The 288,358-nt window shown below is 29.3% G+C and overlaps 10 protein-coding genes, 1 long non-coding RNA gene and 1 pseudogene across 22 annotated transcripts in view; 7 read left to right on the top strand and 5 right to left on the bottom strand.

The window, feature by feature from the left end:
- LOC132939304 (thyroid transcription factor 1-like) overlaps positions 1–10,938 on the bottom strand; it is a 21,864-nt gene extending 10,926 nt beyond the window's left edge. Inside the window, exons 1-3 of the mRNA XM_061006394.1 lie at positions 10,098–10,938; positions 1,120–1,250; positions 206–301 (exon numbers count right to left, since the gene is read on the bottom strand). Coding sequence (XP_060862377.1) covers positions 206–301; positions 1,120–1,250; positions 10,098–10,500 — 630 coding nt within the window. The 5' untranslated portion in view covers positions 10,501–10,938. The remainder of the gene's footprint in view (positions 1–205; positions 302–1,119; positions 1,251–10,097) is intronic.
- A 25,840-nt stretch (positions 10,939–36,778) lies between these two features.
- Positions 36,779–40,307, bottom strand: LOC132938522 (uncharacterized). The gene is made up of 2 exons (XR_009663920.1): positions 39,823–40,307; positions 36,779–37,209 (listed from the first exon to the last, which is right to left on the bottom strand). It is a non-coding gene; the product is annotated as an uncharacterized LOC132938522 (long non-coding RNA).
- Positions 40,308–40,375: 68 nt separating this feature from the next.
- Positions 40,376–46,264, top strand: LOC132938521 (transcriptional repressor protein YY1-like). Of its 2 annotated transcripts, none has more exons than XM_061005404.1 (7): positions 40,376–40,854; positions 42,746–42,915; positions 43,019–43,145; positions 43,223–43,457; positions 43,524–43,693; positions 43,761–43,911; positions 45,811–46,264. In XM_061005404.1, the coding sequence occupies exons 1-6, from the start codon at positions 40,511–40,513 to the stop codon at positions 43,891–43,893; spliced, it is 1,179 nt and encodes a 392-aa protein (XP_060861387.1). In that variant the 5' UTR covers positions 40,376–40,510; the 3' UTR covers positions 43,894–43,911; positions 45,811–46,264. The 2 variants fall into 2 exon arrangements, with proteins under 2 accessions (XP_060861387.1, XP_060861386.1); XM_061005403.1 differs by having other exon boundaries at positions 40,379–40,854; positions 43,007–43,145.
- Positions 46,265–52,259: 5,995 nt separating this feature from the next.
- Positions 52,260–100,328, top strand: LOC132938602 (BTB/POZ domain-containing protein 2-like). 3 transcript variants are annotated; one of them, XM_061005527.1, is made up of 5 exons: positions 52,260–52,609; positions 84,443–84,565; positions 90,024–90,227; positions 95,624–96,092; positions 97,291–100,328. In XM_061005527.1, exons 2-5 carry the CDS (start codon positions 84,534–84,536, stop codon positions 97,849–97,851), a joined length of 1,266 nt encoding a protein of 421 aa, XP_060861510.1. In that variant the 5' UTR covers positions 52,260–52,609; positions 84,443–84,533; the 3' UTR covers positions 97,852–100,328. The 3 variants fall into 3 exon arrangements, with proteins under 3 accessions (XP_060861510.1, XP_060861509.1, XP_060861508.1); XM_061005526.1 differs by having other exon boundaries at positions 52,261–52,648; XM_061005525.1 differs by lacking the exon at positions 52,260–52,609 and adding an exon at positions 74,404–74,931.
- A 4,534-nt stretch (positions 100,329–104,862) lies between these two features.
- Positions 104,863–121,650, bottom strand: LOC132938291 (transmembrane protein 184B). Of its 2 annotated transcripts, none has more exons than XM_061005044.1 (9): positions 121,233–121,650; positions 115,479–115,638; positions 109,014–109,179; positions 108,815–108,905; positions 108,288–108,455; positions 108,056–108,225; positions 107,737–107,990; positions 107,546–107,630; positions 104,863–105,860 (listed from the first exon to the last, which is right to left on the bottom strand). In XM_061005044.1, the coding sequence occupies exons 2-9, from the start codon at positions 115,635–115,637 to the stop codon at positions 105,730–105,732; spliced, it is 1,224 nt and encodes a 407-aa protein (XP_060861027.1). In that variant the 5' UTR covers position 115,638; positions 121,233–121,650; the 3' UTR covers positions 104,863–105,729. The 2 variants fall into 2 exon arrangements, with proteins under 2 accessions (XP_060861027.1, XP_060861029.1); XM_061005046.1 differs by lacking the exon at positions 104,863–105,860 and adding an exon at positions 105,958–106,948.
- A 261-nt stretch (positions 121,651–121,911) lies between these two features.
- On the top strand, positions 121,912–130,194 carry LOC132938292 (syntaxin-8). Of its 7 annotated transcripts, none has more exons than XM_061005049.1 (16): positions 121,912–122,283; positions 122,458–122,652; positions 122,731–122,817; positions 122,942–123,117; positions 123,195–123,287; positions 123,346–123,447; positions 123,515–124,398; positions 124,484–124,766; positions 124,852–124,974; positions 125,051–125,232; positions 126,220–126,358; positions 128,500–128,638; positions 128,728–128,920; positions 128,986–129,228; positions 129,309–129,824; positions 129,889–130,194. In XM_061005049.1, the coding sequence occupies exons 1-7, from the start codon at positions 122,252–122,254 to the stop codon at positions 123,571–123,573; spliced, it is 744 nt and encodes a 247-aa protein (XP_060861032.1). In that variant the 5' UTR covers positions 121,912–122,251; the 3' UTR covers positions 123,574–124,398; positions 124,484–124,766; positions 124,852–124,974; positions 125,051–125,232; positions 126,220–126,358; positions 128,500–128,638; positions 128,728–128,920; positions 128,986–129,228; positions 129,309–129,824; positions 129,889–130,194. The 7 variants fall into 7 exon arrangements, with proteins under 7 accessions (XP_060861032.1, XP_060861035.1, XP_060861034.1 ...); XM_061005052.1 differs by having other exon boundaries at positions 128,500–128,920; positions 129,309–129,410; positions 129,651–129,824; XM_061005051.1 differs by having other exon boundaries at positions 128,500–128,920; positions 129,309–129,410; positions 129,513–129,824.
- LOC132938105 (ribonucleoside-diphosphate reductase subunit M2-like) lies at positions 128,793–129,924 on the top strand (annotated as a pseudogene).
- Positions 130,195–149,646: 19,452 nt separating the features above from the next.
- LOC132938382 (netrin-A-like) lies at positions 149,647–224,767 on the bottom strand. Its single transcript, XM_061005175.1, has 7 exons — positions 223,002–224,767; positions 181,196–181,384; positions 157,366–157,515; positions 157,198–157,302; positions 154,141–154,209; positions 150,881–151,055; positions 149,647–150,788 (listed from the first exon to the last, which is right to left on the bottom strand). The coding sequence occupies exons 1-7, from the start codon at positions 224,275–224,277 to the stop codon at positions 150,644–150,646; spliced, it is 2,109 nt and encodes a 702-aa protein (XP_060861158.1). The 5' UTR covers positions 224,278–224,767; the 3' UTR covers positions 149,647–150,643.
- Positions 224,768–236,184: 11,417 nt separating this feature from the next.
- LOC132939035 (bladder cancer-associated protein) lies at positions 236,185–236,854 on the top strand. The gene has a single exon (XM_061006031.1). The coding sequence runs from the start codon at positions 236,348–236,350 to the stop codon at positions 236,588–236,590; it is 243 nt and encodes an 80-aa protein (XP_060862014.1). The 5' UTR covers positions 236,185–236,347; the 3' UTR covers positions 236,591–236,854.
- Positions 236,855–238,760: 1,906 nt separating this feature from the next.
- Positions 238,761–242,211, top strand: LOC132938982 (uncharacterized). The gene is made up of 2 exons (XM_061005966.1): positions 238,761–239,304; positions 240,825–242,211. Exons 1-2 carry the CDS (start codon positions 238,985–238,987, stop codon positions 241,759–241,761), a joined length of 1,257 nt encoding a protein of 418 aa, XP_060861949.1. The 5' UTR covers positions 238,761–238,984; the 3' UTR covers positions 241,762–242,211.
- On the bottom strand, positions 239,317–242,658 carry LOC132938983 (uncharacterized). Its single transcript, XM_061005967.1, has 3 exons — positions 242,246–242,658; positions 240,381–240,540; positions 239,317–240,187 (listed from the first exon to the last, which is right to left on the bottom strand). The coding sequence occupies exons 1-3, from the start codon at positions 242,442–242,444 to the stop codon at positions 239,554–239,556; spliced, it is 993 nt and encodes a 330-aa protein (XP_060861950.1). The 5' UTR covers positions 242,445–242,658; the 3' UTR covers positions 239,317–239,553.
- A 7,962-nt stretch (positions 242,659–250,620) lies between these two features.
- Positions 250,621–278,580, top strand: LOC132937841 (bridge-like lipid transfer protein family member 1). Of its 2 annotated transcripts, XM_061004406.1 has the most exons (75): positions 250,621–250,914; positions 252,608–252,886; positions 252,997–253,140; positions 253,275–253,418; positions 253,500–253,600; positions 253,680–253,826; positions 253,906–254,029; positions 254,090–254,178; positions 255,305–255,403; positions 255,477–255,584; positions 256,122–256,259; positions 256,333–256,483; positions 256,564–256,719; positions 256,822–257,083; positions 257,153–257,342; positions 257,406–257,528; positions 257,599–257,799; positions 257,854–258,051; positions 258,155–258,274; positions 258,504–258,752; positions 259,032–259,204; positions 259,292–259,426; positions 259,494–259,685; positions 259,771–259,924; positions 261,191–261,336; positions 261,400–261,673; positions 261,766–262,010; positions 262,070–262,196; positions 262,265–262,366; positions 262,426–262,720; positions 262,788–262,976; positions 263,047–263,167; positions 263,235–263,511; positions 263,737–263,880; positions 264,301–264,508; positions 264,909–265,150; positions 265,221–265,371; positions 265,457–265,556; positions 265,632–265,760; positions 265,824–266,004; positions 266,112–266,270; positions 266,352–266,483; positions 267,062–267,191; positions 267,905–268,335; positions 268,405–268,621; positions 269,020–269,175; positions 269,241–269,455; positions 269,751–269,892; positions 269,955–270,458; positions 270,540–270,955; positions 271,030–271,242; positions 271,295–271,441; positions 271,502–271,619; positions 271,687–271,808; positions 271,873–272,001; positions 272,150–272,399; positions 272,525–272,850; positions 272,920–273,214; positions 273,284–273,683; positions 273,745–273,897; positions 273,977–274,201; positions 274,310–274,465; positions 274,527–274,960; positions 275,028–275,259; positions 275,325–275,446; positions 275,513–275,701; positions 275,778–275,961; positions 276,019–276,261; positions 276,349–276,506; positions 276,585–277,031; positions 277,103–277,369; positions 277,447–277,647; positions 277,722–278,038; positions 278,107–278,249; positions 278,331–278,580. In XM_061004406.1, the coding sequence occupies exons 2-75, from the start codon at positions 252,643–252,645 to the stop codon at positions 278,539–278,541; spliced, it is 14,757 nt and encodes a 4,918-aa protein (XP_060860389.1). In that variant the 5' UTR covers positions 250,621–250,914; positions 252,608–252,642; the 3' UTR covers positions 278,542–278,580. The 2 variants fall into 2 exon arrangements, with proteins under 2 accessions (XP_060860389.1, XP_060860388.1); XM_061004405.1 differs by having other exon boundaries at positions 275,516–275,701; positions 275,778–276,261.
- Positions 278,581–288,358: the final 9,778 nt, after the last annotated feature.

Genomic DNA, 288,358 nt, shown 5'->3' with positions numbered 1-288,358 from the left:
TTTCCCATAGATAATTTTTAAATATAATGTTTAGACTAAAGTTATGATTAATAATTATTTTTTAATCATTAGACTAATTTAATCATTTGTTTATTTTGATGATTTATTTTTAATTAATCACTTATTCTTATATGTAGGTACTTAAATAATGAATCTGAATAATTGTTTTTGTCATTTAGACTATATAAATATACTGATTATTTACCTGTGTGGGAGTTAAATGAATTAGACTAGCCAAATGTTCTCGTTCCGGCGCTGATAAATATTTTTGTTGTTTGAACCTCCGTTCTAATTCATAAACCTGTAAAAGTAATACAATAACTATAATACAGGTTATATTTTCGTCTCTTTCGAGGTAAATCATATAGGGATAAGACATCGATTTTGGAAAGGAAATAAATACAGACACAAGCCAAAGCCCGAAGGGGAAGAATATTTGGACAATGTATAAATGGATGGGATGGATGTGTTCGTGTCAAAACGATGCTTTCGTGGATTTGACGTGACGCCTGATTGTGTTTACATTTATACAAGAAATGTGGATTTCGAGACAGTTTAAGTGCGCTGTAAACATCTATGAACTTGAATAGTAAATATAGTTTTGGGTTTCAGAATAGGTTCACGTGCGTAAATAAAGATCATATATATAATATAATATGCGTGCACTGATATAAGAACGCAAACTAAAAAAATAAAAATAAAATACACTTTATACAGGATAAAATGTTAGATAAATGTTTTATTTTGTAAGATACGACTTCACATTCAAATTAAAATAGAGCGTGAATTAAAAAATAATATTGTCAGGTTGTCATTTGTACTTATAGGCTATTAAGTTATAAACCTATATTATACAGCTGTAAACTCATTGACACATAATTATTAATCCAACATTCATTATATGTCTCTTACATAATATGTATATAAAAGTAAAAATAAACTTAAATATTATATTGTTTCTGAGTCAAAAGTCTTATAATTCCGCTACATTCTGAGTAAAATTTGAATCCGTAAAAATAAAAAAAAACATAAAGAATTGAAACGTATTCAAAATTACACGATTATACCTATACAGAATAATATCATATTATATATATATATATATATAGTTTTACGTACTTGAGCCTGAGTGAACAGCACTCTCCGCTTTCGTCTCTGGGTAAGTGGAAACTGTAGAGGTGGTTTGATATCGCATTCCATGTTTGTCATACCATTCATCGGGGTGTTTGACGAGCCCATCAATCTGGATACTGCAATAACACACGATCGTTATTAAATTTGAATTTTTGGCATGGTAAAATAAAGGTCAACGACTTTCCAGCCTAAAAACACCGCTCATTGGGAATTCATTACGTCTATATACCTCTATACTATAAATACGTAAGGGTCTGGCGAATAATCCCTGAATAACCCCTTTAAACCACCTTGTAAGATGCTCGTTTATTGACTCATGAATATTTCATAATATAATATACTATAATATATATATTATTATATATGTATATTTGAACAAGTTTATACCTTTTGATCTACGTGAAACTTTACTCACTTTTTGTATATTTTCTACATAGATTACTGACATTTATCATATTGATGTAAAGTAAATTTGTTAATTATCTGCGTACATTTATTGATCGTATCGATACGTATAATCTTCTCATTAGAAATATACCACTTATGTGATAATTTTAATATATACCTTTACGTCTATCATTATCACAATGCATGTATGAATTTCAGGTTATTTAGAGCTTTATTCAATAGATTAAGTACTTACATTATATTTAAGATAATTATTAAAGATTCAAAAATAATAATTTGAAGAAATAGAATAATATTTTTCTATTATCATTACTTTAATTGTTGGAATTTATAATACATAAATATAAGCATTTTGACATTTAGTCTTATGAGTTATGACATAATATTAATCCTTCCCTATATCTATGCCACTACATACCTATATACCTACGATTTGTTATGAGTTATGATATAAAAACTAATTCGTATCTATTGATATGGAACGATGTTTATAATGCACATAATCATCTAGAACCTTAGATAATAATTGTATAAAACGATTCATGAATAAGCCACTAAGCCAGTCTATATAAACTGCTCGCACTGACCTACGTTGTATAATGTGTTTCGCGTAGGTGTAGGTTTATCAATATTATCAGGGAGCGGAGCACAATATTGTATATTAGTTACTCATAAATAATATTTAATAAAACTACATAATATACCTAGTAAGATATATATTATAATTATATTATTATTATTATTATTTTATTCACAAATTCGGTATAATAATAATTATGTACAATACATTTACTCTGCAACTGCACGTCTGCATTACGGCGAAGCGTATACGAAATAGTGTTGATCAAGTACTGTAGGTTCCAATTATTATTTTGATGACAGGACGTACGTTCGTATATAATATAGCCGGCAATATATATTAATGTACCCTCCCAGCCACCACACGCACTGACATACACACACACACACACACACACACAAGCACATTGTTCATGCCAGTCACAAAGCAAACACTATATATATTATAGCCGCGCCTTGTCAACTACAAATGGAGCGTGCGATATGGGTTCCGAGCTTTTTGTGTGCGCATTATCCAGAGACGATTTTTGACAGGTTTTTGCCTTACGGTGGAGGGAGGGGGTTAAGGAATCGATAAACACCCTGTACATATAATAATAATATATTCGAAGACACGTGTCGGTACGGGAACAGAGATGCGTGAGTGCGCTGCAGTGTGTATATAATATAATGTACCTATGTAATTGCGTGTTGTATCTATTATAATATGTGATCTTGCATACATAAATGTTTGCCAGTGTTGTATTCGTTTATTTCATATCAATTTACAACAAATACAACAGCCAGTAAGTATAATATAATATTCAATATATTAATCGTGTACACGGGAAACGAGTTATGCCTACCTATGAAATAAACAATGAATATAATATTATGTATAATCGATATAAACTTAGAAATACATTTCGGCGAGTATATCTATATATTGTATTATTGTTATAATAGATAATATAAAGATGGCTATATCTGAGGCTACGGCCGTATCCAAAGTTATTGTTATGGATTAATGGTCATAATATTATAAGCTAACGTGGTGCCAAGGTGAATGTTTAACAAATACCATAATATGAGATATTTTTTCACTTTCGTAATAATCGTATAAGGCGGTACCTATAAGCGCTACTAATGCCCGACCATCTTTTTTTTGCGGGCCACATGAGTAAAATTGCTTTTTCGTTGGAGCAAATATTAAATAATGATATTTGTATAAATGCCTCACAGATTATTTATTAATAATAGTAAAATCGTATAATTTCAAAATATTTACAATATATTTACGAGATAATACCTATGGGTTTTTAATTTCGATTTTAATAATCAATTCTAAAAGCCACAAAGATATTTAAATAATATACCTATATTTTCAATATTGCTAGTTATTATTATTATTAATTAATATACATTTATTATACCTTTATTTTATATTATCTATTGATTATTATTATTTTAATTTATTGTAATATAACATGACATTCATTTTACATTTTACTTCCATCACTTATTATATGTTTTGGTTTCAAATTGAACAATTGGATGTAATATTCTAATTTTGAGAACTAAGAAGACAATAAAAATTTATAAAATGAATATTGTATTAATCTTTCCTATTTGAGTATTTTAGAAACAGAATCTTAATGTCTTCAAAGTATTATCATTTATCACGTATTCACGTAGGCTACTAATTATATACAATTACTATTAATAGGTACGAGTTTAACACAATGTTCAAGTCTCATGCAATATTATTCAATATAATTATCGTTTTAGTAGGTACCTAAGTATTGGTTACTTATTATAAAATTATTTTTAAGTTTTATAGTGCATTTAAGTCAGCAGACAATAATACATCTGTATATATACTCGAGTATACTTAAGAAAGTGTTTAAATTTGTTGTTATTCCAAGAAACTTGTAAGATTATCGTTTTAATATTCTCAATGCTTAAAATATGTTTTAATGTTTACTATTGGGATTCATACTTAGGAAACTTTGAAGAACAGTTTAAAAGTTGAAAAGTTAATACTTACTTCCTTTAGCTATCAATTTTATTCTTTAGACTGCTAGCTAGACCATTTAAAAATTATCAAATTGAAAAATACATATACTTAACAAAATTATTCAATCGTTTCACAGCCAATTTTCTCAAAAATTGCAAAAGGGATAGTATGACCATAAAAATGAACATAGTTATACCTGCGCTACCGTATATTCAAGTACACCTCGATTTTACATTAATAATCAAATATGTAGTACCTATTTATTTGGTTAAACATTTTACAACAGAAGAGATAACCAACTAACAATAGATAAAATGAAAAATGACGATTTTGTGAAAATGGACCGGCTACCATTTGCAACGAGTTGATTCATTTATATAGGATCCTATACTGTACCTAGTCTATAAGTCATAAAGTTAATTATATGAAATCTAATAAATTATAATATTCGTTTAATGATGTCAAGACATCCCTTGCATTTGTTTATAACAAAAAAAAATATTTAATTTACATAAATATACATTTAAAATCTAATTAGTTCAATATTTTTTTTTTTAATAAAAGTAACTATTGTGCGCTTCTATTAAAAAATTACAGTATTTGTTAGAACACATAGATATGAAATGCGTTACCGTTACGTTGTTATGTAATATAAATATTACCTATATTCACAAGATTTCTCACGTTCTTTTCTGACTGATTTCAGTATTAAGGCAAACATTAAAACCTAAAGAAAAATGTACAACTATCCCACGAGTTCCGTTCAACGATTTAAACATATAAAAAAACAATATGGTCGGGTTTGACAGACCTTGACGAGCACAATTTATTTTAATGGCCGCCCCTTCGTACATTGCCCACATCAATAATTCCGCATTTCCTTTTCCATCGGTTCGGCAACATGGCAACATATAATAATAATATTATGTACGGTATGATGGTATCTATATACGTATAGCATATATGTTATATCATATGATGTATGCATATATCACAAAAGACACTCGTTAAAAACCGTGGTTTAGTATTGAAAACTTATTTAGTTTTTACAATGCGCGTGAAACCACATTATACGACATAATATAAGACGCGCGATCGAATAAAGGATATCCGGACGGGTATTGCATTTTTCGTCCGCGATTGACTCATCCGGCACCTTTCGAGTGGGCGTTTCACGTGCGTATATTGCCACCGATTTTTGAATGAACAAAAATTATTATCTGGTCGACAAATCGGGAAATGCGGCTATTATATTATTATTATTATTATTATTATATTGTGTACACGAAATAACGCGTTGAAAGGTTCTTTTTAAAACGCATTATAGTAGATATATACCTGCTGCAGTGATCTTAACATTCTACTACATCACTGTAGCATCGTGGGTGTCCCCCGTCCAGAGGAGTGAGAGCAAAAAAAAAAAAAAAAAACCCCGGTAGAAAAGATAATATTTTGATAGCTTGATTGCTATCGAACGAGGGAGAGGGTTCGTTTATATACGATTGAAATAAACCAATAACAAGCGCATTGTCGGGCGCGCGCGTCCGGGAAGCGTATATTTTTACCTGTTTGTCAAAACCAAAACTACGTCAATGTTTTCCTAAGTTTCCGAAGCCACGGAGTATAAAAAAATTTAATGAGTCTTCCCCCCCTCCCCTCCCCCCTTTATGCAGTCGTCATCACTCGTTTCCGAATGGAATTCGTTTCGGTCGCCGTATTTGTATTTGCCAAACATCGGTAGCCGGTCGGTATTATACAGGTCCAGCAGGCCTTGGAAATATTTCTTAGGCAAACACTGCACAAGCTATATACAGGGTGACAAATATTATTTTAATGCTGAACGGAATGAACGAGACGCACAATAGTCCGTGTATAACGTGTTTAGGCATGGTTCATTCATAATACATATATATATATATATATGACGGACATCGTTGGAAAACACACATAAAAAAATGTGCTTGGTAACGTCCAACAGACGTGGCTGGCTTACCTACCTCTATATATATTATTATGACTATACCGATCGATTTTATTGTTACTCGTATGATATGGAGGTCATAGTATTATTTTAGACGTTCGATTTATAGCCTTGTTAGAATATTCTCTCATGTCTAAACGCACAAAACACACAGTTAAAACACGATTTTATTGTTTAGATAGACATTTTTTATTTTTACAAAGAGATTTCATTATGGTTTGAGATAACAATACAACAAGATTTAAAATATTTATTTTTTGTACACTTAAGTGTTTATTGAATAACGTTAATGCGTTAAAAATAATGTACTTTTGGTTGATTTTAAAAACGTTAATTAAATATTAGAACGAATTACATAATAAACATTTAAAATCATTTTTAAACCTAGTAATATATTTTATAAAAAATTTTGATTGATAAAATCTGTAAATATTAGCTATAGTAAATGTCTAGTGTCTACATTATATTAATGTTAAATAGTATATTCTACAGGAGCCCACTCAATGCACAGTCTGTGGAGTTACTCTAACAATAAAACATATAACAGAGTGCTATCAATACACCGACTAACTCAGAAAATTCAATATTCCACCCAACATGAGCGAAGCATTAGGACCAGGCATCGAAAACATATAAAATATATTAGCTTTCCTAAGGAAGACCGACCTATATAATACAATTTAAACCTTTTGTTAATGATAATTATAGTATTAATGTTAGTAGAAATTACATATTATTAACAACATATTATTAATTGTAGAATTTTAGGCCCAGAACTTATCATGTATTTAACAAAAACCTTTGCTGTTGATGTTTTTTTAAGTTCAATAAAAAAAAAAAAAGTATATTCTACAACGGAATAAAGGAGTACCTACTTAATAGAACTAATAGCTATACTAATAATATACGTATATATATATTTCAGTATTAAGTATAAGTATAATTTATAATATTTTAGTACAATTATTTTTGGTCATAAAATAATACTACGACTTAGGGTTATTTACTATAGCAGATAGCAATGCTATATAAATATATTTTTATAGAAATGTAGTTGAAAGTAATTTATCTGAAGTATGATATAATGATTTTCATTTTTAGTTGGTAATAACATTTTAATTTTAATTTCAAATAGTTAAAAATATATGTTTAGTTGATTTCATATAGATTTACACAAAAACAAGATACCTACCTACTTAATTAATTATGTACATAATATATTAATATAGTTGAAAGTAATTTATCTGAAGTATGATATAATGATTTCATTTTTAGTTGGTAATAACATTTTAATTTTAATTTCAAATAGTTAAAAATATATGTTTAGTTGATTTCATATAGATTTACACAAAAACAAGATACCTACCTACTTAATTAATTATGTACATAATATACTAATATTATGAATTTATTACCCTTGTAACATTATTATACTACATTTAAACCATGCTATGCACGATATAACAGTTTTTAACAAAAGTTAATGAATAAGAATTAATTAACTTTAATAGTGTTATCTATAGTTTCTTAAGTTTTAAGTAAATCTTAGCCCTCGGGTAGATCTCAATGTCCTACATGCATATTTTTCCAATTTTTATAAAACCCTATCGTTAACAATTTCGTAAAAATTGGGTATTATTAAAAAAATATATATTATGTATCGATGGATATTAAATATTAATAAAATAAACATTAAACACATACAACAGATATTATATTAGGCAGATGATTTACCCTATCCTATTTTAATCATCAGCTCATAGGTTAACGAGTTTATAGAATGTAAATACAAGGGCCGCCCATAAAAAGCTTTAGGCAGTCGATCAAGACGACTGAGGCGTATGTGGCCATGTGGGGATGTTCTTATAGTAGGTTCATAATAAAAAGAGGGATAATGACATTATAACGACTGTTGTAATAACCGGTTAGATAGTGTACATCCCGCGGCAAATGTTTTGCGGAAAAGGGGGATCTCATATAAACGGATCCCGGTCTAATCCAATATGACACCCTGAATGCACACCCCCAGGGTATTTTACGGTCGCTTGGGCATGTTTGTGTGAAAAAAACATAAACATCCTTCGATTAACGATAATAAATCTTTATATAGGTCTAATTTGGTATAAAAATATGTAGATGCATTTTTAGTTTTATTTATATTATATTTTTCAAATTTATTTAAGTGTCTATATAGATGAATAATAGTATACATCAAAGTTAAATATAAAACAAAATTAAGGGAGAAAACATCTTTTTTTTTAATTTTTCAACGCGACTAATATTACCATTAATGTATTTTTATTTTTTTTATTAATAAAATATACTTATCATATAGGTACATACCTATTATTTTAAACTTGAAATAATTTTTCATTGAAATTACATATTATGTACCTATAGGTACAATATAATAAATACCTACATAATGATTAACCAGTATAATAGTTAACTAATTAGTAATAATTATAATTTATAGGTCTTATACAACAGTATACCTTATATTGACCATGTTGTAGGTGAAACGTGATTCTTCAATACTTAGGTATAAGCAAATATGTAATATAAAATTATTGTAAATAAAATTACAAATTCGCTACGATGTCATGTTTAAGAACAAAATCTAATTTTTACTATCCATGAATATCGCAGTAAATGGGCACAATTTTTGATTTTTGAACATTTTATTTGCATGTCTGTGCACATATTCAATATTAATACATTTAAATATTCAATATGGTGCAAAGGAATAACATGTTATAATTTAAAACCAATATTTTCAACCAAAACTCATATAATTGCTTAGCCCTAAAGTAATAAGTTATTTAATATATCTAACTATTTAAATAAATAAAATACTTAACGTAATAAAATAAATAATATATTATTTGCATATTTTGTCTATTTTTGGATATTGTTTAGGATATTTAAGGAAATATTTATGCATTTCTAAGTGCTATAGAATCTTAACCCTATAGTAATAACAAATTAGCTATACATAATAAACTTAATTTTAAATCCACGAATGTATTGTTATCTTTTATCTATTTATTCAATATTGTATAATTCAATGAATTGACTAAAATTATTATAAAAATTATGTAGCAAGACCTATACATCCTAAAAAAATGTAAATCTATTGAACTTTAAACCCCACAACAATCATTAGCTTATAGGGGTTTAGTAACTTTTTATGAAAATATTATGTTCAATACATATATATCATATATGTTTGGTTACAATAAAATTATTATTATTATAAACAAGAAATAGGTAGTTGGTAAATTTATCATTTTATTATTATTTCATAAAACTATAGATATGTAATTGAACTTTAAAAATTTAGTTGTTAGGTCTTAGAATTTAATTACCATTAAACAATAAAACAATACACCTTAATCACAAAACAAAAAAATTATATAATTACTTAATATTTAAAATAGCTTTATGTAAAACCATTAATAATTATATGTATAATTTTAGTACCTATTAAACTCTTAAACAATTTTAAATGCTGATAATGTTATGTTTTGAAGAATTTTAACACATTTATATGCAGGGATTATGTATAGATATACTATCTTATTATAAACAATTAACATTATATTATCATCGATTTTTGTTTTCAATTAATATCGATAACATTAAAAGTATTTAATTCGTCACTAATACATCATAGGTACGTATATTATAGTTGTCTACAGTCTGTTAGTTTGTCTATATATAGTATATTAGTATCTATAGTGTTAACAACTTATCAATATATTATATAGGTGCGCAAAAATCTGCTGGTATGTAATTGAGAAGTACATTTTAAATTTGACTGTGAAATATTTATTTAATTTTCATGGACTTTTAGAAATAATATTTAATGTCACTGTAATGTAAAAGAAAATATTCAAACTTATAATAGCAGCCTCTGCAGCATCGGTCAATCGTCTTTTATTGCTAATATAATTTATAAATACGTGTTTATATTATTATTGTATAATTTTAACCTACTTGCAAACCGTGGGTCGTTGGCTGGTGCCCCGTACCACGTGGCCGAATTCCCGTACGACGTGACCATGTCCGGCTGACAATATTGAGGTGGCGGCGGCGGCGGCGCCGGGAATTGCGGGTGCACGTGCCAGCTGGCCGCGGCCGGGACCGCTCCAGGGACGTTATTATTGTTGTTGTTGTTGTTGTTACCTCCACCGCCGGACATGGCTCCTGGGCTTCCGGAGGCACTGCCACCGGTGCTACCGGCCGTGCTGGACCTGTGGTACGGAGAAGGCGAGCCGCACAGCTCGAGCTTACGGTACTCCTCGATTGGGCTGAGTATGTCGGTAACGGAGAACGGTGTCGTGTGCGCGGCGTGATGGTTGTGATGGTGGTGGTGGTGCGGTTTGGGGCTCAGCGACATCGCTAGGTCAGCGCTGTTGAGCTCCGGCAGCAGGTCGCCCGAGCTCTCGGAGAACACGGCTGATGCCGCCGACGAAGCGGCCGTCACCGAGAGAGCCACTTTCGCGGTTTGTCCGAAAAATTTATACCCGGAAAAACGGTGCGGCCGCGATCGCGCCGAATTTTACTCGCCGTTTTTTATTTTTCGACGCCGGCGGAATGCGGAATCGGCTACTGCACTATCACGTCATTGCGGTGAACGGGATTTTTCCGAATTTTTTTTAACGTGATCCGCGTGTGTGGTGGCGCGGCCGAGAAAAAAAGTAAAAACAATAATAATAATAGCACAAAATAAATAAACTCTGAGGCTCTCGTGTGTGGAGCACCACCCGAAACTAGTGTCACTCGAAACTGGACTACTCGACGTCGACGAGAGGACTCGAGGGCCGCACTCGAGTGGTGGAGCCCCTCGGCCCCGCGCAACCCAACCGGCCGTGGGACGGAACCGTGTGGAGGCGTGGCCGACGGCGACCAATAGCTGCGGTACCTGTGCCGACACAATGCGAAAGGTTACGATGAAAAAAATGAAAGAGAGAAAAAAGAAAGAAAAAGAAAAAAGTTTTACACTGCAGCGCGCGTATACGTATACGAAGGGTAAAAATCGTAGATAACAATCGGTAGCGATTCGGAAGGGGTGGGTGGGGGTCGCAGATAAAAACTGTTACCGGGTGCAATAAAAATAGCGATATTTCCGGTTGTGTGTAAACCTTTATATGTATGTATGTATATATATATATATATATATATAGTATATACCTATATAGGTGCATGGTATACATATGCGGCATAACAGTCATATGTATAAAATAAATACTCGGAGGGCACAGGATTGGTTTTGATATGGCACTCCGGGCCGATGGGAAAAGTAGGGTTTTATAGCAGTGGTTAGGGTGGGGGGGGGGGGCTCTCGTGCGCGCTAGAAGCATCATCGTCTCAAAGTAGCGTAATCAATTACACGCAAAACGAGTACTGGCGAGAGGTACTTATCGCCACGAAAGACAACACCATTTGACTTAGCCAAGTGCATCGCATCGCCTCCACCATATACCACGCTTGCTGCACTCTCTCCAGCTATATACATAAATATATAGATGAGTATGATTGTATGAAGAATCCGAAATCGGTTAACCGAAAGCCGCGTCGATATGATGTGTACTTATATAGGTGTACGACGCGTATTATTATGTTATGCGATATATCCCTATATTATATATCACGCCATATATAAGTGTGCCGCAAGGCGCAAGGTATATGGCCGTATGGGATGGAAGTTTCGATTTCCATCCAAATTGCGTTATTTTGCAACAGGATGGTTTGTATAAAAAATATTTCTGAACGGTGCTTGATAAACATCAAAGCGAATTTCAAGTTTCAACAACAATAATTAAAATTACATATTCAAACGCCACTGCACTAATAATGCCTATATATGACACAAATTACTGATTTTAACTCATCTCATGCGAGTCATCATATAACATAATATTATATAATTTATTATAGCCATATAGATATAGGTACACATTATACAATTTACCTATATTACAATATTATGTTATATCTACACCTCTAATATTATATTATGTTGTAAATACAATAGTTATTTCATATAGGTTTACCAATTGATTTTCTATATTATAGTTACGAATCTAATTGTAGTGTAGATACAGTATTATAGTATAATATATATTATATATACATATTATAATCCTATATTATAATATGAAATGTTTTATTACTATATTATATTTATTTACCTACCTATATTAAATCATAATACGTTTTATTTTATCTTATTTTACTTAAAACTTAGAACTATATATCTAGAAGTAATTTTAAATAGAGTATATACATTAAGTAACTATGTATATTTATAATATGTACTAAATAGTTAATAATAAAACCTATTATCCTTATTTTTATAATTTTCTACAGCAAAAGTATAAAATATTTTCTGGAATAAACTTTCAAAATGTAGGATTGGGGTTATTCAAAATCATCTTTAACTTTCGAAATTACTTATAACCTTTTTTTAATGGAGTCTTAAAGTACTTTTAAATGATTTATAACATAATATTTAGACTAAAGCGCTAATCCTTCGGAAAAATTAGATCAACTTTGCTGAACAGAACTATATTTCTGAAAAATACTCACTTTTAAAAGGAGCAGGATTAATTAAAACCAAATACCAACTTTAAAATAGGTACAGAATATTTAGAGTTCTATTAAGACCCGCCGACCAAATTGTACTACGCTGTACGTGATATTTCTCTCGTTGTAAACAAACTATCAACTATGCGTTAAGCAGCAAAACAATAATTATTCAAATTTTTGAAACATCAGTGGATATATTAACATCTTTCTACTATGGTCATTAATTTAGTAATACTAAATATTAATAATAATTTTTAATTGAATATTATTACGAGTTATTATTTTGTCATATTAAGTCTTTAGAATTGAATTAATAATATATTAAAATATTAAAAAATATAATAATATGTATATTTAATATAGATAGGTGTTAGAATTGGTAGATAATAGTGATATGTAAGTGCAATTGACCTGCAATTAATTAAAATATTTTTTTTTTATTATTGATCTTTGACAGAGCCCTACTTAGGAATTTTGGTACCAGGGACTCATTTTTTAGTATGGCCTCTTAACTTAAAATAAAAATTCAGTTTTTTTTTTGATATTTCATTTGTTTATGTTTAATTTATATTTTAAGATTATAAATAAATTATAATTAGACGGTGATAAGTCTATAAGTTATTTTATTATTTAATGCTGATTGATAGGTACAAAGAAATCGTATATGACTGTATTACAGTTATGGGTATATGTGGGCCCAAATTATGTTAGAGCTCGGGGCTGCAACCTCCTAGCCACCCTTAAGTAGGGTTCTGATCTTAGATATATATAGTTCTATAATCAAATCATTTATTTGACGCAGTGTCTGTACTATGCCTGTGTGACAGATATACACGACGTATGATGACTGTATGAATATTATACCCAAACATCATTTAATATTCCTAAATTATTATCATTAGAAGTAGAAGCTGACATACCGGGAAAATAGTATTTTATGCAAATTTTAGTACTTGTAATTTGCGCCATCAATAATAGGTACATAATAAAGTGCATAATAAGTAATCTGTTATAAAAACCCCATGTAATTTATTATGCCACGCTGTCACATCTAAATATTAATTTTGTTAATTGGCGCTACACTTTTAATTTCAATTATTTGAATTTACCTACGGATAAATGTACGGAACTTAGTTATAGCACTTAAAACGTGAATAAAAAACATGGATTATAATTAAAAACATGAACAATTGGACTATGATTTCAGAATTATAATATTTCTGATTTTTACATATTTTATTATTAACTCATATTATATATTACTAATTTATGTACACAAAGTACCCACGTACCTATATACTTAAATTATAATATATTAGCTTACACATTGTTCTATTTTACTTTAAATAGGTACATTTTAATATTTTTCTTGAAATGCACCTATCTATGAAAATTAATTATTGATTGGCGAATAAAATACAAAAATGTATGAACAAGTTAAAAAAAAATATTATTAATTATTTAATAGTGGTTCAGTAATTTATTACAATTTCTATGAGGTTAAAAATGGTGCAAAATACAATTTTTATAGGTAAAAAATTGCGCAGATTACATAATGCTTTTTATCTAGTTTTTAGTATGGAAAAGATAAAAAAACACAAACCGAATTATTTACTTTTGTTATTATATTTAGATATTTTATTCAATTCAGTGTGGACATATATTTTGTTTGTAGTGTTTTGTTTTTTCAAAATTGTTGAGTTCATATTGGGTTATTGTATGTATTTCTTTGATAATTACCTATGTGTGGATTCGGCAGTATGTGACACAAATTAAAAACTTAAAAAGTGGCTCAAATTACCTTTTTTTGGTTATTTTTGCGCAAATTGCAAACGTCCTACTTACTCTTTTTGCTCAGAATCGCTTATTGTATACCTATGTAATGGCCAATATTTTATCAATGAATTAAAATTGAACACAGTAGGTACGCTCAAAACTACTATATTTACAGCGACTTCCCCCGTTTTTTTTAAATATATTTAAAGTTGGTATTTTTGTAAACAAATTAAACTACATTAAGTAGGTACTTAATTTTAAATATTATTCTGATTTCATAGTTCATAATAACATTTATCATATTATTAGATTAATATAGTACGATAAATATATTTAAATGATTAAAATATAGGTACACATCATCATATGGTTATCTGTGTTAAAAAAATAATTAACCAAAACTAAAAATGGTTTAAAAATTATAATCTTGTGTGTTCGACACATTCTTTTGACTACTATATTCATTAAATATCTCATAGGTACCCACATTTTTCATCAACAAGGTTTCCAGTTCCACTATATACAAAACATAATTGTTTGTAGTAATATTCAAGAAAATGTCAATATTTTAATTATAACAGAATTATATTGTATACAATAATATACTTGGTTGGTATTAGTACCTACTACCTATATTTAATTTTAAATTCATCTAATTAATATTTATTGATTTTGATGTTTTCTCATTAAACAAAATATTAAATTAACAACTATTGTCTATTACTTCAGCTATTAATATAAAACTAGAACTTTTTGAAGTGCAACTTTACATTTAAACCAAAATTAAGTTCAACTATACATTTAAATGAAATCGAAAGCCTTAAAACCTTAAGTCAGTTTTTTTTTTAATCTTCAAGATTTTTATGACAAAATATGATTTATTCCCCAGTAGGTATATGAATTCTATTCAGAATCATTTCTTAATGTCGATGTATTATAATTTATAGGTGGGGGGGAGAGAATTTGTGAGCCCATTGTTTTGAATGTCGAGCATGTACATTTTTTAGAAAAACTCCGTTACATCACGGATGGGGGGCATAAGGAACGTTGTTTTTAAGAGTACTCCAAAATACCCCCCTCGAATAATACATTTTCTCCTCCGGACGTGTAATTATTATTGTTAGAACTACAAAACGATAATAATAAAAAAAATACCTGGTGCAATATCACTAATCGACGAACGGAATGCATTGTGGTGACATAGAAATGGACTTTCGAGTGGCACTGTTATGTTATTCTTTTGCAAGGGGGCGCGCGTTTTCAATAAACCCATTCAACCATAGTTGGAGTTAAAACTGCCAAATCTACATGGAAATAAAAAAAAAACCGAATTTCAACTAATTTATTTATATTATGTTATTTATACTATGTACATTTAACGTTCAAATGTGTACAGGGTGGTTCGTCGAGTAAATCATGTATTTATATCAGTGGGGAGTTATGAAGTTTTGATGTTATTATCAAGGTCCACGGTACGAGTCATAAAACGTTTTCAACTGGCTTCAATCTATTATGAATTAATATTTGTTTTCAATAAACAATGCCCACTTATCGGTTTTTCTTACTGAAAATCAGTTTCAACATGTCATTAATCATAAAATAAACTGGTAATACGGAAATGCGTATTTCTATAATAATTAATATGTACAGGGACTCTGCAGTTTCTATGAAAAAACTGGGGGTGCGTAAGACCCCTATTTTTTCAGTTGGTCTTATGACATAGATTACACGAATACCAAACTTATGCACGCACAATAAATAAAGAATAAATATATTACTTGAAATAAACAAGATCGCCGTGTAACTCATAATATAGGTACCTACTTATTATATTATTTAACGGAAATACCACTTCATGTATTATAACTACGTACAGTTGACAATTTAAAATATAATATAATATTTTTAACGTCCAATCCCGTTAACGGCTACCTACAATAATAACTACGATATCCGTCGAACTAGTTTCGCGCAGTCGTCGGTATAGTCTCCTGACTCTATAGAGTGTCCACGACCCATAAACGCAGATTAGGTACGCTGCATTCTATATATATATATTTGTGACGTGTCCGACCTTTTGTTTCCGGATCGTGGGGCAAGGAAGATTAAAGTCTTTTGAACCGTTTTATTGGCCACTTCACCTGCCGTTGCTCTGCATCACTATAACATTATATTGGAATTGTTTCGAGTTCACGGCGGATTATACACCAAATCTCCCCCGCGCATTGTTCCCGGTTTACAGCAGTCAAAAATAATCACGGGACACGCGACTGTACGGCGGTGGCGGAGCACGCCCCGACTCGCGCATCGCATTTCAATCGGTATCCAGTTACAGCAGCCGACTGAAATTAATATGTATCTACCTGTCTGCCCGTGTGCGGGTATATACTATATTATATTATATGAGGAGGGCTGATTTATAAATGCACTGTATATATATATATATATACATAGTTACATTTTACCTATATATTACACGTGTGTATATAAAACAAATGTCGCTAAACTAGTAGTAGTAGTAGTGTATCCATTATTATACGGCCATCGTACGAGTGTAACTGTACGTATTATTATATACCTACTTTTACGATTTTCCATCCCGGTGAACACTGACGTCTAATCAGATTTAGACGTTCGATTTGAGCATATAAAGCCAGAAAGCATTATATTTTTACCACCTATTGAATTTAACGTAATATATATTATTGTACATGTATAATGTATAACACAAACAGACATCAACATATATTTAGGTAAGTAAACAGAAATTACGATTTATAGACAGATTCTGCAAATGCATTATTATTATTATTATTATTATTTAATATATTATATAATACATCTATGGTATAAATCAATAAATCACTATAGGTATACTCCCATTACTTTTCTAACATTTTTTTTTAATTTGCCTATTTGTTTGATTTACACCAGTGATGACTGATAAGTGATAACTAGACACTCAAAATCAGCTCTCGACAGCTTTTCAACATTAAAAAAAAGTACACCAGCCAAATCGACAATCGTTGCCCGTTGGTACCATAATATTCCAAAACTTGCTCCTGAGTAGACTTAGAACTAGAAATACTCAATTAGTTTTATAGGTACTAAAGGTTGCACGGGCTGTAAATTTGCAGTCCGGTCCGGTCCGGTAATTTTTTTTAATAGCCAAGTCCGACTCGGGAACCATTTGTTGTAACTTGTAAGTAAGCCTGACCCGGTTTATTTTTTAAGTTTTCTGACCCGACCCAATTAAAAATTTTTAAATATTTTCAGTTTTATACCGTTTTTCAGTATTTTTATTTTAAATTTAAGTACACATTTCAGATTACACATCCATACAACTATGAAACATAATTTTAAATATATTTACTTTAATAAAGACTTTGTTTATTCATTTTTTTTTCAATCAATGTTTAATTTAAATTTTTCATACTTCATCTTACTTTTAATCAAAAAAAGGTCCAGCTCGGCCCGGGTTTGAATTTTATAGAATCCGGCACGTCATGCAGACCTTGGTAGGTACCTACATATATTCTCGACCAAGTCAACGGTGTATACAAATATAATTAACGCTGGAAGTGGGGAGGAGGGTTGGGTAAAAAGGTTGGCTTCAAACAACTGAACCATACATATATTATTAAACACATTAATTTATTGTTATATTCTGTACTATACTAATTGTTAATCAAATATCTTATTGACATATAACACATTTTTTTGGTGAACAGTGGAGGAGAAATTTCCCCTATTACCATCTCTTGAATCCGCTTTTGGATCAAGTGTATTCCTACAAAGTGAGGTTCACTTACACCAAAGCCCACCCACCAACAGCTAGTAAAACAAAACTATGATATTTTTTTTTAATATTTAATTATATTTCCGTTTGTTTTATTACGGTTGATGTAAAAATAATATTAGTAAGAACAAAAGTATGATGGTATTCCTATACAGACACGATCTGTCAAATTACGACTGATTTTAATTAATAATCATATTATATTTGTGTTATATAATTATTATTCATATTCAATACACGTTTTCCATATATGCGTCATGAAAATCACTTGTGTTTTGATGATTCGAAGTAATTCATAGAAATATTGCTGTATACACAAATGTTAACAAGATGAAAATGTGTCAATGTATTATAACGAGCAATGGCAGCTTTGGCGATTATTCAATAGGGTACTTTGTGAAGAAGAGGCTCTCATCAACTGACACCTTAGCTCTGAGGTTTTTGTAAAAGGAAATAAATTTATTTGAGCGTGCCGTTTCCACCCGGAAACATCAACAAAGCGGCAGCTTTTTGAGCACCTCTCCAACTTTGAGTGTCCTCTTTCTTTGCTCGAAGAACCCGTCTTGGCTACTTGAAACTTGATCAGTCCGCACCTCGTCCTTTTTATTGGTTAAACCAAATTACATACCAGATATCGTGTAATTTCAATAATAATGCTACCTATTGAAACCGTATAATTTTTACCACCATTATATAAGTAATAAGTGTAATAAATAAAACTACTCATTATTATTATAAATTATAATTACACGAAACTTCAAAATGAAATCAACTTATACAGCAAAGCTTAATGTAGGTATATGTGCAATATTATGGGTAGGAAGGTAACGGGTAAGAACCCGGTAAGCCTATTAAAAAAAAAAAATAGGGTAGACATTATTTACACGATGATAAAATATTGAAGTTTACTAATAAAATATTAATTTGAAATCCAAGACCTTGAAAGGATAATGATTAGGTTGTAAATTAATTTAAATTAGAAACCACAATACTGATGCTTAATAATTTTACGCTAAATGTAATTATATTTATATGGTTACTTCGTTCATGAAATATGGAAAATGTACAATAGTATAACATTGTAGGTACCCACAATCTACATATAAATATATAATAAGTTGAAGATTTTATAACTTATTAGTTATTTGATATTTCTAATCCAATAATGGTATAGGTGCTATAAGTATGAGTATAACAACTAAATATTAAGTCTAAATAGGTACTATTTACACAATTGAACAATTAGATGATAAAATGTATTTGTTTATTAAAAAAAATCCACATTTAAATTGTTACTTAGGTAGTCCTGAAAATTCTCCAAAGCGTTTTATGCATAAAAAAAATCATTTGCGATTACATCTTATCCTATATATTTTATATATTACCGGCAATGTGAATTGAAGAGGTAAATCATAATTAATAAATAGCAAATGGCTTTTAGTTTACAAGCAATATTAAACATTTTTTTAATCCTTGATATTTAGGAAGAATAAAAATAGCCTATGTATTGTATTGTACTAAACAAACGTAAATTGTGTAATTATTTTTAATTTGATAAGTTATGTATACGATACATAACTTAGGTATATTATATTATTTTTGTGAATCGCTTTAATAGTTATGCGACATAATTTGCATATATTGACCCCTTGTAGTATAATTGTTTGGTATTCGTGTAGTATTATAGATTTAACCTACCCATGCCATCAGTTTTAATTTAGAAAATTTGTTAATTTGATAAATTATAATTTAATTTTGTATTTGGCTAAGCCAACTACGTATAGACTTTAGATAGTAGCTATGGTGCTCCACGAACTACTGCTTCGAAAAATCATTGATTATAAACGATAAACGTTTGACATATTGTGTATAATCGGTGACGATTGGTGAGACTTTGTTGTATTTTAAAAAATTATTTTATTTTTACGATAATTTATGAGGACGTTTATTACGATCTTCGGAAATTTCATGGTATTGCCTCAGTTGTCATTGGATAAAATGTGTCTACACATATTATTATAAATTAATAACAATAATACCTATGCAACTGTACGACTGTCGTCCACGCGTAGTTGTTCCCACTAAAAAAATATTGAGAGTAAATACCTAAATAGGAGCTAAGCTACATTTACACTAATAATTATTATTATAATTATAAAAATTGAAAGGGCGTGGAAGCTGAACTAGATTTATGAGAATAGCAATGTTGTAATCATAGGTAATTACTATAGTATTATCATTATAGGCATGATGGATTTGATAGTTTGAGATTAAAAAAAACAAACTAATACATCCTGTGAAAAATAATAATGTAGTTCTTTATTATTTCCATAACGATGAGTTACATGAAGTGACAATATGCTACCTTGTCATGTTTCGATAAGACACGAAGGGCAAGAATTCAAGAATTGAATAGTAAATATAAGAATATTAAACGTACCTAACGACATGCAAATATTTTGACAACTGTGCTAGCCTTGCTAAAAAAAACCAAAAATGTATAAGAAAAACGAGTTTTTTTGGAGTTTAATTTTAATCGACTTTGAATTTCTGGTGTAAAATTTGAATATATTATCATGATATATCAAGTCTATATTATCTAACTAATTTTGTTATCCGTCTAGGATCAAAGGACAAAGATAATCTCAAGAGGCCAATACAATTTAAAAAATGGTCAGATAAGAAGCTTTTAGCTGCCAAATTACATTGCACAGTACGGGAATTCTTGTACCTGATGTTCACAAAAGTCGAAGGGATGCACGAAATATAATATATTTTAGTAATTATTTTAAAAGTAAGAAACATCCAAATAATAATACCTATATAGCTACCTATTTTAATTTTAAGCTACAAAATATGATAGCTATTATCAATTTGGTACTCAGGATGGCATTTTAAAACAACTATATATGAATATACGATATATGTCAATTCAAGGTCTGCCAAAAAAAATGTATTTACCGTCGACGAAGTCACAAGTAAGTTGCATTAAGGACGCAATAGCGAATCAACAACCAACAGGTTCAAGACAAGGGGTTTAAATGCATTTGTCAAAAAAAATCCTTACTAAAAAGTACATTTGCTTTAAAAACTAATTTAAAATGTAATTCTTACTTCCGTGTTTCAATAAATAATAGATAATTATAAATCCAATTTTGAATAAATAATATATTTCGAATATAGCCTAAGACTATGTCAGCATTCTATGAAATAACTAGTCGTTTTACACAATGCCTAGTCGATATAAGAATACAATAGTCATAAATTGTATTTAATTATTTATATAATTGTTATTACCTATGTATATTTCGTAAGATCACACGACAGAAATTATGGTAATTTGAAAAAATAATTTTTCCCATTCGTATATTTAACATCGGGTGTAAAATTCCGATTCTATAGACGTGGTGCATGGCGTATGTCCCTCGTCTATTAATATATTATTATAAATATACCGTCTATAAATGTTCCTCTTTCATTATATTGACGGGAGCTGCCTGCATTAAAAATTGAGGTAGTTATAATCCCTAGTGATTACTGCGTTGTCGACTTATAACGATTTAGGTGGGCCTTAACGACGCACGCGACTTTTGAAATAATAATAAACAAAAGGGGTAGTTCTGGGATGTGCGGGCGAACGGCCGACCGGTTGTACGGAGGAGCGGGTGTAGCGCGGCGGTGGTGGCTTCGGCGGCGGCAGTGGGGCTAGCAGCAATTATTGCATGTCAGCGAGGCCGTACACCAATCAAATACTAATAAAGAGCACACGCGCCAGGGTTTTTGCAAAACAAATAAAAATAACCGGGAGCAAACAGTAGGATTTTTAAAAATGCTTTTTAAATTAAATCTGACTGCGGCACCCCGCGTGTGACTCGCGAGTTTTCGTTCGTGATAATAATTGAGGCTTTGCCGTCAGCCTGCGAACGAATATACAAATTTTAGGTGCTTATAATGCAGCCGTAGATGTTTTTAGTTCAAAAACAGTTTTTTTTTTTGTATTTTTCAGTACGATCATGTTATGTTAGCTTTTAGAAGAAACATTATGATCTCATCATCGCTGTTACTCATCTACTTCTTTTTGACTAAATTGCAGCCTATAAAAACTTAGCGTCCATATACAGGACAAATAAAAGGAAATTTGGAGAAGATCGAAAATGCATAATAATAATGATAGTAATAATAAAAAACTTATACAAAAACGACCCTCGTGTGTTCTCATAATAATATACACAGCGATTATTGTCAATCCGGAGATCAGTTCCGGTTCAGTTCACATGCACGAAACACGCTTACCAATAAAACGCAAATTTCAAGAGATAAACATCGATTATTCCGAACGTGGGTTACTATAATGGCAAACAGCAAACTCACCTGGCCCGTGGACTAAACAAACTTGACGGATACATCCCCCGCGTACACACAATATTATATTATTATATGTATAATAATAAGAGAATCACTATATAACTATATACATAGCTAAATGTCGGTCTAATATAACTATACATACCCGTACTAAACGAAACATAAATTGTAAACAAATTCGATTGTACTCAAATGGATAATATACGGTAAATGAACATTTAAGTGGTAGATACTATACTATGTACATAAGCGAAAGCATTTAAAACATTTTTTTTTCGAGATGAAACACAATATTATCTTTTTTGTACTATTCTTATAGTTAAAAAAAATATATTAAGTACACCTAATATCGTTGAAATATTTTTTTTTTTAAACTAGAATTAATATGTTTAATATCTACTTTTAAAAATCTATACCGTGGTACCATACTATATTAATATGAACTGTACAATTTGTATATAATAATATATAGATACCTAATACCTATGTATTATTATGAATTCAGAATCTATTTACTTCCTATTTATAAAAAGAACTAACGACGTCTTTATGAGCATGATTGTAAATCTAGCTGTGCATTTAATGCATTAAAACAAAACCATAATATTATGCACTTATGGATTACAAGGGAAATATGCATAAAAAAAATAAACAAAATAAATTTGAAAATTGAATGTGTTTTGTAAATTACAATACAAAAACTATTTTTCTACTAATTTACGAAAAATAAACTTTTTATACTAAAATACCATATAGTTCAATATATTATCTATACAAATATATATTATTACGAAACTCTAAATCCATGTTTTTTTCTTAAGATAAATCCAATATCCATATTTTTCAAATACAGTTACATAATATACATTTAAAATATATATATATATTTATTATTTATGCACTATACATGTAAAATAGAATTCAGTATTTAAAATTTAAAATTAGGTTATGTCTTGAATCTAATTTGTATAACTCATTGATATCGAATTTAGAATAAAATTGATCGATGTAGATACAACATTATTAAATCTTGCACAGCCCTATACTAATGGGTATTATTATAGCCAATATACTATACATAATACATAACAATATATAATATATTTTTTAATGAAGCGAAATCAAAATAATGCATAATATACTGATATATGTATATTATATAGAAGTTTTCAGTATAAAATTATATTATGTTGTACACTGGGATAAAATACTCGTACGTCGTACCAATTCCCGGACTAAAATAACGTAACCCTCGGTGATGTTTTTTTTATTTATATAACACAAAACCAAGAATGGACAAAGGCCCAAAAGAATCAGCTTGAAGGAAACGATGCAATATGGTTTCCAAAGGAATGATTTTGAATTAAACTCTTCTACAATTACGACGGTTCCTTATAATTTGTTCAAACCACATTTCCACAGCAGGAATCTCTGACCTTACTCGTTTGCTCTTTTATAAATACTTATTTATGATTTTTAACAGAGGGACCTATTTTATTTTTATTATCTTTTATCCTGGTTGAAATTATTATTGTTATACATGTATATGACGTACAGTAAAGGTTTTTTATGATATTATGTTACTATTATGACATTAAAAAAAAATAATTAACCAATACTATAATTATTCAAAATAAGATAATATATACTATTTATAAATAAAAAACAATTTATTATTCACTTGTTGACGATAAAAAATAAGCACATTTGTATAGGCAATCTAGTGGACTATACCTAAAGTAATCGACATTCTTTTCCACATTTTAAATTTAAATATTAACCTAAATTATAATATTATTAAAATACCTATATCCAAAATCTATATTAAAATCAATACGTATTTAATTTGTATACACACTATATTTATTCATTTTTACATCCTAACATCCTACAGCGTAGGTATAGTATAGGTACTTACATGTTAATATTATACATACATTATTAATGCAAACATATTCAAAATATACTTTATATAAACGTTTATGCCTAACTAATTTTAATCGTTTTAGTGTAATATATTCAGAATATTACATATTATTTGATATTATTCTTAAAATATCAATGAATAATCCTTAGTGTCAAAGTAGGTTATAATGGATTAAATTCGATACTCTGACAGGCAAAAGAGAATATTATTATAAATCGTAAATATAGGGGAGCTACCCGTTATAATATGTACAGTTCGGATGTTTACAGAACTCTTGACTAGGTACATTGCATTTAGAGCAGGCAATGGACGTGATCGTTATGAAGTCTGGCTTAATGTATTCCAGAATCGATTATGTATATAGTTTGCTTACAGACATAAATATTAAATAGAGTAAAATGGATTCATATGTAAAATATAAAAATAAAACGGCATGGAGAGTACTACAGGATGGAGATCTTGGCAGTGGACAGTAGGTATATTATCATTCAAAATAAAATACTTTTTGCAGTTAACAAACAAAACAATGATGCAAATTATTGAAAAATCAAAAAATTGCCTCAAGTATAATTTATTTTGTTTTGAATGTTTCAACTGTAGCCAAAAACGAAATCAAAATCTAGATTCATCAGATATAAACCTAACACTACAATAAAATATAAATTATCATAGATTATAAACGACCAAAAATCTATCATTAATCATCTTACACAATTACCTTCGCTACGCGCCACACTGTAACAGTATAGGTACTCAAATATGACAATTATTGGAAGCTATAATAAAAGTAAAAACAAATATAATTACGAATGAAAAATAAAAAATATGTATTATTTATTTTGATTGTGTATAATTTTAATTTTGAAAAGGATATATTTTCATTCTTTTGGTAATCGGTATTTTTCACAAGAATACAAGATGTAAGTAAAAACACTAAAAACAGCAAACATTCATAGAAATATATTGTATAGCTTTTTGAGGATGCATTATTATAGCTTTTAAATGTATCTACAATAAAAATTACACAATTTTCTTCCACAACTGCTAAAGAATGTAGATAATCAATCTGTATTCTATGTTAAAATTTTACAATTTTAGAACAAAAATAAATTTCTATTATTTTTGATAAAAAATTACGTCAGTTTAGGTAAATCATAGCGTTGTGACTTTATGAGTATTCAAACTGCTCAATATTCATATTGTAATGTCATATTATAATCATTTGCATATGAATTCATTATTTACTCAATGTTCTAGAATAATATTATAATATATTGTCAATAATTTATCCGACTCTGGTTAAAATAATTCGTCAGTGTCTTTTATCGATTATTGTTTAATTTATGAGGTACGGGTTTGAGTTGAACAACATTTAAGCACAATGCCTATAATAGCTTAAATATATATATATATATTATTAATATATAAGATAAGTCATCATTATTATTATTATTATTATTTCTCGTCCATTAGGTACCCGTACACCGCCGTGTGAGTGCAGTATATAATATGGCTATATGTGTATGTATGAGGGGTGAAACTAATTATCAATACGAGCCATGAAATATTCCATCGATTACCGGGATAGGGTTAGCTGTAATTTACTTCCCGTACCTACTGCTGTATAATATTATACAATGTGTGTGTGTGTGTGTGTTTGTGTACATATAATAAATAATATAAGTAAATATAAATAATTATAGACATACTATAAATGTACGTGTATATTATAATATATATTATATAGTGGGTATATAGTAGGTACATATATGCTTTATGTATATACAATACTGGCGAAGGTCAACCCTTTCCCCGCACAGCTATGAGTACAGCATAAATGTGTATATATTATAATGTATTGTGAATATATCGGATCACTGTAGCTGCAATAACAGCAGCCGCACGGGGTACGTCGTATATGTATACTTTCGACGGGTATATATACACATTTTGAAAATTTTAAAGGTTTTCGCAAACCGTATACTGGGGGGGGGGAGGGGATTAATCGAGAATACATAATATTATATATATATAGGGGACACATGGTACGGCGGTGGGTAGTGGTTGCCGGGTAAATATTTACACGGGACACGCCGGCGGCGGACCAGAGCCCCGACAAATCCAAGAGGTCGTCAAACACAAAACTCGCGCGCATCTTGGACCCGTCCCGCTACCGGCTCTTCGAGTACCAATACATATACATTAAATTCGTACACAAGCAGAGGGCAATATTTATTTTCATACTCCACCACCGCCGAGTCGGTCCCATCGTATACACGATCTTCAGAGGACAGCGCTTCTATACACAATACAGGGTGTTTTCACCAATTTGGTTTTTAATTTATATTTTTGAAATACGATGATTTTGTAAAATTTATGATTTCATTACGAAGGATCTTCAAATTTGAATAATTCAAATGCGTATAATATTTTCAGTAACCTGCACTCAAAATACAACAAATACAATTATTGTTTTCGCGTTTCTTATAGTTAATAGTTATTAAATATTATCAAATATACCGAACAAATATTACGCTGATAAAAAAATAACCCACCAAAATCCAGCTAATTCCTATTGTTGACTTTAATGCCTGCAAATGCTAATGGCTTTAGCACTGAATACTAACTTCTCAAACATCACGGTGTGAGTGTGTGACACCCCGTATGATAGATGATTAATATGACTATGTACGTTGTAAATAATACGTAGGTACCTACTACCTAGGTAGTACTAATAACATTTTTTTATGTGTCTTAATCGAAATTCAAAATTCGAAACAGCAGTTTTTGAGTTATTTAACTTTGTGTTTACTAAGGATAATAGGATTCGAAGCATGGAGGCTTGATAATTTGAAAAAAATTTACAGTAATTACTAATTAATAGGTATTTAACATTAATCTATTAATATTTTATAATTTGTAAAAATTATCCGAGTACAATAATATAAGTATAAACGTATACTGGATTAAATAATATCATATATATTTAAAATTCTTATACAGCTATTTTAAGGGCTATAGTATCCTTAGTATATACATTTTAATAACGCAGAAACTACTCCTACGAACTATTAAGGGTTTCAACTTTCAAGTTAGAAAGTTTGACAAACTTTACGGTGAGACCAAAGACACCCTGTATTAATGTACTTGCCCATAATGAATGTACCGGTATATATAAGGTCCCAACGATATACATAAGGGACTCGGTTAACTAAACAGTTGGGTGAATATTATTTTTTCCTCGTTCGTGGTTCGCCACCTCTGCGCATACCCGCCTCATCAGTCGTTACTCCCTGCGATCGCACCCACGAACGTCGCCATCAAAATATAATATGGTTTCGTAGAAATGTTCTTGTCATTTCTTTTCGCGGTAATATAATTATAATATTACATACGCGCACTCTGAAGGGGTGAGGTAGGCACCATAGTGCCATACCCAAACAAAAACGTGACTTCATCGGATTACCTCGTGGCTTTTTGTATAATTCGATTTAGCACAATTTAATTGTGCGCTCGGTCTCAACGGCACTACCGTTGATCTCGTATGATGAAAACACGATGCAACGGCGGTGTCGATGCACTCCTAAAATATATATATATTTATAAATAAGAGGTGACAAGGGGATAAAATAAGAACTATACGGTATCATTTTTATCGTATAAATACGTTAGCGCCCAAACGTTCTAAAACAATATTTAAGGGATAGGTACCTACCATTATTAATTATGAGAAAATAAAATTAGGTACCTACCCATTTACCCCATGATACTTCGTTACAACTATTTATGTATCATAGAACATATAACCAGCGTAGTACATATCATGTACCTATTCATGAACATAATATATCTATAACTTAATTACGATTATTAATACAAAAATACATATCTACTTTTCTGATTTCTGAGTCAATGAATGTCTCAGGTGAGATACTTCAAAACCTCTAGAAAAATAGAACCCTATGTCACATCAAAAATGTATTGGATTTATTTATTTATATATTATTATAGGTATTGTGTATTTATTATATATTAATTATTTGTTAAAATTTTTATTTTAATTTTCTCAAAAATAATTTGATCTTATAGAGGAGCTAAGAAGCCATTGTTGGTGGAGATGCAGACCACCACCCACAAAATGCACATAATATGCCTACGCCGAATGCACCATGTATAGTTTTCTTAATTTGTTAACTACAACACATGTAGTTCTATAGTTAATTATTTCATCCTATAAGGCATAGATCGGTGATTATAATTTTATTCTTAAGATTAAGAGTTAGGACACATTAGATTAATGTATTAAAGTATTAATAGTATTAAATACTAACATTATTAAATTCGATCGTCAAAATAACATTTTACACGTTCCTTATTTTACCTATATAGTATTATATGTAGTTATAGTATCCACTATTCGCTATCCAATAACCCATTACACGAGAACTTATGTTTGAAATATGTGTGTGTGTGTGTGTGTGCATCATGTGCGTAGTGTGTGTGTACGTATACGTAGGTATATATATATAATATATATAGGGTATAACAGGAAGACCTGACAAATAAAAATGTGGGTAAGTGGATTTTGCTCTGCTGTATATAAGATTACAAATGGGTCACTGTATAATGGATGGTATTAAATTTGAATTCAATGATATAATATCATTGTATACAAAAAAATGTATTTACGGTCATTTTTTTTAGAGTTACACCAAAAATCAAAATCGATTTAGTCGATAACATATTTTACATAGAAATTCCCGTTTTTTCTTAACTATTCTTTTCTTTTTCCATATACGCTTTCAAAAACTATTAGGTATTTTTACTTATTATTTTTATTTATCAATTAATTTTACCTTTATTTGAAATATATTAACTAAATACCTATAGTATAGGGCATAGGCTATAATAGCCTATATATTATACTCTTCAATATCTCTCATCATTAAAATATACTATACTACCGTTTGGTACTTTTATTAAAGTACTTTTATAACAATAATAATAATAATAATAACCTATATCCGTTTATTACACAATACTATGTTCTTTTTCGGTAAATACAAAATCATACAATCGGGTCTCACGGCCTTTTTGTAATACTTTCCATTCAAAGGTACCCGCAGTATAATACACCGTCGTATTAGCACACCCTCAATATTTCCATTATAATGCACAGTCTAAATACCCGAATTTAATTCTACCTGTCTGACCATTTGATGTATATATTTTTTTTATTTTTTTTGTATGTCGTTTTCGTCGCATCGGTTCGGATCTCGACGTTTTTATCGATCAGCTAGCGCATTCATAAACCGTTTAATTACTTATAGTCGTACCTATATATAGGTACAATGTATAATAATATGTTAGGAGACATCTAAGGTCCAATTTGCTATTGTCGGTAAAATAAAATCACCGACAAAGGCGATTTATATATTGCGTAGCTGTGACCCGTGTAATACGCGCGTTTAAATGATGCCGAAAGAATTTCCGGTGTACCAAAAATGCAGCATAGTTCCTGCGCGCGACTCCTTTGTAAGCGAACCGACTGTCGAAGATCCGTAGCGTTATCGTTTCGCGGTATGGATGATGAGCGTCACGTATCTATATAATAATATAATAAGCGTGTAAATACCATTATCGATGGAGCCGGTCGATTGAACAGTGTTTTTGCACTTGTGGGATCTAATACGAACCGACGCAATGGGTACAAACACGCACCCGCACAATGAACATTTTTAAAGAATATAATACAAATTATTATACAACGATGATAATGACGGAGGTAAAAAAAAACTCCGCCGATGCACTTGTACGGCTAAAAAAAAAAGACCTCCGAACAGTGAACTCAATGAACCGATCCGTCTATTATCCCTTTAATCCGAACAAACTCTCCGGATCCCCCTTGTTGTTATTCGGTAGCCTGTGCACAATAGGGACAAACTAGTTGTCTGTATTACACGGAGCTCTATACATACACCTATATATAATATATGTATAGGTACCTATATATTTGTCGAATATAGCTAACGAGCACGCACTGCAGATCCTGGGTAATTACCGTATACCACGATCATCCACGGACAACAGCAAAGTTTTCGTGTTTTTCTTTTCTTGGCCAAACTTTTAATTGCGTGCGTTATAGAATATAGGTACCTATTATGCATCATTTTTAAGTCAAATGTATATACATTGTGTAGGCGCATATTGTGATGAATATAATAGCCTTCAAAAAAATTGAGAATCGAAAGAAATTCTTACTTATAAGTTATAACTTACTTAGTTATAGAAACCTAGTCATAAATATTGTTCATTGCTTAGTTAAAGATTTTCATTTTAACTATATATACCTTTACATCATAATACATAGATACCTATTTGAAGCCACATATGTGTGCGTATGTACAAAAAATATATAAATATACTAAATGTGTTTATTTTGTATTATATTAAAGTAAATTTATAAGCCCATATTTGACATTCTCTAATAGATACCATGTTTTTGTATGGATTTATCATCTGGATAGGCAGTTACAACTAGGTACCCAGGGTAGTTAAATCAAATCTAAGATAGTGAACGGTTGAGTAAATAAGCTGTCTCCGTATTTTATATATTATTTTCAATTTATTTTCAAAATCAATAATATTTATGATAACATTAAGTTAGTGTCGTTTTAAAATGTTTGTCCATTTTTTAAAATAAAAACACAAAACACAATTTATCAACAAGCTTGTAGTTAATATAAAATGTATTGGTGTAGATTTACATCTATATGAAAGTAAATCCAAGCATTTACCTGTTATTACCTATGACCAATAATTGTTGTTATTTTAACATAATTTGGAGTTTAATAAGACCAAAATAGATGAATAATTTGAGAATCACGCTTAACTAGTGATATTGTCTCAACACCAAACCAACCTTAGTCGGAATCTAACGTTCAAATGTGTATGAGATTTACACAAATTGGTGTTGAATCTACAACAGTTTTCTATATTATGCTTTTTATTCTGTAAATATCTCTGCTGAAAATACTTATATGAATTACGTGTGCAGATATTGAGTCGGGTCATTATTAATATAAATCGTTTGTCTTATTGTTGCTGGAATAAATTATTTAAAAATTTGTACGTATTGATAAACCATATTATTTGAACTGCTTATCGCCGAAAACCCAAAATGAACTAAGACAACAAGCTATTTAGGAAAAGAAATTTGAAAAGTTGAAAAATATTGTTTGTTCACAGCTGTTGAGCTTGTCAGAAGGTACCAAATCTAAACTAAATACGATGGCTGACGCTTTAGATAAATAGGAAATTTATCAGAGTATTTTGAAATGCGTTTGTAGAAACCGACAAAACTATTAATACTACAATAATTGGTGAGTAAGTACCTGTTTTATTCGAGGGAAGTAAGTCCTGGTTAAACTGGCTGGGGCTCAACAAGTTATTGAATTAAATATAAATATAATGATGTACATCCAAATGTTAATATGTTATCATTAAAAATGGGGAGACAAAACAAAATAAATAACGAGTCAACTATAGGTAACCAGGTAGGTACAGAGGATTTAAGAAATCGGATGATAACAATAAATTCATCACATATTGTAAGTATAAAGGGGAATCTTCAAGAGGAGAGCAAAGGGGCAGCACTACCCCATATCTTGTATTCGTGTAGGTAGCTTTTTAAAAATTGTCTTTTATAGTTAATTTTCCTGTAGCTAACTAGTTTCCGATTACATTAATATTAATACAATTATATATCAATGGTTAATGCATATTATATTATATAGATACATAGGTATTAATATTATACTAATAATAAGTCAAATAATTACATTTTATTAAATTTATATATTTTGTTATCTTACAATATCATGTTAAGGACATCATACACTACGACGGTAGTAAGAAATAAGAATGTAAGATGGAGATAACACTTACGGATAGACGTTTTCTTAAACATACTTATGTAAATAAATATATTTTAGTAAGTAAGGAATTTAAGACTATATATATTAACTATATAATTATAGTAACTATGTATATATAGACTATGTATATTAAATTACTAACTTAAAAATTTGTTTATATAATTATATCTTTAATTGTTGTCCCCTCTTCCCTTACATAAGGGTCTAGGGACACCAATGTGAATAAGTAGATAGGTACATTGTAAAAATATCAAAATGAGAACATAGATAAATAATTAAAAGGAATTAATCGACAGGAACCTATATAGTACTAGATCCAAAAGCATGACCTGTGTCCGAAAATGGTAAGGTACACATTTGCACACACATTTTTTTACAATGGTAACATAACATTTTACAATGATAACTGATAAGATATTTTACCTGTATCACATATTAGTTAAAATAAATAAAACTATATAAGTCGAGGTTTTCGAACATACAAATTGGAAGGTGAAAAAGAAGATCCCGGAAGACTTAAGACTATTCTTCATAAGTCATAACTAGGGTTCGGATTTGAAGGCAATATAATCAATAAAAAAAGCATTTAAAATGTAAAAAAAGGCAAAAAAAGGCATTTAATTTATATAAAAAGGCAATTCATAAATATACTACAAAATAAAAAAGTGAACATTTTTTAAACACTTTTAATTGCTCACATTTTGAAAAAAATACAAATTAAAAATTAAAACTGCATGCAAAATAAACTAGTTGGTATTAAAAAAAAAATTGACTACCATGTACTTTGATAGGCTGTCTTCAGTAAATACCAAATACTCGATAAGACGATATCGATAAATATTTCGAATAATAAAACCCATTTGTAGCGATATACGCAAGCTGTGTATAAAATTATAAAATCAACTGAAAAATTAAACACAAAATAGGCATTTATAAGTACAAAAGGTAAAAAAAGGCAAAAAGGCATTTATAAGTAAAAAGGCAAAAAAAGGCAAAAAAAAAAAAGGTTCCATCGTCTAAGAAATTAAATGAAACACATTTTTGTATAAAAATTATTTTTCTATTATGATTAATAAAAGAAAGGCATTTGCCTTCAAATCCGAACCCTAGTCATAATCATAGCATCTATTCCTATAATCTTATTTCGACAAGTGAATGTGAGCGAAAGTTTAGTGCGATGAATGACATTATAACTTACTATAATACCCCTAGGCTCCGAGACATTCACTACATATTAGAAATTACTCAACAATCGACATTAGAAAAATATCTACTGACCCACGGTCGCTGCGCTTTTATTTATTTATCTTGTTGGTCCACCGGCCACCACTTACAAAGTTCAATCCTGTAAAATGTGTAAGCTCGTGGTTAGAACTTAAGTAACTTAGGGAATTTAAGGTATACCGTAGGTATACTTATCTAGTCATTCGACCAATGACACTTCAAATCAATAACACGAAAAAAATGACAAACATAAGAAATTATGTATGTATTATTACTATAGGTAAGTACCTAAATACTGAACCGTACCTTACACGCAGGCCAATTTAGTTTAGTAAATTTAATAGTTGAGTGTACGATGTCTGAAATCTATATATTTTTTTGTTAAAATAAAAATGTATATTTATTGAAATGATTAAATTAACATGTATTGTCGTTATAGACTTATAGTTAGGTAATTATAAAAAATTAAGAAGGGTGATGTAGTTTAATGTAGGTATAGAGATGGCAATAAGGTGGCGTGAGAATTGGTTTATGACTTATGAGCAAAAACAAGTCAATTTACATTATTTTTAAAACAAAAAGAGACCAATTATTATTTTACTTTTAAAAGCGATCAGGACAATGTTCAATTTTGACTTTTGAGCACTTCCTCACTGAGAAAAAATAATGTAGAGGCCCAAAATGTAGGTAGCTATAACGACTATAACCTAAACCTATAATAGTAAAATATATACACCTATTATAGTAGGTATAAAATAATATATTGAAATGTGATTGCGCGATGCCAATACGGAAACCTAGACTATTGTCTACTACCCTGATTAATAACATACCATTCTTGATATAGGATTTATAATTTCGAGAATATACTCACTGATGTTTATCACACACAGACAGGTCAGCAAAATTCCGTCATATAAATTTGCCTATATTTTACTCCTTATAACACAGCTGACCCTAACTTTCCAATTTCTAAAAAACACTAAGAACCCAATTTCAAAACTGTATTGTTGCATTATTAGAAATGTATAGGTCATACATTTCCAGGCTTTATTAATAATACTTAATTAATAATAGGAAAAGTTTAATAATAATATGCAGTAAGTATCAATAAATAAAATTATGTTATTGAAGTTTTTTTTTCTCATTATTAATAGGACTAGTGTTATTTAAAACGGCAATATAATTTCAAAGAAAAATTATAAATCATGACTCCCCAGAAACCCTAAATTCCCTATAATACCTTTTAGATTCTAAGCGGAGCAAAATAATTTATTGTATTTACAATGATGTGTTTGCTTATTTGACTGTCTGTCATCTACATTTGAGGTAAGTACTAAAAATGCACCAATTTTCGAGATCATAATTTTTTCTGATAGAAAAATGAATCTAGTAGGTACTATATTTGGTCGTAATTCCAAAACGAATAATCGTATTCTTAAAATGTTCACCAAATATTGATATTAGCATTTTCCATACATGGTTAGGTAAACTATCTATAGACATGAATACATGATACATTACCGATTTGTATTCATTTTCATTTTAATTATTAAATATGATTACTTATACAAGTATGATAGGCTGAACGTCACTGCTCAGAATCGTTTTTTGTATACAATAATATATCATGAATTCAAATATAACATATCCATTCCATGACATCCTACTGTACAACAGAGCGGTATCCACTTGTCCACCTTTTTTAAAACTTGAGTTTATTCTGTGTTTAAGGTTAACTTATGGGGTTTTTGATATAATATAAAAATGTATAAATAAATACTAGTTAAATAGACGATAACAGGGGTGTATATAAGGAGGGGTGTAGAAGTCAGATCCCCCATAGGCTTTTTTTTACATTTTATAACATAGTGTCCTTAGCGTTAGATGGAAATGTAAAAAAAATAAATTGTGCACTATAACAGTTTAATTCAGGGGCGTCATTTCAATTTTTTGAAAGGTATGCTAAAAACTATGTAGTAGACCAAAATATTATTATATTGTACCTAATTGTTATTACAAAAAAATTTGAGTTTTTATATTTTCCATGTAATTATCTAATATAATATTATGAACATAGTATACCTAATATAACACTAAGTTTGTACTTAAATTATTTAAACTCAAATTTAAATATCTATAGACATGCTAGTGTCTTAGTACCTTATTATAATATATTACCTATTTTTTCATTTAATGTGGAGGTACCTAGGTTTAAATTTTTTTTCTGATCTACCCATACAAAATGTATGTATACGCAACTGAACGATAATTAGATTGTAAAATAGGAATACAAATTTAATAATTATCTGTAATAAGCCGGAAAATGTAATTAATGTCTTTTAAAACATTTTGTTTATTTATATATAGTTAGATATTACAATTAATACTAAACAGACAGTTGTAGTAGGTATCCCTGATATGCATTTTTTCTTAAGTAATATATTAATATTTTATAGATAGTCATAGTGAGATATAAAGAAAATATGATGTAAATTATTTAAATTTTCTTTAAGTATATAAATATTTCTACTTGTCAGTTTGCACATCTATTGTTTATAATAAACAATACCTACTAAACACACTTCAGATTGGGCATTTTAAATAAAGTTAGTATTTATAAATTAAAATTGAGTAGAGAATATTCCAGGCACATAAAGACTTGGATTGTGTTTAATGTCTATTATGCATTATATACATATTAAAACTTAAGATGAACAGGGGAAAGATTTTAAAATGGGTCGTGCTATGAATATAACAAAAATTATCTGATAAATATTATGTATATTTTTATATATTTAAGTAAATTAACTTAACTTTTGTTTGAATACAGATAATAATTTAATTTTCAACTGAGCTTTAAAGTACTATTATTATGATAAGCCCAAGTTAACCTAACTTAAGTTTATTATGATAATAATACCTTAAAGATTAATAGAATATTAAATTGTTTAGCTATTGAATGCAGTTTTACTAAACCTAATCTCTAGAATAACTAAAACTCTACAATACAATTTTATACATTATGTTTTTGAAATTAATATTATTCGAGTTATAATTATGATTATAAATACAACAATTATTTTGTAATAAAACGAATAAACATTTCTACATGATTAATATTTTAGCATATCCTATAACAAGCTTGATTCCAATAATTAATGGTATTGGTAACAGCTATCACAGGTAAACAAGAACTTGATAGCTTAATCGAGTGTCGATTCTATACTATGCGTTAATAATAGTATTGTATACAAATGTAGGTTCATATAATATTCTATAACGTAAAAAAAGAACTTCATCCATTGGTGTATTCTCCTTCAGTAATAACTTTCTTAATTTTTTTTTCCGTTTTGATTGCCATTGTATTTTTAAATAATTGTTTTACTTTTGATTATATAGAGCTTCTAATGTATTATTTAAAAGTCGCTGTATTCTGATCTTCAATCCATCAACATCAAATATGAATTGTTATGGGAACAGGTGAGTCTAAAAATAAAAACAAAAAAAATAATTATATATCATAAGACTATAAATATAGCGAAGTAAAGTCTGTCTTTAGAGTAATTATAAAATCAATAAAATTTTTTTTTTTGAAATCAACTTTAGTCACATTACCACATTACCTTCAACTTTATTTTATATTTTGTTATATTAAGATGATAAGTAAATATTATGCCAGGTACAGTGAATAAAAATGATCAAACAATAGCATAAATAATAAAATAATCAGACTGGTAGACTGAAAAAATAATCAGGTAACATTTAAAAACCGAAAACTCAAGAATCGCTCTTTGTGCTCATTAATAATTATGATCAAAATCTATCTGTTCCAATTTATAATGTCATTATAATAACAATGTTCAGAAAACTGGCCTTGTTTAGCCACGTACACTTAAGATCACAATACTCGCCACTAATGATACCAGTGAAATTGTAATTGCCACGCTCTCAACTAACTCCGTGGATGATCTTGACTACCTATCTCACAAAAATCATACGCAGAAGCTATCTCTGACACTATTTTACATTTAACTTCAAATCTAAATTCATCTATCAGTCCTATAATTATTTTTCTTTTGTTAATTCTAAATGCACTTACATTTAGTCCAACACTCCATCATTTAATCGTTTTCATTACAACAACCTATCATAGCCTTATTAATATAATTTAAATATTCAAATTGTGTTTCATTATCAGTTTAATTAATCTACCAATTATTATAGATAAAACTTTTTCATATTCTACTAATATAGTGATATGTTATCTTTCAACCTTCGGATGTTATAACCTGTTATTTAAATACTATAAGAGTTGAGTTATAATAGTTTATGATAGAATAAAAAAAAATAAAAAATGTATTAACTGTTTATTATCGTTCAAATTAAGAACTAATACAAAAATGCATACATATAATATGACCGCAACCCCCTGAGCCAGTCACTGCATAAACCTATTTAATAATGATAGGCACAGTATATTAGTTAGGTATGGAGTGCGACGATCAGCAATTATTGATCACCCAGATTCAGCTATTATGGTCCCACAGTCCCGAAGACATACATTAAAGAAAAATTTTGTCCGCGACCTCAACAAACACATTGGTAGTCAGGACAACTCTAGTCCATCCGGTAAACCATATACTTATGATAGGTATATCAATAGAACCGATATTTTTTTATCAGCATTATCTGAAAAAACCTTTGGATTCTAGAAGTGAGTGCGTTAAAGGTCAACTGAAATTAAATCACATACAGACTGATATTAAAAAATACATTATACTAAAACTTTTGCATTGTTAAACAGAACTTAAGGAATTATACAACTTAATAGCAAAACAATATTAAGTCGGGTAGCGTTAAACAAGAACTTACTGTATGTCACAGCACATAATAACATCCTAGCAGCATTGAAGCTATGTCTCCCTATCCGTAGAAAACATTAGACACATAATTAATATAACTTCTATCCACAAACACTTAAATTGTCAGATTGCCTCGCATACTCTCATCTTCAAACTAATTTGTTATGTCCCTCATAGTATACTAGCTTGTTACTTCATACATTTACTGTACCATTCAACATTTCAACATGACTAATTATCTGCACAATATTTCAATGGTCTCTTCACAGCCTTACTTGATACATGTCACATGCATTACTACCACTGAGTAATTTCCACTAATTTTCATCCATAAACTATAGTTAATCTATGTATATATATAACACAAAAAAATGCTTCAATGTCCTTTATGCAATCATAACCGTTCATAAGATTACGATGAAATTTGGTACAGAGAAAGATTAGACCTTGGGGAAGAAAATAGGCTACATTTTGTCGTGAAAAAAGGTAAACAATAGGTCCAACAATTTGACCTCGGGGAGGTTCTCAAACAGGGATTTTGAGATTTACAATGGAAATTGTTGTTTATAAATGGTTGCTATTGGTTTTGATAATAATAATTATTAATATTAATGTGATTAGTCTGTGTATTTTAGTACAGAATGTATAGAGTTCAAACGTTTCGGTAGATTAATTTTTGCATTTTTTAATACTATAGAGTTAAAGTATAGTATTATAAACATACATACACACCACGCAGGGTCCGCAATCTACCACAGGTAGATTGCCTACTCGATAATATACTGTTTTCATATATAATAAAATTCTTTCACAAACTCCGATTGGGATGGCTATTAATTAAAATATAATATATTTTACACTAAAAAAGACATACCTAGCTTACATAGCGTATTACACCCAAAAGGAGTTGAACAAAAACCTAGTCATAGCAAAGCATTGCCGGGTCAGCTAGTTATATTTAATTATGAAATTTTACCTCATCTGTAAATTTAAAAAAAAAAATTTAGAAACAAGGTTATTTTTGCTAACTCCGTAATATAGAAGATTTTTTTGATGTTACTTACCAAAAACCACAATACTTATACTTTCAAATTGTTGGATTACATTTTCACAAATTACCTACTGAATCAAAATAACTATTTCAAGTCATAACCTCGTAAACCTATGGGTGCTCTAGAAGTTACTTAATATAATATTATAGAACAAGCTACACAGCAAGATATGTGCTCATACTTACAACTTACAAGTTACAAAATGTCCGGTATTTTCGTTGTACACATTTATTTGTCGAATTGCAGTCACCGTGCCACCGTCGGCTACAGCTACCACCTCCATGCCCAGTCAAATGACTTCAATCAGTCAATCGTCCATGAGTTCATGACAAAATGTATGTTACCATAATATTATATTTTGTCATGACTGCTGGTGTGGCTGTGGCGGTGGACGTCAGCGCCAGAGGGCAGACGCCACTACGCCAACGCCAGACACCAATAGTTAGTACAACAGTACACCAGAGTACCAGACACCAATACCAATTACGAATATTCAATATTGTGTCTGTGTATTTGAGTACCAAATACCAAACATCCACATATCACTACTTCAGTGATGCGGACCGCGACAGCGCGCGCAAGCAATTTTGATAACGCCACCGACAGTCGAGGGAACGAGGTCACGCGACCACTTGTTTGGTTGGCGGTACTGCTGCAAATACGGTTTTTTAGACCCCGCTGCGCACTGGCATCTATCCGCGAATTACTCTGTTCCCGCATTAAATGGCGTCGTTCGACTACCCGACACCCGTCCGTCCGTCAACCATCTATGCACACACGCGCACGCTCGACGGTCGCCATTTTCCTCGCGCGTACATTGCTCGGACGTGCGTGCGACATATTTTTTTTGTACTATAAACAATAACAAACAAAATGGCGTCGCCGGCAGATTACATGAAAGCCGAGGACGACGACGATGACGATCTGAAGTTGACTGATCAAATACCGGTGGAGATGCCGTGCGAGATCGTCGAAACCACCGTGGTGGACCAGAACGGTCGGCAAATTATCATGACGCCTGTCCAAGGGCTGACAAAGAACGACAACACCACTATGCTTCTGCAGCCGGGACATCACCAGCACCAGCACCAAAACCACCATCACCAGCATCATCATCCTCACCACCAGGATCTAGATGATGGTCAGCTCACTTACGTTTACGAGAGCGTCGTGCCCCAAGAGCTATATGCCCAGCCTGAAAGCCCAGGACCGTCCAGGTAAACTGCTTGTACACAAACTACCCACCGACTGTCACCGTTATCGGTATGGAAGTGTTTTAGTTTTCCTCACCGACTGTTGTCAAATTACAAAACTGAATATATAAACAGTTGTTAATTTCTGATATTGAGGTCCCATGTAGGTGGTTTTCTATGTGAATACTGAAGTTATATTCTAAGCATATTCCGCATTAACAGGATTTTTTATGAATGTACTTAGGTAGTACATTTTAGTAGGGCACTGTCTTCAGTATGCTACTCTGTTGGCTCTATCCAAGATTTAAGTTAAATCTTGACTTGTTGACAATTGTTTATTTTTGATAATTATAAATAACAATTTTTAATTCAAAATCAAATTTTAGGAAACTAATAGCTTTTTTTATTAATCTTTGAAAAGTTATTGATGAAGATTTTAATTTTTTAATTCTATGCCGTTTGTTCAGCAATATGTACCAGCATACACTCGGTTTTATATGGAGGTTTAAATTGTAACATTTTTGAAGGCTTGGAGGAAAATTTTAAAACCTTAATTTAAGCATCCTCAATGATATAGGTACAATGAATAGCATCTTTACACTAACAGTACCTATTATTTTAAATTTTGGAATAGTTATTCCTATTTTTGATACTAATTTGGGAAGGCTTCACAACTTTGAATCTTAAATCAAAGGATTGACTGAATAAGTGCCATTTCAAATTTAATTATACCGAGGTTAATATTTTTATATTTGTTAAAATGTTTTATTCCATTATTTAAGATAGTATTTTTGTATGGTTTTTTATTATAATTCCTTAATTGATGGGAAAAATACTATATACAAATATACTTTAAAATGATGGATACTATAAAAATATTGTTAATCATATAGTAAACAGTGTATACAATATTAAAACATTATTACATATTTATATTTTTCTCCTATTTTTGTTATACCTTTATAAAATAACTCTGTACACTTCCCCCTTACGCTGTCTACACTAATCAGTTTTCATAGGATTTCCATAAGTTAATGAACTATAAAAAAAATTATGTAATTAATATTAAATTTTAAATGTGTATATATGAATTTAAGTACTTCCTATTGTGTCGGAAAAAAAGTAGATTCAATCTAGGTAACATGATTCAATAAATTGAGGATTTGAGTGTTCCTTAAATTGGTAGTAAAAACAGTAATAGTATATTAAATGTTTGTAGCCATTGTTAACAAATGTTTACTAATTCATTTAAAGAATAAATGAATTTGTTCGATGACTATTAGAATATTTCTTATTTAATAAGTAAAACTATAAAGCTGTTTAGCAAATTATTAATTGTTGTAATTACATCTCTGAGCAGTGTGAGCTATTGATAAACATAAAACTGTAGTATATTATTGTATGTATTTTATCCACTGTAACCTAACCTAACTATAAAAAAAATTCCATTATCAATCACAAATGTCATTCCTTAATAAATTCACATCATTTTGCTAATACAACATATTTATTTATTTAAATTAGGTATATTTGTAATCTATACAACATGTTGTGCACTATAACTTATAAGAACATAGTGTTTGAAAAAAATTACATGATTGATGAAGAAGAGAAAGACACCCATTTATAAAAAATATAAATTTAATAAATATAACGATTTATTTTGCCAAAATGTATAACATACTATATTTGATTTATGTATTTGAATAAATAAAATGTAACTAAATGAAAATAAAGCTTGTACATCTTACAAACCATGAATTGATTAACAGTTGTATTCTGTTTTGAGTAATTTTCAATATTGTAAAAGGCTAGTTGGTAATTGTTGCTAGTTTTAATTATTATTTTTGTCTTCAATTCCAATTTGAAATGTATACATTAATTCATAATAAAATAATAATATTATTATTTTTAGGTTAAGGAAAGAAAATACTGAAGATCATTATTTATCACAAACTAATACTCCATCGCCACCAGAACCAATACAACTTGGTCGACCAAGAAAATGGGAACAGAAGCAAGTTCAAATTCGAACATTAGAAGGAGAATTTTCTGTAACCATGTGGGCTTCAGGGACAGATGATGGTAAAAATCATCTTCATTATAATAATATTATAATTTGATTCGATTATTTCAAGATGATCAAAAAATAAAATAATCCTTAAACATAATATAGATTACATTTTAGAAGAAGTTAGCAACCCTGAACCTGATCCTGATCCCGATTATGAAGAATATATGACTGAGCAGACTATTTCTGAAGAAATACCTCAAATTAACCTTAGTGATCCAAAACAACTTTCCGACTTCGCAAGGTATGTTGAATTGAGATTAAAAATTATACTTGTTATTTATACTAGTTAACCTTATGATAATGATGTGATGTTTATAGACCTGGCCATAAGTCAAAAGTGAAAAAATCTTATAGTTCAGAAATGACGGACCGCACTATTGCTTGTCCAAACAAAAACTGCTCAAAAATGTTCCGCGATAACTCAGCTATGCGAAAACATTTGCATACTCACGGACCCCGTGTTCATGTGTGTGCAGAGTGTGGTAAGGCATTTGTCGAGAGTTCAAAACTAAAACGTCATCAATTAGTACATACTGGAGAGAAACCTTTCCAGGTATACAAGACATAATTAAAATAAACCCATTGTTCATTAATATTTATTGAATGATACATTTTTCAGTGTACTTTTGAAGGTTGTGGTAAGAGGTTTTCATTAGACTTCAATCTCAGAACACATGTAAGGATACATACAGGCGACCGACCGTATGTGTGTCCGTTTGATGCATGTAACAAAAAGTTTGCCCAATCAACTAACTTGAAGTCTCATATTCTAACACATGCTAAAGCAAAGTATGTATTATAACTTTTTTAAGTGATTATTTAAGTATAAATATTGACAAAAATTATTATTTTATAGCAGGCATATGTCACGACCAAGACCTAGTTCAAATCGGTCAATAACTCAGGTACAAGATGATCTAAATCAACAGTATGTTAATGTTGAAATACCAGATGTTGATCATCAGCATTTTATTGTTTATGCTGAATAATGTATAATATATGACACAGTAAGTTACAACTTCATTCTTATAAAAGAATTGTAAATTATTTTTATTTACTATCTATAATTTTGAATTAATGTTAACCCAATTGAAAATAATATTTAATATTTAGTTGTTGTTTCACACTTAGTGAATTATTTTCTCTGTTAAGTTTTAAAATTGCCAATTTCTTTGACTTATTCCTGTGCTTTTTATAGATTAAAAATAACAATGATATTCTTAGTAAGGAATTTAAAATTTTATTTTTATACGAATACACATGCTATGTGTGAAACTTTTTCATTGAATTATAATATTATGTAATATTTTATTCTGTATAAATTAAATAATTAAAAATAAAAAAGTAATATTACATTATTTGTATGCAATCAAAAGATATATCTACTTAATATATAACTTTAACCCGATTTGTAACTGTAGTAAGACGTGTTAAGAGGATGTCATACCCGCATATGTTGTCCCCGACTTACACACGTACAGCGTAAACAGTTTTTGCTATGTTGTACATTTGTAAGACAGAGAGATATATGCGAATGCAACGTCCTCTTAATAATTATAAATTACAAATATTGCAACAACATTGACCCAATATCTTTGTTCTCTTACATTATAGTTTTCATAAATATTGTGATGTATTTCAATATTTTAATTTTGAAGAGATTTGTGTATTATTTATAAATTCTTATAACTAGCTTATATCAGGGCTCGTAAGTTCATGCATTTGCAAATAAATCTTGCTAAGTTGTATTTAATGCTTGATGACATAGAAATCCATTTCAAGGTACCACGGTTAACTATATGAAGTCCTATTTTGCATATTTAGAGGTATTTTGCCTATTTGGCATATTAATGATTTTGATATTGCTATTCATATTATTATATCAATATGCATTTTTTTATGGAAATACTACCTACCTATGAAAGAATTAACATATGATGAAAAAAAACCACAATCGTTAATAATCTATTTAAAATATATTTTTTTTAATTGTGACAAAAAAATAAAACATAACTTTAAAAAAATTAATAGATAATTCATGTTATTTCAAAAATTGTTAATGATTTTTTTAAGTGCATAGTTTTAGATATTTAATGCCTATAAAAGCATATTTTTAATTTTTTAAGGCATATTTCAATGCATGCTTATTTAGGCATTTTTTAGGGCATGAACTATGAGCCCTGCTTATAACCAAACTACAGAAAATATTATTATCTTTAAGTTTAATAATAAGTATATTCACTCTAATATTAAAACTAATAAAGTTAAATGAGGACTGCTGAATATAAATTTGGTGTGTTACACACTTATCAGACTAAAACAATACATACTAGTGAAATCTCTACTCAGTAGATAAGAATCTTAAGAAAAAAAAATATATAATTTTAATTCTTATATATACAAAAAGATTTCAATAAAAAATCTTAAATATTATGTTTTTTAGTTATGACTCAGCCAAATTCATTCTCCTTATATGAAAACACTACATTTTAATATAATCTTATGATCAGTATTTGATATCGAGTTTATTTTTTATATCTCGGGTTTCATCTCGTCTTTCATAAATTGTGTTTGCTACTAATTTCCAGCATAACAAAAGTATTTATAATCAAGATTAACATCAGTGATAATATTTGTTTTAAATTTATGAAATAAACGTATATCAAAGTGATTTTTTTTATTAATTGAATAATTGACTAAGCAAAAAATAGATTTAAAAATATTTTTTTATACATTCTATGAAAAAAATACGAACTTAGTTACTGTCAATTCAGTTGTATTGTTATTATATTTCAAATAGTAGTTATTTTATTAATGCCAATTAGATAATTGCATACTATTTACTTTATGATTTTATTAAATTGTTAGCATTTTAATTTTAATATTTTGATTACAAATTTTTTCAGGTGTAGCGTGATGATAATTTGTACCTCAAACCACGTGACTGAAATCAAAACCTACTCTAAGAGCAAAATTATAATGCTGAATTTTGTACATATCTACTAAGTAATAAGTAAATTTAGATTCATAAAATACCTATTTTAAAAAAATCCTTCCCATTGAATGGTGATACTTGATATGTTAATAATTAATTTAAAAAAAAAAAATTATAAATTGTTTTTTATACATACATACAACTTTTTAGTTGTTTAAATAAGACTGCAAAGATAATAGAGAGCAAATAATGTGAGGTTAAGTTTATTTTCTCTTTTTTTTTTAACTTATATTAAGAAACTTAATTTATATGGCTTTTTCAGTGATCATGATGTTAGATAATCATTTATGTATATGTATGTAATATATTTATATTTTTGAATGTAAAGAGAAATTGATATATTTTATTATATGTATTGTATATAATATATTTTGTTGTCTCTTATCATGTCTAAAAAAAGTTATATTCTATACTACAAATTGTAGTAGAATGATGTGAATACTAAATATTATATTTATAAATTATAATGATTACCACTATTTTCACAGTATTAACTATTTTAATAAACCATGTAATATTATTACATGATAGAAATTAAGATATCTTTTCAATAATACTAAAATTTAGGGAAATAAAATATATAATGATGCAAATGTATTCGAAAACATTTTAGTAAATTTAATACTAAAATATTTAATGTTTTTGTTCCCAACGAGTTGAATAGTTTTTAAATGGCTACAACAAAGATCTAGGCAAAAAATATATAGTATAATAATAATAATATTACTTTCCGCTAAATTAATAATAGTGTGTACAGTGGTAGAGTAGCCAGGGGAGTAAAGATATTTCCATATACTGGTGAAAATAATAAGAATAACAGATGGTCCGAACCAGCCACAGCCTATGGATGTTTTATGAAAAATATACACTAAAACTAACTATTACATTATAATAAATATATCTACTGGCTACTTAACTGTGACGATCGTGTTCTTAAAATACGTTTATTCATTCGGTAATAATATTATTACTGACCAGTTGATAAAAAGCAGCCTCTTGAAGGTTATTATAGTAGGTAGTTATCATCAAATAGGGGTATGAACTTAATGCACAATAAAACAAGTTTCATTCTTCTCGCTTGCGTATTGTAATTCTATAAATCTATTCTGAGCCATTTTCGATCTCAAAACTCACCTTATTTATCATAATATGAACTAGGAGACGCTGAAAGTAAGTTTCGCCCATGATACACATGTGTGCTAATTTATTAGTTGGTTAGGTTGTTTGATATAATTAGAAGTTAAATAATGAACATTATTGGACGCATGAGCTCTGCGTCACTTCAGATTGGTAAATATCGATCATTGGAATGCGTATGCTGTCATAGGTAATGTATTTCAAATTACTTCACGATGCCTCTGTAATTTTCAATATCAATGGGTTTTCCATAAAATCGTTTTGAGGGGCAACATTTAGGCAATTTCTAATCTCAGCTTATGTATACGTGCCTGCTTGTCATCTAATCAAAAGTTAAGTTATCATACCCGAGATACGATCATAGACTAAGTAGGCTTCTACCGCGCAGAGGCGGCATAACATTTTATTTCAGGCGTTATTGTCAGCACCTTCATTTTTTAAATCAGAGGTGGACTGTATTAGCAGATAAAGAAAGAGATTTATGCTCAAATTTATTTTTTGGGAGTATTCTCGTAAACTATTAACAATATTTGTGGATATTTGTGGTCGGAGCCAGTACGTTTTTAATACAAAAACATTTAAACAGGAAAAACTCACGCCCTGTAGAATATTCGGAATTTGTTAGTTTTTATTTTATTTAAAAAAAAGAACATTTTGCAGGTCGGATCAAAGCCCGACTTACAAAATTATAATTATACAAGTTAAAATATGCATTTGAATAATGCACAATATTTTTATTTTTATAGCAATATTTAAAATATGTAAAATAAAATTTGGGTTTAGATCCGACCTGGAAAAAATTCTCATCTTTCTTATAAAAAATTTTTAAAAAAACATCAAAATTTGACATTTATCAATGAGGGTGAAAATTTTTCCTGTGAAGTCATTTTTGTTGATAGATGTATCAGTTATCACCCCTCCCCTAAATATGTATATCATGTATTAGATTAGTGGATCAGTACATTAATATTAAGGTAACAACTAAAATATAAAATACAATTTTCAAACTTCTAGAATTGCGGAAAACCTGGAACTGACATCCATTTTTTTCATAGAGCAATAAGTAATAACATACAGTCGTATTTATTACCTAATTAAAAATTAGAATACCTACTTTGTCAGTAACATCAATGTTTATAAATACTTAGGGTATTTATAATCAGTGGAGTAGCCAGGGGGCTTTGGGTGTTTAACACATTGACATCTTATCCCCTAATAAATGTCTTATTAATATACGAAAACTGTAAAAAACTTGCGGTTTAATTTATTTAGCTTTCAACAATGTAAGTTATTACAGCTCGACAATTAGAACCCCTACTTCGTTTCAGTAGTTTTAATGCGTCGTTTTATGAAAGGATTATTTACATTATAAATTATAATAATAATGTGTATCAGCATCAAAAAATATTTTAAATAACAGACAAGCAGAACTTCACAAATATAAATCCTTCACTGAAAGAAGCACTTAAGTTTCACGGAACACAGTTTAAGAAACGCTGCTTTAGAGGACTATAAGCCCCCACCCCTTTTTCGAAACATCACGAATACACTATCCAGGCGTGCCCAACCTTTTTCAACTTGCGGGCCACATTCGAAATTTATATTTATACTGCAGGTTGTATATACCTGTTCATTTTGATAAAATATACACTATTAATATATTTAAAAATTGTAAGATATTTTGTAATTCTTAAAAGCTTATTAAAATACCTATAGAATTTTCTAAAATGGTCACGGGCCGGATGGAATACTTCCACAATTTCCGAATCCGGCCTGCGGTCTGTGGGTTGAGCACGCCTGCACTATTTGAAAGAATTATATAGATAAGTATTACTAAGTAAGTAGGTATATAATATATAAGAAATAGTTCTTATTATAAATAGCAGTAGCTGATAGATATTAAAATAATATAATAAAAACAGACAGATTTTCACAAAGTGATCTTTGAGGGGGCTTTGATTTTTAGGATCGGGAGATCGTCGCCAACTGACTGCCTCGACGTTATTGACGAAAAAAAAATTAAAATTAAAAAAAAAATGTGATCAATGGACAATGTGACGCGTTCGCTTTCGAACAAACGAATGTTGCCGCCGTGAGTATTGATTTTGCCCATCATGTAGCCGTGCCAATAACTTTAACCGTATACAGCTGACTATAGGTCACGAAACGAAAACGGCCGAGAAATCCCAAAGGTCATGAAATATGTTCGTCTATATGAATGGTATAGTGGCATACATACATAATAAACAAAAAGACCTTTACAGGTATTTTATTATATTTCGCCATTTTGATAACTATACGTACTCGTGGTTATCCGTACGGTGCTGCCTGCTGCGGAATTTACAGTCATAATATATGTCATGTGTTTTAGAATTACCCATGGGTATATACCATGCATATACCTATAATAAACTGACTTAGTTTTTAACTAAGGGCTCGAAGAATATAATTGTTTCATTATGCCTATGTTTGAATTATTATTAGAATTGTTAGAATTTCGACCATGAAATATCAGTTTAGGCGGTAGTATATAATATATAAGTATCAGCATAATACCCGTAACTACTAGGGGTAGGGCGGTAGGCTTTGTATGCGTTTCCATAATTTTACTGGTCGATTGTACAGTAGGTAGGCATGCGAAGTTAACATAAAATCTGTTTCATGTAAGTGTGTTTAAATAAACAAATTAATTTGGAGCATGTATTTGTGCATATTTCACGATTTTACAGTTTTTAGAACATAATATTTTCTTTTTAAGATTCTATCTATTTGGTCTTATTATAATATGGCATACTTATTGCACTATTAAGTAAAACTTAACGTACAATTTCGAGAAAATAAAAACTTTATTTTAATAAAGACTAAGTTAAGTTAGGTTTTTCAATTCAGTAAAAACAAAAATTATAAATTCAAAGTCTACCTGCCCAACTGTCAATTTATTATTATTTTATATACGCCTACCATATTATTAGATTCTAGGTGTAGTGATAAATTAATTGATTTTACAAGTGTTTTTTTTTAGTGAGTGTAAACACTTTTTATAATAGTAAAAATGCTTAGATTATTTTCATCATCTTTTCTGGTAGATAAGTGAATTTAGTTGCTACTTTTCACTTTGAAGGAGGTTCAAAAATAAAAAAATTCCTATTTATTTTTGAAAGCATCGGGATATAAATGAGACCAAGAGGTCTTGATTTCACCTATATTTGACGGATTATTAGGATAATATGGTTTTATTGATTATTGTATAAATCAGGTTAATACTATGTGACGGGTTTTTATGCATATTATATCCATGGGTTGATAATGTTGATATAGTATAATATGTCATAACATCGAAATAAAAGAGGCGCAGCTATTCCAACTGCTATGGCCCAAAACCCCAGGTATTCGGTAATGATTTTAAAGATACATTGACCTCTTATTCAATGGAACCGTAGATTTAAGATAGAAGAAATGAGAATTGACCGGTAGCATATACTGTATGGAAGTAATTTGGTTTCAGAGATCACAGGTGGGTCAACAAAAACGGAAAAAAAAAATTAAATAGCAAATAAATTTTTGATCGTGAAAGAAACCATGTTGGTCCACAGAAAGAGTCGACCACAAGTAATCTTTCAGTATATTTAAGTACAATGCACTGACATTTGTCGGTAGATTCTATTATTCTAATATCAACAGGGTTAAAGGGTTTCCAGATTTTATAAAATAAGAGCAACGCAGCTTTATCTCCAGACGGAGTAGAAGACACCTTCAATTAAGTGGCTTGTTAAATCAAGCATATCGATATGAGGTGAGTATATCACGACAGTGATATAAAAGAGGCGCAGCTATTTCATCTGGCCTAGAACCCCAGGTATTTGAAAACGATTCAAGAGATGCATTAACCACTTCTATCTAGAATGGAAACGGAAATATAAGATGAGAGAGTTTATTGATAATATACTAGTAATATATTGAAGTAGTTTGGTTTCAGAGACCTCACGATGGGTAAAAAATAAGTGGCAAATAAAATATCAAAATATATTCAGATTTAAATCGTTATCCGAACGTCTTAATGTCTCCTGTTGTCGTTTTATTCATGGACTAATTAAGGGAACGGCGCACGACGCACCCTGCAGTTTGTAAGAACAACTCGACATTCATGTTCCTGGTAAGTGGTAACACCATACATAACTACATAAGGGGAAATTTAAAATTTTGCCTACCAGTATAAGTGTGTGTTTTTTTTTTGTATGTATATGTGTACACGATAAGTAGTTGAAATAATGCTACAATTTTCAACTTCAGTTCTTTTTTGGTGGAAAAACGAAACTACAGTTGGTACTTTTGAGAGGTTGAAATAAAAAGCGCGTCGTGAAAATCAAAAATAAAATTTTATTTTTTATTATTGTTGATAGGTCATAATATCAAATCATACATAGAAATTTCTTATGAATTTCCAACTCGAAATAATTAGCTAATTTTCGTTATTTTGATTAATTTTGTCTAAATACATAAAATCAATTACTTTACTGTATAAGTAAGTTACAAGTGCGTCTGTACGTTAAATTTCCACCAGGGGCTAGATAAGAATTACTTATAAATTATAATCTAATATTAGTCATGTGATGTGTATTAAAATAATTGAAGTACACGGAGTTAAAAATTTCCAGGAGCCAGTGGCCTCTACGCCCCCCTTCCTGTGGGTGCTCTTATAAATTATAAGATATTTGATTGACTTTGCGATAAATAAACAATTTTTGGTGGGAAAATATAATTTAATCTAGATTATGGGTATTACCTATCAACAATAACACAGATTCTGAACTTTTTGATAACAAAAAATGTATTTAAAAAAAATGTAAATACGCGTATATTACTCTGCGATTATTCGTATAATATTATAATAATATCTTACTATTTATTATAAATGCAAATGCAATATATGCACACAACAATTGACAGGTCTCGAATGCTTAGGTACAGACGTACAGTGTACACCCATTGTGTATATACGGTGGCACATGTATATCGTATATATGTATTATTTTCATAGTTTAAGGGGGGTGTACGGGGTTAAAGCGAGGGCGGAAAGTCATCGAAACTTTCGTTTCAAGCGGGATTCGCTCGAAGCGCTAGTGCGGCGTCGAGCGTCCTGTATATACACATACGTATAGTCATCTTCAGGTCGATCGGCCCTCTATGTTGTCGTCAGCGGGTAGGTTTTATACACTGTGCATATACATGTTATGTGCGTGCGTATTGTATATATATATGTACGATTTGTATTATGGTTGTTTCGTCGTCGCGCAACGGGCGGGTAGTCTTGGTTTCTCCTCCCTGTCGGGAAGGGGTCGCGAGCTCCTCGGGAATTTCGTTGGATTTAATAATAGTGCGGCTGTGATGTAATCGTATTTCGTTGTTTTTTGTTATTGTTTATTCTTTCATCTACTCTCTGTGCTTAATATTGCAATATATATATATATATAAACACGCATATTTTATTATTATGTACTCGGGACTTGCGTAAATCGGTGTACCCTCGTCATCGCACCGTTCTATATTGGCCAACCATCGTTACCAATATTTAGGTGGGTATACCTACATACACGCAATAATATAGCTAACAGGTACGTCGCACTATTTGCAATACATATTAATATATTTTATAATATAATATTGCGAGACGTTTCGCGATCTTTTAATGTTTCGGTTTGTTTTATTTTTTGATTATTTAACGAATCGTTTCGAATATTATGTATTACATAAAATGCCTACAAAATTGTAGCGAGTGCAGTATAATGAACTTAGTATTGTACAAAGTATTGTTATAGTGACCTGTTATAATAATATATTGTTATGTTACCACTTAGTACTTAGGTACTATATATTATATGCAATATTGCAATCTGATAGTTTACAGTAGATTTCACACGACTTACACTCGTGCATACGCATACTAGGTAGAATATGTAATATATTATAGTAGGTACCTATATAACATTTAGGGGTGTAATATGGAGGGGGGATTAGGAGGATAGATCACCCCAAAACTATTTTTTACTGCTAACATGTTGATCAAAGTGTTGGTAATGAGTGACCATTACTAATGACCATTCACGTTTGCTAAAAACGTATAATCCCCTCCCCCCCAAAAAAAAATCCTAATTACGCCACTGATAACATGTATATACGTAGGTAGGAATTAATATGTTCATATATTATATTCTATAGATAACTTGATAAGTGTTTAGCACTATAGTGTATACATTATACAGTATACATCCATAGAATGTAGACTGCAGTACATGACATCTGGACATAGGTACCTATTATATGCAGTGGCCAGTGTTGGGTGGTAACTAGTAACGTAACGCATTACAATTACTTTTTCAGTAACGCAGCAGTAATTTTATTACATTTTACTCAAAGTAACGCAAATCACAATAACTGTAACAATTGTTACAAAAACAAGCCGATAGGATATTCCAGAAAAATTAAAAATCAATTAGGTAGGTATATTTATTTTCGGTTCCGATAATAGTCAACAATATCATTAAACATTCCAGGAATAAATGTTATCACTTTATTAGCAGAAAGAAAAGAGTTCAGTTTAAAAAATTAAAATGAATTAAAATGAATTATGATATATGACTTATGACTGGTATATACTATATATAATATATATTATATACCATATATAGGTGAGATTATTGTACATTTGTACATAATAGTTCTATTATAGTATTATCACTAGGTCTATGATTGTAAAATATTTACACAATAATTGATTTATATGAATTGAATATGGTTAAAAAAAATGATAACTGTTATCAATGATAAAAAAGTAACGTTATTTGTAACGCACTACTTTATTAATGAAAAAGTTATGTAACCTGATAAAAATAATTTTAGGTAACGCAAATGTAATTAGAACAAAAATATTTGAAGTAACAAGTAAAGTAATTTCATTGCTTACTTTTTAAAAGTAATTTACCCAACATTGATTATATGTTTGCAGTGACGATACAGCTTACTTTTAGGGTTGGAGAGAATTTTTCGACTGAATACAATGTATTATTTTAATATTATAATAATTATACTTAGGTCCAAGATTAGTATACATTTACTGGATATTTCTTTCTGAGTGTTTGTGTTATATACATTATAACGTGTACATCACATGATATTGAGATTAAAAACACAAACCTTATTATAAGAGTATTTTTTTTTACATATTTTGAGTATAATTTACTTTACGATTCAAACGATAAAATACTCCTTGTTCATAAGAATAAGTATAGGTATATACTTACAGTTTAATTTTCTATATTAATTTATGACTATCCTATTTTTTTTGTAAGATTGTAACTTCAACATCAATGGTTGGTTAAATTAATATATAGCAATATAAGTACCTATACTTTCAATAAAAAAAAGGTGGATAAGTGGATGTCGCTCTGCTGTACAGTAGGTTACAAGTGGGTCACTGTAATGGATGGTGTTAAATTTGAATTCAATGATATAATATCATTGTATAAGAAAAACGATTTTGAGTGCGAAAACGGTCAGTCAGCCTATAATATTACCAAGTATATTTGATGATATTATTGTGAATAAAGTAATTTATATATAACCTATTTATGTGGAGCCTTGTTTTAAATTTTCAATCCTTAGCCATAAAAGTTAAACATCTTATAAATTTTTAACCACAAAATAATTAATAAATTATAAATTTGATAAATGTTGTCAAAATTTGAACTTTAAATGCTTATAAAAAAAAATTGTGCCTATGTATTTTTAATATTTTTCAACTGCTATTAGAACGATATATCAGGAGCCTTATATTAAGTTTTCACGCTTTTTTACCCAACAAATAAAAATTTATTGATATTTATAGAAAAAAAAACTAAAAAAATTGAAAACTGACAATGTCCGTAAACAGCTCAAAAAGAGTCAAAATATTTTCAATATTTTATGGTGTATAGAAAATGCTAATATAAACATTCAGTGAAATTTTCAAGTATCTACAGTCATTCGTTTTTTAATTACAACAAAATAAGAAAATCGTTACATGAGAAATCGAGTGAATATCAAATGTTGTAAAAATATAAATTTCAGACGCTTATAAAAATTTAATTTGACTTTCTTGTAGACATTTTTTTTTTTTGATAAAAGTAGACAAACTTATGGATAATCTTGTATTACATTTTGAAATCTTAGATTTAAAAACCAAAATTTTTATGAATTCTCAACTCTAAATAATTTGCTAATTTTCGTGATTTTCCCATATTTTGTCAATTTTTGAACTTTAAATGCTTATAAAAAAAAAACTGTGACTAAGGATTTTTAATATTTTTCAAATATCATTGTAAAAATATAGTAGGGGCCTTGTATTACATTTTCAAGCCTTTTTACCAAATAAATAAAGTTTTATTTTGACATTCATAGAAAAAAAAGACTAATAAAATTGGAAACTGGTAATGTTTCTAAACAGTTCAAAACATATCAAAATATTTTGAAAATTTTATCGTGTATAGAAAATGCAAATATAAACAACCAGTGAAAATTTCATATATATACGTTCATTTGTTTTAGAGTTACACCAAAAACCAAAATCGATTTTATGAAAAACCAATTTTGCGTAAGAATTCCCGTGTTTCCTTAATTTTGATGTTGTTTTTCCCGGCGCTTTTGAATACTATTGGGAATTTTAAAATTTGACCTCCTGAATGCACCAACTAGATTCACTTTCCGATCGAACAAGATACTGTTGAAGAAAATCGAAGAAGTTTTACTGTCCCAAACCGTGATGACAGACACAAAAAAAATTAAAAAATTAAAAAAAACACACATCATTGTAAAATCAATAAATTTATCGTTTCACTCAGAATCTAAAAAAGGACAATAATTATAAGTATACTATGAGAATTTCTGTGAAATTCCGATCGGAAATTTAGGTACTTATCTGAATTTTTTTTTGTTTTGGGGGAGAGGTGTCAAATTTTCCACACACACTTTTAGAATCGCCATTCGCCACTGATTATAATATTTTGTCTAGGTATATTGTACACAGAACTAGCAATACAGCATTACCTACAGCATTGAACGCATATAGGTTCAAGGCTATAACTCAGGCATGAAAGCGTGGAGATTTTATTCGGGGCCCTGGCGGATGCAGGGGGTCTAAAAGCTCAAAACTGTTTTCTATTTCTAGATGCAGCCCTGAATTCTCACAATGTTAGTCCGTAAAACAACAAAAAAAACAAATTATCACACATGAATTAGTAAGTTTATCCACAAACAAGTGCAAATTACAATATCCCTGGGTACCTACCTAATATTGTATAATTTGTATATTATTGTCTTACAGCCTTCAGCGACGTGTGCGAATTTAAATAGTATTATAATATATGATCGACGGCCGTCGGGATGACTATTATAGTATATAAGTACCTATATGAATATATGTATTAATGTGTTATGGGCTTATGACTATGTGATTACGATGCTTGATGTGTACTTACGTTTCTGTGTACATGTTTAATGTCTTATAAATTATAATATATTATGTTTTTCGAAGAGTTCACGGGGTCACTTGACCCGACCCCACGCGCAGTTCGTGGTGACGGTTTGTTTTGTTGCTGTATATCATTGGCATCCTATATCGATAATTTTATGTCGAGAGTGAAATTTAAAAAAAAATAATAGAAAATCATTAACAGAATTCGCCGAAAAAAAAGCTGCGCACTCACATTATAATTTATAACATATTATATAACCGTTTTAATATCTAAGGTTCAATACCGTAGGTTACTACGTAAGTTTTTATAGATATATACCAACACATCACTATCGACGGTCGTGTCGATTTTTTTCTCCCTTCGAGTTGTCTCAATCAAATCCATAATTTTGGCTATCTCGCCATCGAAATCGTGCGATCGGAACCGCGAACGGCTGTCCAATCAAACAATTTGTGCCCAATCATCGTTATTGTTTTCCACGGCCCGGCGCGGAATATAAAATGTAAATCGCATATACAGCCGCTGCCTTTAACTTCAATTTAAACAAACATAATATTATAATAATAATATAATATAATAATTATTGTATTTGCGTTGTATATATCATTAAGGTGGGTCGTACGATTGATGACATTTAAATTCCAATAGGTAATCCTGTGTACGATGTTGGCTATTTCCAAATAGGTACGTATAGGTACCTAGTACCTACGACCTACTTATGTCCTCACAATGTATTACGACTTTTTAGGTGTAAAATTAAAATATGAAATATATAAATATATAATAATGTGAATAAATACGACAATATTGAATATATCAACATTTATTACATTAAAAATATAAATGGGAAATAACGATGAAAAAATTTTGAAATACCGATACCTTATAGGCTGTACAATTGATTATAAATGCTAGTATTCATAATCAAACATCAATGGTTTTACCTAAATACCTACCCAATACTCATTGAAACCTAAAATGCTCAAATTGAATCTCTTAATTTAAACATCACGAAGACAATAAATTGACAAATGACCACGGCAACGAGGGCCTCCACGAGACCATCACGGGCTCTATAACTGCAGTTCGATGATCGTGAGGTTCCTGAAACCTAGTTTAGACTGACGATAGGCGCGTTTTTAACCGCAAGATGGCGCTATGTGACACTATTTATGCCACTCGGCCACAGATTTCTATATACTATATAGATATCTATATAGATATCTGTGCACTCAGCCCACCGCAATAGACCACGGACTAAGATATACTATATCTCAGTCCATGTAAGTTTATAACTTAGTTTGTCGGGTCTGAATTTTGTGGATTCTGTGGTCAGTTGTCTGTGTAATGCATAAAAATTCCGTACATCAGGGATATTTTCGTGGTAAGGAAGAAAGAGATAGCCTCCTTTATTTATCAACCAAATCAAATAATGAATAAACGTAAAATAATTCAACATAGTAATAAACAAATTTATTTTCTATTATTTTAAAACTTTGATTAGAAATTGTATTGGCAACATCGGAGGCTTTTGTTTATCATCTAAGAATTTATAATTGGTGCTATTATGTAGAAAATATGTAGACTGTAGAGAAGATTATAAATACAATTATAATACATTAAAGTGGTATGTAGGTATACGAAATAACCTATTTAAGTTTAAAGCTAATATAGTAATATCGTCATATCGATTGCATCTAAAAATCACACACTTATGAATTTGACTCTAAAAATGTCGATGGACAAAAACCGCAAACTTTATCGGCTAAATGTATATTATATACCTAGCAAAATACCATACACTATTTGTATTCCACGGACCAGATAATATATTCTGAACTTCGAAAACTTTTATCAAGATTACCAAAAAATTTAGTAGAAGCACTAAATTTTCTTTTAAATTGTGATATTATTACCAAAATGTAAAAATTACTTATGTTTACAAATGAAATGAAATTAGAAATAATTAGATACAATAATGAATTGTAAATTGTAAAATTGTTAAACCGGATTTTAATATTATAATGTTTTTTTTTTTTATTGATCGAAAGACATCGGCGACAACGGCCATTAGTCGTAAACGTTATTATAATGTTTATAATGTTTTAATAACGACGTTTTTGTATAGGTTACTGTCGATTGTTGTTCATATCTCTAATCTGTCTAATCTCTATTATATTCGGACCACAAAACTCCTTTAATATAAAAATTGTAGACCTACTACTGAGGCAGGTTGAATATAATGGGTTAGGGTTAGCATAAACTATTAAGATGCCGTTCCTCAAAATGTTATGAGTGGTTTTTCGCAGTAGGTCGAGACTACATTATAGAGGGATATTTTTGAATTTTGAATCGGGCTGACCGCGTCGGCGCCGACAGCTATGGCTGCTATAATACAATACCATTCAATCGAACAATCGGCGAATTTTAAATTGTCATGTCTCCCACACCCGGCTGATCAATGTCTATTGTTAAACATCATATTGTAGATTTTGCGGAAGAAATAAAGTTTCAGGTAAAATGAAAATGGTTTAGCTGGTTGTAGGAATCGAATGTATATTCGGATGCTCAACGTGCTGTTATTTATATCATGTAGCTGATAAACGCTAGGTACATTATCAATAGTTTAATATATTACATTTACTATAAATTATTATAGTATTATGTACAATATACCAGTGGCGTACACACACATGGAGGGGGTGTTCTACCCCCAAACCCTTGATATGTTTTTACTATACGTACGATGTATACAAATTAATAAATTAAAAAAGTATTTTCATATATGTATATCATTTTTTTAATATAACCCCTCCCATGGAAAATATCTGTGTACGCAACTGTAATATAACTACATTAGTAATATTACTATACTCTCTCTGCAGTGGTGGAGTTTTAAAGTCGTATAATAGACCATGAACTACAGCAGAATGAATCATTTCTAGTTATCTCAAAACTATATTTACTAGTTTACTACTTAGAAATATGCGTGATAGTTCAGATAGACAATAAAAATAATAAAACTGTCCTAATAAAAATACAGAATGGATTATATTAATCTATTTAGACGAATTTCATACAATACTGGCAGCAGCCTGCTAATATTTTGTACACCTCTAAATTATAATGTACAAAAATATTGTGTATGCATTTGATTACTTATTTTTTATTTAAGGTGCATAATGAAAAAACAGTTCAACCCCCCAAAAGTTAAAACAAATTTTGTTTTATTTAATAAAATCTTATAGAATAATATGATGATTATGATATTTTCAAACCAAATTGTCTACAAGCACTCTAAAAAAAATATTGTCAGAGCTCAATAATACCCAAAACAACTAACAAGTGTTGCAGTCACTATATCCTACACTTGGAAATAAATTTCGTCGACACGAATCCTAGTGGCTCCAGCCAAATAGCGAAAGAACGCCTAAATGCATGTAGATGTTTTGCTTTAGACGACATAGGTACCTTGACGTGTTTTTTCTTCGAATTACTTATATAAAATGTGTATAATTATAGTTTATACAATGTAGAGCGACTTCCCCGGGCCCTAATAAGAAATCGCAAAATATATTACTTACTTAAAAAGTTAAAAGCATTGATTATACATAGTGCTAAAAGTCATAACTTATAAAGTTATAACCTTTGCCCCTAGCCGTGGTCGTTTCTACTGAACTAGTGAACTATACTGTCTCATCTCGACTAGTGACAACTCGATAGTAAACATTTATAAATAGGTAGTTCATACTCCAATCGATCTTTCAAACTATAATATTTACCGCAGACTGAAACACGTTTGAATTTAAATAACTGAACTGCAGAATCGTATGAACACGAAAGTTTTCAGGCATTGGCTGATTGTGCGTAATTAGCGTTATAAAATACGTCTCGTTCGCCACATGTTGTGTTTATACTTTTATAGTACACAACATAATATTTTCTATATACCTCATATAATAATAATATGTAGATATGTATTTTATAAATATTTACAACGTGCTCGACCGTTTTATCGTTGACCGTTGGTGTTTATTTTTCTATAGTATAGACGTATAGTATAGCTATAGTTTTGGAATTATTAGAACACTCATCACATCTCAATTGGTTTTATAATGAGGACAAGTCGACGAGATTATCATAATATAGGTTGTAGCCTTGTAGGTACCTACTCAGAATATTCAAAAACGTTTAAACTATGAACTTCATACTTAATTTATATCATTAATATTATAATAGCTTTATGACCGCGATCGGCCAATGATTTAGGTAGATATAATGTACATAATATTATACTTATTTTATATAAGTTATACATAGTGTTATGTATCTAATATGAGATAAAATTATTTTTCTAAATAGTAGATTAATAATAGCTAAATATACTAATTACTAATTAGTAATAACTAAATTATTTTCCTTGGTAGAATCAGTGGCGAATACAAGGGGAGGTGATGTTGAAGGGGCGTCCGCCCTTCCTTGTGCTGTCCTTTTAACGTTATTTTGTTTTATAATAATTGGCTAAACAAAAAAGTAACTTAATTTTTAAAAATTCGCCCCCCTCCCCCTTGGGTGACTTCTGGATCCGTTACTGAGTCGTACTACCTTCTCAGATTTACTATGAAAATTAAAAAGGATATCCGACGTTGATGCAACGTTTACGGAGTTTATTTATGTTTATATACCGAATAGGTCTCCTGCGGCGCTTAGACAATATACCGAAATGCAGCTTAAGATAAATGATCATGTACAAATATCGATCGTACCTTAAATAAATTTTGTAAATTTAGTTAAAAATACACTACAACCCCACAGTCCCCACTAATATTTGTTTGGACGTAACAAAGACGTTTTTTAGTAATTCGATCCGAATGGTTATAATTTAATTTGTACGTTGGAATTCGAGAGTAAACAGATTTTATTTTTATGTGTATAGGTACGGTTTTTTTTATTGTATGTTTATAAATTATAATAGGTGGTAGTATAGGTAATAACTAAATATAGGTTAGGTAATAGCCAATATGTACCTTATACATACTACATAGTTTTTCTTTATCGTAATGAATTCTAAAAGCATTGAAAATTGACGTATTTATTACGAGATCGTTAGAAAGAAATACGCTGCACTATATTATTATTACTTAATGTTTACCTACCATTAAGTTGTATTTTTACAAAAATGGTCACAAAATGTAAATATTAGTTTGAGATCATAAATTTGAAGAGACCGAAAGAATGCGAATAAATTAACACAATAACCAACAATTTCGACTATATTGTTTGGTCTGCAAATAAGAACGCATAAAATAAAAGACCATTTTAAAACTTAATTTATATGCCTATAAGGCTATAAATATTATTTTGAAAAGAACATACACCTCTTACCACTATATCAAATAATTTGAATGAATTTTGTAATACATTGGTAATAAGTAATAACTAATAACTAATAATAATTCATAACAATAATTTTTTAGATTATTGATCTTAGGTCAAAGTCTGTGTTAATCACAATTATTCATAACTAAAAAAGTAAAATATTTAATATACCTGTCATAATATTTATACACATATACACAATGGCATATGAACGAATTATTAAAATGGATTCATTTTATTTTATCCGTTTCTATTTTTACTTTTTTAGCCTATTCGTAGTCTAAAACTCACTTTGTAACTTATCTGTGAAAATTTAAATGTAATTGTTATTTAAATTGCATTTAGAACTTACTATAATATTGAAACAAGAAAATAAATTATAAATTATAATAGCTATTATTTTAATTTTTACTACCTAGTGTAGAATTTGTAGCCAAGTAGATGTATTTTTAGAACTCTTCATTGACGACTATGATGTATACTAGTACCCAGTGCATTTATATTTATTTTTATTAAGCCTTTGTCGCTTCCAATATATTATGTGATTACTGATTTGGTCTTATCAAAAATTAGCTCACCTACTTTATTACTTAAACAGCATAAATATAATGGAATGCATTTTAACTCATTAAGTTAGAGGTTACTTTTAAAAAGAAAAACTTCTTAAGTAACTAATTAATTTTAGTTTTTAACTCGGTAATGCCCGTTTAGAAGTTATAAAATATTAAAAATGTCTATGTTTTTAATGTATTTAAGTTTGTATATTTATTTATGATTGATTTATTTCATTACTTAGTAATATTGATCACCTTATACTAATATACAACTACAACAAAAGGTAATGTTAACATATATTTACAAATAAATTATGTAAGCTTAACTATATAGACTAGTTGATATGTAATTATATATTTGCCCCCCCCCCCCCTAGTAAATTTCCAAGTTACGCCCATGGTTCCAATAACCAATACCTACATACCGTGGCTTAGTTTGTTCATACTTTTTCCGCTTTCTGCTTTTTAACACGAGTCTCATGGGCCCTCTAGTAATTTATCATAATCAAGACTTAACTTTACTTACTTTTCTATAATTTTGACTAAGTTTAATAATCAAAAGTGCCTATATTGATTTTATTTAAAATTAGAACTGTTACCTATATTTTGTCCCAAAATATGTACCACGGTTAATTTACATACCGCACCAAGCACTTACGAATTTCAACCTTTGCAACGTTTCAAACGTTGGCGTTCATACTGCAAAACGTTTTCCACTATAGAATTTCTTCTAAACCTATTACCTACAGGCAATACATACCCGCAACCGGATAACTGTTGTATTTTATTTGGCTGTCGTTAGTTCGTTAGCCGGATTCACAGCTTATCGTGTCGATAAAATCGTATTAGGATTGGACATTAAGTCGGGTTCACACTACACCATGTGTAAAATAATCACTGTTACCTCAGTTACCAAACGATACTGCATAGTTGAATATATTCAACTTTTCACCTTGTGGTTACATTAACCCTGTATGTAAATAAAATGTATTATTCTTCAAACCTTATCGATGGAATATTTTTGAAAAATGACATATCTATTACCTGTAGTAATAAAATTTTGTAACCGTAGTAACATTGTAACATCCATAAATCATGATCAACCATTACTGTAAAAAATGACAATGATTACTCTGCCAATGTCCTGCAGTTATATACATGTGTCAGGTTATAATAATAATATATACATTATTGTATAAGGTATATTCGATACTGCACTATCGTAAATATTTTTACAAAAATTTAGTTTCTTATTAATTATGATCACAAAATAATCTCAGACGACGGATCAAAATAAGGAATATATTATAATAATTATATAACCTATGGTATATTAATATTTTTAATTATATAAATTATAAACACAAATATGAATGTCTATACATTAAGAGGACGTGATACCTGCATGTGTTGTCTCCGTCTTACAAGTGCGTAACATAGCAAATTGTACGCTCAGCAGAACATGTGTAGCTCATAGATAATATAAGAATGGATAGGACATGTCTATACCAGTTTAATATGGACCTTTGTGCTTTTTTGGGGAAAAGACAACGTAAAGAGAGAAAGACAGTATTGGGTTTTTTTAAGGTTATGTCCAAAAACTGTTTACAATATTTGTCAATTTCAAATTTTTACTTTGATTGTTATGCCTGAAAATGGAAATTGGAATACTCAAATTACTCTAAACTTTGCGTACATAATTAATTGTAATTAGAATATAGAATAATTAAATAGATCGTTAATTATTACTAATTAATCATTAATGTTATTTATTATCATTTATCAATTATCATATCAATATTGGCCCCATATAACATTAAAAACGTATCACTAAATTTTCTAGTGTTTAGTTCTTATGTCCTATCCATTCTTTATTATCTATGGTGTAGCTCCGTTAGTTCAAGAATTAGAGGAAATTAACTTCTTATAAAATCTAAAGCTAAGATTATTATCTAGGCAACCTCATGGGCTTTTTAATATATTTTAATTTTAAAGCGAGTTATGATTATTTTAAGATGTACAGACAATTTACAATTTTAAAATACTCATAAATTGTGTTAAAATTAAAATATAATAAAAAGCCCATGAGATTGCCTAGATAATAATCTTAGCTTTAGATTTTATAAGAGGTCAATTCGCTCTAATTTTTAAACTAACGGAGCTACACGTCACACGTGTTCTGTTGAGCGTAAAATGTACTATGTTACGCACTTGTAAGACGGAGATAACACACGCGGGTATTACGCCCTCTTAAAGTGTCACCCAGGGCCCACAGATTGTGCCCCTAAAAACGTCGTTGGTAGAATATCGATATGATTACAAAATATCGCTGTCACATTTATTATCGTATTCGATTCCAAGTATAGGAGTAATATATTATGATTATTAATATTTAATATACAACGTGCTACAATATCTCCCCACCTGCCCAATACGGAGACCGCGAGAGGACCGACTGTAATGTTATTAATAATAATATAATAAATAATAATAACATATTTGTATGGGAATGCGGTCGTATTGGATGGAAAAAAAACTTCTTGAAAAAACTTCTTTTGCACTCTACAAGCGTGAGTGTGTGTGTTTGTTCGGGAGCGCGCACGATTTGTTATTGGGTTCCAGGGAGTAGAACAATTGTTGGCCATCGGAAACCTCGCCCTGAATGGTTTCGAAAAAATGTGCTGATCCCGGACGAAAAATAATAACGAAAATAAATGTATATATAATAATATAATGAGTGCGCGCATTGCTCGCTCACACGCTTCACCATCATTTCGGCTGACTTAGGATGTATCCGTTCGGTACTATAAAAAAAAAAAAAATAAAATAACAAAATCTAATAAATATCGTAGGATGCGTGTAATGTGAATAATGTATGAATGGTGTATGTACATTCGTATGCGTGATACGTGTGTTAACTTTACGAACAAAATTGTATATAAATATATATGTGTAATGTGGATAAGATATTTTGGGGACATAATGTTTTGAGTGACAAGGTCAATGCGAGGGGTAAGAAAAAACGTCGATTTTTTACAATGGGACGTTCTGTTGAAATTCAATAGGTGCAGGGAGTATATTTGTGTATAATATAGATACAGTTATATGGGACTATTTTACGATCCAGACAAATCACTCTCAGTTTTTTTAAAAATGTTTCTTTTATGCATGACAACTCCTTTTTTAAATGGCCCAAAGGTTTCCTTATTATCTCCAGAGATGACAGAAAAAACACTACTTCGGACCTCAGTATACGTCCCTATACTCATACCATCTAAATAGGAAGGACTAAATATATTTTTTTTATTATGTATGTATAGATATTTGTTTTATAATACTTACAATGGTATACGTCATGTCGTCATATACGATAAACTACTTCTAGGGGCGTAGGGCTATAGTCTGTAATAGATTAATTAATGTTTTAGTTATTATTTTGTACGTGTTGAGGTACGTTTAATACGCTAAATTGTAGGTATTATTGAACGACTTTAAAATATAAAATTCAGTATCGATACTGAAAAATACACCATTCAATTTATTAGCACTTTCCACCATAATTGGAAACACCTGTTGGGCGTAAGACTGCACATGACAACATTTTTTTATCCTTGGGTTACATCGAGTAATCATTTTAATCACCTTGAATGGTTTGACGTATAAAACAATAACAGCTGCATCGTAAATGAACGTCCTTATTATCGTGTAGGTACCCAATAGCAGAAAACAACTCGACAACAAAAGATCCAAACAAAATGCAGTGACGAATAGCTGTATAGCTGTCTAAATATATATACCTAGGTATATATATGTATTCCTCGGGGTAAGTATCATGTGTGTGTGTGTGTGTATATATATACATTATACTTCACGTACGGGAAGCTATATTATTGCCACCATAATATATCGGTGTGTTTATTTGTCTATGGAGGAAAGAAAATAATGTTAGTAATTAAAGCACACGAATATAATATAGCTTTTCACTGGAAAAACAAAAGAACTAAGTCATTGAATGTATTTAGGCGTACGTCATATATACGCATTGCACACGTACGTTCAGCCAGAGCCTCCGGGTACGTGGATCACATAAAAACAAAACCCAGTAGCCAGAACAGTGTGGCAGGATCCACATGAATAATTGCCTCAAAACGAGTGATGGCGTTTCAAGTTGGAAATAAATTATACATATTTTTTTGTTTGAGAAAAAAATAAAACACAAAACACGAAATATTATAACCTGTACGAGTGTCTCTCTGTATATAATTATAATGGTATATAATAAACGCGGCCACTGGACCACCTGACATTGAGTTCGTTTTCTCTTTCTCCGATAGACGCACCTGCAGTTCGCAGATGTATTGAACAGATATCGGGTTCGTGAAGAATGGCAAAAAATACACTGCTATGTGTGATCTGAAGGGTGACTGTCAAATTTCAAGCCAATATATATATATATATTATATCAATATTTGTGTGTTTGTGTGTGTGTGTACAGACATAAATCAGAAGGGGATGAAATATAACACCCAAAAAAGCTTAATCACGAAGTATATGCTGTGGGAATTATAGGCTTGAGGAATTCTACCAAAATAACCACATCGCTATTTTATCAATTTTAAAAAGTATTTATGTGAATTTTTCTAAATCATTCTTTATACAATTATATGGTAAGAGATCGTTCATTAATTGCAGTGGAACTATAGTGAAATTACGCATAAAGATACCTTTAAGATAATACTATCGAGATCGATTATAAAATGAAATATTTATCGAACAACAAAAGCATCAGTATAAAATACAACCTATACTATAAGTTATGTACTTATGGATACTAAATAAAATTGAAGATAAGTATGTTAATTAACAAATTACTTTCACTGAGAAAATAGACATCGATTATAAACATATTTGGTATAAACTATAGATACTGTATTGCATAAGCCTACATATATATATATATACCCACCAACGTTTACACTTTACGATATAATTATTCAGGCCGTGGTCGACGGTCGTTAAAATAATATCATTATTATAAGTATTTGTGTTTCTTACGTATGTATATAGTATATAGATTTTTAAATAAACCTGTCACTTGATTCTTGGGCATTAGTCTAAACACATGGATATATACTTGAGTATATAGTGTTATACATATTAATTTTATAGGTATCCTTAAAATATAAATTGTAATTTGTATCCATAGTCAATACTCAATAGTCATATATGTATCCATTAACATTAAGTATTGATGATAGTTACACGGTGCTCAGAAATATTTTACTATATTATACAACCACAGTTGACATATGAATTTGAATAATTACGCCGCACTTCACCGTAAATGTATATATTAGTTATAAGTTATAACTTATGAGGTTTCTGTAGTAGTAATAATAAGTCCAGCTCCTCTGACACTACTGCAGTACTGCAGCATCACATCTCTCACTTATGATAAGATAACTTTTGAGTAAAAAGTAGTATAATAGTAAAAGTAAAATATATATTTGTCATAAACAATGAATTTTTTTTGAATAAAACTTCTATAATAATTAAAATGAAAAAAGTTATCTAATGAATGTGTTTAAGACGTTAATTTTGTTAAGCTTATATCAAACAAAAATCGTATATAGTTACTCATTAAATATAACTATACTTATTCAGCATGTCAAATAGCAATTGCACTATAATAAAATATTATTAAATACTATTAATACTAACTCAAAATATTGTAAATATAATCAAGTGGAGTGTATATAATCCTATAAAGTATAAATTATGAATAAAATGATAGAAACGATACCATAGCTGAGACCTGAGGGCTAAGAGACCTCGACGGTTCGTCCATCTTCACGAGCTCACCCGCAGATTAAATTTACACACGGGGCATGATAAGAATTACATATAATTTAATATTATTGTCATAGTGATATTAATATTAGTCACATGCAGTTAAAAATTCCCAGTATGGCAACTGCCCCTTTTGTCCCCCCTACGGGTGCCTTTGCATCTTCATCTAAAAATTATATTTGATATGTAATAATAATAATAAATAAATAAATATTAAAGTCAACTGTCAAGGGACTAATAACTAATAAGTAATAACCTCGGATGTTGAACATGTTTCTGTCTTCAACAAAAAAAAAATTAACTTTATTGATTATAACTTATAAGTTTATAAAACTATTAACACTATAGTTTAGTAAAATTGTTTAAAATCATACATATGGATTTGTATGCAACTTTTTTCGTTTAAACATATAGGTACACATATTGCATATAACTGCGATGATCATAATTCATACGTTACACAATCAATAACGCATGCTTACATTATATCACTGGTTATATTAAAAAAAATATTATACAAACATACTAACCTAACCAAAATTATTGCTATAAATGTAGTAGTACCTACTAAAAATGTTAAACATCCGTATGTGTGTATACTCATAATTTATAATATTTATGTAGTTTTTGATATTTTATATTTCAATTTTAAAGTTTCACGAGTACATAATGAATGTCAATTCGTATTTCTTGTAATTTTGTGAAAATGTAATTAACAGAATACTAAACATGTCCATCGAACTTCACATTTTGTTCATTGAAATTAAATTCAACAATATTAAATATTATATTAGAATTAGGTATATTATAATATCAAATAGAATAATAATATTATGCCGATGTTATAAATGAAATATAAGTAATTGTAATTTCACTATATATATATTATATTATGTACTTTGTCGGTACCAGATATATAAATATTGGACAGTAAAATTGTGTATCTGTGCGATTTCCATAGATATATTTTGTCTGAACCGATATCGAATGATTCTATTCATTCGACGTTTTGATTTAAATAATGTTTAAATCTATAGCATGGAATTATAAATTCAATCGATAGGTACACCACTAGGAGCTTATCAATATCCGAGTCCTTGGCTCGCATTTTAGGTAAATAAAAACGGGTCAAATGTTGGGCAATAATAATATAAGCCCTCGAGAATTAAGAAAAGGTCGAATCTGGCGTATATTACCATTTATATTTTATATACATATTACATATACGAGTACAATATGATGTTTATAGTTGGAAATTTATCTGTGCACGTCATATAGCACGTTCGATTTTTCATTTAGTTTCAATACGTTATTATATTATGTGCATATATTCTAGTATTAAATCTTGTGGTTTTGCGCCCTAGACCAGTTTATATATTGTACACTGTATACACTATACCTGTATATACGTGTAATATATCCTTTGGCCTCGATCAAAAATTATTTTACGTTATTTAATTTATTATTTACGGTAAAAGGACGACCAGGTGTATACGTATGCGACGACCAGTCATTTCTTTTTTTTCACCGGCCGCGGCACTTGAATAGCAATAAAAATGTTTTTTTTCCGAATTTTCAATCCACGTCTTCTTACTGAGTGATAATACAAGGTGGTCTTGTGGTTCTATTTAACAAATAATTATAACTATGTGTTTGAACTTTGAAGTGAAAATAATTGGAGAATTTTATAAGTACTTTGATATTATACCTAATTGTTCTTAAAACATTCATACATGACCTAAAATCAAAATTAAAATACAAACACGTATTTAAGAGCGGCAGTAGCTGATTATTGTACGAGAAAAAAACGTTACTTAATCAATTATACCATGTAGTTACGTATAGTTTACATCTAAGGTTAACTTAAAAAAATGATGTGTTACCCGATAAAACTTTGTATACCTAGTGAATTTAAATAGATTATGCAATATAAAAATCAGATAAGTAAATTTGAAATTAGAACAGTTTGGTAATATTATAATTTATAATATGAATTTACAGTAATATATTTTTCCAACTAGAATGAAGAAGAAATTTAAAATTGTTAATAGATGATTAGTTACACATGTTACAAATGGAATGAACAACATAGTGTGTTGTGAGATACTTTTTCATAATCTGTTTCAAAATGTTTTTATTTACATTTGAAATGAACAACAAAATACCATATTAATTTCAATGGTACCTATGCTATAAATACAATATACAAACATACAATATCAATACTGTAAAAATCTATGATTAAACACAACACCAGAACATAATGTTTAAATGTATAATTAACAAATAGTTGGATAATAACTTTAACATACGATTGTTATTATGATTTTTTTTTTTAGTCTGTTTGGTTTTAAGTTCATTGTATCCATTTCCCTGAAAAATGTTATTAGAAAAATTACCTTTTAATGTTAAATAACAGTAAATAAAAATACATAAATTAATTTACAAATCGATGAAGATAAGCATCTTGATTCATTATGAATTCCAATCACTAATTGATGTGGTAATCCTATGTTGTACCACCCATGTCCATTGTTCGTCTTCAATAAACGCGTTTCCTATTTGCAAACGGAACCTCTGTGCGACTTTATTATTATTGAAGTGCGCGCGTAGATGAGTCATGTTTAAATTTAAAATTGTTTTAGCATATAGTTTGAGTCTTGTTTTAATAAATCCATAGGGGCCAAATAAAATTAATAAATATAATATCGTTAACAACTCAAAACCAAATAGTAACAACCTTAAGAATGTGCTATTCATAGATCAGCGAACGACCCTCATTCTTCAATTTATTCTTAATTGAATAGTGCACAAACATATAATATGTCTACGTAATAGTAAGTTTGAGGGGTCGAAATAGGTTTATTACTTTTTATAGTCAATAAAAACACCGAAAAAGTCAATCTATTTTTATTAATTAATATACTTCTTACTCGTTCATACAATGGAGATAGTACTAGTATGAATGATGTGATTGAAACTTGAGTTGTAACTTTTGATTGTTAGTTGTTACATTAATGAACTGTGTTTCTTATTTTATTTTTTCATGCTAGTAAAAAAAAAAATAGTTTAATTAAAAATCCACGTATAAAATAAACTATCCAAATCCAACTACATTTTAGTAGATTAATTAAACTCAAATATAATACTATATATTAGGTATATTATTATAGATTTATCAACTCTCATAAGACGTAAATAGTTTGAACTTCAATTATGAAGGCAACAAGAAATAAGAACTAAAAGTTACCAATGTAACAAAAACAGCGCCAAATTTATTATGAATGTAATATTGAGGGTATATAATATATTATTATATCTGTGTGAATTTATGTATGTATTTTTACTATTTGTAAATGTATAATATGCAAACTATTCAATAACAATATTCAATATTGGATATGAACTAAAACATTGACGAAATCTACTGCAATGGGCTAAATAACAAGTTAAACATGCAACTTTTTTTAATTACTATAGGTAACTCTAAAAATATTATTTAATTAGTATCATAAAATGAATGGTCGATATAGGAAGGCTCTTAGTAATGCCATCTCAACAGAAATATCAATTGACTTTTTGTGTAATTTCAGTCTTGTGCACCTGTTAAATTTGTGTATAATGCCAATTACATATTACCATCTATATTAACCACTATAATATGACTTTTTTTTTTAAAGTAATTCCGCGAATGTAAATATTCCAGCGTTAAATTATTAATTGTATTTCTATAATAATTCAAAAGCGGTTGTGTATATATATGGTATTTACATGGTATTATATCAGATACCACTATCTAACCTAACCACCATGATAGTCATGTCCATTGTAATGATTTCCAATATCATATTACAATAGTGAATAATTTAATTATGTTCAAAATAAACGTATGAATGCAATGCGAAATGGATACGTCAATATATAATATACAATATACATATTATAATATATTAGTATATTACCATGCTAAGATTATATATTTCTAATGTTTTAAAATTTAAATGCATTATCTGTTTGTCAATTGTTATGACTTATTATAGATTTATTATTATTTTTATGATTACGTTGCATTTATAAACTGTGGGAATAGACTTCGGATAGTTTTTTGTATATACGTTTATTGTTCAGTGATTCAAATGGAAAATAATAAAAAGTATTTTGTGTTTATGGCATATTATAATAGTCTCCTCTCTCCTAAGGGATGTATGAGAAATAATTGATACATAACACATGTCTATTTTGATAAGTACTCAACGAAAAGTAATCTGGGACATGATTTAGTTATGAAAAAAAATGTTAAATCAAAAAAATTATATAGTAATATCTATAAAAATAGAATAAGAATAACTCGATTTTTGGAGGTATTATGCCATACTTGAATTCCCTCAGTTTTTCTCATTTTATTTTTTCATAATATAGAATCTATAATCAATAAATTAGTGCTGTAAGTTGTTTAATACTTTAAATCAAACATATTAATTTGTTAGGTTGATATTTTGTTTGTTTTTAAATTATTAAAATAATGATTATAAATTCATAATTCATAGTTTTTGTTTGTGCAATTTAAAAATCTCCATGACTTGTTTAAAAATAGAAAACGTAAGTGAATAAAATTGGTTCTACTGAACACAAATTTGTTATCGTCGGCCTAAATCGCAAAGGTCGTAACTCCAATTTTTTTGATTTTGGGGTTATTTGTGACAAAATTATGAAAAATATCCGCATTGCATGATAACGTCGTAACTGAAATTGTATCATTTTACCCTCCATGAAATTGATAATTATAAATTGTATCTCCATATTTTTTATAGAATGATACATTTTAGAACATTGACCAAATTCAATGAACCAATTACTATTACCTACATAATTAAAATTGGAAACGAAAAATGCTCTATGCCTACCAACAAATATCGGTATCGCCGGTATCGGTTGCTATGATAATCGAAAAAGGTCATCGGCATAGAACAATCAGTAAGGTTTCGGTTCCAATATTTTCAAAAGGGTCCGATTCAAATACCGGTATTTTTAATTTCGGTTCCAAACCCTTGGTAATTATTCATACCTCTTGCAGTTTAGTGCCACAAATCGTATTTCCGCGAGACAATTTTACACAATAATATTATTGTTTATGAATTGTGAACGGGTGCATAATATATATTTTAAACTAGTGATTAGCGTATCTAGGTAATTTAAGATTTTGGACTGTAATATTTCATATTATATTGTATTATAATATAATACACTCGCAGAGTCAGAGACTGCGCGGTAATAATAAATTGTCGCTTTTCCAAGTGAGACGCGTACATATATGGCCATATTATATATAGTACACTTGTAAACTTCCTGAAATATAACACAATGATTATACGTATTACCTACAAAAGTATAGATAATAGATATAGATATAAATATATCATGAATCATAATAATTCATAATATCGTACAATCGTCTCGTTACAATAATAATAACGGCTTGTCGCGCGTGCTGTACGCCTGTGCACACACACACACACACACACACACACACACAAAATACATCTATAATTATCGACTCTGTGCGTTATAATAAGTATAATATAGCGTTCCAAACTTCCAATAACGCACGCGGCTCACAATCACATATATTATAATATAGTAATAATATACAATATACACACACTGCACTGTTGTGGGTATGTCATAATATACGTACACTCGTAAACATAATAGGTAAGAATAATAATGTAAAAAAACGTTATTGTATGTGTGTACATTTTTTGTACGTTGACCCTCGGACATCAGCGGTGGTGGTTGCTTCGGTTACCTATATATCATTATTATTATATCATGGTTGTACACTTATAACTATTATACAGCTATATATTTTACGATATAAAAACCCAAACGCTTCGCCGCCGCACCACCTCCCCACCGCACCACCACCCGCTAATCATAGTGGTCGCCGGCACGGTGGAGGGGGGGGCGTTTCTCTGGCGGCGGCGGCGGCGACGTGCACCCTTATCGCAAGTGGCGGAGGCGGTGGTGGCGGCGGCACCGTCGTCGTCGTCTACGGTCTACCCGACGACACGCGTCGTCCGATCAGTGTGTTCGCCGGCGTTCGTACGGCGATTACACCGTCGACGCCACTGGCCCTGTTGGTCTCCGACGAAGTGTATATTGACGCGCGCGCGCTCGTTCGAATCCAAGTGCGCCTGTCGATGTCACGATAATATAATTTTATTAAAGAGAAAAAATTATAACAACGAATAATTATTATTATTGTGAAACGTCAATTTTTGAATAAAAATCAAACGCGAATATTTGTTGTTTTTTTTTTACATTAGTTGGAGCTGAAAGTGCGAATTAAAATTTTTCCTGAAAGAGTCAGCATTTTTTTTCACTTAAATTTAAAGTTTTTCTCTTTTCACGATGGACGAGATCGACCCGTCATATCATCGTTTTAATCCCAACTAGTCGAAAACGTCGAGTACACGGGATTATTGCACGCATTAATTTATTGTATTGCATATTAATGTTAGTTGTACGCATGTAATAGTATATTCAAATACCTTTATATTTTTATTTCTAATACGTGTACACGAAATCGCCAACCATGGGACTTAGGTGAGTCGGTTTTATTTATTTTCTTTTTTTTGATCCTCGTAAAAAAATCCCGTCCCTTTAGATAGATTTGTCATGCTTTTTTTTGCCTCTGTCTGTCGCAGGCACGTACCTGGTACGTATAGGTTGTGTATATAATATATTATATACCCACTCGTCTGCCTAATGAAATGTGGTATGCAATGGTCCGAATATTTTGTTACCTACCTGCGTCGCCAGTAAAAGTTGTGTCCGTCGTCCGTCTATTTAACATTCATGTATGCGATGATATATTTCAACGTTTAATACTTGTTTAGTATATATATAGTAAATAATAAATTACATGGTATTATACATAAGTGATTTGTTCTATTGAACTATGCTATATTAAAATTATTATAATACATTCCCTGCAGTTTAAAAAGTATAAACAATTTAGACAATAAATTATTCACCGCATTCAACGTGCCAATAAATTATTATCAAACTATAATATACCTGATTATACAAATATTTATTTTATATATTGGTGGGTACCAGGTATACGTACAGGAATTATCGCCAAATACGTCGATAAATCAATCATTATATTATACTCGATTTAGATGCCACTGTAATGCGTTTAAAAGTCGAAAATTGTGCGAGATCAACGTTTTTAATCGATCCGCAAAACCGATTAATTCGATTATTCGGATAGGTACGCTTTTTATCATATAGTCAATTTATATATCGCGGACGTAATGCTAAAGCAGTCCCCGCGGCGCCGTCGGTTCAAAACTTGAAAAAAAAAAATCAATTTATATAAGGATATATAAAGTTACTTTTTATCAATAAACCTACTACAAGGATATTATGAGTTACAACAAACTTTAATTCTAGTTTCCAACAGTATATATACGAGAACGTTATTACTTATGAATATTTAATTATTATACTAGTGGATTCCTGGTGTATACACGTTGTAATTGTACATATTTATATATGTATACCATAAACGATCTTAATTATTAGGTATAAATCTCAAGTAACGACGAATACGTTATAACTTATAGGTAATTACATTTTAAATCAACTGATAAACAAACTATATATTATTTATTTTTTTTTTTTGAACGGCAACTGGCCATTAGCTGTTTGTAGGGGTTTGATTGAAACACGTGTTTTTGATAGTGTGGCAAGGATTTGACACTAAAAACCTGGGTTGTCACCCATCCGGGAACTAGTAACGCCGACCGGTGATTGCACTCAGAACACGTTTCGTGACTGACTGCTACCGCCGCGCCACACCAAGCCACCTATATATTATTATATTAACAGAAAGTTATTAGGTATCTCGTGAAATATATGCGATATTATAATTTGTGGTATATTGTATTATTATAGTTAGGTACGTATATTATTAATTATTATGTATTCTATTTCTCTTCCATTCATGATTTTTTTTTTATATAATATTATTTTCATTATCTTGAACGTTTTTACAAACACAATTAATTTTTTACTCAGTATATTGTGTATTGCCATTTAAATTAAATGCTTCTATTTTCCTCCAAGAAAACGAAATTTTCTGAAATTTATTTATATTATTTAATAACGAAATGTTACGAATACCTATTATTTAAATTAATTCCATATACCCGAATTTTTACTTCAGAGCAGCTGCTACTGCTGTCAGATAATACTTAACTATTGATATAAATTATTTATTAATGTAGGTAGATACAAACAATTTTTTGGATTAATAGTTAAAAGCATATAAATTAAAAATATTTAATAGGTACATTACAAATTTTAACTTTTGTACGTCTTTAACTAAATAAACATTCGAGAAATTATTTAATAAGTGCGTAAATTATTTAATAACTAGGTATTATAATTTATAGGTACCTATATATAATTATTAATTAAAAATATAAACACCTAATATTTAAGTTCACATAGGTACTCATTTATATTAGGTATATTCTATATTCTAATATAGAAATATGATGACTTACTGTAATAGAAGCAATTATTTAAAAAATTTCTTTTTCAATTAGTGGTGGCTAACTTCAAAATAGTATATGTTGCTGAGGATATTTATGAAGACCCACGTATCTACAATCAATGGCTTTATTTAGTTGAGAATATAAAAAACTGGATAATTGGATAATTAATAATTATGTATTATATAATGATTCATAAGAGTGCGACATTCTTTTTTTAAATTATGTTACCCTATACATTGTATAATAAATAATTATTAATCAATAATCATCCACCCAATCACCAACCAAACGTTATACATGTTGGCATGTTGCTTTAGCAACACACGGTTCATAGGATAGCCGTCATTGTTCAATTTTATATTTTTGGTATACCGTGTAATGTGATACACCGATAACCGATATACGCCTAAACGATTTAAACAACAGTTAACAAATATACTTAGGTACTTTGTTTTTATATCTATTTTATAAAATATCGTAATTTTCATTTATATCATAATTTTTTTTTACGAATCATTGGCTACAACAATAACATTATATCGCCAACCCACACAATTTATAAACGGTACTCGGTACTACTTGAACCAATACGAATTTATAATATCGTGGATGATACCTATACAGTATACACTGTTTTAACATAAATCGTTGCCTCGCCATATAATTGTATTATATAAATTACCCAAACATAATACATAACATAGAAAACACGCAACCACCTACATTTAGACACTGCAGATATTATTATAATATTAGTTAATCGAAGTGACAAACTAGTATTTTAAAATGTGTGGGCCGTAGGCGCATTACCGCAGTACAATCGGATTATATACAAAGGGCAGGAATAATACTTAAACCCATAGATAGACACTATGAATATTACGTATTTACTAGGTATTAGGTACTGTAATAATATGTAATAATTATTATATTATCATTGATTATACATATTATTATTATTTATTTTGTAAATTGTATAATATAATATGCACTCGAGACCCAAAGACGGACTCCTGGATCTAAATATGATACGATTAAATATGCGCGAACAGATTTTTTCGACAAAAAAATCACCGTCTAGATATTATCCAGTGGTTGTAATAAAACAATACGATGATAAACGAAGATTGTGGCATATATACAATATAATATTGCTTGTCCATGCATTATTATTATACGTTCTTCGTCGCCGTTCTCGTTACCGTTTATTAGAAGACCGATGGTTGCGGCGGTTGGTGGTGGGTGGCGGGGGAAAAATACTGTAATTATTACCGGCGGAATACGCGCGCCCGCTCGCCTTTTGTGTTTTCCCTGCTGCCAGCCATGCCATCTCGGGCTGTATATAGACTATATTGTATAGTAATACAGCATTATACGTAGTTAGGTTGGGTGGGTTAGGTTGGTCCGTCGGTCGGTTATTGGTTGGCATTTACCTCTACGTATATAATGTGTACACGTTCCCGGTAAAACCACTTCGTATGTAAATACGAGCACATTATAATTTAGGTGAACCGTTTATTGTGTCGTATTGCCGGAACGGACAAAAAACAAAAAGTAACCGGCCGACGACGAGCGGTCATTGTAGATAATGGTTTTTCCAAAGTCCGTTTAGGGCGTTTAGGCGTACGCGTCCACGTAACTCTGGTTCGTGCAGCAGCGTCGGATCCCGCGCGTTATCATCTTAGCGTTTATACATATTATAGGTAGGTACATAATGTTATTATCATACAGGCAATATGCCTAATTCCAATAGGCAGTCGATCCCAAATCGGGCGGCGGGAAATGCCAAAAGTGGTGCAGTTAGATCTGAATTCTCAGAATAAGGCCTGCGTATGTCTATAACTCTTAACTCTAAATGTATAATAATAATAATAATTTTATCGTCGTTTCTCAGTAGCAACTGCAACATGTATGATGTATATAATAATATTATAATATCAGTGCGGTGGCCGCGGTGATGTGTCCGATAAAAATAATACGCGTAAAGTCCTCTCGGCGTTCGGAAATAGCCGCCGAAAGAATTTGGCACAACGTTCGCTCGCACCGCGTCGTTGCTCGCGTGCGATATTCATGCAATACGCGAGCGCACCGTCGGAGGCGGATGACCGATATTTTTTTCCATAAGATTCGTATTTATTTATAGTATAATATAATGTACGAATACATGCCGTCATTGTACAGCGGCGTTTTAGTCACTCGTCCGAGACTTTTGCGAGCCTTTGCGGACGCAGCGCGTATTGTTTATTCGGGGTCTGCACCTAGGTCGGCTTTGCAGTGTTAATACATTTTCGTCCCTATTATTACTGTTTCATAATGAACAATTAAGAACCAAATGTTATAAATAATATTACCACACTGTTAGAAAATATGTATTTAGTTATGGGCTCTAGCAGTCTAGCCACTATAGTTAACAAATTGAAACAATATTAAGTAACTACCTAATTAATGTTTATAAATTATACAGCATTTGCAGCATTATTTTATTATGCAGCATTTGCGTCCGCCCGCGTATAATATAATATAATATTATAATTTATAATACCAGAATACATAGTACCTAGGTCTTTATATTATATTAATTCATTGTACCCACACGTAGAGCGGTCACCATCGTTCGATTCAAGAATAATTATACATGGGCCATACGCAATATGCCATAGCATTATGCGCTGTTTAACGAGTGATTTTACAAGTACCTATATTATGTCCGACAGTTGAATAATATTGATATACGACAATAAGTATATATTATGTATAATGCTATACGCCTATACGTATGTATATCTACTGCAAGTTGCCGCGATAATTCATGTGAACGATTTTTCAACATACCGCAGACCGATTATTTAGCTTCATCTTTATTTATTACACATTTTTAAACAAGCGATCAATGGTTATTGATGTTTATTATTGCGGGCGCAGTCTAAGCCATACTATGTATTGTATTCCTACCTATTTAGTATTTATAGGTACGCGTTATTATATGACCCCTGCAACAATTGACTATATTACGATTATAATTAACGAATAATTTCTTAAACCAATGTCAATAATGTCATGATACTATTTTAAAATGTAAACTAATATTCAAAAAGTGTTCTCAACGTTTGTCAATATACTCAACGCTCGAACTAAAAATGTTTCCAATACGTAATATTGTAAATCGTTAAAAACTCACACTAAATTTGGAAAGCTGTAGACTGCTGCATGTCTTATATTGTATATATTAATATAGGTAATTTAAGGAAGGTTTTCGACTATCACAACCACTGGTAAATTATAGAATTAAAAAATAACATCCTATGGTAAACCAAAAAAATGTTTAGATCTAGTTTGGATCTACGTTTAACTGATAAACTTCTTCTTTGACACTAGGTATCTGAAAAAGTGCTTTTTCCTTTCAAAAAGCACACTTCACTGTAAGACTGCATGCTTAACCTTACTACCTTACTATAGGTATAAAAAATCGTTATGTGATTATTATATAAGTATACGAATTGTTCATATTATTTTACGATCATACTGTACATCAAATCTTAAGCTACACAGGCCATTAATTTAAACGCTGTAAATCATGGTTTCTTTATGATATTTTTTAATCATTCAAACACTTCATAGCCAAATACTTAGACTAACTTATTTGGACCCCTTCGCTTACCATTAATTTGCATCATAATTATTTTAAATGATTAAACATATTTTTTTTCGAATAGACTATTAAATAAACATTAAACATATATATATCCACAAATAATTTAAAAATCGTTGAGTATATACCTAATATTTTTATATTTCCTAAAAAAAAATTAAATATAATATAATAAATTTATAAATTAAAATGTTGTTAAAATATTATATACCTATAGGTAAAAATATATGTAAAAAAAAGAAGTTAAATTGACGTATTAATAACTGGTAGGGTGCAAGGTCAATGTCAGATTAAATAGGGATAAAGGTTAAATTAAGTGGCAAGGACAAAATATGCTACGACGGTTGTCCTTAAGCGTCAAAAGTTGTATTTGGCTCTGCAGGACTATCCGTCAGGCTTACATATTCACATTATTCAGAAGGTATTATTTTTATTTTATTTAAATTAAATTGAATTTATAATGTAATTATTATATAATAATAATATATATTTTCAAGTATACATTATTGATCATACTATGCTGATGAAAGCTTTGTAGTTTTCTTTTAATAATATTCATTACTTAGACACTTTGTAACTTAGTGAATAAGTAACCTCACCAGGTAAGTGGAAATTATTGATACATGTTTTCTTTTATTAGCATGGAAAATAATATGCATAACAAGTTAATAAAAAATAACCAATATTTCGTAATTAAAAATAGGTAGTCGATTTATGTATTAGAGTTGATCGTTTTATCAATATTTCATAATATAATTACTAATAAAAAATAAATTATGTTTGTATATATACATGATAAAGATACTTTAAAAAACAATTATAGCTATAATTATGCTGTATCCTATATAACATATTAACATAATAATACACCAAAAATATGTTCAACTTGTATACAAATACAATTATAATTTGTATAATTTTGATAACCTATTCACCTACATAAAAAAGAGTAAAGACTCATAAATCATACCTGATATTCAAATTTACGCGGTTTGAGAAAAACATAATATTATCTATTTCACTACCGCGCTTGGGTCGTTTGGTTTTTGTCTGATTGTTATATTCAATCAAATTACGTACATGTTTTGAAGCCAGATCGATCGCTGACAGGAAGGTTAGATTTTTGGAGCTGCACCGGGTACATAATACGTATTATATAATATAATATATAATATAATATATAATATAATATAATATATATTATCATCTACTAAAATAAAATATCTACTACTACCTATAATCTAAATAAGTACATTATAATTCTATAACTATTTAATGTATTTTATATTACTTATATTACCTATATAAGTACACATTAAACAAATATATTATATGTTTTCAATGTTTTTCAATCAAAATACGTCTGCAACTGCAGCATAGTACCTATATATACTTTTTGTTTATATATATATCGTATATTGTACACGTAGCAGTTACCCGATCCCAGACGCATTAGCAAATCAAATATTTTATAATATACGGTAGAGCGGGCGGGTGTGCGGTGTGAGTGTATAGCTGCAGCAGACTGTTGTGATGACGGACTTGGAGGCTGGAATTTTATGTAAACGAATGTGAATCGCGATCCAGATGAAATCTCGTCAATGTGTTCGGCTATACACGCATAAGTATTGAGTATACACTCGACCCGCAAACTATATAACATTGAATATTATTATATTATTATGTACAGCGCGCGCACACAATGCTGTCCCTATAAATATATGTCTAACAGAAGCAACCGCCGGGAAACGATTTTCCATTACAAATCGTACGTACTACGCGTATATTGTATATACCTACATAGATGTGTGTGTGTGTGTGTGCAGGGCGAGGTTTCCTGTGCATTGCCCCCGACGTGGTGTCCTTATCGTGTACGTATTCGTGGACACACAGGAAAGAACGAACGTTGTGTGTGTTTTGGTGTGAATTTCCGATAATTATTATAATTATCATTATTCGATAAGTATAAGTATAATATATAATACATATACAGGGTGGGCTACTGATTTTTTCCCGTGATGTATTATAACTGTTGTGTGACAGAATGCGGGTCCTGACGGCGGTTCACCCCTGTATACATTATAATATTGTAATATGTAATACTAAATTGTACAGTGAATTTTATCTTGGTTCTCTATTTATTGTTTATGCAAAAACTTAAACGCACAATGCGAGAACATTGATCGTGCAAAAAAAAATATCTCCGAAGATAATGTTCACATGCCATATTACCTACATAGTACATTTTATTAATTGTTATTTAATGAATATTATTATATACCATACTATGTACTAAAGTGAGAATTTGTTTTACTAAACAAAGGTCAGAGATTCAACGAAAATAAAAAAAATCACTGCGTACTATGGTCATTTGGGGTCGGGGTGCATATAAAACGACACAGAATTATTAAAAACAGGGCTTAAATATTTCAATATTATTATTTACTCGCGATCGCTTTACGGACGAAAATGAATTTGCTCACTCGCCTACAGCTAGTACAATACACGGAAATAATATTCTATTACCTACTTTTAAATGCGGAACAACCAAGTATATCTGTTTTGCAGGACTTGTGCGAAATGTTCCCAAAATATTCTGCGGTTCGCGCTCCCCGTCGTGTGGTGGGTGTCGTGGACAGCAGAGGGCGATGATGACCGCCAGCGGTGGTTCGCCTGCTGCTACAGCAGGTATGGAACGGCTGGTAACATCTGCAGCGCTTCCCTGCTGAAATAATTTCTGTGGAATAACAGTATTATTTTTATTTTTCAATTTATTCCCGTATAATATCATTGTAGGTATTTGAATGCGATATTGTGCTCTTATGTTAAAGACTTTATTATTATTTATTATATATTAAGACTATATAGGATGAAAAAAACGTTTACATTCTAATGAGACTACATATTATTGTGTTTACATTTTTTCCTTTGTGAATTTTATAGAATTTACAATTTTCCGTTCTATTTGTTTAAATACTTAAAAATGTATAACTTTTATTCCATACATCGAATTATAATTACAAAAAAAATTAGTTATGCCGTGTTTCTGAATATAGGATAGGATTATAAAAGAATATTTGTGAATATTTCTAACAATTTTATAATAATATACCTACCTAATAATACGGCACCAATCACGTCGTATAGATCGGGATAGTAGAATTGCGCTTATTACCTAAAAAGAAATGGTCGAATTACTCAAATTGCACTTGGGTTTAAAAAAGGTAATAGTCGAACTGCACTCGTTCAAAAAGAGGAGTTAAAATTTAAGGTCACTATGAACGTACACGTTTATTTTTATAATTATATTTTACGATTAGAAAAAAAAATTATTAAAATTAAAAAATAAATAATACATGACGATTTAAAAAAAAATAAAACATTATATATATATTATTATTACAAAAAATATCAAAATTAGTTTAAAAAAAAAAGTTATTATAATGACAATAATAATATTTGATGATTTAATTTATGTGTAATGGACAAAGGTATGATTAGAAGTTAAGTAGGTATATTAAAGATATCCTACCTACCTATAGTAAGTAAATAAATATAAATTATTATATTTCGAAGTCCAATGCTGATTTCTTGGGAATAAACGAAATTTATAAATACTCTGCAGGTTCTTAAATTTTTGTATGACAATAATTATGGGTACGTTATTGGTTCTTAAGTCTTAACCGATCCCCACCATCGTTGCCTCAAACAATTTTGAAGCCCTACTTTTGACCAGGTAGTAAAGTCTGGTTTATTTTGAAGCCGCATATAATACATAACATACAATATCTATTCATAAAAAAAAATATAGTATTATAAAAAATTAAAACCCAAACCGTGTAGTCAGAACAAATCGCATTCGTCAAGGTCAAAGAATTTATATATTTTTTTTCCACAGCGGTATTGCCAGAAGATCATCTTCCCCTATTTCAGTAAAAAAGGACCGAGGATCACCGTTGGTTGAAAACCGTGGGTCGTCGCAGAAAATCATGTTTCCACAAAACGCGTCCAGAGACGGCAGGTATATTATAATATAATAAATTATAATTTATCGTACACACATACACATTTGATAACGATCAGGCATCATCATAGTACAATAATTAATACTGCAATAATTTTACAATAATTATTATTTGCCATTCATGATATCAAAATAAAAATGTGTATACCCCCAATGGTTAAATGGCAGTTTTCGCATGTGATGTGTTAATTTAACTTTACACCATCATCCCCTGCCATCGAGGGGATTGCTATATCGACTCAGAAGTTTTGTCAATAATGTATTGTTATAACTTATAACATAATTATGTTTATATACATTTGAAGTAGGTAACAAAACTAAGAATGGGTCGCTGTAGAAAAAAAATCAGTAAGTATATAAATTATATAATATACTGATTACCGTTTTGAGAATATCTTCTCGGGTAGCCTGAGTCGGGCCTGCGATGAAGATTCATAATAATAATAATAATAATAATAATAATAATACGTGTCTCATTTTCTATATATATCTTGGAACCACCATGATACCATATTATATATATTTACACACACACACATATATATACATGTGTGTGTATTGTGTGAGATCCTGCAGCGAAAATATATATATATATAATAACAATAGTATAATACTGACGACGTATTGTACCGTTATGTTGTGTATTATGTACGAAAACGGCGGTCAAGTGCGGGGATCACGATTCGCGAGCACTACGCAGTTCGCACCCTGCGAATAAAAACGAGAAGAAAAGATGGTGGAAAGGGGTGCAGAAATACGGGACCGACGCGGCGAGACAATATATTATATTGTTGTTATTATTATTATTATTACTATAACGTTAAAGGAATGCGACCTTATACTTTCGGCCACAATAAAGAAAGATTATTGTACTACTATCAAAGGGTGGTGTACGGGGACGCCAATGCGTGTGTACGATCTATATAATAACACACTGTTAACCGCGGTTGAATGCCGCCCGATATTGCAAATTTTAGCATATTTATTATTTTCACACGTGGGTGTCGAGGTCGTACAATTATATCGCTGCAGGTACATCAGCTTTGTACATATTATTATAATACCTCAAAATATAAATGCATAAATGCCTACACACACATTGTAAAAGTCTTCTTTTTCGTCTTGGGTCTGTCAATAAGCGGATCGACATTTATATATAATATAATATACATTTTTTTTCGCCCTCGTATCGAAACGTATATAATTTGTATTCTTATTGTCGTATTTCGTATTTTCTATTATTATATATTTTATGGGAATCCGGTGTTTTGTTCAATTTTCAATATCATATTATTACTACTACCTACTGCATAAACTGTGTTGTCTACGTATATATACGGTATCGACGTATCGCAGTCCGTAATATATTATGCTGTTGCTGCATACAGTACCTAATACAGTATAGGTTTTTTAGATATACTCCATAATAAAACGTTTTCAAAATCTGATTCAACCTATAGTAATTCTTATTTTCTCGTATTATACGCAAAAAATAAAAAATACCTACCGAGTACCAACACAATATACTAGTGTATATTATATAATATTGTACGATTTTATCGTCATTGGACTTTGGTTTACTGCTGAAATGTATTAATATTTAATTAGAACATTTTCGGAAACGAAAATCTTGAACAATTAACAATTTTGCTGTTGCATTTAATATAAGTTATATGTGACTATTACTAGGTGTAGTAAAGATTTATATAATAAACACAACACACGAGTCTATTATTGGATTTAAACATTATAAATGTATACGTAGTTAAAAAAAAACTATAATAAAACCTTTGAAGCTACCCAACGACAAATAATTTCATTTAGAATTAACTCATTTCTGTCTGATTGTATATACTATAAAATAGTATATTATATTAATATTATAATATTATATCGCCGACATCATATATCAAAGTGATGAAAAATATTTGTGATCTCGATGAGTGGCTATTTACTAAGCGGAGATCTTCAAACGGTTGAAACTCTTGTCCATATAACGACAAAATCTTCTCTAACCACCGAAGTATTATCGTAAAGATGTTGGTTAGGTACTAGTTATGACTTATGACGCGCTTGCGCTATTCAATCATCATTTGGCTATAGCAGTATTGTTGTCGAGCGCTGTAATATATTATATTATTTATTAATCTGTAAATATGTATTAGAATCAAATGGTCGTTTTAAAATTACTTTTTTAATGTGCATGGGTACCATTAACATAATATACGAATTCGGCAGTTAATTCAGTTCATGTATAAACCTATAATATTATAGCAGTGTGCGACTGCTCTTAACCGTTTCAATGATTTCGAGTCGTGTTGTATTTAATCGGAGGCTACATTCGACAAAGTGGTGCTTATTACAAAAATAATATAATCATATAATGTGGTTTTTTTACAAACTAATTAGTTTATAATAATTGCATAGGGAAATAAAAAAGTATCCCGCTGTTAGCTTCGTGTGTATAATTTATTTATTTATATTATTATATTATGTATTTCAATGCTCTCACTTTATACAGTATCCTTTATTCCTTTTGGATGTAATAATAACAACTGTACATTAATAAGACGTGTTTATTGAATACAAATACCTAATTGATGCAATATGTAAAGAAAAAAAACCCATCGCATGTAATATAAATTATCATAAATTATTATAAACTATTCTTCCGCCAACTCCAATTGTCTGATCTTATGTGTTTGGTAGAAAACTACTCTGTTTTGTGTTATTTATTTTATTTTCTACACATGGTGGTTGTTTTGCTGCGATTATACTTAAATTCAAGTCTTACCCTTACCAAACAATAATATGCATACAGTCCATCGTCAATGTTTCCCTAGAAGAACAGAAACAGATTGTGTCATTATAATATGTTAAACTTGCATCAATGTCCATATGTAAAACTAGTGTTTACTATGTATCTATTGTACCTACTATAAAATATTAATGTGTTACACTTTGGCTATTTTTTCTTATTTTAAAGTAAAGCGTTACTAAACCCTTGGTCAAGGTACTTAATTTTTTTTCTCTTGATTTTTTGAAATGTAGAAAAGAATCTTTGTGATCCGTCTAAAGTCACTCGAATAAGATCTGATCGTTATTTCATTGTTACACACTTAAACACTTACACCCGAATACAATTTGAACATATTATATACACGTGGTCGATGCGCACAGGGAAATATTGCTCCATGCGTAAAGAGTGCAGACCATTTTATAATACAATTTAATAATAATAATAATAATAATGTAATATACTATCATGATATTATAATATTTTAATAGTTTTATTAATAATACGCGCATGTAATAAAAAAAAAAAAATGTACCTAGATATTTATTAATTTGTGACAATGGCGCGCGACCTCGACGACCGTGATTGATGAAAGCTATTCGATGTAAATAAATCATATATTTTATTTTTTCATATTGTAGCTATATTATATATTAGTGTTTGCACTAATAATGAAATTAATATTTGCTTCCGATATTTTTCTATATTTTATCATTAAAAACTTAATCTGAAAAATCCTAATAACCCTGCATATATAAGACGATGACGAATACGTTTTTATTGAAACGCCGGCATCACGATGGTCCTTGAACCTGTTATAACATTTACTACAATACGATATGCGATGGTCGTAGAGTCAAAAGTTTAAGAGTGATTTCGTTCGGCTATAATCTAACATATATTTTGTCTTAGCATACTATAAGATATTTGGACATTGTTCACATTTTTTGAAATATGTATTATGGAATAGAAACTTTTACTTTGTGAAAATAACATAATAGATATTATTATCGTGAAATCTGTAAAAACATGTTATTGGAATACCCTGAAGAGTGAAGACTGGAGATGATGGTGGATGATAGAAATAGGCAATAGCTTTACTGAATGTATGTAACTGGTTTATTATTGTTACTGATATTTTTAAATTACAATAAAATAACTAAAATCGTTATTTTTCGTTTAAATATCCAATCGTTCAAACTCAAACTTAAAATTTCTATTAAAAAATGGTGTTTTATATTTAGTAGATTTTTTAGTTCCAGTATTATAGTATACTTAAGAGTTAAGAAGAACCTTGTATAAAGTTTTCAAGATTTAACAATACAAATTTAACATTTAATATATTTTTAACTACAAAATAATTTGCAAAATATGTTAGTAATTTTGTATCAATTAATATTTTTAAATAGCTATGATAAAAATGTATTAGGAACTTTATATTAAATTGTCAAGCTTTATGATCAATCAACATTTTTTCTCGATATTTACAGAAAAAAACTAAGAAAAATTTTAAATGTCTATAAATAGCTCAAAATTATATTTTGAAAATTACAACATGTATACAAAATGCCAATGTAAACATTTGGTGAAAAATTCAGATATTTTAATATTTATTACCTATTTATTCGTTTTTAAATTTCAACAAGATAATCAAATGGATTTTATTGAAAAATATTTTTCCAAAAAAATTACTGTTTTTCCCTAATTCTTCTTTTTATTTTCCCATTATTTTAAAAGGTACTGGGAATATTTATTTTTGATCTTCAAAGGTATCATCTTAATTGACTTTCTTACCAGAAAAGATATTGAAAATCGAAGCATTTTTCTTCTATCAATTGTGGACAGATGTCACATACACACACAAAAACACATTGTCAATCAATACATTCATCGCTCCACTCAAAATCTAAAAAAATGTTGGAAAAATGCAGGAATGAAACTTAATAAAACAACAATAAAAGTAAATAATAATAATAATCAAGGATATATTTTTCATTTTCTATCACTTAAGAACTTATAAACATAAAATGTAATTTGCTTAAAAATCAAGTGCGGCCTGGTATGCCGCCGTGGTTGGCTTCAGTTCTGAAGTCAAGCCAGTGCCACTAGTTCAGTGCCACAATACGTTAAAAAAATGATAAAATAGTTATTCATAAAAAACGTACAACTAACGTAGGTAAATTCATTAAGCATAAGAGTTAATATTAACAAATAAAATATGTAATATTTAAATTATATTGTGTCCAAAAATGTCAACAAAGATTTCCGAAAAAATCTCAAATGTTAGCGCTTACCTACTCTACTATATTTTTCGTATCTTATTATGAAATATAATATTATATTATGTACAATATGGCATCAATTAATGCAGAATTATTCTAATAAATGCATTCCCTGAAAATTATCTGCAGTGTGTAGTGCGTACTATTATATACTTTGCAGTTTGCTCACTTAAATGTAGTCATGGTGTACTATGACCGGAGTTCCGGACAATGTATACATTTTCCTAGGTACTCTGATCACAGTAATTAACTAAAAACTAAACGATAACAATTAATTGACCCTCTTTGGGTGCAGTGTATGACTCTCCATTTAGTACTTTACCCTTAAAATGTACCTATCTACATATTTTTATATTATTGTTTTGTACGATTTCAGGTGGAAAAACTTGTACAACAGCGAAGCGGGCAGTGACGTCATATTTTTGGTCGGAGACCCCGAATGTTGGAGGTTCCCCGCGCACATAGATGTGTTATGTCAATACCCGGTCTTTGACGCCATGCTCCGGGAACCTTGGTCGAAAAAAGGCACCCCGATCCACATACCGGATGATGACCCTAGAGCCTTCGACAACCTACTCAAGTGAGTCGTGGTTTCTTTATAGGTACCTACTAGTGTACTACGATGAATTGTTACACACTTAAACTATCACTTAAACAAAGACATTTATCGCACGATGACATATTTGCGTCGGGTAAACATTTTTGTAGTTAGGATATCGAGAAATGTCTATATTTAATATCATCATGGGTATTTAATAATAATATAATACAGTATTATTATACAAACTAAAATGTCTTATAATAGTACAAATATGTAACGTCACTAGTTGGAAACAGCTGTTTGTTTTTTGAATAAAAAAATTTCAAACACAACTTATTATACCACGGTCATGTGTACATAGGAATATATTGATCGAATGACGTTGTCCTAGAGTCAGAGGGTTTCGCACTTTCGCACTACGTAATAACACTGTTATAGCGAAATTTATCGTCGTTTGAAATTACATTATACTGCAATATTTTTATTTATAATTAGAGTTGAAAAAAACTTAACGGACACTTTTTCTATAATTATTTGATTCATATATTTAATATTATCATTCATCGTCAATCCGCAATTTTCATGTTTCTAGCTACAATATTGCTACACTTCATATTGTTGTACTTACTACTTTTTTTTATATCATCGTTTATTGGAAATTGGCTTAGTTCATAATAATGTTTAATTAATAATAATAAATAATAATACGAAAAATAATATTTTTTTGACTGGAGCATGTCATGTTATAATATAAGTTGGACAAGGACGACAGATAGCGGTGTTCCTACTACTTCCTTGAATCGATCAATATTATAGGTAGGTAGGTGGGTACTCGTAAGAACTTGAAATTTTTCCGGAAAATATTTCTAAAATATCGTTTTGAAAACACGCCTGTCACGTCTTTTATAAAAACTCAAGTTACAAAAAATCGAAGTACATTAATAACGGGCGTAGACAAATCGGAAATGATTATAATATTACATTTTTGAGTTTATGCCAAAATACATAATATGATAGTAGGTAATATTGATATCGGTTAACGTTAAATTTGAATTGAAAGATTCACTCGTTGGGATATATTAATATTTCTTTCATTTAAATTTGCTGGAAAATGTATATGCATGTATTATGTATTTTAGTATTTATGTATATTATATGGGTATTGGGTACATATAACACCGACGTTGCAGTCTATTAAAAAAAATTTGAGCCCGATGAGATTATAATATTCTACTATAAAACGCTAAGATTGTGACACGCCCCCGTAGGTATATAAAATCAAATTCTCATTAATTTATCATAGTTATTTACATTACGATAATAGTATATTTCAATTAAGTTGGCCAGTTTATATGTACCAAAAGAATAACAGTATGCAGTTACTTTCTCACAAAGTTACAAATATTAAGCTTTAAAGTGTCAAGAATAGTTGTAGTTGACTGTTCCATTTAGTATCTTTTGATAATATGATTTAATTAAGTCGTTTGTGTGAGCCAACGCTGGAGTATACTATAATAATATACTAAATAGTTGGTTTAATTTATGGAACTCGACAACGGGTTAACAGGAACTAATATTCTTTACAATTCTTCAACTACTTTTTACTTCATGTATATAGTATATATGAATAAATTTAAATTACAAAATGTGTTTGTTGAAGAATGCATACTGAAGTATATTTTTGCCTAAAATTATGTATAAATCATATGCATAGTATCCACCTATTTTAATATTTAAACATAATATATCACTATATGCAATACATTAAAATATACCATTTTGATGGAATTAATTACAATGTAAAGCGCATTTAAGTCAGTAATGTAGGCAAATAGATTAAAAAACAATAGTCATCAAATTTTTCACTTATTATTTACTTCAAAAAACGATTATTTACTATCCTGTTTGTGCATATGTATACATTTTCCTGTCGAGATAAGAAAATGGAAAACAATAAATAAATAAAATATAATATTTTATCTGCGGCGTGCTGTGTGGCATAATAATATAATTGTCATTATAACAATTTAAATCCTTTTTTTCATTTGTTTAATATAATATCATATTGTCCTTGGATATACGAGCACTTGAGTATTAAACTTATATCCATTTAAAAATAATATCTGTGTTTAAATTTATAATTTATCGGTTATCGTAGTGACATAGTGTGCCACTGTGGATATGTCAGCAATAATGAGTACCTACAAATTCTATAGAATTTATATTTAATGAACATATGGTGTGATTACATTTTATATACCTATGTATATATTTGTGTATATGTGCTCGTGTATGGGATTTTTGGACAATGTTTTTGTATAAGGTAGGTACACCATGTACACGGCTATATATCCGTGATGTGAACTGGTCAGTAGTATAAACGGTATCTATTGGTTCTTATAGCTAGGTATTGTAACCTTACCAGGCCCGTGTAATAGAAGACATTTCGTAAACAGGGGGGGGGGGGTGTGATTTATATGTAAAAGATAATTAACAAATTAATCTTACTTCGCCATGTCCAAAAATAAAATTTTTTTAAAAACATTTCGGGAGCGAGAGCAACCACTGTAGGTGGTTGCTTACCTAGGTATGCTTACCCGAACCTTGCATTCATTAAAAAGTTGAATATTCGATTTTTGAAAAAAAAGAAATAAATTAAGTAATTAAATTAAATATGTTAATTGTGTCAAGGTTGGGTTGGAAGTTTAGTTGGAAGCCTAAAAAGTCGAATTATTATAATATTTAATTCTCTATCGGTTTAAAAATTCATCGACTAATTTGGTTTTTTCTTCTATACATGATTTCCGTTAAAATTAACGGCAAGAAAGTTCGGGCTTCATGAATTTAATCGATGTGGGGAAAAGAAAAGCATCAATATATTTTAAATACAAGCAGTTTAAATTAGTTAAGATTTTTATACTTTATTTTTAGCCTTTTAGGTAATTATTTTGAAAATGTTTTACTACAGTTGTGACTTGTGACTCACACACGCTCAGAGAATGCGTTTATTTATAGAAATAGAAATTTATGCATAGTAGCAATATGAAAACGATGAAAACACCAACGTTTAAAATATATAATTTCGTTAAATTTCTAAATTTTCGAATTAAAGCTGATTAGAATAATTGTATTGTTATGTAAATTATATATTATGTTATGTATACATTATTTTAAATAACTTTTTGCTTTTATCTTAATTTATTTTATTACAATGTTTTTAATTTTTAATTTTTGAAATAACATTTTTTTTTTATTTATGAATAAAAAAAAAATATATACTTACCTATTGCTTAGTTCTATTACGTTAAGTTAGTTACTTAAATTAAAGGGAATTTAAATTCGAGTCCATATTGACTACAGACCATAATTTATAAAATGACTCATGGTAAAATCTGCAGAGAAAATTCTAAGAAGAGAAAATCAAGTATCGCAATTAATCCCATCGACGTAATATTTGATTGGTTTATCAAACTGTGAACTGATAGTAATAATAATAAAAAATAATAAATAACAAGGATTTTAAAGAATCTTCAGTTCTTTATCAATCACAGCCTAAAATTGTCTTATTCGCCGTGTCCAATGTACTTATTGGCGCTGTGCCATAAAAAAAAGTTCTTACCTATATATGCCATTAAAAAAAAATTGTTATGCTGACCAAGTAAGTTTGGAGATTTAGAGATTTATAGAAACGATTAGGCGTAATCAATGAATCAAATGACATTTCACTGGTGAATTTATTTGTTATCTTTATAATGATGCTTTGCGCTTTTATTATCTATATATGTACCAATGGTGTATATTATTACTCATATTTTAAGAAAAGTTTTAAAATAGAAACGCAGAATAACTTTATCACAGCTGTCATCATGCATATCATGTGCAGTTAAACTCTTGCCTGTCTATATCATATTTATATGTATATGTATCTTGTTAATCCACATGACTACTTACCAGTTGGCTGTATATACTGTGTATACAGTATACACTAGCATTAAAAATAAAAATCTTTTAAAAAATAAACAAATGTCAGTGTATTTGTAATTTTAATTAATTTCAAAACTATTTCAGTTATTTACCACGAAAAAAATTAATATAACACTGCTTAAACTATTATAGAAAATAATAGAAAAATAAATATTTTTTAGGATTGTGTAGGAACAAACAAAGTTTTGTCTAAACGAAAGTTCAGTAATAAAAAATGAAATGTTGATTCTTATGGATTGGATTGTTTTAGGGTGTTTTTCGAGCGTGTCTACTACTTTATAATAGTCAAATGCATGAAAAAATGAGAAAGGAGTCTTTTTAAAATTTAACACGAATTATGATTGTATATTACTATATTGTATAATATTTTATAACACAATATTATGTAACGTATATAATATATTGTAAAACCAACTGCAGTTGTTAAAGTTCACATACCAACAATATTAAAGATAATTTTGATTCAGAACCTACAATAACTCATTTATACCAGGGATTTTTTAATGATTTTTTCTGACTTCACAAACTTATTCCCACTCATGGATTATGGTGGGAATTTGTCTACGCACACCAAACCCTGCGGACTGTTATCCGTTGAACAGGGCCGTCTAAACTACTATCTTCTGTATACTGTATACTGTATACTTTCATAAGACTGCATATACTTAGAAATGATATGTAAAAACATATAAATCCGGACTCTACCCATGATATACCAAATAAATCATTTTATATTAATTCACTATTTATATTGTAAATAGTTTTAAAATTTTGTTTATATAAATATAAGTGATAATACTTACTAAGTAATAATTACTTGTAATAGGTAATTTGTTATAATAATTGTTTATATAAAACAAAAACAATCAATTGGCTATATAGGTAACTTCTTTTTAATTTTTGTGATAAATTTTGACATAAAATAATAGTATAATAATGAATAATATTAACAAATTTGAATTTTAATGGAAACATTTTTTTTTTAATTTGAGGTTTACGCAATTATTAATTTATAATATACTATAAATATCATCATTATCAACCTGAAATTCTTTTTTTTTCACTGCACAAAATATGTCTCACTACACACTAAAAAAACCCTTGATTTATATGACTTTTTTTACCTATATATATATATATATAGTATACTACATACATTCATATTTAACCTATAGATAGACGTACAAGACTTAAATACTAAAATATATAATTTACTGTCAATTTACTGGACTTCTTAGGTACCAATAGGTTGTACAACTGATCAGTAGACCTACCTGTATGTTGAAATGAACCGCATGAACGGAGGACAATTTTTGGGAGTGCGTGAGGAATTTGAGCTACAAAACCTTTAACTTTACATCCAATACTTAACCGCGAATTAAGATAACAATTTACAATAATAATATTATTTATCAATACATATACCTTAACCACCGTTCGTTTCATCGTAGGTTCATGTACAAGAACACGGTGGAACTGAAATCCGTGGTGACCGCGCTGGAGACGCTTGGGCTGGCCAACAAGTACATGTGCGTGGACCTGGTTAACGAATGTATCGTCTACCTAACTCGCAACCTGACCGTGGACACAGTGCTCATGGTGTACCATGCGGCCAGGCTGTACGGTGGACAGACTGCGCCACGCCGTGAACAGCCCGCCGCTTGTTCGCCAGTGGCCACGGCCCGGGCCACCGCGCCGCCACTACAAGACTTGATGCCGGCGGCCGTGGCCTCCGACGACGTGCATTCCGAGGCGTTCGCCCGCATGGTCCAGCACTACGACACGTTGTTGGCGTACTGCGGCGCGTTCATCGACAGGAACGCCGATCGGGTGATGACTGATGAGAGCGTCGACGAACTGGATACGGTCGAGCTCAGGGAACTGCTTCGTCGTGACGGACTTGCTGTGTCTAATGAAATGGTGAGGCGACGCTCATGTATTATATTGCACTTAGGCTCGAATCAAAACATAGGAAATATGCCTATAATAAGTTCGTATGACGTATATAGCAGGAGATTTCACTCGTTTTATATAAAAAATACAAACATCATATAAATCAGAACATAGGGGATTAGGGTTTATTCAACATGTTTTTGTCTGATAAATGTTGAAAAAAATTAGTTACTATAGATGAACGTCAACAGACAACTGCAGCGGTATTGCATGATAATATACAATAAGCCTTCATTAATATGCGATGATAACTGCAGCACACAAATCGTGGTTCACGTATACATTATAAAAGTAATATTTATTATGTATGACGTATGTTTAGTTTCCTGTCTGTTGTCTTCAATTATCGTCCAATTTCCGTATAGTAGTTCCATGTATCTAAAATGTTTAAGTCTCTTGTCTTATAAACGCTTTCCTACCATCTACCAGTCGTATCTTTATTTAAAAGTAGCATGATTTTCGTCCAAGTAGTTCTACTATCACCAGTTATCTCCTGTTCTGAAATTACATTCTTGATTCATTTAATTATCAGTCCCATTTTGGTGTGATATGTACCGACTTCAAAAAAGCTTTTGTTTTTGTGAATCATAAAGCTCTAATTCGTGTTTTTAGTGAATCTTCAAGGTTTGGTGAGCCTTGAATGTCCTTGTTCAGGTCCTACTATAATGACAGATGTCAATGGATTAAAGTGCTTGGTATAAAGTAAAATGTAAACCATTTCCGACTTCATCTGGGGTCCCACAAGGAAGGGGGGTCATCTGTCTCTCATACTGTTCTCCTTAGTTATTAACAATGTTCAATGAGTTTTGCTTTGCTCCACTGTCGCCTACTTTGTCGCACCTTGTGTATAGGGTTTTTACATTTAGTAGCAGTGGATAGGGGGTGGGGGTTTAACCCCCTCAACTTAAGAAAAACATATATATATAATGATTTCTATTTTGTAATTACATTTAATATTTAGGTATAACGATACATAAAAACACACCTAGGCTAAAATATATTATATCATAATAAATGTTAAATGTATAATACCTACTGTGATAATAATTTATGTTTTCACGTTGGCGTCGAAGTATACTCATTAATTACATAAACACATAACATATATAATAATTATTATACATCTGTTGTACCTACTCACGTCTCGTTTGCATGATGCGCGCAGGTGCTGTTCACGACACTGGAGCGGTGGTGCACGCACAAGTGCAAACAGCAGCACTTAGAACTGACGGTGGCCAACCGACGGGCGGTGCTGGACGACACGGTGCTGCTGTCAGTGCGCTACCTGCAGATGACGGCTAACGAGTTCCTGTCGGGCCCGATGCCCAGCGGCCTGCTCAACGCCCAGGAGACGGCGGTGCTCATGAAACACATACTCAACCCCAAGCAACCGAAGTGGACGTGCCAGCGTTTGACCAAGGAAACGCTTGAGTACATGGGCACGGCGCGGACGAGACGGAACCACGGAGCCGCGGGCGGGTTGTCGTACGTCATCAAGCGGCGGTCTTCGTCGTTCAGAGGTACGGCGAGCGACCCACACCACTGCGGCGACGGCGACGACAGCAGTCAGTCGTCCGAGTTCGACTCGCCAAAGCGGTCGTTTTGCTGTACGGGCGGCAAAAAGAACAAGAAGAACAGCGGCGCCGGCAAGAAGAACAAGAAAAAGTGTACGGACAGCTGTTTTTGCAATTGTCTGATTTACTGTTTGGACGTGTGTTTCGGTTGAACGCGGCCCCCGGCTCTCTTCCCCTCCCCACTTCCACAACACCATCACTCTACACACACTATACACGCACTGACCTAATTGTGCGTTATATAATATGTGTGCTGTGCGTGTGTGTGTGTCTATATTTATAGAGATAAATTTAATTTACCTTAACTCGAAGAAAAAAAAAACACAAAAAGATCTCAAAATAATAATTCTTTTTCCTTTTTGTCTATAATAATATAGTTAATATTATGATTACAATATATGTCCAGAATTCGTCCCTACGTGCCTTCCACGTTAACGGGGATGCTGTGCGTATATTATACATAATAATAATATTAAAATAATGTATTTATAAACACTATATATATACTGACATATGGGAGTGGTTAAGGGCCTTCTTAGGACTTTAATTTCTTTATACTTTTGAACAAATATAACCATTTAAATATAATATAATATATTATATTGTGCAGTGCCTATATATTATTATGAGGAGTCACGCGTACAATATTATACGAAAAGTCTGACGAATTATTATTATTATTATTATTTTTTTTTTTTTGCAAACGTATACCACTCACTCATAATAATATTATTATATTATGTCATTGTCATAGACACACTGCACTCGCATGTTGACGATTATTATAATTCCCAACGCACCATAATATCATAATATTGCTCTATGATAATACGTAATATATATATTATTGTCGATAAATTATTCGCAGTAACCGAGATTCGAATCAATGGTCTAGTATAATAGTTATCCTTTGTTATTATTATATTATCACGCTCAACGAAAATAGTTTTTCAACACAATCTCTATACGGTTATACACACCTATTGTATTGTAACTTATGTACCATATTATAGTGCCATACGTTTTAATGTTAAGTTTTACTCTCTACGAACCATACAGCACCGGTAGGCACTCCGTCTCTCGTTTCTTTCGGCCCGACCGTCGACATAATAATGGTGATAAACAAAAAAAAAAAAAAAATGTTTACACATTATAACGATATCGATATGTGTATGTAATATAATTTAATGTATAATAAAATATACCATAGTCCGTCTCAAGTTCCCCGTGCACTTTTCCCGCGCACGAACACACCACCTCCATAAGCGGTACGCACGTGCAGCAGCAGCAGACCATAATAATAATAATAATATATTAACACATTACTGCGCGTCAAAAATGTTCTCGTCCGCGCCACGCGGAAACCACTCTCGGCGGCTCGATTAAATTTTTTTTTTTAACGACATTTCGCGCCATAGTTACGTCCTAACCGTACGATAATATATATAATAATAACGCCGCCACGGGTTAGGACCACAATAACTATATTTAATACCTATTTTTTATCTTCTAAAAATTCCCCGCGCGTTCCGTTCCCCGCACATAAAATATATCCATGCACACTATCACCGGCATGATATTATACTATATACTATCATATTATATATGTTGTGTCATTATTACTCATCTCACATCGGCGTATGCATGTAGGTACCAATATGCTGCACGAGATGATGTTTTCATCTTCTTGCCATTCACGTCCGCCCGACCGACCTCTTACCCGCCCCATTTCCACCGGCCGTGTTCTTCGCCGGACCGCACTAGTGTTTGTTTTCGCTTCGCACGCAAAAAAGTTATTTGAATTTAGTCACTATCCTTTGAACAAAAAAAAAAAAAAGTATACTTAAATAGGCGACGTACGTGATACGATATATATATATATATATATATATTATAGTATTTGTATAATATTAAATAATATATAGTCATGATAATAACTGGACGTATCATTCGACTTATACCATTCGTATGTACGAAATACAGTCACGATAATTATTTACATGTTTATTATATATAGATACCATTCAACTATATGTATGCGCATGGTTAGTACGGACAAACTATATTTTATACTATTTTATTTTTATTTTGTGAAAAAAGTGATTTTTATTATTATTATTATTTTTTTTTTTCCATGTTAATCATCGTGTATTGACATAAACTGATATTTTTATTGTTTCGTGAGTAATTTTTAAGTGTTTTAACGTTTAAGTATTTGTATTTTTGCGTTTTTATGAATCGAGCTGTTATAATTATTTACCTATCGATCGTGTTTTGTTGTTGCTGTTTACATTTTAAAACTAAATTACCGCCCTCAGAGCTTCCTCGATGACCTTTCCCCCTGAAATGTCTGTATTATTATAAATATTACCATATTATTAAGCCGTTATATTATATGTTTAAATTACATTTAATACATTTTTGTTCGATATTATAATGATATTATGACCATAATTATTATAGTTTACTTTCGGGTTTATATTAAAAAAAAAAAATTGTTTACCATCTAAATTCTATATGTATTTGCGATAAATTTTTTATATTAATTGTAGATCATCGTTTTTAATATTGTTTTTGCCGATATTTTCGGTAGTTGAAATTTAATGATTAATATATTATTATTAAACTATATGTTTATTTTTGTCGTCATCAAGGGTAAAATGTTTAGCACGCGATTTATATATGGCTCTAGTCAATACCATTTACGATATTGTTAGTTTTAAATATTTATATTGGCGCTTTGTACGAACATTAAATAATATATATATATGAAATATAAATCGTATATATATTTAATATGTATATTACTGTGTTGTTTCCGTTTTTTTTTTTTTTTTTTAGAGATAATTTGGTTTTTGTTCCCACGTGAGACTTAAAACAATAATTATTTAATTTCGACGTACGGCGCAAAAAAAAAAAAAAAAAACCGTTTGTAAGTAACCGACAAAATGTAATGTGCACAATGTCATGCGAAACGCAAACGGACGAGGCCAACAACGGCGGGTCGTGTTTTTCGAATTTCGCGCATAGACATCTGCGCCGTTCGGGTGGCGCGCGCGTGTTTGGTCGTCGTCGTCGGCCGCGCTCGGAATAATGTACCCGTCGGAACAGATGTAAGCTATATATATATTATTATGCACAATGGCGATGATAATACAAATAATAATAATAATAATAATAATAATACCATACCATAATTATTATTATTATTATTATACGGTCGTACCGGCGACTGCAGGCTAGACAGCGGCCCGTCTACATTTCACATATTTTCACTGAGCGCTTGCGCGTCAACCACACCGCCTAGTGCCAACCTACCCCTTTTTATAATCCGGTTATTATTTTATTTTCCGTCTCACCCGCCGGCCGTGGGTTTCGTAGTCGTTTTCGGTTGACCCACATTCAGACACGTGCCTTTATTAACGCGGCTCGCACTTCGGCACGGCTGTTTGTTTCCCAACGCGAGCTGTGCGCATTATATATTATATATATAACGTAAACGTACGCGCCGTGTATCGCTATCATCAGTGTCCAGTGGTTAAAGTGGGAACAATTTTGAGGGGGGACTAACCTACCAAAAAAATTGAGGAGCGTTCCCGAGTTCTTTCAAAGTCTACATGTAACCAAACTTTTTAAAGAAACCCACTACCAACTAGGTATAATTTGTTCCTTTCACACACCCTTGTAATTTGTTCATAAAAAGTTTATGTTAATAGTATGTAAAATCAAATTTTCTCCTTAGGAAAGTGATTTAAAACATATAATGCCTGCTAAGTAAAAAATAAATTGCAATTCATTGCCTAAAATGTGTAAAAAAATAATATGTGTTTACATTTTAATTTCAAACATTTCATTAAAAAAACAAATAAAAAATAATTTATAGTAGGTAAATATAACTATTCATATTTTTTCAGTTTAATAATGTATTTAAATATTATATCACATAGGTCTAGGTAACCTTTTACCTTTATAAATAAATGTCTAAAATTTAGTAGCGTCCCCCCGGACTTTGGAGACGTTGAAGGGGACGCATAATCTTACCATAAATAAGAAGGGGGACTCTGTCCCCCCCACTTTAACCACTGTCAGTGTCATATACTATTGTAATATTCTCCTCTTGACACACAATATTATTATTACATTACAGATGTAAGTGCACAATGTTCTGAAAGTCCACAATATAATACATAATATTATAATGGGTTAGGTTGTGGAGGTAGGCATATCTACTATCTCTATCTCTTTATCTCTCTCTACAATATATACACTGCACGAGGTTTTACCGGAATCGCGCCAAAACATCACCTGTATGGATGTAACATAATAGAGTATAATATTCTGTGCATGGAAATATATCATTATATGCGTGGAATAGACAAAGCGAGCTGTCCCAGCTGTCTGCTGCTGTAGTCGTATAGGAAACCGTTTCCGACCACCTATTATAATATGATGTACGGCAATATTATTATTGTGTGCGTTCTAAGGACACCTATAAATTATACCGGCATACGCCGAATCCAATTCGCATGGTTCTGAAGCGGGTGGGCGCAATTCTCTCTCCCCGCAACGTGACACACAAATTAAAAGACTATAGCTAGGGAGCCTAACTCTTTTTCGTCGAAACTCGTGTATTTTTGGTCAAAAAAGTCTATGGATTATATAAATCCAAATAAATAAAAATTCTATAACACTAGATACGTTCAAACTGATGTAGGTATTGAGTATATTGGTACGTCTTAGTTGATCTTATTGATCTTAGTTATTATATAATAGTAGTATATTATAAGTAGTATTATAAGTACCGTTTATTTTACCTATACTATGTTATAAAATCAATGTGGGTATCGGGCCACATGGCACATTCGAACATTAGGACAAGAGATTTTGCATCCCCCTCCAAAAAAAAAAAATTATTTCTCAAGGTGTAAAGTATAACTATTATTTTGTGGCATGAATGCCATTTAGCTCACAAACGATTTTTGAAAACATGTATTTCAATGAGTTTAGAACAATGGTGCAATCAAAATTTGTCGGTCAGACTAAGTTTCAAAATTGTAGCCTTTTGAAGTCCGCGAGTTTGCATATTCCCTGCATCCGTCGGGGGCTTATTTTTTATTATATTAGGTACCTAAGTACTTTATCAACAATAAAAAAATAATCATGGTTACTTGAAACTTCTAAAGTATAACATTATTGTATACAAATATGATAATACACAAATAATAACAATTCTACTTAACCGGCTACCGTATTAAAAAATAATCACCAAAAAAAAAACATTCCATCAAACTCCGTGTAAAAAAATGACTTTAAAAGTTGTGTATGATTTTATAGCTAAGTCTTTGAACTATAGAATATAATATCATTTGTTAAAATATAGTCTAATAAATAATTGAACTTAGCTTGGCGACTTTAAGACTCTTGATTAGTAATACACTACTCAATGATAGTAGACTATATTAATATTATGTATACATAAGTGAGTATACTCATTATCCTGCAATAGTTTTTTTTTAATTTTTGGCGTAAGTCGCCAAGCTAAGTTCAATTATTTAGCAGACTATTTTAACATAAATGATCTATATAGTTCAAATATCTATATTCAAGTATCTATATAGTTCAAAGACTTAGCTATAAAATAATAGGTATTAAAACTTTTAGAGGAGTTTTTTTTAATACTTAGTGTTTTTGTTGGGAAATCATTAATTGTTGGTTGATACCTTATTATTTGTAAGTCATTGTTACGTGACTAGAAATAAGTAATAACGTGCTTTAATTTTAATAATATGATATCGTGATTGAGAGTGAATGTTGCCGCAGCAACGAGAGTAGTGGGATGGATAAACGTCGAATCGGGGGGACAATATTATATTTTACGATATTTTCGTGGCATATAGGCATATAGCCCATATAGGTCCGAAAAATCGGACTCATGAGTACTTGAACATTTGTGGTTAACTTTTAAGCCATCCAACCAATCTGCTTATTGCGAGTTACCCTTATAGTTCCCATCTGCACATAGTATTTCTGATCGATTGATACCTAATATGTTCAACTTTAAAGCGGGCCAAACGGTTTTTCAACGGTACAACTCTGGCTCCTGGTAATATACGTAAGTGGCTACTCACTTTTATTTTTATTTAGCTTCGCGCCACTACCGTCAAAGGCTGACAAACCGTCTCCGCTCAGAATCGTTTTTCGTGTACAATGATATTATATCATTGAATTCAAATCAGTGGCGGATCCAGGGCTTAATTTTGGGAGGGGCAAAAGTATAAAAAGTTCCAACTCGTTACTCAAAACGAGTTATTTTATCAAATGTAGAAATGATAAAATAAACGAATTCCCCTCCCCCCCGACTGTTTTCGGTGCAGTAGGACATTCCCCCCCAAAATATATTTTTGATGCAGACGTTTTGCGCTCATTTTTTTTTTTAAAGTTTACTATTTAATAATGTAATATAATTATTTAATATGAAATGAAATTATGCCTATAGTGTATATTTTCATAAATATAATAAAATATAAATTATAGAAGTATATTTTTGATCAACTGAACTACTTGAATCAAATTCACAAGCAATTATTAAATTGTTAAACATTCAAAATGGTACAGTTTTAACAAAAATAAAAACAAAATAAATATGAACAAAGGCTAAAAAATATAAGTTAAGAAATAACAAAAAAATCAGAATTCAAATGTTTTTTTACAAAATGTGTCATTATAATATGTCGGAATTTTTAATCATTTTTATTAATTATTATTATAATTATATTTTACTTTATACCTACTTATTTTTTTATTGTTTTAAGTAAGTAGTTCAGCTGATCAAACATATAATACAATACATAACATTTATAATCTATTATATTTATGAAAATAAAAACAATTATATATATTTTATATTTTAATTAAAAAAAAAAATGCAATAATATTAACTTTAAAGATGTTTTAATATATCATAATACATAATAATAATATTAATATTTTGTATACACAAGTAATAATAAATAATGATTTTTGATTTCTTTAAAATAAAATATAAAATATGTTGTACACTTATCATATTTTAATCATTGTACATAATATAATAATTAATAATCAATATTTATTTATATATAATATATATATATATAAGTTTAAACATAAAGTATGAAATAATGTTAAAGGTTTTTTTTAATGACATCTTGATACATTAATATAATACATTATGAGTCAAGAAGATTAAAATAATTTAGTTGTAAAAACAACGTTATTAGGTATATAATTATTAATTTCAATCACATATAAAATAAAATGAATATAGCGATTTAAGTTCCATATTATTATATACCTTATTATATAGTAAATAGTTTTGTTTTAGTCAAAGTTAATTTTAGATATTAATATGTATAATAATAATTGTAAATTAATTAATAACTATATGAGTACCTAGTAAAAATTATTTTTTTTTTTTAAATTCTATACAAGAGTAATACATTACATTTTATTAGTGATTTTTTGTAAAGTTGGAACAAAATATAAAACTAAAAAACTAAATATTAATAGAACAATATAAGACTAGAATTGTTTGTAACTACTGTCAGCAAGTAGAAGGTTATTTTATGGAAGTATAAAGTTACAGATCAATAGTCCTTCAATATAGCCGACTGAATAGTATAACATGTATAAACATCATTCATCATATCACTGATAAATTAACGATATTTAATTAACAATTACATAATAAATAATATGAAGGACGGGTTGTGCAAATTTACATCCAAAGTCCTGATTTTAAGCAAAACTGTAGGAGTTCGATGTTTGCTAAAATCAGATTAATAACAAGAAAACCAATTGGCTGTATTGAAAGTATTCAAGAAATATTGCACAAAAGTTATATTTGACTAGTGCACTACTGCACGTTATCTGCTATATGCCCATATGATACTTGGTAAATAATATAATGTATAGACGTTGTTAAAGCAATGAAATAAATCCAAGTATGAGTAATGAGTATAGTATGTAAAAATATTTGATGACGAGATAATTTAAGGTATTTCTTCGTCAGAGCTAAGCAACATTGCCTTTTCATTATACACCGGCGCTTGTTTCTTAGCAGTTTTTGATTTTCCACCGTTGTCGTTGATTCCACTTTTTGATCCATAGTTTTTTTGGCCACCTGTAATATTCAAAACCTAGTTTTAGAATTTAGATTTTAACAAATTATTCACATTTCGTCCAAACAAAAATATTATAATGTATCTAATAGGTTTACCTGTAGTTTTTAGCGAAGACTGATAATATAATACTATTTGTTATGACTTATGATGGTAATAGCTTTTTATATAGGTATTGAAATACATGCAGATATTCTAGTATATTGAAGGAAGGATGAATTAAAATAATTTTAGTATGGAAAATTCTGTATTTATTATAAATGGTACAACTAATTTTAATTAACTATAAAATACAAGTTTGCGAGGATCGTTCCCCAAACACTTATTACAAGTGTAATAATATAGTGCTAATTTAAAAATACATATAATCATAATAAATTGATTTAATTATACATAATTTAATATAAATATCTATCTATTTAGTTACATAGATATTAAAATAAAATTAAGTAAATACTTTTAATAGGTACACTTAAGCAATAAATTAAAAGTAAACATCTAATTTGTTTTTAAATACAGATCACAAACTTAAAAATTAATGTCTTAAAAGTAATTAAGTCATAGAAAAATTTTCTGTTCACAAGTTTTTGTAAGTATAATATACAACAAAACATTATACTTACTATTTTGCTGTAAAATGTTGACTAGTAAGAATAACGAGGGGAAATAAGCTATTTATATAATGGAAATATACATAGTTGTATTATTACTATCAACATAGCAAAATAGAAAAAAACACAAACAAAGGACATTTTTAAATAGCGTTAAGTACTTCATAACATAAAAAAAAAGTATATATATAAATACGTTTAACAAAATCACATTGCATCAACCCGATAAAGAAAAATCAAGCGGATTTGGAGTTTACTCACTACAAACATAAAAAATATATAAACCTATTGAAATAAAAGAAAAATTATTTATACTAGAATACCTATCAAATAATAGATGATCATGAGAATAAAATTTAAAAAATAATAACTAAAATGATAAAAAAAAATATATAAAAATAAAATGCAAAGAGAGCAAAATACAACTAAAACACCTTTCCATGCTTATAACTTTTCGTAAGGCCGAGAGGAACCAACGTCTGCAAATAAAAAAAAAAATCTAACTCTGTAAATTATATATTAAAACCTTAAAACAATAGTAACTATCTCAAATATTTTAAAATAAAATATAAGTAATATTAAAATACCAAAAACTTATTTAGTGTTATTTTATTTTTTGGCCAACATTATTTTGTATGTAGCAAAAATATAATTTGTTAATTATGTACAGTAATTTTCAAAATGATTTGTATTTACCATTATAAGATTATTTAGATAAAAATACACTTTTTATCACTTAAATTGTTGGTAGTCAAAATATTTTTATAGAGAGTATCTATATTATTCGTTATATTATAAAATTTAAAACAAATTTTAAGTCTATATTTGACGTGTATAATTTATCTTTATAATTAATGAATTAGGTATTACTTAAAATAAAATATTATTGTATATATATTTATCATAAGTAAAATATAGACAAAAAATGCTGACAAACAAAATATAAAAAATATAAAAACTATATCTACAAAATTCTAAATTGTATTTCCATCAATCAATAGTGAAAGAGCCTTATGCAAACAGCTTATCAAAAATAAAAATACACACACATGCCATGTAATTTTTAAACATCTTACCTGAACTATACTGTGTATATTGTTGATACTGTGGATGGAAATTATGTATGGCATCCGTCATTATATCTTTCGGATTCATTGTTTCCTGAATAAAACAAATATTTGTAGTGATAGGTTGGAGATATAAACCGTCATTCAGTATAAACAGACATGGTTAGTATAAAATATATATGATTGTTTTTTTAGCGCACCTTTAAACTACTAGAAATACTTTGCATTGTAACTGTGCGCGGATTGGATGGATTTCCTGTTCCTGTTTGTGCGTTATTAGCGTATATCTCATACGGAAATGCAGCTCTCAGGGCCAATGCAGCAAACAGCATCTCAATGCATATTAAAAAGTTTTGATAGCCGGCTGATACTGTACCGGCACTAGTGGGTTGGCCACTGGAATCAATGACGGGATCTATGAATTTAGCTTTTTCCAAAACTGCCAGTAATACACCTTGAAAAATGCACATGGTTATTAAATAATATATACGTCACTTTGGTATTCAGTGATTTTTTTACCTTGCCAGAATGATAGGAAAATTACACTCTTGATGGTACAAAACTTTAAGACCGGTTCAAAGGGTATTAGGAGATCTCGAGTAGCGAAATAAAACAGGAACAATCCATATAGTGCTAAGCTAACAGACATATTGTAAATGGCCGTGACATACAAGTATCCTCCATTCATACTATAAAATCAAAATTTCGTTAAAAACATTTTAAACTAAAATAATAATTTTAAATGCATTACCTCCAATCGCCATCATGATAATGTCCAACATATTGCAGGAATATAATGACAAAAGCCATTGAAGGTTTTACCAAACAAAATTGTAGTGTTGCTTGCTTGCAAAAACGTAGGAACCCAATTGTGTAAGTACGTCCTGTCAAACAACAAGTTCCATATTGCCAGCTAGACCTAATGTTAACAGAGAAAAGTGTTAAAACCATGCAATTAGTAATTTATATTAATTATAAGTAGACACATAATATAGTATACAGAAGCAGTTTAAGACTTCTGCACACAAAAATAATAAACACACTACATTATGATAGTACATTTTTCAAATACATATTATATGGTGAAATTTATTATTTAACTGCCTAGACTGTTTTTCTAAGTCAATTTTTGTGTTTTTGAAAAAAAAAAAACTAAAATAAATTTATACAATTAGTCTAGCTATATAAATGGATCATTGTGTATATTAAACATATTAAAATATATAATACAGGTACAAAATTATGGAAACTAATTTTGAATAGGTCTGTTAAACTTACTGAATAGGTTTCCCACGAATTTCGCTCATTATATTCCCTTCACCGCCCAAATATTCGTAGCATAAACTCATAAAATTGTATATCACGAAAGCTGTTTAAAAAAAAAAATACAATGCAATTTGTAAATGACAAACAAAAAAAGCAAACATATTATTTTATAGTTATTTCATTATTTGTTTTGTTAAACGCGTATTATTACCTTCGTAGCAATCCCTAATTGTAAAGAAATACACGTAGTAGTGTTCGTTGTTGAAGAACAACAAACTGACCCACGAGTGTAGCGCGTAAATAGGTACAATAAACAATATTCGGATGATCCATCGTTGTTCGGCTGGATTCGTATTCCATCGCAGGTGATAATATATCTGAAAAATAAAAATTATAATTATTTCATACGTTAATACGGCACACAGCGATATTTTAAAAACCTATCAGGATTTCGAGAACATCTCTATTTCGACAAAAATAAAATGCAGGTACTTATACAGATTTCAAATGTTACGGACCACTGATCTCAAAAACGAGCTGAATATCTGTATTAAAATTGTCAATTAATTATTATGGATCACTATAAATTTGAACTTTCTAACTTATATAAGTTAGTATTAATTTTAAAATACCACACAAATATTATAAACAAAATTGATTTATATCGAAAGCCACATAATAAATTCGAAATCGTATTCTGGCGGAGACTATTTAAAATGTGGTTTCAGAGAGAGAAATCGAATATATTTCATTGTTTTGATAACATAGACTATAGACGCTTATTGTCCGGTGTATATAGTTTTTATGATCACTGCAATAAATTAATATGAAAATCGTCACTAAATATAATATATTTATATTATAAATACAGATAGTTTGTATTAAGCGTGTATAATGTAGATATTTATCATTTTAATTAGTGCACACATAACACACTATTCAGTATTTAGTAATGACTCGTTAATAAATAACGTTAAGTTTAAAAAGACTCCAATGGAACGTATTTTAGGTTTATACTGTTATTATAGTGTACATATATGTATATGAAAGGTATTATGTATACTACATCAGAAAGCATAATAATATAAGTACGTCGAAACGTATACTGGGTGTCTGGATTACAATGCAACACATATAATAACAATAAATCAACTATAATTTATTTGTATAATATTATTATAATTATCTATTATAAATGAATATCTTATCAGAAATTGTCGAGTAGGATAGGTAGTCCATAAGCAGAACGAAAGAAATGTATTTACAAATAACGAATAAGTATCTACTATAGCCATAGCCAATAATATATTATACCATTTTATTACTAAAATGCCATCGAGTATAGACTATAAAAATCTAACATAGTATAATATTGTTATGTATTGATACATGCGACATGCCTACGTAATAACTTCGCGAAAACAATCATTCACTACATATTTTTTTTAATTCATTCAAAAATATTAATTAAATAGCTTAAAAAAGTACGAATAAAAAATTTAAAAATTGTTAAGTTAAATAAAAATTTAAAATGCAGCTCAATTAGTCAATGACCCTTATTATCTTATTCTAATTTATTATGCTTAGTGATCAGTATTGAAGTTTATGAAAATTCGCTATTCAAGCTACAGTTATATATTTTAATTGTTTTTTTTTGTTAACATAGCGATGTGTAGAATATAATTAGCAACATATGTGGGTTATTTGCAAGTTTAAGCAGTTATTAACTATCATAGTATTATACATATAACTAATACGTATTTTATGACAGTGACAAGTTCATTGGTCTTTATGTGTTCTTTTAAAACTATTATTGTAATAGGTAAAAACTAGTATGACATAGGTAATATAGAAATGTCTTTAAGACTTTAAGAGGATGCTACTCTTGCATTTGTTGTCTCCGTCTTACAAACGTACATCAAATTTTCATTCACTAGTTTCAATGGTGTGATGTTAGTTTTGATATATGAGTGAATTGCCCTATATCAAATTTTTAAGTAAGAACATTATCTGTGCTTAACCTTCGGCTTTTATTCGATATTTTAATTTTCAAGCAAGATATGAACATTTTTAATGTGTGATATTTCCAGGCTTGGAATATTGTTACAAGTATAATACATTAATGCACGTATACAACTTTATAACGACTTAGGGTTTTACAATCATAGTTTAAACCTCGGTTACGCCTAACCCACAGATTTTACCAGCCGAATTCGGGGGTTTAACCTTAGTTTAACGATTGTAAAACGGACCCTAAGACTTATTATAATGTACATTTCAAATTTTAATAAGTATAATTAGTATAACAAATTAACAAATCCCATCAACTTGGTGAATTTCCTTAAATTTAGAATAAAATAAAATCAAAAAAAATTTTTTTTTGTTATAAAAATATTAATGTAGTTAATTAATAAAGATGAACATAGTAATTAATTAATATAATAAATTAATAAACCACATAAACTTGGTGAATTATACCTGATAATTGCTGTTCAGTGAAAATATAAAAAAATTGTATACAGTATAAAACGTATGCAACTAAGTAGTTTTATATTGTACGTATAATACGTGTTTTCTACTATACGTAATACGTATATCACGTGTTTTATACTTAACTGTATTGTACGTTCCAACTTCCAACCTTGTATATTTCACATACCTATGTCTTGCTTGAAAATTAAATTATAGAAAATATCGCTGACGCTTAAGCACAGATAATATTCTTATCTACAATTATTTCGATAATAGGTCAATTCACTCTGATATCAAAACAAACATCTCACTATTGAAACTAGTGAATGCAAATTAGCGTTTGTAAGACGAAGACAACAAACACTCGGGTAGCGTCCTCTTAAAACACCAACGTTGTAGGTAATATAGTTTTAATTTGACGGCTAGTGCGCACTATCCGAAAAGAGTAACACACAGGCAATTTTTGAAGAGCATAACACACAAGTTTTGTTATTTAGGTATATCTCACACAGTCACTGGTGGAACATAAATGGCAAAAAATTAATTTACGAAGATCTGTCATAAATTGTGGGAAAACCTATTATAAAAAAGTAAGAGATAAATATTTCCGAGTGCATCTCGTAGAATTTATTTGTTATATCTGGTAATAATAATATATAGGTTATTATTAAATTATAATATATTATGTATTATTTAATAATTATATTTTTTTATGTTGCATATAAAAACATTATTATAACAAAGATATTATTTTAATTAATTTGTATAAAGTATACAAAATCAAGGCTTTAAAATTACTTACTTATTACTTATGAGTTATGAGTAAAGCTCGGAAGGTATTGAACTAGATAAATTAAAAAAATGTATTGCAATATTGCTGTAAAAATATGAAAATTGTTATTTTGTTTATTTTTATTCAAAAAATTGTATGTTAAACAGCCAATGGATAACAAAAAAAAATTTTGTAATTAATACGAGTCATTATTAATGGGTTTCTCGGCATTTTTGCAACAAATGCCGTAACGAAACAAAAACAAACACAGAGCAAAATGAATAGCAGTTCAGCAGTTGTCATAAAAGTAAAAACCTGAGAAACAGAATATGGACTTAAAAAAGACGTTCCCGATTACGATATTACAATGAAACAATTAGTTTGGCGAACACCGACGCAGATGCAGCGCGATGCTTATTTTCCATCAATTGGGGGTTATTTTGTGTTCATGGTGTGTTTAGCTTAATTGCAAAAGGACGTACATTTAGAACTCTATTACAGTATATACATAACTACATAAGTACTTAAATTTAAAATTAATAATGATGAATGATTACTGTAAATATATGTTATCCATTCAAAAATATCTGAATTATTAACTTAAGAATAAGTTAATAATTGTATACAAGAAATACAATTTTAAACGGTCCGAGGACTGAGAAATTAAATTATTTCCGTAATCCATTATACCTACAAAGTAATTAGAATATTAGATACGAAACACATTTTAAAGATTTCAAATCACGAAAATATATAAAAAAAAAATTTATAATATGAAAACTGAATACGAAAAATATAATTTCCTCAAATTAGAAACAACGTCTAGTATTATGTCTAATTACAACTAGTATAGTATACCTATTTAGTTCACTTGTAAAATAATACATATTTTTAAAATTTAATTTTAATTCAAACAACGAAATTAAGACACACTAAGAATACTAGGAAAGGAAATGCACTTTCTCCAATGAAATAATTATGAATTACAATAATAAATTTATGAACACATTCGTGAAGGAAGGAATTATTAAAAATGTTTATAAGTACCTAATTTGTCAGTAAAATAATTTGGCTGTGTGGCATATGTATATTTATAATAGCTGTACAACACTCCAAAATAAAATTGTTGAGGTGTGATTATAAAAAACAACAACATCGATAAAAATTGGCCAATTTTATAAAAGACAGCAAAGTTATCACAAAAATATCAATAACACGCAAAAAAAATTGTAGAAATTATTTGTTTCTGAACTCCTTTTAGTATGAAATTAATTAGTAGCTTACTTTGCTATAATTTTAAGTTCTTGAAAAAAATATGTAAATGTTAAAGTCTCGAATCCTATACAAAATATACTGTATTATACTATTATGTATTCAAATGTATTTATATTTACTATAGTTAGATAAACTTATCGTTACAACTCTATCTAACATTAACTAGGAGATAGATAAAGATCATTAATAATTCATTAATATTAACATTTAATGTTAACCATAGTTTGTATATAATAACCATTAGGCAACAATTATAAATATTGTAAACAATAATATTATTCTGAAGACATATTAAAATAATTAGGTACAATAAAATTATTAGTAATGATTATGTAACTTATTTAAACGTTATTAATTTTTTTTTACTGTCACCAATTTTGCTGGAATAACTGTACTTTTATTTCTCTTTCCCAGAACTAATCATTGGAAGTCAGTACTGTATAGATAAAGTAACTGTATAATATAGTTGTATACAAATCTTGTTTTAAATTTTCTTAGTAAAATCAATTGTAACAAACAACAGGCAATAACACATAAGGTAAGTAGAAGTATAAAAAAATACTATTTAAATTAGGATGACATATTATGTAATATCTAATATGATGTGGTTTGACTATCACTACAAACAAAATAATATTTTGTGAAAAATATCATGAAAGAAATAAATATAAAATAAAACCAAAGCCACAATTCACCTTGACAGTTGGTACCAAAACCTTGGGTCATTACTACATTAGACACGCCATTATTATTATTGTTGTTATTATTATTATGTACTTTGACATATTATAATAGTCTATAGCAGTGTTTCCCAACCTTTTTCAATACCCCCATTAGATTTTTAAAAATTGTAGACCTCACATTCAATGAATTTAGAAAAATACTGATGACTTTTTTTTGATTAAATTGGGCATGTAGGATGATAATTGATAACTTAAGATAAATAAATATAAATTATAAATGTATAACATATGAATTAATTGCTTTTCCATGCTCTCCCTCCAGCCAGGGTGCTCCAGCAGTTTGGGAAACACTGGTCACTAATAATCAGATCAATGTTATATTTATAGACATCACAACTAAGATATTTTTTACCTATTACTTTAAAATATTTACCAACTATCATATTTACAATTTACAAATATATTGATTAAAAACTAAATTCAACAAAATTTTTGTTATTCAATGAATGAGTTATACTAAAATGATAAAAATTTTATTTTATAACTTATCAGATATCATTGTGACAACTTAACTAAGCTTGTTGTTTTCCTCCATCATAATTATACTAACATGGAATTATCTTTAAACGATTTCCTATGAAATTAAATGAAACAAGGATTTCTAATAATATTATCATTCAATAAACAAGAAATAATGATAATATTAAAACATTTTGAAATATATAATTATAAATTAAATTGACAAATACTTATGGGGATTTGATACTGCGATTTTCTTTCTTTGTCTAACACATGCGAGACGTAGGATTTAAGATGTGTTCTTTGTCAAACATACTGATTGTTATAGTGAAGCGATAAGAATTTTGAAAACAGATTTGAAGTCAAATCTACTTGAGATCAACTTTCCCGCTTTTTTGATCAAAACTTCTCCAAAAATTGAAATATGACACATTATTTATTCAATCCTGTTTAATATAACGTTTTTAGGAATTTGGGAGATAATATCAAAAATGTGGGAAAGTTGATTTCAAGTAGACTTGACAACAATTTCAAATCAGTTTTTAAAATTCTTATTGCTTTATTAGATCATTCTGTACGTTTGGAAAAGAACACGTCTAAAATCCTATGTCACGCGTGTGTTTGACAAAGACAGAAAATCACAGTATCGAATCCCTTCAACTAATAGAGTTCTAAGAAATAATTATGCAGTATTCGAATAAATTTCAAAGTGTTGATAGTATAATAATTGGAAACAAAATACATTGATAAAATATCAATGATTAAATTAGTGTCAAAAATAAGAAGAATTTAGTAGAAGAATTTAGAATTTATTTCTATGAAAAAAAAAATTAAAATCATATAAATTAGATAATTTTTAAAAAAGAATTTAAAACATTCCTCCAACCAACTTGGTTGAACTAACATAAACAAATTAATTTTTGTTTAAATCGTTTAAGTATAGGGTATATTTTACCTGTTGACATGTAACAAATACTGCTGTCCAAACAAATAGTCCAGCGATTACTTGGCAAGCAGTAGTTTGTAAAAATATTGGATTTGATTGTGTGATAGCCCGCTGTGTGATAACTTCTATAGTATCAGTTGTTGTTTCTGTATTGTTACTAGATGCCATTCTAAAAAAATAAACACTAGTTAGTAAATTATCAATCTATTTGTATTACCATTAATTTATTTAAAGCTTTGTAAAATAATATATTATGGGTACCTCAATACAACTTCAATCTAAAATATATTATTTTGGTAGTAATACAGCTTATAAATAATAAAATAGAATATACACATATAGAATTTGTATCGGTTCAATTAATGAACTCTTGTACTTTGATAACTTATTCTTAGTCTCATTATAAAATGAGATTATTTCAGCTTTCAAAATTCATATTGTCATTCAGAGTGTCCCTATAGAGATCAAGTAACTTAAGAAATAGCTACTTGTGTTTTAATTTTATACCTAGTGTGTGGAAAAAACTGACATTTGAAGTCTAGTTTTTTAATTATTTTTTTGTTGACAACATAATTTTGAATTGCTCTTATAACTTCAGATAATATACATACCTATAGATAGGTAATCAATATGGTGCATGCATATTTTTAAACAATATAATATTTTAGACAAACATTTCATGAAACCTAAGAAAGTAAGGAATTTATTTTTATTCCAATATTTATTTGTCGATAGGACTGTTGATATTCTTTGATAAAATATTATATTATAATGTAATTATTTTAAAGCAATCTCACACTCCCTCTTATAATAAACATTTTACCTACATACTCATAATATAAAATGAGTATATAATTTATCATTGTTGGATTTCAAAATTATTTTTAATATTGTTAAATTGTATTCTAAACATTTATTTAGGTAATTTGATTAGATTAATAAATAATAACAACAATATACATTTACAATAATTACAAATGGATATAATAAAAAATTTGGATTAAACAAAAGTATGTTTGATAACCTTTTCAACTGAGTTTAACCACTTTAGCGTATGCATAAAAATTGCTGGTAAAACGGTCAAACCCCCTCAGTTGATGCTGTGTGATTGGTCGGCAACTGATGTCATTCCTCATTTTCAATGGCCACCGTTCAGTGGTAAGGGCTACACGACAGCGACTGTTTTACGTTGGTTGAGACGGTAAATTTAAATGGAATTGAGTGTAGTTAAATAATATTTTAATTTAATAATTCATTTTTAGATAGTAGCATAATATACAATTTGAACTAAAATATGTTCAACATTCAAAGTCTTCTGAATTAATTTAGATGTTAAAATGATACCTACTATAATAGTACTAAATAAATATTAAGTAATAAGATAAACTCGAAGATAAACTAATTTTTAGAAGAATAGGTCTGATTTTGAGATAGGTACTTTCTTTTGGTGGTTTCATATATTAAATAATAGGTACCTACATTATAATATTGTATATTTGTATCAGACCTATTGATGGACTTTATGTCTTTAATTATCATTTATAGCCTGATATCCAACATTAACTAGGTATGGTATAGACATGTATATTAAGTCATAAACATAGACATATAAACTAATTTAAATGGTAATAATGGTAATAATGGTAATAAGAGGATGCAATATATCCAACTACATATCAACTGAGATATAAACATAACTCATGTTCCACATGATCGATTTTAAAATTGTCTATTAGAGTAAATAATACTAAATAGACCAATTTGCAATTACACCAAATTTATACCAGACAATATTATTATAGGTAATAGGTTATACTATATATATTATTTTTATTTAACAGGATATGTCTATACTTAAAACATAATATTATGTATTGTTTTTGTTTAAAATAATTTACTCCTTAAAAAAAAAATGTTAAGTATCACAAGTAGTATATAGACAGAATATTACCATACCTAATAGATTTTTAGATCAATGTAGGTGCTACTATGTTTACCTAATACCTACCAGTTTAATTTAAATGTGACAAGAATCAAGAATAGGTATAATCTGTACTGATCACCAGTTTGCAACATATATATGATATAAGATAGGTACACATATTATATGGTTTTTCATTAATTAATGTATATATGTGTTATTACATTCTTTTAAAAATAAATTTTTTTTTTTTTTTTTTTTTTTTTTTTTTTTTTTTTTTTTTTTTGGGTAACCCGCGGCAACATAGGCCATTGGGTGTGGGGAGGGCACTGTAGGTTTTATATTGGGTAGGTTTGGTAGGTTTTATATTGGGTAGGTTGGTACACGTGTGTGTTGTGTTTGGCAGAATTTCTAATGGGGCACCCGTAGGTTTCTGCCGTGCCCCGGGGTGGGGGGATGGCGGCACTTGTTCTCCGGACACCGTGACTTGCACGGAGAAAAATGCCGCCCAGTGGTCGAGGATCGAACTCGGACCGGCTGTGCCGAATCCGTCGCGTTAGACCACTCGGCCACCTCGTCCCCCAAAAATAAATTACAATAATCAATAATGACCTACTGAAATAATTTTTAATAAACATAATATTATGTTATGTAATAATACAGTATTTTAATTTATTACTCATATTTTTCAAAAGTTTTTATCCTTGGTTGGCTTGGTAGGTTATTACTTATTATGTTCATAGACAAAAATATTCAATTGAAATTTCATATCACATATGGTTGCAATTTACAAGGATGTCCCTTGAAGATTTTTATAAACAAACCAGTCTAAGAGTATATTAGTATATCAAGTACCTAGGTATGTATTTTTTTTTATAATTAAAGAAAAAGCCTGTAAGGTACCTAAGAACACAACAAATGTTTTTTTTATTCATTATTTCAAATGAAAAGATTTTTTTTTTGAACTATCAATAAAATAATTACGAAGAGGTCCAAGCTTGGGTACTAGGCGGATAATAGTTTTTTTTTTTTTTATATTTTGATTATGCTAAAAATATTTGGCTTTATATGCATATTTGTAGATAAACTAATAAAGAATGTGAGTTAATAAACATTTTCAATCTCGTTTTCAATAATCTTTTGTATTTAAGAGGACGTACTACCCGCATGTGTTGTTTCCGTCTTACAAATGAACAACTTAGTCAAAAACTATTTTGTACATAACAACTTTACTCCCTCTGTTTTTATAGTAGAATTACAGAAATTCCACAACACATAAGGAATAACTTTGTCTGTGACATAGCCTTTTTATTTTTTGGATAACATAAATTAAATTAAAGTTATCAGTTTGAGAACATTAGTTTTTTTTTGATTATTTTCATTTAATAATTAAAATTGATTGGTAAGTGATATTAAAAAAATTAAAACTATACGTCACAGATAAAGTTCTTCCCTATGCGTTGTGAAATTTTGGTAATTCTACTATAAATACATGCGGGTAACACCTTCTCTTAATTGTATAAAACTACAATGTCGGGTATAATCATAGATATATTAAACTACTAGATGGCCAACTTCCCTATACAGACAATGTATTACATATATATCTTTATATATCTATGTGTATGATATAAAAATTTAAAAATTATAAAAAGACAAAAAGTTGTAATATCATTATGTTTTATTGTCTTAATCAAGTTATTATAATAAAAATAAAATTATAAGCTTAATTTATAGTCAGGTTTATATCTAACCTGTCAAAAAACTGTTAACTTACAATATTAAAAGTAACTATCATGCAAAAGTAACTAATATATAACCAAACCTGCATGGACATTACGAGACAATTATATATTGATAATGTAATGTTTCGTTTATTAGGTAATTAAAAAATTAACTTTCTATCTAGGGCCTACAATATCCTACGTTTTTTTTTTTATAATCACTAATCAGACGATTTAATTTTATAATGGGCATTTTTAAATGCATCAAATAAAGTGATCTAGGTACCATCTATTATTATTTATTAATACACTAATTAAACAAAGGCAGCTGTTAATTTATAAAATTGGTCTAGATAAAATACACAAAGTGAATTACTTAATGATTGATTTATAATATGTTAATGATAATTATTAATTTAAGGACCCATTTAGTATTTTTATTGTTGGACAGTAATAACTAATAACAGTAATAACAATAACTTTAAATACCTAGGTAAGCATTACCTTCTATTTTTTGGTTAAAAAAAAACCTATAGTTGGTACTTATTTCTAATATTGCATAATATCTACAATGTAGGATATCAAAAGTTTACATTACTAAATATTTGAAAATTATTATTGAATAATAGTTTTAATTACATAGAAGAAACCTTATATCATATTATACAATGTATATGATCTAAGGAAGAAACTAAATTTGGTTTTGAATGTTACATAATTATAAATTATAAACACTACCTACTGCTATTATATAATATTTGAAAACATCACTATTATTATAAGAATAATATAAGATTTGTTATATGAATAAGTAGTTAGCCAGAATTCATTACTGATAATTCCATAAAAAATTTGTTTCATAGACTTGAAAAATATTTTCAATTTCACGACTACTTTAAATAAATGTAAGTACTTAATTAAAAACAGAGTTAATAACACACCAAAAGTACCTAGTTTAGAACATAACTACCAACTCATTTATTATCAAAGTAAACAGTTTTTAAAATTATCTCGTCTGGACACTTACAAGATAGAGACAAGAATTTAAACTGTCACATACCTCATATTCTAACAATATCATTAAATTAATTGAAATATTATAGATATACTTAAATGTTAAGACTATTAACTTAGCGAAACTGTGTTTGATTTAATTTTCCAATCTTTGTAATTTAACACTAAAATTCAAAAAAAGTTTTTATTGTCATATTAATACTCGTATTAATCAAACATTTGTTTTGATGCAGTTTTTTGTACTTCTTAGTTCTTATAAAAGTTTACCTGGTATGATCTATTGTAAGGTTTTCTTAAAATATTTAAGCTTGATACTTCACTGAAGAGAACAGATAATTACTTCATCAATTAATACAATTTGCTTTGGTATCAACACAAAATTGTAATAATATTACTGTTATAAGCGTAAACAGGTAAACTTGAAAATATGTTACATGCAACTATCTAACACAAATGAGGATGTCTTGCGAAAATGTTAATAGGTACACATATAAATACGAGGATAAATACCTACTGCTAGTGTAAAATTAAAATTTTTTTCTGTATATTATATTGTTACATTAATGGCACAACTTTTGTTAGTTTTAATTGGTTGAATAGAATTTTGAAAAAGGAATAAAATGTAGAAAATATGACCGGATGCATTTAATAGAATGTCCAGAATATGTTCTTTCAAACAAGGCCATTATTTATTAAGTACTTATTAACGTAATTACCTACGCTTTATGAAATATCAATGGGTTATTTGTGAATAACTAGTGACTTTACAAGTAAAATAGTTAGGTATGTATGAAATGATTATTTTATAATTACCTAGTCTTAACAGAACTCATAAATACCTAGATAGTTGAGATTTGTGAATAGTGAATGGAGTATTGATAAGTTTAGTGCAATTTATTAAACAACGAATAAGAGGGCCAAACACTTAAATTAGTGTAAGTATTTCTGTTATGGAGGTCGATGAGTTGGTGGAAATGAATAGCCCGAAGTCAATGGCTGACAAATTATGGTCGTTTGAATGAGACAGACATTAAAAACTAACTGAAATAACGGCAATACTTTGCTATCAAGACTGGCTGCAAAGACATTTTGGATCTCACTTACCTACTGCAGGTGTAGTCTTAGCTGTAGTGTAGTGGCGAGAGGTAAGCTGATGGTTGGTGTCCACTGCCGGTCGGTAGCTGCAGTGAGTGATTTATGGTAGCACAACTATTGTTCCATTTCGCGTCTACCAAGTGGAAGCATGGCGGAAGCTGAGGAACTTGACTGGACCGTAGTGTTCACTGACATATTGTTGGCTGGAATCGGTCATTTTTTTTCCTTGTTTCCTTGAACGCCGTTCGCATGACCCGGGGAAACGCGTCGAAAGTCGACCGACGTGTCGGTTTGTACGGTTATGCGTCGGCGGCGCGAAAAGTGAATGTACCCGAAAAACACAGCAGACGGTGTGCGGCGTGCGCTTACGAAGGCGGACGATCGGTGCGAAGAGCTGAACTGACTATAGTGAGTACTGAGTAGTGACGATGAACACGGCAGCGGCGGCGGCGGTGGGTTGGTAGGGAAAAAAGTTAAATACGCGACAGCGATAATTGATCCGAACAGCGCGCGCGCCGATCACGACTCACGAGGATTGTGGAGGAGTAGGACTGTAGTCTGTAGGAGTAGTGGGAGGAGAAACAGATCGTCGTGACGTCGTCGGCGGCGTTGGTGTTGGAGGCAACAGATGACGACGGCGGCCGGCCGCGGAACGAAAACAGCCGCTCCTTATCACGGCCACTCGCCAGCCGAGATAACGCTTGAAAAACACGTCTTATCACAGACCTTGCATAGTTGCGTCATGCTTGCAGACTGCATACGTGCTGTTCTAGACCCTGGTCGCTACTCTACTACTCTAGTATACGATGTGAGTTCGTAACCGCCACTGAGTCACTGGGTATACTGTATGCTAAATTCTTGTTATTTTATTTGTCTGTGGTGCTGTCGTTCCGAATTACCGAACAAATCACGAAATATATTTCGAATACGCTTCAAACCTCAAAAGTGTCTAGGTTGGACAACCATAGACCACCATCATATTTGAATCGTGATGACCAACACCAACTGAAACGCCTGACAACATTATCATGGCTCTTGTGTTCAACGACAACGATCCCTGGTAAGTCGATAAATGTGCTATTAAATTTTTTGAACTGCATGTATCCTTCGTTATATTATTCCCATTTTTTCCAAATTACAATTGATGCTAAAATCAGTTGATTAATTGATGTTTGGAAAATATTCAAAATAACAGATATAGATTTTTTGTATTAATAAAAAATTGTTATTTCAGGTTAATTGAATACGAGTCATGTGAGAAGCTATATAGAGAAATTGAAGGATTATTAAATGTGAGAGAATTAGAGCAAAAGTCTTCCGAAAAATATGTTTTGTATTCATCACAAGTCCGGCTTAGGCTGAAACAGTTTACTGATGAAGTCCAACAGTTATCTCATAAACTTAGAGGACTTGCAACATCTAAGGCTGTGTATCCTTTGCTATGAAAATATAATTTAAAGTAAGTTTTTTAATTTTCCACTAAACTTTCCTGAGTTATTATACATAGTACACTGGATGAAGAGGAACGACGTCAACGCATGCTTGAGCTACTCCAAAGCAGAAATATTTTATTAAATCAACGTTTTCAGAATAGGTGATATATTGTTTTTAAAAATATTTACCACAATATAATTTAATTTTTACAAAAGTTTTTGATTTCTAATCTAATACATAAATTATGAGCCATTTAAAATGTAGTGTTATGATATTCTTTTTAGGAATAATAGTCATACACTAGAACGTCAAGAATTGATGAGACCAAGTACTAGTAAGGCCAAAAAAACTGAAATGCCAACTACTGGTTGGCTGGACAGTGATGATGATGACTATGATGATAAACAACCATTACTTAGTGAAAAATTGCTTAAACAACAGCAACAGTATTTGCTCAAAGGTAAAGAGTAAAAAATATTAAGATTTTATTCAGAAAATTATGAATTGTAATATACATTGTATACTTCTATTGTATAGAACAAGACGATGGATTAAATGAATTAGCATCAATTGTGTCTAGACAGAAAAATATTGCTATCACCATAAGCAGTGAAGTTGATCTACAAAATGGTCAGTATATAATGTAATTTGTTGTGGTTGGCTACAAAAATTAATTATTATATTACAGAACTAGTTGATGACCTATTGGTAAAGATGGACAAAACAACAGCTGGAATTGAAAGCGAGACCAAGGAAGTAGTTCAGATATTAAAAAAAGATTCAACTCGAGGTATATAGTTGATATTGATACATTGTAAGTTGTAAGATATTAAATAATTATTTTATATTATTTACAGGACTTTGGGTGATAATTATTCTTCTACTGATTGCAAATGTAGTGGTTGCTTTGTCGTGATATTTGGTTAAAATATATAAATACAACTCGCAATTATTATGTTATAATTATTTTTCTATATATCTTTTAATATTTATTGATATTTAAATGTTATTTTATTATAATTGTTAATCATTGGATATTTTTTTTAAATAAATAAAGTAATTCTAAATTTTTATACTTATAAAATCAATTATTTTATTATACTTCTTATCCATAGGTGTGCACATAGTTTCAAGTTTGGGGGCAGTAAATATTTTTACCGGCCAATTTTTTCATACACGACCATTTTATTATCATTTTAATATTCTAACTCAAAGACAACATTTAACCTTTATTCTTTTTTGGCATTATGTATATAAATCTTTAATGCGTGTTTATAACAATAATCATAATATATTGTAGCCTGTGTGACTGTGTTAAAGATAGACCCATTTAACACAGAAAAGATTACCTTGGTAAATTCAATACACTTTTTGGATAACCAACTTATTTTTTACTGAGCATTGTACGGTGGCCCAGCTTAGACCCATTTGGTCCTTACAAATCTATTCAAATTGTTCAGGGGTAGCAGGGTATGGACGCATTATGCTCTTATCATTTTTTTCAACATTTAAAATTCAATAAAATGATAGAAAATGGAGATTTCATTTGAGTATTTATTGCTTCAAGTTTAAAAGTAAATTAAAATTGCAATTCTCAACAAAACCCAAATAAAAAATGTTAATTTATTTATTATTTAAGTACAGTTTCATACGTTTTAGTTAAAAATTACAATACATAAGTGTATTCTTTTTAGTAAAACATCCAAAGTATCGTCTTGCCACATTACTTTAATTTTCATTTGTAAGTATTATTTTCTAGTTGTACTGATTATATTTTCTTAATAATATAGGGTCTGTCTAATTTGCTAATTTGTTCACAAATATAGATTTCAAAAAAATGAAAATTGAAGGAAATAATGGCTAAAAATTTTCAAATTAAATGATTACCCAATCTCTATCTGTCATAGAATCTGCGGTAATCATTTCACAATCAGTGATTATAAACAAGGCTCAGTAAATTAGTAGATATCATGGCGAGAGACTGTCTCAAAACATAATCCATACAACTTATATGTGATAGAGAATTAAAATAAACATTATAAAATAAATTTTAATAATTTACAGCAACACTGGTACTACTCTGAGCAAGACTAGTAAATCATCTAAAAGGTAAAATTATTTAATATAATTCATGAATTAGGTATTTAGATATTGTTTATAACTTGACATTTACAGAAAATTATATTTCTCCTAGGATGAGTTAGATGAAAATGAACAGACAAACAAAGGATTTTGGAGATGTTACAGTTGATTATTTTAATTCACCTCGAAAAAAAAGCCTTAGAAACTTAATAAAGTCTAATTCATCCATACTTATGTAAGTATACTACTAAAGTCTCCTATTTTAAATGTTTGCCAAAACCAAAAGTTACTTAGTGGTTTATCGTTTTTAGTTCATACAGTGGATTGAACTGAACTTATTATGGTTTTCAAAACTAAAATATATGATGTACCACATACAAGGAACTAGGAAGTCGAGTCAATGTATTGACAATTTTTTAGACGTTGACTTTCTCGAAGATCATTCTGCCGGCTAAGACCAATATAATATTGGCGTGAATTATGAAACTTAAAGGTGAGAGTATTATTGATAGGTTTTCATTTTAAAGTCATTTTAATGTACCATTAACTAACATATCCATCTGTTCACGGGACACATTGTATATCTAATTGTGTGCGTGTACTTATATTTGTATCAAAAGGGCTTAGCCTGTTTAGTCAATATAAATGAATAAATAAATATTTATATTTATATGTCACAATCTTAAAATATCCTTTGCTTGCTTTAAAAGTAAAATATAAATAAATGCTTAGTGCTTCTCTATAAGGTTCCTTAAAAAATATTTTTAACAAAATTTGATTTTGTTTTTTTAAGGTGACTAAAAAATAAATGATGGATATATGATACTGTTCATACTGTACCTACATGAATCTTTTAAAGTATACCAAATGAAATGTTTTTGATAAAAATTAATTCAATTTACTGTTTTACTAAATGTAGATTAAATTACTTTAACAGCATTACCATAAAATATAGGTACTTATATTGTAATATAGGCTTACAGTTTTTGGCTCTTCGCTCAGTATCGTTTTTTTGTATAAAATGATTTTATATCATTAAATTAAATTTAACACATCCATAATACTGACCCACCAGCCACCACTCACACGGCACTTAATGTACAGCAAAGCGTAACCCGCCTTTTTATTATTATTTTAATTTATAGAATATAAGACCCTGGTGAAATTACATTGAAATTATTAGTTTTCTTTATTTACTGTAATTTTAACAAATTCCATACCTAATTGATAAATATGATGATTATATATACGGATATCAACTACATTTGTTTTTAGAAACAATAAGTTATTTAATATTTTAGAACTCGTCATTATTGATCTGATTGTTATGACAGTTGGAACAAAATAAAGTTCTATTGAAGTGTGTGTCATATAGGTATAAACTAACAAGATGTACACCTTAATTATTGGCATAGGTTATTAATATGAATTGTTTATTTTATGTATAGTATTACATTGTTTTATAACTCATATATTTCAGGTCCATGATAACATTTGTTGTTTAGTAGATGTGACTTACACTTAACGGAATATATATCGATCTTTAAAAAGATACCTAAATTGTAGTATTATAAGTTCAAGCCAATACAATTACAAATCGTTGAAGTTTTACTAAAGTGGTAAGTAATGTTTTAAAATATAAATTCTCATGACTGGTAGTAACTTTCAAAATGAATTTTTTTTTAAATAAATTAAAAAAAAAAAGTTTTACACAATTATTGTTTTCATTGGTTCTTAAATAATCATTTAAAATTAATTTCATTTTTTTGATTGTCATTACTTAATTCTCAGTTAATACCAAATAATTATAACTTAAGGGGTTTTCTGAGCAACACTTGGACCTTATGTTATATGCCACTGCCTAGGGTACACTAGAAAACAATTATTAAAATTCACAAACGTTGTAGCCCATAAGTCTTATAAATTAAATCAAACTTTTAGTTTCAATATTTGGTGTAGTTAGTTGGTTACTAGTTATGTACTTTTTAAAAAATGTTTTATTATCTATGTGGCTATGGCAGCTAAAGTGTTAAACTTTTATACTTAATCAACAGCTCGTTTATGACTTGCCCATCTCATATCAGACAATGTTTTCAATGTTAAGTCCTACCTATCACACCTTCAATTTGTTTTACTTGTCTATCTTTTAAAATATGTAATGTAGGTTAACTTCTGGTTAGAAATGTGGTCCATGTAAGTTGATTTTGTCGCCAGCAAATTGATAAATGTGTAAACTCCTCTAGATGGCGGGTCGGTCCTGCCGACGACGGCGGCCCCCTCCCTGCCATCCTGATGGTGAGGTTCGGCCGTTCGGGTTCGGCCGAGTTTGCACTGCGGAGAGTAGTGTAGGACGAGTGTGCCAGTGTGCGTGACGATACGTAGATGGTATGCGTCTACACGTCAAAACGCGTCTTATTAAATGTTTTATATTACAGTTATAAGTGTCTCTAATAAATGAGTGTAATAAGTATTGCGTCTTTTACTAGTTAGTGTAACGAAGAAGTTAACAAATGTATGATAATTTATAATGTAGAACATTTTGTATTGTACAGTTCTATGTTTGACATCAACCGCCGAACTTAGAATAAGTATACTTAATAATACAAAATGTTTATATTATAAACTATAAAACAAAAAAAAAATTCTAAAAATCCCACACATTGTAAACACACAAATGTAGGAGGTACATCATTAATTGCTATTTACTCCCAATTCTAAAACAGTAAAAAAAAACAAATTATTTTAATTTTCACCCAAATCATGTTATTTTAACATTTCAGAAAAAAACTCCTCTATCTTAATATGTTGGATAATCATTGAATCAAGAACAATTTTGGGATTGATCACCCATTCTTCTAATCATTGGTGTAATTTTAGTAAACAAAGAAACAATATTGTCCCCCCTCCAAAAAAAAAAAAGATACGCCAACTTTTTTAATGTTAAACTCTTTATGTACTTAATATTATTCATCAACAATTAAGATAAAGAATAAACTGGAGTGATTACTTCCTATCATAGCTATAAAAAAAACTAATAAATTGAAAATTGGTAAAATGTCCGTAAACAGCTCAAAATATTTAAAAAATGTTATGAAGTATAGAAAATTATAAAATATTTATTTTATAACGGTGTAAATTTCAAGTATCTACAGTTGTTATATTAAGAATTGCAACAAATTAAGAAAATTATTCCATAAGAAATCGAGGGAATATCCAATGTTGTAAAAATTTGAACTTCAACGCTCACAAAAATGTAATTTGACATTCCGGTAGACATTATTTTTTGATAAAGGTAGACAAACTAATAAGGAATCTTGTATTTACTTTTTAAATCTTAGATATAAATAGAACATTTTTTATGAATTTACAACTCAAAAATATTTGTAAATTTTTGTTATTTTTAGAATTTTATAGAACTATTGTAGATTTACGCTCAACTTTTTTTTATTTCCACTTACAATTTTTCAAGGAATGTTGTATAACATTTTCAAGTTTATTGACCAAACAATCATTTTTTTATAGACATTAATTTTAAAAAAACTAATAATAATGGAAATTGTCATATGCCTATAAATAGCTCAACATGAGTTAAAATATTTTGAATATTATATGGCGTATAGAAAATGCTAATATAAACAATCAGTTACAATTTCACGTATCTATGGCGTTTTATTTAGAGTTAGGCACTCAAAAACTAAATTAGATTTTGTCAAAAACCGATTTTGCATTAAAATTCTTGCTTTTCTTTAATTTTTTTTAGTTTTTCCCTGCAATTTTGAACTCCTCGATGCACCAACTAGAATCACTTTCCCACCGGAAAATATACTGAAGTTGGAAATCAAAACATTATTTTGACTACTTATTGTGTATACAGACACAAAAAAAAAATGAAGACAATTGTAAAATCAATACATTCATTGCTGCGCTCAGAATTTAAAATATTATTTATTCAATTAATTTTGTAATCTATCATTTATTTTGTTTTCAGTTGACAAAAATAAATTATTTTTTTTGGAATCTGTGACTGCCTATAGCGCTAATTTTGATGCAACAATGGAACCTTTATTGAAAGATAATCCAAGACGTTTTGTCATAATTTCTATTATATATGACAATATTTGGGCCATGTACAAAAAAAAGAAGCTTCTTTTTAAAATGTAGAAGAAGTCAATTTGCAAACTGTAAACTCTAGCTTATCAAAGTGACTTAAAGTAATTTTTTAATTAAAGTGGACTTTTGTTTTTAGGATCTTGAAGTTTGGATGAGATTGACTGATGAAGAGCGTCACTTTGTATCCTACGTATTAGCATTTTTTACTGCTTCAAATGGCATAGTCAATGAAAATCTTGTCAAACGATTTTCTCAAGAAGTTCAAGTAACTGAGGCTAGATGTTTTCATGGGTTCCAAATAATGATAGAGAATATACATTTAGAAATGTATAGCTTATTAATTGATACATATATAATATATTCAAGACCCGAAAGAAAAGTACATTTATACATTTTTTGGTTATTTTTATTATTATAATATATGACTAATTTCTCTTATTTTTTTTTTTATATATATAGAGACTTTAATTAATGCTTCTGAAATCATGCCATGTGTAAAAAAAAATTGGCAGATTGGGCTCCTAAATGGATTACTGATAGGAAAGCAACTTTTGGCAAAAGGTTAGTGGCATTTGCTGTCGTTAAAGGTATATTTTTATCTGGAAATGTTCCTTTAATAATATGGTTGAGGAAAATAGGATTAATGCCAGGTTTAACTTTTAGCCACGAGCTGATTTCTAGAGATAAGGTATGTTAACGTTTTCATGGATAATATTATAATGCATATAACATATTTTATTATTTTAATGTTTATTTAGAGTTTACACACCAATTTTGCTTGTCTCTTATTTAAAAATTTAGATCAAAAGCCTCATCAAGCTGTTATCACACAGATCATTTGTGAAACTAACTATTGAACAGGATATTTTTGACAAATGCTTTACCACTTAGGTAGATTGACATGAGCTGTGAAAGATGATCATATTTATTGAATTTATTGCTGAAAGACTGTTAATAGAATTGGGATGTCCTATAGTATGTACATTTACTGATCATAGTAAGATTAATTTTAATATTTAATTAAATATGTAAATTATAGGTTTACAGATCGTCAAATCCGTTCCCAATAATGTAACTTACTTCTCAACAAGGAAAGGCAAACTTTTTTGAAAGAAGACTAAGCGAACACCAATTACCTTCATTTGTACTCTGAATCGTGTTTGTGAATAAAATTATTTGTCAATGACTTATTTATCATTATAAGAAAACTTTATTTTTGAATTTTATAGTAAAAAAGTAATGTATTTAAAATCTAAATAAATTATACTATCATACTTTTTATATTTGTTGTATTTATAGTTTAATTGTAATGTAAAGTTAGAAATATATGACTAATGTGTTGTAATTTATTGTTATACTTGCAGCAGTTTTTTATTCATACTAAATAAGAAATTCTTATTAAGTAAGAAATAATAAATTATAATATAATATAAGATATATCCGTAGGCATATAAAATAATTTAAACATTTTGTTTTTTATGTCTATGGATATAACAGAACTTTAAACTAAATCTTATCTCAACTAATATATTGCTTTCAACTTTTTAACTTAAGTTTTAACGTTTTTTATTTACATTTTATTATGAATAGAGCGCAGATTTGTACGCGTTTGCATATTTATTCTGGTTTATGGTATGATATTCTAAGTGAGCACAGAATTTGTTTCATGACCATAACAATTTAAACTATGGAACATTTAGGCTGCATATTTCGACAATTAACTCATTGTTTTTCATTTTAATGACTTATTTTACGATTTTAATTGCATATTTCTGTTTTTTTCTTCTTTTTTAGACATTTTTGAATTAATCACTTTAGCGATATTGATAAAAGAAATATACTTGGGAACACGCATTGTTTTCTTATACCATATGCTTCTTTTTTTTCTATAAGAGATACAGAAATCTAATTTTTATACATACATTAATTGTTTCATCGTTTCATGTCATTCTGATTCTAAATAAATCAATTTTTTATTGCTTTCTTGCAATCATTTCAGTTGTGGAATCTTAATTTTGAATACCTATGTTTATTGTGAAATAATGATAAGAAAATGGACATTTTTTGGGGGCTTAGCCCCCTCTTATTTGTGCCTATGTGATTGTTATATACTTATATGTATATTATGTATATATCATCTTATAGTAGTGAGAAGTGGGGCATAAACTTATATAATAGTTTGAAAGGGGGCGTGGACCTCAAAAGATTGAGAACCCTTGCACTATTTGATTATTAAAAATATAATTATGGTTAGGTGTATTTATCTGATCTTAAACATTGAAAATAGGTTATGGCCTATCCTTCCACCGGATTGACCGCCAACGTCTAATATATATACGGTATACCTACTCTTATAGAGGTAAACGATTTATATTCCAAAACATTATTTTTATAATTCAAAACTGATAATAGTCACAAAACATGGTGTGTTAATTAATATTGTTTAAATGTGGTTTTTTCAATGAATTTGTAATTTTGTACAATATAAATTACTAAATGAGTATTAAATACAAGTTAATTGAAAACAACATTCAGAAAGTAGTATTGATAAGTTAAAAAAAAAAGCGGTGTTTTTTGTATAACTTCAGACACCATTGATTTAGTGCATATAATAACAAATACAAAATTTATTTTGTTATTTTGTTATTTAATATTAATTAATAGGTAGGTATTCTTAAATTTTTTTTATTATTTAATTCGAAACATTATTTTTAAATATTAGGATCAATGAAACTATTTTTATTTATTTATTATTTTATATCAATTAGAATTTGTTAACAAGTAATAAATAAATGGTTACCAAGTAACAATTATTATATTAAACACATATTAAATATAATATGAAAATATCCATCGTCCATTGGTTAGGTTATAATTATAAATAATCTATGGCAAATGACAATCGTCTGAGACGATTCCAATACGCACTCGGTACTCACGTATTTCGTTCCATTTTGGTTATTAAGTTAGATGCCTATTTTTACAAATGTCATTAATCTCAATACTTCCAGACTAAACTTTTGGATCGGAGATATGAAGATGCGCGCTGCATTTTCCCTAGCGGAGATGCACAGCTTTGACACTATAGACAATATAGACAATATTATACACTCGAAGCCTCCGAAGGGAACGCGTTTCGCCGGAAGAATAAATAATTACGTAAGTTTTGTCCTACTTTTTTGACGCAGTAGACCTAATGTAAATATTTATTGTCAGACAAACTTATATACCCGCCAGACGTAGAGTAGTTTTAAAAAATCCAGTTGTTATAGGTATACAAAAATTAGGATATTATGAAAAATACCTTAAATTATAATATTAATTTTTAAAATTTGAAATCAATGATTAGGCAGTGCCTTTATAAGAAGGAAGGTAGGTATTTAAACCTACCTAATAAAATAAGAAAATACATGATGATTAATGTTATTTAATATGATTTGTAAGTACATACATTTTCTATGCATACGGGATACGGGCATTAAACATTTGAGTTTTAAGAGAACACCTCAAACGTACGTTTTATTTTGGGGGTTTTACGGGATATAGGTACCTATAGGAAATGTTCACATTTTACTATTTGATATTGTGATATTGTTGGTACCTAGGTTAAGTTTCTGTTTTATAATGTTTTAATAGATCAATAGGTTACCTAGGTATATTACATTCTTTAATTTAAATTCCAGTAGTCGAGTATTGGACAAATACCTAGGTAACTTATAATTCGTATCGTAATTTAATTACTAAAAAAAATATAATTTCCCCAACAGTGTCTAGGGCCACCGGCAGCAGAATGCATTATAGAATGTCTACAAACTTGTGGTCTAGTATATGGTTAAAATTGGCATGCGACCAACAACTGGGGGCTTTTTCTGGAAAATTTAAATTATAAGGTTCATCTTATTATTTGTATTAAATTTATTTTTAAGCGGTTGTTGTGAAAATCAATTTTTAAATTTATTTCATTCAACACACTAATCTTAGTTTTCTAGTACCTCTAGATTTCTCATGAAATTCATATCGATCATGTCACAGCTTTCGTATTCAAAACCACAAAAAAATGCATTTTTATCTTATTTCAATATTTTTCATCGATTTCACTTTGGCTATAGATATAGGTATTAAATGTCTTGCAATTATATATTTTACTATAATTATTAATTTCATTATAATATTATATAACAATACACTCTAAATTAAATTAGTTGTTATCAAGACAGACAGTCTTAAAACAAACTCTTTTCTGGACGTTTTCAAAACGTATTATGCTTAAAAAAAATTGCACAGCTGTCGTAGCAGTCAGTTGCTAGATCAACCCGTGTGACATCGAATAGGAATTATTCTTGTTTTTTTAAATAGTTTTTTCGAAAAATATATGTAGCATGTATAGCTCATACAATTATGAATTTATAGTTAATGGAAATGCGGATGTTTATACTTCATAGATATTTTTTTAGTTAATAATCGTGTAAATAATTTTATTAAACAATCAGGTACCTAATCATCACTAGTATCAATTTTATAATATTACGTGTAAAATCACCAACACAAGGTGCAGACTGCATTAAAAAAATTAAAAACATAAAATAAAATATAAAATAATGTTGTAGTAGAAGCTGGAAACTGTAGTTTATTTTAATTTATAATCCAATTAATGTAACCGAGAATGTAACTATTAAATTCATCACATAAAAAAAAACTTTAAAATGTTGTGAATAGCAAAAGTTATGGCATTTGTTAGATCTCGGTGGGACATCTTGTATGCTGATGATAAGTTCTATGGATTTATCATATTATAATATATTTATAATGGCATACATCTATGGCAATCGCCAATTGTCGACATTCGGAGGAGACGATTCACTATTCTAATAATTGCAGTGAACAAAAAAAATAAAATAAGCCAACAATTGACGGACAGTTCGTTAAGCAGTATAATATTATAATACAACACAAACTTCCACATTATGTTACGTTTAGGTTATTTCCATAAAATATTTCCATACTTTCTAGTTTCAATTCGGAGCGAGATGTAGACGGATGAAGATAGCTGTTTCTTCGGCGTCAGCGTGTGCAATACAGCTAGGTTTCACCGGAAGAGTCGATGTTTACGCGTAAGTTTGTTTTCATATTATTTTGGGGCTTAAATTTACTTTTTAGACTTGAATTAAATATTTATTGTCACGGAAAATCTGTTAAGAGGACGCTACACCCGCATGTGTTGTCTCCGTCTTACAAACGTACAACATAACAAAAATTGTTTTGCGCGGGAAAGAACCGAGAAGGCTATAGTTATAAGTTATAACAAAATTTTCACACTGTAAAGATGAGAACATTTACCGTGCAACATCGTTTTTATTTTTCCGATATCACAAATACAAAAAAAGTTATTCAAGGTTGAAATAATGCATTTTTAAACAATAATAACTTTTTTGGTGTTTGTGATATCGGAAAAATAAAAACGATGTTGCACAGTAAATGTTTTCATCTTTACAGTGTGAAAATTTCGTTTCTTAGTTATAACTATAGCATTCTCGGTTCTTTCCCGCGCAAAACAGTTTTTGTTATGTTGTACGTTTGTAAGACAGAGACAACACATGCGGGTGTAGCGTCCTCTTAACTCGGTAACGTAGAAGTATATTTACGTACCTATAAGCATATAAACGTAGAAGCACGTTTACTACCTACCAAAGGCGCAATGTATAATAATAATAAATTAAACGCCAGTCCGAACAATTCAAACGCTGTCTTCGTTTCACCACGACCGGTTTAATACGTACATTATTTGCCTATACTATTCACCGGGTAACACATTCGGTTTGCGCGAAGTATTTAAAACAATATAATGTTATTAATCTTTATATTTTAAATACATTATAAAATTAACCTAACCTAACCTAACCTCTGATCGACTTACCTATATGTAATAAACCTATATGTAATAAAATAATTATTAAAAATATAATCCTAACAATTTAATGCAAGGATTCTCATAAATTGATCTTACAGCAGCCTTTAAACACCAAAAATACATTTTTACATCATTTACAAAATTTTAGTTCCCTATTATGGTGTAGGTATTAATACAAACAATAAATTGCTATTCGAAAACACAATTTCGTATACATATTATTATTTACTAAATACCTACAATTAAATTAAACTAAAAATAAACATATGATTACATACTAATAATACTATAATATAATATTATATATGAAAATTGAATCTTTATTACGAATACTTATCGTTTACACAGACCACAAGAAAAAATAATTAAAAATATTAAGAAAAAAAACACACATCATTGTAAAATGAATACAGTCATCGATCCGCTCAGAATCTAAAATTATAGACTTGGAGTTTTAGAAATATAGTTGGTATTATAGTATTTGATGAATTTACTGTATACGTTTATGGCTTTAAGTTAACTCTAAAATCCAGTAATCACATTTTTATTTAATAATTCATAAAATACAATATGCTCTTATAAAAATATTGACGTACCTAGTATAATATCTATCATTTATTTATTTAATCTATGGCAAATCTCAAAGTCGTTGCAGAAGACACAGTCGATTAAAAATTCTAAAATTTCAATAAGCAAAGAAGATATGAGCAAAAAACTTACTGCGTTTCGTATAATTTTATTTTTCATAAATTACAATATTCTAAGTTCTGGCTGTATTCTGGAGCGTTTCCTCATGGGCGTCGCAGTTCACACACATCACGGATTCCGCCGAAGGAGTCGATAATTAAAGTAAGTTTGTTTTTATATTCTTTTGGGGCTCAAATTTACTTTTAAGACTTAAAACAAATATTTAATGTCACGAAAAATGTGCTATTCAAGTGTTGTAGGCGCATATTTTAGTTCCGGACTAGAAATGTATAAAATACGCGAGATATAAACGCCGTCGTTGTTTTTCCAGTCCCTGTTTGTAGAATAATTATAATTAATAGGTGCATATCTATACAGGGTACTTAATATAAATATATAAATATTTTGGTTTAATTTATAGAAATATATGTTATGACTTATAACTGATAATAGTCATAAGATACAATTTTAATTAATAACTGGTAATTTTTTTTCCAAATACAACGTTATAAGTTATAGGTAACTATTAATTTAGTGTCACATACTTAACTTCTATTGTTCACCTAATATCTATATTCTATATCATAGGGATTAGGGATGTATAACCATGTACACATAAAAGTAGGTACTCATATCCTCGTATAGGTATATAAATATACCTATATAAATAGTGTAATACTACATACACGAATGTGTTACCTATTATGTCCCTAAAAGTTCAACAGTTATTATTATATTTATTTATTTTTTAAATATAGGTAGGTACATTACAAGACTCTAATTAAAATCACATTTTTTTTTAAATTTTTTTGAACACAATGTATTAAAAATCATTAATTAATATATAAAAATAATATATATATAAATAAATTAATGAAACAAAACAAACACAACTACTATAATTATTAGTAATAATAATATATCCACGTATAAATTATTAAAATACAAAACGAACAAACGAAAAACGATTCTGAGCAAAGATATCGTTAAATAATATTGAGATTAAAGTAATTTATTTTTTCGGTAGAAAATCGATATAAATATGAATTATAAATATTTTTTTATTTTCATACCATGACGCGTGTGTGAAAAATTGTTTATATTAAGTGTTTAAGATGTTAGATTTCGGTTCGGCTGATTGTCCACCCCCTCACTCTTCAGCATCAATGCATCAGAAATTATTATTTATAATATTTAAATATAAACTGCATTTCCTGAATTTTCTAAAACATTGCTTTCCAAGCAAAGAATTCGTTTCATATATTATCAACGAATTGAAAAATGAAATTAGAACATTTATATGGGATAAAGTCAATTTTATAAAAACTTATTAGAAAAAAATTAAATACAATTAAATAAAGGTAATTTTTTTTCTTATACTTATATTTTTTTACGTACCCATTATGTTCGATACTATAACTTCAGTCTTCAGTTATAGAAAACAACACTTGCCAATATGGAATTACTGTCGAATTTTTTTATTTTAAAATATTAAATAGCATCTGATTGACTGATGTGCTATAATGAAACTCAAAATATAACGAATACACTACCTATACACTTATCTAAATTCTATTTTATATTTGTTGAAATTGGACTTTTAATTTTTCTGGCCAATTTATTAAGCTTTGTAATATAAGTGCATTAAATCGTATTTTTCTTATTTTTAATGCATTTAAATCTACGTCCTTTTTATAACTTAACGTTATTTTGTATATACCAATCGATTAGTGTACACAATAAAAAATATAATATTATTGATGCGAGATGGAGCGAGTTGTAGACGGATGAAGATAGCTGTTTCTTCGACGACAGCGTGTGCTGCAGTACAGCTAGGTTTCACTGGAAGAGTCGATGTTCATGTGTAAGTTTGTTTTTATATTATTTTGGTCTTACATTTACTTTTTAGACTTGAATTAAATATTTATTGTCGCGGAAAATCTGTTAACTAAGTAACGTAGAAGCATATACGTTTACTACTGCCTACCAAAAGCGCAATGTATAATAATAATAAATTATACGCCAGTCAGTCCGAACAATCCAAACGCTGTCTTACTCGTAGTCGAGTTCTAGTTGATAACTGACTTGTGAATAAATGTAATTTTTGTTAGGTATACAAATAAAACTAATAAATCCTTGAATACAACATTTAAAAATACAAACTCTGTGTAATAAAAATTAATATTAGGTATTTATTGGTAGGTTTATATAATATCTGTAGACTGTAAAGCATAGGTCATTAGAATATTGTAAAACATTTCACTGCATAAGATGCGTGTTATTTCAGAAATGATATTCGTCAGTGAACATTTTCAAACTGGGAATAATATATCGTAAGCAGATTGAAATGTGTGAACGTTTCAGTGTTTCGAAGACTAAGTTTCGTAGCAGATTTTGATTCCGTCACGGGGTATGTATTTTCTTATTTCTCAGTAGGTTTTTTTTTATTATAGTTAATTGATCAGGGGATGTATTGCCCGAAAATTTTCAATATTTGTATTGTAACTATATACTGGTATAACACTATTCGGGCTATCAATAAAGTCGTGTTCAAAATTAGAAAATTGGTGAGGTATGATATTTTTTTAAGCAATTCTTTCGAGTAGGGAATTTGCTCGATGATATTTAAATATTTTCACCGATAATCAAGTACGATGACTTGTAGGTAACTAGAGACTGAGTGAATAGGAATTAGGAAGTGTGTGATATGGCGAAGATAAGAAAATGGGTCAACATGATTTCAGAATGTTTGGTGTATGAAAGGGAAAGATGAAAAAGGAATGTAAGGTTAGGGTAGGTAAGTGGAGTGAGAGAAACAGATATGAGAATAATAAGTAAGGTGTTAAGGTACAAAAAAGGATAGAATAAGAAATTAATTAATTAAGGATAGTGTAGGGTAGTGTACATATTGTAGTGAAAACAAGAGAGAATATGTTTAGGTGGTCCGGTCACTGTATGATAAGAGATAGTGAGAGTGGCTATAAAAGTTAATTTAGGGGAGAAACGATGGACGAGAAGATTGAAGAAGAAATGGATAGACAGAATACCGATCATATGGAGGTGTGGAATGAGAGTGGCTGAACCTGTATATAGCTGTGAGAGACGGGGGAAGAAAAAGTGTAAAGGTAGAATAGTTATGTTAACAATGCCGAATACGTAGGAAAAGATCTTGAATTGCAAAGGCTCTATTGACTCTTCGGCTTCAACTAACCATAGATTTACCTAACTAACCTTCTTATGACTCATTAGGACACTTTGAATAAAAAGATCCTGAGTTGCAGGTTGCCGAACTTAAGTGTTTGATTATCAAGTTGATCCTTTGATTGTTTTGACATCTTAATCCATGCTATGGATGAAGCCCATAGATAATAAAGATATGGGTAGTCCACGCCTATGTTAAATACAATTAAATCTTTATTATCTATGATGGAGCCATACCCAGCTCACTCGTGTAAACTTGTTGCCGGTTGGGATGTCAGCGCACTATTTGTTTTCCATCTTTGACCCACGCGTAGCATACCAAATGTACGATTAAGAAAACACTAAAATGATTGGGTCAGAGAGAGAAATAAATGGTGCGCTAAAAATCTGACATCATCTTAATGTTATCGAGTTGAAGAAGCAGTTGATTGTTGACAATTTGACATTTAACATTAACTGTGGTAGGTATTATGATTAGAAGTAAGAGTAATTAGCAGGGCTGTGAACTTAATGCAATGAAAAAGTGTTAAATATTTGCCTGCATGTATGCACTAAAAACAGAAAAATATATGCACTGAAATATTCAAAAATATGCACTTAAAATTCAAAAAAATACTCAATGAAAACGTTTTTATTAAAATTTTTTTAAATTAATAAATTGTAATTCAAATTGGTTTACAAAAAAAATTCTTTATTTACACACTTGGTAGGTAGGTATGTAGGTAGGTAACGGATGAACCGAAAATATAAAAACATTTTAAGAAAATAAGCATAAATACGACGAAATCATGAAAACATGCAATTATATTAACTAACCCAAAAAAAAACGCATATTGGTAACGGTGTTGTAATAATAGGGATCTCCCAAAAAAAATACGTACTAATAGTTCAAACAAATCATAAAAGCCAACTGTAATAAATATTAATTTATGAAAAAGTATATTAAAAAGCATTATTATTATAAATGAAACAAAACTGTAAACTATGGACCGTGACATAATATAAGTATTTCTATATTTTTAGCTCCATAATTTCTGTTTAAATATTAGGAAAATGTATTAAGTACCGTAAAAGTGCTAAATTTGAGCTATTACTTAAAATATTATATTCCTAACAAATTATCATAAAAGGTTAGGTACTGTTATTCCACATACTTATTATAGTTTAATTTAACTACAACATTCTAGTAGAGTCTGATAAAATTTGGTTCTACGACTTTGATCATACAAACTTTAAATACTAAACTATGGGTCTGAAATTTAGTTTATATAGATCTAAATAATCCAAAACATGTATTGCTTCAAAATATAAAAATAAAGTGTTTTGTATTGTAGTAGGTAGGTAACTTTCAAAAAAAAACTAAAAACAATCATACTTGAAATCTATGTATAATACACGTATATTGTAATAAATGTTCAAATGTTTACTATAGTACATTATAAAAAATTAACTTAAGTTCAATATAATACATTATAACAGGTGTTCAAATAAACATTTCATACCAACAATTTTGTTAATTCACACAGTCTCTCTTCAATTTTAAATTTTTCTTCAAATTATCTACAAAATATAAATGTTTAGTAAATTGGAAGACTTGATTAAGTATTTAATCATTTATCTAAAAGAGATGTGCCGGGTCGCCACATTACTATATCTAAGGGGCCATGGTGCAAGTGTCGTCCATAAATATCATAGGTAACATATATTATAATAGAAATACAAACTTAATATTTCACTAACAGTAAATATTATAAAAAAATATTACGAAATGTACTATACTCATATTATATTATGATTGTATTAGTTACAAACTCTACCGGAAAAAAAACGATTAATTCAAATATAGAAGGTACTTATATCATATACTTTTATCAAAGTATGATTGTGTTAGCCACAGTCTTGTGTAAATTATATTGTCTTATGTTTTCCCAATCTAATAATACAAAATACTGAAAATTAATGAAATCACAAATATTAGTACAATAGAGAGACTGTGCATTGATTTACAAATTTTTCTTAAATTTACTTTTTGCATAGAGAATAATATGAAGGTGGGCTGGGCTTTTAATATCAGAGTATAGGGGACAGGTCTGGGATTTCATATTATGAATTGAAATATTTGTAGACACTGGACGACCAAAAGGACCATCCTCCATAGCATGTTTCAATAAGTCCAAAATAAAATTAAGTGAATACGTTATAAAGTTGCTCCCATGCTCGACATTATCCTGGTATTTTTAAAAAAATCATTAAAAATGTTGTTTTAAAAAAAACCTTTCATGTGCATGTGTTGTCTCCAAGTGTGTGTTGTGAGAGGATAGATGCTGATAAATCATTAATAGAGACTCGTTGATCGCTTTTATGTGCTTCAAATTGTTTACACGAGTGAGCTGGGTATGGCTCCATCATAGATAATAAAGATATAACATAATGGTCTTATCAGCGGTCTTCGAGGGGAACAATTGAGGCCAAATAAAGTATACCTAAATCGAGTATCGACTATCAATATAAAGGAGCCTCAATTGCCTTCCCCTCCGAGTACGCGGCCTCAAATGTATTTAACATAGGCGTGGCCTATCCATATATTTATTATCTATGGGTTCCATCCATACCATCGATTAAGGTGTCAACAATCAAAGAATCAACTTGATAATCAAACACTTAAGTTCAACAACCTGCAACTCGGGATCTTTTTATTCAGTGTCCTAATAAGTCATAAGAAGGTTTGTTAGGTAAACCTATGGTTAGTTGAAGCTATGGTGATGATATACGACTATCATCACTGGTCATGAGCTTTGCGATGATCTTTTCCTACTAACTATCAAGGTATTCGATATTGTAAACATAAAAATGAAAGAAAATATTTAAATATTATTAATTTGGTTAGGTTAGGTTAGGATAGGGCAGGAAATTAGATGTTAACTAATTATCATAGTTTTTAACACGGTCTTAAAGACTGTCAGCAAGAGTTGTACCAGTATAGTTATTAAAAACTTAAATACAGCCAACATTAAATAATAATTTTTTTACCACAACAAATTATAAAATGTATATTAAAATATAACAAAATATTATTTTATTAGGGTTTTATAAGGTTTTCAATACTTATGATTTTTTGTAAATAGAAAATGTATAAAATCAATAGTTTTAATTTAATAAATGGTTTTGTGTTTTAATATCCTATTGTCAAATAATTCTCAGGGTTTTCTTTCCACATTTTTTACATTGTACTAAATCTAATTTTTTTCCGCACATATTTACAAAGACTAAAACAGATATCTGACTATGTTTTTATTTGCATTTAGACCTTATAGTTTGTAATTTAATATTGACTGTAGACCAACCAAACACAATATTATTTTAAATTAAACATTTTATGTCCTTCATAAATTACAATCACATAGTAGAGTCCTTGCAGGACCTTTTCTCATTTAATTTCTTTGATCCTTTATAATTTACTTTCATTTTTATACATTATCTAATACATATATTACCGTGTTACACCTCTGATCATAATAACTTTTCGCACTGTTTTCTAAAATGCATTTGCCTGCGGACGCAAATACCCTCTTTCAATTTTTTTTTTTATGATTTTAACTCTAGCCAAATATTTTAAACATTGGCAATCTGGTACCCTTTGAATGATCCTTGTTTAATGAAATAAATATTTTAAATAGTTTTTTTTGTTTAAGATTCTGGGCATTTTAGTTTATACTTTGTAATGTGTATTCCTACAATAAAGTTTTTTTTAAATTTTTTTTTGTTTTCTAAAATGCATTTGCCTGCGGGCGCCAACACCCTCCTTCAATTTTTTTTTTATGTTTTAACCTCTAGCCAAATTTTTTAAACATTGATAATCTGGCCCCCTTGAAAAATCATTACCTTTAATGAACTAAATATATTAAATAGTTTTTTTTGTTTAAGATTCTGGGCATTTTAGTTTGTACTTTGTAATAATGTGTATTCTTAAGGTAAATTGTTTTCATTTTTTTTTTGTTTTCTAAAATGCATTTGCCTGCGGGCGCCAACACCCTCCTTCAATTTTTTTTTTATGATTTAACCTCTAGCCAAATTTTATAAACATTGACAATCTGGTACCCTTTGAATGATCCTCCTTGTTTAATGAAATAAATATTTTAAATAGTTTTTTTTGTTTAAGATTCTGGGCATTTTAGTTTGTACTTTGTAATAATGTGTATTCTTAAGGTAAATTTTTTTCATTTTTTTTTTGTTTTCTAAAATGCATTTGCCTGCGGGCGCCAACACCCTCCTTCAATTTTTTTTTTATGATTTAACCTCTAGCCAAATTTTATAAACATTGACAATCTGGTACCCTTTGAATGATCCTTGTTTAATGAAATAAATATTTTAAATAGTTTTTTCTGTTTAATGTTCTGGGCATTTTAGTTTGAACTTTGAAATGTATTTTTCATCTGTACAATTTTTTCCATTTTTTTTTTTTGTTTTCTAAAATGCATTTGCCTGCGGGCGCCAATACCCTCCTTCAATAATTTTTTTTTTTAGTAATATAACTAGTTGAATATTTTAATTAATAATTGATAACATGGTGCCCTATGCATAATCATTCTTTAATGAACTAAATATTTTGAATAGTATTTTCTGTTTAAGATTCTGGGAATTTTAGTTTGTACTTTGTAATGTGTATTCCTACATTTAAATTTTTTTAAAATTTTTTTTTGTTTTCTAAAATGCATTTGCCTGCGGGCGCCAACACCCTCCTTCAATTTTTTTTTTATGATTTAACCTCTAGCCAAATTTTATAAACATTGACAATCTGGTACCCTTTGAATGAGCCTTGTTTAATGAAATAAATATTTTAAATAGTTTTTTCTGTTTAATGTTCTGGGCATTTTAGTTTGAACTTTGAAATGTATTTTTCATCTGTACAATTTTTCCCATTTTTTTTTTGTTTTCTAAAATGCATTTGCCTGCGGGCGTCAACACCCTCCTTCAATTTTTTTTTTATGATTTAACCTCTAGCCAAATTTTATAAACATTGACAATTTGGTACCCTTTGAATGATCCTTGTTTAATGAAATAAATATTTTAAAAAGTTTTTTCTGTTTAATGTTCTGGGCATTTTAGTTTGAACTTTGAAATGTATTTTTCATCTGTACAGTTTTTTCCATTTTTTTTTTTTGTTTTCTAAAATGCATTTGCCTGCGGGCGCCAATACCCTCCTTTAATAATTTTTTTTTTTAGTAATATAACTAGTTGAATATTTTAATTAATAATTGATAACATGGTGCCCTATGCATAATCATTCTTTAATTTTTTTTCATAAATTTAATTCAATTGATTTTTAATATGAATATTTTCAAATTTGTAAGTCTTCAGAGAATTATTTCTGTTATTTAATTCCTATCTAGATCTTTCTATACAGATTTTTTTAACACTGACAAGCCGGCGCCAACACCCTCCTTCAGTTTTTATTTTTGTAATGTAACATTAATTGAATATTTTGTATTGACGTGAAAATTGATAACTTGGTGTCCTGTAAATAATCATTCTTTAATGAACTAAATATTTTAAATAGTTTTTTCTGTTTAAGATTCTGGGCATTTTCGTTTGAAATTTGTAATGTGTATTCCTACATAAAATTTTTCCAAATTTATTTTTTTGTTTTCTAAAATCCTTTTGCCTGCGGGCGCCAACACCCTCCTTCAATTTTTTTTTTTATGATTTAACCTCTAGCCAAATTTTTTAAACATTGACAATCTGGTACCTTTGAATAATCCTTAACTTTAATGAACTAAATATTTTAAATAGTTTTTTTTGTTTAAGATTCTGGGCATTTTAGTTTGTACTTTGTTATGTGTATTGCTAAGGTAAATTGTTTCCAATTTTTTTTTTTGTTTTCTAAAATGCATTTGCCTGCGGGCGCTAACACCCTATTTCAATTTTTTTTTTTTTTGTTATGTAACTCTACTTGTATATTTTGTATTGACTTGAAAATTGATAACTTGTTGCCCTATGAATAATAATTCTTTAATGAACTGAATATTTTAAATAGTTTTTTTTGTTTAATATTCTGGGCAATTTAGTTTGTACTTTGTAATGTGTAATTATACAGTTAAATTGATTCAAAATTTTTTTTTGGTTTCATAAAATGCATTTGGCTGCAGGCGCCAACACCCTCCTTTAATTTTTTTTTTAGTTATGTAACTCTAGTTGAATTTTTTGTATAGACTTTTTAACATTGATAACTTGGTGTCCTATGAATAATACTTTATTGATAAACTAAATATTTCTATTCAATTTTCTGTTTTAAATTCTGGACATTTTAGTTTGAACTTTGTAATGTGTATTCACACAAAATAATTTATTTAAATTTCTTTTTGTTTTCTAAAATGCATTTGCCTGCGGGCGCCAACACCCTCCTTCAATTTTTTTTTATGATTTAACCTCTAGCCAAATTTTTTAAACATTGACAATCTGGTACCTTTGAATAATCCTTATCTTTAATGAACTAAATATTTCTATTAGTTTTTTCTGTTTCAGATTCTGGTCATTTTAGTTTGAACTTTGTAATGTGTATTCACACAAAATAATTTATTTAGATTTTTTTTTGTTTTCTATAATGCATTTGCCTGCAGGTGCCAACTTCTTCCTTCAATTTTTTTTTTAGTTATTTAACTCTAGTTGAATTTTTTGTATAGACTTTTTAACATTGATAACTTGGTACCCTATGAATAATACTTTATTGATAAACCAAATATTTCCATTAGTTTTTTCTGTTTAAGATTCTGGACATTTTAGTTTGAACTTTGTAATGTGTATTCACACAAAATAATTTATTTACATTTTTTTACTTTCTAAAATGCATTTGCCTGCGGCCGCCAGCGGACTCCTTCCAACATTTTTTTCATTATATTAACTTAAATATTTTTTTGTGTCGATTTTAAATATTGATAAACTGCCGGTGGCTTCTGTCTAACCATTCTTTAGTGAACTAAGTATTATGCATAGTATTTTCTGTTTAAGCTTTTTTAACCAAAAAATACATTTTTATTGACATGCATAGAAAGAAAAACTAAACTAATTGGAAACTGATAATGTCCGTAAAATACATGTTTTATTTAAAAAACGGTGTAATATTTATTATTATAGTAATCTCTTTAGCTTATGGCAATAAAATAGTTAAAATTAATGTATTTAACAAACAGGTACATGGAGATTTACTTAACTAACACCTATATAAATTTATGTCTGTAGGTATGTATCTAAAAAAAAACATGTGTTAAACATTAAAAATATCATTGCTCATACATAATATATGAACAGAGTTCTTAAAAATTAAAATAATCGAATTCTAAGGAAAGACAATAATTTTTACTATATTCATATGAATTTGAAGTAGGTAATAGTAGGTACTATGGCCTATAGATAATAAATTATGTAACAATATGCAGCGTGACGGATTGAGAAAATTGATATTGGGAATGCAGACTGCAGACATTATTAAATCTGACCACCTAGGAAGCTATATTTTAAAGGCCCCCACATTTAGGAAAGCATGTAATCGCTTTGATGTACAGTAAGTGTCGAGTGTTCTGCAGGGGCGTATTCACGGGGGAGGCGAAAGTTTATCATATCCCCCCCCCCTTTGGCTTATTATTGTCGTATAAAATATATGATAAAGCAATAAAAGTATACTGGTATATAACGTAATCGAGAAATCATTACCCCCTTTCAAAAAAACTGAGTACGACACTGCGACTTGCGAGTATTCCTCATCAATGAAGAAGGCACTGGAAATGGATGTGTAAAATTTGAATTCAATGTTCAATGTACGTAGGTTGTAGGTAGGTATATATGAAAAACGATTCTGGTTGGTCACTGCAGGTCAGCCTATATATATTATTTAGTAGGTATGTATATTATTTTATATATTTGTATTGCTATATGATTCCTCGAAATTCTTATAAGTACCTATGAGACAAATCAAAAATGTGCAAGAGCAAAAACTTATTAAAAACTCAAATGAAAGGTAAGTAATCGATTAGAATGAAAATTGGAGTTGTAGACTAATGTACGGGTTAAATTACGCAATAGCTGAAAATGTATCTAAGTATTTTTAAAATGTCATTGTATGTTATAATGAAATATACTTTAGTTATACCTATACTTACTTAAATGTTTCAAGTCCCAGAGAATAATATTTTTGAATAATTACAAAATAACTAAAATCATTATTCTTGTAAGTATTATCCAAACTGCGAGTGCCTGTATTAAAAATTAAAAATAGATCAAAATATTATAGATTTTATAACAATAATAATTGATCTTAAAATGTCCAAAAGTAATAATTACAAAATTGACTATTTGTAAATGATATGGTAAATAACTAAAAGCTATTTTTAATTAAGTACCTACATTCCCTCTGTAATAATTACTGCACCTACGTCTTACACTGTATTTACAACTTATAAGTAATAAACAAGGTCTATAATATTCCATCAGTATAATAATATTAATATATTATCATAGTCAGGTAGGCCACAAACTTAAGTGTTGATCATAGACATAAACAGAATCTATTGTGTTGACAGTTGACGTATATTGTTCAATTTTTTTATTTATATTATTATTTTACAATTTATTTTACAAAAATGCACCCAACCCATATTTTTAGGGAGTTGGGAGTACGTTCAAGACCCTTCTCAGCCCCTGACTACATAACCACAGAACAATAACATAATGCTTTGATCATATTTGATACATTTAGAACTATAACATTTGGTAGTCTATCTACGACACCGTAAGATCATCGCATTCTTCGATTGGGTTAGATTTTTAGGTTTCTTTATTTATATGTTACCTATGAATGGAAATATCGTATAATTACATAAAAATTGTAGGTAATTAAGATGTGTGTTTATGATCTTTCTATAATATATAATATTAAATTACAGTAGTCATGACTGGTAAAAATAAAAAATATTTACCAACAGGAAACTGCAATACTTAATGCTCGATTATGGCTTTACCTATTGAATATTATCGAATAATCAAATAATAATATAGTAGGTACGCCAGTACCAAATGTATGTGAGAAATCAATTAATATACTTAATCGATTTATCAATATTGATTTTGGTAACCATGATGGTAACAGATTCTAAAGACGGGCGGACACGACGGGGATTCCATTCTTTATAGTTTGTAAATAGAACTTTGAAATTAATTTTGTAAATGAAGTATATTTAATACGTTCGATGCTCGTTCATCATGCTGGTTTACTTGGACTTAGCCAAATTATCATAGTGCTTTTCTACTCTATTGAAGTGCCATAGTGATTCTGGCTTTGGTCACCTCTCATTAACGGCTTGAGTGCCTCTAAAACTTGAGTATGCAGTGGCGTAGCCAGAATTATGGATTCCAAGTTTATACAGTTTTCGTAAATAAATAATACATTTACACATTTTAATGACAATGGGGGTGGTGAAAACTAAAGGCATAATTAGCATATTATAGTTTTAAATTGTTTATTATAAAGTATATATTTATTTTTATAAATAAATTTTTAAGAGGATGTCGGACCACACGTGTCGTCTTCGTCTAACTAATTAGTTAACGTTAACGTACCGAAATAGGTAACATGACAAATTTTAAGTTCAGAATAATCCATTTTATGGCTTTAATATTATAGTGAATTGACTTCCTAATTATTATACCAATTTGAAGGTCAAATAATTATTTAGGGCCTTTTTCTCGAGTAAGCTATAAGAATTTTATTAAAATTTTAAAATGCTAATAACTTGTATCAAACATTTAAATAACAAAAAAACTTTCGTAGAGCCTTAATAATATTCCTACATTTAAATTTTAAAAACAAAAGTGTAAAATGGATTGTTCTGATCGTAAAATTTATTGTTGGAAGTTAGTTAGATGGCGACCACACATGCCGGTGTAACGTTATCTTAAGCGGTTATATGAATAGATAACCTTGATCGATCGTTTGAACGCACCTATACCTATAAGTATACCCATGCACCCCGCATTGTCAACATATCCTGAGATGCTGGAGAAAGTGTAAATTCACAGATTTATCACTATACTCTGGACTACTTTATAAAACATAATTAAGAATTAAGATGCATTGTTTTTTTTCTTCCAACTATTGCAATTTATAAAATGTTTTTTTTTTTGGTGGTTGTATTACATTAAAATACAATAATAACATAAAATAATGATAGGAAATGTTGTGAAAACTGTAGTAACCACAAAAAACTTTTATTATCTGGATAAAAAAAAAAAGATTATACATCATTCTACAGTGAAATTTTACAAATAAATTAGAGTGGTGGGGAAGATGATTAAAATGTACATAACACAAAATTAAATAACAAATATAATAATATATAAAAAAAGTGTATTAATACAATTTGTTTCTTTTTCCTGCAAAAATTATTATTATTAAATAATTAAATTTTCATAATAATCATATTTACATTATGGTTTTTTTTTGTAAGGTAGGGTAAGTAGATAATTGTTTAAAAAATATAAAATAAAATATGTTAAATAAAAACGTTTTTCATTTATAAATAAAAATTAAACAAAAATAAAATAATCGTACACTTTACAAGTATCAAACACGCAATAAAGAAAAAAAAATAAGCGTATATATATATAAAAATTGAAAACCAAGGTACCTTAAAACATAAATTAATAGGAATTACCGATGCTGTATAAGATACTAATTACTACTTATATTACGGATTGATTATAGTCTATAACTATAATAATAATAATAATAATAATAATAATAATAATAATAATAATAATAATAATAATAATATAATGATAATAAGGATTGAATATAATGTAGTATATTAATATATTATATGATAATATTATGGCATACACGTATTATATATATATTGTATATACTATATAAATTTTAACACCAAAAACTCTAATGAGATGACTAAAGATTTTTTGATTTCGATATTTATCAGTTAACTATGCAATAGTAGATGGGCGGGAGCCGACTAAAAGCGACACTTCTGCACTGAACGATTCGTGGATGAGACTCATCCTATTCCAATGTGATGGTTACTTAATATAGGTACCATAGCAGCGTGCCTACATGCATTGTACACAAGAGGAAAAGGGCTAGTTGATCCATTCTAGAACACTTGGTTGTAGATAATAATTAATATCATTAAATAATTTATAAAATACTATAGTATAGTAATATTAATAATAATAATATAATGGAATTGTTTATTATTGCTATAATATTATGCTTATAAATTTGTATGCGAACGCGCTAAAAGTATTTATTATAACATATTTTATTAAATCATTTATATATAGCCATATAATAGGTATTTAATAAAAATGTTCAATTATAATTATTATTATTGTATTCATACGAATGAACGAAAAACGTACTCGACGCTAACCTAATGACTTAAGAGTTACAAAATACACGAAGGTACATGATATTAGTATCGGTAATATTGTGAATTATTTTAATGCTTAACATTAAATATTGAGAATGGAGGAGAGATAAGTGGCCATAGTATAATATGTGTCTACTACCGGTTACGCCGTGCGTTCTTTCTATATAATACTCACACAATATACACGCACACACATAACATTACACCGCACGTCGACGAATTAAAACGATTAACGTCTATATAGAAATAATAAATATTCGTGTTCGGCTGTATATATTATAATAATAATAATATATTACGGATGAAGAGTATCCTACCTACGTACCTACCTACCTAATATTATAATAAGGACGAAAAAACCATATAATAAGGGAAGACTCGTATCGTATATATTATTATTATATAGGAGCCTGCAGGGAACAAGAAAGTTGGCGCAGTGGTGGTGATGGTGGTGGGGGGGATGTTGGTGGTTCTATGGGTGATATATATATATATATCTTAAAGGTGATTTCTCGCTGAGGGTATATTATATTGTAATTTTTAATGACGTTTTTCCTTTTTTTTTATTAATCGCAGTGTTGGGCCCGTCTCTGGAACCGCCGCATGCGGTTGTGCCACTCTTCTCGCCACTCGATCACTATCGATCTCTGCGTCAACACCAGTCCGTCGCGCCGTTCGCCGTCGTTCTCCTTGCCGAGAATCAAGTAAAGCCTATATCAGAGGGAAATAAATTAATACCGAATGCAATCACGGCAAACCGTTGTGCGCTATTCGTATAACTTATATGTAACGGAAATATTCACCTTCCGGGCTTGATCTTGGGACACTTGCATTTCAGGTCGTTGTCGTGTATCCAAAACGTGGTAGGTCCCCTGCGAAGTCTTGACCCTTGGCTGCGCTTGTACACTGACTGTACGTTCATCGTGAATTTGGCCCAGTTCTTAGACACTATCGGTTCCGACATTTTTCCCAATATTGCTGTACAAAAAATGTGTAGTGTTACGTTGTGGTTATTATCGTTATAATTATTATTAGAAGTTACGGCATGCGGTATGCCGTGGTTATAATATAAAATTCGTTTGAAAGATTATTTCATTTGAAACTTCAAACAATGGTTGGTGAATTAACTAGACATTTTTGAATTTTAAATGGTTATAACATGTCGGTTGTCGTTTAAAAATCATAAATTTTAACATTTATAGTGAATTCACTAACGTCCAACACTCCAACAAACATAAGAGTACAAATATGGTATGATAGAATTGCATGTACCTACTTATCTTAAATTTTCAAAAAAGATAATTTTAATTAAAATGACTTATAGGTAGTTATTTTTGAATGAATTAATTTTTCATTGTCAAAGAACCACTCTGTATTACATTGTATGTAGTACAACATCACTAAAATACTTAACTGAAATTTGTTATAATACTTATTTACAATAATATACATAGGTAAATAGTATTATTAATAGTAATTTATTGTGTATATAGGTAGGCATATCTATAAATATACTAAGCAGTGAAGCAGATCTGTGGTGGTTTTTTAATGTCTTACTATTAACTTTATAGTTTTTGATTATATAGTGTACAAGACATAAGTATTTATTATTATTTTTATTATTATTATATAAGATATATAATATGTTTTAATTGTATATACAATAAACAAAATATATGATGATACATATTGGCTGAATACGTTTTCATCGTGTTTCGTCGCGTAGGAATTTTATACTTGTACGCATTGCCGTCAAGTTGATTGGTTTTCGTGAAAATGTTTTGGTTCAAAAAATATAACCTGTTTACGAAATTCAACAGTCGTAAAATAAAAACATTTTCTACTTAAACAGAATTAATTCACATTTTATGAAATAAAATAAATTAACCTACGAGTTTTTCTATAGACAAGTGGTGGTTTCTATTTAAAACGTTAGAGGTAAAAAACTAAAGAAAAGTAGTATAGGAAATACATGAGTCCCTCCCTATACCTATACTTACACTTATACATTTGCGAAATATTATATTCATTTTAATAATATGCTGATTGATTTTTTCAACAGTAAATACTACTCAATATCAGGATATACATTTTTGAAAATATTTTATTTTAGATAATCTGAAATCATCAAAAAGCAATGTTTTTGAAAAAGGATATTTTTAAGTTGTACACGCTTTTTGAATGACAACATGAATTTTTAATTTCTTTTTACGAAGTAAAATATTTTTTTTAGAATTTCAATACATAAAATTCAAATTTAAACGAGTACCTATAGTTAATTTGTTATAAATATTTAAAATTTAGATGAGCGGAGTACAGAAGACCAATATTTTGGAGGGTATACAACTGTACTACACACTCCGCTATCCGGCGTTCGCTCTGAACCTAAACTTTAAATATTTATATAGGTTTATAACTACCTAATTAACTACTCGCTAAAAATTCGATTTTTATAAATCAAAATTATTTGAAAAATATTTTGCTTTAAGATAAAAAAAATAGAAGAATGTATCTACGAAAAAGTATAACAAAATGTAATTTAAAATAATTATTATGTAAAAAAATGTTTTTAAAAACATTTTTACCTATTTGAATTATGAATGTTTAGGTACTATTAAAAGAATCACTTTGTACACTGTAGAGATAAAATGTTTGGAAAAAGTTAAATTCATAATAGTATTATAGTAGGCTACATCAACCATCGTATCAGGACGATTTATTTCCCTTCAACAACGTCCATCATAATAATACAATATTATTATATAAGGTCAAATTTAATCTCATCAGTTTTATGGAAAAGATATAGCTATTTTATAACGATGTTACACATACAGAATATTGTAAAACGTGTAAAAGTTAATTATCTTTATCATAATATAGTTACTAAAATTTTTAAATTATAATTCCGTTTCCTTAATTGATAAAAAACAATCTAATATTGAAAGCGACGCACGATCAGGTTGTTCTAATATTATGTTATGAAAAAGATGCTGTTTAAATCAAATGCATTTAAATTAATTAAGAGCACTAATCTAACCAGTAACCAACTTAACTTTGTTGCTATAAATAAGTCCTTATGATGCTCTGTAATATCAATGGTCGACTATATAATATAAGAGATTTCTTGAGTTATTGAAAACAAAATGATTTTGACATATTTTGTTAAATCTCTTAAGATAATTATAATTTTAAATTTAATTAAATTTAACGTAATATAATTTTCTCAACAAAAAACTTGCGTTTGCTGATGACTATAGTGTTTTGCACTATAGCCTATAGGTATATCGTATATAGTGCAGTAATTATATAGTTACAACTTTTCAAGTTTTATTTTAGATTAAAAAATGTTATAAGTAGTATAAAATATTATGTTGTTTTAAATAAATCATATAATAAACTATTAACGAACTCAATATTTTATTTATCTATTTAAATATAATATATGCCATTTTATAGTTTGATGTAAGACAATACGCGACTAATTAATTAAAATGTTTACCAAAATATAATCATCAAGTACTTTACAGTAAAATAAAAATGTCTTTAGACCTGTAGTGGAATATTATTTTTATTTAATTTCGATTTAAAATACAAGTAAACCTATGAGGCTATGACAGTGCGGAGATGTATGTGTCGAGATAGTGTCTTTTATTGTTATTTTCCCAGTCTGTCGGTGCACTCGACAAGCGATTTATTATACTATGTTCAAGATAAAACCATATAGGTACCTGTAAAACCTGAGTATAGTTAAAGAAAATTTACATTTTTACTTCATACGTACATATCACATAATATATACATTTTTTTCTTCATATTTGTCGTGTTTAAAAACGCGTAAAAAGTTATTAAGCTACAGTTCTTCAATTTCTTTGTGTATGAACATTTAAAAAAATCATTTGTATATATGTCTTCTTCAAGAACACCCGCGACTCCCGTTTGATGTTCGGTCCGCATCTATCTCCTTTTATGTAACTTACAATTTAGTATTTACAACACAACCCCCGCGCCATACGATCGTATATCTATAAGGTATGGGATGCTGTAAAAATAATAATTTACGTACCGTAATCTCTACGGCAGTACTTGTTCAAATTCAGTCTCCTGGTTCCGGATCGACACTTGCCGCATTGATCTGTCGAACAAAAACTTTATTATAATATACGATAAAAACGATTATCCAGGGTATCGTAATAAAACCATAAAAAAGGAAACTATATAATGTTGTATGTAGGTACAAGAATTGTTCGTTTGCCGATACCTAAAATACATGCATTATGTGTTTATTGTTTGTACAGTTATAGAAATAAGTGTAAACATAATAGTATAAATACTAAATACCCAATATATGTGTAACACAACTATATAGTAAATAAGCATAATATGTGTATGTTAAGTATTCGTTTACAAACGACAAATACGAAAATCCGGTCGAAAGACCGTCCTGTCGTATTTATTATTGGGATTAAGGTTTGGGTAGGGGATGATTTTACGATGAGTTTTTAATCTCAATGAGGCGGTGTGCGTATACACGCCGTTTGATGAACGTTACATTTTTTTTTTTTAATACCTATGTGTATTTATTACGTACCTACATGTATATTTATTATGTAGGTATATATTATAATATAGGCAGGCGACAGTCAAAACACGAAATATTTAATTCAAGCCACATAAACCTGTTGAACGAAGACCACCCCACACATAAAAGTGGATAAATTAATGGCCCAGTTATCACCGTCGCGGTAGGTTTAATGTTTCCGCGCTATCGTGTAATAAACCCCTCCCCCCCCCCCTTCCACCTACGTAAATGTATCGCCACCGCCATAGACGACACCGCATAACATAACAACTGTCAATCTCCTCATCGAATCGGTGTCAGGTTTCCGGCTCAAAACACTTCACGCCTTATCATCATAATAATATACGCACACACAACAGACTACATTATGCACGTATATAAAAGTCATCTGCGGTTGATGTATGATGAGTACCTGCAATCCACGAGGACCTTACTCGTTTTTCGACGTTATGCGTCACGACAAAATATTATACACACTCTATATAATAATATACTTATAAGTTTTAAATTTAAGATACATTTCGTTGAGTCGCTTATTGCTTTCGTTCTCTACACAGTATCTTTCTCTAATATAATATACTACACACGCCAACTATGTATATAATATGTATCCCTCGAGAGCGTTTTCGGTGAATGGTATCACCGACGATATATACGCGTATTGGACATTGGCAGGTCTATATTTTTATTATTCTGAGTGTTAAACCCGCAGCGCCGTATACGATAAAATGTCGTCTTCGCAGTTCACGTAATGCGTTGCGGGCCAGGATCGAAAACCATCGGTTTTCTCCACACTAAAACGCATTTGATCTGCAGAGGGGCGAGGCGCACGCCACTTTATATATACGAGCGTCGAGCACACACACGTTATACCGACGGTTGTTGGTCATTATACGCCTCCGGCCTCCCCTTAATGATAACATCTTCGCTAAATTGCGTACGGGTTTTATTTATATTCGACTGTCTGCTAGCCAAAGAAGTTAACCCTCGTCGTCTTCAACAATAACACCGTTATCTATATCAGCCTTTATACCTTCTACAGTATACACTCTACACGGCAGAATCGAACATTTTTAATCGTTGCTCGCGTATATGCACATTGTAAGCTCCGACAAATGCGATTACTCCCTTGATTCCAAGACGTTATTGTCGTCAGATGCTGATATTAAAAATAAAAATGACACACCCGCCTCACCCACTCCCATTTAATGAAGAAAGAAGACCGTCCTATTTTTTTTTTTTGTACATGTTATGGGGACTCCCTCACAGTTAATCATATTTTAACCGAATGTAGAACTTACGACAAGGAAAGAAGAAAATTCCAAATCTCTGATCACCTTGCCGAAATACTCAACCCCGAACCCAACAACGTATTCAAGCTCATACAGTTTCCACCAGAAACTCTACTTATAAATAAATTGTAAATTGTATATAATACTTAATTTCAGTATTTTTTTTTCTTATATGTTATTCCTAAAAATGTTATTATTTGTATTATCAGTTTTAGTAGTATGTAATGCATGGATATTTATAAAATGTATCGTGACGTCCAATTGCCACAGATGCCGCGGATAGTTTGCTTGGTAAAAAAAAAAATAAAAATTCTTACTCGTCACAAATCTATAAACTAGGAAATATTCGTGAGCATCCTGTCACTGTTACTCTCTCTTTCTCTCTCTGTATACCTCTGTAGGCACTATAATATGTAATGCATAGTCTGCAAATGGGGTGAAAAATTAAAACATTATTAAAACACCTCTATATAAAATATGTATAATGTCTTGTTTATCTGTGTTTTTCTGCCAGTAGTCATTATACGCATTCTTCAACCGTCGTGCGAGTAATGAGTGCCCGTAAGAAAAAGAATCGTGTTTATACTACTATCGCGATGAACGTGTTAAATTTTGTCGATTATCTTTTCTTTTTTTAAAAAAAAAAAAAAGGAATTTGACTTTGATAAATGGGCTTTACACCCCCTTGGTCGGTCGCACCGAGCCCGTAATCCATTAACGATTTGGACGTACCCGATCCGATCCGAACCTAGCTATTTGCCCATGAATTCTTAAATCCCTCGGGGACGATATCTCGAACGATTTTATTCGAATTAACATATAGCTGGTGGCCAAGAAATCGAAGAAAAATACATTTTTTTATAATATTAAATATAAAATAACAATATGATCAAACTGACATTACTTGATAACCATTAACCGGATGTACATATAGCGGTATATATATATTATTTTTTATTAAATGTTCAATATATTTTTTGTACAATAACGTGTGACACGTTATTGTAGATTGTTTCAGGGCGAGATTTTAATTAAATTGTATTTTTTTTACTTTATTTTGAGTGACAATATAATTCTTTAATAAAAATACACATTTTAATTTAAAAAAATACGAATCAGGGTAAAAAAATTGATATGAGTATAAAAAAATTCTAAAACCAGAACCTATAGGTAATAAAATATTTAGTTAATAAACATTGGGTATAAATTGGGTATAGCATTGGGTTTTTATTAAATAAATATTAAATACCGTTATCCTCGTCATCTTCATCATAATCTCCTTCGTCTCCTCCTTCATTTTCTGCTGCACGAGCATCCGACGACATTTGATTGACGAAAATCTTTGAAGGCAATTCTGTAAAAATCGAATTAATAATAAACTAATAGTTAATATCATACAAAAAATATATCATTTTACTTATGCATGGCGCGATCTGCGATCTACTTTGTTGGTATCCTTTAGCGCATCTGTCGCATGTTATTCCGGTCACGCCGTCTTTGCATGGGCATTGGCCAGTGGTGTGATTGCATGTTTTACCGGATGCACCAACTGGATGACAGTTGCATGCTGAAAAATTGAATAAATACTTATATTGTTTATTTATTTCTGAAAATTTATTTAAATATAACATTTTATAATATAATAGAGACTAGGGTTAAATCATAATGTAAATAATATTTAAGTCGATAACATCAGAACCTATGTACCTACAGTTATAACTAGTACTAATATCATAACATTTTAACAAATATATCATATAGCTGTATAAGATTAAAAACCTATTGGCATAGTTGGTAGTTAAATTAAACTTCAACGTTTTATATTAGATATATATATATAATATATTATATATTAATCAACATTTAAAAACCGAGATTTTGTAAGTACATAATTATATTTTTCTCGGAAAGGTATTTATTATTTCGTCATAAATAAATGTAATGGTTAGTTTTTATTTAGAAAAGTATACGTATTTCAATCACAAAGAAATATACCTATATAGTTTAAAGTTAATGTAATTGTAAAATTGTCAAAGGGTAGGGCTTAAAAACACATTTAGCAGAATGTATTTGCTGAGTCTTAACCAAAATCGATATATTTTTGCGATAAATTTACAGAATCGTAATTTCAGAGGGGACCTGAGATAAGTATACGTATATCAGATAGGAGTTTTTTAAGGAGATGCTAAATCACCGGTGCCTCGAGGGATGAAAAAACGGTAACGGAGGGTAACTATGGTGAATCGAGAAGAATTGCACTAGTGGTGTCCAAATACAGGTCAGGGTCTGGTAAAAGATATATTACTGTTATACTATGAAAGGACAAACTAGAAAATTCGACAAATGTACTGTAAAATTAGTTTCCACTGCAAGAATTTGGCTCGAAATCTCATTAATCCTCAGGCATAAGTTTCAAAAGTATTTTTTTTTTAATAATTAATTGCCAATCAGACGATTGGTGAATTTAATTCCCCGGAAAATTACCATAATGAATAGGATATTGTAGAAATTTTATGAACCGAATGAAATTAATTATTGGAAGAATTTCCTATAAGCCCGCCGCCGGTTAGTTAGGGACACACCCGTCAAACACCCCAAAAACAATTTTAATAATGACGTCGCCTTTCACAATAACAATAAATAATAATAATTATATACTTTTCACAATTTCCAATTATAATGTGTTTTTATTTACAGCTATTTTATATTTAGTAGCGTCCTGCCAAAAATGTTACACCAAACAACATAATATTTGTATTTCCCTTTGGGGCTGAAAATCTTGTTTGTAATCTACACTTAAAAATAAAAAATTCATAAAATACAACAAGCTAATCAGAAATAATTAAAATTACACATAATATACATCAAAACCACCTTCTTGTATTGTACACACTGTACACTCCACCATTAAATATGCATATAAAATAAGTAGGTAGTATATTTAGCATTTTTAAATTGTATTTATTGGAAAAAACATACTCTTTTCTTAGGTAATCATATATTATGTTGTTTACATTATCATACTGTATAAACCAATTATTATTTTTTAATTATGTATGTATTACATTTTATGATTGATTGTATAACATGGGCATGTATATTGTATATATAACATGAGAAATGTTTTAGTTATAGGTAAAGAATTAATTATAAATATTATCCTTATTATGTAATTTGTATTTATAAATTAAATTATTAAAATGGTTATCGGTCATAATATACAAAGTTAAAATAGTCATAAAAGAAAACGTCCATGTTAATAAAAAAAAATCGAACGACAAAGATCCAACAGATAAGAAATCAAATTCAAAATATTCATGTACCTATATACTCAATAGGTAATAAAAAAAACCAAAAGAATTTTACGAGGTATAAGTTCACACTGTTGGGCGATTGAAGATAATTTTACCTAACTCGTATTATAGTCCGTAAGAAAACATTTAACCAATTGTATAATAACTAATGAGTATATAGAGCGTGGACACCATACACATTAGTTTTGAAAGCAACCCTTAATTTAATAAAAAAATACTGTAAGATTGTTTTTATTTTTTTATAAACAAAAATGTAGATACATTCCAAGTGTATACGGTGCATTGTTTAATAAGTTTAACTAGGTATCAATTTTGGACTTTTGTTTTTCTACTGTTTATTCGCGCGATTGTATGTCCTTCGTTGTTTTTGCTTAATTTTTTTATTACAGAATTTTATTGTTGATATTTTATTAAAAATTCAAAAGTGAAAATAATAATTTAATTGATAATATAAATGTTTAAGTGTTTTGTTAAAGTTGACAATTCGTGTAAACAAATTATTATAAGTATTCATATACCCATCAATTATTATAGTTAACTACACAGGGCAAAATCATATTGTATATTATATTTTATAATATAATCGTTGCCTTTGTATTTAGAATATATTTAGAACATATTTTATATTATGTTATTATAGGTAGGTACGTGTAACGTATGAATGAATTGTGTTAATTTCCAAACTTTGATACGGTCTTGCTGTATTACTATAATATAATGTGTTCCAAACGTAGTTTAATAGCCAAACGTTATGTTGTTTTTTTAGACATTAATTTTTACAAACAAAGATTTTGAAACGAATTTATTTCAGAACCATTGAACAGTGTGAACTGCTTAATTGACTGCACCTACGGACTGTCATGGCTCCCCGCGTTGTTGCGATTGATTTACAGACATAACTATTGTTGCATCAATGTTATAACTATGAGTAGGTATATACTGTATACACACACACACACACACACACACACACGCACGCACATTACATATACATATACATTATACATGTATATTATAAATAGTTATACACAATTTAATCGTCAGTTTACTCTTGACATATATTTTATCTCGTCTGAGATAATTTTTTTGAAATACTTATATCCTGGTATATTTTCATTTAGAAAAAAAAATACAATTATCTTTTTCTAAGAATTATATTTTAAAAGGATCGTTTCTGTCGGTTGCAGAGGCATACGACGATGCCTATGACAGTGTGACTACACGACGCGGAGACAAGACTGAAAATATATAGACAGCAAAATTAGTTTACAGTTCAAAAGGTTCAGTAGCAAAGCAAACACAACTTAAAGGTGAAAGCGATCGGGTACAAGTGTATACGACCCCCTTTAAGACTTTTTAATAAATCCGTTCATCCCTTTGGAGAGACGAACGTGCGCGCAATTAATACTTTGAAGGCGAAAAATAAAAATAAGCGACGTTGCTGCACATTTGCATCATTATCGCCCAAAGCGATGTTACACAATTTGTCGGGGAGGTTTCGAAAGACATTTCGAAGTTTTGCATTTAGTGTTGGAGTGTTTCCGCGTAGCTCGAGGGCCTACGCACCATATAGAAAATAAAATATGCATACATTATAATGAATAATATAGTTATGGATGCGTACGTATACGTTTTTATGGTTATTATTATTTATCTGACTTAAAAAAAAGATTATTAGTATATTATTACACGTTTGCCTGCACGTCAGAGCTGTATTGTTTTGTTACCGTTAGTTTATTTTCGTGTCAAATATGATTACGTAAATTACATGCTTCGAGATCATTAATATTAAAAACGACAATCAATCATAAACGATTATTGAGTATTCACGTCTTCTCCAACTAACTTTTCCACTATATGTATTATACGCGTCGGACCAATATCAAACGCCCGGAGATATTTTATAGATGATAAATAAAACATTTTATTGGTTCGATAATTATTAGAACGAACAACAACAATCAATGACCGCGTGCTGTCGTGCTACCGATGGCCACTTTTCGCCGGAGGTTATAGTAGAATGAAGTGTTAATGAGATTCTATTTAAAAAAAAGAAAAAGATTCGTTCAGTGCGTTTCAATAATTAAGAAGTACTTCTACCAGAATTTTGTCCGTTTCTCTTTAGAACGCTGATCACGAAACACATTTTTGTTTACCGGTTAGATATAGGATAACCTAACCTACTATATAAACGATTTGTGAGTAACTATATAGTATACATAATGGCGTGGCAGTCGCAAGTCTGTTCGACCCAATAAATCCTCGTTTTCGCGGCAAACTGCTCGAAAAGTTTTTAAACGGATAAAAATCGATTATTATTTTCCGACCGGTAATGTTATCCAATTAGTCTTAAATCGGGTTAAGCCGAGTGTGTAGGGGTCGTTCGAATCCAATAATTTACGCTCGCGTTTGTTTTTTAATGAAATTTACCGATCGCACGTTGTATACCGCCCTTAATCCCTACTCCGAAAACATTACAAAATATATTTATTAGGCCTTCCTGCAGCATGCCATCTCATAGGTATATTATAGCATAGGTATATTATAACGGGTTATTCTATTATTCACAGTGAATTGATTTAAATATATTTAGGGTAATTATTAACGACAAAAATAGGTTTCATATGCCATAAAAATCTAAAAACGACAGTATGTAATTTACTATAATATTATATATGTTTATATTACATTCATGTATAATTTTTATAACGATATGTACCTACCTTTAACAATATATTATACCCATATACTCGACTACTCAAGTATTTTTTCACTCAAATTATATGCGATATTTGTAGAATATTTATTAAAAATTACTAGGCTTATAATTAATATACAGATTGATACCTATATAAGCAGGCGTAAGAATAAAAGATATAAAAAAAGAATACAAAAAATCAATGCATAAATTATAGCACGTATATTCTTGGTATTCTATAAATCAAATAAGCTTTAAAAATACATTATAATGTATAATATATATTATATAATTAATATATTATATTACTTTGAATTTTTTTAAACTATTATAATATTTGATATAATAATGAACGCCAACTAATTACGTAGGATTTGTCGTCTTTGGCTTTTGCAAGTTGAATATGTACGACAAATAAAGGTTAAATTTAATTGAAACAAAAATAAAAAGTCTAGTGTGTCACACTGTATATACGAGCGTACCACGCGGGTATAGAATTACGGGAAGCTTGTCTAATTTATTGTTAATAGACTTAGGGTCTGGGGATTTTTCGTTTTTTAATATGGTTGTCTAATAACTTGGTGGAAATTAATATAGCCCCCTAAAGGCGCGGACCGACAGACACCTACTGCCGCTGCGTGGCGATGAAGACGACTATAATATGTGTGGGACGGTCCACCGCCGCTGTGGTTAAAACATAACTAACGACCCTCGTATTATCATTATTATCATTATTATTATTATTATTATTATCCTTATTATTACCGTCGAGGCCGATTACTGGTAAACATAATTTAACTATAAACCGCGAAAATATGGCTCCGAACTTAAGTGCAGCTGTGGTGTAACCGGCGCACGTGGCGACGACGTGGGCACTGTTCCTAACAGCCTAATTGCGTCTTCGAACATTTGCAAAAATATTACCGTGTGCGTAATTGTATTATTATTACCACTCCTGACACTGGCGGCGAACACGCACATGTAACCTGGAAATTTCAACCGTGAGGCTGGTAGTAAAGCTAGTGAAAAATCGCATCACTTTTCGACCTTTCGGAAAGATTTAATGAAAACTATACTATAGCACCCGCTGGGGTATAGGTAGGTATACAGGACATAGGTATACGTGGCCGGTCGCTAGTGCGTAAATAACGGAGCGTTTGGCTGCGGGCAACTTACATAAATCAGCTAAATCCTACTGGGTCTTTTAACTCGCAAAGGGTCTTTGAGAATATAGGGATGTGTACACTTTCGTGCGAGCCCCTGAAACACACACGGCAAAAAGGTATAGTTTGGACACGAGGTTCCCAACAAACGAAATTAACGTTCACATAATGTAGGCACATTATACCTACGTTGTCTACATAACATTAGTGCTGTGCGCACGCGGTGTAAGTGTAAAAACGAATAAATCGTTTCAGGTTTATTTTTATTTTAACGCCGGCGAGTGTAGTCGGGAACAATAATGAAATATGTAAATTGAATTATTATCGAAAACGTTAAATTTTATAAATTATTACTTTTTAAATTGTTATACAATATATTATATACCTATAATCCGTGTATAAGTATTGTGTTTAGTATAGGGACACAGCCGTGAAGTGGAAAAACGAATGGCACAAATATTGGTATTTTAAGTGCGTACGGACCATCTGATTGTTAAAACGATATAAAATATTCAAGTTGGTTTGTGTACAATGTACATGTATATATCGTATATTATTATACTGTTATGTGCTGTGCGTATACGCATATTTATATATATATATAGGTATATACATTTTCAAGAATTTAAAAATGTAATTGATTATGAAAAATGGATGTATATTCAAGAACATGAATATTTTTATAAGTATAAAACAATAATAATGACAACATTTATACTGATTAACTACCTTATTATTATTAACTAATAATATTTTTGAATTTAACTGTACGTAAGATGTTAGAAACTTAGAACATAGGTACTGCAATTACAATTTACAATAGGTACTATTGAATTTGCCCATATAATATGTTTTTTCTTAATTAAAACGTTTAAAAAATAGCGTATTTGTACAAAATATTAATTATTCTAAGTTAATTTATTATGACTTGTAATGTTTCTCTTGAGATTTAATGGTAGGTAGGTAATACAAAATAAATTAAAAAAGTGACACAACTTTTTAGATTTTAGTACCTAGTATAAATATTTTAATTTTATAAATAATATATTGTTGTTGAACTTTAAAATTATAATTAAAAATTTTAATTATGAGCATTGTTTATTTTATTTATATTTAAACACTTTGTACGTGATTTTGAGTTCAAAAAATAATCGTATTAAGTTGGTGGAATAAATTGCTTGTACATTTCATGGAGATGGGAAATTGAGTGATAGAAAGAGACGTTTCATACAACGTTTGAATAAGTGTTATTAATCAACAGCTTACCTACATTTGACTTCACATAGATAATACTTATTTGGTACCATGGTGAATCGATCATAGACTTATAACTTATAATCATATGTATTGTAAGACACATCCAGTGTTCATTGCTTAGGTCCAACCATGAATGATGATAATATGCGCATACTATTAAGTAAACTCCGTTGGAAAAGAAAATAAGTTGCGTGTGACGACAATATTATTACATACGGACATATTTTATTTTTTGAAATAGGACGTCGCCCGACGCTAGTTTCACTATCCATAACAAATATTATATGTATACAATATCTTGTCGCATTCGAGTTGAATAAAACCGTAAAATAGAATTTACGCAACACAACCTCAAACTCTTCTCCGGACATGGGTTTCCGTAAATCGATGCCCCCTCCCCCGGCCGTAGCCGCCACCGACCCTATACGAGAAAAATAAATTAATAATAATAATAATAATAATAAACGTATTTTATCCTGTCGCGCTGTCCGACTTAATCTGCATTTTCAAACGAGCCTATATTATAATAATATAACCCACGCTGGAATGCCGGCGCACGGCGACGCAGACAAACTATCACATACATGAGGGCGCACTCATTAATAAGTTGTCGATTTATTGTCCGTGTGTATATACATAATATGTGTTATAATATATATATATATGTACACTGTACACATATATACACTACCGGTTTTACACATAATATTTTCTTCGTCCGTATAAGTGTACGAGACAGTGATAAACGAAATTGGACGGGCGCGTATTATAAAGGATGACCGACAGTGGATGGCAATCAGAAACCGCAGCCGAAAAACAATTTACTGGATCTTGATATATACGAAATACGAATACGCGTTAAATAACCTAAAACGGGGGATGGTATTCAAGAGTTTGCCCGTTATTTTCAGGACGATCGTTCACAGTGGGTTTCCTGTAAACAATTTTATTTTTTAAATTTTAAAGCATATACAAACTTTTTGAGTATCTACCAATGAAAAATTGAAATCCACTACAGTTTCGAATAAAAAATCCATCAAATCACAAAACTGTTTTTTTTTTTTGGTTATCAACTAAACCTGTGTATAAGTTATACATTTTAAATGATGGTTTTTTAATTATGAAAATTAATTTATTTAGAATTTATTTTAAGCAAACAAATTTTAAATAATTGCGCGTTAGAGTTTAAAAGTTCATTAGTACTAAAATACTTATTGAGTCCCAAACTTTTATAAAACTTGAAGATTCTATTGAATGTCAAGTAAAGACAGTAAAGTTATTAATTTAAGATTCTTTATCCAGTCATCCTTATTCATCGAATAAAATAAAATGGAGTAGACTATTTTATTAAAAATATCTACGCCGCAATTAATTTATACTCACTTAATGGAATACATATATCTCTTCTCTCATAATAATAATAAATAATAATATACGCGTATATTTTATTCAAATTTATTTTAAGTGATTCGTGTTTTGAAGTACAAAATCACAAAATATATCTTATATGTATTTAATAAAAATGCTAATAAAATAGAGTATTGCCGAATATTAAATTGCTTTTGTAAAAGTATAAAAATTGAAAAAGGGAAAAGTAAGTAACCGTTCTGTGACATGTACAGTTGGTGTCGTATCTAGTCATCGGACAACTAATAAGAGTAAGTCACTGCAGTAATCAAAGTGTTAAATTTGAATTTAATGATAAATCACTGCACACAAAAAACATTTCTAAGCAAAGACAATGTGCCTACCTATAAAAAAGTAGTTAGGTTAGGTTAGTGCTTATATTACTAAGTATATAATTATTATTATTATGATGCTATTATAATAATTTATTTATTACAATTATTAGTAAAACCGTAGGTTGAATTATTTTTTCTAAAGCATTTATTATATTTTTCATTTATAAAAAATGCTAATATTTTACTTATGCTAAGTATTTACGTTTATTCTTTTTAGAATTATTATAACAAATTAAGAAAATCGAATTTGTTTAATAAATGTTTTGCGTTAAAATTCTTATCCCATTTTTCCTAATTTTTTTTGTTTTTCCTAATTATTAAGCAATATGTAATCGAAATTTTTATTTTTGACCGCTCAAACTACTAGAACTGAAAATCTAATCATTTTTACTGCTGCAAAAGGTGATGACAGACTTAAAAATAAAATAATAAAACACAAATTGTAGTAAAATCAAAAAACATTTCCGTTCAAAATCTAAAATTAATTGTATCATATTTGTATTTTTCTTATAATATACTTAATCAAGTTATATAATTTATAATAGCACTATAGCTGGTAGGTATGAATACATTGATTTAGGTTAAACAAACACTATTTTTCAAATGGCATTCTTGACTCTACAGTTTTATTTGAAAAAAAAAAGATTTGGATAAAAGAGTATATGATTGTATGAATTGCGTAAGTTTTATAGCTGTGGTCCAGCGTAGAAAATCCATCTATCGTCAATTTTGAAGCGTCATTATTATACAACACGTATTCATATAGAATATGCATTATGTATAATATGCATTGTACCATTTACGTCGTATATATAGGACGCCGCATTGATACCCCTCGATACAAATTTTACCCTACGTCAATAAATCATTGTGTCCAAAGTCCGAGTACCTATATTATTATTATTGTCGTCTCCCATAGAATATCAATGTCTGCTTTCGTTTTGGCACTTAATAGGAAAAAAAATCGTTTTTGTATTCTATCGGTTAAAGTATAGTCGCGAAGTATATAATAATATAAGTGATAAGAAGAACCCTTTCGGCACGAGTTCATTTACGTCTATGTGTAATATATGTATATAGGTATACACAGCTAAGGCATATAGAAGAACGGTTAAATGGATACAGCATTTGACCTTCCCGCAAACGAAATCTCCGTGCGTGGAATTTAAAAACCATTTATAGCATCGGTGCAAAATGAAAACCTGCCAACAGAGATCGACTTTTGCTCGGGCTGCGTTTTACGCTCGCAAAAAGCGATTTGTCAAGCAGTAACCGTAATATTCGGTATAAACACATGAGCTATCAGACCACAGCAATATGTAATAATACTAATAAGAAATCGCGATGTATTATAATATTATTATGTGTGTTGTGTGAGTTGTCGAAAGGGAGTGAGTTCGGATCATAATTGAGTCTCTCGTTTAATCCCCAGCGCCCCAATATACGATGTAAACAAGGGAGAGGTGACTCACGCATTTCCGCCGGGTTAAAACAGTCAGTTACTATTGCGCTTTTTGTAAGAAATATATATTGGATCAAGGTTTTTGATTTAGAACACTATTGTTTTCTACAGCTATACCGAGTGTTTCACAAAGCATGCGCTCACTCCCTTTTATCCTTGAATAATGAATTTATTAAAACTCTAAGTTTTGAAACTTTGAAGTTTACTTAGGACTATATTTTCAAACCTTAAATATATTCATACAAATTAAAGAAAATAAACAATTTTTTATAAAATTTTTTTAAATTAAACTATCATGTTTACAGTAAATTGTTAATAAGTAGATAATTTTTCGAAAATGTTTAAACAACCAAATAAAAATTTGAAAGAATAGTGTCCTTGTTATTCTTACGTTTTCTAAACGTTATGTACCAAAGATAGTTCATAATAGTAAGTTTAAAAGATATGTTTGGGGCCATGATGATTTGAAAATTTTAGGGATTAAAATTAATTAATTGACAATTTATAATTGATAAAAATCGTCAGAGTAATATTAAGTACTATAGACTAAATAATAAATATATTTAATTTTTATGTAAAACCATGAATAAATTATATAATACCTGCACATTATAATGTTTATTAACTCAAAAACTACCTTTTAAAAATACTCTTAAATATTGTTAATAATCTAAGTATTCTAAGTTTTTTAAATATGGTATTTAATAAGTATACTTAAAAATTCCAAAAATCAGAATTTGAATAAATGCATAGTTTATTATTTAATGATATATTATTATTTGTTGTTAATTTTCAAAGACGCAAAATGTGTGAGAATCGATCTTTTTAGAATAACTTATAGATACCACACATTATTTTAATATTTAATAATTAATATAGAATTTCATGATCATCGAATAGAAAAATGTTAAGTGGTAAACTAAAGTATAAAATAAGGATACATTTCGCGTTTTATAAAGAGATAATATCTTTGCAGCTAAAATAATTACCTTATCGTGTTTACTATCTATAAAATATAAATACATTTTAACTTGTTTGGCAGATATGCAAATATTAATACATAAATGTATGATAGCAAAATCTAAAAACCAAAAGAAAATTATCTAACTTTGTATCTACATCATCCCACATAACTATTAACACTATAAAATATATTATAGAATAAGTGGATTACGCATAATTTTGTTAAATGCCTAAATTATAATATAATCTTAAATGTAGGTAATACTTGATTTCTGAATTATTGTGAAAATCTACTTATAAGTAATTTATTCAATATAATAATTACTTATTAAAAATTACGATGTTTAAATAAAATTAATATTAAACTAACAATGACAACTTGTTGTTATTATATTTTGATTTCAGATATTTTGAGTTATAATTTAAACATTAATTTTAATATTTAATAATATAATATGTTATAATAAATTGCAGCGTTTTGCAGGTTATGATTTTATAATATTCATTTAATATGTAGGTAATGAATGATACAAGTGTGTTAATCACGAAAAATAATTATTTTATAATATAATTTCATATTATATTATTTATAAATATTTATAGTCAATATTTCAGTAGGTATATAATATGGTATCTACAATCTATGTTATACACTTATAAATGTATAAGTATATAATTAATATACATTTGCATATTAATACGTGTTATACTGTTGTATACTTGTATAAAGTTTTTAAAATAGATAACGTTAAGATCAACAATTTAAGTGTAGGTACCTACAAATAGAAAACATTTCAATACATTTTAAACAAATTGACGAAAGGATTGCAGAGAACTAGGGATAGACGTATACGGTATACGTAGTGTTAATACAGATGCAAAACGGATGTAATATGGATCAAAATAATGAACGTTTATTTTTTTTCTACAAATAACTTCCAAAACAACATTAACGATTCTATTATAAACAAACAGTACTTTTGAAATCAGCCAATCACCGACTATTGCCGGTCGAACAAAACGAGAACATCTGCCGGTGATCGGGGCCTGCTCCTGTGAATGACACTAAGTCGGACCCGAGCGACACAATGGTAGTTGGTACCCAGGTATACTACAGACAGAGGGGGGATGGTGACCTAAGCGCGTTTATGAAAGCGAAATTTATCCCCCTATCCTCCCCCATTCCAGCCGTATTTTAATATTTACGTCTGGGGGGAAAATGAAAAAAAGCCGATTTATATTAGACTTATCGGACCGCAAAATCGGAACACGTGCTGCTTTACACCATTTCAGTAATTTTTTCTCAATTCCGAATATTATATGCGTTCCCCCCACATATGCAAGGGGATGCCCCACGTCCAGTAAGAGCGTATTTCCGGGTTTTGACAGTTTAAACAGAAGGGGAGGTAAATAAAAGGATTGTATTTACAGATTAAACCTATATAGACCACGTACACATGTTTTTAAGTATCTGTAAAGTATTAATAGTATAAGTAATCGTTTAATTGTAAATTTAAATTTTTTTTAACATTCAATAATATTTAGTTTTTATAATTTATTCTTCTAGTATATAGGTATGTGCTGAAATGTCATAATTTTCATATTATGCAGTCTTAGTAAAATTAAATGAATTATGCATAGTTGCATAGGTACATAATATATTTTTATATTATAATAACTATTAGTAGGCAGCATTTTTTCTACATTTTGCAAAATTATATCATATATTTAAATAAAATAGAATTTTTGGCAAGATAATACGATGTTCAACAATTTATTTACCATTAAATAAATAATATTACTATAAATATTATATAAGTTTTTAGAGAAAACCAAAATATTTAATTATTCTTATATTTAACCATTCATAACTCATAAGCACCATTATATATGTATAAAATATATAGAGGCCACGTATAATGTTGGAAAATATATGCTAGGAATCGTATTTGTCTGTAAAAATATTTTATCGATACATATTTTATAAATAGAAATATATTTTGTAAAATGAACCACATTGATATAACGAGTATGGGAAAATATTTGCATGTTTATTATAAAAAAGTAGTTGGGAACTAAATAAAAATAAAAATTATTGGTATGGGATTATTGAATTAAATAAAAAATGAAAAATATTTGAATATTTTTTATTACAAATATATTTTCTCGAATGCTTAGAAATAGTCGCTTAAAGTACGGCAATTTAATATGTATAAAAATATATACATATATTTTTTAATTTCCAGAATCTATTAAGATTAATGATTAAGTGTCTGATTAAGCTCATAAGAACGATTTAGGGAACGACGTTATAATAATATCACATTAAAATAGTATTAATAAAAGTGTACATTACTTAAACTCAATTATTTACCACTATATTTTTTTTTAACGAATACAATATTTTAAGCTTTAAATTTAAATGATTAATTAAGAATATTTAAGAAATTATTTTTACCGAAATTAAATTAACAGTAAATTGTTGAGGCGCGTCACACATTATAGGTTTTATATAATACATATTATATTATATATTATGTAAATATTTCTAATTTAAAAAATATTCAAAACAGATATCACTTTTTGATGTTCTTATTATACCTATTTTCATTATTACAGAATATATTTTTTAATAACAATATTATCATTATAGACGTCATTCCAAGTGTATAAGTACGAGAAGTACATAATTTTCCTAACCAGCCGATCATTCAACACTAAAATACAATGGCCCCAGAAACTGGTCCGCCGGGGCTTCGTCAACAATTCATATGCTCCCGATCGGTATAGCACTAATGAACTATTATAAAGTTTTATGGCGTATTCCCTCGTCGATCTCGTTGTGCTCGACAATAAACTTATTGATATTATATACGGTCAATTTGTCAAAACTAATAATAAAAAAAATAAGAAAGCCAAAGACGAAGCGAGAGAGAAAAAAATGGAACCGGAGAAATGAGAGAAATGCGATTTATCGCGAAAACCGCGATAATGTTGTTCTGGCCGTTCTCGTCGAGGATAAGATTTCTCCAAGGGATTATATACTGCACAGCAAACTCACATACGTACACGCGTACGTGTAGGTCAACAATCTACCCTGGGCAGGAAATTGTCCCTGGAGAGCCGTTTACCGGTTTCCATCGCGAAGATATTACGCGCCGCCCGCCCCGCCGAATAAACGTCCGCTCGTAAATTCTAGGAGAGAAAAAATAAATCCGGTGGCACCCGCCAGACCAGCGATGGGGACAACGTTTGCACTCGGACAATAATTTATTTTCATCGATTTGACATCGCGGATTGTCCGGTGTTCCTATTAATTAGGATTCGCGTGACATCGCACGAGGGAAAAAAAAACAGATGACAATTTACGCATATTATAATACACACATTAATAGTATACATAATACATAATATTATGTTTATATTTATATGTGAGGTGTAGGTAGCAGCGCACTACCGCTCGCCGGATTACCGGTTTTTGTTCCTTTAACAATTTTATCGCTGTGGTGGGGGTGTGGGTACGTGACAGTCGTCATTGATGGATGACCCACGAACGTAGTTACTAGTTATACCCAGGTGTTGAATATCATTTAGAGAAACGGTTCGAAGTGTTTTTTTAATAATACGACTATACCGCAGGACCACCGTTGATGAATATGCATTCAAAATAGGTATTTTTAGCGTCTCTCATCGCGGGCCGGACGAGTTGTCTTTTTATTTGTTTATATGTATATTCGATTTTTTCCACCTCACAGTGGAATTTATTTAATATGATTGGCATTAAACTTAAAGAAAACGCAAGCTAAATAAGACAATTCGTTCGTATAATATAAACATTCCAAAGCAATAAAATACCAAATGTACTTAAAACCAAATTAAATGTGCTATGGAGTAACAACAGTAAAAACGACATAAAAATAACAAAATAAGTTTACTGTCTTATGTTACCTATTTTAAAATAAAGTATTTAAGTATGGCAATTTTTCTTGTTCAATTTGATGAACATTTTTGTTTATAATACATCATTTAATTCAATATATTATGTGTAATGCACAATTTATAGTGCTAATATACTTGAGAGAAAACTACAATCTATAATGTCAGCCGTCAAGTTATAAATATGACAGTAGGTACTAAATAAAAAACATTCCAAAATGGGAAGATAATATGTAAAATAAGGTTTTCTGTGAATATAACATTTTGTAATACAATAATAGTAAGAACCTGTTTGGACGCTCTCTAACTGCTTTTTACCTCTTACAGATACGACTATACGAAGAATGAATATTAATTTAGTAAGAAGTAATATACTAACTGGATTACACTGAATATTGCGATAAATGTATACAATACCTATTACAATTTTAACAATATATGATTCAATATTAAATTATACTACACAGCCAGGTAAAACGGGAAACTATTTTCTATTAATAAGGACTAAATTAAAAAAAAAATCTTCACCTTCAGCCTCTGAAATTATAATTTTATCGTTGAAAAATCCTTCCGAGATGTTTAACCATTTAATGAGTACCTAGGTATATCGTTATACCTATCTATCTGAGTAAAAGTAGAGTTTGTTTATGTATATAAATACAAGAAACTAACTATACCAATTAAAAATATATACCTACCTATATTATATATTACTATTAAATGTTTGATTTTAATGGCGCCTGCCTAGTAAACATCAAAGAGATTGTTTATTTCAAGTGGCTATTAACTTTCTTCCCTCTTTTTTTAGTATAGCTTATAAACGGTATTAATTGTATTTTATAAAAATGTATATACATATTTATGTTTAATTATTATTTTTTAAGATTATGGATGTTAAAATATAAAAATCAATAAGGTTAGCCCTTAATTTATAAATAATATTAAAAACTACATAATACATATTCATTACCACTAATTTTTATTTAATTACTTTATTGTTCTTCGTATAACTATTAATATAACTATTTATACATATCTGAAGTACGCTTATTTGACTTAAGTACGATATGTGTATAATAACTATTGATATGTGTAAAACTTGTTATATACAGGTGTATAATGAATAAAATAATATTAGAAATACTGAGGTTTTATAATCAAAATCATTGAGTAATAATAACACTGTAAATGAATGGTCGATCGTAATATTTTAGTTTACAAAGAGAAACTAGAAATAAAAACGCTTTTTGTGAAGACTTATGTTCGTGCTTGGAACATTTTTGTAAACTTAATACATCCAAATGAATTTCTTTTGTGTATATTTTTTTTTTAACTTAAGCTATAATTAGATAGAATACTTCGTAAGTGTTGACGGACTATCAATCACTTGGCGCAATGATGCACATTGTGTCGTTACATATGTAGTAATGTAGTATTATAATAAGTTATCTTTAATTCAATTATCTTTATATACAATTGCTTTAAAAGATTAATGATTCATCTACCATAGTCATGACTTACGTTGAGTTTCAGATGAATATATTTTTATTAATTAAGATTTAAGTTAAATATAGAAAGTTTTTTGTGGAATATTTGTTTGACTATAATTTATTTTGATTTTATGATTAAAATATTTAAGCTTAAACATATTTTGTAAAAACACATTTTACTATTAAAAACGCCGATGTAGTTATCTATTATCAACCATCTTATTTTAAAGGAAATAAATAGGATAGTTTATCTAGTCACCTAGGTAGCTAACGGTATGTATGATATTGTTGTTGTTGATAATTATTTAGATTCATCAGTCATATTGTCACCTTATCATATTCTTTAAATTATTGAGGGATATTGAGATTTGAGATTTGATAAATATATCGTTTTTTTACTCATACATATATTATCATATAAAATAAATACTACAATATTATTACATTATTTTAAAAGTTTAAATAACAAAAAAACGATTTCGTTGAATTTTGTATACGTACGCAATACACATAGTAATTTTGTCTATAGAGATTCAACTTAAATTTAATATCTTATGTTCCTGTTTTACCAATTTTAAAAGCCATTTTCTGCTGTGAGTACAAAAACCCATTTAGATTTAAGTGCCATGTCATTTTCACCTTCAGACATTCGAGTTCACACGTCTCGTGATCCATCATTGTTGTATCATTTTTCACTCGGAACCATGTGCAAAGTACATTTCCTGAATACTTGGAAAACCAAATAAGTTGAAATTGGGTTTGGAGGGTGTTCACTGTTCACTGTTCATAGTCGGGAAACTGATGCGATTTTTAACTCTTATTTCCCCCCCAATATCTTCAGAAGCAGTCAACTATGATAAATACAAGTGTCAATGCATGATTCGTTCCCTCGTGGTTTTGGCCCGAGGGCTTCCAGAACAATTATTCTTGTTTTCGCTCCTTCTTTTTAATGATTTGCTAAAAGATTCATGACAACGATGATGAAAATCCAATTCTTAACCACTACCCTGCAGAGTGCAGGATACACTATGATTACATTTAAAATATTATCAAACCTTAAGTAATGAGATATCAATATTATGCTTCATACCTACATTTTTTATCATAGAATAGGTATAATATAAATAATAAACTCACTTACAGGTACAGGTTGTTTTATTAATTATTTTAGATATGATATTATGGTATTATTTGTAATATAATTTGGTCTAATAAGTAGACTAATAAATTATGTATAGTGTATACTGAATAGCATATACAAGTACAGCGTATTGTGAAAATTTCGAAGAGTTTTCTATCTTTATGCATTTTTGAAAATATTATTTTTATTTTGGAAAAAATATAATTTGTAAATATACTTATGATATGAATTTTCTATAACAAATCTATATTTATGACAGGGTAAAATTCACTTGAGGAGTAACCTCCCCTTATAGGAGGCACTCATATAGGCATGCAAAAATATAAAGTTAGACAAATATTATTTTTGTTTGCAAGGCAAATTACGTTTTACAGATTTGTTCAAACATAATAATCCGATAAAAGCACATGTTATCAAAAATGTTGAGTTCTAAACTATGGTTTTCGTGTAGGTAATAATTTTTGTTAGCAGTGAAACCCATAATACATTAACAATGGTCAATGACGGCAAAACTCTTGTTTCGGCATAAAGAAAAATACCATTTATTTTATACTACCCGTTATATTTTTTCTCTTTTTACGGTCAAATAGCCTTTTGGATAATATTAGCGTTGTTGTATCCACTTGTGCGCACCTATCTTTTGTCCCATGTGTTTAATTAGTCAAACCCGCAACAATAGAGCGTGCACATACATATGCACTCATACATGTATATGGATATGAATCGAGTTTTTTGAAAAACCCATATCACGTATATGGAAAGCAACGAAAAATAATAATGACCAGTGGTTTATTGCTAATGACGATGTTAACGTAGTGACTATAATTATTGCTCCAGATAAAACGGGTTTTGGTCAGCAGCCGCGAATACAAGAGGGAATATCGTACGTTATAACTACTGTTCCTGCAGGCTAAATCGTAGGTGTTATCAGTTTTGGCGTACACACACGTTAAACATATAATTGTGTACATAATATTATAATATAATATTATATTATGTTAGGTACATTATACGAGCGAAGCAGCGGCGGTGGTGCCTTTGTGTTGCCCACACTGAGGTATAAAATAAAAAATAAAAATACAGACTCGACCGCACGGTACAGAGTGAACTCGATATTGATGTACGCATATATTACACAGGAAGGTCTCTAACGCGTTGAATAATAATGTCCGCTGGAGTTGATCGCTGTTTTTACGTTATATAAAACTGTATATTTTGTACATCTACCTATATTTTTTTTCAACCGTCAATCACAAATTATTCGACCGGAGGATATGATTTGCTGAATTACCATATAATCTTTGCACGGAGAGCGTGTATGCCGAAAAAAAAAATTGTAAAAATAATAAAACAGAAACGTTTACCCCGTAGTATAATAACGCCGACGCGACGTGCCCTAGGCGCAGTCAACGTTTGTAATAATAAGAAGTAAAATATTTAAAATCAAGTATAACTGCTGGCGGATCGTTCGTACAACAACAGCAAAGTACATATATTATGTACCTATATATAATAATAATAATAAAACATCATAATCATAACGCGATTAAAACAGTGTTTTATACAGCCACATTTGTATAATATAATAGCTATATATCATACACAGACACACACACGCAAGCGCTTGCATTGTCGCATTGGAAATAAAAAAAATATTCTGCATATTAGTACGGTCGCTTTGAATCACAACGCATACGCATGCTTTTTATTCAAAAACCGTTTGACTCGGGTACGTTATAAGAATATGAAATTTCTGTTATAAAAGTATTGTTTGTAATATTATTATGTTTTTGTATATTATACGTATTATGTCTATTACAGTTTGTCCATGATAGCAGTGGTAAATAGATCAACAGAGAGTATTTCTCTCGTAGAATATTTGTAAACCGTAATACTTATTCGTATTGAGTTATTGTTGTTGATTAATAACACACGATTTTATAAGGAATTTATATTTTAATGTTGTCTTCGATAGTGCAAATTAATTTTGTATATTATATATATTAAATATATTGCAGAATATTACGACCGAAAGAATAGAAATTAAATTAATTTTATACAAATAACTTTAAAAGCTGTATAAAAGTTTTCAATTTAATTATTAATATAGTTCACTAAAGCTAGTCTAAGTGAATATAACTTTGAAGATAGTCATGGAATCATTACAGTCAAAACGTCAAACTAAACAAAACAAACATAAAGAGTATCTCAAACTATAAATCAAGTTGCCTATGAAAACACAAGCTAAACTCTAAAATAATAATTTACGTAGGTACCTAATAGTTATTGTTGGTAGTTACTAATATCACTATTCTTCTTAGTTAATAAGTTAACCAATTAATTTGAAATATAGGTAGTGTTTAAAATATTTTGGCTAACGAAGTATTTTGTTCAATTTCAATATTCGATGAACTAAACTGCAGTAATTCAAATCCAAATTAGCTATTATAATTTATGATAATATTATAAAGTATTAAATTGATACTTACAGCATTGAAACTAGGCCTCCATTAAAATTTATTTTTATTTAAAAAAAAATCTATGGATACTTAAGACTTTGGTACACTTAAATTATTTATATAACATAAGTTTACCGGGGCTCGCAGACAAGAGAACCACTCGAAAAAAAGCAAGTGAGAGGGCAGCGAGAAACATATCCCTTTCCATTTTTAAGCACCTAGCATTATGGCTGTTTCCACGCAGAAGTCCATTAGTCACAGGGGCCTTTTTACACACATCCATCAGAGTCGCTAGCCCTCCTCACATCAATAGTATAACGATTGTATACATCACACGCACCCTGTGTGTTGAGTTAGGACGGGAGGTAGACAACTTTGACTCGTCCAATGGCCGAGCCCCCCGAGATAAAGAAGCCCGTTCATGCAGGGCACACGGGGTGCATGGATAGGAGTGGCGAGAGTGTAGGGGTGTAATCCGTTTTTACTGGAAACGGATCAATTTGTCTAACCTTTGCCCCGGGCTACGGTAAATATCGTCCAGTTTGGTCTCATTCCCGGCCCAGTCAGATGTATCCGGTTGAAATAAATCGCTTCGGATTCTAAAAACTGTGCGATCGTATGCGCCGAAAGGATTTTACGAGCTATGAACGAATCCCTAGAGGCCACAGAAATAAGTTTGTTTGTCGCTAAAAAGACACGGCGATTGACAATTCGTTTGTTTTATGGTATGCAATATCCGTTTTGTCTTAACTTCCGAAGTAAAACCGTATTTCCGTGTTTGCATGAAAAGTAAATGTTTAGTTGAGAGGATCCAAGGAGCAGAATCTAGTCGTATTATATCTTTTATCGATTGATTTTAAAATTGAAAACAATAATATATTAGTTATTACTGAATATTAAACTAGATTTTTTTGATTTTTTTTAGTAATATATAATATTATAATAATATTTTAGGCAATTGAAAAATAAATTATTTTAATTTAATATTTAATGTAGTGTACTGCGTAATATATTATATTATACTGTATAGTACTGGCGTATTATATAGAAAATAATTTAAAATAATATAATGTATAATCGGGTTAATAAGTGTTAAGATTTATGAATGTACAAAACATACCTATATAGGTATGAGTTTGCGTAAGATTTGAAACTTGTTTATCCGTTTGAAGATAAAACGAGTTTTTAAAGATTTGGATAGGCCTTGTTATATTTTATAAAATGTATAAAATGTGTTTATTATAATCTTAAAAATCTTAATATTTTATAAATATAGACTTGACCACACAAAATATTAATTATGTATTTTAGTTAGCTGATTTAAGACGTATAACACGAAATGATCGCATTAAAAGTATCTAAATACTATGAAGTAATAGGAAAGATAAATATGAAGGATAAAAATATTCTTTAAGGCATCATTAAAATGTAAGTACAAAATATAGATGTACGATATAACTCCTAATGTAAATAATTATAACCATAAAAATAGTGCAATATAATAAAGTTTAAAGTTTGCAGTTTAGCAGCTGCTATAAGATTGTGAGATATAATATAACCTTTTACTGAATTTGATTAACAGGGGAATATATCAAAAGCCAAAATTAATTATCATCTCGTAGGTCTTCATTTAAATTTTAATCAAATAATCCGTGTATAATTACGGAAGGACTCACCTCAGAGGCTCAAAATGGCAAAGGTTAAGGGGTTCCGTGAATACATTATTAATAATCAAACTTTAAGAAGTCTCCTACCATTAAGCTTTCAATGTTTAAACTTAGGTATTATGTATAACAAAGCCTACCGATATATTTAAGTCATAAAATTGTTTATGTTATACATAAGTGCATAACTGATGTACATACATTGGATACTACAAATACATGTATGTTTGAAAAAAATAGTTTTTCTTATTACTAAGTTAAAACACAAGGATATTAATCATTAAACAAACTACAATTTGAAAAATATCATCTATTAAAAAACCACAAATGTTGGAATACTTTTTATATTTTTGTTGAATATATGAGCTTAAAAAATGTAATAACAATAATTAAAAAAATCTTTAAGAAATATGAAAATAGGATACAAATTGTGTGTTTAAATTATTGTACTTTCTCAATTGCAAAAAAATATTTCAAAAGGCGTATAAAATGTAATAGAATAATTTACGTCTGTAGATTTATATGCTAATTACGATGTCTACACTTATATTTATCGTTTTATTAATACATATAGTGATCGGGTAAATTATATCTATTCGCTATGTGTTTAAATTAAAATGTACAAAACACGTTCCAACTTCCAAGACCACCTTCTAAAATATTGAATGTTTAATTCCCATTTAAATAAATAGGATTATTTCTTATAATTTATGTTAGGTACACATACGTGAATCTATGAACACAGTGCATAGTGTGCTTTGAATAATTGAATCACAAAAGGTATAGAGCACTAATTTGTATCAACATAATGGACAACATCTGAATTATTAAAATAAAATTTTTTTACAACAAATATGTAGGTATACAGTATACTGCCAAATTTGATTTGTTTTTAAGTAGATTTTAATAATAATAAATTATACACCAGATAAGACAAATTTATATTCTTATTTCACTTTCAAGAAATAAAAATATTACGTGCCTGATATGAATAATATATCGATTTGATTTAATACTTTGTAAAATATTTTAATTCGTATGCAAAACACTATTTTAATTGTCTCGTTTATTGCCTGTTTTCTCGTGTCATTCGATTACTTTGATCCCCTATCATCGTTAGATGTTAGCCTCTTAATCTCACACCATAAGTCACGTTTGGGCAATAATGTAACCCCCCGGTCGTTTTTTTTACCCGAACAACATATAGCCGGTTTATTGATAGCGCTTCACCCGTGTTCGTGAATCATAAGCGAGGATCTCACCATACCATCAGCATATTATATGCCCGGTATCTTTAAATCCTCACGATTTTTCAATTTTCTTTCTTTATTATTAATATTATATTACATTTTTTTTTATCACAAAGGGATGTCTGCATAAATAAACCATTCTGCTGACCCGAAATAGCACATTTCACATACGAACCAACCTTCCTCTATAACGAAATATCATCACGTTGACACTCGTATATATTATATTAAAAAAATAATAAATAAAAGAAACACAACAAAAAACATGGTTTTAAATTAAAAAACGATCAAGAGTAGTACATTTGTAAAGAATTTTATAACAAAAGTTTTCTTTGAACTATTAAAAAAAAAAAAAAAAATGTTTTTATACAGCCAATCGAGGGAATTATGATGAATCTATGAAGCCCACTATTATAGGTATAATATCAGGAATATTTTAGGAATATATTTTTTTTTCATAGCTCTAGACGGACGCACATGCATGGCAATATGGCACTTATATATTATGCGTTTTGAAGTTTTTCAAGGTGTATACTAATTAAATAAAACAATTCATGAACGTGAATATAGTATTAAAATTATACGGAAGCTGTTAAATGAGTAGTTGCTCTTTTACTTATTATATGAATCATGGTTTCACATACTATTATTATAACTGATGTTATCACTGTCCTTTACATCTAAAATAGAGAAAAAATAATTACCTACCTTTACAAGCCTTTCGATGTGTTATGGGCTTAGTGGGATCCCTGTAGTATCCCTCCTTGCAGTAATGACAGTATCTGCCAGCCGTGAAGTGTCTACACTTAAGGCACACGCCACCGCTCACCCGACCCGACAGTTTGTACAGCTCCATGTCGAACCGACATCGTTTTGCATGTTCGTTGCAGTTACAAGCTGCAATCATAACAAAATATTATTATTATTACATCCATTTTACATTATTCATTTGTAGAGATACCATCATCGTTATGAACGCATAGTGTAACCATGTATAGGACTTACACTAAGCATAGTAGGTACATGCGACGTATGTACCTATTACCTACATACGTAGATTTGCTTCCATATAAGTTAATATATCTATTCTACATATTTCAAACTTGACAAATATACTAAAAATCCAAATGTCAATAATTCCAAAAATAAGAGCAAAAAATCCAAAAAGATTTTAAGCAATTTGTATGTACTTGATAATATTTATTTTCTCTGAAATATCATTATAATCACTCCAGTATGCTTAATAACACGACATTTTGTTTTATATGTATCTAATTATATGGTCTATATTTTTATAATGTACATTTTAGTATTAACTTTACTTTTCAACAAGTGTTTAAATCCGATTGTATCGACGTATCGTGTATAATTTTTTTACTTGCTTGTAGGTATATATTTACTAATATATTTATTACTAATTAATATATTATATCTATTATTATTTATCATGATTGATGAATGTAGCAGAATGTTGATAATATAATGAGTTATGACTGTTATGGTACCTATATTTAAATCGTTTGGAAGTAATACAATTTAAATTATTTTTATTTAAAAACTGATTTATGTTAGTAATATATTATAAACTCAAGGCTTAATAATCTCTACCCTTAAACGGTCAATTGTTTTAATTGTATGAAGTTGCTTTTATGGTTATAGTAATAATTGTGAATTCACATTTTATAAAGTTCCGACTTCTTGACAAATTCACCTTCGTTTGCTCGTTAATTTTCGACTCACGTTTATGGTTTGTTACTCCTCCTGGCGGTATAACCATTATAATGAAACTTCTAACAATTTTTGTTGAGTTTTTACTTTTACGTAGAACTTAAATAATCACTCACGCATATTAAAAAAAAATAATGTTCATCTTTGATCCAGGGACTTGCAGAAAAACAATATTATAATATGTAGTCATCAGTCTATTCGAATTTGTTGTAATTAAATGTTTTAGTATTAATTATTAGTAGAGAGAAACTATTTCAAATTAAAGTAGTAAAAGTATAAAATATTTTTTTTTTTAAATTTAATTAAACACATAATTATTCATTGTTTTAACTATACTTTTACTTATTAAGTATTTTAAAGTAGGTATGTATATAATGCATTTCTAGATATTTTTTAGCATGTTAATTAAATATTGTATCACAATAAAATTCATAATTATTATAACCATATTAAACAGTAAGAAGTGTATAGTGTTAAATTCCCTAAAAATGAACCATGTTAATTAAATTTTAAATTACTGCACGAAAAACCAACCCAGTTTAACATTTATGGCTATTTCTAGTTTTTAACTGTCGACGCGTGACAACTTATTTACATAAAGAATATTCTTCAGCATTTCTTAACCTAGGTACTTATTACAAGTTAGTTTTTTTATTTTAGCTTTATATTTTATTCTTGGCTATTTGCTAAACTTGTAATATCAAAAATAAATTATATAACATCAACAATTTTCTGGAGGTAACGCATTATTTTTATGAGACAATTTGTTTATTACTGACCGTAAATATTTTTTAATATTGATGTAACAAGCGGATGTATAATAAAATTTAAACATTCGGATAGTACTCAAAGGAATGAAACATTTATGAAGAATGACGACAGATGAAAGATGATGAAAAAAAGTCAAGAGTTTGTCACATATTAATATACTCTCTATATATAGACATGATATTTAGGGTCGGTTAGTGAATGAAACTGTGAGGGTTAAGGTTTAAAGAGTTCCGGTAATTCACAATATACCACCATATTCATACAAGAATAAGAAGGAATATACTACTATTATAATTACCAGCTATAGTACGAAAAGTTATGACATTGAACATTTTATCATTTTAAAGAAATATTTCGATTTTATTCACTATCAAAAAACTATTAATAAAATATAATCGTTTATAATATGTAATAAAATATTCACTATAAAACTTTAAAATTTTAGGTACCCATATATAGTGGATTGGCCTCGCGTTATATTATTATTACACCTATTACTTAGGTATAACTTATAAATAAAACATGAAGAACACTACAAACATCTAACAAATATTTTTTTTAATACCAGTCGTCAAAGAATATATTATAATGTTACTCTCCGAGTTTTTCTTAATTAATTATTATGAATGGTAAAGATTATAGAATGTAGGTACACTATGCTGTGGTCGAATCGGATAGTCCGACACATTAAGCGTATATTATGTGCATTATAAATTTATATTTTATCTTTATGCTTTAAATATTATCATCATCAATATCCCACTCAAGAAAGTATCAAACAAATCAGAACGAAAAGATTAAGCTTAAACAAACACAATCCGGTACATGTAAATTTATTGTAATGTACACATATAATTAATGAAACTCGTATCGATTTTACGTGTCAATACTACGCGCTATACACTTAAAAAAAACGTAGATACCTACCTATCTACTTTGTGAACGAACCCGACATCCGTTAACACTCGCACATTAAGTGAGTGAGTACCTATTACACTAATAATCGTCCATCGAAATAATGACTGGATTGTAAAATGTGTATAATGAAAATTAAAAATGCAAAATCAGTAATTATGTATTATCACCTACTCAAAATGCTGTGCTGTCTGACGTGTGTGCATCGCCGGTAATCCGGAACCATACGTGTGTAAATCATGGGCGGACGGCGGCGGCGGTATACTGCCATATTATACTGGACAGTTACGACACGTATATGGCCTACAGGTACAATACGTATGACCACTATTAGTCAGAGGCGGATTAAAATACCACGAAATCATGGTCAATTAACTAATTAAATCGAAACGCATAGGAAGGATTTCAGATCGGATCTAAAAAGCCTCTGGAATTATTATCATACCACATTATACATTATTGTACACTGAAAAAGCGTGATTGCGAGAGTGTGTGCGCGCACGCGTGTAAATGTAGGTGTACCTCCGTATATTATATTATTATTATCATAGGAGTAGCCGGATGGAATGAAACGGAGTGACCTGCAGGTACAATAATAACAAGCGATCGGAAGCGAAATCCGCGCGGGTCTGTGCCTACGTATTTCCCAGACCATACAGACGTCAATAATGTCTTAGGCTAATTGCTCGGTATATTAAATCTTCCATGTAATTGAATTCCTTAGTGACAGCCAAGCCAACGCGATCGGATATAATGATAATAATAGAAGAGTCGAAAGACCCGTACGGGCCCGATAAATTTCAAATGTGCATGGATAAAGAAAAATCTAGGCGACGTCGTGCATGTAAAATATAGTAAGAAAGTTTGCCGGTGTTGGATATGATTTGTGATTTTTGTCAGATAATTTTACAACACATGCCTACAGTGAAAAGGGAAATCACCATTTAAGCAATTCACGCGGTTATTAGATTTCGTTTTCTCGAATACAAACTTTAGATTCATATTTTTATACACATTTTTAGTAACTACTAAACTACCTACCTACTGAAATGAACGAAAGTTTCGAGATGTTAATATTATTTTGTGTTAACGACGGATAAAACCTAAGTAGGCACGTACGATATCGAGAATAATTTTAAATTAAGTACCTACCTATTTTAAGACACTGGACTACGATTAATGATCATATTTATTTGGAACTCTATTTTTAATGTAAAATCAAGTTATCTCAGTTCAACTGATTCTGATGACATAATACAACACATTACACAAGTAAATTTACATAATATTATAATAAATGTTTAGTAGAATTATTATTAAAATTATAAAACAATTTTACACTTTAAAGTTATAATATAATGCTTCTCAAATAGTATGTTCTTACTATTATTATGAATTTATCTTCTATCTAGAACCAAGGATGAGCATTAACGAGTTAAAAGTTAAAATTAAGTTAAAACATTAAGTTAATTTTAATTAAGTTAATTAACTCGTTACTTTTTTTTTCAAATTAACTTTTAACTTAATAAGTTACTTTTTTTCAAGATTAACGTGTTAACTTCAAGTTAGTTTTATTTCAAAAATATCTAAATTAAGTAAATTTTTGTCTAAAGAATAATGCACATTTATGAATGTTTTTACTTTGATGTATCATTTTAAATTTCCTCAGTAATTTTTTTGAGCGTAAAGAAAAACTATCTAATAAATCATATTATTATGTCTGGAATTTTTTATTTTTGCAAATTGGCAAATTTTAACTTTAGATTAAGTTCAGTTACTTTTTTCAAAGCTAATTTAACGAATTAACGAAAAAAAAATACAAGTAACTTTTAACTTAACTTAATTATTTAAAAATAACTTAACTTAACGAGTTCAAAAAAATCGTTAACTTGCCCAGTCTTGTCTAAAACTACATCCTAGGATAATTTAAAAAAAATTACCATTACATTGAATAAAACATTTTATAAAATATGAATATGTTAACAAAATCAAAATTTAAAAAAATCAATAAATACCTCAATTCAAATAACTTGAATCGCACTATATGGTGCATTGAGAGTGTATAAATTGATCAAATATATTTTGTCAGTAAAAAAAACATTTACATTAACAATATAGGTACCTACTATAACATAATGTTATAATATCATTATTATGCTTAATGTTGCTATTCCTATTACCTACGACCACTATTATTATCATCCATTATTATTTATTACTGTCATAATATATTTCCACAGTATAAAAGGTTATGTATGTAGTTTGTAAAATATAATATTAACATTTTGTTTTCTAACTAAAACTAAACTACCAACCCGATTATTATTTTATTTTAATAAAGGTGAGTTTTTGTGTGTTAACAAAAAAGACACTAAGATATTAGGTGTATTTAATAATATATATTTGCAGTCATTTATTTTAAGGAATTTAATCTTAAAAAAAAATATGAAATAATAAATATATACTCGTATTTTAAAATCCCCATGACATATAAATGTTGTAATTTATTGGATTTTTATTCAACATTTTTTCAAGAAAGTTAAATTTGTAATCTTTATAGGTGTCTCGAAAACGACGTAAAATATTACTTTTGGCAAAGCCTATAGATATGTCAAAATAATAAACAAGACATTGGTTGAAAGAAGAGTCTTGTTTATATTACCTACTAAAAATATAAAACCAATGAATGTGAAATAGTTAAATAGTTTCTCAAAAATGATTAATTAAGTTAATAACGCCGATAATTTGTTCGTCAACATTCAATCGAAAGCTCAGAAGCAAGTAACAAATAGATTGAAAACTATCGAAAGTTTAAACCATTCGAAACCATTATTATTATTGTTAAACTTTACCATACAGGTAATTTATGTACTCGAGAAGTTGAGAATAGGTAAAGTGTTTGAAAAATAAAAAAATATAAGTACTTTTAAGACTAAAAGTCTGGCACGAGAAACGTGCGATATCGGGGACGAGTGTCGAAATAATAGCTTATAATCATTGAAAGAATCCGTTTTTATCAAGTACTTTCCAAAGTATGTATATATTATAATAGTCACTGTGACTGCATATTATATAGGTAGGTCTATATGTCCACAGCACCCACACCCACGTATACAAATGAATTATGGATGCACGTTTGTAACCGCCGTTAGGTACTGGTTATGAAACCTAACCGTAGAAATCAATATTTTATTATTATTATGATGATGAATGCAAGTATTGTAGAACAGTAAAGTGCAGTAATACTATACTGCACGTACTATTATACGAATATCTATGACTGAAAACTGCCATAGAAAAAATTCACATCGAGTGGGTTGCATAACGATACGCGCGAACAGGTAAGATAGATAGATGGATGGAGTGGTGACAAACTTGTGAAGCGGAAACTGACTTCTTTGGCATAAGAATAGCAAACATAGGTACTTACATATATAGGAAGAACATATGAAAACATGCTGGAGGCAAAGAAACAGATTATTGTCACACAAATCAAAATACTGCGATACATAGACGTCGTCGCGACTACACAGTGCACGTAGGTACATAGAAAATATATTAAACGAAAATAACTTTTGAAAATATATTTTAAAGATACTTTGAGTTTTGAGATGACGAGATTCGTTCAACTGTCTCGTTCACAAATACCGCTGGTGTAAGAAATAGTATTTAATAGATTATTTAGAAAATAAAATAACGTGAAGAAGTATAATTCAATTTTATGGAGAGATTTAATCGGATTTTCAATATTAGTGGATAATAAATTATTTTATTACTATATTATTGTAATTTGTACAACTATATAGTGTTAACCACGTACAAATCTCTATACGAATCGAGCAAAAGGCGAAGTAAATGTAGAAGAAGAAACAGAATTATCATCGTAATGTACTATTTATATAGGGACCTACATAATATATTATTTGCAGTGGTGGTTTTACGGTTAGACAGACCCTTTGGTGGGGGTCTTAAAAACATAAAAATGTATTATAAATAATAATTATTTCATATATATTCATGTTAGATATGTATAGTTGTATAGACTGGTGTAGGACATACAATTACTTCTCAAGTAGGTACCAATCAATGGAAAAGATTAAATGGGTACGCATTTAATGTATATGCAAAATATTTTTAAGCCCTCCTTCTAAGGACTTCTCAACAACTGCCCCTGATAATTTGTGACACATATTATAATAATAAAAATAATAAATAAATAAGTGTTCTACACCCAATTTATTTTAAAAAGTAGAAATGTATTAGCAACTAATAATGATTATTGTAACATGAACAATTTTGAGTTTTCGTAATTTGTTACAAAATTTGTTTTGAGTTATAGCATTGAGCTTCAGAATCAAAATAAATCAAATAATAAATATAAATGTACCTGGTACCTAGTACAAATAATTGAAAAGCTGATTTAAAAGAAATTTTGATCGCGGTTATGGAGAAAATACTGTGATATCTGTGTTAAATTTTATAGTTACAAATTAAGTATCTGAACAAGTTAAAATAAAAATTATCTTGTATAAAATATTCAAACATTTTTATGGATTAAGATTTGGTTAAACAAAATATTAACATATATTATAGTTATTTATTATTAGACAATAGTTGGATAGTTAAGTGGAATTGAATTTTATCATGCCACTGTATTTTTTTAGAAAAATTTGAAAATGCAGATATAAACTTTAATGTTGAAAAGGAAAAGGTCAACAGTAATAGCAACTAAGTACGGTAACCACTATGCACCCCCTGAACCAGGCTATTTAATAAAACAAAATTCAACAACATGAAAAAAGTAAAAGTTTTCATGTTAAATATTGTGTGATGTATCAGCAAAGTTCTGGCTATAATTTTGTAAAACAATATGCGCAAAGTTTGGTAGAGGAAATAGACTTTCTTTTTCATCCGGAGGTAATATTCAAAGAACTCCAGTGAAGCAATATTTTATTAATTTTAGTACTGAAAGTAACGAAAGGTTTTCATATATATAAACAAAACTAACTAAAGAGTAAAGATATTGTAAAACACAGTTCAAAGTACCAGTATACAAGAAGCGGGTACCTAATTTAAGTTTATTGTTTCAGAGAATGTTAGTTCTTTTGCAACGAATACTCAAGATTTTATAGACACGTACAATACATAATATATAGACATTGTGAACAAATATAAAATATAATATATTTTATATACTGAATTCTCAAATTCCGGTAGGGTATAGTTTTAAATTTATATTACAAATGTTATACAGAGTAAAATATTACACCTATAGTAGTAATATTGTGTTTATAGGTTTTTACTGAACGTAACTGAAAATTAACTTAAGAGGATGTCAGAGCACTATTTGTTTTCTCTTTCTGACCCACGCGCAACATAGACAAAACGCATTTGCGCAAAATCGTTTTTTCTATGTTTTTAAGTAATTTCAGAGTAAAATCACCCTTTACAAAAAAGATAGAGAATAATATTTTAGAGGGAATGACATATCGATTTTATATTTTATTGTTATTTGACTTTGTATTCGACTTTCAAAGTAAACAAAAAAATGTTGTAAATTTAAATTATGTTTAAATTGTTTTGAAACAATATTTAGAGAAATCGATATGTCATTCCCTCAAAAATATTATTCTCTATCTTTTTTGTAATGAGTGATTTTACTCTAAGATTACTTAAAAACATAGAAAAAACGATTTGGCGCAAATGCATTTTGTCTATGTTGCGCGTGGGCCAGAGAGAGAAAACAAATAGTGCGCTGATATCTTCTTAATTTAAATGTTTAGACACACGAAATAAATCAGGCTGAAACTGTATATGTATTGATAATGATGATAGTTGACACTATGTATTACAATAACCAGTTTTATTTAAAATGACAAATTTTCAAAACCATAACATTTAAAGAAAAATATTTTTAAAAACGTAAATGTATTATATTTATTTTGGTAATATTTTGTCCTACCTACAAGTACGATTAAATTCATAACAAGTTACTACCTTCACGTTATTAAATAATTATCATTATAAATTTGTTTTTGTTTTTTATTTTTATTTTATAGGTCACGGCTAAAATATAACTAAAGTTCCAGATGTAATTATGACGTATAACGTATAATATGTACGAGTAGGTACATATATCATCTTGAAAACCTTATCTTTAGCAAACATTACAAAGGATGGTCATTATTAATTATTTGGCAGTGTACTGCCTGTTGTTGTCTACCGTGGTCGCTAAAAACATTGGGTGAAGGCGCTTCGGATACAGAAAAAGTCCTAATATATCTATTTCGAGACACCGGCTTGGCTAACTTCCATTGAGGAAACAGAGAATGTGGCTTTTTTGTCGATTTCATTCTATCTTCACTCCTTCTCTTTTTAGGACCTATTATGACATCTGCAATGATCCTGATTAATGACAACATCCTATACACAGAGTTATAGAGCAGAGGCCGAAAAACAACAAACGCCCTAGAAATAAATAAAAAGTTTTGACTTTTGTGAGGCCCTCGGAAACCTCGATAAAACGTCCTCCCTTCGTTTTTGGATTCGGAAACAAGACAGACAGTGTTATTGGGCTATTTGTCAACGTGGTATTTGTCAGAAACTTCATTTGACACTTTATGAACGGGCGATATTAATATATTTTTTCAATTAAAATTCCGTAACTTTCAGACAGCTAGTGGACAATAGAATACCGCTTGACGAAAATTAAAAGTCGATCACTTACAATAACAAATTACAATTACCATGCAGCTCAAAAGTACGAAAAACTAAAAAGTTTGCTAGTGAACGAAACTGTTTTTAAAATGGAAACATTGTAACTAAATAAAACCATATTCAATTCATAAGCAATTATCAAAACTGTAGTAGGTAAGATAAATTATCATAAATATAATAATTGTATCTATTTAATACCAATGGATATTTAACTAACATTCAATATTGTGTATAATTATTTTCTACGCATTAGAAGTTTACAAGCTACATATATTTTTAATGCAGTTTCTTATAAATACCATATGTTAAAAATTAGTCCCTTGATAGTTTCATATATTTGTGAAAACATAGTTATAAAATGTTCAATTTTAGAATCGAGAAAACTCAGGCTTGAATTTTTTGCTCTTGGGAATATTAAAAATACTTTTTTTATAGAAAATAAAACTTTACTTGCAATACATTTAAGAAGTCTCGGAATATCTTCCATACATCACCACCTGCTGTCATGACAATCTAATAACTTAGAATCCGCTTTATTTTTGACGTCAAAAATAAGAATTTAGATATGTTTACTTCAACGTATAATATGAACTTTTAAAAAAACATTAACTTCGGAAATAAATAAAAATGATTTATTATAGAAAAATTATGTAGATTTTATATAAAAAAAATAAATAATGAAATAATAATATTGCATTTAAAAAAAGCATTAAACCACTGTATGAGTACCAATATTTTATTTTTTGTTATCAATTAGTAAACTAATTAGAGATACTTATAAATAGTCAATATAGATAATAACTCATCGAGATTAAGACAATCGCTTATAATATTATAGTCTATTAGTCTATTCTCGTAATATTTACTTTATAAAAAATTGAGAGTTATAAATCATTCTACTTAGAACCTAAATTAATAAATATCAAATACTTGGTGTTATGACTGTAAGTATCAGTGCAAACCAATTATTAATTTAGAGTGTATTTACCAATATAAAAAATATACTGGCTGTGTTAAACTAGCTGTATTTCTCACACGGAGAAAAATAAACAATTTCAAAATATAGCACCTACTAGGGGAATTTTGGGCTAGAGTAAGTACCTCAGTTCACGAGCATAGCGGTTTCAGTAGAACCACGTTTTGTGGAAAAAACCGACCAAGGGGGTCGGACGGTCGGTGTGCAATTCATCTGTGGTAGATTGGATGCAAACGCTTGGTGTGCCTATATTGGGTTGAAATAAAATAATACTTCATGAGCTCTAGGTATACCTCAGCCAATGAAAATAAACAATTTTAAAATAATATGGCACTTGTTAATAATATCATTAGTATTATATGTTTTATAATATGGCATATAATCAACAATAATATTATTTTTTTTAAAGTTTGTTCTACCGGACGTGGTTTAAACTACTCTCTAAACTTTCCTGGTATTTTCATGAAAAATTTCTGAAATTTTCGTAAAAATTGGTCGAGTAGTTTTTGAGTAGTTTTTATAATCCACAACTCTACACATCGCCTTTTATTTGCAACTATAGATGGATACATTAACAACCAGGAATCCATATTAGCTATTTATTTATAAAAAATTAAACGAGGTGACTTTAAGTATTATGAATTTGTTTTTATATTTATAAGTGATGCCTTTTACAATACTTCTAACGGTGTTATTTTTAAAGTACTCCAAGTTTAATAAATTATTGCAGTTTGTTGATTTATGTGGCTAATTCATCTCAGGCGGTTTTTCATTCTAATATCTACTGGGCAATGGCAGACCCCAAGTAAACTGCACATTATTAGATTATACACTGTATATATATTATATATATATGTATACGTGTGGTGGAAAGTTGTATTCGGCATATATGAGAGAAGGGGAGGAAGTGGAGGTCATGGTGAACTACTGTGTGTGGTTGGAAACATCGACGCGTGTAAAAAGATTTTTATGGATTTCCGAGCCCATTCGAGGGTGAAATTAGTTGCCGGCAGAAATATTTTCCCTTTTGTATGTGTATAAGAAATAAGAACGAAGAAATGTTTATTTGCCACCCCTTCTAAGTTAACGCAAGCTATCGAGTCTACTTATATGTAAGTATAAAAACAAATCGAATCATGTTTTTAACTTCTTACAAATTGGTAGTAAGTGCAAGTTAAAATTATTACAAACATTGTGTCGGTATATGTGTATATAGTACCTAGTATATACCATAGGTTTATATTATATAAGAACTATATACATTGTACACAGTAAATGTTCACAATTTAAAATTATCAATACAATTTTAAGCTATTATATTTTATCAGCTACAAATCTAATTAAAATGTATTACATTAAACTATTCAAGACGTTCTATTATTAAAATAAAAAATAAATTATAACAAGATTAAGAATTTATTTTACTGTTAATTTATTTATTTAGCTGTAGACGTTAGTTTTAGAATAATTTTTAATAAACTGTATGTTACTTTACCAATTTCACACTCCCTACTACGTAGTCATAACTCATAAATTGTTTTAATAAACTATAATATTATATATATAATCATTAATTACTTATTGAAACTATATTTTTTTTTCTTTTATATATCTATTTGTATTAAGACCTTTATAACCTCAAAATATTTCCATGTTCGTTCTCGTATGATAAGCACAAATGGCCTATGCATTCTTAAATATCTATGTTTGAGCCATGAAGACTATAGAATTATTAGGCCCACTATCATAATGATACAAGAAAGAGGTGTTTACATCTCTATACATATATAATAATAATAATAATAATAATATTTATTGTCACCAAATTATAACAATTACAAACAATTTATGAGTAACAAAACAAAACAAAAAAAAATCTACCTGGCAAGGTGCATACTATCTTAAATCGTGGTGTAGTGTAAATATTAGCACAGAATAGATAAAATCTTATTGAAATAAGATAATTATTAATAATCCTATTGATGAAATCTTATTTTTTCATCTATTCTCTGATATTATCTGCACGAGTGCAATAATACGACACCGTGTGCACTATTAAAGATAAAGTTTATCTTAAACCGTGGTAGTGTGTGAATATGGTGTAACAGAATACATTTCACCACGACCAAATGATTGTATTCCTATATTATAAACATTATATTTTTATATGAATACTGTTGAGGGGGGAAACCATCCTCCCTGGCTACGACACTAATTATATACATATTATAATATTTGATTTTAAAACTGTTTATAAATAATACATTAATATCAATAAAGGTTATAGGTAGTTGTTTCCTAAACCGGAGCGTCACTATAATTATAAGTTAAATCAATACGGTTTGATTACTTTGAAAAAAAAAATGTGAGTTTGCAACTGGACTTATTTCATGGAGTAACATGGGATTATGTGTCAATTACGAGAGATCCCTGAGGGGGTTCAACTGTGGATCCCGAGGCAGACGAAATGGTCAAAGGTCGTTAATTGAAAAGTCTGATAAACGCTCGGGGTGCGATTACCGACCGAGTACTAACCTCCCCTGGGGTCTGATGCCTATTTTCCGGTACATGCTCTAAATTATCAGCGACATCATACAGGTGCTTCTCGTTCTCATTAGCATAACGCCCGAGCCTGCATTCGCACTTGACCGATATCGTTGAGTGTTCATTGTTGTATGACGCGCACTCCAAATCGGGATTTCGACAGATGTGGATACCGCACATTCGATTTTCAAGTATGTGAGCGCCTACGAGTAAATGACCCTCTTTTGTAAAGAATAAGTTACCACACAAAGTGTATACATGGATAAATGAGATCCACGTCAAATTGTGTAAATAAAACTGTGGTCTGCATATGAACCCTCTTATGTTGTAAGATTTAAATATAATATATTGATGTATTTAGATCGAGTTTTTTACAACAACAATATCTGTAATGTAACTTTTTGGTTCACAAAATATTTTAATAATAGAATAATCAATACAATTTTATGCATTATACAAATTATAGCATATAATTTAATTTCTACTTAATATTAAATAAAAATTAACAGTTGTAATATGAATGTATTTTTTTATCAATTTATTTGAAATTCCGCAATGTTTTAATTTATACACTAGTTTTAAAATTCAAAATATTCCTAATACTTTTAACCTTCTTATAATTATATAATTTGTAGTAGGAATTCATATAATTATACTATCTTTATATTAAAATATAATTATTACAAAAAAAAAAACTATTTCAAAAAATGTTTATTGGATTCTTTTTCCTCTATCTTTAAGACTTATTTAGTTTACAATAGTAAGAATACAACTATTCATTCAGATACATGAATATTCCCAATTCTGAAAAGTTTGGTTAACTCTTTCAAAAGGACTCTACATAATACGTAGTATATTAGAATATTCAATTACAATTAAAGTATTTTTGAACCAGAAAATTAAATTTCCAAGAAGAATTCGTGATATTTTGTAATAGTACCTATTTTAGCCGTAACATTTTCAGTCTTAATGTATTAATGATGGCGTGAAAACATGAGGAAGTGAAGTGACAAAATACTTCCTCAGATGTTTATAATTATGAAACCACAACTGTATTATTCAAACATACCTACCTACTACCCAAAATACATAAACTAGAATGCATTTATTTTTAAAAACTATATTTCACAATCTGATGTCGATTAATAAGATATACAAATATAAGGCGAAATAAGGCACTTCTATAACTGCAGTTTAATAATAATAATAAATTAATATTACAGAGTAAAAAAGTATAGATTTTTTATTCAAATAAAATTTTTGCAATATTGGTATTTACATACGCTTGTTCATTTTATTTATTATCATTTATTTATTTTTCGTTTAAAATTCTAAGAAACATAGGGATAAAATGTTAATTAATAGTTTTTTTTTCAATTGAATAATTAATAATATAACAATTTATGTTTTTTTATAATTAATTATTTAAATATCTCTCAATGTTATACAAAATGTTTTTAGTTTAAAAATAGATACTTATAACGTGCAAATTATAGCTGAGGACATTTTCAAACCAATTATATTAATATATAAAATATAACAAATTTATATTATAATATTCTTTGTCTTTAATAAAAAATATATATATGAGTTTCATCAATATATTCCTATTGTTCGAAACAAATACCTACTTATTCTCATTTAATATATTATTCCCTATACCTATAACCAAATATAATGATAATTGAAAAACAATATTTTGGATAGTGATTGTTTGTCTTATAAATCAGACACATAAGTAGAACTTAACTTGTTTATAACTTACTGCTTATAACGAGAAAAAAATTGCATGAAACTCACCTGAAACAAATAAAAATTGATGTTAGCTATAGAAAAATAAACTTTCATTTGAAAATTATAAAATTATGTGACATATAAATAACTTATAAAATTAAATACACGTGATTGATTTGGTTTTAAATTTAAATTCATAACATAATCGAAACAAGTATAAAAAATAAATATTTATTATATAACTAAATTTATTCAAAAATGTAAAGGTACTACATATAGTAATATCATATCTCTTTTTTATTGAAATAAACATATTTTTATAGAACCTACTTTTTTATAATAATTATTATGGTTGTAATTTTTGGCAAGTCTAAAGCAATAAATCTCGACACCTTTGAGGGCTATTAATTGCTAAGTCTGCGTGACCAATTAATATGCGAGAAGTATGTGTATCCAATTGAGGATATGAAGAAGACTCCAGGTGTGGTCTAACGTCCAACTATACATGAACGATGTAAACACGAATTATTATAATCATCACATGTAATATTATTGTAATAGAAGACGTCTTGGATATTATACTTCAGTGTCTGTAGTGGTTAGTTCTCATAATAAATGATAGTACCTATAATGTAATAGTATTTCATATGGCGAAATTTCAAGTTTCAATATCATATTATATTTCATGATAGGTATCTCATTGTAAATCTTTGATAAATTATATTAAACCTTATCATAATATTTTGAAGAATAAACTACGGCGAACGGGTAAAGTATCTTAACTGGTTATGAATAACTATCAACTCTTAGTAACTATGGTACGAAAAAGGATTTATATACTTATAACAAAGAAAAAATAACACATAATTAAAAAAATGTAAAAAAAATATAAGAATATAAATTCACATTTATGATTATTGTAATATTTTTAAAATTGAGTACGCGGATAATAATATATATTTTTAGTACTAAATTTAAAATATTTCAATTTTAATGGTTATCATTTTGATGCCTTGAAAATTAGCTTAACATTCCGAAAGAAAAATAATTAAAATGCATATTTTATTTGACGTGATTTAAATGTTGACATAAATTTATATATATGGACAGTGGACACAGTATATTTAATTTGAGGAGTCTACTTGACTTTAAAGAATACTACACCCACATTTGCTATCATATGAATAAAACCACAAAACTAATCGTTCGTACTTCCAAGAAATATCTTTATAGTTTATTTGAATATAATGTTTATTTCTATTGATAAAATATTTATTTTTTAAATGCATTAACTTTAGATAATGTTTTTTTATCTACACAATATAATTTATATTTATTATACTTATGTCTATTATTTATTCGTATCTACCTAAATGTTAGTTTTATATTTTGTAATATTATGATTGAAATATAAAAGTAATTTATTCCAAAAAAATTAAGGCAACATAGTCACTTAAAACTTATAATAGTTCATAACTTATATGTAAATATTTGTTTGAAACAATAATACAACTTATAAGTTTGTTTACTTTAATACATTATAAAAAAAAAATTATATGCAAATATTAACGGTAATATTATATATGCGTTAGATATGGTTTTATACTTTGATGTAAAAAATAAGTTTTACGTGGTTTCAAAATAAAAACCATAAGACTTAGCATTTAAATATTATGCATATTAAATGTTGGTATATTTAATAAGTTTTGTTCACGAGTGCCGCAATTTTCGAATCGAGTTAACGAAAAACAGTAGATATCCATCGAAAGGAGAAGCAGGTGGGTGGGCGAGCGAATATAAGGCAGATAAACGTTGAAGGTTCGCGTTAAGAGTACCATTGTGCCGGTCGGGATTGCTCGGGGAGTCATAATGTAACGACTCAATTATGCCGCCTTTATAATTATCGTCGGGAGATGGAATCCAAGACGTCCGTGTTTATCCTGCGAGGGTCGTCATCGTGGCAGCGGGGGCATAGTGTTCATCAAAAAAAAAAAAAAAAAAGGATAAGGGGATGTTTGGCCGCAGGGTCGGTTCAAAACTCACCCCAGCAGAAGCCGGTGCCGCCCCTATATATGGTGTATACGACGCGCACACTGCCCGACGAATATCGTTTTAATTAATTCAGATAAAATACAATAACATGTAAATCGAATCGTTCGCCTCCCTATGTAGTATGTGCGGATGTATACACTATTGCAGCAGCAGTCCCCGATGGAATCGTCTGGATTAAAATAGCAATATAACTTCCGCCCTTTCACGGAAACGATAGACGAGAAAAAAACTCACTACCTACTCGGCGTATCCATGGCCCATCCATCAAAGCAAATATAGTCCATGTATTGATCGATGATTTTGCGCATTGCATGAATGTTGAAGTGATAATTTGATAAAATTATGCATGCTAGTGTTCTGCCATTGAACCTTAATCGTAATATTATTATATATTATATTATATTCTACAGCTGCTCGTCTCAACGGTGTGGGCCCTACACTCATAATGCGTTTTACTAACGGTCAACGGGACCAGTAACTAGAAACTATCAAAAGTTATAACCCATCATTCACAGTACATTAGTATTGTATAACTTATTCTTGCTTATATTATAGTTATATACAAATCCAGAACCTACTTGGTTGATCAAAAATAGCTGTTATTTGTTACACTAATAAATATTAAAATTTGACTTAACAATTTGTATTAATTAAAAATTGAGGATTCAGTATTTATTTGTAATATAATCTCAGATAAAATTGAATAAAAAATGTATGGTTAAATATATAAATAATGTATATATTATATAATATGTATTAATATATTTACTTTACTTAACTATGTAATTCATTAACATATTTATTTTTGTTTATGTTTAGTTGTACCTATTTAAAATATAACCTGTGATTTGACACAACACAGAGCATTTTTTTATAATAATATTTTATGTACCCTAAAATTATTGTATATCTAGGTACCTACTTAGAGAGAGTTATAGTTATAGATTTATAGTTTATACACAATACTCAATAGTAAAATATGAAAATATAATACCAAGTTATAAATACGTAAAAGTTTATAATAGTTACAATATAAAGGTATTATTATCATTATCTTAATTTATTATCAATGAAGTAATAAAAAAAAATATGAGTTAACAAACATATTACTTAACTTTGGAGTAACTAACCTAACCCAACATATACTGGCTAGAACCTTTTAAACATTTTTAATAAATAGGTAAATACCTACATTTGCGGTGGGAATATTTTTTATACTATAGGTGCAACATATGTTATAGTTGTATAAGCTTCTATATTTTATACGTAATATATTATTAAATTTCGTAAACATGTGATCCTTATATTTAGAAATTAGCAAAACTTTCGAGCAATACCGAGCATTTAATAACTGCAAAAAAATGTCGGTACACCTGAATACACCCGTTGCATTTTATTATTATACATAAATAATAAATATCAAAACCAACGAAAACATTTACTCGACCGGAATTGATTTGTCGATAGGCAGTGTAAATCTCATTAGGGCGAACAAGTATTCACAGTGGAACTACAAAAGGCTCGTTGGTCCGGACAAATATAATTAAATAAATCCGAGCCAGTTGTAATTGCTTGAAACAATGGGCAGCCGGCAAGGACAGGTGAGTGACGGTTAACGGGTGTGGAACCAAATATTGCAAGCATCCGGTCGTTGGTTAGGTATATGACCAAAATGTGTTTCCATAATATCTTCGTGGTTAAGTGTATTTAGCATTATGCTCAAGTATTTTTCACTGTTTCAAATACTTTTCATCATAATATTATACACCCTTCGCCCACAGTAATGTACAGTTCGTTAGTTATTTATTATTCGTAGCCAAGGAGTGAAATTCTCCGTCCATTCATTATAAAGTAGGTTTTGGATACAAAGTAAAAAAAATACACTATTCGCCTGTAACGTTCTTTCAAATTTACTACGTCAGTTGTAAACTCGTAAATATAAAGAAAAAGGGAAAAATATTTTTTCTGTACCTATATAAAATTCAGTGTTTTGTTTTTCAACCTTATTAGAATATATTCACTTCCCACTAGTTATTGTGACTATCCTAACTACTATTTATATAATGCTAATAGGCGTTCATGCAGATAGTATATTCCTCGACAATACCAGAAATGTGGATTTAAGAGTTAGGTTTGGTTAGGTTACACAACAACTTTGGTCTCATATCCTAATAACATCCAAATTAATATAAATTTCATGGGAATTGAGCCTTAACAACTAAATTTGAGGAACAATCTTAAATTAACTTAGCGCAAAATCTATGAAAATTATGCAAGAAGTATTATATTATCTTAAAGTACTTATTATAATATTTCAAATTAATTATTCAAAAAAAATTTTTTTTATTTTTATATTTTTATTATTATATGACTTCCAATTCAACGTAATGTACCTATCAGATACATATTTTTCCAAGCAACTCACTTAAAAATTTGTGAAATAACAATTGATATTTGTAAACAACAATAATTTCAACAAGGTCGTGAACTTACTGCACTAAAAAAACAGGAAATATACATGTACAAAATTCATTCAAATATAGGAACATTTGCGCCAAAATACACATAACTATACATAATAAAATGAATGAAATAAATTCACAATTATGTTTTTAGGTTGAAAGTTACCAATAAAAATATGTGTCTAATAACAAAAATATATTAAATACAATTTATATTTTAAATAAAATAAGAAAAGTGTTAAAAATGAAAGATTTTGTAAAAAGTAAACTTTTAAATATCATTTTTAAAATATTATATTATATTGGTAGGAATTTTAAAGAGCTCAAATCGGTAATTTTTCGCTAAATATGCAATGATTACATAAAAAAAAAATTTTCACTACTAATTATAATAAACCAATGTTTTATTTTAAAATATTTCTTAATCAAATAAAGAGTTCTAAGTTGGGTATTTTCTATATATTTTAAATTGTAAAAGAAATTATAATTTATAAGATACAATAACTTCTTATTTTATTGTATAATAAATATAGTTAAATCGTTTATTTAATCAATTCGTTGAGTGTATTCCATTGACTGCTTTTATTGTAGGTACGAAGATTTCTTGTAAAATTTCTAGAAGTTAATGTTTGTGTCGATATTCGGGTACCTATATTGTGAGCATTTAAGAAGCATATGTTTAACTGAGATCGGTGTGGAGTGTAGGTACCGCAAGGGACAAGCTGGACATTGAGGCAAATCTTCCTTAGGATCATGATTTTATATATTATGAATACCTAGTCAACCAGTCATTTATTTTTAAGAAATTTTATCTAAACTTTATCTAAATTAATTCTCCAAATTACATGATTTATCAAACTAATAAAAAAAAATATACCTACGTATTATACTAGTTTATTTGAAAGTCAAAACTACGTGGGCTTTTTCTCAAATTGTACTTATACAAAACATCGTAACATAACTTATATTTTATTTGCTTAAACGAATAAAAAATGAGGACTCGTAAAGTCATAATTATAGTAGCAAAGTAAAAAAAAACCCCTTGCATTTATTTATATATCTGCTAAGATTTATAGTGTTTAAATTAAAATTAATGGACGTCTGCATTTTGCATTACACCCGACGCCGTTGTATCTACTTTGAACAAATTTAACTTATGGCTTTTTCAATATGTGATTTTTAAAAAGTGTCAATTTGTTTTGTATAGCCTGTGAAAAATAATTTCAAATCACTGCTAGATAAATGTTTTAAAAATAGAGCAAGAAAGTACATCGAATAATTGATTTCTATAAATTCCATCTTGAAAAATCTAATACACGTAGTCAGAGTCGTATAATTGTTTATTTATTTTGTATGGCTATTATAAAAATCAACTTAAATAAATATTAATGGTAACATATAAGTAAAAAGTAAGAGAGAGTATACATAGAAATATAGAATTGCATTACTACAATAAAGATAGCACTTAAATACTAACAAAATTCCATCACAACTTTATGCTTTAAAAATGTAACAAAATCTAAACGGTAAAAGAAAAAATGGACCTTACAAATTATATAATGGTGAATATATTTGAAGGTTTCAACGTAGTAGTCGTAATGGACAATACTTGAATCGCTAACGAAGAGAACATGTTTTCATTCCCTAGTCATTCAAAAACAAACCGACTACGTATTTAAAGAATTTGGAAGTAGTCTATTGTTTTTTTTTTCTTATGCCAGTGGTCTATATCGATTCTTATCTTGAAGAACCCGAGAGTAATTTTTTCACTACCTAGACAGTGTCGTTACATCGTTTGAGGAATCCATTGTGTATCATTTTTAAAATAAATTCTTAAACCTTTGAAATGCCGAAGGTAGAACATTTAATTTTACACTTGATTGACGGTTGTTATACAAACATTGATGATTAAATTTTGCTCTGTATATACCTAGTAATAACATGAATCATCATTTTATATAGGTATTATATAAACAATAAATATGTTAAACATAGAATTTTTAATTAAATATTAGCGAACTTATTGTAAATTATCAGTGCATATTATTAATGTAATTTTTTACACAAATAAAAATATATTGAGACATGAGTAAAAAAAAATTTCAATTATCGAGTTTCCTATAATATTTATTTTTATTAATCTACAGGTACCTATTATTTTAAAACAGTCAAACCTATACGATAGTTAAACTACAGTGGGTATTTTTCCGTATAAATGTTAATTTTATATTTAAGATACCTTCTGTATTTTAACATCCAACCATGAAAGTTGGATAGGAATGGAAAATATATGTACCTATATATGTATATATATATATTTATACTCTAGTTGGATATATCATAATATTATACAGCAATAAAAATTCATGTGCAGCCGGTATATAGGTGTACTACTCAATTTGAAACTCTTGCTTTACTAACATTGAATACAGTACCAAGAATTACCTCAATAACATAAGACCGTCGAAATAAAATGCATTTTAACCGTGACCTTTTTTCTGTAACGATATGTTCTTCGGAAATCATCCCCGATGACCGGGTTGCGATTACATTGTCAAGATAAAGTAACAGTGAGAAAAAACCATCTCCTATTGGTTGTGGCCCATAAAGGTCAAAAGGGTCACAAACACAAACGACCGTAGGACTAGACTGCTTGGCGCGACGTACAACAATGGCTGATTTATTATTTATTGTACACGTTTATAATATTATGTGTACGATGAATGTATAGGAGACGCGCGTTTGTCTTAAATACAATAAAATAAAATAGAGGCACGCGATGTATCTGAACACATGTGCGACCAATGAGTATTCCATATGTATAAAACTTCATTCCGTGACGAAATGGTTGATTTCACGCATTCAGTGTATTTAGAACGTGCGTTTTATGTATAACGGCTAAAAATGGTGTCTGCAGGAAAATTTATGACAAAACTAACGAGTTTTGTTGGACCAACAAAACTATGAAATCCACAATGTTCTAGGCCCTTAGTCCCAACGTTCAAATTGTTTTAATAAAAAATTCGATTTCGGACTTCAGACACACGACATGTGCTTGGAATAAGTTATTTTCTTTACTGTCTGAATTTCCAACAAGAGTAGCGAGACACTAATGAAACGTAGAAAGAAAAAACAGACTTCTTAGCGTCTGAATACTTGTTGAATACAAATTGGAACTCAGATGGCCGGTTTTGCTCCGTGGTAAAAGATATAATATCCAGAACGTTATTTTTTACGGTGTTTTTTCCTTCATAAAATAAAGATAAAGTCTTTAGCAGACTTAACAAACCGAGTGCTAACGATTCAAACAAATTATTATTTTGCTTAAGATATAAATACCTAGGCTATTAAATGTTTTAATTTTTAATTTATTAAATATTTGTGTGTAAATAATATTTTGTTCCGACTATAAATTAACAACTAAAAAATATAGGCTTAATATTAATCACCGAATTACTTACGTAATTACACATGATTAAAATATAAAAATACGCATGAAATCATTGTAAACAAAAAATTGTATTAAGAACTTATTATAATTTTAATTTTGCAAGTATAATACATATACGTCTTTATACTTAGCAGCATTGAGCATATTATATAATAATTTATAGTTGTTTAAAATAATGGCGATGAACTGTAACTTTGAAAAAGAATATATTATTGTGTTTTCTACCTAAATTAAAATACTACACAATTTACAAAAATAGACATTCAATTTAAAGTGTTAATATTAATTGTTATATGAATGTTATAATTATCCATGCTCTTAATTGCAGTATAAGAATAGAAATAATCATTTTACACGATAACCCTTTTTTATTAGTTAATGCACTTATCAAAAAAGAAAATTCGTCTCGTATATCTCGTTGTACGATCAACATGAAGATAAAGCTTGATCAAAATTGATCTACTCATATTTTTAACCACAGTTAATATAGTATTAAATCTTAAATACATTTAAATAAATACATGCTAATAAATGCACGTTAGTATATTTCGATCAAAATTTAGGTTTACGATAAGATGTATTATTAACAAATCCGGTAAACGAATGAATCACTATATATCCGTTTAAATTTTAAAATTATACACTTTTTGATATCAGATTTTCAAAATATTTCACTAAAAATATATACACCCATAAATAGAATATATTATTATAACATTTCGAATTAAAACCAGTTACGACATAATTTTAATGCAAATAATAAATATTAAATATATAGATTGTTATGAAAATTTGTCCATACAAATATTTACGTTTAAATTGTTTACTTATAAATTAGGAAATATGTACAAATTATAATATAATATTTTGTATGATAAATTATGCTTTTAAATATGCAAAATATGTACTTGTTTAATATTAATATCACCCTAGTAAAATAGTACCTATAGGTACTATCGTACAAAATATAACAAGTAATTTTATTTAAATCTTTTTCCAACAGTTATGATTTTGGAAGTATTACAAAATTATTTACTCTTCAGATAGAACTAAACAAGTTTAAATTATATGAATAGGTACTGTTGTTTACAGAGTAACGAACTTTTAAATAGGGAATGCTGAAATACACACCATCCATAAATCACTCTATGTCAACAATTAAAAAATAATTTAATAATTAGCTTACATATTTTATATGTTGTTATGAAATATTAAGTTAACACCATATCATACATTTGTGACAAAACTTTTAGATGTAGACCATTCTTTTAACATTTAATTAACTAAGTTTTGAAACAAAGTATGATTATTTAAATTTTTTATTTGTACCGACCTACATAACACATTATTATAACACTGAACAAAATAAATGTAACTTGTAAATGAAAACAAAAAATCGTGCAGGTGTATTTATAAATTTAAGTAGGCGGAAGGTAGTGGATAAGTTTATGTTTATTTCGGAGAGAGTATCAATAATGTGATCTACAGTATATAATAATTCGTATTACCCGTCATCATACCTGATACAGTGGTTAATTATAATAATTATAATAATCTATTAAAAATTACATGATATCTTGCCTACTATATAGACTATAATTTGTAACCCAATTCAATACTTGGGTAGGTACAACGTTGTTCTTCTCCTATACTTAAAAAATGTACCTATATGTTGAATCGGGTACAAAAATACAAAATATTTTATATTATAAGAAATTCTTTTTCAATCAGCCATATTAAAATATTATTCTCAGACGTTATCCAAAACACTGCTAAAGATAGATTCATTAGATATTAAAGAACAATTTTTTTAAATATCATTAATATGGACTATCATTTACGTAAACGATCTTTGACTCAAAACTAAAATGTTTATAATATAAGATACATATTACACAAGTTTAACTCTTATTTTTTTCACAACATATTTGTATTTTCGTTTTTTGTCACATCCTGTTCTTTAATATTATCGAAATTAGTAGTTATTCAATATTTTTTAATCATTAGTGTTCAATATTAATTTATTAGTATTAAATTAGTATCATCGATCTGTAAAATTACATACTACGTTTAAGTTTAAAGTATACAATAATATTATTGCTGGTTATCTTCTACGCCTTTATTTTAAAGGACTATACCTTTTAATTTTTTTTTAATCTCTAACGGACTTCAACAGTCACATTTAAGATTTAAATGGTTTGAATGTTTAATAATAATATACTAAGTTACATAATCATTTTTATTTTAAATATTTCTACACGATAAGCCCGCAATATTATCGAATCCTGTAAAACTGTAGAAATATCGGTCCGACAATAATATTGTGGCGCAGGTGGTCCACCGGTTCTCCATAATATAATATCTCGCCGCTTACAAAACCCCAAGTACCGGTGTGTGTATACTCGTACATATATGCTTACAGCCGATAAAAATCTCCACAAAGCCACTGTTTTTTTTCTCCATTTCTCTTTCGTCCTATCTCTTTCTGTTCATTCGATCCCCAACACGACCCCATATCGCATATTTTACAGTGCTGTCAAACACGGACGTTATTAATAGAGTATCCGCGGGGCTACATTGTCCATGAATGACAATATTCGCACTATGTGATAAATACGAGCCCATTATCCGGCAGCGTATACAATAATAACAATAATACAATAATATATACCTATACTCTATAGGTACACACAACACACATACGTATAAATGAATAGCATATTACATACAATAAATTGTACGTATAAGTACTCATAATATATTATGTTTATCCTTAAATTTGAATACGAGTTCCTCCAGAAGCAATAACGTATCTGTAATAATCGAATATTTGTGGTAGAAAAAACGCAAGACACGTTTTACGATTGTTATTTCTACGAATTTACGTCAGGGTGATGAAAAATAAGTCACAAATTTATTAGTTGTAAAACCATATTGGTAAGAAGATGGTCTGGAAAAAACAGTTTAGACTGTTTAGAGATTATGGACAAATGGGTCATGAATTATTTACGATTTCTGATTGTAATTTGTGACACGTACGGCTAAAACTTGTTTTTCAAAAAAAATCGTATGTTTGTTTAAAACCCTTTTAAACGTTCTCATATTTTATTTTTTAATCTAAAATTATTAAATTAGTTTATTACTTTATTTGCTAAAAATATAAATAAAGAGACTGAATATCAGTCGCCAGACATTTTAAACTAAAATGAGTCAGTATCGAGAACAACGAAAATTCCACAAACGTGCTACACAAAATAAATGTGAATAGTTGTGTGATGTAATAATTTGTTATACACTTGATTCGTGGTAAATTGTTTATAACATGAATACTAATACTATAATACATTTAAGTAATTTTTAGAGAAACACGAATGTCGAATGCTGATGATCGAAAATAATTTGGATTCGTGGCAGTTAAAAATGAATACTAATACATAATATATACATATTATATTATTTCTTATGATGAATGTATAAAAAAAATATCTCTACCATAGAGGTGCCATAGAGATACCTATCATGAGAAAATAATAATGAATACACTTATTATTGAGGAACTGCTACAGGATAAAATACTTTTAAAAACAATAAAAACATAAAAATTATATTATTTAATGACTGATGGTATATTATAATATCTAGTATAAAATATATCTGTATAATATATTAAAACCTATAGATAGGTATATGATTTTTTAAATATACTTGAAGTATAATATTTTTTTACGAATGAATTTCAATAAGGCAGTGTAGGTATTATGTAACTTATAGTTAATTACCTATAGCATAACAATAATTGTACCTATAAAAATAAAATATTATTTTCAAAGAATCATATTTTAGAAAGAATTTGTATTCAATAGCGCAGTACATATACTTATATAATCAGGAAACATAAGTATTAAGTAGTATTTTCATATCAATATTTTTATTATTATATAAATGGGCTGTAATTTTATACCAATGAGTTACAAACATAATATATAAGCAAATTATTCCACTGATATAATAATAGGCACTTTTAGTTAAAAAATAATTTAAATTATTATTTGGTTAAACCGTAAATACCATAAAATTATATAGATAGAATATTTCTTTAACAGATAATTTTCTTACATTTTTATGGTTTTTTAAATGAAACAAGTATTCATATTAATGCGGACTAATATTTTACAAAATGTTAAATCAAAATTTCTTATTTTTTTAATCTTTATTTTAGGATATAGTATGATTATTCAAATGAATTAAATTATTCAACAAAATGTAACAACATTTTCTGACACACTAGGAAAATAACTCTTATTAAAATCCAGACAAATAAGTCACACTTCCACGAAACCTTCGTTTTTCACTGAACATGTAATTTTTCCAAAGATGTGTAGTTATGAAGCACACAGTATTCGTAATTTGTACACAGTATTTTACTTACTAACGTACAGAACAAAACCGATATGTTTATGACCGGACGTAGAAGTGTGCGTGGGAGTTCAGAATTTCCATTTTATCCTAAGGAAGACACCACCGACGGGCAAATGTTAATTGTCAAAACCGGTGAAGACCAGCGATAAATAAAAATTTAAGACAAAAAAAAAACCCTCGGCAGGACCTTGTTATACACATAACTATACATAAGGCAATATTAATATATAAATATATTTTAATAAGTACTTATGTTTAAGTTACAACTACTAGCTAACCGAGAATAATAATTACCCCGTGAGCTCCAGAGGCACATTTGTACACAGGAAAAGTAGCATAACACTATTGAGAACTGAATAGGTATCCGTTTCGTCCCGATTCCGTTGACGACTAGTCCGAATAGGGCAAATTTTAAAACGAAAGGACTTTACGGAACACATCGGTAACGAGATACGATAATATAATAATACGTTTATTACTTGATTTAAAGATAAACAAAGAAATGTCGCATTGTGTGTACATAACTAATAATTATAATGATTAATATTATGTATATAGATGATAACTGACAGGTAAATTATGGGTTTATAGGAATTAATTTTACGATACTCATATTGGTAAATTTTCACGGATAGACGAAATCTAAGAGTAGGCATTCGTCAATCATAAAAAAGCAACAAGGATATTTATAATTGGAAATTTATGAATACGAATGTAATCATTATCATATTATATGAAATAAAATAAACTCAATAAATTATTTGTTATGAGTTTATGACCTATGACTGTTTAGTAATAGGTATTTTGAATTACATTTTAGTTAGGATTTGTGAATTATTTGTTTTTTAATATACATTTTACAGTTAGGTCTAACCTAACCTAGATTATTAATCAATTAAGGATAATGTAAAATGTATACTACATAATATAATATTATAACACACCGTTCGCATTAAAAAAATACTTAACAGCGATAAAGTTTCGTTTATTTTAAAAAGCAATTTAAATGAGGATTATTCGATGATTTGTTTATTGTTCATAATGATTTAGTATTTTCAGAAATATTTACTAAAGTAGATTGTCCTTGACAAATTTAATTTCCATGATTTATATACCTACGCATAAAAGTTTTTTAGTAGGTAACAGTGAAATCGTTTGATAAGAATAGGTTGTGTTTACGCATAAATATTGTAGTTCCCCGAAGGGTTAAAAACATGTTTCTTATACCTGTTGTGATAATCGGGAATAATGATCTATTATTTTATGCATTTATATAGACAATAGCCAGGGACGGATCCAGAGCGAAGAATGTATGCCACACAAATATTTATCATGACGTTCATTTTTAAATATTGTATAAGTATCAAATCTATCACTTCCTCATATTATTAAACTATCATTTAGAGATGGTTAATATTACATATAAAAAAAAGGAATAAGTAAAAGTATCACTATAGTTTTAAATTTCTCTAATACTTTTTACTAAAATGTCCAGGATCCAAATAATTTATTAAATTACAAAATCTAAATGCGTTTAATAATTACATAGTACATTATTTATTTAATTACCCATGTAATTAAATTATAAGGCTAAATATTTATAATCGGAATAATAAAATGTACCTAATTATTACAGTTTTATATTTAAATATAAATGTTGTTATTTAAAATGTAACTAATTAATTCCTTTTAATGTTTGTAGTACACTCATTTAAAAAAAAATTGTATTCCAATAATTATTGATAATATTTTAATAATCAGATAGGTAGTGATATAACGTAGTTTAAAAGAAAATAATTGCGTTTATTTATACGATAAATATACTGAATTTTTATAACTAAAAATGAAGATTTTCATGCATTAAAATGGTTATACAACTAAAAATAAATACAATTTAAGTAGATTATAATTTTATACAAGGAATTTTACCTATATATTTAAATTGTTTTTACGACATAAATACAATCAAATTCGAAGATATGTCGGATAAAATAAGTGGAGGTTGAGGTGGACATTAACCCATAGTGCAAATGAAAAGTAAGCCAACGTCATAATTGTAATTATATGCACATCACGATTTTTATATACACAAAATACACTTGTCTTATTCTTACGTTATTACAGTATAGCTAAGAATTATGTGTATTAAAATTCATTCTGACACAGATAATTGTATTATAGAGTTTTCAATAAAATTAACATATTATTATTAACTTTTCGTCGGGGACGATAAAATTATTTCATAAATTAGTAAGCAAGTTGTTAAGATCTACTCAAGAATTAAGTCAAAATGTAAAAACCAATTTCTATAAGACACATTATTTACATTTAAATATTTTACAACTAAATGGGCCATTCCTAACGATACTCTTATTTTCTTATAATAATCATGATTGTATAGAAATATTACCAGAGTTGTAAATATTCATACCTTTAGTGACTTTAGTGACTTGTACTACGAAGGAACTTTTATTCGGTCTAATTTTAACAGTCCAAAAACTTAAATGCAACAGGAAAACATCGCTTGTTCATCTTTTATTCAGATCATATTCTCAATTTCAAAGTTTCTTTAACAGAAGTATTTGTTTTTCCGATTTACCACTGTAAATACTGATTATATTCGTCCATAGTTATATACATTTTAACTTGATTCTAACGCATCTAACAGTCATTGATAATTTTTTATATATAAGTCTGTGGTAGAACCTTTAAAAATAAATATCTTGAAACAAATTATTCAAATAACATATGAAATTTAAAAAAAAGAAAGTTTTTAAATTAAATATACCAAAACGATATAATATCAGAATGTTGATATCATATAGATTGGAAATAAAGACTATAATGTTCTAGTTGGTACTTTAAAGAACCATTTATCGACATTCGTGGTAGTATTTCTAGCGTTGGAAAATGTACAGTTCCAATGTATGTGTTGAAAAAATGAAGACATTTAAGCAGTAAGAACGGTTTTTACTAATCTCCATCCAGAAACGTTTTTCGAATGTGCGATGATTTATTATTGCTTTCAAACTTAATATTACAACACATCAGTCACCATTATCCTGCACTGAGGTGAGGTAAATTAGATAGATGCTCAACACCGGCCGATCTATGTATTATGTCAGTATTTTTATCATCGAAAAAAAAATCGTATTGTTGTGTGTAAAATTAGGGTTCAACATTTTTATTACCTGATGATTAAGAACTCTAACTTTTAATTCACCGTAAATCGTAATTATTGCATCAAACGCTTCAATAAATAACTACTTAGTATTCTGTATAACATACAGATAAGTGCTCAAACTTAAAATATATAGGTACATTGTTTACAATTGCATTATACAAATTTAATATTTTTAATTCAGAATTTATATAAAATGTAAATGAAAATTATGTTAATACTTAATAGTTGAATCAAAGAAAAAAAACGTGTTTTCAATAATATTACGAATGTACAATTATTATGAACATTCCCTGTATCGGTATCAAATTTTTTATCATAAATGTGAAATCTTTGACCTAGTATAGGGGTTTTGATTAAATTATCAAAATAAGAAAAATAGTTTAGCCTTGTTCACCACTTGTGCGTATGCAAGACGGGTTTTAAAGTATTCTATTATATTGGATAAACATATTTTCAACTAGTCTTCTTAATTTTGAATCTTATATAACTTTTAAACATCGATAGAGAGAGGTGCCGACTGTAAAACGAAAATAATATTATCGTGGAATTGGCGCCTCAAACGTATCAGAGTAGTAAACGGGACGTAGACTATACATGATTCGGATTCGAGTGAGTCTTTTGGTCTCCTTGACAGCCCGTAGGTGTGAATTGTAAATTTAAAAAATACCGGTTCATAAATTATAAACGTACAGAGTGCCGCACGTTTTATTCACTTTATGGTTAGTTTATGATTGGTTTTCATGGATTAAATTTCACAACGACACTAAAATATAAATAGGCACAATTAAAACTTTAGAATATATACGACTGTCTATATATGTTTGGTTGGGTCACGCAGGTCAAAAATACAGTTTTCTATTAATTTAATAGGTACAGCTTGTTAGTAATTGCCGTATAATGAATAAAAAGTCTTAAGTCTGTACCCCCGTTAAGCAAACATGATAAATCGCGGAGCACTGTGGCTGTGAGAACTATTTAAGGTATCACCACATGTGTCTAAGCCCGTAGGAGTCATCATTATAGAAAAGTTAATTAAACTTAGAGATATTATATGAAATTTGATTACAAAAAAATGTATGTTTTAAAAAAAATTAATAAGTATGAAAAATATTATTATCTGTCAGCTAGAATGAATAGGAATCGATATTTTATTAAGGAATAAAAAAATACTTAATAAAATAATACAATTACCTACAGAAACAAACAAACTAACAAACTAAAAACCAATAAAAATAAAAACCATTAATTTATTACTACAACCAATATAAAAATGAAAATATTTATGTGGATGAAAAAAAAACCAATGAGATAATAAGTTGATCGTTTATAATTTATAATACAAAATCACATTTATTCAAATATTTGGTTTGTTCTAGAGTTGATTTCTAATTGTGTATCTATAGGTACCTATGATAAGCTGGGGCTTGCTAGAAGTCATTCAAAATTATTGATAGGCACCCACAAAATAAATAATACCGGCCAATATCACTCATCACATATAATATTATAAGTACCTACCTTCAAAGAAAACGAAATATAAAAACATTTTATGAATTAAATGTTATATTTTGTTAAAACCTAATAGATCATTAGCATACATTTTCAAAAATGTAACAATGTCTATTAAAGTTACTGTTTTAAAAACGTTCATGTTTTATTTAAAAAAGAAATTAATATACTTGACAAAGTAGGTACGCTTAACGGCTAAAATAAACAGACATATTATTTTCTAAATGATAAACACGTGGATCATTTTTCTAGCCGTTATTTTAATCACAGCGGTAACATTGTGGCAACACCTCAAAATAGTTTCTAAAAATTGAACTCGGAGTAGGTACCTAATATCATAACAAAATCAAATAGGTGATATTATACTATCTACAGTATAAAAAAAACACTTGTGACTTAAAATGAACAAATTTTTACTTAAAAGTAAATAATTATAAAATCAATATTTTTATTTCAAGTCATAGGTACTATTTTTTTATATATATAAAGATGGACTATACAATATTAGTGTGTAATTTTAAATGAAAAAGAGTAAAATATATCACGACTACATTTTAAACGCTAATGCGTGAACCAAATTAATTATTATGTTATTATTTTATTAACATTTAACATAGTTATAGTATTTCAAGTTAATGACATTATTGACATTGCAGAACGTTTGAACGAAAAATACTTAATTACGTCTAATTATATGTATCCTAATATCCTATAACGGGCATATCGTTTTCGCAGCGTTACCATATTATTATTATAATGTATGACCAGGCATAACTGTTAAAAGCTATGCACAATATTATTAGTAAAATATGATTTAAGAATCAAAACAAATGCAAAAAATGTAATTTAAAATAAAAAGGAAAATAATTTTATTTTTTAATCACACGTTAAAATATGATTAAAAAATATTATAAAAAAATATTTAAAATAAACCTTTATTTAGATGATATATAAATAAGATAATGATAGTTGTCATTTAGTCATACATATTATGATGTTTACAACATTATTTTCTACGTTGTTGTAAATGTTGCTTGAATCAATAATTAATATATTTAAAACAATATTTTGCAACATTGAATACATTTCGAATATTTACTAGATAATATTGATGTTGGACATATTTTGATCAAACTTAATTCCTCGACTGGAAAGAAGCAAAGGAAAAAAACCATCAAGCAAATACATTAAATTCACAATCCAGCTGGCGATGACGATCGCGGTCGAAGTCACAGTTGTCGCGTCGGCTTACATGCTGGTTTTTTGAAGAAAAAAAAAAAACAAAAAATATATAATAGTAAAAAAAAAAACCATTTTGTCGCTGAGCCAACGCAATAAAAACGTGTGTGGAAAATTTTATACAATTATTATTATTATTATTACTACGCAAACGGCTCATTTTTATAATATACGCGCGTTCTATACCCGTCGGCCGGCGCGACGGTGACATTACCTCTGCCAACAAAACACAGTGCGCCACCACAAGTCCACAACCGAAGCGATTGTCACACACGGCAGGCGGACGGCGGCGGCGGCGGTACTTAACGGGCGGCGTGCGTTAACAGTTTTATTAGAGCGATTCACGCACGTCGCTATTAATTACGGTCAAACGGGCTGCAATAACGATAAACAGCTAGCTAGACAAAACGACCCGCGCTATTTACACGCGTGTTTTGACAAAATCCGACGATCGCGTATATTATTTTATTATTCGTTTTTACCCGACAGACGTATATTACATATAATAGTATATAATATAATAAATTGTAATAATATATACACACAGAGGTCAGAAATAAACCGTTTCCGCCCCTGCGCAGCCACAGCCGCCGGCCACATAGTTGTTAAACAGATGTGTAGTTGCGTACAACGATGTACTGGGCGAACCACGCACACGGTTGCTGCGGCAGTGGGTATCGTCGTCGAAGTTAAGGTGCTCTCGGAAAACGCACGCGCGATATTATGTCTGGTAGCGTCTGGCGGAAATCCTCCGGAGGCGAATGTTACAATAATAATAATAATAATAACAAGTATCTAACAACATAACGAAATAATACGATATTATCATTTTGTTATTATTGTTATGATGCGCGTGGACGACGCCCGAGGAAGAATAATATGAATTGCATATTTCGACGTGTATATAATAATACGTATACATAGCGAAGGCGCCGCACACAAAGGTCTTTGGGTCTCAAAAGTGTCACGTGAATGAATAACTAATCTGGATGAGTTCAATCTCGGATAAAACGTTTCGAATTCCCAACACGTTTCAGACGCCTATATTATAGCGCATATAATAATATATTTGGTATTTGTGGTATTCACTGATAACATTGTTTTGCCAACTTTGCGATTTTACTTCGTACCTACCACCTAGACACCTATATAGTAATCTACCTATAAACTCATTTTTTAAGGAATTTTATACGCGCTTATCACTTCAAACATTTAAAATAAATCAATAATATTGCAATTGAATTACTCATAACATAATATAAGTCATAACTAACATACTTACACGCACTACCTGTAGGTACTTTTTATTTACGAAACCAAATTAAACTACAGTCTATACCATAATGTTATATTAAATAATATAAAGCAGTTGAAGACGTGTTCGAAACGCATTTTAAGGATATTAAATATTAAAATATATACTATAATATATACTGTATATTATTTGATTATGCAGCACCACGGTTATAAGTTTGTTTAACAGGGTGGTTGTATAAATATATAGGTACCCATGTGAACATTTATAGTCTATAGATTCTGAATGCAAAAATATCATTTTTTAAAGTCATGGTATTTGTTTGTACTAGGTCTGATAAATTCCACCTGCATACCTAGCTTAACACTCCTACGTTAAATGCAGCTATATTGACACAACTGACAAAAATCTCCTATCATCAATAAACTGTACGTTTCGGTTGAGTAATTGAGAAAATTGAAATGGGAGTGGTCTCTAGTCGGTGTGGTGGCACCTATTATGATAATTTGCATAACATTTCATCGCACATTAACAATACTCTGGATTATCCTGATCATTTTTCATTAAGGGGCTATTTTAGAGAAATAAAACCATTAAAAAAAAAAAATGATTCAACGAACAAAAACAAAACCTTTAATTCAAAATATGCGATCCTAGTATAATTCACAACTGTTATTAAAAAAACGATTAATACATCCTTTTGTCATAATCAATTATTATATGTGTACAGTTTTTTTTTTATAAATATTTTACAGAAAACGTTTTTAAACTTGAAAGAATGAATAAATAAAATTATATAGAAAATCTAATATTAATTTGAATAAGTAACTCAATTAACCAACCCTAACGTTATAACAAGCTTCATTATTATTATAATTATATGGCACATCATAATTAAATAAATCAATAAACTTAATTTTATCAATATTCAACATCGTTGATGCAAAATAATATTATAATTGCGAGTAAATATGATAGAATATTTTAATGAACGCTTATAAAGAATAAACGAAATATTATACAGTTAATGTAAAATTAAATCCCATTAAACGTACAACAAGTAACAACATCCATCTCTTCATATGGGGATAGTGTCGTGTTATTTTGTCCTACTACAACAATGTATCCAATAAGGGGAAAGGCGTACAGAGATTTATACAGCTTTCAGTGTCAACTCGTGGATACATACAAAACTGTCTGGCGGCGTCCGGATAAGTGCAAAAACGCACTGGGGGACAGGATCCTGTTTGCAAATTAGCAAGTCCGTTTTTGCAAACACGATATTCACACGGCGGCAGTCACGACACACAATGCTCAGATTTATAAATCCCAATTTATTCTATTACTTTATTTTTGTTTACTCTAACCAAATGGAAAACCATTTTTTTATTTTGACAAAACTACTAACTTATTCTATTTATAAAAAAATATTGACGTTTTAATGTTAAATTTTTCCTATATGTATCCATTAGACGAAAATGAGATTACAGATGTCTCGTAAATATTAAATAAGACTTTTTCACTTTTCGATAAAGTGTTATCTGGCTGTAAGATTAAATATTTGACAGTTCTCTAGTGATTTAAAAGCAAACAGCAGCTGTCAATCTTTATAGAACGATTTCCGTGTGCATATTTTAGTATGAAAATTTCAAATTAAATATTATGTTTGGATTTTACTTTAATAATTTAATCAAAACATATATATATGAGTAGAATTATTTTCAGTTATTATTATTATATGTAGGTACAATATACATGGTGTTAAAGTAATATTATGTAAGTAAATAAATCGAACATGAAATATTAAATCGAATACAAAAAAATTACAATTATCATAAGATATTCGAAATAATAAATTAGGTTAATTACTAATTTTAAAATTCAGTCTTCTCAAAAACATATACTTCATACCTATATTTTACTAGTATACTAAATGAACAACTGAAACTATAAGTACAGTTAATAATATAATACTATTTAGGTAATAAATTAAATATAGTAGTTAAAAATTGATACTAACTACGATACTTTTGATACTACTATTACTACTACTATACAAAACAGATAAATTTTTGTATTTAAATAGAATAGTTACTGATAAATATTTTTATTTTTTCCTTTAAAATTTGAATCGGTTATTTTGAACACAAAATGTGTATTAAAAGAGAAAAAATATAATACCTATCTAGATAACGTTTAGAATATACCGACATACCTACATGCATGTTTCAATAGCCTCAAGCCATAAACTACCGACCCTAATAATTATATTGAGCCAACTGTGTAGTTTAGGTAGGTACGTGTGTATATATTTTATACCTAACATTATGATGAGTTACAAAATTCCTAAAGTGAACCTAAATAATTATCATCCCCTTCACTTGTCTGAGTGACTGAGTCATATACTCACATGTCATTATATTTTTAAAATATCATGAGAATGCATTACAGCATGGAAGAGTAACACCGCATAAAGCGATAAATTGTTGATACAGTATAAGAGTACAGTATAAGCGGTTTCAAGAAATAACATTTAACTTAAAAATAAATCGCTTAAAACCATAATTAAATAAAATAATTTTATAAATATTATAAACATAATTCAATTTGTCAATTATTATTGAACTATTTTGTAATGAATCGCAATGAAACAAACTTATTCATACACGAGTACCAATTGTAATAGTAAGTAAAGAATAAAATACAAATGGTTACAAGTAGGTACATAATAATATAATTGAATTGTTGTAAAAAAAACATGTATAACGACATCATGCTTTACATTTTACTAAGGTAATGTAAACTTGCCAATTCCAAATAGTAACATAACATTATGAGATATAAGTTATAATGAATAGTAAGACATAAACACTAACATATACACAGACTGCCAAAACATAATAATAACGATTATATTTTATCGTGATAATATTTACAAGGTAATTCACTCGTCTATCATACAAATTTCTTTTTTTTAATTATACTCACACAATTTCTATGTTTTTTATAACACTGAAAACAGATGTTTTTCAATAAATAATGTTTTTATCGTTTAAAATATACTGGATTTACATCAACGAATAAAAACTTAAACACAAACTATATCGGAAATATACTTAATTACCTAAAATAATAGGAAACATTTCTTATAAATAAAGAGTACATGCTAGTTATTTTGCTTATATGATAAATTGAAAATATACACATCCTGAGAGATGGCTGCAGTTGCATTGGGAAGAAATCTAAAAGTCTACGCACGTGCGACGTCATATTGTTAATAAACGGCCCTGTTATTTCTCACCTATGCAACCGGTTCACGCTGGCCAGCGTGACCGGAATCGATTCATAAATAAAGAGATTCCAAAACGAGGAGTACATAATATACAAAACACCCTGGGCCAGATGGGAAGAGGATAGTGCGTGTATGCGGCGGCTTGCACGAGAGAGATGGAGATGGGGAAAAAAATAACACGAAAACAGATTTTAATCTGATGTCCGTCTGCGTTTTTGTGATGCTGTACGCCTGTACCATGGGGTATCGTCGAATGTATAGCTTGCGGGGGTCAATGACAAAAAGAGAGAGAAATAACAATCCATCCATTGTTAAATCTCAACGATAGTTGATTCACGATTGCATGAAACTGAACGATTACAATCGAAATAATATATAGACCGAACTGGCCAATTCGATGATCTGCAGCAGAGCTTATCGGAATCGGGGTCAGTAATATTATGGTCGTGATTTTAACACAACTACCTAGGTATAGTCTATAACTACTAATATTTCCTTTTGCGTATATTACGAACATTCCAATTTTTTTTTTTGTGCTGACGATGGCGTCATAATATATTTATATATAGGTATTATAGGTAGTTATTTAGTTAAATAATATGTGGTGTGAAACCAAATTTATATTATTAATTTATAACCACACTGTTAGATTAGCACAACTATAATGATATGTCTATTGTCTATTAATAATTATTGTTATAAGTATACTAATTAGAATGTATATTATTTTACATAGTACCTACTACCAACATTATAGCAGTACTAAATAGGTACTTATAATATATTAACTATCACAATTATTGCTTTAAAATTTGAACTGTTATAAAACTAAACACAAGTCATACCAGCTTAAAAATAACAATATTTTAGTATTAATAAAAAAGGATTACTATTGTGCATTGTTACGTGTAATCTACGGTTTCTATAGCTCTGTCAAGAATCTAATAGCCATAATTATTATTGATCTCTCTAATAACTACAATTCGACTTCGGGTTATTTTTCAAGATCAGAATAATTTTTCATGACAGAGGTGTCAATACCTTTTGAACATATTATGTTTTACTATCTTGCATGAGTTATTGAGAGCTGAAGAATGTTTTCAAATAATGATACAACTTAATACTTGTAAGTTATAAGTTATAAGTATTTAGCATTCAAAAACGTCGACACAGTACTATACCTATATGAATATGAACAACAATCAATAATCATAATAGGTAATGCTTACTACGTTGGTGTCTCACAACACAACTAACAACATATTTTAATATAGCACAATCGAGAATCAATAGTGTTTTCTATATAATATATGATTTCAATATTAAAATATAAAATAATATCAAGATACAAAATAAATAAAACCGTTTTTATTTTTTATAGGCGTCGTGCTACTATTAGTTTTTTGCGTCGGAAATTCAGACGGTAAGTAGATGTAAATTATAAATACAATCATGATTTTATCAATAGGCACACAACTCACTAAACTCAGCGTTTTATAAGAATTATAATTAAATCAAATCAAACCGATAAGTTTAACTAGTTACAGAATACTGCAGGTCTGCAGAATAATATAAAATCACAAACCATGAGAAATTATTTTATACCTTTCTTATCTACATCTCAATAATACACTCTAATGATTCGTCACAAATATCAACTCCAGTATAATATCTATGCGTAAATAAATCTTGTATAATAAATATACCTACAACAAAACTGAATAAATCCAATGTTCAAACTGTTCTGCATAATTATATAGTTTTAATGTAGATAATACATAAAGCTTCTAAGTAGATATATCGAATGTCGAATAGTATAATATTTTAATTTAGGTAATGTCTTTATATTAAATTATTATTTGTATAAGTACCTACTTAAACATTTTAATATGATCCATTATGATCCAGAAAATTATCTATAAAACGAATAAAGCAATAATATTATTATTATTTAACCCTTATAATGGTCCAAGGTAACTTTTAAACAATTAGAAAATAATTTACTCTGCATAAGTACTTATTGAATATTTAATTTATTTTAAATTAATTATTTTTGTTATATAGGTATTATGTATATTTTTCTTTGTTAATTTTTTTTTATTATTATTATAAAACATGCAACAAGTTATTTTTATCGTCTAAAATTGACATTAATAATGAGGGGGTGACCAAAAAAAATTTGGAACTGGGGTGTGGAAATTCAGTATATGACTGATTGAACCCAATTAGTAATTACCTGTAATTGGCCAACTGGTAGGTATACCAAGTCCAAATATAATATATGTTTGGTGTTGTCTCAATCACAAATGGTTTTTTGTTTAATAATATAATGTAATAATTATGTTATTATATGGGTATACCTTCTGCTATATGTGTAAACGATTAATTACAACAATGCACTAATTTCATTGATAAAATTAACATTTGGCAAACTGTCATGCTAGTTGGTATATGGTAATATCTAACTAGAATATTGGCCATAATTTATTTACATCGATAATTAATAATTATTGAGATATTTTACCGCAACGGCCAATTATAGATGTTACTGCAAGTATCATAACTGCAGAGGTATGTCTTTTATAAAACTTATCCCCATTAAAACTCCAATTATATTACTTTTTTTTATGTACATAAAATAATAGACGGTGACTTTTTAAGCCCACTCGACGTCTTCTTATGCGAGAAGATCCCGCTCCTCTATACAATAATAATATACAAAAAAAATTTTAAATTTATAAAAGTGGGGACTGGTGTCTATATAAAGTAATCACCTTGGAACAGTTGGATCCAACAAACTAATCTATTAGGTACCTATCTATCTAGATTGTAGATATACACACATTATACCTAATATTATATAAATACAAACTATTGAATGTAACGCCAACTAAGCGTTAAACCAACTATTTGTTTAAAATAATCGTCTGTCCAACTGCAAGGATACAAAGAACAACAAAGTTATAGTAATATAGTTTGGCATGATGTCTCTCTTACTGTCTCATTACCTTGACGTGCCATCCTCCGTTCGTAATCCTCGGGAAACGGTCGGAGCGTTTTGTCAGACCGGATATTATGAGACTCGCAAGTACATAACGTACAAGACCCGTTCCGCTGAAATTTCGTAGTACTGCACACTACTCTTACTTAGTACGCACTCGGAAACGTTAACACGAAAACGGTTTGGTCCTGAAACGAACGGCATGACGTACACACGGAGAAAAACGCCGGTGACAAACGTGTTTGCAAAATATTGACTGAACATATCGTGGTTACCCGCTCGTGAGTATGTTTAGGAACAATGTAGACCGCGGTCGAGGATACTAGTATAGTTATAGCTATAACGCCTAAGTGGTGAATGTTTTTTTTTTCGAGTGGGTTATAACTACTATATTTTCCATTGGACAGTCTAAAAGAAAAACAGTAACCGGCTTTTTCTACCATAAACCTATAAAGATGTTTATATATGTCTATGTTTTCTACACGTCTGCGATCTGCCGTGCCACCCAATTCTCTGTGAATCACGACTAATCTGATTTCGTGTCGCCGTTCGTAAATGCAATGCATTCCGGCGAAACGATTTTTTGTATATCTCCGTATATTTGAGAGTCTTCCAGAACGACGAAACGCGTTGCCCGTTTGCCAAACATTACGAACCTAGTTGAGTTAGTTCATGTAAGACACAAATAAGGCACTTGGGCCATCATGATATTATTCCTAGGTTCGTCGTACTAGAACGACATTACGACCGTTATTTAGAATTTATCGTCGTTTCACATTCTAGTTTCACCCATGTATAATGTGTCGAGTGCACATGGGAAACCTTTACAAAATAGTCACGAGATTGCTAAAGATAATTTAAAAAAAATGTATCTTGAGATTGAATATACTTCAAAATTCCAAAAATTAGAATATTATATACTTAAAGCGTCGAGGGTTTAGCGCACTAAAAAAAATCGTCCTATAATACCGCGGAAATCAGAGATGCATTTTGGGCGGGAGGAGGAAGCGCAATTGACTCGAGTGGCCTATTTTTATATGGGCTATGGGTTTTTACTATATAAGTGTATAGTATATAGGTATTATAAACTAATTGTTATTGTAAAAAAATGACCTTTATATTTTTTTAATGATGGGGAGGGGGTTCAAAATAATTATGCATACGTAATATCATATCTGTATTCATATCAGACTTACGTATTGTATAGATAATTATAATTACTTAAAATAACTATTATATTTGTTTGAATCGGCTGAGGTACTTACGTTTACATTCGTTGGGATCGCGAACAGTGGCCCTAGCCCAGGGCCTGTCGAAATGGAATGGCTTGCACCGATCGCAGTCTCGTCCAGCGGTGTTGTGCTTGCAGTCGCATACCAGTGACGCCCCGGGACCTGACGGTATGCACTTGGACGCATGTCCGTTGCACTTGCACCGGCCGCCCACGGACAAATCGGACACCGCATAATGGTACGTGCGACCGGCGGACGGCGACGCGGTGGTCACCGGAACGACGACGGTGGTCTTTTCGGGTTCATGTCCTTGCAACTCCTGGTCCGGGTTCAGCATGAGCAAATCGGCACCCGTCTTGTTACCGTTGAGTGGTTCGTCCGAATCAGACTTTGGATCCACCCCGGTGGCGCCGAGGCTGGTGGCCGTGCTGGTGGTGGTGCTGGCGGTGCTGCTAGCGGTGGTTGCCGCAGCGCTGGCAGGCGAGTCCGGAGGCGCGGACGGGAAGTGCAACCGGTTGAATATTATTTTCACGTCGGTGGCCGTCACCCAGTCCTGGAGCACGGGGCTGTTGTCGAAGTCGATGGCACTGGGCCGGCCCTCTAACGTGCTGAACGCGACCCGGGACGCCGACGACCCGGCCCCGTTGAATCGGTGAGAGTCCGTGCACAGGGCCTCCTGTTCGTTGGCCTTGGTGATGATGGCCCGGTTGGGCCGGCCGTATACCTTGCGGCACTGTCCTGAGTAGAACTGGAACGGTTGCCACGTCTTACCGTAGTCCATGCTCTTGTACACTGCTATAGAGTCCGGTTTGGCGGCCTTTGGGCAGAACTGCAGGTTGATGTACGTGAGCTCGTACTTTTTGCCCAGCGACAGTGTGAGCGTCACGTTATCGGGCGGCGGTAGCGCCGACGCCGGGTCCACCGGTTGCGCGGACAGCGTCTCGGACCGCCAGCACGTGGCGTTGTACGGGTTGTTGGGGTCGGTCAGGTAGGCGGCCGGGTGACGGCGTTTGGGCTGCGTGTCGTCGCACGTGTGGCAGACGCCCTGGGACGTGGGGCCCAGCTCGCAGTACCGCTCGGGACCACCCACGCCACACGTGCTGGTCGACTCCACGTGACCGCCATAAGCGGCGTTGACAAAGTCGGGAACGCACCGGCGAGCCCGATCTCCGTCGTAGCACGGATCGGTCGTGTCCGACGGATCGGCGTCGGCGGGTGCCCATGAAAAGACCGCGAAAGACAAGATGATGACGACGCTCACCGCGACATAATGAGACGCGACGGCGTAGACGTTATCGCGGTACACCATCGCGATCTGATTTTTTTGATTTTTTCGACGAAAGACGTTCCTCTTGTATTACACAATTAATGTATTATATAACAAATGCTAATTGAGTTCAGCGAAACGTCCGAAAAGCACAGGCCATTTAACCGATATATCGTTATTATTATTGTACTGTCGCGTGTTATATTATATTTTACGTATTTTTACGCGCAGTTGGCCGGACGCCAAGCGTACATTCCCCCCCGCGCACGGGGTGGCCGCGGTAGGTATAAGTAGGTATTATATTTATATTATAATATATAGCTAATCGTACTTACATATATATATATACGTAATATTACGACAAGCGGCGGCTGCGACGGTATAAATCGCGATACACACACTCGAAACACTGTTGTACGCACGCACATGCACTGCGGTATAGCGAGCGGCCGTTATGCTTGTTCTCGTTGCGCGAGCGGACCACGACGGTGATACACGGGACCGGAGACTGACTGACTGCCGCGATCTCGGGCGGCAGACACGGTGCCGCGCGTCTAGCGCGCACGGCCGGGGCGGAGCGGGTCTCGTGCGCTCCAATCGGGTGGAAAATGGTCCGACGCGGACGGCCGGATAGTGGGGCTGCCGCCGGCCGGTCGCGCGGCCCGCGGGAGAGGTGAAATTGGCAATCGGGCAAATCTGCTATGCGGTTATACCTTCTTCTGCTTTTGATTCTGCCTCTGCCTATACAACGTTCATGCCTGCACTTCGTCTTCTACTGCTTCTTGTATACTTTTCTCCATCTTCGTCTTCTTGAAGATGTGTTATAACATAATATTATATCATCGTAATACGTATTTTTTTTATGTCATGTGTTTATGCGCAATGGTTAAAAGTCAACGTAATTGCGGAACCAACAACTGTAGATGGTAGTCATAGCCAATAGGCACACAATAGTAATATTAGGTGCGATCGTAATGTGCAGGCACATCATGTCATAGGTGCGCTCTATATTTACTTCTGACTTCCCTCCTCCCCACCCCCATAACTTGATTAATTATAATAAATTACATGGTAATTATTCAGAAGTGCGATTAACCTTACGTAACCGTGTGGAGTAAGACGAGTCAAGTCCAACACCAACAAGTGTGTTACAAATATGATATTATTATATCGTGTCATCAATCCCACTACTACACTAGCCCTGACCTGGAAGAGTGGCCCGAAGCTCGAAAGAATGCCTGATTTTTTTGCATGCATTGGTGCATCTATGAATATTGTACACGTATATTATTGTATATAATATTTGTAAATATTTCACGTTATTAAAACATATTACCGATTCAATGTTTAAGACGAATGGAATCTACAGAATAATGGAAAATCTGGCACAAATATTATTATAACCTGTACAACATTTCAGCGGTTAAAACTCGGTCCAAATTATTACACGAAATATTAATAAATCAAGGTTGTAGTATTAATCTAAATAATTATTTTTTGATACGTTGTTACTTTATTATTATTATTATTATTATTATTATATAATATTATCTTGTATTATTTACATTTATTGAAATTAATTTTAATGGTATTTTTATATTTTACAAGCGGTTACATTCGTTTTGTGTTAAACAAATAAATTTGTTTAATGAAAATTTGAAAATTACACATTGTCAAAATGTGCGTGCATAGTACATACAGATTGTACATAATGTCATTATTCGATTGTCTTTAAAGTAATTTAAAATAGTTGTCAGAAGTATAATTTGTGCAGAAGTTTCTTATTTGTTGTCAAACAATAACAATGGCTTGAAACTGTGACCAACTGGCAACAGCCATAATATGTAGATTGTAGCTGTAACTTGTAAATATATAAATGAGACTTAAAACAGGCGTTTAACTTTTAATAATTTAACCCTCGAGACTCGAGTCTTTACTTTTGGTTGTTCTATTATAATTTTAGTTATTTTGGCAGAATTATTGTGTTTATTGTTTATTGTTACAATATAATATATTATTCATAATTTATATTCCATAGTTATAGTTATTGATCTTATACCCATATGGATAATTTATTTTGTATTGTTTAATACGAACATCTTGAATATTAAATTGAGTTCTAACTAAATATTATATTATCATCGGATACTTCTGATTACTCTTCAGACTCACATGATAATATTGTTACACTAATTGTAAATACAAATTATTTTTTATATGGGTATAAAGTCTATATCAAATAAAATTACTCCTCGTGTACCTGCGAACAGAAAAAAAGTTAGATATGTATACGCAAAATATTTTTGCCCTCCGCCCTTGTGTCAAAAACCACTACTGCAGTAGTATGGATTAACATGAATATTAACAACTAACCTTACTTATAACGCCACTCCATGTAGTTTATTTACATACAGACATTTCATTTAGTAGGTAATGTTATTGTTTTGGAAAAGAAATGTATATATGTACTCAAATAGTCAAATATGGTGTGATTCAGTGCATAAATTATTGCATACGTTGGGGAACTCTAAATTTTCTGAAAGTATACGACGTACGACATTGTAGCGGCGGCAGGGTATTACCATAACAATTACATGTAATTTTACCGGGTCCAGGCTTGAAACAACAACTGCCCCGCGTCGACGACGATCTTATGTTCGGAAAACAAATTATACGCTGTGCATGGCATGCAGTTCATGGATCGTCCGGCCCGAGAAAATAGAACCTACTGCCAACGACATAATATTGTTAACTGATAACTGATAAGTCTCCAATACAATAAATTGACAATGAAACATAAGTATTATAGTAAATTGACACACCAATCCGACCAGTACCTACATCAAACCGTAATTCTTTAGTCTACAATATGATTTGCGATACTTTACAATGATAAACCCCAAAATAATATATTTATAAATATAAATAAATAAATACCTAATAAACAGATGGTTTTGAAACAAATTTTAACGATGAAAAAAAAACATAATAATATATGGTCCTTAAAAAGTTTACCTATTGATACCACTTAAAATACTTAAGTACTTAATACTTCTCCCTAAAATATACTTAAAATTTTAGTAATATGTTATATAGATACCAGTTGGTCACAATTCGCAACCCATATAAAAAATATGAAAAAGATTAAACTTGCGCACATGCAAACTGCTCATATTATTATACTTCTGACCACTGCCTATTTGTAATTTTTTTTACAAGTTATCAATTAATACATTATAGGTGATCTAAATGTATAAGCAGGGCACTACAGATATGTGTAAAAAAGGTTAAAAATTATATTTTTAAAAGTTAAAAAACAAATTAATAATAATGACATAAGATGCATGGCCATATCATCAAATTCGATAGGTAAGTTTAAACTATATGTAAGTATTTACTAAAAAGTAATAATAAATAAACTAATCAGAAACTATTAAAACTAATAATACCTATGATAATATATATTTTCAAGTGCAATATTTTAATGACACTTTTTCATCCCTGCAGAACACTGTTAGATACTTCAATATTAAATACCTACTGTGTCTATATGTGCACAGATACCATGATAGTATATTATGATACCTAATTTTTTCTAATTCAGAATGCATCAAACGATATAGATAAATTATATTCATATATAGGTTAGGTACTACTCTACTACAGAGTGGTTTTATAAAAATAAAAACACTTATTAGTAGAATTCGATACTTGATTTTATACGTTCTTCCTACTTACCATTTTTAGATATACCTAATTGCAATAAATCTATAGCCTATGTATAAATCTTTAAACGTTAAGTAGGTACATAAAAACGTAAGGCGTAATTATAAGTACCTAAACTATGTATAATGTATATAATAGGTAGGTACAGCATAGTATGTACATTGTACCTACGTCCTACCTATATTATACTTAATATTAAAACAAATTTATAGCGTCCAAAACTATAAGTTTATAATAATATTGTATGTAAGTACTCTTCGAATTGTGGCATGTGCGGGACGCAAGAGTAAGCAAAGAAAATATAACCTGATTAGAAACATGAGTAATGAAACGATCAGAATAATAATTAAAGATATAGTGCATCAATTATTGTTTATATTGTACTCTTTCAATAAATTATAAATGTTTATTATAAAATCAATGTTCGACATACGTATTACATAATTGGTATTAGTTACAAGTTATTATCTACTTATAAAATTGTAAATACCTATAACAATCAACAAGTACCTATAAGTCTAACCTGTATGATCTAATTGACCTTAAAAATCTTAGACAATATTTTATTTTACAGCAAATAAAGAATAACATTTATAAAATGTATGGGTAGGTATTGAAATTTTTTGGTGACTTAATGTTTTAAAATATAGTAAACTATGATGTAACATTAAAAAAACTTTAAAATAACACTCAATAGTGTACGTTTTTCCATTAGACAATACGCTTTGTATCAAATATAAATTTAAATTAAATCCAATAATGTTTATAGTTATTAAATATATAGTAATATACAAATTAATAATTCATTATGTAAACTATCAATTGCTCTAAATAACAATAAGCACCTATATGTTACACTTATGTCACATATACATAGTAAATATTATACAAAGACTATAGAGTATACCTATAGGTATAATATTATACTACGAAAACGTCAAATCGTTTACTGTTTAAAACAACTAAATGTGTGTATTACTTAATAAAGTAATACAAATTTTATTTTTATTTAACAAAACGTTTTTTTTGTTTCCTCCGGAATTGAAATAACTGTTGATTCAAACGTAATCAAAATAATTTTATGATAAAGAGATTTTTAAAATCCGCGTCAAACCTTAACATTATTACAAAAAACATTGTTCATTAATTTACAACTTATTTCCACAAAATATATGAAGGCGACATATTACCACTAAAAAATTACAATATAAAAATATCTAAAACTTAGTAACTATTATTAATTATAACGAGTGATAAAAGGTCACAATAATACAATACATAATGTACATTATGGACAATATATATTTTGTATAGTACTATAGTACCTAATTACTAACAATTATAAGTTAAGGCTGTTGGAGCAGAAAATTTGAAATATTGGCAGTTTACATTGAGCGCTAATGTCTATATGTACATTAATAAAAATAGTTAGTGTATGAGAGATAAAATCACTTGAAGTTCTAGAGCAGGGATCGGCAACTGGCGGACCGCGGTCCGGATCCGGACCGCGGAAGGCAAGACTATGGACCCTGTCAAAACATTGTACTTCATCTTCATTATGTTATTTTCTGTAATAGTATTATTATTAATACAGACATTTATTTAATTTAATTTATATTTGTTTGGTTCGACATACATTTGTGAGGCATCGTTTTCAAAAATTAATTTTTTGAAAAACAAATATCGGACAAAATTAACAGACTCTCACCTTGAGGACACATTGCGCATAAGCTGTTCTCCACGAGTTCCCGATTTCAAAAAGCTGGCTAAGGAAAATAAATGCAATTTTTCGCATTAAATAATTTACTGTAATAAATATATTTTTTTTCATACTTTTAATTTTGTAATTATTAATATAAATTAATTGTAATAACTGAATAATTATTTTTATTTTTATACTGCTATTTTTATTATATAAAGATTTGAAAAAGATTTTTTTCACTGGACCTCATTGATTTATTATTTTAATCTTTAGGACTCCAATAGAAATTACTTGCCGACCCCTGTTCTAGAGTAACTTCTTAAAATTTCCCCCTAAACCTACTAATCTAAATGGACGGTAGTGCGCCTGTTAAGTTCCAGCAATGCCAGTGTATCTTTACACGAATGGCTTCATCTATGGGCGTGGGAAGCCGGGAATTTTAAGTAAAAAATCAAAACCCATGTTTCCTATATAACCTAGAAAAAAACTAACAAATTAAGTCAAAATAGTAATCGGGCATCGGGAAGTACATTAACTGATTTTCCAATTATTGGTCTAAAGCCACACGAAATATAGGACGACCCAACTGCCTAAATGGACAGAAAGAAATAGCATAAATGGTTTCAATTAAACATTTAAACAGAATAAACGATAAGACGTGAGATCATAATATAGTTTTTAAGCACATTAAAGTTCGCCCTTAATTGAAACCTAATATTATATTCCATTGAAATTGTAGATGTTAAAAACGAGCAAAACCTACCTAAAGAATAGCAGCAAGCAACCGCTAAACAAATAATCAAAAGTACACAATCACGATTCGTGGACCGGACAATCATCATTAGGGCTTAGAATTTTATGCCTTAAAAAGTCTCCAACTATTTGTGCGCTTATAAATTTTATTCTACGTTACTATTATATTAAATAAATTTCAAAAAGTTATTACAATATTATAGTTTACGTATAATAATAAACGCCTTATAGATACCTAATGATAAAATAATCTTATAGGTAGTAATAATAATGAATAGAAATAGGTACTTCAAGTCTTCAACTTGAATTAAAATGTTTACAATATTTATTTCTAGAGGTATACTAAACTAAAAACTAACGTCCCTTGCTTTTTTTGAAGCAAAGTCTTTGAACACTATCTCCTAAAACAAATTCAGGTGCGTCAACTCAGACTTAATGGATAACAATTCTAACTTTTTATTACTCGTGGTTATTCTCAGGTGGTTTTTAATGGTTAACATTGAATTGAGTCCCGTAAATACTTTTGGGTTATCGGAGTTGAGTCCGACCAATATTGTTAGATTAGGTTAGGTTGTTAGGTTGTTCCAGTTAAGTCGGGTGGAGGTTGGCTGAGTAATCTCCCAAAATAAGCGTGTGATTTTTTACACCGTTTATTTTTAAATAGTAATAAATAGTATAAAAAGTCAATTAATTAAAAATAATAATAATTATGGGTTATATAATATGGGTAGCTATGACATTTTATCTATACGGACTCAATTCAAAGATATTAAAATATTAAGCTGGACTCAATTCAAACACATAAAAGTAGCATGAACTTAATTCAATGTCACCGATTTTAATCGTAAGTTTTAACTTTAAAAAAACTATTTTTTACCCAACAAATAAAATTTTATTAACAATAAATTATAGAAAAAAAAACTAAAAAATGTAAAATTGAAAATGTCCGTAAACAGCTCAAAATGAGTCGAAATATTTTCCAAACTTTAAGGTAGAAAACGAGAAATCAAGTGAATATCAAATGTTGTAAAAATATAAACTTCAAATGCTCATAAAAATTTAATTTGATTTTCTTGTAGACATTTTTTTTTGATAAAAATTGACAAACTTATGAGGAATCTTGTGTTACATTTTTAAATCTTGGATTTAAAAATAAAAATTTGTATGAATTTTTAACTCAAAATAATTTGCTAATTTTCCTGCATTTTCCGTTTTAGATTTTAACTTTAAATGCTTATAAAAAAAAAATAGTGACTAAGGATATTTTTATAATTGTCAAACGCCATTGTAACAATATATTAGGAGCCTTGAAATAAATTTTCAAACTTTTTTGGCCAACAAATACAATTTTATTGACATTTATAGAAAAAAAATAAAAATTGATTTTGATGAATTTTGTCAAATATTTATCTTCAGACCTTTATAAAAAAATGTTGTGGATTACGCTCAATTTTTTTTTTAATTTCCACTAACGGCAACTTATGAGGAACGTTTTATTATATTTTCAAGTTTTGTGATCGAGCAAAAAATTTTTTATCGACAATAATTCAAAAAAACTTATAGAACTCAAATTTTTCTTTTGTCTATAAATACCTAGTTTGAAAATAATCTAGTAGAAACTGCCAAAATAAACATTTAGAGAACATTTTATGTATCTAGGGTTATTTTTTTAGTTTTACTAAAAACAAAATTTTTTTTTCGAAAACTGATTTGCGTAAACATCTCAGTTTTTAGTGTTTTTACTTCATTTTTTGTTTGTTTTTCCTGGAGCTTTTGAAAACAATTGGGAAATTTTGCTTTTTATATGGAAAAAAATTGATTATTTACAAAGGAAAAAAATTATTATTTTATTATTTTTTTAAGAAAGTAGTAGCCAAGTAAGTTTCTGATGTTCCAGGGCCTAATAGTCTTTAATTCGGACTTGGCCCTAGTCATTCATGTTGGATGTTTCGTCACTACTCATCAGTCATCAGTAATTGTGTAATCTAATCTCACATTCTCAGTACTCATTAATCTTGAGGATAACATTTCATTACATTATCCTAAGTCAAATACCTAGGTACTAAGTAGGATAGATATAAAATATTTAACAATAATATTATTAAATAACCTAATTTATCGACATTGACAAATTAAACGGCATCGGTATATTCGTATTTAATATTTATTCGTTAATAAGTTAATATTGTAATTAATTATATTGAACAACTACTATGTATGCTAAATGCCTAATGCCTAAATACAATACCACACATACTTTCGCCCTATGTCTATTGTATTATTTCATATTTGTCATACTATAATATTACGGTCAGTACAATAAGGTCACAACTCGAAATGTATGATTTTTGTGTTTATGGTTGGTGTCTATGAATTCGTAGTTTTTCTCTTTTTTGGTAGTGGCGCCATCTACTTCCTTATACTAAGAGGCCCGGTGCCAGTTTTTCAAATATTCCGAATTCTATCAAATTTGAAAATTAAATTTTATATTTTAGTTGCTACCTTAATTATAATACTTTTCTACTAATCTACTACCCAATATCTATTTGATAAATATTTTTTTATCTGAAAAAAAAGACTTCTTACAGGCCGCATCGAACTCCGATTTTTTATTTTAATTCTAACGTTATCATTAAATCATTTTTTAAATTATTTTTTATCTTTATAATTTTTTTAAGTTATTTTTATTTTTTGAATGACAACACAGAGTTTTAATTTCATATTCCAAAGCAGTATATTTTTCTAAGTATTTTGATACAAAAAAATCGATCATTTTGCGGGGTAACCCCGTACTACTCCACTCCACCAATCTAAACTTTAAATACTTAAACTCATAAACTAATCGCCCTAAATTCGATTTTTAAAAAATATTTTTTTATAAAAACGTTTTTTTTAACAACTTGAAACTATGTAAAAAAAATGTTCAAAAACATTAATACTTTTTGAAATAATGAGTGTTTCATTATAAGAATCAATCTGTATGTTAAATTTCTAAGTACAATTTGGCCGTATAACCAAATGTGGCTTGTTTACTGAAACAAGTACATAGGGTCAGTAGTATATACATCCATTTTGTATTGATGGGGGGGGGGGATCAGAAAAGATGTAAGCTTGTACCTGTACTTTAAAAGAATACATTACAAAATATAAATAATAAATAATGAGGTACAATAGCGTGTCTATAAATATTAAAATAAGGTTTAAATAATTTAATCACAAACATAGTATTATTAGGTTATATAATATTATATTCATAATGCATTAGAATATTAGATTATTACATGGAAAATTTAAAGTTGCCAATTTTCGAGCGTAGCAAAAAATAATATATTAATATCATTCATTTATTACACTAATTTTTACTCTAGCCATACTCTATTACTCTAGTTCATAGTATTTAAATTGTGTATATTTTTGTATTATTATAATAATTATAATGATTTCTCGCGGTAGAGTTAAAAAACTTTTAAGTTTGTGTCATACAAAAATATCTATTGAAATCCCTAAAATACCTAACATAAAGGAAAACCGAGTAAATACTTAATAGTTTATTATAGTATTTTTCTAACAAAAGTATAAATACTAGGAAATATGTATTATTGAATTAACATCATAATAATGTTACAAAATGTAAAAATTATTAAAATATTTTTAATAAGACTATTACGAGTAAAAATAATAATTCTACTCTCCGTGATGATCAATAGGTACTCACCACTGCAGTAGAAAATATTGATAAATTGAGGATAAATGATTTATTTTGAAAAACGAAGAAACTAAGAGACAGCATAAATGTTATTTATTTTTATTTTAATACAAAAAGTGATATTATGATCTAATATATTATAAAATTTTCGTGTCACGGTGTTAGTTATTGAACTCCTCCGAAACGGCTCGACCGATTTTGATCAAATTTTCTGTGTATACGTTTTAGGCTAATTTAAAAAGAGAATTAATCACCCCCGGGAGGTGCTTAAAAAGGAATTTTGAGATTTACGATGGACATTTTTGTTTATTAATGGGTTGCTATGGACAAAAACAAATAGAAAATATTCAAATTAAAAAATAATAATTATAAATAAATATTATTCTCAAATCCTAAAACCTATAGCAACCCATATTATTTTTTTTTTAATTCGAATATTTTCTATTTGTGTGTGTCATTAAAAATGCCAGCAAGACGCCATAGTGCCAATTTTTGTCGTAGAACAAATGCAGACGAGTACATCTACTTGCGGGACGTATTCCATTAAGTCTGGTAAATTTTTATTACGATTTTCTCCATCATACTTGATAATAATTATATAATAATAAATAAAAAATAAAAAAGATTTGTAATATATACATTATTATTATATAACAAAATATATATACTTATACATTATAAATACATAATATACGAATGTAAATAATAATAATAATAATTATTATAGATAGGTATACATAATATATCTACTTGATATGCTGTCGCACTTTGTCCGCGATCCGACATGTAGTCGAATTGCCTACCAGGGTGGCTGAATTGCACTTACTGCTGCGAGTTACATCCAAAAGGATTTGAACAATCACAATTTTTTAAAGGGTTGTATTTTTTTAAGGTCAACGAAATGCACGGGGTCAGCTAGTTATAATTATAAAGTTATAATATTATTTTGTAATGATAATAACTTAATATAAAAATTGTTATAATTCAATGTTAATGTTAAAACTAAGGAAACTATAAGAGATAGAAAATACGTTATCTATTTTTTTTTTTTTTTATTGGGTAACCCGCGGCAACATAGGCCATTGAGTATGAGGGAGGGCACTGTAGGTTTTTAAATTGGGTAGGTTGGTACACGTGTGTGTTGTGTTTTGGCAGAATTTCTAATGGGGCACTCGTAGGTTTCTGCTGTGCCCCGGGTGGGGGGATGGCGGCACTTGTTCTCCGGACACCGTGACTTGCCCGAAGAAAAATGCCGCCTGCGGCCAAGGTATCGAACTCGGGTCGGCTGCATCGCAGCCGACGCCTTAGTCCTCTCGGCCACTCCGTCCCCCCTATCTATTTTTTATTTTAATACTAAAAGTGATATTAATATCATAATTTTAAAATTATAATATTTAATAATAATTTAATACATACGTTTTTATAATGTAATGTTAATATTGTTAAAAATAAGGAAACATTCAAGAGACTGAAGTTCTTCATTTTATAAACTAAATATTATATTATGCTATAATTTTATTTTGCAGTATAAGCGTTTTTTTATATCAACCATCAACGTATTTAATAATATTATTATATTAATTAAATCATAATTTTTAATACTTCATACATTTTGTTTACGGCCAAAATAATATTAAAATCAATTAAAAAGGTAGTGCAACAAAGCCATAACAAGAAAAATTTAAATTTTTGTTCTTTCAAGCTGAAGTCACACAGAAGTACCATGACAAAAGTGTAGATAGACAAGGATAAAAATCACTTGAATATAATCACAACAAAATTATAAATATGAATCCTTAACATTATTTGTTGGTCGATGAAAAAATTGTAATTTCATTCTAAACTTTTATATTGATTTCCTGAACATTTGCTTTTTTTGAGTTATGGCCTAAAACTTGCTGTACTGACAGTGCGATATTATTATCATGTTCAATGCTTTGAAAACCATCGTGTGCTTCTCTCTTGTGGATTAAATATGAACCAGAGCAAGACGTCGTTTTATATTTAGGAGACACTGAAAAATCAATGGCCTAATCATGAATATTATCTCGACCACGTTATCAATTATTATTATGAAAATGAAAAATTACAATTTTCATTTTTCATTAAACAATAAACATCTTAAATAAATTATTTATTTATTTGTCTGAATCGATTTTAGTTTAGTATTTCATAGTTCGGACTTCATAGTTTCGTAGCCTCAATATACGCACACAATATCCAACATGTACTGTCTTCAATGGTTGATACCCGTGCTACTAATACCAAAACCACTGAATCCTGCACTATTGCAGACGCATGTCATGTTCATGGTTCTATACTTGACTGGATTCTTTTTGGAACGGAAGCCGTGCACCATATGCAGCATAGTGTTCTTAGTAGCAGTGTTCCTGATATGTTACAGCGGGTACGGCAATTGTATATTCTTCAGCAGCAACTGTGATTCTGTACAGTGTGATAACGGTTAAGGAGAAGACGTCAGGAGCCGCGCATATACCATACCCAAACGGATACACCACTCTAGTGTTTAGGAATATTTATTTTATTTTTTGTTTATTTTTTATTTTTATGAAATCAATTACTTAAGTTGACCAAAATTAAGTTTATGTAAAAAAAAAAAATGTACAACTCAAATCTCTTGCCACATTTTATTTATGTAGCTTGTAATAAGTGGATTTTGGCACTTTTTACTATTTGGTTTATTGAAATATAGACTTGTATATACAATTTTATATATTTTTTTAAACATGTTTTTATTTTAAAATTTAAAGAACCTATCTGGCATACTGAATCAACAGTTGATAAGCTCAATAAATAATTAAAACTTGATCATCGTTTTTCTAACGATAAACTGAGTATTATGTAGGTTGCTCTAAGAACGGATTTACCATAAACGTTCATTATTGGGTTAATATGTCTAGTAAGAACTAGGTTTAAAGCTCGGTATAAAGATGCTTATTTATAAATATTAATTTTTTTTTTTTAAACCAAATTTTTATATTTTAGTTGGGTAAAACTAAATACCCAAATAAGGAATAGATTAAAAATAAATTAGTATCAAAGATACTAAAACTATTACAGATCAAATATGTATTATGGAACAAATGCATAAATAAATAAATACCAAAATATACCTATAATTTCTAATTTATTTATATTTATTTAAATTAAAAAAATAATAAACAACCAATTTAGTTTTTGTTGAATGACTTTTTTTAAGCATTAGTATATTTAGGTCATAGCTACTTAGGCTCTAATCATAATTAATCATAGTATGCATTGGACACGCATGCATTATGCCACTCATGTTTTCAGGTACTCGTGTTTTTTTTATTATTATTCTTACTGTCACTATTGATAAATGATAATAATTGATAAATATTCACTAATAATAATAAGTAATTTCATCAAAGGTATGCTATTAAACACAAAGCAAAATCAATCGCCAAGACATTTAGTAGATTTTGTCTTTCTTTTAATTGTTTGAACGCCCCCACATAAGAAATATTTTACAAAACTTCAAAAAGTCTATAACTATAATCAATATACATTATATTGATTAGGTTTATTCAAAATTAACAAAAAAAAACAATTTGTGCCTACTTATATTTTTGTTAATGAAGCTCATGAAATGAGTGTTGTAAAAAATGTCTTGGTAGAAAATTAGAATAAATAAAAATATTTTTTTCTAATAAAAAATCTGACTGTGAAATTATATTTTTTAATAAGGATTAAAACATTAAAATTTGTATTATTTATTATGTATGGTAAAAAGTTATAAATTATTTACCTGTACATGTTTCACTATAGTATAATATATTTTAATGATTATACTCAATGTTTATAAATTATATGTATATTGTAGAGAGGTAAATAGGTAATGTCTACATGCGTAGGTAATGCATTAAAGGCCATGGTATTTTCAATTATTACTTGTTAATATAAGCGTGGTGGTGTTGTAGGTACGTAAGTATATAGGGGAAGGTATACAAATATGAATTAATTTATTATTTAGTAATTCATTTTAAATCGATAATGAAAATGCATTGTCTATGAACTGTGCGGCGTGTTCAAACTTTTAAGTAGGTAGTAGGTACCAAAACACAATCAACACCAGGGTGGGTAACTATCAATTTCTAAACCCATTATTCTAATATTGAATATTCTACATAATATAAATAACTAGCTGATCCCGTGCACTTTGTTACCCGTTAAATGTACTTACAAACTTTTATATGACTCAAACTTAGTTCAATGCGTCATTTAATATTCGGTGTAGGATGTTCTAGATTTATCTTAACTTTTCTGTTGCCCGGAATAAAAATTCTGATTCGCAGCAGTATATTATCAGGTAGGCAATCTACCTGTGGGCTGTGGTAGATGGCGGACCCCGTGCTATTTGTAAGTAAGTGTATGAATTATCTCTAAAATATCAAAGTTATACTAAGTTTGTCGTTTTTACTTGGTATAACTTTTGGTAACTTGGTAAAAACCAAACTTAACCATTTTTTAATTAGCCTATCTTCTTCACAGAGGTCTAATCTTCACACAAACATTAATTTTTATATATATAATATATAATTGAATCCTAGTTGCATTATGGCTTTGTCGTGATGTAATTGATCGTCTAAAGGTACGGTTTCCCTTGCGCGATCGCGAACGCAAACCGCGAACGCGAACTGCGAACGCGAACTACGAAATAAGATCGCGTTCGCGTCATGTTGGTTTGCTCTAGACGATTCTACGTTGCGACCCAAAGATTTATAATTTATATTTTAACAGTCGTCCGTCAGTCGAACTCGATATTTTGAAGTGCTAAGTTCACGGTGCACGAGTACTGTTCGTTTTTAAAAATTATTATAATGGATACAGTCGATAAAGAAATCTTAAAAATTCTTTTGCTAGAAGAAGAAGAAGATGATGAGATCTTACGGTATTTGTCGGAAGAAAAAAGAAAGCCGCATGATCCATTATTTACAAAGAGGAGTACCGAAGGTTATCATGAAATACTTATCAACGGCCATCTGAAAAATAATGAAATTAAGTTTAGAGAATTTTTTAGATTAAACCGTAATCAGTTCGATTTTATTTTGAATCTAATAAGAGATGATTTAACATTAAATCCAACATTTTTTATAAGGAAACCCATATCACCAGAAGAAAAATTGGCGGTTACATTGAGGTAAGTACAATTTTTCAAATAGGTACAGATAAAGTAAAATGAAATAAGAACTCAGATTTATAAATTTATTTGTGGAATACTGTTGTTTTATTTTAATATACAATTTGTATCAAAGTTAATAATAAATCAATTTTTTATTGATCAAAATAAATAAAAATAGTTACCTTATCATATATTTCATTGACTTATGAACAATTAATTAAAAAAAAAATCAAAATACCTTATAAGATAATATTTTAAAATATATTGTTAAATTTCTTGAGAATTGGTGTTCCATTCATTGTTCATATTTTGAACTGACTGGAAAGGCGTAAATGTAGTTGGATTTTCTGGTCCGAACTGTTGTTGAATATTTGAATATAATGGTGAATCTAGTGAAGGTGGACTATAACTGTATGGAGTAAAGTTGTTAGAATATGGGGAACTACTAGTAGAATTATTTGACTGTAATGATACTCTGCGATTGCCAGGTATGATGTGGACGTTATGTGCATGATTATTTGCAGCTTGAAGTTCCAAGTCAGTCACAATTGTCAACATTTTCAATTTCGCCTGTGAAATTAAGTGTGGTGGCAACTTTTTGACAGATAGAGTTAAACTTTTGAAAAAATGATCAACATCATCGTACTCATCCGTATTTTTTTTAGCAATTAGTTGTGTCATCAGCTCTGTTCTTTCTTTGGATCTTTTTTCTAATAATTCAGTGACATTTAAATTTTTTCTTTTATTAGTCGATTTTTGTGCTTTTGAAGTCGACGGAGATTGAGGACATTGCGTTACTGGTAATGACTGCAGTATAATATCATCTTGTGTGATATTTATTTCCTCTTCGTCTGAGCCAGAATCTTCATTATTATCAGTATCATATATATTTGATGTTGTGCTGTTAAAATGAATAATAAATATTAATAATTTGTTATTATAGCCAAATTAAAATTAACTACAATTAATAAATAATATGTATCAAAAAATTAAAAAAAAAAAATTTTTGAAAAAAGTTAATAGTTTGGGAAATAAATAATAATTAGTGTTGCGCTTGAAATCAATCACTCTATCATATGTAATAAGGTACTTACTTTCTTTCTTGTGGTATTGTATCCAAAAAACTTAAAAATGGTGCTAAATGCCATTTTGAGGGTTTTGAAGAGGCACTTGCTCCAGTATTCATTATTCTTGCCCGTTTATTTTTTAAATAGGCATCTTTAATATTCTTGTACCTTCTCTTGCAGTCTTCATCTAGTACAAATAAATATTCGTAATCGATTTCGAACAAGAGTTATTAAAATACTGATTAATAATAAAAACATAATTAATAAAAAACAATCGTGTTATTTTTATATAAAAATTTATATATATATTTTTAATATTTTATATAATTTAAATATAAATAAAATAAATAAGTAAATAAAAAAATAAATAAATAAATAAATAAAAAATAAAATTGTATTATTAGTGTATTTTGATTCAAATAAATAAATAAATAATGACATGCATATAATATATATTATTTTTTTTTTTAGATTTTTAGCTTCTGGAGAAACGTACCGTTCTTTATCTTTTGCTTTCCGGATATCACACAGCTATATTAGTATTATAATACAAAATACCTTAAAATCTATGAAAAAGCATCTGTTGACACATTTTATACCTAATCCGAGTAAATTAAATATGAAAGAAAAAGCTCGAGAGTTTTGGACAAGATGGAATTTTCCAAATTGTATTGGCGCAATCGATGGTAAACATATTCGAATGAAGTGCCCAAAAAATACCGGTTCTTTATATTTTAACTATAAAGAACATTTTTCACTCGTCTTATTAGCATTGGTAGATGCGAATTGTAAATTTTTAGTCATTGATGTTGGATCCTATGGTAAAGAAGGAGACAGTGGCATATTTGGAAAATCAAAAATGGGCCAACAAATTTATTCTGGCAATTTTAATTTCCCAAGTGACGAAAAACTACCAGGCTTTGATAATTCTACACCGTTTGTTATTGTTGGCGATGAAGCATTCAGACTTCACAGACATATAATGAAACCGTACTCTAGATCTACGGCTAAACAAGATAGAGCAAAAACTATTTTTAATTACAGGTTGAGTCGTTGTCGTAGGGTGACGGAAAATGCATTTGGCTTATTAGCACAAGTTTTCAGAGTATTTCATACTGCAATAGCAATTGATGTAGAAGTATGCGACGATTTAGTTATTGTCGCATGTTGTTTGCACAATATGCTGAGAGATGCGTTTTTAGAAAAAGGTAATAAAATTTACTATGAATATGACGAAGGACAAAGTATTGAGATGGGCACTTTATGTAGTAGAGGTGGCTTTGCGAGTGCAGATGGTTTTGATGTTAGAGAAAAATTTAAACAATTTTTTATTCAAGAAGGTGCAGTCTCGTGGCAAAATCACCAAATTTCAAGAATATCATCTACCAATACTTCGACCAATACTTAGTGTGTGTTTTTTTTTAAATAAATAAATAATTAGTTTTAACAATGTTTAATATAAGTAACCGTATCACACAAAAATGCTTACATTTTTAAAATTATTTTACTATTTTAATATTTTAAAAATAATTCATAATTCATTATAATGTATATCACGGAGATTAAAATTAGTTTTGATATTATAATATACACGATAAAAATAAATGTCCAGAAATTATAATTTATTTTTAGCTTGTTGCTTGTTGTATATATGTACCTACACGTGCTTTCATCACTTCTAAAATACTCAATCATAAATAGACAGTGTCATGGTCTTATCTTGAAAATAATCATTTATTTTAAACTTAAATAGTTAAATTATCTGTTGTACACTTGTTATAATCGTAATATTATAATAATATATTATAATTTCAATGTAAAAACAAAGTTATTTATATTCCTACAAATTTAATACTTTTTACAAACAATATTTATAATAATATTTTGCTTACCACTTCGTCCAACGTTGCAACTTATATCTTTCCAAATTGCATCCCGTATGTTCAAATCTTTATAATCTTTGCTTTGGGGATTATAAATTGGGGGGTGTTTAGCTACAGATTCAACCAATATCTCGTCTTGCTCCTTAGTAAATTTTACCATTGAAGAACTCATGTTTTGAACGACCGATGTCAACGAGTGTTCAATCATAAATGAGTTGCATATTATTAATATTAAATAATATCATCAAAACAACACATCGATCGCGGTGCGAACGCGATTTGTCTGCTCGGAGACCAGTCAGTTCGCGTTCGCGCCGCGAACAAATTTAGATCGCCGACCGCGATCGCGCAGGGGAAACCAACGCTATTAATTTACATTGTATCAGCAGTCGCGCGATCGGGACGCGCGATCTTAGAACGCAGATCGCGTTCGCGATCGCGCAAGGGAAACCGTACCTTTAGTCGTGGCATGGTATTGTTAATGGGAATATCGGCACAATAAAACAAAGTCGTAGAAAATGCGTGATTATGTAGTTAGTATACATTTATTTTTTTTTTTGTTTATTTAAATGGTTGCTAATTGTTATTGATTGCAAAAAAATATTATAATTATAATTATTATTATTATCTATATATGTAAAAGACTAGGTGCTCCTGCGCTTTTCATGGCCCGTAAAAAATGACAACTCTTAAAAAATTGTAATTGTTCAACTCCTTTTTGGTGTAACTCACTGCAGTAAGCTACCCTGGTAGGCAATGTGCGAAAATTCGATTTGATGCAAGCTTGTAATAAATTTTTAATTCGAACCAGTAGTTTCTTATATTAGCGCGTTCAAACTAACAAACAAACAAACTCTACAGCTTTATATATTAGTATAGATTATTTTTACTTATATCTACCTACAATTAATGTTTAAGAAATGTTTATAATTTTAAACCTTCAAGGCTTCGTTCACTAATTAAAAAGTATAATTGTAATTCGTGGTTACTGGTTAGATTTAGTTTCGGTATGTAATGATGAAAGGGCGATATTAGAGAAAAAGTTCAGGAAAAAAATGATATTAAAAAAATAAATATTTATTGTATACCTACCTGGTTACCTATATTATTATTAATTATAAATTTAGCATTAACATAAGTCAGTACTATTATTATAAAATTATAATTCGCAAAATGTTATTATATCGTTATTTGTATATAAATCTATAGCCTAAATGTTGTATTTTCGACTTTCGGTACATAATTGTTTAGACATAGGAACTTACCTAATAAAAACATCATCATAATATCTATTTCTAAATCAAATTCGATGATTTCACGAGTAAGCTGGATATGGTCGCTGCCCAAAGTCAATGTGTAATAATATTGTATCCGAAAAAAAATTACGTTCAGCAAATTTCTTGTATTGAATACTAAACATTTTTTTGTTTCCTGCTGTGTTTTCCTTTTGTAACCAACTCTTCGTTTTTATTACCTTTAAACAATAAACAGTGGACTCATATATAAGTCTATTTTTTTACTATTACGACGTATGGATACCTATAACTTTAAACGATATTTAGGAATAAAAATACGGTATATGGCTGCAGTAATATGCCAATACCCCAAATTGAGATGTATCTAGTATTATAATTATAACTGAATAATCTTATAATAATAGTTATGACTTATGAATCTATGATAAATGATAATGGTAAATGTATATTTAATAATAATTTTTATAGTAAAAATTTTTTTTTAAATAATTTTTATCCCCAACTTTTTTACTGTTTACCCCAATGGACAACGGACTATAATCTATAGAGTATTATTAGAATGGAAGTAAAGCCGTAAAAGTATTGTCTGTTGTTGTCTGTCGAATAGGAAATAAGAATTCTCTATAGACTAACAAAACTTCACGAAAAATCAACATTATCATTTACTATGATTTACCACTACGCCACTATACCGATTCCTCTTTAGGATGAACTAGAAAGTGTTCTATAATCTCTTCACTACCAATTACCAAATATTTTTTATATTTCTATATTCATGTTAAGTGTTCTTTTATATCCAACCACTCCCGTATCATAAAACCTAATATACATGCATTTAATGTAGGTATATTGCAGCGTCAGCCTATGTAATGACCTCTGGCGGCCCTACCTATAAATTTGTTCGGACATCGGGACATCACTGTCCTAAACTATAACATGACCTATTACATTGGCATGATCTTTTTTAAATTTTACAACACGGACAATCCCTGGAAAAATGCGTGAGTATATTACTGGTAGGTATTGCAGTCCTCTTCTTTTATTAATTATGTAGGTACCCTTAAACCCGCCACTGGAGAGGCCTCCCAGCGAAGATACTTCATTTGAACTAAAGGTTAAAAATATGAAGAAAACAATTATTACTAATATCATAATTGTTTTAGTTTTATTACCTATAGGCTTTAAGGTACGGTACCTATTGTATTTGTATAATTTGTATATCTATAGGTACTTAATATTCGTTTATTATCGCATTTATTATGAAAGGTAAGTTATTCTGTTATTCACTAGTTAGTGCTGAACTTATTAGATAGCCAAGGTAGGTCGTATAATCCGTATAGGTCATAGGTACTATATAATAGTATTTACTTTGCACCTATATTTGATATTGTGTTTACCTACCTACTTCACAAGCCGTATAGGTACCTACCTTATTTTTTTTTTGTACAGTGGAACCTCGATTATCCGGGGTAATGATGGGGAGGGGGTCACACGGATAAATGAAAATCACGGTTAATCGAGACTTTTTATAATAATGAAATTTTTATTTAATTTTAATAAGAAATACATAGGTACAATTTTATAATAATGAAATTTTAAAAATTTGATTCAATTATAATTAGAAATATGTATACATACATAATATACATACAATAATTTTATATAACAAGTTATTAGGGCTTAAAATATAAAGTTATCAGTCTTTGTTTTTTTTGGTTTGAAATAATTTTCCTTACTTCACTTCTAATTTTTCTTAAGCCAATAATGTCATGGAAGTCAAAATCGATGTACAATATTGCTTATCTTCATATTATTATCGTCAAAAATGTCATTAATATAATTGTCGATATCGTGTATTATGTAATATAAAATGTTCGATTATAACTATACATATATATTTACAGTCCATACTTATTTTTAAATTTTTGGAAGAGTGAGCACGGTTAATCGCAAACACGGATAATCGAGTCACGGATAATCGAGGTTCTACTGTAGTTACTAGTTAGTAAACTAAAAGGCATACTTATCTATAGGTATTATTTTATATTTTCATGAATTATCAAATTTTAACTTTAGAATTTATTTTGACTACCTACCTATACAGCTAATAAGTAATAACAATTAACCAATCAATTATTTTATTTTACAACAAATGTTTTTGTGGTTTATTTTTGTTTAAAGTTTAAGCAAGTAAAATTTATAGATGCTTCATGCTTATAGGTATAGAACGTAAAGTGGTATAGTAGTATACCTATCGGTCCCATGGTATATTAATTATGTATTATATATTTATACCTGCCTACCTACCTATTAATAAGTATTAACATAATATAAGTAGGTGCAATCTGTTAACATAGGTTAAAAACAGAAAAAATAATAACAATAGAAAACAGTCTATTATTAATTATACCTATTAATATGAGTTTAGTGGAGTTATTGATATTTTATTGAGTGCTCGCAATGATGGGTACCTAGGTATACAAAATGTAATATTGTATGTTATATAGTGCGATGTATAATATAATATTATGTAGATTATAGTGTCGTATATTATTGACTGTTGTATATTCAGTGTTGGTTTTATTTTTTTTTTATGTTGGGCGTGTGAACACACACACATCAGTAGGTACGAAAACATTAAACAGTAATATACCTACCTTTATATTTTAACATGGTTTTCGCCTTACAGTATACTGTGTACCTATAGATACATTTGACGATAAAAATAAAAAAATGTAAAATACATATATTTTGTTTTATACTTCAACGCTACAAATATTGAAATATCAATTACCTAAAAGTAACGTTATAAACTTATAAATAATTATAAGTTATAACAAATAACCATAAACCATTACCGTTAGGCTATTTTATATTATCGCTTAGTGTATTGGTAAGTTGATGAAATCATTGTCAGAAATTGAGGGGTTCCTTGGGAGGCGTACTCTCCTCAAAAGTCTTTTAAGCCATATACAACATAAAACATATGAATAATATTTATATTTAATATTTTTTTTTTTTTTTGTAATATTTTTCTTTGTAAATATTTTCCAAGATGGCCTTAGTATAAAAGTAGGTACTTATATAGAATTTTCAATATATAAACAAATATAACAAATTTAAATTCAATCCTTAAAATATACTGTAATACTAATCACTTATTCGAGCCATTTACGAACTACAAAAGTATCATATAATCGTAGGTATAATATATATATTCACACAATTCAGAAATATTTGGTGTTTTATTTTTGCTTGTTCACCTCCAGGCATAATTTTCTTTGCTGAAATTCTACCTAAAGGCGTTATGGCCACCGAGTTTTCCTTACTTTACCGGCCCACTTACCAACTGGCGGCCCTTGGGTATATGTTCTTATTCCGTGCATAGTTTTTTTTTTTTATATTCTCCGTTTCTTCAACTTTTAACTTTAATTAACATATATTTTTAGCGGTCCTCATGACTTGAACGGCCCAAAATTGTCGCGGCCCACCGACCGTTTTCTTCGGTAACTCGCCAGGTCATTCCGGCCCTGCGGGTATATTATATATATATGTATATTTTTTTTCCTGACTCGGAAACACGGGTCATTAGGTGTATGGGGGGGGGGAGTACGATTGGTATCGTTGGAAGACGTATTCTTACCTACGTGGGGGTGGGGGTATTCATCGTCAAGAACCCGGCTGGTCACCATCCGAGAGCCAGCGACGCCAGACGATGCTTGACGCAGCACACATAATAACTTCGGTCAACCACAGCGCCATCACTTGCATTATATTATTATATACATTATACTAGATTTTGATGTGTCATAATAATATGTATTAGTGTATTACCTATATATTATAGGCAAATGGCTATTATAAAAGATCAGTGGTGTGGCGTGAACTTTTTTGTCAGTAAAATAATTGTTTGTGTACACGATAAGTAGGTATCTAGTCGAAATAATGCTTCGATTTTCAACTTTAAAAAACTATCTGGTGGGAATATAAATCTAGTTGATTGTTGTTGATGCATTCGACAGGACGAAATTAAAATGTGTTAGGAAAATAAATAAAATATTTAGGAAAAATGAAAATTTTTACCTAATATCAGTTTTCGACAAAATCGATTTTGCACGTTTTTAATGTGCAGCTATTTATAGACATTTTTAATTTTAAAATAGTATAGTTTTTTTTTTTTTTTATATAAATATCGAGATAATAGTTTAATAGCAGTTGTATTGTATCATATTGATATTATTAAATAAGTAAATATTGATCTCTTTGTATATGCAACTATTAATGTTTTAATGTTCAATAGGTATTTAAAATTTTAAACTCTTACGTTTTTAAATTGCTTAACTATACCTAATCTTGTGTAGAAATTGTACCTATAGTATTAAACTAATTTATATTGTAATTGGGCGACCACCCTTCTAAATAAATAAATACATAATAAAAAAATAAAATATACTGAGTATTTAGTTAGGTAGTAATATATAGGCTGACAGATTCCGTCTTCGCTCGGAATTGTTTTTCGTATACAATGATATTATATCATTGAATTCAAATTTGATACATCCATTACAGTGACAGTGACCAACACGACAACTACCTAATTTACATCAGAGCGGTACTTACTTGCCCACCTTTGTTAATATTAAAGCTAGATAAAGTTTCCATAGGGACTATTATTACATCAATATTTATTTTGGAACATATTATGCAGTTTATCTAATATTCCTATCTACCCATTCTCATTAAAATTTATTTTTTCCAAAATATATGATTTAAGGTAGGTGGTACCTACTGAATATAAGTGTTTAATTTTTTTTTACTTTTTTAGATTTTAGTGGAGTGATGAATGTATTAGTTTTACAATGAAGTGTGTGTGTGATTTTTTCGTTCGTTTTCACATTTTGAAAAAGTAGGTAAAAATGCTTGAATTTTCAACTTGATTTCTTAATATACATATATAGACGCTATATAATTTACAAAATATTTACGCTCTTTTTTGTTATTTATAGAAATTAAATTTGTATTAGTATCTTTTCGATTTCTGTACCTATATGTATGATAAAAAGTTTGTTCATAGAAAAAAGCTTTATTAATGTTTTCTGAGTTTGTCTCTTTATTCTATAGACTTCTGCTTGGTATTACTAGATCTAACAGTGAGTTAGTGCGAGTCTTGATAATAACGAATTGGACCTACATTGATATCGATATTATTATTTGTATTGATATGATGACTGATTGAGTTACTAAAATATATGACCTAGTATTAATTATTATTTAGTGCCTATATTCTTGGGCACAAAAAGTGTTTGAGATTTGGGGGGGGGGGCTATTGACATTTTTGGGGGCTTAGACCCTAAAGCTCTCCTCTATTTTCACCAATGAGTATAATATTTATATAATATGTTATGGTAAATTACATTATATATCGGAGTATAAATAGTAGGTATAACTACGTTATTTACCTGCCTATGCAAATATGGGATTATTGTGATTTTTAAGTGAATCATATACATATAAATGATATGTATATTTATAATTGCGGTATGAAATGGGAAATGTTGATAATATAATCAGATACCTATGGAATATTATCTTATTGTTTCTCTATGACTGAAGAAGTCAGGTTTAGGTAAACCCTCTAATTATTAAGATAGATATTGAATTGACAACCAAGTTTTTGGAGTTAATTTTCGTCAGTATAGAGCTTTTTGTAAATGTTTGTGATTTACTTCAACAATACAACACAACTTTCAAATTAATTAATTTGGGAGGAAGGCTAATTTCACGTACGCCGTGAATATCTATTATAGTTAATTTTGATAAAAACGATAGTTAAGTATAGGTGCCTACTGATATGTAGTTAATCACTAGTTATGTAAGTACTTATGAAGTTATGTATTTAGTTTATAACGATAGTTAGTGTACAACACGATTATAGATACTATCGTGGTGTACAATGTACCTTCCAATCTGTGTGGTAATTAACGTTAATGACCGGTGAATAACGTTAATTTCCGTTTAATGTAATTTGTCGTAACATAATATATAAACAAAATATTTAACCTACCTATAATATACTTTCTCAGTATTCACTATCTACCCATTATAGTCATTAGGTAGGTACCACACTTTAACTGTGAGATAATTGTCTACTCCTGCTGCGCCACCATTGCTATAGCCTATAGAACTATAGAAGTATAGACCATGGCCTATGGGTAGTAGGTACTAGGAAGCCAGGAAGGTATAGGCTTTAAGCAAATAAGTAAATAAGTTATAATAATATAATAATATACTTAGGTATACGTGTTAATTCTAAAGTGCATATGCCTATACTGGCTATAACCTGCGTGCCTATTATAATATTAACGCCAATATTAACCTATAATTTATAAAAATAATATTAAGTACACTTCTAAAAGTTATACTATATTACTATTCAAATGTATTCCCATGTAAAGGTATATGTATTATAGCCTGTAGGTAGGTAGATAATGCATTACATTTTAAAAACTAATAAATGAATCGATCGCAAAAGCTTTTTAATTTCGACGTACAGTCACGCAAGGCGCGAATTCGCGATTACGCGTTCCGTACTTACCACGAATTGTGGTATATATTATAATATTTTAGTTCGTGGTTATTTAAATTTTACATTTTCAGCTACACTAGGAGTATTTAAACGAGATGAAATTATAATATTATTATTAAAATATTATTGTCGAAAGGCACGCCGCCGGCCGCCTCGTCGTTGTAGAACTGTAGACCTATATTATTACGTTGCTAAAACTATATGTAATATCATAACTATTATATTATTATAATAATGATACATTATATATTGTCTTCTGAATCATTCAACGGTCAGGCGTATAATATAGTTCAGATAGTCAGATAGTCAGACAGTCGAACAGCTTGAATGGTGAAGCGTAGTGTAGGCTTTGGAAACCATTGACGGTGGTTTACTGGTCTGATAGGGAAGCTGCTGAGTGCTGGTGTGCGTCAGTGCGTATGCTTTTTAGTTAAGTTGGTTGGGTGGGGGTCCCTCAATTCGGCGGCGTGTTATCGACTGATAGGGGCGTGTCTTGTTATAATCACTAATCACTACACAATCTCGTTCACAACACCGTCGACAATCCCGACGAGCTGCTGTAAGCCGCTGGTAAAGTGCTCCCGACGAGCTCCGCGATCCCTCTTCCGACGATATTATAATTTATTGTTTATATTTCACAATAATGATTTTCAGCTGGCCGGACGTCCGTTTAAACTCAGTTGCATGAGACGCTTGCCAGTACAAATGCGACAATAATTTTGTTAATATGTGACCAGCGCCATCATAATACCATGATACCGCCCGGGTGCGACCGATTCTGCACCTCCACCGAATTCTCGTCCGACCGGTGACGAAAATATTGGACCTTTTTGAAGGTTTGTTTCCGGAAACGTTTTCGCCGTATATACTCGCGCGCGCTGTGCGGTCGCCACTTGTTGTGTCAGTGCGCCGCAAGGATAACTAGTAACTACTTACTGATATTGTCACTACTACTATAATAGTACTTTAATATTGTGATACTCCTGTCTCCTATTACTTTTTACGAACTTAATATATAGTTCTCCCGAGATTAAGGGCTCCTAGAAATCTAGTTTGTCTTGTTTTGATAGAGTTTTTTTAAACGTTTACAATCAGGTTTGATGATGTAACTTAATGTCCTTATAGGTATACAGTACCTACAACTAGTTTTAGTTTTGCTCGATTCCTATAGTCTTTTAAAATTCTGTTTTTATACAAATCATATCAGCAACTTTACATTTTAGTTACATACCTATATAATGTCAGCATAACAAGTGTTGTAAAATACTGCCAGATTACCACATCAAAATGTTTTTCAGACCAACACATTTTGTCAATCACGAGACGTTACATAGTAGTATTTCATCAGAATAACACCCATCAGATTTGCAACATTTAAACTACGTTCAAAACAAAATACTTCAATTATTTTGTCAAGTATACAAATTCAACAGTTGTTTAGCAAGTTTATACCTACAGGTTTAATCATACTTTATTGAATCTAAATGCTTGTACTTCCATGTAATGTTAAAAAATCAATAGTATATACCGGCCTAATATTATTTTAATATTTTTACTTAAACATTTATAATTTCTTTAGGTGAGTATTTAATTTATACCTACCTAATTAGTTATATTTTCACATTTAGAAAAAATACGAATGACCATAAAAATAATAAAAATAATAAATATTAGTCAACTACCTACCTACTTGGTTAAATTATTTATTTAATTTAACACTATCCTGGGAAATGGGAAATAAAATTTGTAATATTTACTAAAGAAAGTAAAAAACCTAATGAAACTTCTATATTATGTGAGATAGGCAAAGACAACAAATTTACTGTTTTTAAGAAAAATAAATTTTTAATTATTTTTGGATTTATACAAAAAAATAAAACATTAATTCTAAATTAAATTTTTGATAAAAAAATTAAATTTTTAATAGGAATCAACAAAATAGGAATAAGTATGCAATTTAATGTATTTGTTTGAGTGCACTTATCAAACTATGAATTTAATTTACTTCTTAGATAAAACTTATAGGATTATTGTTGTAATAATGACTAATTTAATAGTTGACAGATTAATGATTAAGTTATACTATGATTTGATTCCAGTATTATATGTGAACTATTAATGTTTTGTAAATCTAATAATTCAATAAAGAATATTCATGAAAAAAAACAATGTATATTTAATTTTATTTGCAAGTGAAATTGTATTAAGTAATCATTAATTAATAATTACATATATTTAGATATATACTGGCTACTTTATAATTGTATGGTAGGTACTTAAATTTTTTTTAATATTAAAATTTTAATTTATGAAGGTTAAACATGAGTTACATCTTACATTAATAAATAAAAATCCTTTAAGTTAATAGTTATTATTTTTATTTTTTGAATCTCTATTGATAAAAATAGAGTCATAAATATACAAAAATTTTTTTTAACTAGATTATCAATGATAAATGTTTTAAATTGGTCAATAATATTCCTAAACATACTAATTTATACTTATAATTTTAAATATTTTTGGTTTTAGATGTAAAGTACCTATATTGGCTAAATAACTTCAAAATGGATAAAGAAACAACACTTATGTATCAACCAGCCAATCGTATGGAGGACTCTTCATGGAACTTGACTGACGTTCACCTAGATGATATTAAAATGGATAGTAATTTTGCCTGGATGCTGTTCTCACTGATATCTGGAATGGTGTGGGTAATTTATATTACTTACTACAATTCTAGAGTGACAGCATATATTGTTACCAGACTGTTGACTAGGTTCTACACTACAAAAGGATATCTTAGTATAGGTAAATGTATTTATTTTAAGATAAGTTTTACTTTACTATTTACTCTAATTTAAAATTTTTGAATAAGCCTAAAATATACGTATTATTAACTAAAACAAAATATTCTACAGGTTCTTTTACGGTTTGTGCTCTTTCTGGTAAGATAATGTTCAGGGATATTATTTATATCACTGAAGATTATACCATAAGAGTACAGGATGGCTGGTTGATATTCCGATGGTGGCGATCTTATGTTCCTAAAGATGTATCAGAAGGTTAGTGAATATTTTAATTATTATTTATATTATTATTTTAAGATGTGTAGTATTAGTCCATTATTTTATACAAAAATACCTATTTATTCATATTTTTCATTTTTGAGTTAGCTATTTTATTATATTTTTTTTAGATTTGTCACATTCTGATACTAGGCTGTCCGTTATGTTAAATGGGTTTGAACTACATGTATATAACCGTTGTAAAATGTATAGTAATTTAGAAAAAGTATTTAATTTAGATCCGTCAATTATTCCTTGGGACGAATTAAGTGTCAGTAAGTACAAAATAAAGAAATTATTTATTATTAGCTAATTTTGCTTAGATAAATGATACTTATTATAGTTATAATTTTTAGAAGAAGAGGAAGCTAAAAATAATAAAGATAAGAAACAAGAAGCAGTGCTTGGCAAAAGTTGGAGGGACCTTATACCTGTGATAAAAATGGAAGTGTCGTCTGTAAGTTTTATTATTTATTTTATTTTGTTAACATTTTCCTGTGGTCTTATTGTGAATGTTATCATAATTTATAATGTAGGGCCGAGTAGTATTTGGCAATCGACTTATACCAACCACTTTACTAGTCAATGTTGAAGAAGCCCATTTTGTGTATTCCACTAAACCAGCTGCTTCAAAACTGGATCATTTCATGCATTTTGTTAAATGCAAAGCAGAAAATTTTAAAGTAAAATATTGTTATATTATAACAATATTGTGTATATATGTAATACATTATTTATTTAAAATTACATTTAATATTATAGGTGATATTAGCACCTAGTCCTAAATATACTGGCATGGCAGATGATCCACCTCGATACATGGGTGCTGGTTTTGTTGTGTTTTCATCAAATAATATAGAACTTTACTACTACATGGACGAACCAGGTAAACTTTTAATAAAAATATTTTAGATTATCAGTAATTAGTTACAAAATTTGTTTTTAGGGGTTGTACCTGAAGAACCTGAAATGTTACAATTAGCAAATGGGGATATAGTCGAATCTGCTCCACCCATTTGGGGAATTGATATAAAGGTATTTAAAATTAATAACTTAAGACTCAACATTTTATAGGAATATCAAACTTAAGCATTTACAGTATCTACTAAAAGTCCTGTATCACTGCGAGATTGTGACCCATAAATATACAGTAAAACTTCTATTTAACAAAATTTCTGTTTTAGGAATTATTTTTGAGAACCATGAGAACCTTCATTGTTAATCATACGTAAATTCTATTTAACAAATTCCTTTATACTACAATTTTTTTTTGTCCCCCGTGAGACTGTTATATAGAAGTTTCACCGTATTTAAATGCGGTTATTTCAATTTTAAACAGTGACCTATATAAAAATTCCAATACAACCTAACCTTTGATATATAGCAGAATAAGCTATAAGTCCATTTTATAGTGAAAGGAATTCAATTCCAAATGTTTCTATCACATTTTAAGGGTTTTTGCATTTTATCTGCTATTTTTATAACTATTTGGCTATTTGATGTTAATTTGGAAGATATTAAATATAAAGATAAAAATATTTCGTAATAAATAATTCAAATATGTATTTTAAAAAGAAAATTATTTAAAATTATTTTTAATTTTAAGTGACTTCAAGATATTTATTGTACAACATGTCAATATTCCAGTAGTAAAACATTGTAATACATTTTTTTTTTTAATTTTGTGATTTTTACAACATAGTATAGCTGGATCATAAATTTTAGTGTTATAAATCTTGATCCCTGCTTATGAGTAAATAAATTGAGTGAGCAGGGCATGTCGGTAAGTTGAACAGCTTTTTAAAGGAAACCCTGGTAGAGTCTGCCTTAAGCTGTTGAAATAAAGGCCTTAGATGGCTTTGGGCAACCAGAAGGATGATTTAATCAAATATACTCAGGAAATTAAAATATAGGATATTGTTGATAGAGACAGATTAAAAAAAGTAAAGTTAACGAAAGGGAAAAAAATCTTTATTAATAATAATGAATAGGTAGTGAATTTGAATATATGAATTATGAATTCATAAACTTTATTTTAATTGTCTGTTCATGATTTTTTTTAAGCAATTTATTGAATATTATTTAACTTTATTGCTTTAATTCAATATATTAGGTATACTATATTAATATTTATTAATTAATTATAATTATTTTTTTTTAGTGTGGCAAAGGGACAGACTTTAGTTATGGTCCTTGGGCAGACCGACAAAGGGAACATTTATTCAAGTTATTCTTTCCACAAGATTATCAGCCCCTCAAGGTTAATATAATTTTTTTAATTTTCCTTATCTTTCAAGAATAACTATTAATACATTTATTTTTTTTTATTTTAGGTTAGTGATCCACCATTACCTGGTGAAAAACGTCAAGTACAAGCTTTTGACATTCGTCTGAATACACTCTATGAATCTACTATTGACATCTTGTTTTCAAAAAATAAAGTAAGCTATATATCTGAATTATTTTAATTATTATAAATTTACTGCTTATTGATTAGACTTATTATTTTTTTTTTATTTTAAAGATTAATAATATTAACTTTACAGAAATTAACCACCAGTCACAATTGACTGAATTACACCTTATAATAGGTATTAAACAATATCTTGAAGATCCTAATTTTATACAATTAGGTTCATCAAATATAAACTGTAGAACAAAATAATAATTACAAAATGTATTGTAAATTTAATTTTCTGTAAAATACAATTTGAACCTTATATCTATTTGGCTTTTGATTTACAAAATCAGTATACAAACTTCAAAAATGTCCAGTAAATTTGAATTATGTAATGAGTTTAATTTTAAGTTCAAATAGGAACATTCTTAACCTTGCCTGATCAATCCAACATTTTTTGTAGTTAAGTTTTTTGCATTTACATAATGATTAAGGGGATGGAACATTTTCAAATTGAAATTTAAAGACCTCACTATTGAATATAAATATTTTTAAATCAATACCATAACTGTATTTTTAGGAAACTAATGCAATTCATATTAATGTTGGACCGGGTTCATACATGGAAATTACTTTACCGTGGCTAGTAGCACATGATGGTTATACTACTAAAATTACCGGGCAGCTACTTCATTTAGAAGCAACTACAAGTTTACAAGTAAAACATTATTGTTTTTTTTTTTTTTTTATATACAATTAATATTGCTAATATATTGTTATTATTTTTAAAGTTTCGCAGTTTATTAGAGTGTGAAACATTAGAATTTACTGCTCATTGCCACTATCCAATTCAGTGGAATGATCATCAAGAATGGTTGTTTAATTTAACTGGTTGTAAAGCAACAGGGTGGTTTACTTATGCTCATAAAGGTTTTTTCCAAGGTAAGTCTTAAATAAATAAGTATTTTAATTTATTCAGTTTTTAGTTTTTTTTAATTTTTTAATTTTTTTTTTATAAATAGAAATGATAAATGACTGGGCCAGTAAAAGTAGGCCAGATATTTTACATTTTGTACCATATACATGGAAGTTTTCAGTTCTTATGAAAGAATTTGAATTAATAACTATTAGTAATGAATACAATTGGATCGATTGTTCATCTCAAAATCAAGAAAATGGTAATTATAATTTATAATCTTTAATAATGTTTAATTAAAGATCAGCCAATTACAATATAATTGAAATGTTTCTAATTTTATGTATTGTTTCATGGTATCAAGCTCTTATTGCGGCCAGTGGTGACTTATTTGATTTTTCATTTGATCTCCCATTTACGGAGTTTTTGCCTGACACATTACCTCTTCGATTTTGGATTCAAGGTGAAAGTATAGATTTATCTATGTATTTGCCAGAAGTATACACTAGCCGAAGTGTTTTGTTGTCATTAAATCAAAATGCTAAATTACTTGGACGTGATGGAAAAATATATAGGTCAAAACTGGATGACAATGGACGTAAATGGAGAAATGTTTGTCAAAAAGGGTTAGTATAGGAAATTATTTTAATATTTTCAAAATATGGTATTGTAATAATTTGAAATTTTTAATTTAGTCTTGGATGGGTAGACTGTTGGACCATGCCAATTGTTGCTTTATCAATTAATTTTATTTATCATCCAATGCCAATGTATGGACCACCACCTCAAGCTGACATAACTACACCAGAAAAAGAAGAAAAATTGCTTTCACCAATGAGAATGCAACATCATAAAACACAAAATGTTCCTATTCATTGGACTCGAGTTAGAAGAATCAAGAATAATTTTTTATTAAACTAAATAAATAAATAATTTTTTTTTTAATAGGACGAAGGTAAAAAATTTGACCCAACTACTTTACCAGCTGACAAAGTCAGTTTAGAGTTAGAAATTGGTTCATCAATTATGTTTTTGTACGGATCTTGGCTCAGGCATTTCTTTCATTTAAAGGTAAATTATTTTTATTTATCAATAAGTGATGTGTTCTAACCTTAATACTTTAATTCATGTTGTGGTTTAGGAAAGCATATTTGGTGAAGATCAAATTTTTACAGACATGAATGATAAATTAAACCCAAAAAGTGCAAACACTGAAAAAGTTACTGATCATGATAGTAGTTCTTTATCAGATGTAAAAATGCAAGTAGATCCACGAGAATATAGACCATTGGAAGTAGTTATTTCCATTACTATGCATGATTTACAAGCCCACCTCATTAAAGTAAGTTCAATAAAATATTTTTATTATAAAATGTAACATCATGTATCTTTTCAGAATTGTAATGATATTGATCCCCCTTGTCCAGTAATAATAATTGAACGTTTTGGACTGGAAATGAAGAAATCTTATAGGGATACTCAGTTACAGTTATTGTTATCACCTAGTTTACTTATATCTAGTGATAAATTAGGAAATCGACCAGTAAAAGATCATCATTTAAATCAAGGACATTTAATGCTTTCTGCTTTACAGGTATATAATATATTAAATAATAACTTATGAATACTTAATTTATACTATTTGTATTAATACATGTATACATGTATATATTATTATTATATATGTTATCATTTAGATTCGAGGTCATGCTATGTTTAGCGATGCTGAAAGAAATCTCAACCAAGACACATTAGAATATGCTTGGTTATTAGAAATTCAGTTGGGAAAACTTAGTGGGAAAGCTACTGCACCGCAAGTAAGATGTTATACTTCTTAATTTATCGCAGTTTCAAAAAATTAATTATTACAATACTGAATAAAGTTTTTTCTAAACTTAAAAATAAATTATCTATTGATAAACTATACTTGCTTGTAAATATTGCTTTTTCATACTTTTTATTTGTATCTTAACCTTGGATGTATTAATCTTTATATAGATATAAATATATAATACATAATGTTAATAATAACATTACATTTTTCAGTTGTTTCATGTTGTGACTGGTTTAGAGACTATGTTCTTACTAATGTTTGATTCAGAAAATCAGCTCAAACCAGCTCATTTACCATTAGAATGTCATCATGGTTCACCTCCATCGACCTGTCCTCATAATGATCCACAAGCCTGTTATAGATGTCCCACTGCTGATGAGATAAAATACCGAATGACTCGTGTAGCTATTGATGCTATAGATATCTATCTAGTCGAGTCTGGTACAGCTATTAATTTTTGGGTAATATATTTAATAATGATCATATGTATTGAAGTTTTTAATTATAATTATAATCAAAGGACTTAACAATGGTTGAAAAAATCAATTTTAAAATAATTTGATAAGCATCTAATAGTTTAGAATTGGTTTGACATTATACCATGATGATTTATGAGTTTAAATTTATGTTAAGTTAGGAAAGGGCAAATCATAGGTATACAATTTCTAAGCAATATAATATGTGGTTAAAATGAAAAAAAATAAATTAATCAATGAGTTATTATAATTTTATATTTTTAGGCTTCCCCGTTACGACTATCACATTGTAACTTACATAGCAATCATCTCAAGTCTGGTATTACATTAGTTATTCCAGCTGTAAAACTCAAACAATTTATTTGCGCTGGTGCACAAAATACACTTGGACTTAATAGTAACACTAACACTTCTGGAAGTAATAGATCTCAGCTTCGGTATACATATATTTAATTTTTTTATGCTAGTAGTTTGAATTTTTTTTATTAAGATATATTGGCTTATTGAATTATTTATATTTTTAGAAATATTAGTGGTATCTCCAATGAAAATCAGGAAATGTGGCTAGAAATTGGTTCTGCATCATTAGGTCCCTTTATACTTGAATTGGCCTCTTCTTTATCTGACTCTGATAAAAACTTACATCTTGTTCAACATAAGTATGATTCTAGTATTTAAATCATAATATATTATATTTATTTTATACGTTTTAACCATATATTATAGATACCTTAAACTGCATGATGATTGTTACAAAAGATTGTGGTTTTTGTGGCCAAGTGACAGTAGATCTCTTATGACGGGAAAATGTGGTTGTGTTGGTGGATGTGCCTTTTTTGGACGTAATCAAAATGGTCAACGTTTTTTTAAACCGTCTAGAAATGATATTCAAGATGGCATCAATATTGCAGCTTTAAGGTTCATTAGTTTTTATTGTTTAAATGTAGACTATATAGTTTTAAGTTATAATTAATTGTTTATTCTTTAAATTATTATTTCATAGAGTGAATGAAAGTGGAAAAGATCCAGGATTCGGCCAAAGTATTTTACATGATTGTCAATTAATATTTCATACACCACCGTACAATATTGGTAGTGGTGTTGTTATACATGATCATCCAGTGCCACAATGGCCAAACACTCGTCTTGTAAATAAGGTAAAAATAAGTTCATTTTTGTTTAATACAAGGTTAAAAGCTTATGATTTATGTATTTATTTTTACTAATTTAGTTCTGGTTTTAGAATTATAAATTTTGTTAAGATTTAATTTTATCAAAACTTTAATATAATATTATAATAACTCATCACTGTTTATAACTATGCATAAATTAAAATATAATTGTTTATAAAAAAAATTTGTCAGAAATACATTTAGTCACAACTAAATATCTATTTTATTTTGGTATATGCTTAAAAAGTGTTTTATGTTTAATTACATTTTAAATTATTCTTATTAACAGATTTTCAAACATTAATTTATAAAGGGTTAAGATGGTATAAATTAAATTATGGGTCTATTAAATACTATACAAAATGTTATATCGAGTAATAAAGTATAAGTTATAAATGTTGTGTTTAAAAGTTCCTTCTTAGTCCTTTACAATTTTCTTTTAGGTAGTTTAACTTATCATTTAAAAGTTGTTTAAACTTAGTTTTGAGTATGATATCATCATTAAATAATATAATTTTACTGTTAAAACAGTAAAAAACGGTTTAGTAAAAATACTGATAGTCTTGGCAGAAATATAATTTTATAACATTTTATCATTTTAAATATTACTTAAAAAATATATTATATAAGTTTATTTCACTAATAATTATATCATCTCAAATACCTATTTAAATACACCTCAATTTTAAAAAATAGCATCTTCAGCTATTGAAATTATTGTGTAAAGTAAACGATAGACTGCATGGAGTGTATTCTCAGACATACCTTCACCATATTTATTTTCTTAGATTATAATGTACTATATAAGCAAACTAAATTTTAGTGTTTGATGTAAATTTAAGCCTTATAAATTATAACAATATAATATCATGTTTGTAATATAAAATGACACAATTTAAACAAATCAAATATCATAATTTTATTACTTATTAGTTATCTACCTTTTACTTATTGCACATATATATACACTACACAGTTACTCGATTTATATTTTATATTTTAAAAGTTATAAATCAGAAGTTATAAATAAAAAATGTTTTTAATACACTTTTTTATTAATTAAATGCTTGCTTTTTTACAAATCCAGCTATTTGGGACTTAAAATGTCCCATTATTTCTGCTTTAATTTGACTGCTAAATAAATGTTATACATTATCTAAAGAATAATAATTTAAAAAGAACGAATAACCATTTTTTTAAGAAAATCAAATACATGCTTTTTATTTAAAATGTATAATCGGTTCCTGATAGGTATACCAAGATCAGTCTGAGGGAAGCAAGAACAGTCCTAATGCCCCAACAAATATACCATACACAATAGACAGTGAAGACATACCTTCTCCTTTACCGACACACCCATTATCTAGACGTTTCTCATATTCATCTGCTGCCAGCAGGTTTGTTTGGAACTTTTTTCAGCAATATCAGTTGCAAAATACCGCTTATTACACATTTTTTAGACTAAATGGAGTACAAACAATAAGTCGTGAAGTGCCGTATTCACGGCTAATTGATGCCAGTCCAACCCCTGTACTTAAAATGGATTCACGACCACCATCACCTCACAGGTTTAATACTACTAGGTCCATACTGAGTGTGCCCGAAAACACATTAGCTGTAGACAATGGTGCCTGCCCAAAGTATAGTGTTTCAGATTCTAGACTTGCTGTTGATTATTTTAACACAACAGCCCTACAATATAATGCACTTGTTACAAGTGCCCAGAATAATTCAGTACGTATTTTTATTCGTCCCAAATGGCTGGCGAGAGTGACTGGTATTTTTTAAATACCAAATTGGGTTTTATTTTTCTATTTTGTGTTTAGATTAGTGCAACCAATGCTGATTCCATACATTCCTTGCACCAGACCAGTTCAAAACACCCGTATTCACGAACTTTATCTATAACTAGTGATAATCCATCTGAAATCTTTTTTTCGGCTGAAGAAGATCTTACTCTAACTAGCAATCTTAAGAGTAATGATCGAATTACATTGGGATCAGCCAGATGTTCTTCATTGAAGAGCTCTTTAAACAGCAGTGGAATTGGTCAAAATGAATCTTTTATTAAGTTAGCATTTTAATACAACAAATTTTAAATGCCCATATTTTATGTATGATTTGTTTAAGGAATCATTTTGGAAGTGAGACAACAATCATACCAAGCAGTCCAGCGCTATTAAGTAATATTACTGGTTCTGATAACACAACAGTTGATAATCAAGACCATACAATATTAAATATTGACACCTTAGAAGTAAAAACAAAACTAATTTTTAGTCAAATCAATTTATTCAATTTATGTTTATTTTATTCTATATTTAGTGTGATTTAGCTGATGATGAGAAAACGTTACTTGCAGTGGACATGAGTAGAGATGCCAATCAAAGTCCATTGTTGAAATCTAAACATAATTTAATTGATGATGTATGTTGTTAATGAAAATTGTCATTAAAAGTATATAAATAAGTATAACATTATTTTAGGAACCTGGTGATGGAGAACCTGATGCAGGAATTATAGATTCATCAGATTCACGTTCAATATCCAGTACATCTTTTATGTCTGCTGTATCATCTCAAGAAGACTTGGCACTTATAAATTTGCACATGCATATCAACAAGCCAATTGTCGATTCTCCATTATTACTCACCACTTATACAAATCATCTGTCACAAACAAGTTGTAGTAATTGGTCTCAAACATCATTACCAGCAGGATCTGATGCGTTTACTGTTCCTATTTATCAGCATACAGTAGACGACCGTCTTGTATTTATTGGTAAAATTTATATAATTTAATGAGTTAATTTGTTATTTATAACTTATACTTAAATACATTATTACAGGTAGTAGATATTTACCTAAATTTGAAACTACAGCTGAAGGTTTTACAAGTTTAAAGATGGTGCCTAGAACAGATTCCAAAGAAAAAGAACCTAGTCCACTTAATGCACAAACACAATCTTCAAAGAAATATACATGGGATCAATCACAATTTGATTTCACTCAAAACGCAAAAGAAACATTTGAAATTGGTATGTGTACATACAATATTACATTTTTTTTTTCTTTATTATTATTATTAAACTAAAATGTATTTTTCAGATTGTGAAGAGGAAATGGTATCTTTACGAAGTGAAACTGGAACAAGAACAACAGTTGTGATCAAACTCAAAGGAGATATTGATTTGATGGTCACACCATTAGCCTTAGAATCACTACAAAAGTATTCATAATATTTCAAATTACTTAATTTCTTTGAAAAATGTTAAACATGTTTTTATACTTTATAGGTTTGTTGATAGTTTAATTCCAACATTCAGTAATCTCCACCCGCTCACCGTCTTAAACCACTTACATTCCAGTTGCATTAGTCGTGTTGAGGCTGCTAACATACTTAAACGTGATAAATATTTAAGCCAAATGCAGGGTGGAGGAAGTAAAAGGAGTACTGTGGAAAGAGTAAAACCGAATCTAAATAAGGATGCACAACCTGATTTACAGCAACCAAACCGTGTTTATGAAGAATTCATTGCTTCACAAGTTCAAGGAACCGTCATTTTACCAAAAGTATGTTTACAAATTATATACTGTTGTATTTAATTGGAGTAATTTAATAGAATCTTTAAATTGTTTATAAACATTGTTGATTGCTCACTTTGAAAAATATTGAGTTCTTAATCATTATTCTTAAAAAAGTTCTATAAATATTAAATTATTGTATTTTGAAGACATTATCTGTTTCCTAATTTTTTATACTTAATCCATTAACTAAAATATTCTTATATATTTCAGATTAACATTTGTGTACTACAAGCGTCCATTGTTGAAGAAGTTATATCTTTTTCGGCCCTAGATAATATTAGAGATTTGACTTGTGTATCATTATTAGCAATATGTCTTGAAGAACTAACTACTAAGTTTCATTTTAGTAAACAGGTTTGTATTTAATAAGTTAATAATTAGTTTTTATTTGTAATGTGGTGTAATGGTAAAATTAAGAAGTATTGAAGAGTTGAAACTATAACTATTTTTAAAGGGGATTTTAAAGGAAAGTTTGATAAGATATTAAGATAAAAAAGTAAAGTTAAAAAATTTCAAGTTATTTCATGTATTTTCAAAAGAAATGTTTTGAGGTCTTATATCTGTATTGTTTTGGATTGTTGTATAAAATATATATAAAAATATTTAATCGATTAAACTTGACTTAAGTTGATATTTTTAAATATTGTATGTCCTCTTTACATATTATAATGTATTTTTCACGTATATTGTAGGTTATACAATAATTTAATTATTGTTAAATTAAATTTTTTTAAATTATATAATATGCTTAATTAAAATGGTTTTTATTTAAAGGCAAGAGAAATTGTACAAACGTATCATCCACCAGCGGTAGCACCAAGTGGTCAAAAGAAAGGGGTTTTAAGTAGAGCTGCTGGAAAAGCTTTTTTACTTGGATTGAATATTACATCTGAAGTTGATCCTGAGAGCACCCACGGTGAACCAGTTTATATTGAGACTTCTGAAAAACAGCAAGAAGAAACAGTTATCACACTACACATAAGTAATTATTAGTATTTATTAAAATAGTTAAATTATAATAACATTTTTTAAATTGGTTTTCTTAGAATTATTGAAATTAATTTAATTAATTAACAACATAGATGTCAATCAAATCTTTGTTCCTATCATATTTCTGAATGAATTATTACAGACATTGTAACATAGTAGAATGTCCTGTGTATGTTGTTTTTCTTTGATTTGATTGGTACTGTAAACTTAGTTTGTTCAGTGATTTTCTCTATATATTATTTCTATGATAGTATTACATAGAATCAGTATAGCTATGTGTTTCTTACATGAAACACCAGACTAAACAATACATATTTAATATATTATATAGAATAGTATATAGAATCATATGACTAAGTATATTTAATGTTTCAATTCTTATTTATTTATAGATAGAGCACATGCTCAACTACGTAGACTGCATAACGAATGTTCAATATTGAAAGAAGCAGTTATAACAGCTATACCTGGCCATTGTTCAAAAGTGATGTTTAAAACTTGTTCTAAAGGGAAATCTATAGAGGTTCAGAATAGTGTAAACAGCGATAATGATGAAATGGGTCTGACAAATATTTCCGATGAAAAAATGGGATTTATTATGATGGAATGTGGTTTTGAAGGAATTGCTTTTAAAGTTTGTATTTTTATAGTAAATTTAATGCTAAATTTGTTCATTACAACTATGTTCATTTTGTCATAATTAGGTTGTAAAAAGATCAAACTTTGAGAAAGAGAATGATCGAGAAATCAGAGATGTACCATCACCTTCACCAGTACCTGAGTCAACACTTGGAAAAGTATCTCATTCTGAAATTCGACCTAAAAATGAAGATAATATAGAATCTAAAGCAAATAGTAAATAATATTATGATTGTGATTTAATTAGAAATTTTAGTTAATTATTATTAAGTAAAAAATAATTTATTTTTATTGTTTTTAGATTCTAGCAAACAAGATATAGGTGGCGTTTCAACACCAATGGCTACCCCTAAGCAAATTAAAACTCCCTCTGAAACATTTATCAATAATGAAGATACAGTGTAAGTTTCTATGTTTAAGTTTTACTTAAAATACAATGTTAATTATGTTTCAAATTGAATTGTCATTTTATCTAGTGATAATACTGTGGCAAAAGTTGGAATTGATAAAAATGCATCATCTTGTGTCATGGAAGTATGTCAAGTTTGGTTTAACTTTGCTGCGCCTCCATTAACACCAATTACTCGTAAAATAGACTATACAAGGTATATTTTTTGTAATCTCAGTTAATTGGAATAATATGTATTTTAACTTAATCATATATGTAGACATGATTGGAATTTACTGAGTACAGCATCACCGGCTATTAATGCATGGATGAATCCTAGTAATCGTTTTGCAATGCGTCTTGTGCACATGCTACGTACTAGATATAGACGCTGTACAGCTGTTGTAACTTGTTTAATGGCTGAGGCACTAGATGTTCAAAGTCTCCATATACCTCTTAAGGTATATGTATTTTCATTACAAACAGTTTTGATATTATACAAATTAATAATAAGTGATAACCTAATAATTAATAAATAGTTAAATTATTAATTATATTTATTTTATAGAGTCGTTATAGGCATACTACACCCTTGGCTAAAACTTTACAAGAAGATCCTTCATGTCAACTATGTAATATATTGCAAAAATATCTTCTTCAGAGTGATGTAACAATTGACACTAAATTAAAAGATCCATTTTTACCCAATTTATCAATTTTGAGACAAGTAAGTGTATTTCAAGTATTTATAATTTTAAAGAATTAAATCATTAATTCAATCAATTAATTTAATTTAAATATTTTATAGGGCGTTATTGTTTTGAGTCGTCAGTGGAAAAATATCTTATATACCCCTTTATTACTTGAACATAACTTCAAAAGCCGACATCATAACTTAAAACCATTAAATGTAACTTTTGCAGTTTCAGATGCTGAAGAGGTATGTTATTTATTTAGTCAATTATTGTTATTATTTTTTTTTTATTAAAAAATATTAAAAACAAATTTAGTTCAAATACTGAATCAGATTGGGATAATTTACTGTTTAAAACAAAATTTCAAATTAGTATCCTTTTCTAAAACAGGTGTTTTATGATTGTGGCTATTTAAATTCACGCCGAAGTCCAAATACATCACACAGTCCCGATTTATTTATATGTAAGCAAAAAAATAGTATCCAATTATTTGCATATCATTGTTTTTTGTTTTAAAACGTACAAAATATGTATAATCACATGGTGTAATGCTTTACATGGTTCATTAGGTGTCTCATTGTGTAATACGTTTATTCATTGTCACTATTAGTGTTATTCTAAGGGTGCTTTATTGTTTGCTAATATTAATAATAGTTACACATTAATCTGTGTTAATATATGTACATTCATAATGTAATAATAATAATAACAATAATAATAATAATTTGTAATTACATGTTTACTGTATATTTTATGGATACAATCATAATTTTTTGCCTTGGGTATCATTTGTAAATATGTATTTTTTGGTCATATGCTAAAGGATGGGGAGGCTTCTGGGGAAGAAGGCGGAGAAGGAATAACCGACGAGTGTGCTATGCTGCTGACCAGCGAACGTCATTCGCACGTGTCTACATTACAACGGGTACTCAAATCGCATACAAACAAATGTGGTACGACATGTAAATGTTAACAAACTAGATATACAGCATAAAATAATGATATATTCTGCATGCTGCTTTTTTCATTTATAATAATAAGTGAAATGTTATTTTAGAGAGTACCTATTTTGTTTCATGCTTTTATTTATTGGTAATTATCATTTATTTCTTACTATAGTATTCTAATTAGAAAATAAAGTGTGATATCGTAATATCTTTTAGTAAGTAAATTTGTTTAAAATATTGTAATGCTTGTACTTGTTAAAAATACTAATATTTTTACTAATTTAATAATTGTCACATATCTCAGCTTCATTGGTCATTAAGGATGATTTATTTATAATAATATTATATTTAACTCATTTCGAGTAATTTTATTTAACTTATACAGTCTATCTATATTACTCATTTTACATACTCACCTACCACACTATCTGCACTATCCATGTCCTGCCTATACTATAAAACTTGAAAAAAAAAAATTTACTTTAAATATTAACAGATAATCTTTGACCAATGTCTATCCTATAATTTTTTTTTATTTGTATTCATTATTTGATTATTAATTGATACATTTTATCCTGTTATTTTATTTTTTCAATTTTTTTGCTTCATATTGGTTTTTATTCGCTTATTAAAATATTTAAAGCTTTGGTAATTAATTGATTGCTTAAAATTAAATGGAAAATACATTATCATTATTACAAACTCATTATTTACAATAGGGTCAAAAGGAAATTATGGTAACGAGTCTCATTATTATGATCCATTTTCTCCGACCGGTATGACAGATCAGCCAAACGACAGTGTTGCAATTAGTTCACATAATTCTTCTTGTGATCAGCCTAAAAACAACAAATCACTGTTACCCACACAAATGCCAGCTTCATCTAGAGCTAGTGTGATGTTTCCAATATTGGATGATACAGTCCAGCACACATACAAAAATATTGTTGAAGTTCCATTAGCTGACAATAACTATCAGGCCCCAGTAGAAGGTGAACATTTGGCCGGAAGCGTTGAAGCTATAAACATATCTCCACAAAAATCAGACCGAAATGAAGATCTTTACACTTGGATGGCCAAACAAGATTTTATTAATCCTGAACCTCGAGTATCTAATAGATTGGTTAAAGCCAAAAAAATACGAAATTGGGTTTGTATACTATTATATAATTATTTAGTTACTTATCTAATTATATTATAATATATTTTAATTGTTCAGCGGCTACGGAAAGGACCATTACGTACATCTGAATCAAAAAATGTACCTCTTACATCTGATAATCAATCATCAGCTGATTTTGCAGAATCAGATTCATTACGTTTTAATATATTTCCTAAGTATGATTCACTAAGATTGTTAGATGCTCACCTCATTTTTGAACCATTACTATCTAGTCTTGGAGTTATGCCTCAACAAATGGTTAACCCTAATTCAGGTAATTATTTGTGTTACATTATATTAGGCATACTAATAAAAAAAAAAATGTGTTTCATAACTCTCAAACACAATAGCGAATATCAGTAAAATATTTATATCAAAATTAAAAATTATAATTTAAGAAAATATAAGTTTTAGGGTGATTAAATTGATTATATTTATTTATATTTTTATAATTAATTATTTTATCCCTTTCCCTTTTGTAGTGTTATTTGTTTCTACTTTCAATGTTAAACTATAAAAATTTTTTAATTCTTAACATGGAAAATCACTTAAAGATCTGTAGATTTTTTTAAAGTGAAAAATAATAATTTGGTCTTCTGTACACTCATGTTTTCTGGCAAATGTACTATGTAATACAACATTTATTTATATTGAATTTACATTATAATATAGGTAACAATGGTATGGCTGCACTTGACTCTTGGGGGTCTAATTTGTCACTTGTTGGAAGTCTTGAAACAATGCGTATTGATATTGTTGTCAGTGAGTATGGTAAGCTTCCAGAAACAGGAAAGAAATCAAAATCTTTTAAAAACAAATCCAAATCAGGTATATGGTTACATTCATTAGATTTATATCCTCATAACAAAACTTTATTTAATTATATATTTTAGAAACTCCGTGGTTAGATTTATTACCTGAAGTACCTGCGTTCTTATGTGATCGTGTTAGTATTGAATGTGATGTACGTCGTTCAGCTGATATGACAGTTGTTGATGATATTCGACGACAAAGACGTAATATGCTATACTTATCGCGGGGCCAATTAAAGAAACATTCAAACACATCATTTAATATTTGTGTTTCTGTTAGATACATTTCTCAACAGGTGAGATTAATAGAGAATAATATATGTTATACATAATAAACAAACTCATACAGTATTTATCACTGTCTTTGTCCTTGTGCATTCTTACTCTTAAACGTCTAAACTTAAAACTTATATAAATTGAGAAATAACAATGTAAATTGAAATAACACCGAGTTGTATGATGATTTACAAGTAATAACTAATTTCTGAATTTCATAGAAGATGAAGATGCATTAAAATAAAATATTCTTTTATAAAATTAAATAAGTTTGTAACATATTAATTATACAATTGTTTTAAACTAAATTTGCAGGTTAATATGCCTCTGTTGAGACTTCTTAATCAAATCACTAATATGTACCAAAATGTGAAAGATACACAAACTGAGCTTCGTGAACAACAGCCTCATCCATATGTTTCGCGTACTAATGCTAAGCCACCTGCATCACAATCAGGTAAGTACATACTTTTTATTTCATCCAAAATACATTTCATAAATGTTGGTTGAACATTTTAGATCAATCAGAAGTACCAGTACCCACACCACCACCCATCAAACGTTTTTTGCCGCGTTCAGCTAGTGAATTGAAACCAATTGTATCACCTTCTCCATCAATACGTTCAAAACACCAAACATTAGCACAAAAACTAAGGTCAACTGGTAAAAGCGTTAAGGGTTATATGAATTTGAGTGAAACTCCCGTAGTCAGTGAATGTTTGACTCCGAGTTTATCAGAATTTGAACGCATTACACCAATGAAACCCATCGATGAAGTGGATTCCAATATTGTATCAATGACACCTAGGTGTTGGAAGACCGTTTACCATTTATTAGAACTATACGCTACAATGCCTGAAACTAAAACTGTGACACAAAGGATATCATTTGGTGTAGATGTATCGGAAGGATACAAGGGCACTAGAAAATATGATATACTACCAGAGTCCAAATCTTGTGATGATATTGATAAAGACGGGTCTACAAGTACTCCAGTACCACCAGTTTCACAGCTAAATCAGCGTAAATCATCTTATTATTTTTGTTTAATTATATTTTTAATTTTCTTGTCATTATAAATCAATTTAGTAAATTATATTATAGGAATAACAAAAGAAGAACGTACAAGACTTATGGTGTTTGTTGTAGTACGTATTCACCGAACTAGACTATTGGCCACATTGAGTGGCTTGAAATTAGAAGCAGAAATTACTAATTTACATACTAGCTCAACTTTTCGAAAGAAAACACGACCTCCAAGTTTAGAGTGTTCCCTAACTGGACATATAGGCCGTACTATGATAGTACTCTTGGAAGGTGTTGCACCTAATCAACAAACTGTTGTTAAGGTTACTGTGGGTAAGTCACAGACATTATATTCAAGCATGAGTCGTCGAACAAAGGATCAAAATTCTGGTTTACTAACAATTGGTGTTGTAAATATTGATATCCCTCAACATCCTGTTGCTCTTCATGGAATGATGACGAGAGGAAGCAAGCAGCTTTCATCTACTTTACAAGTGAATTATCAATTAGTATTAGTTAGGAATATCACACGGGTTTTTATATTTACATTTTGGCAATTATTGCTTAGGAACTTCGAGTGGCTCGAACATCTAGTCGAATGGGACGTGTTCCAACTATTGATGAAACTGATGTCCAAGGATCTGTAGGACCATCAAGTACGACTGCTCAACAAAGTCCGATGGTGCAAAGAGTGCACAAAGAAGAAGTTAATAAAGTCCCTGTTCCTGAACCTAATGTTTTGCTACAGCCATTAGTTATGCATTTCACTGCTGTTATTCAAGTAATTTAATTAGTTCATAAACTGTGAATATTGATTAATTTTTTCTTTTCAGTGTTTAACTGTCACTGCTGCTTTATTGCCTTCTTTAAGAGCACAATATAAAATGGACCAAGTTACCAGCACTGGATATACAGGAAATAAAGCAAAGTTTATAATTGACTTGCCTCAACATACTTTATCGTTTTCAACTAAAATACCGGTTTGATTTTAAAATTTTAGTTATATTTACATTTTTTACATTGCATTTTAAAACAAATAGGTAACTGAGACAAATTTACCATCAGAAGCTAGTATAGAACTTCCAAAGGTACATGTATCGGCTGAATATATACTTGATGGTGGTTTAAAAACAGGAGAAAATCAATTTTCTGGAACAGGTAAAGTTTTTAAATTTAATATTAAATTTAGATATTTTATTTCAATGGATTATTTTTTATTTGTAAGACGGTGCTGTACTACGCCAAGGAAATTATTTAAGTGCTGTGGCTGATATTGGTGTATTTGAACAGTCACTCACAACAGATTTGTTAAACCATTTAGTGTTTGTTCAAAAAGTATTTATGAAAGTAAGTTATTTCATAACTCACTGTAATTCTTATTATTTAAATATTCAACACCTTATGTTTGTAGGAAGTCAATGAAGTTGTTCAGAAAGTATACGGAGGTGAAAAACCTGTACCTATATGGTTAGAAGATAATGACACAGATCGTTCTGCTCCTGTCAAAAGAATATTATTTTCATTGACCGTGAAAATGAGGGTAAGTTTTTTAAAATTGATGATATATTATTTATAATAAAATTAAAATTGTTAACCTAAATAATCTAAAATAGAAAGCTAATTAAAAAACCATTTTTTATATTGGTAATTATATTATTATTATATTATTGGTATTTATATTATTTTAGCGTATAGAACTTACAGCTACTACCCCGACAAATTGTGCTGTTCGATTGGAAACAGGTTCAGCAGACTTTCAACTGTCAAATAGAGTACAAAATGTATCAGGCTCATCTTATCAAACGTCTGAACAAGTTAAAATTTTTGTCAAAGCCCATATTGATGTAAATTTATCACTTGGTCAGGTGATACGAAACCCATTATTTGAAGAAGCTGATCCTGAATTTCAAAGTTTTGCTTTCTTCAAAACAAGGATAGGTAATTGTTGCTGCTAAATTCACACTGTGTATTGGACGATTATTCTTAATCTAATAATTATCCTTTTAATTTATAAGGCATAACATTTTTAATATACATTTTTAATTATATTTTTTATTAATTAGAGTTACGGAATGCTTTCCAAGGAGAAATGGTTGGTGAAGGCGAAGACAAAGAAGTAATACTTATTACCCTGCGAAGGCCTTTAATTTATATTCAACCCTTGGCTGTGGATAAAGCAATATTAGTGTGGTTGAATTACAAAAATGCATACGAATATTGGAACGAACAACGGGCTAGTTTAAATAAAGAAGTTTTGACAGCTACTCAGCCTTCGACAGAAAAATTGCCATCTGATAAAATACCGGTATCACCAAATTTGGGTACTATTTTCTTACAACTGACTGTTGAGGACATGGGTATTTGTGTACCTTTGAATCCACTTCCTCAGGTATGTAATTATTATAGTTTATAAATTAAATATTCAAATTTTAATTTCATAATTTATGTTTTTTTTAAGACAACATGGGGTTTAAATCGGTCGATTTTCATGGACTTTGAGTCATGTTCTGCAGTGGTAGTTACATTAGAATCAACTAGTATATCAGCATGCAGTTCTGGGTCTCTAGTCAGTAAGGGCCGTTTCATTGGCCTATGTTTAAGATTTGCTGATGATTTTGATTCATCTCTCGATGATTGGAAGCCTGATATAACTAATGAACTTGTGTCTACTGCCATGAATTTGTGCATAGTGTCAGAAGGAACATATGAAGTATGCAGCCGTACAACTTCTCAAAAATTAGATTCTGTTACTGGTACGTAATCTTAATAGTTAACTGTAAAATATTTTTGCTATAAATACATTAATTAATTGTGTATTATAGAAAATGCAAAATGGTTTTTAAACGTAAAATGGCAAATGGAAGGCGTTGACATGCATTTAGATGTAAATATAGGAAAACAGCTTAGTGCATTAGGACATACCTTAACTGCTCTAACTGGAGTACAAGATACTGATGATCCATTATCGGATAGTGATCCTATATCTCAAGACAGTGATATTATTAGACACAAATCAAACATGGAAGGTGATATATTAGCGTCTTTAGCCATTGATCCCACTATGAGTGCTAAGACTAGATCAAAGATAATTGAGAAAGAAATGTATGAACAAGCTAAAGCCATAAATGATTTACGTTCATTGGGAGCATCTCAAGGGACTATTGAACACGAAGTAAAGCGTTTACGCGAATTGGAAGCAATGGTTTTCAAAGGATTCAGAAGGTGAGATTTGGTTAGAAATGTATTATTATTATTATTTGATGCTAAGCAAATCAATTTTTAGAGATATGATTCAAAAACTTAGAAGACAAAGTGTGAAAGGTAAATCGAGTTTAAAGGGTAAATTTGGACTTAGCAATAAAAGTTCAACATATAGGTCAAAGTCATTTATAGTTTCACCTACACAAGAAGTATCAGAATTCAAAGAAACTCAAAGGTAAAATAAACTTTTAAAATTGTACTCAAACAAATCATTCCAATATTATAATAACTAAATAACTACTTAATATTTTAAGTCCTGACGAAGTGACTAGTTTAAGCAGTGTTGAAAATTCTCCTCAAGCTGGACCACAACGTTCAACATCATTCAGGGTGACACATCCTGGTCATGTAACATTCAGTAATACTAAAGAAATATTCCGACAAAGTTCGTTGCCCAGTGCTAGCTCTGAACAAAGTTTAACTACAGAAGGTGATGACAGTTGGCCAAATACCGATTATGGCAGACATATGGACTCAAGGTAATTGTGTTTTAAACTTTAAAATTATATTAAAGTTAAATTATTATATTATATTAACCTAACCTAACCTAACCTATTAATTCATTATATCAAATATTGTTTTGGTAGGGATGACTTTTTGGTTAATCCATTGTTTGTATCTGGTGCTACTCAAAAACCACAAGAACCTAATATTGATTTTGAGTTAGATGTAAAAGTGTTCATTAACAGTGGAAAATGTGTATTACACACTAAAGATTCTGTTAAAGAAGATGAAATCAAATTGTGAGTATTTTGTTAATTGAGATTAATTTTTAAAACATTTAGTGACTCTTTTATTTTTAAGGATGTCTAGAATGAAAAAAGAGCGTAGTTGTTCTGGTGGTGTATTTGAATATGTTCCTGGAAGTCCAAATTTACCTAGGCGTTCTTATAAAGATAAATTAGGTGCAAATAGTACATCGAGTTCTAGATTAAGACACCATCAGACAGTGACCAACACTTTATCTCAGTTATCTGAACTAACTATATTTCATATTCCTGGACTGGATTTTAAAGTACATTATGCATCAAAAATGGTGTCTGACGAAGGACAATCCCTCATGTATTCAATTGACTCAAGTGGAGTAATCAGTAGAAAAACGAGTACGAAGAAAGCTAGCCTCTATTGTTGGGCTACACTCCAGAGCATACCAGAAGAGACAATTATATCACCACATATACTCGAATTCTTAGAGCAAACTTTAGCACCTATACCTGCACAACAGTTTGCTGATACAGGTAATTTTATATTTTTATTATTCACCGTAATTATTAAAAAAAATAAAAATATGGTTTTTTTTTTTAGGTACATTTGATACAATGTTTGCTACAGACAATGATGACGATTTGTTTGCTCCATATTTGACACCTGGGCAATATGCTTATACCTCATTCCCTGTGGACGTAATTGTCTACCTCCATGTTCAAACATCAACATTTCGATTTTCATGTTTGCCAGTATCACGAGTCGAGTGTATGCTAAAGTTGCCATCATTAGATATTGTATTTTCTTCTAAGAGAACTGATTCTTCAAATGAGTAATATAAAAATTAACTTATTAGTAATTATATTTTTTAAAAATGTGCACTTCTTTGATTATTAGACTTGAAGATTATTATGAAGACTCTAATAGTCTACCAGTTGCAGTAGGAGGTTTAAGTATCACTGGAGTAATGGCAGACTTTTCCATGTATATTTTTCATCCATATGGAGGAAAAAAATCATGTAAAATAATTGTTAATTTAAAATAAAGGTATAAATATTTATATTTATTGCTATTTATTTTTATAGCAGCCAATCTTAAAGAACCACATACTCATACATGGTCACCATTAGCTGATGGTGAACGCAAAGATTCTTTAAGCGTTAATGTTGAATTTATTAAATTTCACTTATCCAGAAGTAGGAAGCTTAATTTTGAATCAGTACCTGGACCTAAGTCAACATCTGATCAAAGTCATGCCACTATCAGATTCTCCAGTGAGTATTTTTATTGCCTGTTTAATTATTATTGTTATATTTTTTTGATTAATCTAACAATGTTTATTTTTTTTAGCTATTGTTGATATAGGATCTGCTTCATTCAAATATGATATGAGGCGTTTGACTGAAATTTTAGCATTTCCCCGTGCTTGGTATAGGCGTAGCATAGTGCGCAGACTTTTCTTAGGTGATCTTACCAGAACTGTTCCAAGCAGCGTGTATAGTGACCATAGCAACAACGTTGATCCTGATGATTCGTTAGTTAATAAAAAATTTATATTGATTATTTTTTTACATTATATTATTTTTTTTAGTTATGGACATTTTGTAACTGATACTAAAGTGAAACCTAGCCGTGATAAACTTCACTTGAACATTAAAGGTGACAAACATTTGCCTTTAGAAAAGAAAAAAAATAATTCAAGCCACGACTCAAGTCCAGACCAAAAATCTAGTAGTGTCGGTGCTGCTGCATGGGAAACATTGGTGATATTTGCTGTAAACTTTAAGAGGCTCAATGTACACATGAATATGGGAAATGTTATGGGTAATGTTACGTAAGTATATTGGATTTGTAAATAATAAATATAGTATATTTATTAAATATTTTTAAAATTAAATTGGCGATTTTAACATTTGTTTAGTTGGTTATCTCAACAATTTCATTCCGAAGGCCGGTTATCCATTGGAAGTACTGGTCATAAAAATATGCACATTGGTTTAGGTCTTGGCGGTTCTGGACTTGACGCTAAAGGCGGTATTGTGGGTGGCACAATTGAATTGAATAAAATTAACACTTATGGTATGTTTTGTACAAATTATATTTTTCTTTTGAATTTTTTCCTATATTATATTTATATTTTATAATTTTTGTTTATAGTGTTGATTAGAGAAGATCCCGGTTCAGAGCCTCGTCATACTGTTGGTTTAAAATTGTCAGCACTTGAACTTCGTTTAGATTATATGGGTACAGCAGTATTAATGTCCAGAGTTAGCTTACTTGAAGTGGTTTTAAAGGATGAATGGAAAGTGTTGAGTAAAGCAATATCAACTGACTGTGTACATGACTCTAGCAAACGACCAGGAATTGTGTTTATGCATGGTGATCTTGGTTGGGACCAATTGCAGTTGATGATATCTAAAAGCACATCCTCAGATATTATGAAAATGTATTATAAGTTGGACGAATTCTTCTCACAGCAGTTTAAGTCTAGCAAACGAGTTTTCTCAAGTCTACATGACCACAGAGAATCAATTGGCAGTGAGAAAAGTTCGAAAAAGAAGACAGTGAGAAGACGTTTATTGATCTCAACATCAAGTCCAGATAGTATGTATTTTGTTTTAAGTTAACTTTGATTTACATTTAGATAATTTTATGTCTACCATCATTATTTTTAGACATAAGTTCAGACGAATGTAAACATCATCATCGGCATTGGCAACGTGCATTAGAAGCAGTTTCTGGATTAAGATTATCCACATTAAAGTACCCTTTGCCACATTGGGGTACTGTTCTAGGTGGAAAAATGGATTTACACGGTGTCAATATATCTTTAGCATGCTTTCATGGCATTAATTTCAAATCAAAGTCATGGGCACTATTCTCCTTAAAAGAACCATGTATATCATTTGCAACTGAAGCTCATGAAGTATTTAATTTTGGAGGTAATAGATTTCAAATATTATATTATTTATAGGAATTTTCTTATAAATCTTTTTTTTTTTTTTTTTGATAAATATAGATTCCGGACCATTATGTAGAGATGACTTGGATATAAATATAGTACAAAATCTCACTTTTAGTTTGGGCATGGATGGTACTGTACGACCACAACACAGTATGGCAACTGTGTGTAAGTTTAGCCGTAATGTTCTTTTTCCACCGCAGTTCAAAACTATTCAAGAATGGTTCAATTATGCCTTTGCATTAAGTGAAATAGATGGTAAATATTTTATATTACTATTTAGTATTTTATAACTATTTAACTTTATAAAATATTTTATTCAAAATATCTAGAAGTTGACCGTTTCCCAAGTTTGGAGCGTGAGAAACACGATACAACTGAGTCAGCACCACGCTCACGTACCCCAAAACCTCAAGAAAACCTGACTCATACACGTGAAGTCATTTTTGCATTACCTACTTTACAATTAAATCTCAAGAGTAACCATACACAACCCGTCAAGTTACCCTCTCCATACGATATCAAACCGACAGTTGAGTGTAGTTTTATAACAGAGTTTGAAGATCACATTTTTGTAACTGTAGATGCAGAAGCTTTTTTCTTTCTACATGATCTCATTACATCTTATATTTTGGAAAAAGATAAAGTTGTAAGTTCTAGAGGGTTAATGTTTATTGTTGTTATTTTTTGTTGATTTAATTATTTTTGTTAATTTAGTCTTCTATGACAAATCGACCACAAAGTCCGGAAACATCAAACACTGGAAATACAAGTCAGCCTACCATGGAATCGCCCCAATCGTTTACTAATGATTGGAGGGATTATAATTGTACCACTTGGCATTTAGAACCAACTGTCAGGTATGAAAGAATAAAAATATTTAAATAATTTCAACTTTAAACTTAAATAATAATAAATTTTGAATTTTTTGTTTATTTTAGATTGTTGTCATGGGGAGGCAAAAGTATTGAGCCTTATGGCGTAGACTATATTTTACAAAAGCTTGGTTTTTCACATGCTCGAACGACCATACCAAAATGGATGCAAAGAGGATTCATGGATCCTTTAGATAAAGTGCTCTCAGTGCTCATGTTACGAATGATAGCAATAGCACGAGAAGAAGATGTTGTCCGAAGAGATGATCCTGTTTAAGGCTATACATTAAACTTAAAATAAAATTATTCCATTGGACGTGACAATTGCATTCTTTTATCATACTGAAATAATTTACTGAAAAATAATATTATATTTTTACAGGAAAAGTGATTCTATCTACTTAAGCTTGCCTTAGTCCTATTTACTATGGACAAGGCAGTTATTTACTAAGTTATTTTATATAAACCAAAGATTAGTTATATTTTTATTATTCACGCGCAAATAAAAGGCTGCATTGAATTAACAATATTTAAGGTAATTAACATATTATTATCTATAAACAAAATTATTGTGTAATATAATATTCCTTTCCCTTTTACATTTGGATAATTCTTAAAAATTGTGTAGCATGTGAATTATTAAAATGTATTTTTTATTTTATTTTGTTATTGATACATATTATATACATAATATAATGATACAATTAATGAATATACTTTATTTTTTTTATTGTATTTTGTTGTAAGAATTTAAAATGAAAAAAAAATTTAATAATTATTACAGAATAGTATTGGAAAACCCATACCTATTGCATCGGACTAAACGAAAAAGTTTAAATGGAAAGGAATAATCTAAAAGTTTGAATTAACTAATATTTAAAATTTCACTTATTTATATAATTATACTATAATACATACAAAACGATTTTATTCACTTTTATATTCTGATAGAAAAGTGTATGTAGTTGTTGCATTCAAGAGGTAAAAATTGAAAATTGTCCTGGGTTTTTGAAAACGTCCGGGAAAAAAAATTAAGGAATAATGGGAATTTTTATGCAAAACCAATATTTGACAAAATCTATTAAAATTTTTTGGCATAACTCATAAACAAACTAATACCCGCAGACGCTTGACATTTTCATCAAATATTTATGATAGTATCCTTTTCAGTGCCGTAGCCAGAATTTTTTTTCGGGAGAGGGGGGGGGCTAAAATATTTGTGAGGACTAGGTTACTATCAGATTTTTACAATATAGTAAGTCGGTTCATTCTATCATATTTAAGAATATTAAATTCTAATACTTCCATAATATTTTCTTGTGACTAAGTATTTTTAATATTTTTGAATTGGTACTGTAACAATATATCAGAAGCTTTCACGCTTTTTGACCCGACAAATATAATTATATTAATATTTATATAAAAAAAAAACTAAAATAATTGGAATCTGAAAATGTCTGTTAACATCTCAAAACAAGACAAAATACTTTGAAAAAATTATGATTTAAAAAAAAATGCTTATATATACATTTAGTGAAAATTGTATAATATATCTATAGTTATTTGTTTAGTTACACAAAAAACAAAAATCGATTTTGTTAAAAACCGATTTTGTCTAAAAATTCCAGTTTTTCCTTAACATTTTTTTGTTTTTTCCTGGTGCTTTTGAAAACTACTTGGAAATTGTTACTTTTGACCCATCTCCCCCACCCCAGAGTACCAACTAGATTCACTTTCTTATCAGAAAAGATGGCATTGAAGAAAATCTTAATATTTTTACTGTCCTAAAAGGTGATGACAGACACATATAAAAATTAAAAAAAAAACACACATCATTACATCAATGTAAAAACAAAACATTCAACTCATAATTTAAATGAAGATGAATAAATAAGTAAATACTATAACTAAACAATAATTATTTATACATAAAAATTGGTTATAGGTACCAGTTATATCACGGTTATCATATTTATATACCTAGCGCTTGCTGTAATTTAGGTAATTTATACCTATGGGGCACCACTCCCTTCTAAAAACCAGGTGAAAACCTAGGAGCGGGAAGTTACCATCAGCCTGTAGCAAGCAAGATGGTACGCCTCATCCAAGGCGTCGTGGACGCGACTCGTAATCCCGGACGTAGGCAGGTGGTTTGGGAGGACCGTGCCGAAAGTGCCTCTGACATACCACATGACCCAGGCACTGACGGGGCCACGGTTGCTTCCAGCACTATCTGTACCGGATGGGCAGGGCCGTCAGCCCGCGCTGCTACCAGTGCGACGGAGAGTCCAACACGGTCAATCATACCCTGTTTGAGTGCCCGTACTGGTCTGGACACAGGGAGAATCTAGAGGTCCGCCTCGGCCGCCGCCCAAGCTTCGCGTATCTGCCGGACATAGTCTGCGGACCGGCATTTGAGAATCTTCCCGTCGACCCGGACACAAGGAAACAATTCTACGGGGCGCCGAGGAGACCTTTAGAATTTTTTATAATATGGTCTAGGACGTAATGACGATTAAGGAGGATGAGGAGAGCGCGATACAAGCTGCGGAGGGTAGGTGAAAGGAACCCCCCTAGACCACCCTCCCCCCAGCTACGGCAATGATTATTTTCCATACCAACAACTAACATTTTCGAAATATTTTGACTCTTTTTGAGCTATTGTTATCTTTTATAGCCTTGAGAATATAGTACATTTTTTTAAAATTACTAGCTGTCGATAAAAATTTTTTCATTTTGTAAAAAAGCTTGTAAATTTAACGCAAGGGTCCTCATAAGATGCATTAATAGCAGTTCAAAAATATTAAAGCTATACATAACTACATAAGCACGATCATTTTTATAATAATATGCATTTAAAGTTCAAATGTTGACATAATTCTTCGAAATTCCGAACATTTGCAAATTATTCTTTCCATAGCTAACATTGGAAATTTTAATAAAGATTCCCCACAAATTTTTCCATCTTAAACAAAAAAAAATTGACTGGAATGGAACATTAATTGTATGAGCGTTTGAATTTAAAGTTTTTACGATATTCGATTTTCACCGGTAAATTAACGAATTTCCATCTATTGATTTTTGATATTTTGTTGTAATAAATTCAAAAACGAATAACCTTAGACACTTGGCATTTTCATCAAATATTTATGCTTGCATTTTCCATACATGTTAAAATGTTCAAACTATTTTGACTCTTTTGAACTATTTATAGTCAAGAGAATTCTTTAGAAGCTATTTTTTTGATTTACCTAATAATGCCGTCTTTAGTGTCGATGACCGTTGTCTATCTGATCTGCGTAGTTTCTGGTCAATTGGTTCTGATTACGATGGTCTCTTTGGTCATTTCTTATATGAACTAAGGTCAGTCTTGGCTTATCCACTTTGAAATCTTTTTAGACGTTCGCTAGATGAAGGCATATTTACACCTCAATGCTAAAGTTAAGCTTTGTTACGTCTGGTTATCCGTCTCTAGATTCCAACTATATTCCAACCTTATTCGATTCAATATCATATGTTTCTATAGTGTTCGAATCCTTGATTTTAAACGCCATCCAACCCTTAGTTAATTGTATCTTTATGGATATCTTCTATCACCTTAGATCTTTAGTTTAGCAACTATATTGATGTCTCTTTTCAGTCGCAGTCCTATGTAGATGTAATTTATATCTTCATTCATAACACTTTTGATTCTGCAGTGGATCTTAAATGAGTGTGCTCTATTGACGACTGCCGTAAGTTACAGACCGATCTTGTCGGTCCTCAGAATAGCTTAGTGCTTTATGAGTTCAACGGAATTTTTCCAGATTTGTTCCTATGACATTTTCTTCAAATCCCTTGCGCACTTGTTGCTATTATCTGTTGGGTCAATCTTTTGATTTGGGTATATATAAGTGTGCTGCAGGTATCCTGCAGTTTCTCAATTGGTTGTTAAGGGCATTATCGATTCACCTATCGTTCTATCATTATTATGCGCTTTAAGGTACCTCAATACGTATCCCTCTACTTCTACACTGCTGAATTTTATATTCTACATGCCATTACAAATTTTATTTAGCCAATGAGTCGCTTAGCCGCTTAGATAAATAATGTTGAACGCCAATGCTGATCAAAATTACTTGAGCAACAATAATTTAAAGTTTATAAATGTATTGATATTTACTGTGTGGTTCTACTTTAGTATTTATAATCAATGCTTAATGCTTATACCTAGTTAATAATAACTATCGGACTATCTACCTATTATTTTATATTATTAAACCTACCGAATGCAGTGGTGCCCGATAGGCTACGGTGATGCGTAATTAATACCTAATCGATAATTTCTCATAAAAACTGTTTTTCTCTTTAAGTGGTAATACTGATTTGTTTACATTATTGAGTTACATGGCTAGAGCCTAGAATAGGTTGATCTATAAATATAAGTACAGCTAATTATCAGCTTATTTTCTTCGGAATTTGTAATTTGTATGTTTACACCGTATTTTACATATCAATATATCATACGGGAACTTGAAATGGTACCATTATTATTTTATTTTGAGAACCCTCGACGTTATTGCCACTACTCACTAGCGAACTGCGAACACTTATTACGTAAGTAATTATTTTTATTATTAGACTATTAATTTATATATAATATATATATTATATTATTTATTTTATTTGACAATTTATTATTTAGTAGATTTGAGTATCTTATTATTCTAAATTGATAGGTATTAAGTTTTATTTCTTATTGCTATCACAACATTTTTTGTCAAGTTTTGTGATCTTGGTGTAAACCAGAGGCGTCATTTCAGTTTTCGGTAAAGGCGGGCAAAAGTTTTGACCGGCCTATAAATGGGTAAAAAAAAAAGCCGCTCGCAACAAAATATCTACTTATATTTTTATCAAATTACCATTTCCACCTCACTTATTTTTAAATTTTTTATTCTTATCGTTACAAACCTTTTTATTACCTAGGTACAGTGGCGTATTTTCAATTTTTTTCTGGGGGTGGTCCAATAATAAACAAGATTATTAAAAAAAAAAAATCATTGCATTCGACGATTTGCAAGAAGTTTCTATGCAATACCTATGCATTTTATATCGGAGATATGTTTGAACCGATACACATCACAGAGACACAGGGTACGGATAGATTTTTAAAGAATAAATAATATGATTTTGTATATAAAAGTTCAGTATTTAGTATAGGTTAATTGAATATTGAAGTATGCCTCGTAGCTCGGATAGTCGTATATCAATAATTATTCTCAGTACACGTTGACAATTAAATATTATTTCGATAGCAGTTTAATAATATGTTGTGAACTTCGTGTTAACACGTAAAAATAATGAGGTTTAAATTATAGAAATATGACATTATGACAACAGTCGTCCATATCACTCTGCTAATCTCTGGATAGAAAATAAATATTACGTAGGTAAACATGGTTCTAAATGAATACTAATTGTCGGCCAGTTGACTCCAAAAATTACATTAATGTTTTATGTTACTATCAAAAATAATAAATTCCTTACGGCTCACATCAGATCAATGAGCTATTATTATTATATATTTAATTGGTACTTACATACGTAATAGATTTAATATATTTTATTGAAGAAATTTAATGCAGTTCGCACTCGTAGCCGACGCCGTCGTTCAGTAACGAAATACAAACATGAAGTAAATGATTCTGCGACAATTGCCTTGTTTACAAAGCAAAAATTCAAATAGATTAATAATATCGACCCATGTCCTATACTGTCCTATAGAAATAGTTAATTAGAGAATGATGTGAGTCGTCAATTCCTTGCGATAAGAACGTTTTGACTGTTTCGAGAATTATTGATGTTTATCTAATACGGGTATTTTATAAAGTGGTAATACTTACAATACAAGGAAAAGCGGTGGCGATGGCGGCGGGTTTTTAATCGTTCGACCGTTGGCTAATTTTAAACTATATTTCATATAAATATTTTGTTCACGGGAAAAAACCATATCCGCGAGTGCTTACTTAAATCGGGGTCTGCAAATATGTAAGAAATTTTTTTTTTTTGGAGAGATTCTGGGGGGGGGTCCAGTAGTACGTAAATACGCCACTGCCTAGGTAAACAACACGTTAGCACGACGGTTTTAAGGGGCCCTACTATTGACCGAATCATGTGCCAATTGCCAATAGCCATTTTATATATTTTGTTAGGTTAGGTAAGTTTAGGAAGAGAACTCTTTCATAAAAAAAATTATTTCGCACCAGGCCCCGCCAATCCTAGAGCCGGCACTGCTGATCCTTCTTTTTCAATTTATCTTGAATGAATCTTTTTAATATTGTAATGTTTGTAATATTTTACACCTGTTATCATTTTTTCTCGTATTTCTGTCCATTAATCTTTATGCCAATTGTTATATCTATTTTGTAATTTGTCATAATTTGTCCCCCCCCCCCTAATATATCCATAGCTATCCTAGATAAAAATAATGAATCTCAGAATTTCGTGTTCAATACTTTTATCCCCCCCCCCCCCTAAATATTAGTTCTAGCTGTGTCTATGATTGTTATTCACATTGTACCTACATTATTATTAACTAATGATCATGTCCGTTTATATTAATAAAATAAATAAATACATATTAATAATGTTATATTCTATAGCAATAGGTATACTAATATACCTAAATGGGAATGCGATATGTTTTTGACAAAATTTAGTTTAACCTACTGTTTTACTAAGGTCTAAGAGTATTCAGTAATATATAAATACATTTTAAAATATCCTTTGTAAAATAAGGTGTAGAGGTTGACACACAGTATCCGTACGCAGAATCGTTTTTCGTAGGCAACGATTTATCAATCATCATTGAATTTAAATTTAACTCATCCATTACAGTAACCTACTCGATGACGATGTGCACTCAAAACATTCTAAATAGCGATTTTCCCGGTTATGTTTTAATTATTTTCTTTACTATAAACAATATATTATTATCTATTAGGTAGGTATTATATTAGTTATACATATTATGTATTAGCCATTAGGTATTATTGGTCTCCCCTTACAGTTTAAAAGGACTACGTAGTTTTCGGTCGTATTAGGAAATTTCTTGCCATTTTGGAAAGCTTTACTAATTACTGTATGTGAATATGTGTTAGGTATATATTTTTAATAACGTTACATACATTGAGTAGGTATTAAAACTGTAGTAGAGTAAATAATTTGATAATAAATTATTCTCTCCGCTTGGGACTTAGTCCGCAGAGAAAGGTTTACGTTTATTAGCATTCAAAATGTTCATTTTCCCCTCATTCGGCTGCTAGGGAATTGTAACCGTCATCAAAACATATCTACTATTTAACGAATTTAACAAATTTTATTGATATTTCATGATCGTATACAATTCGGTAGGAATTATCTATTAATATGCTATTGTACTAACCATTTAGATATTTTCACAAAGTGAATTTAATTTTAAATATGTACCTAGCTTCTATAAAAATACGCAGAAAAATATGTGGTCAATATACTGAGTGTGACAGGAAGACCTGACCAAAAAAAAAAATAAAAAATAATGCTATTTAAACGTATAACAAAAATTGTGAAAATTATATAGTTAATAAATAATTTAAGAAATATTAATTATACATACTCATGTCAGAAATTCCCAAAAATAATATTATGAAAAAAGTTATTACGTTCTAAATTGATTTACCTACTCAAAAAAATATTGATATTTTAAAAAATTTTAAAAAATAAGATCTTAAGTCAATTGACTTAGATAAATGTTGTTACCATCAAAATTATTCTTATAATCAGATTTACAAATTGATTGTATTGAACTTTTCCAAAAATATTTAAATCAAGTTAAAATTTATTTATTTTAACGTGTAGCGCGAATGACTACTAATAAATTATATATAAAAAAAAATAATAAAAATATTGATTAGAACAAAAATTATTTCATCTTTCAGGTATTCCTGTTACATCCTGTATAGTAACCTACACGGGTACATGTGTACATTTGCCAAGTTATATTGTAAATCATTAACTACTGCTCCGAGTTAGATAATGCGGTTCTGCAAGAGTCAACACTATAATAATATGAAATAAAGTAGGTAAATGTAATCGTAATGATTTATATTAATAGTATAACATACGCATTGCTTAAAAATGTCAAATAGGTACCTATATTAGGCAAGTTTACCAATATAGATACTTACTATTCTACTTCCTAATATATTATTATTAAATCTACAATATTATAAATAATTGTTTGATATCTGTAGACTGTAATGTCATGAGCACTGACTGTATTATTTCCTAAATACCCACAGGCAATAGGCTATAACGTATTATTATTCGTCTGTCCGCATAAGTTTAAGACGTTTAAGAAGTCAGAAATATTTACACTCCGTTGAAGTCGTGTATTATTGTGTATAATGTTAATAAAGGTAAAATGAAACATGGGTTGATTTAACAGGGATTTAGCTTTTTTTTTATGATAGCATTACAACTTACAAGCCTAGAGCACCTAAGTTCATATTTTATCTAACAGACTTCCGCCCAGGCAGTATGAAAAAGGTGTAGAGCAGCGGTTCTTAACCTGTAGTTCACGGCGCTATCGGTTTTTTTGGTCAAACACACACAATATAATATACGCGTATATTAATTCTTAGTATTGTTTATTTTTATTGAATTATAATCGAAATAAATAATAAACACAATTTTTTTTTATATATTCGGTCCGCGGCTTCAAAGATCATTTTTACTGGTGTCCACCAGCCATAAAAGGTTAAAAAATGCCGGTGTAGAGAGTGAGCGAGAACTGAAAAATATATATACATTTACATTATAATATTACATTCGTCGATAAAACGATACCATATAATATATACCTACACATACCACATACGTACACTATAATAGCATATCTGTGAGCGCGTTATTTTGAGTATAATATTGATAAATCAAGTCAGTATTTATTTTATAATAAAATAATGCAATATAGAACGGTAGACCGTTTTTTTTAGCCCCGTGTATTTATATCCGTGTGGGTGTGTGCTTACTGGGCTGGCAATAATTTGGCGTAAATAATGTCAAAAGTTTTTACGGTTGAAATGTAGTATCTGTATAGTCTTTACGCGGAGTTAATAATTTCAGTAAACCAATGGAAAATCTACAAATAAAAACTGTCGGTAGCTACCTATCTTTATATTTTTCTTCTTCGATATAGAAATAAAAAACCTAAACCTTGCTGAACATTTTTGTACACATAGGTACTTAATACAATACAAATAATACAATAGTATATAATAAGTATAAGGTAGAAATGTAGAAAAACTTAGTTAAAAAACTACCCAATGAAAAAATTATGAAAGTCAGAGTTTAAATAATAATACGCTCTCGATTTATTGTGGCCACGCGCACACACACCCTAAAACAACTAACGTGGTTTGCTTGAAGGATTACGCGTGTGGTAAATGTATAACGGATTATATGCAATGATGATGGTCGATCTACCGGAAGGATTATTAAACAAATTTGAAAAAAAAAGCATTTGAAGTTGTTTAATTTTTTTACCATCATACGACCATGAAGCTGTGTGTAGGCGACGAATCGCGGGTTTTGTGTCCAGTTTAGGGTTGGATAATTTCCGGGAACGCGACTTGGCGGGAATTTCCGGGAATATCGAACAATTCAAGAGAATAAATTACTATTTATTAATTACCATGTTAATTAAAGGCGTATTTCAATTAGATATTCAAATGTATTGATCAAATATTATAATATAATATATACGTAGGTAAATAATTATAAATATTAAAATGTGTAATTTTCTTTTAATCAATCAAAAATTAATAGTAAAAATAAAAAAAAAAATAAAATTGTGTATTCGTTAAACCAACTATGATGATATTATGCTGAATGTACACACAAATCAAATTTCTTTTTAAAAAGCACTTTCCAAACACTGTAAGATTTACATAATATTACATATTAAATAAATAATATTAAATTTTGTTAGACTTCTTATTTAAAATCAAAATACACCTTATGTTAATAAGCGTTAGAACTTAGAAGAATACAAAAATGGAACTGTTAGGTGTGAA

The sequence above is a fragment of the Metopolophium dirhodum genome, chromosome 2 (genome assembly GCF_019925205.1).
Source record: "Metopolophium dirhodum isolate CAU chromosome 2, ASM1992520v1, whole genome shotgun sequence".
Classification (NCBI taxonomy): domain Eukaryota; kingdom Metazoa; phylum Arthropoda; class Insecta; order Hemiptera; family Aphididae; genus Metopolophium; species Metopolophium dirhodum.
This window is presented reverse-complemented; position numbering and strand designations above follow the sequence as displayed.

Excerpts from the sequence above, each read along its gene's own strand:
- LOC132938521 (XM_061005403.1), top strand. The coding sequence starts at position 40,511 with ATGGCGTCGCCGGCAGATTACATGAAAGCCGAGGACGACGACGATGAC. Across the intron at positions 43,146-43,222 it reads CAACTTTCCGACTTCGCAAG|ACCTGGCCATAAGTCAAAAG; the intron begins GTATGTTGAATT and ends TGATGTTTATAG. Across the intron at positions 43,694-43,760 it reads CTAACACATGCTAAAGCAAA|CAGGCATATGTCACGACCAA; the intron begins GTATGTATTATA and ends ATTATTTTATAG.
- LOC132938382 (XM_061005175.1), bottom strand. The coding sequence starts at position 224,277 with ATGGTGTACCGCGATAACGTCTACGCCGTCGCGTCTCATTATGTCGCG. Across the intron at positions 181,385-223,001 it reads CGATCCCAACGAATGTAAAC|CTTGTAACTGCAACGAACAT; the intron begins GTAAGTACCTCA and ends TTATGATTGCAG. Across the intron at positions 154,210-157,197 it reads TGAAGATGACGAGGATAACG|ATCAATGCGGCAAGTGTCGA; the intron begins GTATTTAATATT and ends TTTGTTCGACAG.
- LOC132938983 (XM_061005967.1), bottom strand. The coding sequence starts at position 242,444 with ATGATTGAACACTCGTTGACATCGGTCGTTCAAAACATGAGTTCTTCA. Across the intron at positions 240,541-242,245 it reads TTGCAACGTTGGACGAAGTG|ATGAAGACTGCAAGAGAAGG; the intron begins GTAAGCAAAATA and ends TATTTGTACTAG. Across the intron at positions 240,188-240,380 it reads ACAATACCACAAGAAAGAAA|CACAACATCAAATATATATG; the intron begins GTAAGTACCTTA and ends TCATTTTAACAG.
- LOC132938982 (XM_061005966.1), top strand. The coding sequence starts at position 238,985 with ATGGATACAGTCGATAAAGAAATCTTAAAAATTCTTTTGCTAGAAGAA. Across the intron at positions 239,305-240,824 it reads AAATTGGCGGTTACATTGAG|ATTTTTAGCTTCTGGAGAAA; the intron begins GTAAGTACAATT and ends TTTTTTTTTTAG.
- LOC132937841 (XM_061004405.1), top strand. The coding sequence starts at position 252,643 with ATGGATAAAGAAACAACACTTATGTATCAACCAGCCAATCGTATGGAG. Across the intron at positions 253,827-253,905 it reads GCAAAGCAGAAAATTTTAAA|GTGATATTAGCACCTAGTCC; the intron begins GTAAAATATTGT and ends TTAATATTATAG. Across the intron at positions 262,197-262,264 it reads TAAATATTGACACCTTAGAA|TGTGATTTAGCTGATGATGA; the intron begins GTAAAAACAAAA and ends TTCTATATTTAG.
- LOC132938291 (XM_061005044.1), bottom strand. The coding sequence starts at position 115,637 with ATGGCATCTAGTAACAATACAGAAACAACAACTGATACTATAGAAGTT. Across the intron at positions 108,906-109,013 it reads AATTAGGGATTGCTACGAAG|CTTTCGTGATATACAATTTT; the intron begins GTAATAATACGC and ends TTTTTTAAACAG. Across the intron at positions 107,631-107,736 it reads GTATTTCTAGTAGTTTAAAG|GAAACAATGAATCCGAAAGA; the intron begins GTGCGCTAAAAA and ends TGTTTTATTCAG.
- LOC132939035 (XM_061006031.1), top strand. The coding sequence starts at position 236,348 with ATGTACTGTCTTCAATGGTTGATACCCGTGCTACTAATACCAAAACCA.
- LOC132938602 (XM_061005525.1), top strand. Across the intron at positions 84,566-90,023 it reads AACGCGTCCAGAGACGGCAG|GTGGAAAAACTTGTACAACA; the intron begins GTATATTATAAT and ends GTACGATTTCAG. Across the intron at positions 96,093-97,290 it reads TTGCTGTGTCTAATGAAATG|GTGCTGTTCACGACACTGGA; the intron begins GTGAGGCGACGC and ends TGATGCGCGCAG.
- LOC132938292 (XM_061005050.1), top strand. The coding sequence starts at position 122,252 with ATGGCTCTTGTGTTCAACGACAACGATCCCTG. Across the intron at positions 122,284-122,457 it reads TTCAACGACAACGATCCCTG|GTTAATTGAATACGAGTCAT; the intron begins GTAAGTCGATAA and ends TTGTTATTTCAG. Across the intron at positions 123,118-123,194 it reads GCAACAGTATTTGCTCAAAG|AACAAGACGATGGATTAAAT; the intron begins GTAAAGAGTAAA and ends TCTATTGTATAG.